The sequence below is a fragment of the Odocoileus virginianus genome, chromosome 21 (assembly GCF_023699985.2).
Source record: "Odocoileus virginianus isolate 20LAN1187 ecotype Illinois chromosome 21, Ovbor_1.2, whole genome shotgun sequence".
Taxonomy (NCBI): domain Eukaryota; kingdom Metazoa; phylum Chordata; class Mammalia; order Artiodactyla; family Cervidae; genus Odocoileus; species Odocoileus virginianus.
The window spans coordinates 29110937-29345462 of NC_069694.1; the positions used below are offsets into that span (position 1 = coordinate 29110937).

The window sequence follows — 234526 nt, forward strand, 5'->3', positions numbered from 1 at the left end:
TAGCAACATATACAAATATTGAGTGACTACAGTACATGCCGAGGTAAGGAAAGTACATTCTGGGAGAATATCACTGACACGCAAAGCCATTTTTATTTCCAATACGTATTTCAATACATGTTTTGTTTCTACCTTTCCCAGTGCCAAAAAAGAAGAGGAGATGAGAAGAAGAAACTAGTTACAAGTTGGATTATATGAGAACTGATGCCACAGTTGACCTAAAAATATCCAACTCTTAGATATTGCAGTTTAGGGATTTCAAGTTCAGAACCAAAAGGCATAGCCAGTAGGTAAATTTTTTTTTAAAAATAAACAGAACTTCACTGATTTCTCTTAAGAGGGTTGAAAAGCTTTTATTGTCCCACCTAATCTAGTTGTTCTTTCTAATCCTATTATCTGACATGGTATTTTTCTATAACCCTCTTGCTCTCCAGGTAACAATGTGGAGCCCAGGGAACTAACTGTTGTTTCTTGACTTGCGTACAGGTTTCTCAGGAGGCAGGTAAGGTGATCTGTTATTCCATCTTTTTAAGAATTTTCCACAGTTTGTTGTGATCCACACCGTCAAAGGCATTAGTGTAGTCAATGAAGCAGATGTAGATTCTAGGGAGATTTTCCTTGCTTTCTCTGATCCAGTGGATGTTGACAATTTGATCTCTGGTTCCTCTGCCTTTTCTAAATCCATCTGGAATGTCTGGAAGTTCTTAGTTCACCTACTAATGAAGCCTAGCTTGAAAGATTTTGATTGTGACCTTGCTAGAATGTAAATAAGTGCAAGTATGCAGTAGTTTGAACATTCTTTGGGATTGGAATGAAAACTAACCTTTTCCAGTCCTATGACTGGAACTGCTGAGTTTTCCAAATTTGCTGGCATGTTGAGTGCAGCACTTCAACAGTATATTCTTTTAGGACCTGCAATAGCTCACTGGAATTCTATCACCTCCACTAGCTTTGTGGAGCTTCCTAAGGCCCACATAGAAATGCTTCCTAAGACCCACTTGACCTCACTCTCTAGAATGTCTGGCTCTAGGTGAGTGATCACACCATCATGGTTATCTGAGTCATTAAACTTTTTTTGTACAGTTCATCTGTGTATTCTTGCCACCTCTTTTTTTTAAAATTCATTTATCTTAATCAGAGGCTAGTTACTTTATAATATTGTAGTGGGTTTTGCCATACATTGACATGAATCAGCCACGGGTGTACATGTGTTCCCCATCCTGATCCCCTCTCCCACCTCCTTCCCCATCCCATCCCTCTGGGTCATCCCAGTGCACCAACCCGGAGTACCCTGTCTCAGGCATCGAACCTGGACTGGCAATCTGTTTCATATATGATAATATACATGATCCAATGCTATTCTCTCAAATCAGCCCACCCTTGCTTCTCCCACAGAGTCCAAAAGTCTGTTCTATACATCTATGTCTCTTTTGCTGTCTTGCATATAGGGTCATCATTACCATTTTTCTAAATTCCATATATGTGTGTTAATATACTGTATTGGTGTTTTTCTTTCTGACTTACTTCACTCTGTATAATAGGCTTCAGTTTCATCCATCTCATTAGAACTGATTCAAATGAATTCTTTTTAATGGCTGAGTAATATTCCATTATGTATATGTACCACAGCTTTCTTATCCATTCATCTGCCAATGGACATCTAGGTTGCTTCCATGTCCTGGCTATTGTAAACAGTGCTGCGATGAACATTGGGGTGCACGTGTCTCTTTCAGATCTGGTTTCCTTGGTGTGTTTGCCCAGCAGTGGGATTGCTGGGTCATATGGCAGTTCTATTCCCAGTTTTTTAAGGAATCTCCACACTGTTCTCCAGTGCTTGCCACCTCTTCTTAATACCTTCTAATTCTATTAGCTCCTTGCTGTTTCTATCCTTTATTGTGCTCATCTTTGCATGAAATGTTCCTTTGGTATCTCTAATTTTCCTGAAGGGATCTTTAGTCTTTCTTATTTTATTGTTTTCCTCTATTTCTTTGCATTGGTCATTGAAGAATTTCTTCTCATCGCTCCTTGCTGTTCTTTGGAACTCTGCATTCAGTTCAGTATATCTTTCCCATTCTCCTCTGCCTTTCACTTCTCTTCATTTCTCAGCTATTTGTAAGGCCTCCTCCCACAACCACTTTGCCTTCTTATATTTCTTTTTCTTGGGGATGATTTTGGTTACCACCTCCTATACATTGTTAGGGATCTCCGTCCATAGTTCTTTAGGCACTCTGTCTACCAGATCTAATCCCTTGAATCTATTCATCACTTCCACTGTATAATTATAAGGGATTTGATTTAGGTCTTACCTGATGGCCTAGTAACTTTACCTCCTCTCTTCACTGATTCCTAAGTCAATATTCACCCATGCCATCTCCTCCTTGATTGCATCCAATTTGCCTTGATTCGTGGACAAAATTCCAGGTTCTTATGCAATATTGCTCCTTACAGCATTGGGTTTTAAAGGTAACATCTTGTAAATATATAGTACAATACTACCACCAGAATACTTACATTGATTCAAGTAAAATATAGAACAGCTCATCATAACTTTGATTCCTTAATATTTATTGAGTAAATGGATTAAAAATTAGTGCGTGCTTACTATGCAGTGTGTTTTATATTCTTTCTTTTATTAATTCTAAGTATAGGGGTGCCCTATGGCTCAGCTTGTAAAGAATCCACCTGCAATGCAGAAGACCTGGGTTTGATCTCTGGGTTGGGAAGATCCCCCAGAGAAGGGAAAGGCTACCCACTCCAGTATTCTGGCCTGGAGAATTCCATGAAATGTACAGCCCGTGGGGTCACAGAGTCAGACACAACTGAATGACTTTCACTAAGTATAGGCCACCTTTGATGAGGCCCAGTTGAAAGTAGAAGAGTAAGGTTCAAGGTCTAGCTGACATTATAGCAGTCATTTTTTCTATTATAGCATGCTGTCCCTGGAAAAAAAAATCTCCACAATGTAAGTCACTGCTTTACATGCCATTAAGTTGCATTGCACATATAACTGGGAATATATGGACATCTGTTTCCATTAGGAAAACTTTACCTATGCAGCTTTGTGGAGCCTCAGATATATGAAGATTTAAAACATGTACAGGTCTAGGTCACCCAGCCCATCAGTTGTTGAGTCAGGATTAAATTTGCAGTGTTTGTCTTCTGGATGCCCTCCTTTATGTTTCACCTTTCGTATCATAGTCTCATCCGCTGAATGATCAATGTTAGAGCAATGCAGAGAAAGAAGCAAGGACATTGTCTAAGGAGTCATTGGTATGTTCCAAAGGAAGAAAAGTAATTTTACAATAAAATCTGTGCAGATGAGTAATTCATGTTAAAACACATGTAGTTTATTACAAAATAATAAATGCAAAACTGAAAACTAGGTTATTCTGACAGTCTTCTACCATCACATTCCAATCTTTTGGGGTGTCAAAAACCAAAGTCTTTCTGAGCCTCTAGGAACTCAGACCCTTACCAGTACAAGGCTGCAGTAACAATTAATTTATATAGCAAATATGCATTGAATATCTACTGAATGTCAGAATACTAGGGACAAAAGCCCCTAATACCTTTCTAAAGCAGGGCACAGAATTTTAATGAATATGAAACAGATGGATACATTTCAGATGCATCGTGAAGGGAATCAGTAAGGCTTTCAGTTCACTTCACTCAGTCGTGTCCTACTCTGAGACCCCATGAACTGCAGCACGCCAGGCTTCCCTATCCATCACCAACTCCTGGAGTCCACCCAAACCCATGTCCATTGAGTCGGTGATGCCATCCAACCATCTTCTCCTCTGTCATCCCATTCTCCTTCTGCCCTCAATCTTTCTCAGCATCAGGGTTTTTTTCAAATGAGTCAACTCTTCACATCAGGTGGCCAAAGTATTGGAGTTTCAGCTTCAGCATCAGTCCTTCCAATGAACACACAGGACTGATCTCCTTTAGGATGGACTGGTTGGGTCTCCTTGCAGTCCAAGGGACTCTCAAGAGTCTTCTCCAACACCACAGTTCAAAAGCATCAATTCTTTCGGTGCTCAGCTTCCTTCACAGTCTAACTCTCACATCCATACATGACCACTGGAAAAACCATAGCCTTGACTAGATGGACCTTTGTTGACAAAGTAATATCTCTGCTTTTTAATATGCTATCTCATATCTCTCATATATGCTCATAACTTTCCTTCCAAGGAGTAAGCGTCTTTTAATTTCATGGTTGCAATCACCATCTGCAGTGACTTGGGAGCCCAGAAAAATAAAGTCAGCCACTGTTTCCCCATCTACTTGCCTTGAAGTGATGGGACCAGATGCCATGATCTTAGTTTTCTGAATGTTGAGCCTTAAGCCAACTTTTTCACTCTCCTCTTTCATTTTCATCAAGGGGCTCTTTAGTTCTTCTTCACTTTCTGCCATAAGGGTGGTGTCATCTACATATCTGAGGTTATTGATGTTTCTCCCAGCAATCTTGATTCCAGCTTGTGCTTCCTCCAGGCCAGTGTTTCTCATGATGTACTCTGCATATAAGTTAAATAAGCAGGGTGACAATATACAGCCTTGACATACTCCTTTTCCTATTTGGAACCATTCTGTTGTTCCATGTCCAGTTGTAACAGTTGCTTCCTGACCTGCATACGGGTTTCTCAAGATGAATGTCAGGTGGTCTGGTATTCCCATCTCTTTCAGAATTTTCCACAGTTTGTTGTGATCCATACAGTCAATGGCTTTGGTATAGTCAATAAAGCAGAAATAGATGTTTTTCTGGAAGTCTCTTGCTTTTTTGATGATCCAGCAGATGTTGGCAATTTGATCTCTGGTTCCTCTGCCTTTTCTAAAACCAGCTTGAACATCTGGATGTTCGTGGTTCACGTATTGCTGAAGCCTGGCTTGGAGAATTTTGAGCATCAATTTACTAGCGTGTGAGATGAGTGCAATTGTGCAGTAGTTTGAGCATTCTTTGGCATTGCCTTTCTTTGGGATTGGAATGAAAACTGACCTTTTCCAGTCCTGTGGCCACTGCTGAGTTTTCCAGATTTGCTGGCATTATGATAATGCATAAAAGAGCAATTTCATCAAATGTGAGAGCTCAGAGAAAACTCTTTAACGAAGTAACATTTAATATGAGGATAGAATGTAGCAAGGACAGCTTTTTTCACTCAAAAAGAAGCCTTGTGGCCCAGGGACTAATTTTGTCTAAATGCTTGCCCATTCATTTACCAGTCAGTTCTGCTGTCCACTGGAATCATCAGTGGCAACACTTACATATGGCCTCTCACTGTGCACTGAGCTTCTTCACAACATGGTGACTGAATTTCAAGGATCAGGAAGAAGAGGGAGAGGGAGTTAACGCACGATAAAATTTATTAGTAAATGTATCCCTTAGGTAATTCTGAGAGATATTTATGATTGATAGTTGACACACAGTTAAATGATTAAATAGACATTAATACATCTAAAATTACATGTGATAAATATTCAATTTTTCACTAAAGAAAAAGTCTGAAATTAAAATTTAGGTTTTATATCTATGGTACCAAAATAGACTTGTGACTTTTTACAGATTGGCTAAAAGGGTTAAGGCGGCAGCTGAACCACACTCGATTTTATAGGTTTGAACTGTAATCGTTAATAGTCCTCCACTGTCTGCTCCTCTGAGCAAAATATCACTTGCTTTCTAGATGAATTGCCTCCAATCACATTAACCCACGTCCACTTCTTTCTCTTTGGCTCCTTCTATCCTGCCACTTTATTTATTCCTGGGTGAGCAAACCTAATGTTCTGACTTCAACAAATAGCTGCGGCTATATGTGCTAACAGAGAGATTCTCGAGGGGAAAATGGGGCTAAGCAGAGAGAAAGGAGAAACACACACCAGTGTTGTTAGTGGTTAAGTGCACAGGCTCTGAAATTCTACAATTCTGAGTTTGAAATTCCATAGTTTACCATTTGTGTGACTTGTTTACTTAACGTCTTTGTACAGTGGTTTTCTTTCTATGACATAAGGTTTAAAAAATAGTGCATGTTTAATTGGTCAGCCGTGTCTGATCTTTGCAGTCCTTTGGACTGTAGCCTGCTAGACTCCTCTGTCCAGGGGATTTTTTTTTTCAGGCAAGAATACTGGAATGGGTTGCCATTTCCTACTCTAGGGGATCTTCCCAAGCCAGGTATCAAACCCGTGCCTCCTGTGTCTCCTGCATTGTCAGTGGATGCTCTCCCCCATGAGCCATCAGTAAAGCTCTTAAAAATAGTACCAGACAGAATGGCCATAATCCAAAAATAACAACTGCTGGAGGACGTTTGAAGGAAAGGGAACCCTTCGACTCTGCTGGTGGGAATGTAAATTGGTACAGCCACTATGGAGGACAATATGGAGATTCCTTAACGACAACCCTATGTGCAAAACAGAAAAAGAGACACAGATGTGCAGAACAGACTTGTGGACTCTGTGGGAGAAGGCAAGGGTGGATGTTTTGAGAGAACAGCATCGAAACATGTATATTATCTAGGGTGAAACAGATCACCAGCCCAGGCTGGATGCATGAGACAAGTGCTTGGGCCTGGTGCACTGGGAAGACTCAGAGAGATTGGGTAGAGAGGGAGGTGGGAGGGGGGATAGGGATGGGGAATACATGTAAATCCATGGCTGATTCATGTCAATGTATGACAAAACCCACTACAATATTGTAAAGTAATTAGCCTCCAACTAATAAAAATAAATGAAAAAAAATTATTAAGAAAAAAAAGAAAAAAAATTAGGAATAAAACCACCATATGACCCAGCCATACCACTTCCAGGCATATACCCTGAAGAAATCAAAACTGAAAAAGACACACGTACCTGTATGTTCATTGCAGCACTATTTACAATAGGCAAGACATGGAAGCAACCTAGATGTCCATCAACAGATGAATGGATAAAGAGCTGTGGTACATATATACAATGGAATACTACTCAGCCATAAAAAGGAATGCATTTGAGTCAGTTCTAATGAGTTGGATGAACCTAGAGCCTATTCTACTGAGTGAAGTAAGTCAGAAAGAGAAAAGCAAATACCGTATAATAACACATATATATGGAATCTAGAATGATGGTACTGAAAAATCTATTCACAGAGCAGCAGTGGAGACACAGATATAGAGAACACGCTTATGGATAAGGGTCGGGGAGGAGGGGGAGAGGGGGAGATGAATGGAGAGAGTAGCATGCATGCATGTACACTAACATACGTAAATAGATAGCCAAGGGGAACTTGCTATATGACTCAGGGAACCCAAACGGGGGCTCTGTAATAACCTAGAGGGGTGGGGATGGGCAGGTGGTGGGAGGGAGATTCAAGAAGAACTGGACATATGTACACCTACGGTAAATTCATGTTGCTGTATGACAGAAATCAAAATTTGTAAACCAATCACCAATCAATTAAAAATAAATATTTAAAAAACAGTACCAATCAAGTTGTTTAAGTATAAAACAATATAAAGCTTATGAAGCATAGCTCAGTACTCAGCATATTTTAAGTTCCCAGGAAATGTGAACTCTTAGACCATAATTTTCTTTTTTAATTAATAAGAAAAATGGCTCTAGTGAGGGTGAGCACATGGAGAATTAGTGAATGTTTACCATATGGCATACCCTCCAGGGTCTAGTCTTGCAGTCCAATAGACTTGAGGTAGACCCAGGAGAGTAGCTTAGTATCACTGGGAGTTAGCATGATGCAGGCAACACTGTCTTTTCTGTGTATCTGGACCCCTCATACATCCTCAGCAACCTAAGTATGTTAGGTCCATTATCATCCACAGTGGCTCTTGCCATTTCACCTAGACCTTTCTTTAGCTCTGTAGGTCAAATCAGGTGAGGTTGGTTTGCTTTTCTCACCGGGGCTCATAACAGGTTTATTTATTTATATGGGCCAGGCAGATTCTAGAGTTTGATAAATTCTCTCTGAAAATAGGCATGCTTGGACAAACAAAACACACAGCTGAGTTCCTGTCCATCCCAGAGAGATGAGGAATTCCTGTCTCTGATGTCATTGTCATGCTGCATATGATGTTGTCATGTGATGCTGCTGTCATTACTGGCTGTTTAAAGTTGGCCCCACTCTCTTGTGAAGCAGCAGTTACTTAGCTTTCCATCCTAATGACAGGACAGTTAAGTCCCAAGTTGACTGTGTTACTCAGGGCTTTGCAAAGGAACAGAAGCAATAGGATATATAGAGGTAATAAAAGAGATTTATTACAGAAACTTGGCTCATGTGTTTATGGAGGCTGGAAATCCTACTCTGTCATCTGTAAGCTGGAGGGCCAGAAAAGCCAGTGGTATAATTCAGTCTGAACCCAAAGACCTGAGAATCAGGAAACCAGTGGTGTAATTCCCAGGCCAGAGGCCTGAGAGCCAGGGGGCACTGGTATAAAGAGTCCCAGATTCTGAAGACCCAAGAATCAGAAGCTTCAGTGTCTGGGGCAGGAAAAGATAGACATCCTAGGTGTAAAAGAGCAAGAATTCACCTTTCTGTTGCCTTTATTATTCCATTTGGGCCCTCAAAGGATTGGATGATGCCAGCCCACTTTTGTGAGTGTGGATCTTCTTTACTCAGTCTATTGATTTAAATGCTAATCTCTTCTGGAAAGACTCTGTCACAACCAGAAGTAATGTTTTACTAGTGCCTGGGCATCCGTAGGTCAGTCAAGAGGACACACAAAACCACCCATCATGTTGACCAAATGGCTGTCATTCACCATCATGCTCTTATCTTTGGGACCCAAGGTCAGCCTGGTCCATGTCCTTATTTTTTTTCACCTGTTACCCAGACATAGACTCCTGGGATTAAGTAGTGCTTTGACTTATTCTCAGGTCAGTACAACTTTCTGTTTCTGTTCCCTGACCTCATCCTCTCCTCTATTCTCCCTATTTTCCTGAGTCTACCACTCCATTGTTAATGAACTTCAGAGATCCTAAGACTCCTCACTAAATATTTTGTGCCCCTTGGTATTAGACAGAATCTCATTTTCCCTAGAAGACCTTGACTAACCTTTTCTTCTTCCCAGCAAATCTGCATATCCTCTCTCTTATCTCTCAGAGCAGAGCAACAACATCTGAGCATCTTTACACACCACTGTCACTGAATACACACACACTCCTTGGCCTTCTTAAAAAAATTGCATGCTCTTTCTTGGTTCATGCCAATCACCCATATGACCTCCATCTCTCTTAGGTCTAAAGAGCAATGCATAAGCTTTTTTTTTTTTTTTTTTTTAATGGTGTTGAATTCTCTGCTGTAGATGACACCAGGTACCTCCAAAATCCTTGGGATTTATGCTGTAAAATTCCTACTAGGGCTTTCAAATTGTTCATACAACATGATATTTTTACCACCTCAAATGATAGTTCACATTTTTAAGTCTGAAAGTGTACAAGACCTGAGACATTATTCCACTTACAAGTTAATGTAATTAGCTTGCCTTTCTTCTTCTGTCTACCTACCTACCTGCCAACCATCTATTTATCTCCTAACAGACAACAAACTAATGGATGAGAAAATAGATGGCTTACCTACAGAGCATTCCAGCAGCGCTCTAACTCCCCTTGGGCCGACACAGTGAGGGCCAGGTATCATTTCTGCATGCAGAGGTTGCACTGTGGAATAGGAACCCTGAAATTAGGGTAACTAGAATTTATAGGGCAGCTGGCACATCTGCCTTCCTCCTCTCCAGAGAGAGACTTTTGCTCCAAAATATAAACAAAGTTTCTCCAGGGAGGAGAAGAAAGCGTTTCTAGCCTTTATGCAGCACTTTGGTATGTAAGCACTTGGCCTCAGGGGAGATCTATATTTGGGGTTGCTGTTCAGTCATCCTTTTTTTTTTTCCAGAAAGCTGGGACCATGCAGAACATGAAGACAGTAGTAGTTTCACAGGACTCTGGGCCAAGTGGTCAAACTGCTTTCACAGCTGCCCAGACCCACTGCGGGTGCCTTTCCTGCCCTGGGTCCCACTCACACGTGACAGTCTTCCATGGCATCCACTGGAAGTCAGAGTACTGTTCTTACCAATGCAATGTCCTGCCGTGGACCCAAAGATACTTCTTTCTTAGCTTTCTATATACTAAAGTCCTTTTAGGTGTGACGTGCATTTATTTGTAGGGGATATCCTGTCATGGCCTAGGCCATTGGGCCCCTCAAAACTTTACCAACATAGTTGGCCCTGATTAATTCTTCATAGGGTTTATCTCCTGGTTTCCAGAGTTCATGCTTTTAACCAAAACCTCTAACATATTTGCAACTTTTTGCTCAGCTGGTTTTATTAATGTGATGTTATCCATAGAGCATACCAATGTGGTATTCTGTAAATATTCAGATGGTCCACAAGTCTTCTAAATATGTTATGAAAGGCGGCAGGAGAGCTAATGTAGCCCTGAAGTAAGACCATAAAAGTATACTGCTGTCTGTTCCAAGCGACTGCAGCATTTTCTTAAACCTTCCTTCGTAATAGGAACATAAATGAAAACATTAGTTTAATCAGTGGCCACACACCATGTATCTGAGCCCATATCCACATTCTGCACAGCAAACAGAATTTATATGTTTGATTAGGAATTAATATGGGATATAGTAATAATCCCAATAATTTGTATTCTCTGAGAATTTAATTTCTGCCATTCTCTCTAAGATACATTACTGTTTTTGATTTACTAACTTGGCCAGTGGGAGTAGGATGGGATAAAGACAGTTCAGATGTTTCCAAGTGGCCTTTGCCACTACAGTATAATCTACCAATCAGGAAAAGAAACTGTGCCAACTGAAAAAAAATGGACAACCTAAAAGTTGAGAATTATATTTTATCTGGTGGATTTTCTGAGGACATAAGCCTAGAAGACAGCCTCAGATTATCTCTGAGGGACTGCTCCAAAGAGGTAAGAGAGGAGTGAGGATTTATAGGAGCTTTTGAAACAAAAACCAGGTAGTCAGAATATCAAAAGATTACTGTTAAAGAAAGCCAGGAATCTAAAGTTAATACATTTAGTGCTTTTCTGTGTAGGGGAAGGTGCAGTAGTCTGGGCTCACTGAAATCGTTTCTTTGATATACACCATAACTGTCTAGGGCCAACATCCTGTTTTTCTTCCCTTGGACCCCCTTAGGGTGCATAGTTGGGCGTGGCTGCTGGCTTGATGACTGCAACATCCTTTGCTTACCGATATGGCAAGAAACATTTGCATCCACAGAACTTATTTCGTTGTTGTTGTTGTCTTTTAGTTGTGTCCAACTCCTTGTGACCCCATAAATGACAGCACGCTAGGCTTCCCTGTCCTTCACTGTCTCTCAGAGTTTGTTCAAATCCATGTCCATTGAGTCAGTGATGCCATCCAACCATCTCATCCTCTGTCATCTCCCTCCCCTCCTGCCCTCAATCTTTCCCAGCATTGGGGTCTTTTCCAGTGAGTTGCTTCTTTGCATCAGGTAGACAAAGTATTGGAGCTTCAGCTTCAGCATTAGTCCTTCCAATGAATATTCAAGGTTGACTTTCTTTCAGATTGCTTTGATCTCCTTGCAGTCCAAGGCACTCAAGAGTCTTCAGAAGCACAGTTCAAAAGCATCAATTCTTCACTTCTAAGCCTTCTTAATGGTCCAACTCTCACATCTGTACATGACTGAATTCTAAAAACAACCAAGAATATCTGTACCAATGATACTATTCAGGATCAGATACTGGAGAAATGACCATTGAGTGATTCTGGGGACCCAGGGAACTCCCTGTGACCCAACCTGTGACAATATTATACTTATTGTAAGTTTCACATTCCTGGACATCAAGTTATCTTAGGATCAGTGTCCAACTTTCTTGGAAATATTTCATACCCCCTTCCTGTGAGTATGTGGTTACTTGAGTGAATGGCTGTAAGTCTCTTGGAGGAAAGACTGGGAATCACTTTTCTACATGCTTGCCCACTTGCATGGTTTTGCAGTCTTTCCTCCTGAAGACTTGAGTCAATATGTTTCAGACCTGCAAATGGCTCAAGTCAAGAAACTGGGAAAGAATTGGAAATATTTTATAGGCAGCCTCAGCCTTCTTTATTAAATTCTTTTGATTTTATGGATTAAGTAATACCCTTGTTGGTTACCACCTAGGTTGTGTACAGGGGAGATATATTTTAATAATCATTTCCATGGTGCCCTGCGGTTCAGGTCCCCATCTGCCACTCCAAGCTTGCAGCTCATTGACTTCATTGCAACTTCTGATGGTTAAGTGCCATTTCCCAGCTTGTGTTATTTTGGAATTCTGACAGTCCTAATTCTGTTTTTTGAACCACTTGTAATAGAATCTCTTTCTGCTCTCCCTTACTTACAGACGAAAAGTCATCATTAGGTGTCTTAATGATGCTAGTGGCACTCTCACTGGAGCATAATTTATCACTTTTATAGATAAAAGTATCCTCCAACTCCATGCACAGAACATGGTCAACTGGTAGATTTTCTAACTTTATGTTGACATCCATCTAGATGCCTACTTCCACTATCTGCAGTTATTCCATTTCTGTCTCATTTACTCTGGGCCAATGGTTTCTCCAAACTTCTAAATGCCGTCCAAATTAGAACTATCTAGTTAGCTGAAAAATTGATGCTTTTGAACTGTGGTGTTGGAGAAGACTCTTGAGAGTCCCTTGGACTGCAAGGAGATCCAACCAGTCCATCCTAAAGGAGATCAGTCCTAGGTGTTCATTGGAAGGACTGATGCTGAAGCTGAAACTCCAGTACTTTAGCCACCTCATGCAAAGAGCTGACTCATTGGAAAAGACCCTGATGCTGGGAGGGATTGGGGGCAGGAGGAGAAGGGGACGACAGAGGATGAGATGGCTGGATGGCATCACTGACTCGATGAACTTGAGTTTGAGTAAACTCCGGGAGTTGGTGATGGACAGGGAGGCCTGGCATGTTGTGATTCATGGGGTCACAAAGAGTTGGACACGACTGAGTGACTGAACAAAACTGAATTAGCATATTAGCACCATCTTCTGGCGTCCTTGCCAGATTATTAGATTTTGTATTCTGGAAGAATACACTTATGTTCATAGACTTTTCAGTATCCAGCCTTCGGTTCATCTACATGCTCCTTGTCCAACTTCACAGTATAGCACTCTCAGCATCCAGTTCCTTATATCATTTCCAGGCTCCTGCTGGGACATGTTGGCTAAATCATGCAGTTTTTCAGGATATAGTCCCTTTCCTTTCTTTTAGTCACAGCACTTCACTGGCCATGCTCTGTTGCAGCTTGATGCTACTTTTTGGTCTGGGGGCTAGGAAAGAATGTGGGGCTAGGTTCTTATGATTGGGTAGGAGTATCACCTAGAGGCTGCTGCATTGTCTTCAAGCAAGAGAAAACTGGGACCTTTTGATTCCTTCCCTAACTGGGAGGTGTGGAAACTTCCTGTAGAACCAGAGGGCTCAAGAGAATCTGAAGCTTCATTGTTCTCTATCAACATGGCTTCACCTTATGTCTCAGAGTCTCACTACTTTTTAGCCGAAGCTTTGGCTTGATGGCATCACCGACTCGATGGACATGAGTTTGGGTAAGCTCCGGGAGCTGGTGATGGATAGGGAGGCCTGGCGTGCTGCAGTCCATGGGGTCACAAAGAGTCGTACATGATTGAGTGACTGAACTGAACTAAGACTTCAGTATTCTTTAGAGATGAGCTCTGGCCCAGACCCTTTGCTTTATCTGTCTTAGACTGTAGAAAACAAGTGTGGCCTAGGAGGAGCTCTAACTTTCACATTTTGCTTTTGATTTGTGAAAGTACCCTTGACCTTTCAGTGTCTTTCTCCATATATCAATTACACTTAACAAGAGCAATCATATTCCATTGTCCTTATAATTAGTGCTTATACTGAACCTTCCAAAAGTCTGATGTGTTGAACCAGACTGTGTAGTTTCCTTTTTTGGTGTTTCATCCATTTCATCTGGAGAAAATGTAATAATAATCAATTGCATCAAACTTCATCCTATTTTGTTTGATACCTTTCTTTTCCACTAAACAAAATTCAAACTGAGTTGCAAGCCCCTATTTCAGTGTTGGGCACAACATAATTGTTTATTAAGTATGTAAATACTAGATTTCTTTCAGGGGTTGCGTGATGATTTTCACTAATTCCAGTAATTTATTCCTTTTTAATATAGTGCAACTAGAACCATCTAATTTTCATAGCTTACATTCTGGAATTGGATTCTATTGGAAATAGATTGCAGTGGTTATCGCTGATCAAAAATCTGCCTGATCAAGCCAGTGTGATGTGTTAGGGTCTGATCAGATGGCTCCAGGCCATAGCTTTTGCTCAAGGTTTTTGGAAGCAGACATTATTATTCTTGACAGAAGCCTCTCTGCATGTAATGAAATAAGCTTCAGCTATAGTTCTAGATTAAAATTAGAATCAATGTGTCAACTTTAGTTGCATCAACCATATTACATACATGGAGAAGTCATCACCTTTATACCCATATGCACACACATTTCCTATATAAAATTTTAAAACTGAATTATAACTCACTATGGATATCAACAAAATTCTGGTAATGTTGCCTTAACCCATGGAACATAATAAATCAGTTTTCATAGCCTCCTTTGTCTATACTCACAGAAACCTCTGCCTTTCCTTCCTAGTTCAAGGCAGAATAGCATGCTCTCATAGAGGGGGTGCCATTTTGGCTAGTTTTTGTCCTTGAGGGTGGAGAGGGTCCAAGAGGAGCAGGAGAAGGGGACGACAGAGGATGAAATGGTTGGATGGCATCACTGAGTTTGAACAAGCTCCGGGAGTTGGTGATGGACAGGGAAGCCTGGCTTGCTGCAGTCCATGGGGTCACAAAGAGTCAGACATGACTGAGTGACTGAACTGAACTGAGGGTGAAGGTCAAGATATTCAAATGTAACTGATTTCCCTCTTCCAAAGGAAGAGAGGATGAGAAAGATGGAGCTTTGTAGAAAATTCCTGGTGTTTGCATGGATGTCATTTGCCAGTGTGCAAAACAGCAAGGCTTTCATCTCCTCACAGACATCCATGCTGACTCTTGTCACCTGGGCACTGCTGGTATCTGGCCCTGAATCTAACACACCACTGAATGTACAAAGGAATCTGTTGTATTTTTATTTTTTATTTTTTTGTCATTTTTGTTCTTGCTTGAGCCCCACTGATGTTGTTCCAGCTAGGCAGTCAGCTGCTCAGACAATGAGAGCCTGTCTCTTCATCTTGCAATTTCCTGCTTCCCATTCTCCACTCCCATGATCCAACAAAAGGAATTCATTAAAGGAGTTAAGTGCTTGGTTATTATCAGAGGAGGGAAAACAGATTGAGCTATTTTTGCCCACAGAGGTCTTTTCACAACAGCCACTGAAGTCAGCTTTTTCCTCACTTACAGTAATCATAAAGAATCAGCCACAGTTTCTACCGATCACTACATCATGCCAGTATAGAATAGGCAGAAAAGTAACTGATTTCTGTTGTTAAAAAACAAGTACAAACTATGTAATTATTTAAAGAACTCATTATTTTCTTTTGTTCTTTCCTTATTTATGTGCCTCTTGTATCATTGCTGTATTTCTTGATAAGTTCTGAGTGTAAAGCAAGTAAGACTGATACCTGATTATTAATTTTCCTGGAGAGCAAATAAAAAACCTTCTTTACTGACTCCAGAAGCAGTCAGTAACAGCATAAAACTCTTTAAAAGTCAGAGGCTCTAATATCTTGTAAGGTATTTACAAAAAGAATCCCTAGCTTATTTCTAAAAAGAAATAATCCATTTGATTTTGATATATACATTATTGTATAGAAAAGTTGTTATTCTTTTATCATACCACTATTTTCCAATTTCTATAAAATTTAATAGAGTTGAATGATTGCACTTCACATTCAAAGAGCAAAGAGGAAAAAAGAAACATTAAAGTCTATTGAGCTGAGTTTTTTGGTTATTCAAGTATGCCTGTGTGCATGCCAAGTCGCTTCAATCATGTCCAACTCTTTGGGACCCCATGAACTGTAGCCCACCAGGCTCCTCTGTCCATGGGATTCTATAGGCAAGAATACTGGAGTTGGTTGCCATGCCCTCCCATGCCTTCCTGACCAGGGATCAAATCTACATCTCTTATGTATCTTGCATAGGCTGGCGGGTTCTTTACCACTAGCACCGTGTGTGTTCAGTTGCAGCCAACCTTGTGACCCCATGGACTGTAGACCACCAGGCTCCTCTGTCCATGGGATTTTCCAGGCAAGAATACTGGAATGTGTTGCCATTTCCTTTTCCAGGGGATCTTCCAGACCCAGGGATTGAACCCGTGTCCCTTACATCTCCTGCATTGGCAGGCAGGTTCTTTACCACTATCATCACCTGGGAAGCCCTGGGGAACCCTATTTAAGTATATACTTATATTAAAAAATTTGGATGTATTTTGTCATGCTTCTCTCTGTTTTACAAAGAAAGGCTGAGCACATATTTTAGTTGTATCACCTAACTGGAAAATAACCTGCTCATAACTGGTGAACAAATATTTTTAAATGTACAATCATCAACTTTGATTATCATTAAAATTTATCTAGGTCAATGATCTCTCTCTTTTTCTCGCTGGCTGTAGGAAATAGCTCTTTGGTTAGTATCTAGCTGATAACCATTCTCCTTCTTTGGAAACTGCCCCTGATACAGAAGGGATGGGTCTCCACCAGTTTTGGCTGTGCTATGTAACCTGCTTCATCTGCTGTGGTTGACTGGGTCAGAGGTGGACACCTCACCAGTGGCTATTACATGATCCCAGGAATTTAGGAAGGTAAACTGAGAGACACAGAGGTTGGGAGCTTCTGGTATTGAGTTTTATTAGTGGTAGTTCCCCAGAGCCCTGTGAACTTCAGCGGCTGGTACCTGCTCTGATACCTGATTTACTCGAGACCCAGTTATTCAGCTCTAGCTGAGCTTCTGTGAGATGTGCCAGTATCTTTCAAAGACTGTGTTTACCTGTTTAGATCCACTTGTCATCTTGTTACTTGCAACCAAATAAAATTCAACTATATATTGTCTGTATCACGCATATATATTTGTTTTCATATTGTAAATATTAATGCCATTTTACATTTCTCCTGCCTACTAACAAATGTATGATAAATGTTTTTTTCTGAAAATCTGTACTCAAGTTAGAACATTTGTATTAAATATAATGAAACAAAATTTCAGGGATATGTATTAGAAAATCTACCTTTAATATTGCAGGTCTCTGAATATTATTGAAAAAAAGTCCTCAGTCTAAATATGCAGAAGGTAATCAGTCAAAACTGATTAATTTTAAAAAATTTAGTTATATTTTTGGATAACTAGAGAGCATATTTCTAGTGCTCAGTACACCACCTTAATTTTTTGATAATTCAGTATTCGAATGACAGCAGTGTAAAGGGTAGCTGTTAAAGGACACAGTGTAATAAAAATTATCTCAGCATTTTAAATAATGTTAGAGGTCTAACAGAGCTTTTTTAGTAACACAGATTCTCTAAAAATATTTGTAATTCTTTTTAAAATGTGCAACTTCTTGCCATTTTACAAATAAGAAGCTATATCAGCATCCAAAACACCCTTTTTGTAATATCAGAATGCCGTTCCCTAATGAGGAATCAAATAAGTGATCCCCTATCTCATTTACTACACACACACAAAAGCCACTTATTGAAAATTCATCTTATTCTTGGCAGATAAAGTAGCAGCTATTTTTGTCCTTTGTTCCCTTGTGTGGTTATCAGCCTCTCTCAATTGTGAGACAAATCTTCCCAAATGCATATATTCGGTCTCATGCTCATCATGGATGCTCCATCAATATTGTTGAGTGAAGATATACCTCTCTGGGAGGGAAATGAAGAACAGATGCAGGAAAAGCCAAAACAGTACACCTAGAAGAGAACCCAGAAGCTATGAAACAGTAGTGTGAACAGAGGGAATGAAAGAAAAATACCAGTTGTCATCCTAAATGGAGACAGTGGAGATAATTGAATAGCTGATAATGTAGATAGGAAGGGAAAGTATGACCCACAGCATTATTTTCTTTCTTTAGGTCACAGCTGTGATTCTTGTGGAAATAAAATAGTCACTCATAAGGAACATCAGTCCATATGGTCTCTGTAATAGGAGAAGCAGATACAAAGAATGAGGCTTATGAAATATGACAACTAGATTTACTATACTTGTTTAATTGTGGGAATGTTTGATTCTTTCTTTCTTTTTGGTTTTTATTAGTTTGTTTGGACATAGGTTTATAAGGAATTCTATTTCAAATCCTGGTAATCATACAAATAAAATATTGTTCTTTATATATTTTACAGAATTCCACCAGTGACCAAAAGCTTTAGCTAAGACAGTCTCTCTTTTTTTCTTTTCTTCCCTGTCTTTTACGGTTCTTATATTTTTGTTTGTTTTTTCAATATACCTGCTGACTAGCTAGAGAGGAAGTAGTAAGGATCTTGGGGCAACAGAGCCAGGTATTGTATTTTTCGAAGATAATTTGCCCACATGATTAAAGAATATGTGAAGAATTATTCATCCAGTTGAGACCTACCAGTAAACTTACCCAGTTGTGCATAACTCTTGTTATCACTCACTAGAGAGTAGTGTAGCCCATGTAACTCACTAAAATTAATTGATTTGAATTAAATTCTAACACCCTCACTTGGTTACTTATCACTGAATATTTGGTCAGGAAGTGAGCTCTTAAATCATCATTCCCTCAAGTGTTTTCCTTAGAACAGTGGAGCGGGAAATGCTTCCACAAGAAGTTTCACCGAGTTTTGGAAACACTGCCTATAATGTTACACTCATAGAAATGAAAAAAATAAAATTGATAAATTGAAAATATAGATGAAATGCTAAAATTTTAATGGCTCTGAAAAGTACTGCTGTAGAGAAGTTTATCTATCACATTTTTTATATCTATTTAACTCACTAGAAACTAGTCTTTCCTGGAATAAATTTGATAGAAATAGATGTTAGTGAGTTTGAGAAGTCTAGTAATTATAGAGTATTATTCTTTAGTTTATTTAACCTCTTCTGCTGCTGCTAAGTCACTTCAGTCGTGTCCGACTCTGTGCGACCCCATAGACGGCAGCCCACCAGGCTCCCCCCTCCCTGGGATTCTCCAGGCAAGAACACGAGTGGGTTGCCATTTCCTTCTCCAATGCATGAAAGTGAAAAGTGAAAGTGAAGTCGCTCAGTCGTGTCCGACTCTTAGCGACCCCATGGACTGCAGCCTACCAGGCTCCTCCATCTGTGGGATTTTCCAGGCAAGAGCACTGGAGTGGGGTGCCATTGCCTTCCCTGAACCTCTTCTGAGTCATATCCAATTTAGAAATGGATGAAGGCTGTAAATGTTTTTAGCCAAAGAAAGATATATAGACATATGGACATTAAATTTTACATAAAGTTCAAAATTTTGCATGTTATTTAAGGGTGATTCCTAAAAGCCACCACGGGCACATGTTAAGGAAACATGTACCTTCTGGTTCACTCACAAATTAAGCTCCTCTTCGGGTCCTGCTACCATGGAGAGGGCATGGCAACACACTCCAGCATTCTTGCCTGGAGAATCCCACGGACAGAGGAGCCTGGCGGACTATGGTCCATAGAGTCACAAGGAGTTGAACACGACTGAAAAGACTTTGCACACACACATGCATCGTGAAGTATACTTCATGGTGTGTCTTCAAAACTTTTACTCCTGACATTTACTCAGTGGGATATGCACCTTTTGTCCTCGTTATGACCCTCTTAAATCACCTTCAAGTGGAAAGATACAGACATTATCAGAGAACCAAGAGCCAGGAAGTCAAGGTTGATATTTTTGTCCGCTTTTTATATATTCTTTTATATGTTTTATATATATATAAATATATATTCATATTTACATGTATTTTATAAATACAGCATTTACAATATAAAATCTTAAATGTTTTCCTTTAGTGGATTAAGTTCAGAGAGATAATTTCCTTACTCCATTGTATTTTGCGTATTTAGAAGCATAATATTGAGAAGTTCAAGTCTGTAAAACATTCTGAGCTTTAATATAGTCCGAATACAAAATGCCTAATGTATTTGGTTAGTGTGAAGTCTATTCCAGATATATTTTAAATAATTTTTTCTATTATTTTCTTTTTTTCTCTATGTAAGTTAGGATTGTGTAAGTAAATAAGTAGATTTTACTTTGCAATTTAAGTTTCTTTGTTTATGTACATTTTTACTAAGTCAAAAGCCTTTTTGGAATTTTCAAATCTCCAAAAGAAGTTATTTCTTTTTTAAAAATATATTTAGTTTTTAATTGAAGGATAATTGCAGGATTTTGTTGTTTTCTGTCAAACATAAACAAGAAAAGTTATTTCTTTATTAATAAACTTTAAAACTTTATTTCAGATGTTTTTCCTTTGGTTTATTTTGTCCTAAGTTTTTATGGGTCAAGATTTTGTTTGCTTATTTGTTTTTTTCTCCTCCTCCTTTTATAGTATTCCTCATAGTAGAATAAGGAATTACCACATTTAATAACAAATGTATTGGATTCTATATTTATTCACATAATAATTTTTATCACTTTAATTCTCTTACACCTTACTCCTAAAAACTTGACTTTTTCTTACAACATTGAAGAGAAGAAATGAAGAAATACTATATGTAATAAAGAGTGATTTAATTAGAGTTCACTTAATCTTTTAAATGAAGTATAAATACCATTATTTCTAATTTACATCTAATTTTCAGAGAGACAAAACTATTTCCTAGGGTCACATAGCTAGAAAGTGATTGAGCTGTAACTTTAAACTAACAGATTCTGATTTAAAAAGTCAGTATGTTTTTATTTTAAAAATAATTTCAAAGAAACTGGCAAAACAAGTTTTTGGGTTGTTGAAATAAATAAGAATTTTCCTTTAGAGAAGCATATTGCTATGGCTAAAAGCACAATAAATATTGAGTTAGTTGTAAAATAGACTGAGATACATTTCTTCTTTATGCTTTTGTGTCTCTTACCTTTGTTTACCCTTGTTTTTTCCCCTGTTTTAGGATTTAGATCTATGGCATGTCATACAGAAAAACACTTTCGTAATTTTTAATGCATTATACATACACACACAATTTTGTATTTTTTCTGAAGTATATCCATTCCCTAACCCCGAATGTGAAAGGCCTTAAGTAGCTGGCCTAGTTTGGAATCTTGTCTCTGGTGTATTTGCTGAGTTCACACCTGCTGCTTCTCCATCTGTTACAAATTTAGATCAGTATAGGACCTTCTTGAAATATGTGGAAAATGTCAAACATACTCCCAAAAAAGCACTGTCTTTTTTAAAGCTGATTGTGTCCTGAGATGACTGAGGTTTTTCTTTCCCTAAAGATTCAGTTCAGTTCAGTCGCTCTGTCGTGTCCAACTCTTTGCAACACCATGGACTGCAACATGTCAGACTTCCCTGACCATCACCAACCCCCGGAACTTGCTCAAACTCATGTCCATCAAGTCGGTGATGCCATCCAACCATCTCATCCTCTGTTGTCCCCTTCTCCTCCTGCCTTCAATCTTTCCCAGGATCAGGGTCTTTTCCAATGAGTCAGTTTTTCGCATCAGGTGGCTAAAGTATCACAGCTTCAGCTTCAGCATCAGTCCTTGCAATGAATATTCAGGATTGATTTCCTTTAGGATGGATTGTCTTCATCTCCTTGTTGTCCAAGAGATGCTCGACTCTCCTCCAACACCACAGTTCAAAAGCATCACTTCTTCAGTGCTCAGCCTTCTTTATGGTCCAACTCTCACATCCATGCATGACTACTGGGAAAACCATAGCTTTGACTATATGGACCTTTGTCAGCAAAGTAATGTCTCTGCTTTTTATATGCTGTCTAGGTTGGTCATAGCTTTTCTTCCAAGGAGCAAGCATCTTTTAATTTCATGGCTGCAGTCACCATATGCAGTGATTTTGGAGCCCAAGGAAAAAAAAAGTCGGTCATTGTTTCCATTGTTTCCCCATCTATTTCCCATGAAGTGATGGGATCAGATTCCATGGTCTTCATTTTTTGAATGTTGCGTTTTAACAGCTTTTCCACTCTCCTCTTGGAGAAGGCAACGGCACCCCACTCCAGTGTTCTTGCCTGGGAAATCCCATGGACGGAGGAGCCTGGTGGGCTGCCGTCTATGGGGTCGCACAGAGTCGGACACGACTGAGCGACTTCACTTTCACTTTTCACTTTCATGCATTGGAGAAGGAAATGGCAACCCACTCCAGTGTTCTTGCCTGGAGAATCCCAGGGACGGGGGAGCCTGGTGGGCTGCCGTCTATGGGGTTGCACAGAGTCGGACACGACTGAAGCGACTTAGCAGCAGCAGCAGCAGCCACTCTCCTCTTCCACATTCATCAAGAGGCTCTTTTTAGTTCCTTTTTGCTTTCTGCCATAAGGGTGGTGTCATCTGCATATCCAAGCTTATTGATATTTCTCCTGGCAAACTTGATTCCAACTTGCGCCACATCCAATCCAGTATTTCACATGATGTACTCTGCATATAAGTTAAATAAACAGGGTGACAATATATAGCCTTGAGGTACTCCTTTCCCAATTTGGAACCAGTCCATTGTTCCATGTCTGATTCTAATTGTTGCTTCTTGACCTACATAGAGAGGTTTCTCAGGTGGCAGGTAAGATAGTCTGGTATTTCCATCTCTTTAAGAATTTTCCACAGTTTGTTGTGATCTACACAGTCAAAGTGGCTTCCCTTGTGGCTCAGCTGGTAAAGAATCTGCCTGCAACACGGGAGACCTGGGTTTGATCCCTGGGTTGAGAAGATCCCCTGGAGAAGGAAAAGGCCACCCACTCCAGTATTGTGGCCTGGAGAATTCCGTGGACTGTATAGTACATAGGGTTGCAAACAGCTGGACACGACTGAGCAACTTTCACCTATCACTCACATAGTCAAAGGCTTTAGCGTAGTCAATGAAGCAGACTAGATTTTTCTGGAATTCTCTTGATTTTTCTATGATCCAGTGGATGTTGACAATTTGATCTCTGGTTCCTCTGCCTTTGCTAAATCCAGCTTATACATCTGGAAGTTCTTGGTTCATGTAGTGTTGAAGCCTAGCTTGGAAAATTTTGAGCATTACTTTGCTAGTGTGTGAGATGAGTGTAATTGTGCGATAGTTTGAGCATTCTTTGGCATTGCCTTTCTTAGAGATTGGAATGAAAACTGACCTTTTCCAGTCCTGTAGCCACTGCTGAGTTTTCCAAATTGCTGGCATATTGAGTGCAGCACTTTCACAGCATCTTCTTTTAGGATATGAAATGGCTCGGCTGGAGTTCCATCACCTCCACTAGCTTTGTTCATATTGATGCTTCCTAAGGCGCACTTGACTTCACACTCCAGGATGTCTGGCTCTGTGGAATGATCACACAATCATGGATATCTAGGTTATTAAGATCTTTTTTGTACAGTTCTTCTGTATTCTTACCACCTCTTCTTAATATGTTCTGCTTCTATTAGGTCCGTGCTGTTTCTGTCCTTTATTGTGCCCATCTTTGCAACAAATGTTCCCTTGGTATCTCTAATTTTCTTGAAGAGATCTCTAGTCTTTCCCATTCTATTGTTTTCCTCTATTTCTTTGCACTGATCACTGAGGAAGGCTCTCTCATCTCTCCTTGCTTGTCTTTGGAACTCTGCATTCAGATGGGTATATCTTTCCTTTTCTCCTTTGCCTTTCACTTCTCTTCTTTTGTCAGCTATTTGTAAGGCCTCCTTAGACAAACATTCTGCCTTTTTGCATTGCTTTTTCTTGGGGATGGTTTTGATCATTGCCTCTTATATAATGCTATGAACCTCTGTCCATAGTTCTTCAAGCACTCTGTTGATCAGATCTAATCCCGTGAATCTATTTGTCACTTCCACTGTGTAATCTTAAGGGATTTGATTGAGATCATATCTTAATGGTCTAGTGGTTTTCCCTACTTTCTTCACCTTAAGTCTGAATTTGGCGATGAGAAGTTTATGATGTAAGCCACAGTCAGTTCCTGATCTTTTTGCTGACTGCATAGAACTTCTGTCTCTTCGGCTGCAAAGAATATAATCAATATGATTTTGGTATTGGCCATCTGGTGCTATCCATGTGTAGAGTAGTCTCTTGTGTTTGAAAGAGGGTGTTTACTATGACCAGTACATTCTCTTGACAAAACTGTTACCCTTTGCCCTGCTTCATTCTGTATTCCAAGGCCAAACTTGCCTGTTACTCCAGGTATCTCCTGACTTCCTACTTTTGCATTTCAGTCTGCTATGATGAAAAGGACGTCTCTTTTTTTTTTGGTGTTAGTTCTAGAAGGTCTTGTAGGTCTTCATAGAACCATTTAACTTCACATTCTTTGGCATTAGTGTTTGGGGCATGGACTTGGATTACTGTGATATTGAATGGTTTGCCTCAGAAATGAACAGAGATGTTTCTGTCCTTTTTGAGACTGTACCCAAGTACTGTATTTTGGACTCTTTTGTTGACAATGAGGGCTACACCATTTCTTCTAAGGGATTCTTGCCCACAGTAGTAGACATAATAGTCATCTGAATTAAATTCTCCCATTCTGGTCCGTTTTAGTCCACTGATTCATAAAATGTTGATGTTCACTCTTGCCATCTCCTGTTTGACCACTTCCAGTTTACCTTGATCATAGACCTAACATTCCAGGTTCCTGTGTAATACTGTGATATTGTTCTTACAGCATCAGACTTTACTTCCATCACCAGTCACATACACAGTTGGGCGTTGTTTTCACTTTGGCTCAGCCTCTTCATTCTTTCTAGAGCTATTTCTCCAGTCTTCTCCAGTAGCATATTGTACATATCCAGTAGCATATTCCTTAAAGATTAGCACTCCCTCTTTTGTTTTCAATGATTTAGAGTTTATTTAAAGGATGGAGTCAACTTGATTTTGGTTTAAAGAACACAGAATTATCATTTCAAAAATAAATGTCACTTACTTGATGGTAGGGACTTAAAAGATGCTATCTATGCTATACTTACATTAATTATACACCCAAAAGGATTCCCTGGTGGCTCAGTGGTAAAAAATCAACCTGCAGTTCAGAAGTTGCAGGGGATGCAGATTTGATCCCTGGGTCAGGAAGACTCCCAGAGGAGGAAATGGCAACCCACTCCAGTATTCTTGCCTGGAGAATTCCATGGGATGTGGAGCCTGGTGGACTGTGGTCCATAGATTTGCAGAGTCAGACATGACTGAAGCACCTGAGCATGCACACATACCCCTGAATTGTGTAACAAGTTTTAGTCATGAGTTTATTTTTAGCCATTGTACAAATGAGTTTCTTTCCATCTTACTCTTAATACATCCAGTGAAAGATACTTGATATTTAGAAATGAAATCTAATAGATTGAGTTATCCATTCAAATATTTACTCTGAGCAAGTTTCTACCCGAAACTGTACTATGAAAGTTAAAGAATGTGTTCAGTAAGGAACTTTATTAAATTATATTTGTGTGGGTATATGGGTCATTCTTAAATACTAAGTTCCTATTTTTTGTGCTTAAAATTTAGACATGGAATTTTGTGTTTTATTTTCTTGGACACTTGTATATAAATTTATTATACTTAAATTACTTAAGAATTATATATATATATTTCCCAATAAGCAATAAAGAAGTTACTAGATTAAAAGTCGATATAGTGGTTTGGAGAAAGAAGATAATGAATCCTAAGTCTGTTGTATAGGAGAATTTTCAAGGATTGGAAGCATTATTATGCTTCCAGGGTTTTACTGTTAATAACTTTTATCCCTTCTAGAGACATATACTAGAATATTGCCATGAATTCAGGTGAATTTTGCTTGGAATATGTTTTGCAGCAATTAAGTGTTATTGGTTGAAAGTCTATTTTAATCTAGCCAAGATGGCAAGACCATACAATTTTAGGTGTTTGCTTATTTCTAAAATGAAGGCATTAGACAATTATAAAGTGATGTTCTGCTCTTAAGAAAGTTCTAGGTAATCAGGCAGCTTTTTTTCTGTTTGTTTATCCCTGGGAAGGGTTGATAGGGGACGAAAGGTAGGATCACTCTTCTGTAAGAGCTGTGGACACTAATTTGTTTTCTAGACTTTGATATACAGAACTGCTAAGGTTGGTTAGTCTCCTATATTTGTGTTGGATCCCAAATCTTGACTTTGCCTCACTCCTATTTTTTTTTTTTTTTTTTTTTTTACCTTTTCACAATGCTGCTGCTGCTGCTGCTAAGTCGCTTCAGTCGTGTCCGACTCTGTGCGACCCCATGGACAGCAGCCCACCAGGCTCCTCTGTCCCTGGGATTCTCCAGGCAAGAACACTGGAGTGGGTTGCCATTTCCTTCTCCAATACATGCATGCATGCTAAGTCGCTTCAGTCATGTCTGACTCTGCGACCCTTTGGAAAGCAGCCCAGCAGCCTCCTCTGTCCACAGGATTCTCCAGGCAAGAATACTGGAGTGGGTTGCCATTTCCTTCTCCATTTCACAATCTAGACTGTCTTGAATTATTCTTGCTTTGCTTAGGGGGAAGTTCACTATAGCAATCCCACTCTCAGCTTCTGTCTGAACTTAACAGAATGAAAGCATCCACCAAAAAGAAAACTTAACTAGATAACCACAGGCAACATAAATTCAGTCAAGAATCCACCTAGGAAATTTGACCTTTTAGAAATGTGCACTTTGAGGATTTTCCTAAAGCACGATGTCAATCAGATTCTTGGAATTCATATGTTAGGAGGCTTTGTTTTTTTTTTTTCCCCTGAAAGAAAATAAAACAGTGAACTTCTACAAAGTGAATATTGTATCTCAGAGATGGTGAGGCCCAAATACATGAGAATATACCTTTTTAATATTTTTGTTTCACATCTGCCCAAGATATGTATGAAATCACTTGGTTTAGAACAAAATTCTCAGCATAATCTTTCTTTAAAACTCTAAATTTCTCAAAGTATCAAGATCACAGTGAAAACTTGCTTATTATTTTGCCAAATGCCGTGAGTTAAAGTAGACATTTTGGGCTACCCAATGGACACGCAGAGAAGGCAATGGCAACCCACTGCAGTATTCTTGCCTGGAAAATCCCATGGATGGAGGAGCCTGGTAGGCTGCAGTCCATGGGGTCGCGAAGAGTTGGACTCAACCAAGCGACTTCGCTTTCACTTTTCCCTTTCAAGCTTTGGAGAAGGAAATGGCAGCCCACTCCAGTGTTCCTGCCTGGAGAATCCCAGGGACGGGGGAGCCTGGTGGGCTGCCATCTATGGGGTTGCACAGAGTCGGACACGACTGAAGCGACTTAGCAGCAGCAGCAGCAGCAGCAATGGGCATAGTGATAGGGATTTTAAGTGGTTTATTTGTATTCTGTTCAGTACTCACCTTTTTGGTCTGCAGCCTGACCCTGGTCTTGCCAACTCACAGGGAACTGCAGAATCTCCCTGGGAACCCCTGGCTTTGATGGAAATCACATTTAGTGCTGTCAGGATTCCCTGATGCTGCCTGGATGAAGAGTATTGGTTCCTTTGTCCCTAGAGCCACATCTCACCCACATGCCCCTGGCCATTTCTTTTTGGACCTTTAGTGGGTTATCATTTTGGGGATTTTCCCCCCTAATACCTGTATATCTAAACTTTCCCCCAGTATTTCCTTCTTCCCACAGATGAGTAAATTTCAGAATATTTTTTCTCTTAATATGTTCTGTAATACAAAGCATCCAAGCCTTCTCTACCTAAATGTTGTAAGGTACCTTCACAGTTTGTACCAATCACTCCATCGGGTCTTTTCCTTAAGGAAAAGAAATGCTTTTAATTCTATTGCTGGGTGGGCAGCAATTGGGACTTTTGCTTAGAGCTTCTAGAAACCTAGAAGAAGTGGCAAATTAAAACATCCATCTCCCGTCTATTCTGGACATAATGTGGGCCTGCGTTAAAGAGGAAGTCAGTGCAGTTTGCCTAGTCACCCATCCTTAGGATGGCCTGGGACTTCTTTCTTTCTTAAGAAAGAACCTGGTTATGAATGTCTTTGACTATGGCGAGTTATGATTCAGAAGGGTTCCATTTGACTGTTATGTTTGTAAAAGAGCTATTTGGTCATATATTTCTACTATACCTAAAATAGAAGGAAAATGGTTTTTCTGCCTCTCTGCAAAATTATAACAATGAAAATAATCAGAAACAACAACAATAACAAAGTATCTTCTTCCTGAAGACATTGAAAATTATGCAGTCTTTGTGTTTTCCATTCAGATTTTGGCTATTAAGAGACTTAGATCTAACTCTAGGGTTTAAATGTATTGTTCCACACTATATTCTTGAGACATTTTTCTCCACTCTATAAATGAGGCCTCACATTTTAAAACATTTCAGATTTATTTTACAGTACAGAGTGGTTTTTTGGTTTGTTCATTATTACTGTAAATCAGGTGTGAATATTTCTTATGTAGATTAGGTAAGAACAAAAAAATGCATTCAGAAATCAGAAACATTATACACATATTAAGTGGTAAAGATTAAACTGTGAACAACTTCATACTGAATGCATTCCACAGTTAAATATGCAAGATTACAAGATTAGTTTATTTTAAGCTAGTGATGGGTGTGTGTGGCAATAGGGATGGAGAGGTTTATCTGTAAAGAAATTGCTCTAAGAATTCAAGTCAATTACAGAATATCAGTATGAATTATCATCTATAGGAAGGTGACTATTATGGGGAAATTATTGTTACTCCAAAAAGAATTACTTTGAGCAACCTGTTCCTAGTGTATCCAGGAATCGCTGGCATGAAAACAATGACTAAAAGCTGTGTCTAATGGCCTGGAACTACATAGGACAGTGACAAGACAGTGAGAGCAAAACTCCTTAATAATGATTTGCAGAGCTGTTCTTAAACATGACTGACATGGTTTTGAGTTGGACTAGAATCTTTTTCAGAATGACACCAATGTCCAACAATATTTCATGTCCAAACGTTGCTCTCATATTCAGAACTCAGTATCAGTTATTAACAATATATAACATACAAATGTTTTAAATCATGCTTTTATTTTTGGTTTAGAGGACATTAAGAGGACATTAAGGACATTGTGAAAAAGGTTTTTTGTCTTAGTTTTACCCTTTTGCTCACCATTCTCTGGCAAATGGCCTAGCTAAAACTTAGCACAGGCTGCTAGGCGTGCCCACAGCTGATTGCTGGGGAAGCTCGCCAAGAAGGCATGCCAGATTTCTCATCATTCAACATGGCAGTCCATTTTCAACAGCAGGAGTCTGTCCTGCTGAACTCCAAATGCTTAGCAGCTTCTCAGGACTTGCCTTGATCATTGCCATAGAGATCTGGGTGAGGCCTTATATGACAAATAATATGTGCTAGATGCTCATCTATCTGGATTTAGCCTTTGGTTATTTTTACCCCAAGAACTGATCACTGTTAAAAACTGTAGTATTGGATGATCATTTTTGCCACTCTAACTTTGTTCCCAGAATAGGCTGTTTCAGATAGTTCATGTCACACAGGACCCTGGCAAGCATCTTACCAGCTCACTTGCTTTTTTTGGCAGTGATCCTAGGGACTCACTAAAGACATAAAGAGGAAACAATATTTTCCTTTGTGACTATTGGTATTTCTGTTGCATTTTGTGTAATGTAAACAGTTTTGTGTAAAATGTTGCCTCCTTTTAAAAAATGAGAGTAGTATTGGGAAAGATATTGGGAAAGGAAGGAGATTTGTGACATAAATGGAAATTCAAGTGCCTGTTTTTCTCCTTTTGCCTTGTGGTTAGTACAAAATCTATTTTAGACTCTATATATATACATATATATATATATGAAGAAACGAAGTAAAAGTTGCCCAGTCGTGTCCAACTCTTTGTGACCTCACAGACTATACAGTCCATGGAATTCTCCAGGCCAGAATACTGGAGTAGGTAGCTTTTCCCTTCTCCAGGGGATCTTCCCAACCCAGGGATCAAACCCAGGTCTCCTGCATTGCAGGCAGATTCTTTACAAGCTGAGCCACACGGGAAGCCCAAGAATAGTGGAGTAGGCTATCACTTCTCTAGCAGATCTTCTCTACCCAGGAATCAAACTGGGGCCTCCTGCATTTCAGGTGGTTCTTTACCAACTGAGATATCAGGGAAGCCCATACACACACACACACACACACACACACACACACACATACATATACTTGTTTTTTTTTTTCCTGTGATCAGAACAAAAATTAGTGAATATATGATTATACATATAAATATAAATATAAAAAACATATCACTTGAATGTGAAGATGTGTGACTTGATGAGTATAGCTGTGTCTAAAGATAGATGTGTTCTGTGAATACAGTGTTTGGATTTGGTACATATTTATCTCTTAGTAAGTTATGCATTCTCAACTTTCTTTGATGCTAAGTGATATTCTACGAATATCCATACTGGTTATTCAACCATTAAAATCCTCCTGTGCTGCTTCTGCTAAGTCGCTTCAGTCATGTCCAGCTCTGTGTGACCCCATAGACAGCAGCCCACGAGGTTCCTCCGTCCATGGGATTTCCAGGCAAGAGTACTGGAGTGAAAATCCTCCCGTAACTCTTAGTAAATAGTCTCTGCTCAAGTCTCCAGAGTGGCTCTGTGTGTCCAGCCATAACTCTACCATCATCCTAATCTTGATCACTGTTTTATTTATTGAGATATAACTGACAAATGGCATTACATTATTTTCAGGTGTACAATATAAGGATAAATATTTGTATATGTTGTGAAATGATCACAATAAGTCTAGTTAACATCTGTTACCACCATGTTTTTTGTTGTGATGAGAACTTATGTTTTAATACTCCTTATTTTATTTATTTGGTTGTACTGGGTCTTAGTTGCAACATACAGGATCTTCACTGCAGTGCATAGAGTCTTTAGTTATGGCACAAGGACTTGGTTGCTTTGCAGCATTTAGGATCTTAGTTCCCTAACCAGGGATCAAACCTGTGTCGTCTGCATTGCAAGGTGAATTTCGAACCACTGGACCACCAGGGAAGTCTCAATCTCTTGTCTTTTTGACAATAGCCATTCCAAGTGTGAGCTGATATCCTGGTGATTTTGATGTGCGTTTCCCTGATGATTAGTGATGATTCATCTTTTCATAACCATGTTGACCATCTTTATGTCTTCTTTGGAAAAATGCCTGTTCAGATTTCCTGCCAATTTTTTATTTGAATTATTTGCTATTGAGCTCTATGTGTCTTTGTATATTTTGAACCATATTAACCTCTTAACAGATGTATGATTTGCAAGTGTTTTCTCCAGTTCAGTAGATTGCTTTTCATTTAGTTGATTTCCTTTGCTTGCGGCTTTTTATTTTGATATGGTCCCACTATTTTTTTCTTACCTTTATTATTTTCTTTCAAATCCAAAATATAATTGCCAAGACTGATGTCAAGGCCTTACTTCTCATGCTTTTTATTCTAGGAGTTTTATGGTTTCAGGTCTCACATTCAATTCTTTCAACCATTTTGAGTTAGTTTTGGTGTATAGTGTAAGATGGTAGTCCAGTTTCATTCTTCTGCATGTGTCTGTCCAGTTTTTCCAACATCATTAATTGAAGAGACTGTCCTTTCGCCATTGTATATTCCTGGCTTCTTTGCTGTAGATTAACTGACCTTTTATGCACAGATTTATTTTAGAGATCTCTATTCTATTTCATTGATCTATCTGTTTTTATACCAGTACCGTATTGTTCTGACTGCTATGATTTTACAGTCAGGGAGTATGGTGCCTCCAGCTTTGTTCTTTTTCAAGATTGCATTGGCTAGTATAGCTTTTATATTAGGATATAAATTAGGAATATACCTAAATATTTAAAATATTTATTTATTTATGTTTAAAAATATAGTGTCCCCTACTACTACTATCACCACCGCTCCACCATCACCACTTGCACTACTACTAGTAGCATCACTGGTTCATTGGTCACTTATCATAGGTAAGTCATAGTCCCAAGCATTCTACTTATATTAACTCACATAATCCACACAACACTGCTTTGAGGTACCATTACTGTCTTCTGCGTTTTTACAGACAGGAAAACAGAAACACCAAGAGCTTATGTAACTTGTTCAAAGTAACACAGGTAGTAAATAACATAACTGGGAGTCAAACCTACATAGTCTAGTTTTAGACTCCAGGATCCTCACTACTACTGCTGCCAAGCTAATTAAGCAAGGACCCCTGATTATTTTAGGTAAAGAATATTGTATTCTTCTCTAAGATAAACACATAGACTTGCCACTATATTTGTTTAGATTTGACTTTACTGGAGCCCAGCTTTGCTTTGACATTTACAGATGGTCTAGCTTTCATCTCACGGCAAGACATAAAGCAACCTGGTATTTAGTTCACCTGCAAAAGGCAGTTAGGAAACCCTAGAGGAACCTAATTAAAATGCAGCACATTTCCAAGGCACCATATCTTGCTGTGTTGCCATAGAAACAGTGGGGATTTCTGGTCACTGACCTTTAAGGGAATCTGAGGATACGTTTTCATAAGGTTCATAAGAAGAGCTACTCAGGAATATTAACTGTATTTGCAGGATCAACTTTCAAAATCCCCTATGCAATCCTATCTGATTTAAGAAGTATATTATATCAGCAAAACCTACTAGAGGCTCAAACTGGACTTTTTGAAGGAATGTTTTTTAACTGCTTCCAATATGCCATCTGTGCCACTGGATTTAAAATAATCAAAGGCAGTAGAAAAGAAACATAAAATCTTAGATAATTAAATGGGAGACATTGAAGCTAAAATAAAATTTAGAAATAGTTTTGGTGTTACAGCTATTCTACTGTATTTTGATTTTTGAAAGTTAGCTTACTCAAAGAATAAAATATAACATTACTATATCACAAATACACTTAGAAAATCAAGGCTTATATAATTTAAAAATGTTATTCATGTACTTTTGTTTGTTCATTTATAATACATATAACTGAAAACATTTTATTTATACTTTATATATGCACTTTAGCCATTTGATAGAAGCTAAGTACCCACGATGCAATAGGAAGATGAAAAAGCCTGCCTTACTATAGTCTACTATGTTGATATTTTTCTCTTCTACTGAAAATAACAGTTCTAATGACATGATAAGCATAATTTAGTTATAAGGAAAGATTGATCAGGGTATTAGGAGCTATTGGATTTCTTCTAGAATTAGAAATAAATCTCCATATGTATGAGTATCACTTATTTTAGACATAGATACCTGAAGAAGACTAGATACATAGTAATAATTATATGTAGAAAAGCAAGGCTACTACCCCATTCTCTGGACTTCAGTGAGATACTGACATACTTGTGTATCCTCACTCTGAGAAATGATGTGGCGTAGGGGCTGAAAGCACAGTTTGGCCCCATATTGATTGGGCTTCTGCTTTGGCCATTTCCCAGCTCTGTGGCTATGAGAACGTTACTTAGCCTGCAGGTACTCCTGTTTGCTCATATATAAAGTGAGGACAAATGGAACTTAGAGCTGTTTTGAAAATAAATCAAGTTCCTATTGATCAATCACATCCATATTTGACATATAGTAATTAAACAAAGTATCTCCAACTCAAATTCCAGGGATAGAGCAAACAGGGAGGTACCAGCCCGGTTGTACTCTTTCCCAAGACAGAACATAGTGGGATGAATTCATGCCAGATAAGAAGTCATGCAGTAGACAAGGAGCCTGTCAAGTTTTCAGTTAGAAAACTGTGTTTTTCTTCCTCAGTATGGATGTGGGAAGCACTATGATTGTCCTTGAAGTGTATGTGTCTGTGTATGCATGCCATGAGTGCTGATCCAGTAGGTACCCACTGGATGAGCCAGGATAGGGAATATTAATATCATGCTGGTGGGGAGCTTTTGAAAAAGATCTGACTTGGAATGTCAAACCACATATTCAATTGTTGTACTGCCAATTGTGGCCAAAGCCCATCCTGACCTGTTTTGCTAAAGTGCATGGAGCATATGAGGTTAAATAACCCAGATTTGGGGGCATGAGGTCTGCAAATAAACCTGAGAGCAAGCTAACCATCAGGCCACTTGTCAGGTAGTCGTCTCAGCAGTGGCTATGAGATGAGATTCCTGACCAGTCTTATGTGCATTGCACTACTTTTTAAGTGCTTTGTTCAAAATAACCACTATTGGTGTATATCTTCCCATGGTATTTTCTAGGTACATATTAGTGCTAGAATAGAAGGCTTCTTGTACAAAAAGATCTCATTTTCCATGTGGTTTCTTCATTAATGTATCTAAAAAAACAAGAGACTTACCACTTTTTTCCAGTTTGACTATACAGCAGTTGAACATTCTCTATAGTCTGTTTCCCATTATGCAAAAAGGAAACTTTCTTTGGTGATCAGGCTTATAATCATTATATTCGTCCTAACTTGCTTCCTTGCCAATGCCTAATATACATCAAATTACTCATGATTGCATATAAGCTGCCTAGCACTTCTAGAATAGTTTCTTAAAATTATGTTTTCTACTGGTGACTTTTTAAAGGGACTATGCTATTTTTCTCCTGAATAATTAAAAAGATAAATCAAAAGATTGATTTGTATAGGTCTTTTGACATGCAAGTTTATTGTTAGTACCCATGTGGAGTTAACAGATCTTTCCTAATTTAAAAAAAAGAAAAAAAAAGAAGGAAATAAACGTTTTCTAGAGATATATCCTGGAATTCATATATTTAGCAGAATTCAAAGGCATCCAGGAAATTTTCATAAATCTAGAGATCTTAAGGCAATTCTTTGGTAGTTCAGAGATGTTTAAAACATATTTCCTAGAAGGAAGAACATTTGTTTTAAAAAAAAGAAAATGCTAGATTAAAGTTAAGTTCTCTCAGAGCCTTTAATGTGCTAATATGCCTTATGGATATTTAAAGAGGACATCATCAAAATTATCTTATACTTCACTATTCTATAGAACTCAGTTTTTGTTTTTATTTATTTATTGAAGTACAGTTGATTTAAAATGTGTTAGTTTCTGCTGTATGGCAAAGTGATTCAGGGGTGTGTGTGTGTGTATGTGTATTCTTTTACTTTATGGTTTATCCCGGGATGTTGAATATAGTTCCCTGTGCTATACAGTATGATACTGTTGTTTATCCATTCTATATATAATAGTTTGTCTCTGATAACCCCAGACTCCCAGTCCTATCCTCCCCCTGGCAACCACAAGTCTGTTCCCTACATATTAATACATTAGTCTGTTTCATAGATAACAGTAGTTACCTCTGCGTCTTATTTTAGATTCCACATATAACTGATATCATACCGTATTTGTCTTTCTCTGACTTACTTCACTTAGTATGATAATCTCTGGGTCCATCTGTTGCAAATGGCATCATTTCATTTTTTTTTTAATGGATGAGTAGTATTTCATTATGTATATGTAACACATCTTCATTCCTCTTGTCAATGAACATTTGTTTCCGTGTTTTGGCTATTGTGAATGGTTGCTATGAATATAGGGGTGTATGTATCTTTGAGAATTATAGTTTGGTCTGGATACATGCCCAGGAGAGCAATTGCTGGTTCATATGATATTTCTATTTTTGTTTTCTGAAGAATCTCCATTCTGTTTTCCATAGTGGCTACACCAGCTTACATCCCCACCAACAGTGTAGGAGGGGAACCCACTTTTTTAGTATAGCCTCTTAAGGTACTAGTGCATATCAAAACAAACTTTGGACAGTGTTGCTTCAAGAAATTTCCTCACTAAAGGGTTAAAATTTCATCTCATCTTTTTTAAACACCTCTAAAATTCCTCCTCCTTCAAATGACTGTTAAGAACTCTAAGTTAGTTGTGTTAGTTCTTATTTCACCTTGTTTATAAGCATGGTTTTATTATTAAAGTGAAAGGGGATAAAATTTTTGTAATGAGATACCATTTTATTTTAATTTTCACCATTTATATACAAACACAAGTTAATAAAACATACCACAAAACAGTAAAATTTTATAGTTAATATTTATAGGTGCATAGTTTCATGCTCACATATTTAAGTATTGTATATATTAACAAATTTCACAATACATCATTATTCTTTAGAATCATTAAAAGACACCATAAAATCTTATAATCTATGATAGTAAATCACTCACAATTTTTCAACAGCAACAAAAAAATAGTGAAGATTTAGAAATAAGTGGTAGTCACTTAGGTGTTTTTAATTTGTTTTGACATTTTATATTTGAAGCCACAATATCCACAGCACACAAAGACCCTGCTACCATTTATTCAGTGAGAGGGAAGCACCGAAATGCTGAGTTGGTGGGGCAGGTACAGATAATCCAATCACTGCTGATGGAAGACTTCAAAACACACTGTGAAAACTTTGAGAAAAATGTCATGACTGGGCATGTTGGAACTGAGCTCTTGTACAGGGTGGAACATCTGTCAGCAGGTCTCAGGAAATTGGGAGCAAAGATATCTCTTAGGCTTCGGGTTCGTAGTCCTGATACCCTTCCTAGTATAAGGAAAATCAGAAAGGCAACATGAAGTTTAGTATAAGTGACCAGTAATCAAGGGCTTCAGAGAAAATGGGATAGGACATGGCTTGCCATTTTGAAAAAAGGATATAGTCCTACAGTTCTGACTATTCTCCTATATCCAATACAATTTTCTTTTTAATAGTTTCATCTGCCTGTCAAATACAAAAGTGAATTAATTAGGGTGGTAGTCAGAATTAGATATCTGAATTCTACTTCCAGATGTGCTGTTTAACTACGACCTGGTCCTGTAGAACAAAGTAGCTAGTCTGTCTTACCTGACTCTCATTTTCTTCAACTAAAGTGTGAGAACCAAATCAGGTAATTTTTTAGAAAGAAATTAAGACACTTAAAGACAAGTCACATTTTCTCTCCTTTTACTTTCCCAATTGGAAATTTCATCTTCATCTGCAGCTTTAATTATTTCTATTTCAAAGCTCCTCCTTTCCCCTACAATATTTGAATAACACATACAATAAAAATATTAACGGTCTTAACCAAAGAGGACAAATCAGTCCTCCTAAAGAACAACTCTAATAATATCAGGATCCTGCTAAAAAACAAACATGTTTTCAATACTCAAGCTGCTTTCTGAATAAATTACAAACTTAAATGGCTAGGTTTTTCTAGTATTTCACAAGTCATCTGGTACCAATCTCTGCAGCCTTGTCTGTCACTATTCTCAGAGCCTGAATCACATTTAATTACTCACTGTTCCTCAGACATATCCACCTGGATACCCAGGCATGTGTGCCTTGGAGATTTTCTTGTGCTAGAATGTCCTTCCTTCATTTTGACCTGTCACATCTCCCACCCCTTCCCACCCAGATCACCACCATCCCTTCTATAAAACTTACCCTGATTGATCTAAAAAAAAAATTCTTGTAAAATACTAACTTTGTGCATGATGCATATTTTTGTCCCTGTGATGCCTCATGCATAAAAGGCAGTAATGTTTGTCAAGGGTATCATGATAAATAAATGAAGGGATACATTTGTATTTTTTTTTAATCAAACATACTAAAGTGTAAACTCCTTGTGCTCTTGTACTAGCAAATACTCTTTTATTCTCTATAGTATTTAGCATTGTGCCATGCATTAGGAGCCCAAAAAGTTTGCTCGGGATTTTCCATAAGATCATACAGAAAAATCCTAAATGAACTTTTTTGGCCAACCCAATATTAAAAAAAACCCAGAATGTTGGTAAAATTAGGAAAAAAACAATTTAGTCTGTTTATACAAGTGGGAGATTATTGATATACTTTTTAAAAATGCCATAAGAATAACCCTACTATAACACACTTTAACTCAGGTTTTAATGGTGATGTCTCATTTTGATATCAACGTAATATTGTTCTCACAGAATCAGTGCTCCCTCTTCTATTTTTTTGATAAGTTAATTGACATTAGTTGTAATTAGTTGATATTTCTTTAAATGTTTGGCAAATTTTACCAGTGAAGCCATCTATCTAGTCCTGGAATTCTCTTCATGGCTAGGTTTTTACTTTTTTAATAATTCAATATTTTTATTAGGAATTTATTCAGATTTTCTATTTGTTCCTGAGTCAGTCATTCATCTAAAGGTATTTTCTAATTTCCCTTCTGAAACATTTTCTATTAAAGAAACTTTAAATTATGCTGTTTAGAATGCTAGACTGAAATATATCCATTATTAAAAACCATGCATTTATCATATTTCTACTCTATAGATTTACTTTTACTATGCACACATCCAGCTGGAAAGGTATGGTCAATAATAATTATGTTCTCTTGGTAATTAGTTGATTTCTCTTAACTTTCCATTTTGAGATTTGTTTTAGAAGGTAAAGTTTCTAGTAAAATAATTCTTTAATGTAGGGATCAGCAAACTCTTTCTGTAAAGGGCCAGGCTGAAAATATTTTAGGCTATGTGGTGCACATATGGTCTCTGTCACTGCTGCTGCCTTTTTTAAAAATAACTCTTTACAAATGTAAAAACGATTCACAGCTTGCAAGTTGTCCACATGCTAGACGTCCTGGATCTGGCCAACTTGTGCATCTAGAGAGTAAGGTAAGGGAAATCTGAAGGTGACAGACTCGGGGTATTGATTATTAGACCCAATTTGAACTTTTAAGCTTTCTGTTTGGAGTTTTATATGTATAAATTCTTACCTCAGAAGGCATTTCATAAGCCTCATTGTCAGGATCCACAGGCATATCTTCCAGAATTCCTTCCTGGGAAGCTCCTTCTTCACCCTAATATTTAAATGAAAAACAGTCAAAGATTATGAAGAGGTACCATTATTTACTTCTAAAAATCACAATCATATTTTGAAAAAAATCTTATACACAGTACTGTCAGGGATGTGGTAAAAAATGGCACTCTTTAATATTACTGATAACATTCTAAATGATACAGTGCCTTTGGTAAAACATTGAGGCTGCACATGTTATTTACCCTAAAAATGTATGATTTTTTTTTTTTTGCCAAGTAATTTACCATTCAGAAAACAGTCCAAAGCTAGAGAACAAAGGTGGTTTTAATAGGATCAGTGACAGAATAAAAAATTCTTAACCTAAATATCCTAATAGATGATGAGATAGAAAAATTATCATTCAGCTATTCAATAGATAATTATGAAAACATCTATTACTGTGACATAAGCTATATGAAAATAACCTTTTATAATGTTTAGCAGTATGTAAGTGTTGTATGTATTATAGATATAATAGGTAGAATTCAGATACAAAGGTGAAACAGACTGGAAAAAGGCATAACAAAATATTAAGAGAACTAATTGTTGGGCAGTTATACATATATTTTTGTAAGCTTTTAACTTATATAACCATTTATAATATAAAAGCATACATATTTTGTACTTTATTTCTAAATGGCAAAGAAACAAAAAAACCGAAATTTCAAGATTGAAACTGTACATATTTGGAGGAACAAAAATCAAATATTTGGTCAGAAATAGGATACCACAAATTCAACCTGAAATGGTCATGGTTTTATTACTGTTCTTCATTAAGTAACTTTTGTTGCTTATTCCAGAAAAGGAATTATATAAAAGAGTCAATAAAAATTGAAAAAGCAAGGAAACAACATGAACCTATATAGAATTACTCAAATATATCAAATAGTCCTTCAGTCAATGTGGCTTCTATTTAAAACTATGCCTGATGTGGGGCTTCCCGGGCGGTACTTAAGAACCTGCCTGCCAATGCAGGAGACATAAGAGATGCAGGTTCAATCCCTGGGTCAAGGAGATCCTCTGGAGGAGGGCATGGCAATCCACTCCAGTGGATTCTCGCCTGGAGAATCCCATGGACAGAGGAGCCTGACAGGCTACAGTCCATAGGGTCGCACGGGGTCGGACGTGACTGAAGTGGTTTTGCACGCACACGTCTGATGTAAATAACATCTCCCCGTGTCTTCGTCATGTGAATGACCGACAGGGAGAGGGATAAGGAAATGGCTGACAGCGAGAAAAGGTCAAACTAAAGCCCGCTCTTAAATTAGCAGGGCAGAGAATTTTATAGGTCATCCTCCTCTGCCCAAGTCCTGTTTAATTGATCTAAAAAGTCCCAGTAGTTTACAAATGAAATAAGGTAATATAAACCTTCCCTAAAATACTTTACTTCTAAACATGGAGTAAAGGTTGTGTTTTCAGTATTTTACCTTTTGGTAATGTCAAGAATACAAGTTCTGCTGATTGGTGGTTAGATATAAGGAGTGTAATATCACAAGACTTGAGTTAAGATCCTAGCTGCTAAAGCTTCCAGATGTTTCATGATGTTGGGCATGTTTCTTAAGCTTTCTATAAGCATCAAATAGCCTTGGTAATAAAATGGGACAACAATACCATTTTTTCATTGGGAGGAGACAGTGACATCATTATCCCTCTCATTAGCATTTAGATTAACTTTTAGTGATAGTCAAGTATGAGGATAATAAGGTAAATTTCCCATTACTATAATTTTAAGCTTTTAGAGCTTTATTTCTCTAACTTAATTTGTTTAAAGATTTTGATACAGACTGGACAAGTCAATATGCAGAACTGACTTGCTTGTTAATTGTACAATTAAGACTGGTGAATGTTATGTTTATGTGTGTATATGGGTAAATCTGTTGCACCTTTCAAAGTTCATCCAAGTAATGAGTTCTTGGGCTAGACTGATCACGTATTGGGCTCAAGCGAAAACCACCCCTATTAATTTTAAATAATGATTTACTTAGGTTGCAAGTATTTAATAACTGCTTATTTTTAAGAGTTGATGCATTTCTGACCATGTATTTACCTAATCCTTAAAATTACACTTCAAATATCTACAGTTTTTAAAATAAAATATGTCACTTGTGGGTCAGGGCTTGAGAAACAATAGATATAGTATTAAAGAGGCCAAGTGATGAGGCAGAAAGGAAGATACTTAGATAAATGGGGAAAAGTGGAAAGAAATGAAACAAATACCAGGATGGTCAATAAGTATCAACATGTCATAAGAAGAGGCTTATATTTTCAGATATTGTTATTCTCTAAAGGAATATATGTTGATTTCACAAGTCTGACCACTAAGACTTTAAATGTTCTTTAGAGAATAAGACTATTGATTTCATTAAAATAAAAATACATTAATAAGCTATCATTAAGATATTTACCTGTATTATATTACATGAAGTAGAAACAGCTCATAAACCTCCCTGAGGCAGGATATCCTTAACAACATCTTCCCAATAAAATTTGGATTTAAAGAGGTTTAGTAATTTGCTCAAACTAGCAGAGGTGACTCTAGACTCTGTGCCCTTAACCACTATCTTGAGCTACTTCCCTAGAAGAATTTTGGGATTCAAAATGTTTTATCTACAGATTGTAGAAACTGAGCAACAGGAAATTCTGTCATATCCCTGACTATGCCTTGACTGTTCCTTTAGGACCCAGTTAACAGCCTATTCCTTGTAAACAAAATTGTCTCATAACTTGATTGCTGAAATCCATCAAAGAAGTTTATTCACAAGCATTGTATGTTCTATGGGCCCTCTGTACCCTTCAGACTATAAAAGTTTACCCAGAAGGGGAAAAAAAAACAAAAAGTATTAGTCAAAACACAAGTGAGAATTGCCTTTGTTTATCAAAACACTGGTAAATTCTCTAGTGTGTATTAAAAAAAAAGAAACTAGTGAGGGTTAAGGAAATAGTGGGGATGAAGTGGCAGTATAAAAAAGATAATTACTCAAAATTCTTTAAAAATAGAGATTATGATGCTCAATTTCCTATTTTCTGTCCAGTCTTGTGCCACAGTATAATTTCACCATCCTACCATATCCTTCACACACAGCCTGTTGGCTCTAAATATTCACTGAAGTGCTACCCAGGGGTGAGAATAGGATGGGACAGTATGAGGAAAGCACAGCAGAGGTAGGCGATGGACCGCATGATTGGAAGCAAGGACCTGGAATCAGAATCGACCAGGAAAAATGTGTCACAGGAAAAGCACCAAACATGGATCTTGCCTTTCTGGTAAAAACTGTACCCTAGGGTAAACAAATAGCTGATGACCACAGGTTTTCTCTATATAGATACAGCCTTTTCTTCTAAGAAAGGAATGATTAGAATTCTATCACCTTTTTTACAAGGAATCTAGGCAAGGCTCATTAACGGCTTGCCAATGTGACATGAAGAGATATAATTGCATACGTGTGCCCTGATGGCAGATATATCAACACCTATAAAAATATCTTTGCCAAACATTAGAATTTCATTGAAATCTAAATATCACTAGAACTGACAGTTTACAGCAAATATAAGAGACTGAAAAGCAAGTTCACATCATTGGATGCAATCAGCAAATTTTGGACTGTGGGAAATGATACAAGACAAATAACTACTTCAACAAGTAAATTTTGCAAGAAAAACAAGTTTTGGGAAACCTATAAAGTGGACTTGAGGGAGCATTAGAAAATTACAATTTAAGAATCTTATTTCAGTCTTATTTGGAATCCTAGTTTAAGAAAATGGGAAACAATGCATGAGAAGGGAGAATTTCAACATTGCTTTGGATATTTAATTAAGGAGTTACTGTTTATTTTTAAAATGTAATATTGGGGTTTTACTTAAATTCCTTAAATGAAAAAAATAAGCAAAAGTTTTTAGATCAGAGAAGATATCTGGGTATTTGCTTGGAAATTATGTGGTTTGGATAGAGAGAAATGAGTAGGCTGTATAAGAAACAGGAGTCTAGTGGTGGTGATTGGCTGCATTTCAAGGGAAGCAGGATATGTACCCTAAAATGTGACACTTTGGCAGGTGGATTACTTGAAGTAAAGGCAGTCAAGGCCCAGCAGACTCAGGAGTAGCTTTTTACCTCCTCCATAACTGCCAAAAAGAGCATGGATTAGAGGCCTGTACCAGAAAGAGCTCTCAGCAGAGATAACTTCATTTTTTCTTTAATCTGAAAGCTTCATCTGCATGGCAAGGCAAGCATCTGATTACCAAACATCTGTTCTTTTCATCTTCCTGTGAGTTGCCCTCCTCCCCTTTGAAACTCTGGCCCCTATCCTATTCTTTAGCTCAGGGTAGTATATAAGCCTCAATTGCCTGACTGCCTTTTGAGTTTCATCTTTGTGGGGCTCCCATATGTATAAAATCGAATTTGTATTTCTCCTGTTAATCTGTCTTATGTCAAAATTTAGTTACAAGACCAACCAAAGAACCTATAAGGAATGAAAGGGAAATTTCTCCTCCCCAGTAGTCTGGCACCCAATGTGGGGCTCTCCTTTGGCTGGACATCATTTGTTCCACGGCTGCTGCAGCTGAGAGATCCTGGGCTCTGGTAGAAGGTAAGAGTCCTTACCACATCAGTTTCCTAGATCTCTGCCTGCAGGATGTGGTGGAAACAAGAGCAAGGAGAGTTCTTTCTTTTTCTAGATCTAGATTAACAGGAGAAAATATTTGTGTGAACAACTATCTTTGGTATAGTGACTCTGGCAAAGATTTGTTATGAATATTCTTGTCTTTTGTGCTGTTTGTCATAAAGAGGAAAATCATAGGGTTGAATACAGGCACAGATCCCATAAGCTTGTTGTTTAAACTGGTCTCACAGACTGGTGACTTCATTGTTCTCACCAGGCTGGTGTCTCAAGAGACAAGTTTTGTTGTGTTTCCCCTATATTGAAAAACAACAACAACAGATAAAGTATTCTTTTTGTCTTGCTCAGCCACATCTGCCTGTTTCAACTTCCCTTTCCTGTTAAGATTTGCAGAGACTAACTGTCCAGATCACTAGGCCCAGGCTATAAAGAATACTTGTGTAAATCTTGAAAGCCAGGAAGTGAATTTAGCACAACCACTTGGGATAGGTGGTAGGGCTGGCTTCACTGCTCCTTACAACAACTCCTACTTTTCCAGGGCCCTGTAACTGGGTTGGGTTCTGCTGGCTTCAGGCTTTCCTATGCAATGCAAATATATTCTGGTCCCCCAATGCAAAGAATTGGTGTTTATGGATGGCAGTAGTTTTAGTAAATTACAAAGTCCTTTTACCTCCACTTTCACAGATTTAGAGAGGCATTAAAAAGATTAGTTGCACATTCATAGTCCCACTTACAGGGACTCTGATTTGCTGCTAAGATATCTGTATTCTCCCGACCATAAATGTTATTTTGGACATAATGTAGTTAACACAGAAAACAGTTCCCTGTGGGGAGAAGGGGAACTCTTAAAGAAGAAACAGATGGCCCAGGCCCTCCTAAATAATCAGGGAAAGGATCAGGCTGAGGCCAGTATTCAGGGGCTAAGAGAAGCGATAGTAGAGGTTTTTCCTCCTGAGGTGAGTTGGTCGAAGACTGAATTGTACAGTCGGGAAAAAAAAGAAAAACATTAAAAAACTTTATCCAGAAGTTTAAAAGGCATACAGTGTTAAATCCTGAACTCCAGAACATAGAAATCTTTTGATTTCCATCTTCTTTGGAAATCTCCTTGATATAAGGCGGCAAATTAAGATAATGTATTTGAGTGGGTGAACCAGCCATTTGATATCACTCAGGCTGCAACCCAACTCTTTGAGGAATTAAAATCAACAGTCCTTGTCTAATAAACCTTCATAAAACCAGAAATGCACCTCTAGAAACAATACAAAATACACCTATCTTTTACCAACCTCCAAACTTCCCCTTTTGACCTCAAAATTCTTGCACACACTGTAAAAGATCAAGACATTGAAACAAGTGTATAAAGAAGGAAAGTGGTAATTATTCTAGACTTTGGATAATAAACACACTCCAAAACTCCTTGGAGACATCATGAATTCTTTGTCCCTTGAAGAAGTAAAATCCTCCATATCTTTCAAATGTAAACACCCCAGGGAGATAACTAATACACAGCCCACAATCATCTGAGACAGAAGTAAATAAGGGGGAATGGAGAAAAGGTTTTTGAAAATACAAACTGCTATAAATTTTCCCTTCTTCAAAATTTAATCCACAGCTCCCATAAGATTACTTGTCAAGGACAAATACAAATCTTAAAAGTCTTCTCCACAAAAATTAGTAAAATGCTTTAGCCACTTGAGTAGGTGAACTTCACTTGTTTCACCTTCCAGAGACACAATTTGGATTCAGCTGTTACTTACGAACTAGTGACCTCTGTTCTGTTGTATCTGATTCTTGGCTACAATTTGGGGATGGAAACTATATGTCTACTACAAATTGGTACTTGCCATCTACCTCTACAAGGATTAAATCATGTGCTGCAGCAGCTGCTGATTTTCAACACACCCTGAAAGGAGTTCAGATGAGGCAGTCTGTGCTCTGGGAAAACTCGGACAGGTCTTTAGATAGATATTTTCAGGAGCCAGTTTTTATTAAGCCCAATTCTTCTATCTCCTTATGCCTAGAAAAAGCACTGAAATCTTTCATGGTGATGACTGTTCCTTGTGACTAGCAGAAAGCTTCTGAAAAATATGTGTCTGATTGTATGTCTCTCTCCCTTCACCAAAATCACATATATACTGACCGTTCCCCTGCTTCTTTAGAGCAGTTTCTCAAAGCTATCTGAGGTGCTGTCTCTCGGACTTGCAGTACTCATTCTGCCCCAAAATAAAACTTAACTCGCACATCAGGTTGTACATTTTTTAGAAGCTGACATATAGGATCTCTGTCTGTGTATTTATATATGTCTATAGATGTATGTTATGCATATGTGATATTTTTCTACCTCTGGAAGGTATTGCCACAGTTACTTTGTTTTTAAAAAAAAAACTGACTTTAACTGGCTTAAAGAAAAATATGCACTTATTAATTTGTAAACCCTCAGAAATAAGACACTAATCCAAATGTGTTCCAAGTTCATGTGGTCTGTGGTAATCTTTGATAAATAAAACTAGTTTAAATTTGTCAGTTTAATTAAAATAGGCATATCTTCAGAGCTTTCTACCTAGGTTTACTAAAAGTCAAATAAGCTCATATTATCTCTGTTACAGAATTTGTCAGAAGGAAAAATAACCTAAGATGATGGCTTGCTGCTTTAATGTCCCATGAAATTTTATAAGTATTCTAAACATGGTTATTAAAAACAAGAGAATTAAATAATTGTAACAGAGATAAAAATTTCAAGTGAACTTTTCAAAAATAATTATGTTTTACTATATGTCCTAAATCTCTTTCATAATTTAGAGTTTTGCTATATTAAGTTAAATGATGGAAATTCATTGAAGTCATTTCCAAATAAGATAAAAGAAACATCAATTATTGAACATCCACTTTTCACTTCTTATTATAGAAAAATTAAAGATAGTTGCATCTGTCAGTAACATGAAATTTGTACTATAAGAAAGTGTACACTTCTAGAAATTATGCAATATACTCCTAAAATGCTAATCTATGGAATATTAGTCTGACAGTTCACAATTTCTTAGTTTTCATTAGATATTAAGATTTCTAAGACTTAAGAATTATAATTAATATATGTAATTAAAACTCTACCAGAAGGTAAGATGTGTTTGAGAAAAGGTATGAAGTATAGAGATATGAGTTATTAAGGGAAAAAGATTAATTTTGTCCTAAAGTAATTATTTCTCTTATTTTCTGCTTTTTCATTTTGAAACGAAATGGATGTACAAAGTTGAGGAGAAAAGTGGAGAGGGAAGAAGAAAAGAGAATTTTGCCTTGTGTAGTTAAGTGGGTAAAATTTAATAAATTTATAAATCTTTTTAAGAATAAGCTTTAATAACAATTAGTATGCACATATTTGTGTAAAATTTTCTTTCATCTGTTAAAACAAGATTTCCTTAGACTACTGGTCTGCCCTTCATCAGATTGTGAAAGATTTTCATTACCCTTTTAAGTAATCTGACTAGAATAAAGATTCTATATTTTATCAAAAATCATTTATTGTGCTTCATGTTATATTTACAGGTATTTGATTACTTAAAAAAATAGCTCTAGATTGTGAAAGATTTTCATTACCCTTTTAAGTAATCTGACTAGAATAAAGATTCTATATTTTATCAAAAATCATTTATTGTGCTTCATGTTATATTTACAGGTATTTGATTACTTAAAAAAATAGCTCTTTTAATAGAGGAGAATCAGTTTTCTTAACAACTACATAACTTTCTGTATCTGCCTGCAAAGTATTTATTATATCACAATGACCTATGAGCCTATTTGAATTCCCCAAATCATACTCTAAATGAAATATTTGTGCCCTAGAAATAATTGGCATTTTCAGGAGTGTCTCTGAAACAGCACTAAAGATTTATTCTCTCATCTTACAAGTATATGTATATATATATAAAGGATGTTAAACATTGTTTATTTGATGTTAAATTTCATGGTAAGCATTGTCAGGCAGGAAGTAACACTAAATCTTTAAGTTATATTTCTCTAGATGTATGTTATTAATGTGTACTCCAGAAATTGTGTACAATTCCTAAAAATATTATATGCAATGTTTTCAGTCATAATTCCGGTTATTACCTAAAATGTCACAAAAAATAATCAAATTTCCTTATCAATTGCATTATAATGAATTCTTATCAAATCTTTAAATGTGATTTGTATTTTCTTTTGTGATTAACAAACACCCTCTGTTTTACTCTAATGCTTTGGGAAAAGTGTGCCTGCGAAAGTGCTTCACCTTTAAGAGGACTCCTGGAAAGGAACATAATAAGTACTGATTTCTGATACTTTCTAATCATACCACTGAACAGACTCAAGACTTCAAAAATAAACTATGGTACTAATGGGAAAAGGTGGGAGGGAAGGGATAAACTGGGAGTTTGGATTACTATGTACATATTACTATAGATAAAATAATCAACAAAGACCTCCTGTACAGCCCAGGGAATTACACTCAATATTCTGTAATAACCTATATGGGAAAAGCATCTGAAAAAGAATAGATACATGTATAACTGAACAACTTTGCATTATACCTGAAACTAACACAATATTGTAAATCTACTCTACTGCAGTATAAAATAAAATAAAAAAAGGATTTAGATAGGGCCTTGTACCAGAAAGCAAGCTTTAACCAGAGGTAACTTTCAGATAAATTTTATTTTATCTGAGAGGCAAAGCAAACATCTGATTATCAGACATCTGCTCTTTGCCTCTTCAAGTGAATCTCTTCCTCCCCTATCCTTTAGCAGGTCCCTATCCTTTAGCTTAGGATGGTGTATGAATTTCAATTTCCTGGCTGCCTTTGAATCCTGTATCGTTGTGGGGATCCCACATGGACAAAATTAAATGTCTTTCTCTTGGCAATATGTTTTATGTCAATTTATTTATCAGACCAGCCAAAGAACCTAGAGGGGAAGAAGGAAAAATTTTTCTGCCCATTTTCCATCTTTAATTTTTGTAAGTTTTTAAAAGTATGTGTTCATTTCAATAGCTTTTGTTTTTCTGAATATGATTATTCTAAATTTCTCAACTCCATAGTATTAATATATATTTAAGCATAGTAAAATATTTGGTAACTATTCCAAGAAAATATAACAAGAAACATTTCAGAGAGTCACTAGTTATAACTTTACCCAGATACCTGTATATTTACTGTTGTATAAACCTACCTCTAAAAAAACTGTTATTTAGAAAAATCTCAACATAGTTCAACTCATTTACAACTGTACCTAAGTATGCATTGAATGCTATAAAAGGAACCTTGAAATTCTGTATTTTATGGGTATTAAAGACTTGTTTTTAAAACAATCATATTTGATACTATGAAATGCAGCTTCTGTTCATTTTTACCAGAAAAGAAAAAAAATACCAATGTAACAAATGTTGAACACCTTTGAAAAAACATTCTGTTCCCATTTTTATGTTAATGATGTATAAACTCAGAACATGTTAGGGTAATAAAATACAGGATAAAAATATCTGGATTATGATATTTGCCTGCATGTTTAGGAAGAGAATCTGTGTTCTATAGGTTCTATAGGGTAGTATATATAGATGTGGTAAAATAATACCATTATTCTCTCTAATAATACCATTTCCAGCATATCTCTGGCCTCCTTTTAAAAATGGGGTTGCTCTAAGGATGCCAACATATTGTACGTGTAGTATTTCACCTCTGTCCACAAACCCTGGAGATAAAACTGGTTATCAAAAACTATCACAGTGGTACAGCCCTCCATTGCTAATGAGCAAAGATACAGACTTACGAGAAGCTGCATGGAGGAGAAATGGTTGTGACTGACCTTTCCCACTAGGACACAAACATGTAATTTTTAAAATGGAGCTCTTCTGTCAAATAGCTGATACATAACCAATTACCAACTGACGCTTGTCTAGCTGAATTCTCTACAAAACAAGTCATAAGATGAGACTTAACTCATAATACTTTATAGGAAACAAGCCAAGGAAGACAGAGAAGCGTTATCAGCCTGGGGAGACAGACACAGCGGATCACTCAGCTCATTCAACTAGTCTATTCCTTTCAACTCAGGTACAGACAGACAGGGCTAAGAACTGCATTATTTGTGTATTTGTGAGTTAGATGTAAAGAGAATGAGTAAGCGGAAGGGCAAGGCATTGACAAGAATTACAGAGTGATAGACCTGGTATAGTCATAAAGACAAAGCTATAATTACAGGATTTTGAATGTTTTTGCACTGTTATTTCAATAGAGCAGTATTTTAGATTTTGTTGAACTTTTCAAGAAGAAAACAATTTCAAGTTTTTATAACATACTGCCATGTTATGCTTTAGATCTCCTAGTCCATAATCTTTCCATGAGCTTTTACTACTAATTTGTAAAAGATATGGTCTAAGATAAAAGAAAGCACACAAACACACAACTCTAGACCACTGATTATCTCTGGGGTTATCTCTTGAGACCATCTTAAATCTCCTAATTAAAAAGTGTAGCTGTAGCACATCATTTTCATCACAAATTGCACATGCTACCAACAAGCAAAATTAGCAACAGGCTGAGTGAAGATGAGGCTCCTGGTCATCTGTTAGGCTTTCTTATTAACAAAATGACCTATACCCCTCATTAGCTGTATTAGATACCTATTGAGATTGTCTCAGCAAATTTACAAATTACTGTGTAATCAACCATCTGGATCACTTGGGGATAGTCAAACTGATGAATGCCATTAAATCATATAGTGAGCACAATATACTATATACACGTACAAAGAAAATTCATACCTACAAAGAAATGTTTTCAGATTAAAAATGCAATTCTAAGACTCCACAGAAAAACTACTAGAACTGATAAATGAATTTGGCAAGGTAGCCAGACACAAGATTAACATACAGAAATTGGTTACATTTCTTCCCTAACAATGAAATATCAGAAGGGAAATGTAAAAAAAAAAAAAAAAGAAAGAAACCTTTAAAACTGCACCCCCCCAAAAAAAAATACTTAGAATAAACCTGACCAAGGAACTGAAAGAACAAAGGAAATCAAAGATTATTCAAAGAAATGGGAAGACATCCCATGCTCTTCAATAGGAAGAATTAATATTGTTAAAATGGCAATATTACCCAAAGCAATCTATGGATTTAATGCAAATCCTATCAAATTATCCGTGGCATTTTTCACAGAACTAAAATAATCCTAAAATTCATATGGAACCATAAAAGACCCAGAATCTAAGCAATCCTGAGGAAAAAAGGAAAAGCAAGAGGTATAACTCTCTCAGGCTTCAGACAATACTACAGAGATAAAATAATCAAAACAGCATGCTATTGGCACAGAAACAGACATATGAATCAATGGAACAGAATACAGAGCCCAGAAATAAACCTACACTCCCACAGTCAATTAAAATTAGATAAAGAGGCAAGAATATAAAATGGGAAAAAGACATTCTCTTCAAGTGGTGCTGGCTAAGTTAGACAGCTGTATGTAGATCAGTGAAGTTAGTACACATTGTCACACCACGCAGAAAAATAAACTCAAAGTGACTTAGACTTAAATATAAGACAAGACACCATAAAACTCCTAGAAGAGATCACAGGCAAAACATTCTCTAACATAAACTGGACCAATATTTGCTTTGGTCAATCTCCCAAGAAAATAGAAATAATAACAAAAACAAATGGGGCCTGATCAGACTTAAGGTTTTTGCATGGCAAAGGAAATCATAATAAAATGAAAAGGCAATCTGCAGAATGGGAGAAAATATTTGCAAATGATGTGACAAACAAGTGTTTAATTTCCAAAACACACAAACAGCTCATACAACTCAACAACAAAAAAACAACCCAATAAAAAAATGGGCAGAAGTCCTAAATTGACATTTCTCCAAAGCAGTAATACAGCTTACCAACAGGAACATGAAAAGATGCTCAATACAGCTAATTATTAGAGAAATGAAAATCAAATCTGCAACAAGGTGCCACCTCACACCAGCCGGAATAGCCATCATTAAAAAGTCTACAAATAACAAATCCTACAGAGGACGTAGAGAAAGGGGAACCCTCTGAGCATTATTGGTGAGAATGTAGGGAGGTGCAACCACTACGGAAAACAGTAAGGAGGTTCCTCAGGAAATTAAAAACAGAATATATGATCCAGAAATCCCACTCCTGGGCATATATCAGACAAAAATATAATTCAAAAAGATGTATGTGCCCCTATGTTCATAGAGAACTATTCACAACCGCTAACACATGGAAACAGCCTAAATGTCCATCAACAGATGAGTGGATAAAGAAGATGTGGTTCATGTACATAATGGAATACTGCTGAGCTATAAAAAGAATGAAATAATGCCACTTGCAACAACATGGATGCAACTAGAGATTATCATACCAAGTGAACTAAGGCAGAAGGAGAAATACAAATGCCACATGATATCACTTATGTATGGAATCTAAAACATGGCACAAATGAACCTATCTATGAAATAAAAACAGGCTCACAGACATAGAGAACAGACTTGGGGGTGCCAAGAGCAGGTGGGGAGGGATGGACTGTGATTTTGGGGTTAGTGGATGCAAACTAATACATACAGAATAGATAAACAATAAGGTCCTATTGTGTAGCACAGAAAACTATATTCAGTATTCTAGGATAAACCATAATGGCAAATAAAATTTTAAAAAGTATATATGTATATAACTGAATCACTTTGCTGTACAGAAGAAATTAACACAACATAGTAAATCAGTAATACTTCAATTAAAAAATAAAATGAAAAATGTAAATCTATTATAAATAATAGCTTTAGAGAAGCCAATCTGATTTTGAAATAAGTACTTAGAAATTGATCATGCTCTAATTTTGGATTATATATTATCATATTACTCATTTTCTTGCCTTTTGCTTTTCTAATTCTTTCTTTAGTCTTGGCACTCCTTTCACAAAGAAAGAGAAAGGGAACATATGAAATGAAAATTAGTTTGTTTTTAAAACATTTGGGAGTAGAGGAGAGAGTAAAGCTAATATATTAAATCTATTTTAGTGCTATTCTTTGGGTGTTCTTTATCAGTATTCCTGAATCCAGCTTTAAATACATTCAGCCATAAATTATAAAATAGTCTATTAATTGGTCTATAAATGAGGAATCAGTGTGAAACCATTTTTGAGAAGAAATTTTCTTTCTAAAGCAAAGAGGTAGTATTCTATCTTAAATCTTCATCCTTGGTAAGCATAACAAGTAGTTCAGTAAAACTGCCATATTTATGAAAGTGGCATGTAATTAGCTGACTCACTTAATATGACTTCACAGCACAGCAACAACTGCCAGCTTTTCTCATGTTACTTGGATATAGATCTAGCTGCAAATACTAATACACAACAGGGAGTCTGGGAATAAAGGAGTTTCAGTTTTTATGTCCAAAGATTAATCCTCTTCTTCCATTAATATTTTCTGTCTAAATATATATTTATATTTGCTTATTACTTAAATCTGCATGGATAGAGTTCTTCAAGAGCTTCTACTTGGGAAGTGCTTGGATAAGTTATCATCAATATGAAAGTGGGTCAGCCTTAAGAAGATCAACTCCTCTACTGAGCTAAGAAGGAACCAGTCCTTTCACCTTTGCAAATGCATTGATATTTGGAGGCAAGTCTTAAAATTAGTGGGAAGATCCCCTGGAAAAGGAAATAGCAACCCACTCCAGTCTTCTTGCCTAGAAAATTACATGGAAAAAGAAGCCTGGTGGGCTACAGTCCATAGGGTCGCAAAGAGTTGCACATGACTGAGCAGCATGCATTCATGCACTTAAAACAAGCAACTGGAGGAGGAATCAGTGGAGAGGGTAGATTTTGGCTATAAGAAGCCTCACTACGAACAAAGCTAGTGGAGGTGATGGAATTCCAGCTGAGCTATTTCAAATCCTAAAAGATGATGATGTGAAAGTGCTGCACAACAAATTTGGAAAACTCAGCAGTGGCCACAGGACTGGAAAAGGTCAGTTTTCATTCCAGTCCCAAAGAAAGGCAATGCCTAATGTTTAAAACAACCACACAATTGCACTCATCTCATGTGCTAGCAAAGTCATGATCAAAATTCTTCAAGCTAGGCTTCAATAGTACTTCAACTGCGAACTTCCAGATGTTCAAGCTGGATTTAGAAAAGGCAAAGGAACCAGAGATCAAATGGCCAACATCCATTGGATCATAGGAAAAGCAAAAGAATTCCACAGAAACATCTACTACTGCTTTACTGACTATGCCAAAGCGTTTGGCTGTGTGGATCACAGCAAACTGTGGAAAATTCTTCAAGTGATGGAAATATCAGATCACTTTACCTGGCTCTTGAGAAATCTCTCCATGCAGGTCAAGAAGCAACAGTTAGAACTGGACATGGAACAATAGAGTGGTTCCAAATTGGAAAAGGAGTATGTCAAGGCTGTATATTGTCACCCTGCTTATTTAACTTCTATGCAGAGTACATCAGGTGAAATGCCAGACCTGGATGAAGCACAAGCTGGAATCAAGATTGCCGGGAGAAATATCAATAACCTCAGATATGCAGATGACACCACCCTTATGGCAGAAAGCGAAGAGGAACTAAATAGCCTCTTGATGAAAGTGAAAGAGGATATTGAAAAAGCTGGCTGAAAACTCAACATTCAAAAAATTATGATCATTGCATCTGGCCCCATCACTTCATGGCAAAGAGATGAGGACACAATGGAAACAAAGATAGAGTTTACTTTCTTGGGCTCCAAAATCACTGCGGATGATGAGTGCAGCCAAGAAATTAAAATATGCTTGTTCCTTGGAAGAAAAGCTATGACCAAACTAGACAGCATATTAAAAAGCAGAGACATTACGTTACCAACAAAGGGCCATAGAGTCAAAGCTATGGTCTTTCCAGTAGTCATGTATGGATGTGAGAGTTGGACCAAAAAGAAAGCTGAGCACTGAAGAATCGATACTTTTGAACTGTGGTGTTGAAGACTCTTAAGAGTCCCTTGGTCTGCAAAGAGATCATATTCATTGGAAAGTGAAAGTGAAAGTCACTCAGTTGTGTCCGACTCTTTGCAACCCCATGGACTTAGTCCATGGAATTCTCCAGGCCAGAATACTGGAGTGGGTAGCCTTTCCCCACTCCAGAGGATCTTCCCAACCCAGGGATCGAACCTGGGTCTCCCACATTGCTGGCAGATTCTTTACCAGCTGAGCCACAAGGGAAGCCCAAGAATACTGGAGTGGGTAGCCTATCCCTTCTCCAGTGGATCTTCCTGACCCAGGAATCGAACGGGGGTCTCCTGCATTGCAGGCAGATTCTTTACCAACTGAGCTATGAGGGACTGATGCTAAAGCTGAAGTTCCAGCACTTGAGCCACCTGATGCGAAGAACTGACTCTTTGGAAAAGACTCTGATGTTTGGAAAGACTGAATGCAGGAGGAGAAGGGGATGACAGAGAATGAGATGGTTGGATGGCATCACTGACTCAATGCACATGAGTCTGAGCAAGCTTTGGGAGTTGGTGATGGACAGGGAAGCCTGGCATGCTGCAGTCCATCCGGTCGCAAAGAGTCAGACATGACTGACTGAACTGAACTGAACTGAGATAGGGAGTCTGCTTTCATATCTTAGGGATCCTAGGGAATGCTGAAAGGCCCCTGAGAAAGAGGAAATTTCTATCAAAAGCCAAGACTCAGGTGTTTGCTTTCAAAAACAAGTGGAAAACTGGTCTTAATACCTCAAGGGGAGAAAATACTTCAGACAAAACAACCTACCTAGACACATAAGGATGCATAGGACCTGTAATGCTCTGAGGCAGAAAGAAAAGCTAAGATCTTCAAAATGAGGGCATGTGTAACCCAGGAAGAGAATCTTAAAGAATGAGTAAACATCTCTCTTCATTTAACAGAGAAGACACTAGGAAAAGATGTAAGATAAACAGCTGAGCAGGAATGCAATATAGCCATGTGCAGGTGACAACCTGAGGTTTCACGATTCTCCATGCTACTGGGAAGAGATCCCTGTCAGATGTGAAGGGTTTTCAAGATCTGGAAGGAAAATTCTTCAAGAGAACCTCAGCTTTCAAGCTGGAATATTTTTGTCTAGCATCTAAGACAGGGGATGTGGAGGGAGCAAAGCCCACAAAACACAGTAGTCAATTTCAGTAGGTACTGACGTTACTCTACTGTGTAAATTCTGCCCTTGTTAAGTTTTGTCATATCAAGTGTGGTTGTTTCTTTTGGATACTGAGAAAAACTTTCCTCTATCCATGTCTCAACAAATATGAGATAAAACAGAACTGACTTAGAAGTTTATCAAGAAAGATAATGGGTTGTGTACATCCTCAGAAGGTCATTCAAATGAAGTATCCTTAAATGCTTAATTATCCATCTTACTCTTACATGAAACAACAGCTAAGGCTTATTTAGTGTTTACTCTGTATTTACTCTGTTGTGTTTCAAGAGTTTCACATGCATTATTTCATTTTAAAAACCAACTCCAGGTGGTTACTACAATTATTTACTTTTTTAGTGAATAAACAGAGACTGGCAATCTAGCTCCAAGGCCCAAGCTCAGCTACAAGGCAATTTCTTGACAAAAGCATCTTACTAAAACATTAAGTTAAGCAGAAATGTTAAACAAAAGATAAGTTAAACAGAAGATAAAATTCAGTTTCAAAAAATTAACACTCTCAAAATGCAGTGTAAAATATGTTATTAACAAATATCTGAGCTATCTCTACTATTAAACATTTGTCAGTATTTTATCAGAAAAAAAATTAGAGGCTCAAAGAACTGTTGATATATATGTGAGTGGTATATTTAAACAGACAAAAATCAGACAGAATAGCATTTTAATCACATGGTTATTAAATCTGCAAACACTAAGTTGATTAACTTTTTGTTACAGAGTAAAATAGCTTATTATGAATTCAATACATAACATTTTTCAAGTTTAGACCTTTTCATTATACTGGCTCTTACAGACCATGATAAAATCATCAGAAAATGTTCATTTTTTCCCCTAAATATGTGGCACATAAATTACAGTTTTCAAAATGGTTTGAAACATCACCTGAGTTTCTTTCTTCAATCCTTTGACCAACTAATAAAGCTTTTGCCTGGGTCACAGAGCTTCGCCTCCTTAGTTTTGGACTGGAAATGGTCATCCCTATCAACACCAGCAACAGAATTTATCATTCTCATAATAAAAAGTAATGATCCAATAAGTCCCTGGGCAGATGTTATACTTAGTCATGATGTTTACTTATTGACTGATTCTGTATTATTCCAAAGAGAATTTAGAAAAGTAAGATTTCTTCATCACAACCACTGAATAACCTTTACTTTGTCTAACAGTATCTTTTTTCTACCTTTAATTAAGCACTAAATGCTTATTTGTGTTCTTTTAATTACTTTTAAAGCATCCTTGATTTCTGGATAACATTACTGAACTCTCAGTAACTCAATAGAGTTCTATATTTTTTTCAAACATTCTTGCTTAATTTGGTTCATTTATATCTCCCTTTTATTTTGTTTTGAGTTTTTTTTTTTTAGTAGAAACTCATGATTAGTATGTATCAGAGGGAGAAGAAACACAGCATGCAGAATATTCTGTATTTAAGGTACTGCAACTGTCTCGATGGCCTTAAGGAGTAGGTGGGGTGGGTAGAAGCATGTGTGTGAGTGTTGCAAAAACTATCTACTGAGGATGATTCCTAGTTCTAATTCCTTGCTGAGAAATGGAAACTGTATATACTATTTGTAATTTGGAAGCACAAGAGAGAAAATATGCTTTAAAGAGCATGGGGTGTGGTGGCAGACTGACCTAGTGGCAAATGCTATCTGTGAGATTTTGAGCAATATAGATGTCTCAACTAGAAGATGGTAACTATAACAACTTTCTCTCAGAGGACAAGATGGCAGAGGAGTAGGTGGACATGGAGTATATCTCTCTGCATGGATACATCAGGAATACACCTCAGACACAGAAGTACAGGCAGAACATCAGCTGAGAGTGGACAGGAGTAGCTGACCAGCAGAAAAGAATATACAGACCCATGCAAAACTCGAGATCAAGCCCTGAGCCTTTGGAGTGGGAGCACTGACTCCAAAACCCTAGACTAGCAGAGAACTAACCCTAGGGGGTATCGAATAGTGAGAACTCACACAAAGGAAACCACTGGATTACAAGACCCAGCCTCACCCAACCACCTGTAGCACCCTGTGCAGGATGCCTCATCTAAACAAACAAACAAAACAAATATACAAACCCAATCATCAGCAGCAGTTTATCGCCTCACTAGGCCCTGCCAATCAGAGGAAAAACAAACAGAAACTCAGCACAAATCTCACCCTATAAAAAGCTTACACAAACCACTGGACCAAACTTAGGAGGGAAGAAACCAAGAGGAAGCAAGAATTCAACCTTGAAGCCTGGGAAAAGGAGACCTCAAATACAGTTAGTTTAAAAAAAAGAGAAGGCAGAGAAATACTACACAAATGAATGAACAAACTAGAAACACATAAGTCCAAATAAATGAAGAGGAAATAGGCAAACTACGTGAAAAAGAATTCAGAATAATGATAGTAAAGATGATCAAAAACCTTGAAAACAAAATGGAAAAAAATGCAAGAATCAATTAACAAAGACCTAGAAGAATTAAAGAATAAACACACAGAGAAAAACAGCACAATTACTGAAATTAAAAATACTCTAGAAGGAATCAATAGCAGAATATCTGAAGCAGAAGAATGAATCAGTGAGATGGAAGATAAAATGGTGGAAATAACTTCTGAAGAGCAGAATAAAGTAAAAAGAATAAAAAGAACTGAGGATAGTCTCAGAGACCTCTGGGATAATATCAAACACACTGACATTTGAATTAGAGGGGTCCCAGAAAAAAAGAGAAAAAGACAGGGTATGAGAAAATTTTTGAAGAGATTACAGTTGAAAATGTCCTCAACATGGATAAGAAATAATCAAGTCCAAGAGGCACAAAGAGTCCCATACAGGATAAACCCAAGGAGAAACATGCCAAGACACATACTAATCAAACTAACAAAGACTAAATACAAATCAAGAATATTAAAAGCAGCAAGGGAGAAGCAATAAGTAACAAACAGGGGAAACCCCATACGTGTCAGCTGATCTTTCAGCAGAAACTCTGCAGGCCAGAAGGGAATGGAAGGATATATTTCAAGTACTGGAAGAGAAAAATCTACAACCAAGATTACTGTACCCGGCAAGGATCTCATTCAAAATTGACAGAGAAATAAAAACCTTTTCAGACAAGCAAAATTTAAGAGAGTTCAGTACCACCAAATCAGCCTTACAACAAATGTTAAATAGCTTTATACAGTCAAGAAATACAAGAGAAGAAAAAAGATCTACAAAATCAATACCAAATGGTTAAGAAAATGGCAATAGGAACATATATATATCAATAATTAGTTTAAATGTAAATGGATTAAATGTTACAGTCAAAAGACACAGACTGGCTGAATGGATATGAAAACAAAACCCATATATATGCTGTTTACAAGAAACCCACTTCAGACCTAAAGATACATATGGACAACGTGAGACGATGGAAAAATATATTCCATGCAAATGGGAAGCAAAAGAAAGCTGGAGTAGCAATCCTCATATCAGACAAAATAGACCTTAAAATAAAGATGATTACAAGAGGTAAGGAAGAACACTACATAATGATCAAGGGATCAATCCAAGACGAAGACATAACAATTATGAATATCTATGCACCCAACATAGGAGCACCTCAATATATAAGACAAACACCAACAGACATAAAAGAAGAAATTGACAGTAACACAATAATAATAGGAAACTTTAACACCCATTCACACCAATGGATAGATCATCAAAACAGAAAATAAGGAAACACAAGTCTTAAATGATACATCGGATGAGGTGGATCTCAGTGATTGAAAGATAAAAACCATATGATAATCTCAATAGATGCAGAAAAAGCCTTTGACAAAATTCAGCACCCATTTATGATTAAAACTCTTTAAAAAATGGGCATAGAAGGAACCTACCTCAACATAGTAAAGGCCATATATGATAAGTGTACAGCAAACATTATTCTCAATGGTGAATAACTGAAAGCATTCCCCCTAAGCATTCCTAAGATCAGGAATAAGACAAGGGTGTCCACTTTCCCTACTATTATCCAACATAGTTCTGGAAGTCCTAGCTACAGCAATCAGAGAAGAAAAGGGAATAAAAGGAATCTAGATCAGAAAAGAAGAATTAAAGCTCAGTGTTTGCAGATGACATGATACTATACACAGAAAACCCTAAAGATAGTATTGGAAAATTACTAGAGCTAATCAGTGAATTTTGCAAAGTTGCAGGATACAAAATCAATACACAAAAATCACTTGCATTTCTATATCCTAACAATGAAAAATCAGAAAGCGCAATTAAGGAATCAATCCCATTCACCATGGCAACAAAAACAATTAAATATCTAGGAATAAACTTACCTAAGGAGACAAAAGAACTGTACACAGAAAATTATAAGACACTAATGAAACAAATCAAAGATGACATAAACAGATGGAGAGATATTCCATGTTCCTGGGTAGGAAGGATCAATATTGTGAAAATGACCACATAAAATCTACAGATTCAGTGTGATCCCAACCAAATTAACAAAGGCATTTTTTCACAGAATTTTAACAAAAAATTTCACAATTCATATGGAAACACAAAAGACTTCCAATAGCTAAAACAGTCTTGAGAAAGATGAATGGAGCTGGAGGAATCAACCTTCCTGACTTCAGATTATACTACAAAGCTATAGTCATTAAAACAGTATAGTACTGGCACAAAAACAGAAATATAGACCAATGCAACAAGATAGAAAGCCCAGAAATAAACCCATGCACCTATGGGTACCTTATTTTTGACAAAGGTCACAAAAATATACAATGGGGAAAAGACAGCCTCTTTAATAAATGGTGCTAAGAAAAGTGGACAGTTTCACATAAAAAGAATGAAATTAGAACACTTCCTAACACCATGCACAAAGATAAAACCAAAATGGATTAAAGTTAAATGTAAGACCAGAAACTATAAAACTCTCAGAGGAAAATGTAGGCAGAACACCCGATGACATAAATCAAAGCAAGATCTTCTATGACTCACTACCTACAGTAACAGAAATAAAAACAAAAGTAAACAAGTGGGATCTGATTAAACTTAAAAGCTTTTGCACAGCAAAGGAAACTATAAGCAAGGTAAAAAGACAACCCTCAGAATGGGAGAAAATAAGAGCAAATGAAACAACTGACAAAGGATTAGTTTCCAAAATATACAAGCAGCTCACACAACTCAATGCTAGAAAAACAAACAACCCAATCAAAAAGTGAGAAAAAGACTGGAACAGACATTTCTCCAAAGAAGACATACAGATGGCTAACAAACACATGAAAAATGCTCAACATCACTTATTATTAGAGAAATGCAAATCAAAACACAGTGAGATACCACCTCAAACAGGTCAGAATGGCCATCATCAAAAAGTCTACAAACAATAAATGCTGGAGAGGGTGTCGAGAAAAGGTTACACTCTTGCACTGTTGGTGGGAATGTAAATTGATACAGCCACTATGGAAGACGGTATGAAGATTTCTTAAAAACTATGAATAAAACCACCATATGACCTAGCAATCCCACTCCTAGGCATAGACCCTGAGGAAACCAAAACTAACAAAGACACATGTATCCCATTGTTTATTGCAGCACTGTTTACAGTAGCTAGAACATGGAAACAACCTAAATAGGTCCATCGACAGATGAATGGATAAAGAATCTGTGGTACATATATACAAAGGAATATATCTTATCCATACAAAGAATGTATTTGAGTCAGTTCTAATGATGTAGATGAACCTAGAACCTATTATACAGAGTGAAGTAAGTCTGAAAGAGAAAAACAAATATCATGTATGTATGGAATTCAGGAAGACAGTATTGATATACCTATCTGCAGGGCTGCAGTAGAGATGCAGTTATAGAATACAGACTTGTGGACACAGTGGGGGAAGGAGAGGATGGGAAGAATTGGCAGAGTAACATGGAAACTTATATATTACCATATGTGAAATAGACAGCCAGCAGAAATTCGCTGTATGATGCAGGAAGCTCTGGGACCACCGAGCGGGGTGGGATGGGGTGGAAGCTAAGAGGCAGGTTCATGATGGAGGGAACACGCATATACCTGTGGCTGATTCACGTTGATGTATGGCGGAAACCAACACAAAACACTGTAAAGCAATTATCCTCCAATTAAAAAAAAATGACCGCTTTTGCCTTATCTTCCTGACTAGCTGGCTTTGACTCTCCAAGGAACTGCAGTGTTTTGTTTGCTCAAACTGGTGCACAGGCTCTCCTCTTGGTTCTCCTCTTGGCTGCCTATGAATACAGCTGAAAGCTTTTGTACTAAATGACAGATGGACCTGTTGCGTCCCGAGTACATCTTGGAACTTAGATGAGAAGCAAACACTACAGAGCTATCAGTGTAGATGCTACAAACACAGTGTTCTAATTGTTTTTAACTGAAGACTTTTAAGCAGAAGCAGTGTTATATTTAGACAGTATCAAGGATGAGAAATAGTCACAGAACTTGTACTTGAAGATAAATATACTTTTCTTGATATTTATAATGCTGTTAAAGAAACACCTCTTATCCTTGCAATAATTAGCTTTTCATAATCAAAGCAGAGCGCATCATATTTTAAAAGCCCTGACTTTTCCTTTGCAGACTCGTGGGTCAACCTCACAAAAGGGGCAGTACTGTACTTGTGAAACTCTAAACTGCTAGATCAGTCAATTATAACCTCATCACAAAAATACAACACAGGGGAAAATATAGAGCACTGAGATCTTAGAAATGGAAAATACCAATAGGGTAACATTACTACAGATCTTCCTTGACTTTAAATGTATTTACATCCCAATACCCTATGTAAGTTGAAAACCTAAGTTTAAAATGCATTCAATACAAGTAACCTACCCAACACCATAACTTTGCCTAGCCTATCTTAAATGTGCTCAGACCAATTACATTAGCCTATAGCTGGGCAAAATCATCTAACACAAAGCCTATTTTATAATAAAGTATTGAATATCTGATGTAATTTATTGATGCTCTCATGAAAGTAAGAAATGGAATGGGTGTATAGCTATAGAATGGTGGTGTATTTTTTGTTTACCCTCCTGACTGCATGGCTGACTGACAGCTGTCACTGCCCAGTATCATGAGGGTGTATTGTACCACATATTGCTAGTCTTAGAAAACATTAAGCTGAATCATCACAAGTCAGGGACTGTATTTATGACTGTCACTGTATAAATGACTTTGGGAGCACTGTGACTTGCTTCCAAAAATGTGCCATATATTTAAAAAATGTCTAACATTTTGGGAGGCAAGTTTAGAATTAAAGTTGTTCTGTATTAAGATCTGACCTAATAATGATGATTTTTATAACATTATTTATCAATGAGCACCTCCAAATTTGATAAAAACTATGATACAGAAAATGTTTCTCTACAGCTTAATTCAGAGATACAAGTTCTAATGTTTTGTGTTATATTAGCAAATATCAACATGCAATCATATTGCCAATATTAACCTATTCAATTAATCCAAAAGAATAATTAGCTGTATAAATGTAATAAACATAATTATGTATAGTACATATATCAGGGATCATAGAACGCACAATGCTATATAAGACATGGTTTACCTCAAGCAACCTCAAGTCTAGATAAATAACTAAAAGCTACATAAAAGCTGGTAAAACACAAGGTAGTAGATGTGATAAAAGGGCAGAAGAAAGGTGACAATAAAACATTCAGAAAGAGTTGTGATGACTTCTGGTTAAATGAAACATCACTAGAACTGGATCTGAATGTTTTTGTCAGACTAGCAACTTCGGGAAAAAACCCAGTGACAGAGAAGTGGTTTTGGCTGGCTGGAGAAGAGGATATGGAGATGGAGGAGTGCTATGATGGTTACTCAGTGGGGTTTACACAAAGAAGAATACTTCTGTGTGGACTTCCCTGGTGCTCCAGTGGTAAAGAATCTGCCTGCCAATGCAGGGGACATGGGTTCAATCCCTGGTCCAGGAAGATCCCACATGCTGTGGGACGACTAAGCCCCAGCAACACAAATACTGAGCCCATCCACCAGCTACCTGCACCCTAGAGCCTGTGCTCCACGAGAGAAGCCACCACAGTGAGAGGCCCGCTCACCACGATGGACAGGAGCCCCGCGTGTGGCAACCAGAGAAAGCCCACAGCAGCGAAGGCCCAGGACAGCAAAAAAATCAAGTGCGTATCTACTAAAAACAAAGAGAGAAAAAGCCAGAAGAACTGTTCTGTGTATCACCTGGAGAAGTTGTATGGTATGCATTTTTTCAAACGAGGAGAAGTGCACTGGAAATGATGCACAGAACAGTTTGGAAGGAAGGGAACCAGAAATGGATGGGTCATGTGTAGGGGAGCACTCACAGCAATAATCCAGAGAGGTGATGATATGACTAGAGGAAGGGAGTGGAAACAGAGCAAAGGCATTGCTGTTGCGAGCTATTGTAGAAGTTGATTGGACATAATTTGGCAACTGTTGTTTACTAACTGTGATAACTCATTTTATCCTACCTGCAAGCCAACAAGTTATCCTGCCATAGCTCTATGAATGCTGGCCAAAGACACAAGAGTCCTGGGCTAGAGACAGATGACTTTATTCCTCATAATAAAAGCAATAGACAGAGAAACATCATTTTCTTCTAAACGAACTTTTATTGTTTTGCTTACCCTCATTCTAGATTCTTCTAGATTTTGATTAATTTTGATAGCTCTGAATTATAAGTATAGGGAACTATTCCCCGTTCACCCTAACCTTTTAAAGTGCTGGCAGTCTTTTTTGATGTGACTTTTCTATCCTTTTTTTTTTTTACATCTCAAACCATAATCTGATATAGAGTACCATGTGTCCCATTCTCTGTGGAAAGCAAGACACAGGCATTACAAAGATGGTTTTATCAGAAAGTCCACTAGAGCAGGAGAGCCAGTACCCAGAGTCTCCTTTCCTAACAGACTCAGCAGACCTACCCTGGAAAAGAATGTCTGCCTCTCTTGAATTTTTTCCTAGGCAAAAAGAATAATTGAAAGCCATTGGACGTTCCAAATAAAACAAAAGTAGAACTGTGTTGATGTTGTCATGTGCTTATGCTCAGAAAATAGCAGGTTGGAGCTTCTTCAAGACTAATGGTTATCACAGCAGAAAAATTCGTGCCCAGAACTGATAGTCTAATCATTTTAAACCTTTTTATCATCATCATATAGTAATTATTATAAAGTATATTTGTTTTTATAAAAAAACCTCTAAAAGTCTCTGCGTAAATAGATAAAAGTGGTTCCTGCTCACCATTCCCACTGCCCCTGGGACAGGGGACATAGGCACATCAAAGGAATTGACAGAAATCCTTGAAGCAGGTGTGAAAACCGGAAGGATCAACTATTAACACATCAATGTTTCTCACAAAAGATAGATACAAACATTTTACTTCAGGGAAAATACAGACTGATATAATATAATATCACTAGTTAAGAGTCTCGAAGCCATTTTCAATGAATAGCCGATAAGGTAATTTGACAGATTATCTAATCTATATTTCACCTGCACACCTGTAAAATAAGACTTCCAAAATCCACATACCCACTAGTTCCATAGAGGTGGTATAAAACAAGTTTTTACCAAGTATCTAAATGTGAAAGCTTAGTCCTTCAATTTTACGTTCTTCATAGCCAAGTACAGTATGTATTGAATGGATTAATTATCAGTCCAGATTGACATGGGTTAATTTGAATCACGTTCAAAACAAATTATTTCCATAGATTTTAACGATGAACCTGTATATCCATTACCCCTAAATCTCTCCATAACTGACATCCCAGTTTCACTCTCAGCTATTCAACCTTAGGTGTAAAGTACATCTCTCTCCTCTGGTCCTCTTTTTAATTTCACAGCTATTTCTGGCAGGTGAGACAACTGCCTTGGTGCCTGTGAACACACAACGCCATGGAGTGCAAGGCACCTGAAAAAAAAGGATCTCACAACAGGGAAATAATTCAGGGAAAAAGACAAGTTGGAAATATAGCATCTATGCACTTTTCTACTTATAATCTAATTTATATCTCAGTCATTTTAAAAAGAACAAAGGTGCTAGAAAATTCAGTGCTGCCTGGCTGTGCTTCACACTGTGGCCACTTAATACAAAGCAGTGTCCTTGCTTGGTATCACAAAGGACAATTTAGAATTGAGAGCTCAATCTCTAAGGACGGTTTATACACTCTATCTTGAGGCAAACCAAGGAGAGAGAGTTTATCATTTTCAGAAAACACTGTCATTATTCAAGTTAGAGAGAGGACTGATGGGAGATTTTTTTAAGATTTAGAAAGATCATGAAGGCAAGCTGGCTTTTAATAAGAAATAATTTTATGCATTTCCTGCCTGCCTGAAATTATAAAGTCCAGAAACCCAACGGATGGCTTAAGTTTTTTTTTTTTAATTACAATGGAGGAAAACTGAATATTATTTGGACTATCATTTGTGAAATTAAGCAAAAGGGAAGTGTGGCTAATGGGTTGTTTTAATATTCATGAATGTGATGGTTCAGCATTTTCTCCAGTGTTTCCTCCAGCAAGACCACTAATTAACAATCATTTTTACAAATGGAACATATCATTGTTTGAGACTATTTTTTTCTCTGCCAAGAATTAATACTTCTTATTTTGGATATATTTGATTATGCCACTCCACATTTCTCTATTTCTACTTGAAAATGTCTTGATTTTTTTTTTCATCTAGTCCGCTTACTCTCACTATAGGATTTCTAAAAGGCTGGTTTACTATATCGAAATCCTCCAACTGTGAAGTCAGCAACATTTTGATTTCCTGGGATCCATCTGACATTAGGCTGACTTTGTGAAGCTTAGACATAAGCATGAAAGAAAATATTATTTTTAAATAAAATGCATGAATCAAAATGAGAGGTCAAATTTTTACAGGATGTTTTGTGTCTTTAAAATCTCCCTACTGTAATTATCTGAAGCTCTTGGCTAGATAATTATTAAGGGACTCTTGTGATTGTCCCTTTTCTCTACATAGATCACCACATTAATTAAGAGAGGATCACTAGAGACACATTGCTGTTCTGCACCTTTAAGTATTTTTAGTTCTTCATTATCAAAAGAGAAAAAAAAGTATTGAGAAACAGGTTGCTTCTCAGCCAAATTTTCCAATACACAGATATACTCAAAAAGGTCTCTGGAATGGGCTTAATCTTATTTCTGCACTTTTTTAAACAAGAGATCATTATGAATTTTACACATATTTTATAACCTGTAATGCACTTTTCTGATTTCAGTTGAGCTAGTAAAGAAATAGGAATCAGTTGCTTGTTGCACTCAAAATGCTAAAGTTATATTTACACTGTATCACTCTCTAAGGTGTGAAAGCTTAGGGAGACAAGATGCAAACTGATAACTGATTAGTCACCGAGAGATTCAAATCTACATAGAGGGGCCTTCACCACTTAGTGCAGTGATGGGAGATCCTGGCTACTGGCTATAGGGATGCAAACCAGAGCATACCCATTCCTACACTTTAGAGAATGTCTTATTACATTGTGCTGCATTAAAATAAACACAGAAGCAAAAGCATGCAAACACTGGGAAGACCCAGAGGGATCGGGTGGAGAGGGAGGTGGGAGGGGGGACTGGGATGGGGAATACATGTAAATCCATGGCTAATTCATTTCAATGTATGACAAAAACTACTGTAATGATGTAAAGTAATTAACCTCCAACTAATAAAAATAAATGCAAAAAAAACAAAAACTGCTTCACTTTCCTCACCAATTTTCTGAATTTTTTCTAAGGCCAGGTCACATGCCAACTAGAAGAGAAGGGATCTGAGAGAAGTAACCCCAAAGTCTTCCTTATATATCCCAGAACAGTGTAGGCACCCAGTACTTGCTTTGGGAGTATTCATCGAATGAGCAATCGTACCTCTTATATGAAATCTTCCATGATATCCTCTCTCAGAGCTAATCTCTCTCCTGTGTGTACCCCTAAACATTTTCCCCACAGAGGTAGCTCAGCAGAAACTGCTTGTTTCAAAATTATTGGTATAGGCTGGTGTCCTCTGTTGGGTTGTAGGTTCCTGAGAGGAGGGATAACATTATACTCAACATTACCTTCTCTAGTTGCCAGGTGGTGATAAAGGTAAAGAACCCATCTGCCAATGCAGGAGATGCAAGAGACCAGGGTTTGACCCTGGGTTGGGAAGATCCCTTGGAGGAGGGCATGGCAACCCACTCCAGTATTCTTGCCTGGAGAATTCCATGGACAGAGGAACCTGGTAGGCTACAGTCCATGGGGTCACAATGAATCAGATACGACTGAAGTGACTCAGCACTTCATGCTGCATGCATGCACCTTCTACAGTTAGTTCTTTGCCCAGTGCCCAGCAAACAATGCCAAGTAAGTTTTTAAAAAATGAATAAATGAATAAATTAATGTGTATAAAACACCAGTAGAGGAAACAGAAAATCTGAGTTACTAAAAAATTAACTCAATTTAATTGTTTTAAAATAGGAATCCCTCAGTGATTTGTAACAGAAATTAGGATTCAGATCCAAGTAAGAAGAGATACAACCACCCCAAAAAGATAACACAATTTGTCACATGTTAAATACATACTGTGTGATAGTATGGCTTTTACACATTTTTATTTACCTTTTATGTACAGCTAGATATAGAACATTAACATCACTATGAATGGTAACATTTGAAGTCCTTATTATAAATGCAGAGCCCCAGGCTTTGTCCTTTAACTACTGAATCAGAATCTTTGAGGAAGAACCAACAGAAATTTGAATTTTAAAAATAAGCTCTTCAGGTAATACACAGAGATTAAGACTAACATTTTCTTAATCCATTGTTACAAAATTTTACATATGCATTGTGTGGTAAGACTCCTTTGAGAAAGGATTTTTTTCTTCTGGAGAAGGATAAAGGTAATCAGCTTTTCCTAGAGCACACACTTCTAGATAAGCCTTAATCCTTGGGACTCTATATCCCAAGGCAGTGAGAACCACCTCACCCCTTAGCCTTACTCCCTTGCAGAAGAAGCTCCCAAATCTCATTACAGATGGTGCGTTTTATATTCCTGGTGTTATCTGTGGGACTCCCACAGCACTTTAGTGTTCTGGATAAAGAAAGAAAGTACCTACCAATCTTAAAGTACTTAATAATACAGTGGCCTTTCAGAATTACAAAACATGAAGGAGCATAAACAAAGTTTAAACTGAAAGTGTCTTGACAATAGAATGAAATTGTAGACTAGGTATTAATAGTAGCTAATATATATTTCTAAAGATCTGTTGTTGTTCAGCCATTCAGTCATGCCTGACTCTTTGCAACCACATGGACTGCAGCATGACTGGTTAACCACTTACTAATACTTATTAGGGACTTTACCATAGGAGGTAGGTGCTAGGATGAAGTCCACTCTACAGACGTAACTAATATATCCCAATTCTCTCATCGTGTAGGAAGTGGAACCAGGAAGCTCAGCTCCAGAAACTGTGCTCTGAAGTTAACAGGCCACAGTGCCCCACAAAGCAAGCCTGGAAGTGTGCGGGTGCACACTTAAGCATACTGCATACTAGGGAGTTATTTGTGTTAAAACTCTCAGCAATGCAGTGCTTAATGGTTGGAATTCAAGCAGATGGAAAAATATTTGTACCTTCTAAACCATTTAAACCTCAGCAGAATTCATTAACAGTTTTATCTCTGTGTATCTCAGCAGAACACTGAACACAGAACAGTTGGGTGGGAACTTATAGAACTATAATTCAAACACAAGTTCAAGAAATGTTGAAGGAGGAAAAAAAAAAAAAAAAACCAAAACACTTCTCTATTACCAGCTACTCCTAAGTCTCTCCTTCCCTCTGGATTTGACTTTAAATCCTGCCACATTTCTCAGAAACTAATATCTTCTAACAGACTTCTACAAAGGTGTTTGCAAAAAGAAAAAACACTCAGCACAAAGCGTAGTGTTTACTTCTCCTATTAACTCCCTTTAAAGCATACCATATTAAGAAGCAGTGACAAGAACACACAGAAGAATCATACAAAAAAGATCTTAATGACCCTGAAACCATATGGTGGGTCACTCACCTAGAGCCAGACATCCTGGAATGCAAAGTCAAGTGGGCCTTAGGAAGTATCACTACGAACAAAGCTAGTGGAGGTGATGGAATTCCAGCTGAGCTATTTCAAATCCTAAAAGATAATGCTGTGAAAATGTTGCACTCAATATGCCAGCAAATTTGGAAAGCTCAGCAGTGGCCACAGGACTGGAAAAGGTCAATTTTCATTCCAATCCCAAATAAAGGCAATGTCAAAGAATATTCAAACTACCACACACTTGCATTCATCTCACAAGCTAGCAAAATAATGCTCAAAATTCTTCAAGCTAGGCTACAACAGTACATGAACTGAGAACTTCCAGATGTTCAAGCTGGATTTAGAAAAGGCAGCAGAACCAGAGATCAAATTGCCAATGTCCATTGGATCACAGAAAAGCAGGAGAATTCTAGAAAAACATCTATTTCTGCTTCATTGACTATGCTAGAGCCCTTGACTGTGTGTATCACAACAAAGTGTGGAAAATTCTTAAAGAGATGGGAATACCAGACCACCTTACCTGCCACATGAGAAACCTGTAAGCAGACCAAGAAGCAAAAGTTAGAAACAGACATAGAACAATGGACTGGTTCCAAACTGGGAAAAGAGTACATCGAGGCTGTATGTTGTCACCCTGCTTATTTAATGTATGTGCAGAGTACATCATGCAAAATGCCGGGATGGAAGAAGCACAAGCTGGAATCAAGATTGCTGGTAGAAATATCAATAACCTGAGATATTGCAGATGACACCACACTTTTGGCAGAAAACTAAGAGCCTCTTGATGAAAATGAAAGAGGAGAGTGAAAAAGTTAGCTTAAAACTCAGAACTTGAAAAACAAAGATCATGGCATCTAGTCCCATCACTTCGTGGCAAATATATGGAGAAACAATGTTGAGAGTCCCTTGGACTGCCAGAAGATCAAACCAGTCAATCCTAAAGGAAATCAATCCTGAATATTCACTGGAAGGACTGATGCTGAAGTTCCAATACTTAGGCCACCTGATGCAAAGAGTTGACTTATTAGAAAAGACCCTGATGGTTGGGAAGATTGAAGGTAGGAGGTGAAGGGGACGACAGAGGATGATATGGTTAGATGGTATCACTAGTTCAATGGACATGCGTTTGAGCCAGCTCCAGGATATGGTGAAGGACAGGGAAGCCTTGCGTGCTGCAGCCCATGGGATTGCAAAGAGTCAGACATGACTGAGCAACTGAGCAAACCAACAAGAGCATACCACCTGCTCTAAAGTTAGTTAATTACAGTTTCTTATCTGTTTAGTTAATATACACATACACAAATACATGTGTAAACACACACACACAAGCAAGCACATATACATATCGTAGACTAAAATGCTTTCTTAGAGGAGTTTTTGGGCCTAAATGATGTCAATTGTTAAGTTTTCATAGTACTTGCTCACATGAGAAAATTAAAAACAGGAATAAAGAAAGGATTATTACTATGTGTCCTTTAAATGTTATTTTTAACAAACCCACCAATGATTATTAAAATATCTAAAAGAAAATATCTGAATTAGATTAGAACGAACTATTTGATTCAAGCTCAAATACCCTGAGTTGTAAAAAGTAGATTTTTGTACTGTAGAAAACATAATCTGAAAGAAAGGCAATGTCAAAAAATGTTCAAACTACCATACAATTGCACTCATTTCACATGCTAGCAAGGTAATGCTCAAAATCCTTCAAGCTAGACTTCAATAGTATGTGAACTGAGAACTTCCAAATGTACAAGCTGGATTTAGAAAAGGCAGAGGAACCAGAGATCAAATTGCCAACATCTGTTGGATCACAGAAAAAGCAAGAGAATTCCAGAAAAAACATCTACTTCTGCTTCAGTGACTATGCTAAACCATTCAACTGTGTGGGTCACAATAAACTATGGAAGATTCTTCAAGAGATAGGAATACCAGACTACCTTACATGCCTGCTGAGAAACCTATATGCAGGTCAAAAGTCAACAGTTAGAAGCAGACATGGAACAATGAACTGGTTCAAAACTGGGAAGCAGTACGTCAAGGCTGTATATTGTCACCCTGCTTATACATAATGTGAAATGCTAGGTTGGATGAATCACAAACTGGAATCAAGATTGCTAGGAGAGATATCAACCTCAGATATGCCTAAGACACCACCCTAATGGCAGAAAGCAAAGAGGAACTAAAGAACCTCTTGATGAAGCTTAAAGAGGAGAGTGAAAAAGCTGACTTAAAGCTCAACATTCAAAAACTAAGTTCAAGACATCTGGCCCCATTATTTTATAGCAAATGAATAGGGAAAAAAGGGAAACAATGACACACTTTATTTTCTTGGGTTCTAAAATCACTGTGGATTGTGACTGTAGTCATGAAATTTAAAAGACACTTGCTCCTTGGAAGAAAAGCTGTGACAAACCTAGACAACGTATTAAAAAGTAGAAGACATCACTTTTCCATCAAAGAACCATATAGTTAAAGCTATTTTTCCAGCAGTCATGTACGAATGTGAGAGCTGGACAAAGAGAAGGCCGAGAGCCAAACTGATGCTTAAGAACTGTGGTACTGGAGAAGACTCTTAAGAGTCCTTTGACAGCAAGGTGGTCAAACCAGTAAATCCTAAAGGAAATCACCCCTGAATATTCATTGGAAAGACTGATGCTGAAGCTCCAATACTTTGGCCACCTGATGCAAAGATTCAACTCATTGGAAAAGATCCTGATGCTGGGAAAGACTGCAGGCAGGAGGGAAAGGGGACAACAGAGGATGAAATGGTTGGATGACATCACTGACTCAATGGACATGAGTTTGAGCAAACTCCAAGATAGTGAGGGGCAGAGAAGCCTGGCATGTTGCAGTCCATGGGGTCACAAAGAGTCAGACACAATTTAGCGACTGAACAACAAAGAAAACATAATCCCAAAGGTTACAGTTCCTTGACTAGTAAAATATTAACTGGTTTTGTATCTATTAGCCAATTCATTTCAGAAGTCCTGTGACTCACTGTTTCTATAAATCTTTATTCCTCAAATTCTCCTTTGAACCAGTCTTATCAGCTTAGTGATTCTCATTGTTATAATATTATTAATAACAATAATAAAACCTTCAACACATACTTATTTTTGTGTGAAACATTTTTTTAAACTTTTTAAAAACTATAGCTTATCACACTGTAGAAAGACAAAATGGTATATTTACCTGTGCTTAGTCACTCAGTCATGTCCAACTCTTTGTGACCCCATGGACTGTAGCCCACCAGGCTCCTCTGCCCATGGGGATTCTCCAGGCAAGAATATTGGAGTGGGTTGCCATGCCCTTCTCCAGATATTCACCTGGGGCATTGCTAAATCATGTTTCCTCTTTAAGTGTTAACATTCTGTATAATTCTATGTTATTTAAAAGCTCACAAAATGTTTTGGGATAATATTTATAGTTTTCCTAAGTAGTATAATCTACTATCTAAATGACATAAGTAAACTTCCTTAGAACCTTTCATCCTGTAAAGGTAAATATATAAAAGGAAAAAAAAAAAAAACTACATTCCAAATTGCAAGGCCATACTCAACACACTGACTCCTTAATTAGGATCTAAGCAAGAAAGGGGATTTTTTTTAAACATACATCCTCTGGGTGCTTCTGTAAATTATTTTTATATGTTATAATGTTTCATTCATTTCCCTTTTTATTTGGAATGTATGACACACTCTCATGGTTTCAGAGAAGCATGTGTCTCCTTCCAAGCATCTTTTCTGGAGAGTATATGTATGACAAAATCTGAACAAGAACAACGGCTACTCAACTCGTCAAGTGGCCTTGGCAGGACAAAAACCAGATGCTCTAAAGCCATGAGGGGGTCTGACTACCGAGGAAGCCCTGGGGAAGCGGCCGCTCCATTTCCTCTTTGAAAGGTTTTCATGTAGAGCAACTATCTGCTCTCCTGCAGAGATGAGGGTACCCCCTAGACAATGACTCCTCCTTCCCCGCATGCTCCCCAGTTTACATACACACCCAAGGAGATTAATTAACACTTGTTCCAGGAAGGAACACAGACAACAGCATCCGATACTGGTATAGTCCTTAGTGAATAAGCATAAAGCTTATGGATGGAGAGGGAGATATTTTGAGAGAGGAAACAAGCATCAGGTTTTATTGTTTTAAAAAATTGGTATTTGTGGTAAAGGTATGAACAAAACATACTTTTTTTCCTGAAAAACAAATTTTTTTGAAAAACAGAACACTGAAATTCTGTGCCAAATATCTGATGCTTTTGTGACAATAGTCTGTCATTTTAAGAGGCTTACATAAAATGAGCCATTGTACCTAAGATCTATTATTATAGCATGTTCTGAAGATCTGACAACCTTCAACAAATGGATGGTTGTGATCCTTCAGGTGGATACATAATTATAAAGGCACAAGTAGAATGCTATCCCTTTTGGGTATAAATCAGTTTATATATATAAATACAGATTGTTTTTCCAAAACAAAGGCAGTCAGGTTTTAAATATCTCTACTCTGAAATGGACACTTCATCATTAAAATTCAAGAGTCTCTGTTTTTTGAAGGAAACTATGGAACTAAATGCTTTTGACAATTTGGCTACATCTGAGTCATTTCAATAATTAAATTCCAAATTCACTTTTGAGTGATGACTTTGGAAGCTGTCAGAACCAACCAGTTATAATTTTTCTATTTATAAGAGTTACTTTCTTCAAAGAAACTGAAGTGTTTTATGTACACTACCTAACAATTTCTTTTCATAGCATTTCAAGATGATAAAAAATGTGCATGCATTAACTCAATAGATACTGAGGTGTTCCTCACTTGTTTAATTGTACTCATGCAAGAAATCCCATGTTTACACAATAATGCTTAGTATTTACAAGCATATCCAAATTTACATTAGAAGATTTTTACATTTTGGAAATGGATATATAGCATTTTGTGACCAAAAGCATTACCACAGTTCCATTGTTGTTATTTCTTTCTTTGGTTTATTTCTTGCATATTTTTAGCTCATAAATCAGAGACTACATAAATAGGATAATGAGAGAGGAATAAAATTTAAATGCCTTCCCACAATCTATGCATAAATCCAAACCTTTTCATTGTAAAATTTGAAATAGCAACAGCCTCTATATCTTCCTTCCTCTCTCATATTCCCTATATTCTATTTACGCAGGTCATTTCATGCCATTAAAACCACCAGATTCTCCCATCCACAAGGCCTTCACAGGTCAGTGCATTCTGCCTTGGATTTTTCTGGCCCCACATTCTAATTACCCCACCCTAAGCATTCTCTGCCAACAAAGGTCCATCTAGTCAAGGCTATGGTTTTTCCAGTGGTCATGTATGGATGTGAGGGTTGGACTGTGAAGAAAGCTGAGTGCCGAAGAATTGATGCTTTTGAACTGTGGTGTTGGAGAAGACTCTTGAGAGTCCCTGCAAGGAGATCCAACCAGTCCATCCTAAAGGAGGTCAGTCCTGGGTGTTCATTGGAAGGACTGATGCTGAAGCTGAAACTCCAGTACTTTGGCCCCTTCATGTGAAGAGTTGACTTATTTGAAAAGACCCTGATGCTGGGAAAGATTGAGGGCAGGAGGAGAAGGGGACGACAGAGGATGAGATGGTTGGATGGCATCACCGACTCGATGGGCATGAGTTTGAGTAAACTCTGGGAGTTGGTGATGGACAGGGAGGCCTGGTGTGCTGCGATTCATGGGGTCGTAAAGAGTCGGACCCAACTGAGCGACTGAACTGAACTGAAGCATTCTCTCATCACACGGTTGGCCCCTTCTCACCTTTCTGATCTCAATTTAAATGTGACCTTCCTGTATGAACTTTTCATAAACTGAACTGACTGAATCCAAATGGCTAATGGGTTTCCATTCTCATCACACACCCTCTGTGCATCTATTTTATAATGGTTTGTTTGTGGGAAGAAAAAATGAGAGGGAAATGGTCTCAGGAGAGCGGAAGTATTGATGCAGAGGTGTAAAAGGGGAAACAGTATCTGTTCCCTGAATGGCTCTAGGGATCTTAAGGAGGGGAAGAGAGAGAGAGAGAGAGAGAGAGAGAGAGAGAGAGAGAGAGAGAGAGAGAGAAAAACAGCAAACACTGAAGGTGCCTGTTTGATTGACGTAATTGAAGTACTCATGGCACCAGAAGCAAGGTCACCACCAAGAGTGGCAGCGGCATGATTCCTCCCTTAGTAACTCGAAGACAATAGATTCCAAAAAGGAAAGGAAAGCAGATGAAAGCAAGCAGACCTGTTCTTGAGTACATGTGAGATACCCTTGGGAATGGCAATAAATCACTGGGAGACTGCGAGGGGAGGCTAAAGCCCTGCAGATGGAGGGGATTGGAGGGGAATGATGTTTTTCTTCAGGCTGTCAGGTCCAAAGATACTTAGGTCAAGTAAATGACCCCTGGGATGATAACAGTCAGTGATTATTGGCAGTTACAGATCTGTCTCTGTACTAAACCAGATAACACCATCTTGAAATTATCAAAAGCCACAAATCAATCCCAGTGCCTTGTCATGCACTCACATAGTGTTTTCCCCTTTCCTCCTGGCCACCTAATGGATACTGGCAAGCTGTCAAATAAACACACAGAAGTGAGAACAAATGATGCTCTGTAAACATATAAGGTGAGTCATCAGTCAGACTTGGTATGGTCAGGGAATTTAGCTGTTTTCTGACTAGCTTTATTTTAGTACAGCCATAAATCTGACTGTAATTAGTCTCTAACTTCAATGACTCAATACATTTAAGCATTTCATTTGACTCTCAGCCGTGAAAAATTGCAACTGATTTGACAGTAGAAATGTGCTCTCACTTGCATGCATATGATGCTGCCAGTTCAACATATGCTTTCAGTTTTTTTTCCTTGTGATACTGATGGACTATCATGAAACATCTTCTATCTCTCCTAGTTCCTTCTGGCCTAATATGATGCATTTTAGGGGCAAGGGAACTACATAAAACTTGTGGCCATTGGTTAGATTTTTCTCCCAATATGAAACAAATCAACTTGTACAGAAACTCAACAACATGGAAATAATTATTATCTTTTAATAAATTTACCTACTTCAAATATCATTCTGGTCAATGAAGAAACTCTGTCTTCTATAACTGATAGTAAAGATTATTTTTAACTGAGATATAGAAGGAAAAATTGCTGTTTTAATCACTGGGGTCACCATTTAAAATAGATATGCATTTACTTTTTAATCTGGAAACAAGTTAAATAGTATTTTATATCTAAACCACATTTAACATGTTTAAAAATTGACAGTAATTGCTTTTAAATTTTAAAAATGTATCTGAACATAGAAGCACCTCAATATATAAGACAAATACTAACAGACATAAAAGGAGAAATTGACAATAACACAATAATAGTAGGAGACTTTAACACCCCACTCACACCAATGGACAGATCATCAAAACAGAAAATTAATAAGGAAACACAAGTCAAACAATACATTAGATGAGATGGATCTCATTGATATCTTGACATTGATATCATATGGATTGACATCTCATTGATATTTTGACATTGATATCATATGGATTGACATTCCATCCAAATGCAGAAAAATATACCTTCAAGTGCACATGGAATATGGAGAATGCAATGGCAACCCACTCCAGTACTCTTGCCTGGGTAATCCCATGGACAGAGGAGCTTGGTAGGCTACAGTCCCTGGGGTCATGAAGAGTTGGACATGACTGAGCGACTTCACTTTCACTTTTCACCTTCATGCACTGGAGAAGGAAATGGCAACCCACTCCAGTGTTCTCGCCTGGAGAATCGCAGGGACAGGAGCCTGATGAGCTGCCGTCTATGGGGTCACATAGAGTCAGACATGACTGACATGACTTAGCAGTAGCAGCACATGGAATATTCTCCAGGATTAGACTACATCTTGGGCCACAAAAACTTCAGTAAATTTAAGAAAATTGAGGTCATATCAAGCATCTTCCCCAAACACAATGCTATCAGACTAGATATCAATTACAAGAAAAAAACTCTAAGAAACACAAACACATGGAGATTAAACAACACATTTATAAAAAACCAACAGGCTACTGAAGAAATCAGAAGAGAAATAAAAAATTTTCTAGAAACAAATGACAATGAAAACACAACTCAAAACCTAAGGGATATAGCAAAAGCAGTTCTAAGAGTTCTATTCTGCAGTACAATCCTACCTCGAGAAACAAGAAAAACATCAAAGAGACAACCTAACTTTACACCTAAAGCAACTGGAAAAAGAACAAAATCCCCCCAAAAAATTAGTAGAAGGAAAGAAATCATAAATATCTGAGCAGAAATAAATGAAAAAGAAATGAAAGAAACAATAGTAAAGTTTAATAAAACTAAAATCTGGTTCTTTGAGAAGATAAACAAAATTGACAAACCCTTAGCCAGACTCATCAAGGAAAAAAAGAGAGAAGAATAAAATCAACAAAATTAGAAATGAAAAAGGAGAGGTTACAACAGACAATGCAGAAATACAAAGGATTCAAACAGACTATTATGAACAACTATATGGCAATAAAATAGATAACCTGGAAGAAATGGATAGATTCTTAGGAAAGTTCAATCTCCCAAGATTGAACCAGAAAGAAATAGAAATTATGAAGAACCTAATTACAAGCACTGAAATTGGAGCTGTGATAAAAATTCTCCCAAAAAACAAAAGCCTAGGACCAGATGGCTTCACAGAAGAATTTTATCAAACATTTAGAAAGGAGCTAATGCCTATCCTTTTAAAACACTTTCAAAAAATTACAGAGGAAGGAACACTTCCAAATTCATTCTACAAGGCCACCATCACCCTGTTACCAAAACCAGACAAAGACAACACAAAAAAAGAAAACTACAGGCCAATATCACTGATGAGCATAGATGCAAAATCCTCAACAAAATTTTAGCAAACAGAATTCAGCAACACATCAAGAAGCTCATATACCATTTGCAAGTTGGGTTAATTCCAGGGATGCAAGGATTCTTCAATATACAGAAATCAATCAATGTGATACACCATATTAACAAATTGGAAGATAAAAACCATATGATCATCTCAATAGATGCAGAAAAAGCATTTGACAAAATTCAGCACCCATTTATGATTAAAACTTTTTAAAAAATGGGCATAGAAGGAACCTACCTCAACATAGTAAAGGCCATATATGACAAGCCTACAGCAAACATTATTCTCAACAGTGAAAAACTGAAAGCATTCCCCCACTAAGATCAGAAACAAGACAAGAGTTTCCACTTTTGCCACTATTATTCAGCATAGTTCTGGAAGTCCTAGCTACAGCAATCAAGAAGAAAAAGAAATAAAAGGAATCCAGATCAGAAAAGAAGAATTAAACCTCAGTGTCTGCAGATGACATGATACTATACACAGAAAACCCTAAAGATAGTACCAGAAAATTACTAGAGCAATCAGTGAATTTTGCAAAGTTGCCGGATACAAAATCAATACACAGAAATCACTTGCATTTCTATATACTAACAATGAAAAATCAGAAAGTGCAATTAAGGAATCCATCCCATTCACCATGGCAACAAAAAGAATTAAATATCTAGGAATAAACTTACCTAAGGAGACAAAAGAAAATTTGTACACAGAAAAGTATAAGACACTAATGAAACAAATCAAAGATGACATAAACAGATGGAGAGATATTCCATGTTCCTGGATAGGAAGGATAAATATTGTGAAAATGACCACATACAATCTACAGATTCAGTGTGATCCCTATCAAATTACCAAAGGCATTTTTCACAGAATTTGAACCAAAAAATTCCACAATTCATATGGAAACACAAAAGACCCCGAATAGCCAAAACAGTCTTGAGAAAGATGAATGGAGCTGGAGGAATCAACCTTCCTGACTTCAGATTATACTACAAAGCTACAGTCATCAAGACAGTATGGTACTGGCACAAAAACAGAAATATAGACCAATGCAACAAGATAGAAAGCCCAGAAATAAACCCATGCACCTATGGGTACCTTATTTTTGACAAAGGATGCAAGAGTATACAATGGGGCAAAGACAGCCTCTTTAATTAATGGTGCTGGGAAAAGTGGACAGCTTCACATAAAAGAATGAAATTAGAACACTTCCTAACACCATACACAAAGATAAAATCAAAATGGATTAAAGACTTAAATGTAAGACCAGAAACTATAAAACTCTCAGAGGAAAATGTAGGCAGAACACCTGATGACATAAATCAAAGCAAGATCTTCTATGACCCACTTCCTACAGTAACAGAAATAAAAACAAAAGTAAACAAGTGGGACCTGATTAAACTTAAAAGCTTTTGCACAGCAAAGGAAACTATAAGCAAGGTGAAAAGAAAACCCTCAGAATGGGAGAAAATAAGAGCAAATGAAACAACTGACAAAGGATTAGTTTCCAAAATATACAAGCAGCTCATACAACTCAATGCTAGAAAAACAAACCCAATCAAAAAGTGGGGAAAAGACCGAAACAGACATTTCTCCAAAGAAGACATACAGATGGCTAACAAACACATGAAAAGATGCTCAACATCACTTATTATTAGAGAAATGCAAATCAAAACCACAATGAGATATCACCTCACACAGGTCAGAATGGCCATCATCAAAAAGTCTACTAACAATAAATTCTGGAGAGGGTGTGGAGAAAAGGTTACACTCTTGCACTGCTGGTGGGAATGTAAATTCATACAGCCACTATTGGAAGATGGTAGGAGATTCCATAAAAAACAAGGAATAAAACCACCATATGACCCAGCAATCCCACTCCTAGGCATATATATAACTCTGAGGAAACCAAAACTGACAAAGACACATGTATCCCATTGTTCAATGCAGCACTATTTACAATAGCTAGAACATGGAAGCAACCTAGATGTCCATCAACAGAAGAATGGATAAAGAAGGTGGGGTATATATACACTATGGAATATTACTCAGCCATAAAAGGGAACACATTTGAGTCAGTTCTAATGAGGTGGATGAACCTAGAACCTATTATACAGAGTGAAGTGAGTCAGAAAGAGAGAGATAAATACCGTATTCTAACAGATATATATGGAATGTAGAAAAGTGATACTGAAGAATTTATTTACAGGGCAACAATGAAGAAACAGACAGAGAGAATAGGCTTATGGACATGAGGATAGGGGAGGAGAGGGTGAGATGTATGGAAAGAATAACATGGAAACTTACATTACCATATGTAAAATAGATAGCCAACGGGAATTTGCTGTATGGCTCAAGAAACTCAAACAGTAGCTGTGTATCAACCTAGAGGGGTGGGATGGGGAGGGACATGGGAGGGAGTTTCAAAAGGAGGGTATATATGTATACTTATGGCCAATTCTTGTTGAGGTTTTACAGAAAACAGCAAAATTCTGTAAAGCAGTTATCCTTCAATAAAAAGTAATTTAAAAATGTATTTGATATGTGTGGTTATTCCTGCACCTTTATCAAGATTTTCATTTCTCCAAGGGTTTTTATTCATCCACAGAATCATAATAGCAAGGCTATGTAAAATCTCATCAAGTGCTACTTTAACACCTAAGTTTTTATTAATTGATTTGTAAAGGAGACAACAACAAGATTCAAAGGAAGAGGGATCATCTGTGGACAACTCCATTTCCAGATGCCAAGAAAACTACTAAACCATTTATAGTACTGAGCATGAGTCAGACTGTTGTGGGCTTGCCTGTGGGGCCATATTGCACAGCAGTGGGGGGGGGGGGGTGTAGTGTAAGAAGGTTCAGGCATTCATTTAGTCTCCAATTGGAGCTCAGGCAACTGTAATTTGTGGTTATGACGATAAAGTTCCACAAAATGATGCACTATTTCTAGACCTATGTTAAAAATTATTCAGTGGGAAGAAAAAATTACCTATTTTGAAGATAAAAATGCACAAATGCAGCAAGAGAAATTGGGAGATTTAAAAGGTTTGTTTTAAATAGAATTATCACAAAATTTGCAGATGGTGACTGTATGCATGAAATTAAAAGACGCTTGCTCCTTAGAAGGAAAACTGTGACAAACCTAGACAGCATATTAAAAAGCAGAGACATCACTTTGTCAACAAAGGTCAGGCTAGTCAAAGCTATGGTTTTTCCAGTAGTCATGTACGGATGTGAGAGTTGGACCATAAAGAAGCTGAGCTCCAGAGTGGATGCTTTTGAACTGTGGTGTTGGAGAAGACTCTTGAGTCCTGTGGACTGCAAGAAGATCAAACTAGTCAATCCTAAAGGAAATCAGTCTTGAATATTCATTGGAAGGACTGATGCTGAAGCTGAAGCTCCAATACTTAGGCCACCTGACGTGAAGAGCTGACTCACTGGAAAAGACTCTGATGCTGGGAAAGATTGAAGGCAAGAGGAGAAGGGGACGACAGAAGATGAGATGGTTGGATGGCATTACTGATTTAATGGACATGAGTTTGAGCAAGCTCCAGGTGACGGTGAAGGACAGAGAAGCCTGGCATGCTGTAGTTCATGGGGGTCACAAAGAGCTGGACACAACTGAGTGACTGAACAACAACAACTCAGCATATGTTTGTTAAAATACTATTTCATTTCATCGGTTCAGATATAGGACTTGTCTGTATACAAAGAAAAAAAACCTCACACTCAGTATACTTTATATGACCACAAACCACAAAGTATAACTTTTTATGATTATTAGCATAAGAAAGGTGTGAACAGCTAGATACCTTTCACATAATTTTAAATTATTAAAGGTATTTAGCAATTATTTCACCAATAACTTGAAATCTTAAATACGTATGTGATTTCAAAACACACAATGTTAATTTGTCCTGAAAATAACAGCTCTAAAAGAATTTAAGCAGAAATATTCTCCTAAATGCTTTGTGATACTTAAGATAAAGCGCAGTCCCTCTGAACTCTTGACAAAATGCAGCAGAAAGAAGCAAAGATTTCAGAGAAAGTTGAAAGAGTTCAGGCAAAGTCGAAAAATGGCCTGGCCTGTGTCACTTATTCCTCACATTTTTAAACAGTAAATGGTAGATGGTTTTCTAGAGAGCCTACAAAATTGTTAAAGTTCATTGTTTGGACATAAATGAGGAATGCAGTTAGCTACCCTATTTTTAATTTAGTATTTTCAAAGGCAAATTTTAAGCAACATTATATACTTTAAAAATACTCAAATATATACTTTTAAAGTATTATATATACAATATATTTACAAATAATGCTTTATTTTTTACATTTTAAATGTAATTGTCTAAAATTTTCTATACTCTCCCTCCTTTGACCTATGATTTTTAACATTCAGCAAATGGACAAGCAAAAAATTCAGTGGAATAACTGGAAAGAATCAGTAAATAAATCAATATCTGATAGCAGTAATGTGAAGTAAGAATTTTATGCATTATTTGGGCCTATAAATTGTGTAATGTCCTAATAATAAACATAATGGTTTATCCAACTAATTGTAGCTGTCAACCTTAGAGGCTACTAGCAACTCAACATAGTGAATTACACGCTAATAAAGAAGTCCTTTGTATAGAAATTTGCTCTTATTCTAGTCATTTATTCTCCAAATACCTTTTAGGCTCTAACTACAAAGATGGCCAGAAACAAAAATTCTTTGTATATAATAAAGAAAGTCAGGTATTCATTTATTCTCTTCTTGTCTTCAATCTTTCCCAGCATCAGGGTCTTTTCCAATGAGTTGGCTCTTTGCATCAGTTGGCCAACTTATTGCAGCTTCAGCTTTAGCATTAGTCCTTCCAATGAATATTCAGAGTTTATATCCTTTAGGTTTGACTGGTTTGATCTCCTTGCTGTCAAGGGACTCTCAAGAGTCTTCTTCAGCACCACAGCTCAAAAGCATTAATTCTTTAGCACAACATCACTGTACTCGAAGTTTATGCCCCAACCACTACTACCAAAGAAGCTGAAGTTGAACAGTTCTATGAAGGCCTACAAGATCTTCGAGAACCAACACCAAAAATAGATGTCCTTTTCATCACAGGGGATTGGAATGAAAAAGTAGGAAGTCAAGAGATACCTGGAGTAACAGGCAAGTTTGGCCTGGGAGGACACAATTAAGCAGGACAAAGGCTAACAGAGTTAGGTAATAAAAAGACTACAACAAAACTTATTTCAGAAAACTGCTAGTTTCCTAATATATGCACAATTTTCAGTGTCTTTGAAACTGTAAACTCTGCCAGTGTGATGAGCAGATGATAAGCAGGTGGCTGTGTGGTATGACCAATTAGAGTCAGAAATTAAAGTTTTTCTGTTTTACTTTATTTTATAAGCGGTTTGTGGGTGGGGTAGGGGAAAGGGAGAGACAGAGTAATGTGTATAATGGGTGCAGGAGGAGATTAAATGGTAAGCCATTATCTGATGCAAAAACCAACATTTATTAAGCCACCCATGACGAGACAGTTGGATAATTTGATAAGAGTTGAGCACTCATATACATCTCCAGGGACCCAGAACCTCTCGAGTATGACCGAACACTCAACTGCAAGTGCTCCTGCTTTCAAACACCACATTGAGCAAATGTTTCTGGTGCTTTGAGTTCTACTCAGGGACAGGTTTGTTTTCAATATGATTAACATTACCTGAGGACAATAAAATGACCTCAAATTAAAACCCCTTTAAAATTCTCTACACAAGTCCCACACAGAACATCCTATGCGTATTATTTTTCAGAATGGTCTTTAACATCAAAGATAGTTATAGAAGAGATTTCTTGGAAGCTAAAAAACAAATAGCCATTGTTCAATGCTGGTCTGTGCACCACTTGGAATATTATGAGAGGACAAAAATTTATTCCAGAGAAAGGATATTGTCTAGCCACCAAAATCCAACTGGATTCAGTATAAGTGAGCAATGCGTTAAACAGACTTGTGGTTTAAAACAGTGATGGTCAAGTAGGTTCTCACTCAAACACTTTCATTATCTAATTTTTTGGCATTTAATCTTTTCATAATATTGTGTATGGGGAAAAGTCCCTATTACAGAATTCTAGATGCACATTACCACTTCTCTAACTGTGCTTGTATAATCACAAACAAATGTGTAAACCCCTTGCTGGACTATATCAGCATCTCTGCCTACACTGCCACACTGATTTTGTGAATTTGGGAGTTATTTATATTGGGAATGCTTCCCCATGTAGGGCCTTTGGGAATAAACAGTGCTGAATTAACTGAGACACTTTTCATATACTCATGGAATAAGAAAATGTAACCAATAATCCTTCTATTGAGGTATTCGTACAGAAATGCTTATAGAAAAAAATTATTGTGTATTTTGGCATTCTTGCATGAGAGGAAAAATAAAGGTTATATCCACACAGATGGAACAGTCTAAATTACAGACACATTTATTCATGTTTCAGACCTGTGACTGAATTCATTTAAAAAATATTTTCATTTATAATACAGACCCTCTCTTCTATAACTAGATATTTTTATACAAGTATACCATTGTCATTCTCTTATTTATAGTTAGATCTTCCATTTAATTTACCCCTTTAATCATATTTATTTGCTGATGTTTTGGTATATTATATTTAATAAAACATATAAATGCAATATGCCAGCAGTCAGGAACTATTTAGCAACTCCAAACTCTTTTATGTCAAGAAAGATAGTAGTTTTCCAAGAAACAAGCTTTTTTTTTTTAACTATTTTTTTTTTCATTTATTTTTATTAGTTGGAGGCTAATTACTTCACAGCATTTCAGTGGGTTTTGTCATACATTGACATGAATCAGCCATGGAGTTACATGTATTCCCCATCCCGATCCTCCCTCCCACCTCCCTCTCCACCCGATCCCTCTGGGTCTTCCCAGTGCACCAGGCCTGAGCACTTGTCTCATGCATCCAACCTGGGCTGGTGATCTGTTTCACTATAGATAATATACATGCTGAGAAACAAGCTTTTTTAACTTAGCATTGATCTGTGCCCGCTGCAGTCTCGGGAGAGGGTTATGTGAAGTGAAGAGACGGCAAATGAATGGGCCAATCAAACGCCTGGTGGGCTATTATTATAGTAATCTTTCCTATGGCACTCTACCAAGAGTTCTTGCCTGTCCTCATAAAACCATGTGTGTACTCAGTCACTCAGTCATATCAGCTCTTTTGTGACCTCATGGACCATAGCTCGCCAAATACCTCTGTCCATGGTATTTCCAGGCAAGAATACCAGAGTTGTTGCCATTTCCTTCTCCAGGGGATGTTCCCAATCCAGGGATCAAACCCCCATCTCTTGCATTTCCTGCATCGGCAGGCTGATTCTTAATCACTGAGCTACCTGGGAAGCCCCATAAAATCATAAGGACAGACAGACAGCATGAACCTGGGCAGGCACAGCCATCGCTGCTCTAAAGTCTAGCTGGTATGTGTCATATGAACAGAGAACAGTGTTATCTGAATAGTAAGTATGGCCACAGTGGATAGAAATGACAGTGGGCTGGATATGTGACTAGATATGGCTTGGAGCCAAAGGACATTCCTAAAATGGCATCTACTATTTAGAAACTGGGTCGAGAAAGCCTATAATTAGATATCTACTCTATCTACACAGCACTCATTCATCAGAGAGCTCTTCCAAGAAAAGAGAAGACAATGCATAAAATATAAATTTCATTTCTTTCTCAACCCCAATGTACATAAAACTAGGCATGAGATATTTTCTAGCTAAAAAAGCAGTCATGTTCTAGCATCAGCTTTATGTCTCCCACATTCATTTTCTGCGACAATAAATGGATGAAGCCATTTGTATTTTATGCACATTTATTACATCTAATTCTTTGTTTTTCATTTAGACAAATAGGCCTTTACACCCTAGGTACTACAGGAAATCCCAAAGCTCAGAAAATCACTAATGACAATGGAAGGAATTAACCATCATGAAAGCTGAATACGCAGCTACTATGCAATACTACTCAGAGTTCATTTAATAAGTGTCACCAGTGGAACAGCTGTTCAATCAGCTTTATTGGAACTCAAGTCTCACATCCTAAATCTGAAATGTCTCTTTTTAATAAAGATGGTAACTTTATGCCTTGCAAAACAAGCAAACAAACAAAAAAGAAAAGTCCTCAAACTTTTTTCTTAATGAATTAACCCTTTGTCTTCTCTCAGACCCTTTTTCTTCATCTTTGGCTCTTTGATAATATTTCAAGGACAAGCCTATGTAACAGTGTAAACTCTAGACTAGGTACAAAATCTTATACATTATAAGAACTCAAATACTTGTTCAATAAATGAATAAGTAAAGTCTGAACAGGAAATTACTGTAAATTGTAAACAGACTTTAAAATAGGTTTAGAGTTAATGTCTAAATTAGCTAAATTACATAGGGTTAACTCACTGATAATTTTTCACCACTAAATTTCACTTTATTCATTAAGGAAAGATGGATGGATTATCTACAGATTCTAATATACCCAGAGGACATGAGTTTTCCTAATATGTAACTGTTAAAATATAAATTCAGAACATTTAAAGAAAAATATAAATTCAGAACTTAATTAGTCTTTTAATAAACTTCAGATCAATGTTTGCTTTCCATAAGGAAAAGACTACAATCAAACAACAGAAAACTTATAAATTATATGTTCTATTTCAAGAAGTCTGAAGAGTGAAATTATGACCATAAAAATCAGCAGACCCAAACAATTGAACACATTTTTCAATAAACTTATAGGTACCAAAGGATATTCAACTTTAAAAACTCTACCTTGGAAAATAAAATGGAAAATGATAAAAGGATAAAAGCTATAATTAGTAATATAATTGCTGTCATCTACAAACTAATTTCTTTTAATATCTATACTGGAACCAACAGGTTATCTTTTTTTAACCTTAAAGAATATTTATGTGACCTTGCTATGCAGAGCTATCTTAAGCAAGATCATACCCTTAAAGAAAAAGGAAATGAGGAGATATGAAAGTTCTCATTTTCTAATCCCAACAGATATAAATTCACTGATGCTCCATTTCATTATAAATTTACATCTGTGTGTGTGTGTGTGTGTGTGTGATCATGATCAGTCACTAAGTCATGTCTGACTCTGCAACCCCATGGACTGTAGCCCACCAGGCTCCTCTCTAATGTGTCTTCAGAAAAGAATACTGGAGTGGGTTGCCACTTCCTCCTCCACGGATCTTCCGGACCCAGGGATCAAAACTGTGTCTCCTGAATCTCTTGCATTGGCAGGCGGATTTCTTACCACTGAGCCACTTGGGAAGCCCCTATAAGTTACAGCATGAATATTTCTTGTAGACCAATTTTACTGACAATCAAATTGCACAAATAATTTTAGGACTATGTGGTATTCAGAGATATTGTACTGCTAATTGGTATCAATAAGTAACATTCTGAAATTATGATGAGTCTAAATGTACTAGCTGAAGGTTTAATTGGATATTGATAAATCATGTGCCTGATCTCTAAAGAGATGGAATTCATGTTTTAATAGGCTTTATCCTTATGTTATCTGTCACAAATATGGAACCCATTTCTTTTAATTTGCAATTTATATTAGAAAATTAAAATATAATTTTAATAATTAAGAGATGACTTTGAAATTTAATGCTCCCCATGGCATATCTTCTGGGATTCTTATACTTCCTTTTGCTTCCCTGGAGTCTCAGTGGTAAAGAATCTGCCTGCCAGCACAGGAGATGCAGGTTTGATCTCCAGGTTGGTAAAATCCCCTGGAGAAGGAAATGGCAACCCACTCCAGTGTTCTTGCCTTAAAAATCCCACAGACAGAGGAGCATGGCAGGCTACAGTTCATGAGGTCGCAAAAGAGTCAGACACAACTTAGCAACTAAATAAAAACAGACTTTTTCTAGGGATAAGAATTCTGTGGAAACCAAATGCAGTGACTGCCCTAACTTTTAAATCCCAAATTTCTAATTTGCATTTTGGCGAAAGAGGCCAAAACCCCATGAATAGTCTTTTTGATCGGTCTCTCCCTTCTCCCAGATCCTGCAAAACCTAGGGCTTCACTCCTCCTCAGATTGAAGGTTTACTCTTTACCATCATCTTTTATTCTTTCATAACTGCCTTCAATCATCCTATAGCCAGTTCTTTCCAGGACATTTTCTAACCTCTATTTTATAGTGATACCTCTCTATCAGAATGTCTTTAAACATGGATATAAATACACTTCCCTTTACAGTAATAACCACCACTCACTTTGCAACTGCTATCCTACAAACTTACCTGGCACTCGGCAAGTGTACTGTGTCAAACACTAAAGTCCTATGAAGTAGAGGTACTTTTACCCTTATCACACATGTAAAGAAATTGATGCACATAAAGATTAAGGCATCTTGCCCCAAATCTCACAGTTGGAAAATGGTCTGACTATAAAAGTGTAGCTTTCAATCACTGTATTGTAACACTTCCTGTGTATCACTATAAACCTTTCATTGCATGATATTTACATTTGGGATCTTCAGTTTTAAATATATTCATCACACACTCGCGACACTAGGTTTTCACTGACATTGGAAGTCAATTGCAAAAAAAAGTTAATCTGCTGAGAAAATAAAGGTAGGCCTAGAGTACGTGATTGTGTTAACAAAAAGTCTGAACTTTATTTTGCATGGGGTAGAATGTCACTGAGGGGTTCTACTGGGGATGTGCAGAATTGCACTGTGAAGAGCTCTAACTGAGGTCATGATGGGAGAGGAGAGAAGGTCCTGAACTAAGTTAATATTGATAAATTTGGGAGGAGGGAAGAAAATCAGAAAATACTTGAAAAGTGACATTTCCAGGTCCCTGTGAATGGCTGGATGGAGGGTAAGAGGGAGAGGTTGGCTGCTACATCTCAAACACTGAGGACTATCATGACCACGGCATTAAAAAAGTGGTCTGTTTTCTGCCCTGCTCTCAGTACCACTCTCAGCCTAGACTGAGCAACCCCCTCCCATCCCGCCCTGTGGCTGCTTCCCAATGCAATCAGATTTCCCAGACCCAATGGATCTGGGTCATAGAAACAGGAAAGATCATGATAAAGCCTGAGGCAGCTGGGCTGTGAGTGATCAGGTAGTTTGGCTCTATATTTGCTTATATATCTTAGTTGCTGACAGATTTGTTTTGAATAATGTTTTTTGGGGTATTTTTACAACAAAAATCTGGTCAAAAACAGGCTTTAAGTGGTTCCTTATATCTGGAGGTAAAACTCCTTTTTGCACCAAAGCAGTATTCAGAACACCATGGATGCTGACCAAATTTAGATAACTAATCATCATAGTCCTGCTTCTATAACTTAACGGGATCCATAAATTATTTACACACACATACACACACACACACACAATATAATTAAAATCATGTGACTTGCAAGACACTTGCCCAGTTGCAAAAGTAAAACAGGTGTCATAGTTATCTACCCCTACTACTTCAGCAGAAAAACTGAACTTAAAATGAATTTTTCTTAGCTCTACTTGTGAAAGAGCCATGCTTCATACCAGACAGGTCAGCACAGCTCAGGAGTCCAAAGTCACGTAAGGTAATGCTTAACTAGCTCAAGAAAGTAACAAGAGATCAAATAAGGGGCTTCCCTGGGGGTCCAGTGGTTAAGAATCTGCCTTCTAGCACAAGGGAAGCAAGTTTGATTACTGGTGGGGAAGTACAATCTCACATGTGTGAGGCAACTAAGCCTGGTGCTGCAGCTGGAGAGAGTCTGCGAGCTGCAATAAAGACTCAGCACAGTCGGGGAAAAAAAAATGGAGCGAGCTCAGGTAAGAAGCAAAATGAACTAACTCAGGGTACAAACCAATATACTAATATTAAAAAAAAAATGTTAGATAAATAAGTATATTTGTCTATGTGCACATACAGAAAAATCTCTAAAATGGTACACCCCAAATTTATGGTAGCAGTTTTGTAAGAATAATATATGTATTTTGGGTGAAAATATAGCTGTATTAAAAAATGGCTTACTTCATAAGTTCTTGGTTTAGGGAGTGTGGAGAGGAGACGATCACAATATAAGAAAAGGCACATCAAGCCAGGGATGAGCACAGAATAGGTGCTTCATGAATAGCTTGGGAATGACAGTCAGGGTGGCAGCAATTAGGGCTTTAATGCAATTGGCATACAAGTTCATTTGGCAAGATGCTGCATCTAAGTAGTGGCTTTGACTATGGTGCTGACTTTGAATATTCCCAAGAGACGCAGATCTGAGTAATAAAAACCTACTGCATACTGAATTCCTTGGACTTAGTTCTCTCCAAGTGATAAGAATTTAGACTGCTCAGAGGGGAAAATCGCTTTCACTTAGCTAGGCGTTGGATCCGCTGACTCTAAAAGCTGGGGCTAGAGGGCGTCTATTAATACATCCTTCAAGAAACTCTTTGCAGCCAAAGACTCTACCTCTTTTCCATCATGTTTCTTTATCTCAAGACGGAGGCAAGAAGCCTGAACCCACAGGTCGAAAAACTCAAGAGATGCTCTCTCCTCTGAAGCTGGAATGAAACTGTCCTGTCCTGAAAGCATCTGCTAAGACCAGAAATGCTCTCTTAACCAGATTGGGAAGTTTTCCATTTCTGTCACTTCGGAGGGTTTTAGGGACATAATGCTGATAATTCAACTCTTTATCTCCAGAGAGGTAAGAAAAATCCAGCCTCAATGAGTACTCGCTACCTGCCAGGCACTTTCCTAAACACTTCATGTTATAGCTTGTTTATACGGAATATTCCTATTCCGCCCTTGGGAGATTTGGGAGAGAAGGAAACTGACTTGCCGGAGATGGCAGGGTCTGTAAACGGGAAGGCAGAACTCTTAATACCAGCAATGCAACTCAGAGACCACTGTCTCAAAATTCCTACTGTAAGTCTCCTAAGAACTCAGGGCAAATTAGAAGTATGCCATATCCTATTAACTTAAAACATGCAGAAAAATAACTCAGAAGAAAAAATCTTATATTCAACAGAAATATTTTAAGTATAAAAAAAATCATTTGTTTAAACAAAGTGGTCTTCACTTTGAACTCTTCATGAACTTTGCATGAAAAATTTTGTATGTTTTGGTTGTTGTTTTTCCTAATCTTTGACTGAGTGGCCTTTGTTCACAGGGATACTTTACATGCTTTCTCCCTCTGTTTTAGGAGAATTTATTTCTATTTAGGCACCACAGGCCTATGGGTATCTGTAAATTGATTCATTTATTTTTCTCACTGCATTTCACCACTGTGAAAAAACACAGGAAATACACCTATCTGTAATCATGCCCGTCTACATCTATAAATATGACTTTGTTATGTAACATAAAAATATGAAACACCACCATACTGGTTAATCTATAAGATAAAACCACTATTTGAAAATATAGCTTAGTAAGTAGATATATGGTAACACTAAGCTTATGACTTTCCTTTTTAATGTGTGGATTGTAAGTAAATTTGGGAGCTAATGCAGGGAGTATAGCAGTTAAAATCATGGGCATGTCTGTGAATTCTAAACACTAGGTCTGAGCAAATGCAAGTATTTTTAACTTCTCAAAATGCCTACATCCTAGGCTACTGTGAAGATTAAATGAAAGAATACATGTAAAGGCCATAATTCAGTGGCTGGTATATATTAAATGCTCAATAAGTCAATGATAATAATGATTTGCCACCAAGTCATAGCAAACTGAGCAGCTTAAAATATGGTGTTCCTCTGGTTCAATGACACATAGTTATCTATATTTTTTCTTTTGGTTACTGACATTGGGATACATTTTTAAAATTAGTGTTATAGGTCCCCTGTCTGTCTCCTTAAACTCTTACAGTATTATTGTTAAGTTCATAGTATATGTTATTAGACTTTAGAAAAAAAACATGTAGAATTAGTATTATGCTGTATGTTTGGTTCAATGGTATAAGTCTAAGAGCTATTAACCAAGACATAAAGAGAGATTCTTGGTCACTCTGAAGATTTACTCTTCAAAGCTACTATATACTGCTATTCTGTTAAATTGCTCCCAACTAAGCCAATTCTGTTCCTTGTACATATTTTTACTCACCTCTTCAGCAAGCATCTGCTCTGTTACCAAGACAGCGCAAAGGGTTGGAGATTCCAGGAATAATAAGATGCTATCCCTGGCCTTCAGGATCTCAAAGTCAGTAGAGGAAACACATGCACAAGATGGTCTTACAACATAATCATTGTCTGCCGCAACAGATGGGTATCCAAAGAATAAAATTATTTGGAGAAGCGAGGGATTTCATTGGGAATTCTCACTACATGTTTGAGTTTAATGTGCCTAGCCACTGGCAGATAACAAATTTATGATTTTGGAAGTCCTGTGGTCCCCTTAGTCTTAAAAGGTATTGAGGGTTTTTCTCATTCAAATGTGGTGATATAGTTAATCCTCATATGAAAGGAGCACTGCTCCCAATCACAAATTTCCTTCCTCCTAGACTCTCTTTGAGCCTCAGATGAGCATGTGGACGGAACGAGCTGCTGAACTAAGAATACCTTCAGTGTCAGATAGGTGAGCACAGACCAAGAGGTGAGATCTTTACTTAAACAGCTGTTGCCTCTGTGAGTAAAAATCTTGACATTTGAAATGTTCACAGGACTAAATTTCTTGCTGGATATTCCTCCCACAAAATCTGAGGAACAGAACAATGAGTGTGGAGTTATGTTTGAAAGTGATGAGCATTCACTGCAATTCATTTAATTCTTTGTAGCTATCCTCTTTTAAGTCATCATTGCTTCTGTACTAATTATCCATAGGGCTCTTTATCCAAGGCTATTAATTGTCCATAGGCTTACAACTGATTAAGCAAGAGCAGATTTTGAAAATACAGAACAAAAGAAGTAGTTTTAATTTCAGAAGCACATTCTTCTCCTCCATGAACAACTGGCATTCTTTTTCTTTCAGCTTAGGCTGAAACCATATTTTTCTCATTTGATTTCACAAGCATTTTAATGTTTGCTGAAAGATTTAAACAAAAATATTGGGCAGTGAAATTGAGAAACAAATAAAGTAAACAAATAGCTGACTACAAAAAAGACCTTGTAAGTTTCTTAGTCTACTGAAAATATACCTAATATTTAAATACATGAGCAATTGCTTTATAAAGTTATCTAAATTTAGAATATGAATGCATATCTATGCATGCACAATCACTTTAGTCATGTCCCGCCAGGCTCCCTGTCCACGGGATTCTCCAGGCAAGAATACTGGAGTGGGTTGCCATGCTGTCCTCCCGGGGATCTTTCCATCCCAGGGATCAAACCTATGTCTTCTGCATTGCATGTGGATTCTTTACCCATTGAGTCACCTAGGAAGCCTATCAATGTATAACTATAAATTGGTTAAAAAAAACAAAAACAAGTTTAGCTATGCTTAACGCTTATCTTGTTCCATATATAGGTATTATGTATATATTATACATAAATAAACCTTAGGAAGCATCATGACAAACAAAGTTAGTTGAGGTGATGAAATTCCAGCAGAGCTATTTCAAATCCTAAAAGATAATGCTGCTAAAATCAATATGCTAGCAAATTTGGAAAACTCAGCAATGGCCGCAGGACTGGAAAAGGTAAATTTTCATTCCAATCCCAAAGAAAGGCAATGTCACACAATGTTCAAAACTGCACAATTGTATTCATCTCACACACTAGCAAAGAAATGCTCAAAATCCTCCAATCAAGACTTCAACCGTACTTGAATAGAGAACTTCCAGATGTTCAAGCTGGATTCAGAAAAGGCAGAGGAACCAGAGATCAAATTGCCAACATCTGATGGATCATAGAAAAAAGCAAGAGAATGCCAGAAAATCATCTACTTTTGCTTCACTGATTACACTAAACCTTTGACTGTATGGATCACAACAAACCGTGGGAAATTCTTAAAGAGATGGGAATACCAAACTACCTTACTGGTCTCAGGAGAAACCTGTATGCAGGTCAAGAAGCAACAGTTAGAACTGGACATGGAACAATGGACTGGTTCCAAGTTGGGAAAAGAGTACATCAAGGCTGTAAATTGTCACCCTGCTTGTTTAACTTACATGCAGAGTACATCATGCAAAATGCCGGGCTGGATGAAGCACAAACTGGAATCAAAATTTCTAGGAGAAATATCAATAGCCTCAGATATGCAGATGACACCACCCTAATGGCAGAAAGCAAAGAGGAACTAAAGAGCCTCTTGATGAAGGTGAAAGGGAAGAGTAAAAAAGCTGGCTTAAAACTCAACATTCAGAAAACAAAGATCATGGCATCTGGCATGATCTTCATGGCAAACGGATGGAGAAACAATGCAAACAGTGACAGACTTTATTTTGTTGGGCTCCAGAATCACTGCAGATGGTGGCTGCAGCCATGAAATTAAAAGATGCCTGTTCCTTGGAAGAAAAGCTATGACAAACCTAGACAGCATATTAAAAAGCAGAGACATTACTTTGCTGACAAAGGTCCACATAGTCGAAGCTATGGTTTTTCCAGTAGTCATGTACAGATGTGACAGTTGGACCATAAAGAAGGTTGAGCACCAAAGAGTTGATGCTTTTGAACTGTGGTGTTGGAGAAGACTCTTGAGAGTCCCTTGGACTGCATGGAGATCAAACCAGTCAGTCCTAAAGGAAATCAGTCCTGAATATTCATTGGAAGGACTGATGCTGAAGTGCCAATACCTTGGCCACCTGATGCGAAGAGCTGGTTCATTAGAAAATACCCTGATGCTGGGCAAGATTGAAGGCAGGAAGAGAAGGGGACGACAGAGGATGAGATGGCTGGATGGCACCACTGACTCAATGGACATGAGTTTGAGCAAGCTCCACCAGACAGTGGACTGGGAAGCCTGGTGTGCTGCAATCCATGGGGTCGTAAAGAGTCAGACACAACTGAGCGACTGAACCACCACCTTCACCACAACCCTTATCTTGTTCTATATACAGGTATGCATATATTATATGGTTCTCTGTTTTCAAATCTGCTCCTGCTTAATCAACTGTAAACATCACGACTCTATACTCAGAGGCATAGAAACTTATCTTTTCATTTTTCAGACTTGAGGTTTATTCTTGAGTTGCATGAGGTCTGTAGGCAACAAACCCAAAAGGATTATTTTCTTTAGCTTGAAAACAATTCATTAAAATTCAACATTTATATTCATATTAAGCTCTCTTAGCGAATTATGAAATGGGCCAAACATTCACCAGATAAAAGGAATATATATAAACAATTAAACACACATCATATTTCCTATGTTGACAATAAAAGGATTTTCTTTCACATCAGGATGCCTGCTCTTACAACTCTACAAGTCAATATTCCACTGGATGTCTTAACTAGTTCAGTGGATAAGAATCTTCTCTCCATTCTAGACTTTTGGACTTTGTGGGAGAAGGCGAGGGTGGGATGTTTCAAGAGAACAGCATCAAAACATGTATATTATCTAGGGTGAAACAGATCACCAGCCCAGGTTGGATGCATGAGACAAGTGCTCGGACCTGGTGCACTGGGAAGACCCAGAGGGATCGGGTGGAGAGGGAGGTGGGAGGGGGGATCGGGATGGGGAATACATGTATATCCATGGCTGATTCATGTCAATGTATGACAAAAACCACTACAATATTGTGAAGTAATTAGCCTCCAACTAATAAAAAAAAAAAAGTCTATTAATTAAAAAAAAAAAGCAAAGGTGAACATATTTGTAAAAAGAAAAGGTGGAGGAATTGACCTTACTAAAAATGAAGGCATTAAGAAAAATCTATAATTATTAAAACACTATGGTATAGACATAGAGATAAGTAAACCAAAAGTGATAGAATTAAATGGAAAGCTCAGAAAAAAGAGCCATGCAGAGTGGGAACTTGATCTATGTCAGAGCTGTCACAGCAATCAGTGGGGTAAAGAATGACCATTAAATAAAATGATTGCTTCCACTCACAGGAATATACCCTAAAATCAGCATATCTTCAAGATTTATGTTTATCTGGGTAGAGTAACAGAGTTGCCTTAGGTAAAGCTGCTGCTGCTGATGCTGCCATGTCGCTTCAGTCGTGTCTGACTCTCTGCAACCCCATAGACAGCAGCCCACCAGGCTCCTCCATCCCTGGGATTCTCCAGGCAAGAATACTGGAGTGGGTTGCCATTTCCTTCTCCAATGCATGCATGCATGCTAAGTTGCTTCAGTCATGTCTGACTCTGTGCGACCTTATGGACAGCAGCCCTCCAGGCTCCTCTGTCCACAGGATTCTCCAGGCAAGAATACTGGAGTGGGTTGCCATTTCCTTCTCCCTAGGTAAAGCTACTTTCATCATACAGAGAGTCAACAATGAAAAATTTTTTAAATGCAGATGCCAAAGTAGGGCAGTGTAGGCAAAGAATGTTTTAAGGTCCCTTTTCCTTACATCCATTTGACATTATGAAAAAAAAAAAAAGAAAATTGTAATGTTTAAAATATATACTTACAGTAAGTCCTCTACATATGAACAAGCATGTTTGTAAATTCAACTTGTCTGTAAAGAGCCTAGGCACCCAACTAACACAGTCAGCTATATAGTGCTATATTATAATAGGTATATAAACTTTGCACACAAATAATCCATAAAAAACATACACAAAAAAATAAAGGAAATGTTTTTAATATTATAGTACAGTACCTTGAAAAATACAATAGTACAGTACAATAGCTGGTATACAGGGCCTGACATCATGTGAACAAGCAAGAAGAGATAGTGACTGGAGGAGGGAGAGCAGGTGGGGATTGTAGAGTTCAAGGATCATCATCAATAGGAAAGGAAGGACAAGCTGCAATTTCACCCACATGTGACACTGATGGTGCATGTTCTGGTTCCTTGTTGGATTCGATTATATTTACCCTTTAGAGAAAATGATCCAGTGCTGTCCGGGTGCGTGCATGCTCAATTAGTACTAACTTGTGTCTGATGCTCTGTGACCCTGTAGACTGCAGCCGGTAAAGCTCCATTCCCGTGGGATTTCCCAGGCAAGAATCCTGAAGTGGGTCACCATTTCCTTCTCCAGGGGCTCTTCTTGAACAAGAAATCAAACCCAAGTCTCCTGCATTGGCAGGTGGGTTCCTTCACCACTGAGCCTCCAGGGGAGCCCCAATGTCAGGGTGGTGGCTCTTTTTTCCTGTCAGAGATGACACGGTAGCACTGGACTGCATTCTGAACAGCCGATGCAACCTTTCTGCACCATTCTGTTTGGGTCTTATGCCTCAAAAACTAACAGTGTTTCCTCAAATAAAGAAAATCCCCTGCCATTTTCTGCAATATGAATCTCTTTGGCTCTTCAGTTACTTCTTCCTCCTCTGGTCTCTATTCCTCCTTTCTCTGGGCACATTTGAAATTTTGAAAGTTTGCAACTTGAAGTTCGGGATGAAGCACAAGCTGTGAAACAGATCACCAGCCCAGGTTGGGTACATGAGACAAGTGCTCGGGCCTAGTGCACTGGGAAGACCCAGAGGGATCGGGTGGAGAGGGAGGTGGGAGGGGGGACCGGGATGGGGAATACATGTAAATCCATGGCTAATTCATTTCAATGTATAACAAAAACTACTGTAATGATGTAAAGTAATTAGCCTCCAACTAATAAAAAATAAATAAATTAATTAATTAATTAATTTAAAAAAAAAAAGACTGCTGGGAGAAATATCAATAACCTCAGATTGCAGATGACACCACCCTAGTGGCACAAAGCAAAGAGAACTAAAGACCCTCTTGATGAAGGTGAAAGAGGAGAATGAAAAAGCTGGCTTGAAACTCAACATTCAAAAAATAAAGATCATGGCATCCAGTTCCATCACTTCATGGCAAATAGATAGGGAAACAATGGGAACAGCGACAGACTTATTTTCTTGGGTTCCAAAATCACTGTGGACAGAGACTGCAGCCATGAAATTAAAAGATGCTTGCTCCTTGGAAGGAAAGCTATGACAAACGTAGGCAGCATATTGAAAAGCAGAGACATTACTTTGCCAACAAAGGTCCCTATACCCAAAGGTATGGTTTTTCCAGTAACCATATATGGATGTGAGACCATAAAAAGGCTGAGTGCCAAAGAATTGATGATTTCAAATTGTGGTGTTGGAGAAGACTCTTGAGAGTCCCTTGGACTGCAAGGAGATCCAACCAGTCCATCCTAAAGGAGATCAGTCCTGCATGTTGATTGGAAGGACTGGTGCTGAAGCTCTAAAACTTTGGCCACCTGATGTGAAGAGCTGATTTATTGGAAAAGACCCTGATGCTGGGAAGGATTGAGGGCAGAAGGAGAAGGGAGCAACAGAAGATGAGATGGTTGGATGATATCATGGACACAATGGACATGAGTCTTGGCAAACTCCAGGAGATAGTGAAGGTCAGGGAAGCCTGGCATGCTGCAGTCCATGGGGTCATAAAGAGTCAGACACAACTGAATGGCTGAACAACAAAAACTTAAAGGTCACATGAAGGGCAAAATGTCTCAATAAAGTAATCTCCTTGAAATTAAGACATGTAAAAAAAAAATGAAAAAAATAGCATGGTATATAACCAAAAAAAGCAAAGGATCCTTAATCTGGAAAACAAGAGGGGCCACAGAGAATCACAATGTTGCTTCTTATTTTCCATCACTGGTAAATATTAATAGAACTCTGTAGCCAGAACCAGAACAGTTATGGCATTTGCTCTAGAATCATTTTGAAGGGTAAGCCTGGAGCTGTGATACTAAGCATAGACAATTTGGCATTTGGCTCCAAAAATATGCTGTTCGTTTCATTTTCCCTCAGCAACAGGCTCTCAGCCAAGTAATTTTTAACCAAATCTCAGGGCCCAAGTTTGCTTCAACTACTAAGATTCTATTTCAAGTTGCTGTCAAGATAAGGAGGAGAGTGAAATACTAACACTTGTGAGATCCCAAGACTAAAGCCATCCAATTCTTGTTTCTGCATTAAAAATAAAAAGATATTGAGGAAAGAAAGTGTGATGTTACTCATCCACTTAGTTGGTTTCCTCCACCTTAAAGTCCATGTGGGTAAGTTTTTGTGGTTTCTTTGTTTTTTAAATCTAGATTTGGGAGAAGACAAAGTATAGACTTTTAAAACAAAATATTACACTTCCAGAATAATGAATTATTTAAAATCTAAATCTTACACTTTCCTTAGACTGAGTCTTCAGTTTATTTTTTCCAAAAAGTAAAATATGAATTTCATTTCTAAAAGGTGCAGAAATGAATAAAAACACTTTACCTGTTTCATACTCTTAATACTGATATACAATTCTTTCAACACTATGTAAAATTTCTGCTTTTTATTTCCAAATGACAATAGAATGAAGCATTTTCTTTTAACATTGATATAACTGATAAAATTTAGAATTAATAAAGTATCCTCCACCTCTTGGTATAACTGTGAAGCTGAATTTAAGCTTTTTTCCCCTTCAAATATGAAATAATCATTACATATCATAGCTATATCTTAAATTAGAAGTCAAGATCTAGTACCAACTTTAATCTCTCCTAAAATTTTAAATATAATAAATATGGCTTGATGTTCCAAACATGTCGCATTTGCTGGGTATGCCTTATGATTGTACAGTGGAAGTGAGAAGTAGATTTAAGGGACTAGATCTGATAGACAGAGTGCCTGATGAACTATGGACGGAGGTTCATGACATTGTACAGGAGACAGGGATCAAGACCATCCCCATGGAAAAGAAATGCAAAAAAGCAAAATGGCTCTCTAAGGAGGCCTTACAAATAGCTGTGAAGAAGAGAAGCGAAAAGCAAAGGAGAAAAAGAAAGATATTCCCATCTGAATGCAGAGTTCCAAAGAATAGCAAGGAGAGATAAGAAAGCCTTCTTCAGGGATCAATGCAAAGAAATAGAGGAAAACAACAGAATGGGAAAGACTAGAGATCTCTTCAAGAAAATTAGAGATATCAAGTGAACATTTCATGCAAAGATGGGCTCAATAAAGGACAGAAATGGTATGGACCTAAGAGAAGCAGAAGATATTAAGAAGAGGTGGCAAGAATACACAGAGGAACTATACAAAAAAGGCCTTCACAAAAAAAAAAAAAAAGGCCTTTACGACCCAGATAATCATGATGGTGTGATCACTCACCTAGAGCCAGACATCCTGGAATGTGAAGTCAAGTGGACCTTAGAAAGCATCACTATGCACAAAACTAGTGGAGGTGATGGAATTCCAGCTGAGCTATTTCAAATTCTGAAAGATAATGCTGTGAAAGTGCTGCACACAATATGTCATCAAATTTGGAAAACTCAGCAGTGGCCACAGGACTGCAAAAGGCCAGCTTTCATTCCAATCCCTAAGAAAGGCAATCCCAAAGAATGCTCAAACTACTGCACAATTGCACTCATCTCACGTGCTAGTAAAGTAATGCTCAAAATTCTCCAAGCAAGGCTTCAGCAATACATGAACCATGAACTTCCAGATGTTCAAGCTGGGTTTAGGAAAGGCAGAGGAACCAGAGATCAACCTGCTAACATCTGCTGGATCATTGAAAAAAAGAGAGTCCCAGAAAAACATCTATTTCTGCTTTATTGACTATGCCAAAGTCTTTGACTGTGTGGATCACAATAAACTGTGGAAAATTCTGAAAGAGATGGGAATACCAGACCACCTGACCTGCCTCTTGAGAAACCTGTATGCAGGTCAGGAAGCAACTGTTAGAACTGGACACGGAACAACAGACTGGGTCCAAATAGGAAAAGGAGTACGTCAAGGCTGTATATTGTCACCCTGCTTATTTAACTTCTATGCAGAGTACATCATGAGTACATCAGTACCATGGTCTGGAAGAAGCACAAGCTGGAATCAAGATTGCCGGGAGAAATATCAGTAACCTCAGATATGCAGATGATACCACCCTTATGGCAGAAACTGAAGAGGAACTAAAGAGCCTCTTGATGAAAGTGAAAGAGGAGAGTGAAAAAGTTGGCTTAAAGCTAAACATTCAGAAAACTAAGATCATGGAATCTGGTCCCATCACTTCATGGGAAATAGATGGGGAAACAGTGGAAACAGTGTCAGACTTTATTTTTGGGGGCTCCAAAATCACTGCAGATGGTGATTGCAGCCATGAAATTAAAAGATGCTTACTCCTTGGAAGGAAAGTTATGACCAACCTAGGCATCATATTGAAAAGCAGAGATATTACTTTGCCAAAAATGTTCCATCTAGTTAAGGCTATGGTTTTTCCAGTGGTCATGTTTGGATGTGAGAGTTGGGACTATAAAGAAGCTGAGTGCCGAAGAATTGATGCTTTTGAATTGTGGTGTTGGAGAAGACTCTTGAGAGTCCCTTGGACTGCAAGGAGATCCAACCAGTCCATCCTAAAGGAGATCAGTCCTGGGTGTTCATTGGAAGGACTGATGCTGAAGCTGAAACTCCAATACTTTGGCCACCTCATACAAAGAGTTGACTCATTGGACAAGACCCTGATGCTGGGAGGGATTGGGGGCCGGGAAGAGTACAACAGAGGATGAGATGGTTGGATGCAGTCACTGACTTGATGGACATGGTTTTGGGTGGACTCCGGGAGTTGGTGATGGACAGGTAGGCTTGGCGTGCAAAGCCAAGACCCCAATTCATGGGGTCGCAAAGAGTCGGACACAACTGAAATGAACTGAAATGAACATTTGTATTTTTCCATTGAATAAAATATATGTTTTCCTTAACATTTTTTGCTTTTTAATCATATCTCATAACCCACCTCTGAATCCACTGACTATATGAATAGGTAGATAACATAAGGTCCATTAGAAAGACTTCCGGTGTAGTGTGTGCTCTTTCTGTTTCTTTCTCAATAGCATTAACTTACTTTTTAAAATTGTTATAATTCATTCTGCTTTTCACAATTCATCAAATAATAGTCTATCTACAAAATGAAAAAGGGATCTTCACATCATTCAAAGGACTACATTTTAAAAGTAATAATGGACTTTAAATTCCTATTTTGGTAACATAACTCTTATGATCATTTCTAAATTCTTTTAGTATTATGCCCACTTAATTTTCCTTCATGATTTTTAGGTAATTATAGTTTTCCATTGCTGCTGCAACAAAATATGAAATATGTAGTGGCAAAGACAATAGAAAGGTATATCTTACAGTTTTAGAGGTCAGAAGTCTGATAAGGCTCTCCCTGGGTTAATGTGGAGGTGTCAACACGACTGTGCTTGTAGAGGTTCTAGGGTAGAAACCATTTCATGTGCGTTTCAGCTTCCCAAGTGTCCCATTCCCCTTGGCATGTACCTCTTTTGGCATATGGCTTTTCTTGGAAAACCAGACCAGCTGGTTAAGCCTTTCTCAAGCATCATCTCTCTAACACTGACTTCTGCATCCCTCTCTCATTTTCAAGAACCCCAATGATTAAACTGAGGCTCAGTGGTAAAGAATCCACCTGCCAATGCAGGAGACACAGGAGACTTGGGTTCAATCTCTGGGTGGGGAAGATCCCTTGGAGGAGGAAATGGCAACCCACTCCAGTAATCTTGCCTACAGACTTTCATGACAGATGAGCCTGGCAGGGTCAGAGAGAGTCAGACACGACAGCACACACGCATATTATTAAACTGGCGCCATTTGGATAAACCTGGTACCCTCCCCATTGCCAGGTCAGCTGACTAGCAAAGTTAATTCCATCTGCAACCTTATTTCCCTTTTTCTAGACATAATACTTTTACAGGTTCTAAGGGTTAGGACACAGGCAACTTTAGGGGGTGGGGAGGTGAAGGAGGAAACATTTGTCTCTCCACAACACTGACATTAACAGGGGATGAGATGGTTGGATGGCATCACCGACACAATGGACATGCATTTGAGTAGGCTCCAGAGTTGGTGATGGACAGGTGTGTGTCCATGGGGTCGCAAAGAGTCAGACACGAGTGAGCGACTGAGCTGCACTGAACTGAACATTAACCTAATATTCTTAAAGGAAAGACAAAGTTTGTTTCACAAATAATATTTTTCCTTGGTATTATGTCTTCCTTTCATTCAGGAATTTAGTTAGAAATAAGATTAATAAATACGAATTAAATACTAAAATGTACCAGTACTATCAATAAGACATACAAACTAATCCTAGTATTTCAATAATACTCAATAATGGCACTTGTGTTGCATCTGACGCTAATTTACTATAGTTCTTACCTATCAGAAGATGATTTATATCTGGTTATATTTCCTTAATTCCAGGTCTTTCCCATTAGTATAGAAAAGACTCCACTGTGACACAAATTAAAAGGCTATAATCTCACCATTTCTCTGTATTCCTTTCTCTTCAGTGGGCTCCATGATTAGAACTATTATACTAACTAAAAAATCACTGGGTCACCTTCTTTTAGAATTCTTTAGGCAATTATTTTTTATTTTTAATTAGTATATAGTATACATTTATGTTTTCTTCATATCTTCAAGTGACCAGTATTCTACATAAAGTGGTTAGGGATTTATTTATCACCCAAGTTATAAGTGTTCCAAGATTTCATCAAAGACTAATCACTGGAGATAGAAGTCTGCCTGTGTTTCCTCTCTCTCGCACTCTGCTAAGACAAACACACACATCCACACACAAGTTTCCACTAATGATTATTTCTTTGGTTCCACATCAGCTCCCAACCCCAAATCACTTGCATCCACACGGATCTCATTTGCCTGCCAGTCCCTCCTCAAGTTCCCTCCATCAGAAGTATCTCCATCTGGGATGCCCTGCCTTTCTGATACACAGTAACAGATGAGATGCTGAGACTAAGGAGAGAAGGAGCATAACTCTCATCTTCCTACAGAGCAAACAACCAGCAAACTGTGCCCGATTTAAGGGAAAGTGGCTTCACTTCAATATATTTTCAAGATATTTGAAAACTGGAACAGATCCTTTTCAGTTACTTTGCTTTCATCCATCACAGAAAAGACCAATTTTTAGACTGTGGCAGTGAAACTGAGAAATTTTTACTAGGATGGCCTTCGTGCTTAAGAGCTGAGTGTAGCTTCAACTTCACTTCAGCTAGAACTCTTCCTCTGTATTCACTTCAGCTAGAACTCTTCCTCTGTATTCATTTCAGCTAGAACTCTTCCTCTGTCTTCATTTAGGGAACTTTGATTCCAAGACACATCAACAGTTGTGCTTCTCTTGAGCTACCACTGCATTTATAGGTGAATAAGTCATAGATTATTTTCACAAATTTGATCCCATTTTCTTTGTGCCACTACACACTGGGACTGAAGATAGCATGTTTCAAACGTTTTTTAAAAAATTGTCAGAGAGAATTATTGGATCAATCACTGATTTCTGATTGCAGAAAAGTAAATAGTAAAGCATGTAATAACAGTGACACTAATTTGAAAGAGAAATGTTTCCAACTAGCAACATTTGAGTCTAGATACAGAGACCATGGACAAAATTCACAAAGAACTCTGCCAGCTAAGAACTGAATCAAGTCTTTCTCTACCAAAGAAATTTGCTTAATGCTTTTAAAAAATGCTTACTCCCAATATTTTATACTTGTTTACATATTTTCAAACATATAAATCTTTATCTGTTTCATCTAAGAGACAAGTTTGGGAAGCACACAGATTTTTTGATATAAGTGTTTAAAAAGTTCATTCACATGTAGATGGAGGTGCTGAGTAAAAAAAAAAAAAGAATAAACAATAAATGACTTATTTTTTTCTCCCTCTCATTTCATATCAAATCTGTTAAATTCTCTTGATTACACATCATAAGCATCATACATTGGTTGAAGATGACATTTTTCTCACAACTACATCATGGCAAATAGATGGAGAAAAAGTGCAAAAAGTGTCAGATGTTATTTTCTTGGCCACCTGAAGCAAAGAGCTGACTCATTAGGAAAGACTCTGATGCTGGGAAAGAATGAAGGCAGGAGGAGAAGGGAACAACAGAGGATGAGATGGTTGGATGGCATCAACAACTCAATGGACATGAGTTTGAGCAAGCTCCAGGAGATGGTAAGGACAGGAAAGCCTGGAGTGCTGCAGTCCATGGGTCCAAAGATTTGGACACAACTGAGCAACTGAACAATAACAACTATTTTCTCAGGTTCCAAAATTACTGCAGACACTGACTACAGTCGTAAAATTAAAGGACACTTACTCCTTGGAAGAAAAGCTTTGACAAAGCTAGACAGCGTATTAAAAAACAGAGACATTACTTTGCTGACAATGGTCCACATAGTTAAAGCTCTGATTTTTCCAGCAGTCATGTATGGATGTGAGAGTTGGACCATAAAGAAGGCTGAGTGCCAAAGAACTGATGCTTTTGAACTGTGATGCTGGAGAAGACTCTTGAGAGTCCCTTGGACTGCAAGGAGATAAAACCAATCAATCCTAAAGGAAATCAATCCTGAATATTCATTGGAAAGACTGATGCTGAAGCTGAAGCCCCAATAGTTTGGCCACCTGATGTGAAGAGCCAACTCATTGGAAAGGACCCTAGTGGTGGGAAAGATTGCGGGCAGGAAGACAAGGGGGTGACAGAGAATGAGACGTCTGGATGGCATCACTGACTCAATGGACATAACTTTCAGCAAACTCTGGGAGACAGTGAAAGACAGAGAAGCTTGGCATCTTATAGTCCTTTGAGTCACGAAGAATTGGACACGATTTAGTGACTAAGCAACAACAAAATCATTATTCATCAAAACGGCCTTCCTGACTTTAGTTTTGCTGCCTTCAAGTCAGACGTCAACATTGGTGAGAAGTCATTCTAAAACACTCATCTTAAGATCCTCCAGGAGCTTCTCATCATCTGTGGGATAAAGTCAACTCTCTCTAGCAAGAGATCGAGCCCCACCTAACTTTCTTATCTCAACTCCTGCCTCTCTTCCACATGCCTCCCTGTTCTGACTGACTCACAGTCAGTAAAGACACAACACGTCTCGTTTTTTCCTTAATTTAATTTGTGCTCTTTGATGCCCATGTTTTCACACATGTTAATCCATTGGTCCAGTATGCCTTTACTAACCTGTAAACATGGGGAACCATGGTTCAGAACAAAAGGAACATCAAAAATGCCACCCCTCATAGTCCCTTCCCAATCTTCCAATGTCAGCTGCTGCTGGATGCACAATTTCTTGTGGGCTTTGACTGATTTTGTGCCAGCACCTTGCCTTAAGTATGCTGTGCCTTCTTGCTTTCTGCCTAGGGTTTTCTCCAGTGCCAGAGATAACATGGAACCCTGGCAGAATTGCAGAGCTAATATTCTCGTGGCACCTCTCAAACAATGGAGCACAGGAGCTAATGGAAAAATGTTTCTTCCTCTTGTCCTTTAGGCAGATAATTCAGGGAAACTGTCTACAGGGTTCTCAAAAGGTTGCAGAGACATAAAGGCTCCACTGCATCCAACGGCATACCTTTATATTGGCTTTTTCTCCATACCTGCCACACTCTTTCCTGTTCCTTGGGATTACCGTCAAAGTCAACTACTTGCATTCTCCAGTGTGTATCAGACTCTGCTTTGGAAGAATCTGACAAAGCTAAGACAAGGCCTGCAACACAACCTGTTTCTGTGCTCCCAGGTCCCTGAACCTACTTCTATTACAGAACTTAGCACAGAAATTTCTTTAAGTGTGAGGGTTCCTTTAATTATCCTGAAACTCTAGTTTAATACAGTCCCTGACAAACTACAGATGCTCAGTCAATGATGATCAAATAAATGAACTCATAGTTCTCATTTATAGACTTTTTGTTAAACTTCAAATTTTAGCAAACAGACCTGTAAAACACACCTATAAGTGTTATAGAACCTAGTACTAAATATCAGCTCAAAAATGTTTGTGGAATGAAACAAAATAAAGGAAGCTGATTCACCAAAAGAAGAGACATTGGCCAAAGTCTGGAAATTAGATATACTGCACCAGTGTAACTTCTAATAAGTTGTGAGAGAGAAAGAAAAACAAGACAGATAACTTTTCTCAGCTTTCACATCTAGAGATATTAACCTAGGGAGGGGAAAAATGTGTAGTCTGAAGAAAAAAGGGAAGCAAGTGTGACTTTCACCTCCCTCAGACAGAGTCAGCCTTGCTGCGAGGCAGGCTCAAGACAGCCCTGCCTGGACATATCACTAGCACTTTAACCACTGACATTTTTATTTTTCAAGATCCATCAATTCAGTTCAGTCGCTCAGTTGTGTCCGACTCTTTGCGACCCCATGAACCGCAGCATGCCAGACCTCCCTGTCCGTCACCAACTGCCAGAGTCTACCCGAACCCATGTCCATGGAGTCGGTGATGCCATCCAACCATCTCATCCTCTGTCGTCCCCTTCTCCTCCTGCCCTCGATCAAGATCCATAGCTATATATAAATGGTGCTTCCCAAGTTTTATTTTCTTTTAAAGTTTCAAGAAAATATTACAGGAGAGGACAGATACTGATGTTTTTCTGGGTCATGCACAGTTCCACGTCCCTTTGACCCTCTGATTGTGACAGCCAGTGTGATGGTCACTCATGGTCTCCTTATACAATATTCACCATCCACCAATGAAAGATTATGAGATTTGCAATAATCAGCCCAGAATCTCCTGACCATCCCTCTATTGGCATTCTGAAGGTCTCAAAGTGAATTCTATGTTTGTGTGATTACACATAGAACACAAGAAAACTTTTTACTTGAAGGTAAAACTCATGCATATTCTTACAACTATGTCAGAAATAGCTTTAAACTAATATTGCTTTTCAGATGTAAATGTGGATTCCAGTATCGCGGTCAGTGTGCACAGAAGTATACCTTATCAAGGTTTGGAGAAAATATTACTAGTAATTGTATAAAAATGTGAAATTATGTGAACAACATCATTACAAACATAGAAGACAAACTTGAAGTATTTTTATAATGTTATACTTCAAATGACCTGAAATATTGTATATAATAAATATTTCAAAATTATTTAGTTAATTCCCAAAATACTTATTGTAGCATTTCTATTTTTTATGGAAAAATAATTTATCCAGTCGTAACTTTTTCAGGGGGCTTCCCTGTGGCTCAGTGGTCAAGAATCCACCTGCCAATGCATGAGGAGTGGGTTTGATCCCTGGTCTGCAGAGTTCCCCTGGAAAAGGAAATGGCACCCCACTCCAGTATTCTTGCCTAGGAAATCTCATGGACAGAGGAGCCTGGTGGCCTACAGTCCATGGGGTCACAAAAAGTCAGACATGAGTGAGTGACTGAACAACAAATTTTTCAGGTTAGGGAAATAATTTATTTACCTTAAATATTTACGAAGATAAATCGGTATGCTAAAAATTATTAAAATACAAAGCAAAAGTTCTACCCACACTTATACACATGACTAGAGAAAAAGGACAATAAACCTTTCATCTAGAATTCTGGGAGTAAGTAGAATTCTCTTGATTTCCTGCCCTAGGTTTGCAATGGAGTTTAGAGGCAAGGGAAAAGGCTAGACACTTTTGTCAAACTGGGTATATGAAAAAGGTTGTGAAGATTTATATTTTTTAAAGTCCTGGCTGAAATGATAAATCGCTAACATTTTATTCATCAAAAAGCAAGTATTAGCCATTATTAGCTCAAATACTCAAATTTCCACTCACTCCTAAGAAACGGTTCCACACTTAGTCATTCTTCACACACACACCCCCTTTCTCTCACCCTTCTCACACTGAAATTGTTAACTTTTTTCTCTATTATCACATTTGCAATCTGGTTCAGACCTTCAGTGATATCTCACCTACACTTGTGCTTAAATTTCTTAATTGGAATTCCTATCTCTAATCTCTTATTTCCATATGTGTCATGAGAGTTTTCTTTCTAAAATCAAATGTGATTTCACCACACCTCTGTTGAAAAATGGTCAATATGTCCATATTGCTACCAAGTAGAGTTCAAATTCACATCATACAAAGAGTCATCCACCACATGGCGCATGCCACTTCCCCGCTTCACTTCTTAGTATCTATCCCTTTTGGGTTCTCAGCAAGGCATTAAAGACACAAAAGTGACTGCAATAGCCATTGCTGTTAGTGAGCTCACAGTCTGACTGGGGAGATGGACAATCAGATCACTATAAACACAGTTTGGCTAGGGCAAGGCCAGGAAGGTACACACGTGATCAAAGAGAAAGGATATATAATATGTCAGACTGGGAGGAGGAGAGGTTTCAGGAGGACTTCCTGGAGGAGGCAGTGCCTGTGTGAAATAGTGAAGCAAAGACAAGACTAGGTAAGAGGAGAAAAAGGCACAGGAGAATAGCACAATGGCACCAAGGTAGGAAAAGCCTGGTTACACCCAATTTGGTGCTGCTGATGTTCAAATAACCCTTCTGTAAAGCTTTTCACTATCTTCTCATTGACGCTCAGTGTTCTCACCTCACTTTATACCAACATCCATTGCCGTATCTATCACATTCTTTCTAATACTTTGACTGACATGCCATGACCATCATTCCTCTTTGTCTCTCAAACCCACAGTGTGACCCGCATAGGAATTCTGTGCATATAGAGGCTGCATAAGACTGGGTGGTTCAGTGGGGCTGGAAATTTAAAATCTTCTATTGTGGACTCGCAGAGAAACTGGGAGAAAAAGTTCCTGTTGTTAAGAAGCACATGCTCATATATTATCCCTTTTGAATATTATGTTAAATCTTGAAAATTTTAGAAATTAGAGCCTAAAAGACTAAATTCAAGAAACATATACCCAAGAACTTAATATTTGGGGTCTCAAACTATAGTGAGATTGGTTATAATAAAAAAACAGATGACCCTTCCCCATTTTTTGGAAACTGCTCTAATTTCTGAACCCACTGATTTTCCAGGAGATTCATCTATGTCTCAGTTTCCAGAACCAGCCTGACTTAAATCTCTAGACACTTAAGCAACTTCAAATGCCTACCTACAACATATCTATAATGGTCCTCTCACCTATTTTATGTCCATAACGTGTCCTTAATTCCCTTCTCTTTGGAGTCAGACCTGAAAAACATTAGACACTTCCTGTGAGGCTCATCATGGAAGCGCCTGGGAACTGATCATTAGACATCTAGCTTTTGATCTGTCTCCCATAAGATTTGTCTATTAATGAGCTAATGGTACCCACCTGGCTCACAGAATCATCTCCTTGCCTTACGTGCTCCACAGTACACATATAAATCTATAAAGCCCTGTGTGACATACATGACTCTGTCCCAAGAGGGTGCTTTCCAGCCTACATTCCAGGGATGCAGTTCCCCTGCCCGAGGTGCCTCAACTTGTACACCTAGGATCCCGCCTTGAATCTGCTCCTCAGGGCCAAGTACCTGTGTCCGCTTATTAGGTTGGGCCCATGACATGTTCCTGTGGAAATAAACCCCCATCTTAATGGTCACCCAGGATGCCTGTCAGTACTATCATGGCCCTGTCTCCCTGGTTCACAGATGTCTGTGTGTGTGTGTGTGTGTGTGTGTGTGTGTGTGTGTGTGGTGGTAGTGGTTTCCACTGGATTCCTGAGGAAAATCTCTCATGGATCTGTGTGTGTGTGTGTGTGTGTGTGTGTGTGTGTGTGTGTGTGTGTGTGTACTATCATGGCCCTGTCTCCCTGGCTCACAGATGTGTGTGTGTGTGTGTGTGTGTGTGGTAGTGGTTTCCACCGGATTCCTGAGGAAAATCTCTCATGGATCTGCATGCGTGTGTGTGTGTGTGTACACTATCATGGCCCTGTCTCCCTGGCTCACAGATGTGTGTGTGTGGTAGTGGTTTCTACTGGATTCCTGAGGAAAATCTCTCATGGATCTGCGTGTGTGTGTGGTAGTGGTTTCCACCGGATTCCTGAGGAAAATCTCTCATGGATCTGCATGTGTGTGTGTGTGTGTGTGTGTGTGTGTGTGTGTGTGTGTGTGTGTGTGTGTGTGTATGTGTGTACTATCATGGCCCTGTCTCCCTGGCTCACAGATGTGTGTGTGTGTGTGTGTGTGTGTGTGTGTGGTAGTGGTTTCCACCGGATTCCTGAGGAAAATCTCTCATGGATCTCATCTACATGGTTACCTGCCTTTTGGGAAAACCGGTGTAGACCTCTGGTGCCACTGAGCTGTCTCAGTGTTACACATCTTAGATAATACTTCTTTCTGCTGCCTGTTAAGAGATGTATATCCTTAGCCCAAATCTAAATACAAAGATAGTGAATAAGGAGCGAAAGTCGCTCAGTCATGTCTGACTCTCTGCTACCCTATGGATTGTAGCCTGCCAGGCTCCTCTGTCAGTGGAGTTCTTCAGGCAAGAATACTGGAGTGGGTAGCTGTTCCCTTCTCCAGGGGAATCTTCCTGACCTAAGAATTGAACTGGAGTCTCCTGCATTGCAGGCAGATTCAAAGATAACAAAGGTTAAATATGACACAAACTCTATTTAAAGAGTTTTTAGAAAACATGTGAATGTACAGAATAGTATGATGTCATGACCTCAACTCATAAGCAAAAATTTCACTTATCATTTATAATGAGGACCTTAAGAAACACTACACCAGCTTATCATTTTATAAAAGTCTATCAATAAGTTGACAGGAAAATCATTTTTCAGAAGTCTACATCCATATTAGAAAATAGGGAAAATACTTTTCAAAAATTATTATGCATGGGCCATTGTTAGCAATCTTCTTATCTTACAGAAACTCTCTTTTAAGCATTTGACAGCCAGTTAGAAATATAAATAAGCACTCCAAAATCTTGAGATTCCAGATGAATCTATTAGGGCTTTCAAATTATCATTCCTACCTGTAACTTCTCCCTTCAGTGTATTTGATGCATTGCCATGAGTTTTTTTATTTAAAGCTTCAATTTTATCATGCTATTTCTCTCATCAAAAATTCTCAAGGACTTCCCTGGTGGTACAGTGGATAAGAAAACCCCTGCCAATGCAGGGGACACGGGTCAGATCCCAGGTCTGGGGAGGTTCCACATGCTGCAGAGCAACTAAGCCTACGTGTCGCGACTGCTGAGCCCACACGCCTAAAGCCTTTGTCCTAAACCAAGAGATGTCCTAAAACTGCAATGAGAAGCCTGGGCACCACACAGAAGAGTGGCCCTCCTACAAGGCAACTAGAGAAAGTCCGTGTGAAGCAACAAAGACCCAGTGCAGCCAAAAATAAATGAATACATTATTTTAAAAAATTTCAAGGTTCTGATTAAATTTCCCTATTGTATGTAGATCCCAGACAATGAACCCCCAGCTATAACTATTTATTCTTCTCTAGAATTATTGTTTATAATACTCATACAACTCTATTTATGAATGCACTGATTTTCTTGTTTGATTATTAAATAACTAAAATATTAGTCATAATATGTGATTTTAAAAATTCATTCATTCATCTCCCCTTATCAGTCTATAAACTGAAGGGCAGTTGAGGAGAGGCCCAAATGACTGCAGAATTCAATTATGTTTCTTTATATAGAGCCTCACATTACAGGGCCTCCTTTATGCACTGCATGTCAAACAAAATCAATAGCAAATCAGCTGATTGCCTCACTAACTGGCTAAAGTTTGTAACAAGACCTGCATGAACAATATACTGTAGGAAAAAGTGTGAAATATGTTTCACTAACGTGAAAAAAGGCAACTGAAAGTCATGCAGTTCCCTAGTTTATACTCTCCTCATAAAGTCAAAGCCTACATAGACTCACCTTCACACCAGGTATGGCTCTTTGACACAAGGGCAGAGCATCTCTAAGCCTGACTGGCTGCATCGCCACACAGACCGTAGTCACAAGAGAGGGGGATATCTCAGTACCATTCAACATCATCCATTAAAAGCAAGTTGTGGCTCAGTGAGTGCAGAATCCTCTTTATAGCTCACATTTCATGTTAAACAAGAGGCCCGCTTCTTTTATTCTCAGTTAAATGGCCCTATAGTAAGACAATAGGGGCTTCTCTGGAGATTCAGTGTGAAAGAGAACTACCTGCCAATGCTGAGACTGGGTTTGACCCCTGGGTCAGGAAGATCCCCTGGAGAAGGAAGTGGCAACCTACTCCAGTATTCTTGCCTGGGAAATTCCATGAACAGAGATGCCTGATAGGCCTACTGTCTATGGGATTGCAGAGTTAAACATGAATTAGCGACTAAACAACAAAATAGTAAGAAGATAGTGCGATATTTTATTGAATGCCAGTAGCATCCCACTTTCCCTTACGATTATACACTGGCCTTAGATTTTCTTTTTAAATCCTTCATACTTTGTTGCTAAACAAGCACATAAAAGGAAAAAAAAATCCTAACATTTATTTTATAAACTTAATTCTCAAAGGAGAGATAGCCAAATACCTGACTTTTGCTAGCTTTCTTTCAGATAACATGTCTTTTATAAACACTGAGAACTAGTCAACTTGAGTAGTAAAAAAGGTGTTTGGTTCCTTTCTCAATCTCAGAGGGAATATTTCATTTGGAATTTGTCATTAAAAAATAATGATGTGGAAGGTATTACTTTTACAGTTTTCTTTAAATATGGTGGAATTATTTAAGTAATGTGAGAATGAGTACAATCTAGAAAAAAGTCTTTAGATTTTAGACTAGATGGTTCATAATCATGACAGCAAAGAACATCTCCAAGGTGAATGACCTATATGCTGAACTGTTTTAATTTTTAAAAGCCACTACCAGTTGAAAATATCCCACTTTAGTTGAATCTGTTTGAGCTGAACCAACAGAAGCCTTTTTAAAAACATTTCTTTAAACCTTTAGAACAGTACCCTTGCTGCTGGCCTCTCTGGAACAATAGCAGGATTCTGTGTAGCTGGTCCTTTGTGAATACAAGGTGCATGCATATGGACATGGTGGTTTCTGCATGCTAGGAAGACATGTTCTGTCATACTAACATTTTAAGTACAAAGTTTACTAGAATTATTTCATTTCTTAGAACTCCAAGACTAATTCCAATCTCTCTTGGACGAATTGGTCCCTCCAGCAATGGTTAAATTATTATTTATCTGCTAACCAAAGGCCACATTAAGATCCATTCATACAATATTGGAAGACTCAGGTAAGACAAAAAATTAAGCTTATTCCAGTTGTCAATAGAAAGGTAAGAAAGATTTTTAAGAATAAGAATGGTAGTTCTAAGTTTCAGTTATTCAATACATTTCATGAGGGAACAGGAAAGAAAAAAAGACTGTATCTACAATGTAATTTAAAGGTCTACTCTCCTACTTATATATATATTTTTTACATGATGCATCGAGAAAATACACATTTCCTCCTAATCTTTATGTACATACTTTTGGTGTATCAAACACTTTTACTTGAGATATGCAATCTCATATCATTACCTGCAACTATTGTTCCTATGATCAAGTGAATGGGCCACTGGCAATCGAATCAAAAAAACCTGTTTCATATCCAATTTTAGGATCTATAAGTATGCCTTCTGAATGGAAGAAAAGATATCTTCTTCAGTCTACATTTAAGCATAGTTAAGGTTACATTATGAGAAAAGCTTTATCATTTTTCATCCACATATGGTACAAAAATAAGATTTAAACATTTTTTTATCTCTAGCTTTAATATCTGCCTTTACAAAAATTTTAAAATATCTCTTTTGAAGAAGAATTACATACTTGCATTCAAACTTAAAAGTCCAATATATAAATGGAAGTTTAGGAAACATACTTTTAACTATGGTTTATAAACTATGTGAAGAGATCTTTATAATGATAGGCTTTTTTCCAGGATAAATGTCTTAACATAGCTTCCCTTTTTTTTTTAATGTTGACTTTCAGTATGGGGTTGGGATATTAAAAACTAATTTACATGAGGTTTGTGTTTTTCAATGTCTATTTTTAAAACACTTTGTAAACTTAACATAGACAATACTATAGTTTATGGTCTATGATTTATTATAATCTTTCAAGTCAGAGTTACTTTCATAAGTTAAGAAATAAAATTCCTAAGAGAATAATCTGTGGTACAGAAATAACTTTAAAAAGAAACTTGACATACAACAAAGTAACCAGGGTCAGGGCTAGATAAGATAGAAGGAAATATACTGAAAAAGGAAGAAAAAGAAAAGAATATGCTATGGCTTAAGCCCAAATTCCTCCATGACTCAATGATAAAACTAAATCTGAGGGCAACTTAATAGTCAGTAATTATAAGCTGAAATAACAAATGAATAGGTGAGAGATGGATGGATGTCTCGTGATCCTTGGCCATCTTGCATGAGTAGTCCAAACCTCTTAGACAAATTCCATGTGATATGCTTCTTCCACCTGTGAATAAATAGACTCAATCACAGGCATTAGGAGAATACCAGATGGAACACTTAGATTGATATAATAAGGGGAGGGAAAAAACTTGAAAGTTCTTGTTGATGAAAAATTTTGTACACTTGATAATGTGTAATATTTCTAACAATCAACATAGAAGTCCTGCCTTAGAGAGAAACATTTACATTGGATGTTGTCACTATCCATCATCTTTCAGTAAAAGGAGAGAAAAAGTGAAAGTGAGGTTGCTCAGTCATGTCCGATTCTTTGCAAACCCATGGGCTGGCTGTAGCCCACTGGGCTCCTCTGTCCATGGAATTCTCCAGGCAAGAATACTGGAATGGGTAGCCATTCCCTTCTCCTGGGGATCTTTCCAACCCAGTTATCAAACCCAGGTCTCCTGCACTGCAGGCAGATTCTTTACCGTCTGAACCACCAAGGAAGCCCATAAAAGGAGAGAGGATGATGATAATTTTTTTAAGTTCTTTTTAAGATGTGTTGGAAATGGGGGACAGAGAAATTATATATCCACTGCTTGAAAACATGAAACATCAAGGAAAGGACATCAACAGCAAGAAGGGTCTTCACAACTTTCAAAATAAAGAAGCCTTAGTAATAAAACTATAGCACTAGGGAAAGCAATAGTAATTTAGTGCCCATTCTACTACCTTCCAGTTTTATGACCTTGGCCAAGTCACTTGATTAGTCTGGGTCTAAAAATGAATCTGAAGATGAGAGCCTATGGTGGTTCATTCCAATGCTAAATCCCTGAGTCCACAGTTACATCTCAAAATTTCCCTGGCATTTCAGAAGCTTCCCAAGGCTATCAAATTTAGTATATGTTTATAAAATATTCATAGTAGTAGTTTTTAAACATAACACTACCACGTGTGTAAAGAGATGTCTTCATTAAAATTTCTCTTAAGTGGTTCCTTCCCAAGGTAGTGGGCTGCCCAGGTGGCTCAGTAGTAAAGAATCTACCCACCCACAAAGGAGACAGTTTGATCCCTGGGTCAGGAAGACCCCCTGGAGAAGGGAATGCAGCCCACTCCAGTATTCTTGCCTGGAGAATCCCATGGACAGAAGAGCTTGGCAGGCTACAGTCTTCAGGGTCACAAAGAGACAGACACAACTAAACAAGTTAACTGCTCCCAAGGTAGTGGAAGCTGAAAAAACCTTAGAAACTCATTTAGAATTGGTGATCATTCTACCTGACTACTAAATTTAAGAATCCAACAATTCTCCTTTTAAAATAACAAAATATTTTACTTTAAATATCTGAAGTATTATTTAATCATTTTCATCTATATGCATAAATTCACCTTAAAATAACTCTTTTTTTTAGAAATATGGAATGAGACTATTACCAATATTTATCAAGCAATGTTTACTCTTCTAAGAGTGTGGGAAGAGAATGAGAAGGTCTAGCAACATAAAAGAGATTGATCACACATATTATGTAATACAGATTTGGAAGACAGGGTGGCAAAATTGTATTATTACAGAAACAAGCTGTTCTTTAGGAGCAAGAACATTGAATTTTCTGGTTTTATCCTTCCAGTCCCACTATGCTTCTGGCATCACATAACTGCTGCCAATCAATTTCATCCAGAAGGTGGGATAAAATGCCAAATTATATTTTTTGGCAATATTTCAGGGATTCTGATTTTTTTTTCTTTTCCCTCTTTAAAACTGTATCACATGAGCTAGGTTTATTTTGAAATATGCATGAAAAACAAGTCAGATTTTATGAAATTGGCCCCTCTTAGAATTAAATGTTTTTGAAGATGCTTCATATAATTCCATTTGTTCATTTTATTATTTTTAATCTTGTGTATAAATCTGTCCTCTAAAAAGAGCTTCAAAATTTCACCATGCTCTGATATTACTATAGAAATACTATATTTATTGAAAGATAGAGGTTAATATATTAATTAAATATCTTGTTAATTGTAAGAAATGATAGAGGAAAAAAATAAAGATCATTCAATGAAGTTCATTTTATCAAAAATGAACGATAATAAAAATATATAGCGTTTTACCACTTGTAAAATACATAAGCATAAACACATATGTTTTCATTTATTCTCACAACAACTGCTCTAGGCAAGTAATATCATCCTCCTATAACACATAAAATTTAGGGATGATAAATGACACAAACTAAATCAGAGAGCTCTCAAACTATGTGATGATTATCATTCCTAAATTATTTCTAGAGGATCAGCTACTTCAATTGATATCAAAAGATATATTCAATTATATAACTATGTAAAGTTCTACTAATTTTTAGTGATCTCTTATGTGTTTGTTCAGGAAATTGCTGCAAAAGCAAGGTGAATACATTAAAAATGAAAAGTATGTATTAAATATAATACAATTATTGTACATCAGAAATTTTCTATATTTTTAGCAGCACATGTGCATCTTCAACATTTACTTCTCCAATCCTTCCTAAGGAATTGGTGACAATATAAACAAAAGTTTAAACTTAAGGATATTCATCATAACATTATTTATAATACATAAAATTAAACTAAACTGTCTTATTTTATTCACAAGTAAGTTGAGACACGTGATTTGATCACAGACACAGAAGTAGTTAGGGACCGATTTGGGACTCAGCTGCATGTTAACTATCTCTTGATATAGAACTCTAACAGGACATTATACTGCAGAATCCATGGTTTTCCCAGTTGTTTGTTGGATATGAGTACAGATTTATGTATAATTGTGATTAAAATTATTAGTCTTTTAAAAGAAAGGGGAGGAAAAATAGATTATAGCTAGTAAGTTATTATGCTTCCATATGTATCAAATGCTAGATGACAGACTTCATATTAAATATATTATCAAGGTAGAAAAGAAACATACTGTAACACAATAAAGTTTATATATGACAAGCCTACAGCTAACATCATACTCAGTGGTGAAAAGTTGAGGTTTTTCCACTAAGGTTGGGAGAAAGACATGTATGCTCACTCTCACTTCTACTCAACACAGTATAGAAATCCTAGCCAGAGTGAAAATAGCATATATATTTGTTATAAAAGGTGACGACCTAGCTGAAAGAGTGTCTGACCTCCAAAATACATCCAGTAATAAAAATATAAGGAGCACTATAATAAGAGTGTATAAGGCTATCTAAGAGTGAAAAAGGACTGACTCATTGGAAAAGATCCTGAAGCTGGCAAAGACTGAAGGCAGGAGGAGAAGGGGACAACAGAGGATAAGGTGATTGGGTAGCATCACCGACTCGATGGACATGAGTTTGGGCAAGATATGGGAGTTCGGAAGGGACAGGGAAGCCTGGTGTGCTGCAGTCCGTGGGGTCGCAGAGTCGGACACAACACAGAGACTGGACTGAACTGAACTGAAGCATATCGACGACACAGATGGGTTCACAGCATTTGCCCATGTCTACACTCTTACATGGATCAATCTTAATGGTTGATTCAGTTCAAAATGGTCAACATGATTAGTTGATTGCATAAAATGTAGAACTTGTGTTACTAACATGTTCTATTCTGGTCATTGCTATAGAAAACAGTCTCTACTCCCTGAATGTTAGCATGTATGCTGCTGCTGCTAAGTCGCTTCAGTCGTGTCCGACTCTGTGCGGCCCCATAGACAGCAGCCCACCAGGCTCCCCCGTCCCTGGGATTCTCCAGTCAAGGATACTGGAGTGGGTGGCCATTTCCTTCCGCAATGCATGAAAGTGAAAAGTGAAAGTGAAGTCGCTCAGTTGTGTCCAACTCTTAGTGACCCCATGGACTGCAACCTACCAGGCTCCTCCATCCATGGGATGTTCAGGCAAGAGTACTGGAGTGGGTTGCCATTGCCTTCTCCGGTTAGCATGTATAAACATGTTTAAACATAGAATTTTAAGTCTAAAAAAATTAAGAACTGATATTTACTATAATTATTAACTCCCAAATCCAAAACATCATCTGCTTTTTCTTGATATAATAATCAGGATGACTTAACCATCCAACAGAAATTAATTACTAAAATGGTACTCATGAATATTAATTTTTCTTAAGTGACACAAGCCTTATGTATGATATTACACAAATTCATCCTTTGTGAGCTCGTTGACAGAAATGATTGTGTCCCTTCACAAAATTTCTAAATCTTCATTACTTAGATCAGTTCCAACCAAAGAGAAGGTGTACAATATATGTTTGTTGAAATAAAAAGGAATCTCCTTCTAGATCTACAAACAATGCTTAAAAATAGGTTATATCAGAGTTTTCTAGCTATCCACCAAAATCTGTTTTCTCTCGTTGTCAGCACAGGTGGACTATATTCTACTGATACATTTTCCAGTCTACCTTGAATTAGTAGTAGTCAGCATACCATTAAGGGAGAGGGGAAATAATGCATGCTGATTCAAACTGGGAATGGATATGTCCCTTAGACAATGATGAGACTGCAAAATGGGAGGAGTCTGAATCCCTTAATCACTCTTTGGAGGAAACTCATTTAGCAGCCCAAAATATCCATGTGAATGACAAATAGGCATTTATTATCTTTGAGTAATTTTATAGAAATGAAGTCTGTGGTATTTAATACATACATGATTAGTAGATATTTATTGAATAAATTAATTCATTTTTGTGGTTTGATTTTTTAAAACAACTCAAAATAGACTCAAACAAATCAATCCAAGCCTGTGTCCCAACCACTAATGCCAAAGAAGCTGAAGTTGAACTGTTCTATAAAGACCTACAAGAGCTTCTAGAACTAACACCCAAAAAACGATGTCCTTTTCATCATAGGGGACTGGAATGCAAAAGTAAGAAGTCAACAGATACCTGGAGTAACAAGCAAATTTGGCCTTGAAGTACAAAATGAAGCAGGACAAAGGCTAATAGAGTTTTGCCAAGAGAAAGCACTGGTCATGGCAAACACCCTCTTCCAACAACACAAGAGAAGACTCTAACATGGACATCACCAGATGGTCAACACTGAAATCAGACTGATTATATTCTTTGCAGCTGAAAATGGAGAAACTCTATACAGTCAGCAAAAACAACACTGGGAGCTAACTGTGGCTCAGATCATGACCTTATCCCCAAATTCAGACTTAAATTGAAGAAAGTAGGGAAAATCACTACACCATTCAGGTATGACTTAAATCAAATCCCTTAGGATTATACAGTGGAAGTGAGAAAGAATCAAGGGATCTTATAGAGTGCCTAAAAAACTATAGATGGAGGTTCATAACATTGTACAGGAGGCAGTAATCAAAACCATCCCCAAGAAAAAGAAATGGAAAAAGACAAAATGGATATCTGAGGAGGCCTTACAAATAGCTGAGAAAAAAAGAGAAGGAAAAGGTAAAGGATAAAAGGAAAGATATATCCATCTGAATGCAGAGTTCCAGAGAATAGCAGGAGAGGTAAGAAACCCTTCCTAAGTAAGCAATGCAAAGAAACAGAGGAAACCAATAGAATGAGAAAGACTAGAGATCTCTTCAAGAAAATTAGAGATACCAAGGGAACATTTATTGCAAAGATGGGCACAATAAAGGACTGAAGTAGTATGGACCTAGCAGAAGATATTACTTCTCCAGGGGAACTGTCCAACCCAGGAATTGAATCCAGGTCTCCCACATTGTAGGCAGATGCTTCACTGACTGAGCTATGTGGGAAGCCCCAAGAATACACAGAAGTATACAAAAAATATCTTCACAACCCAGATAACCATGATGGTGTGATCACTCACCTAAAGCCAGACATCCAGAAGTTGAAGTCAAGTGGGCATTAGGAAGCATCACTGTGAACAAAGTTAGTGGAGGTGATGGAATTCCATCTGAGCTATTTCAAATTCTAAAAGATGTTGCTGTTCAAATGTTGCACTCAATATGTCAGCAAGTTTGGAAAACACAGCAGTGGCCATAGGATTGGAAAAGGTCACTTCTCTTTCTAATCCTGAAGAATGGCAATGCTAAAGAATGTTCAAACTACTGCACAATTGCACTCATTACACATGCTAGCAAAGTAATGCTCAAAATCCTCCAGGCTGGGCTTCAACAGTATGTGAGCCCAGAACTTTCAGATGGACAAGCTAGTTTTAGAAAAGGCAGAGGAACCAGAGATCAAATTGTCAACAACTGCTGGATCATAGAAAAGACAAGAGAATTCCAGAAAAACATCTACCTCTGCTTCACTGAGTATGATAAAGCCATTGACTGTGTAGATCACAGTTAAAAAGATGGGAATACCAGACCACCTTACCTGCCTCCTGTGAAACGTGTATACAGGTCAAGAAGCAACAGGTAGAACTGGTCATGGAACAACAGACTGGTTCCAAACTGGGAAAGGGATATGTCAAGGCTGTATATCGTCACCCTATTATTTATCTTATATGCTGAGTGCATCATGCAAAATGCCAGGCTGGATGAAGCACAAGCTGGAATCAAGATTGCCGGGAGAAATATCAATAACCTCAGATATGCAGATGACACCACCCTATGGCAGAAAACGAAGAGGAACTAACAATTCTCTTGATGAAGGTTCACCTTCATTAGAGGAGAGTGAAAGAGCTCACTTAAAACCCAACATTCAAAAAACAAAGATCATGGCATCTGGTTCCATCACTTCATGGCATCCAGTTCCATCACTTCATGGCATATAGATGGGGAAAAAATGGAAACAGTGACATACTTTATTTTCTGGTGGACAGTGTCCAAAATCAGTGGATGGTGACTGCAGTCATGAAATTAAAACATGCTTACTCCTTGGAAGAAAAGCAACGACAAACCTAGATAGCATATTAAAAATCCAGAGACATTACTTTGCTGACAAAGGTCCATATTGTCAAAGCTATGGTTTTTCCATTAGTCCTGTATGGATGTGTTAGCTGGACAATAAAAAAGGCTAATCTCCAAAGGATATGCCTTCAAACTGTGGTGCTGGAGAAGACTCTTGAGAGTCCCTTGGACAGCAAGATCAAATTTGTCAATTCTAAATGAAATCAACCATGAATATTCATTGGAAGGACTGATGCTGAAGCTCCAATATGTTGGCCACCTGACGCAAAGAGCTGATTCATTAGAAAAGACCCTGACGCTGGCAAAGATTGAAGGCAGGAGGAAAAGGGAATGATACAAGATGAGATGGCTTGATGTCCTCAGTGATTCAACAGAGATGAGTTTGAGCAAGCTCCAGGAGATGGTGAAGGACTTGGAAGCCTGGCATGCTGCAGTCCATGGGGCTGCAAAGAGTTGTATAGGACTGAGTGACTGAACTGACTGAAACCTACAGAAAAGTGTTAATAACTGTACTAGAAATCCCAATACCCCTTTTATACAGAACCCCTAATTACTAGCATTTTGCCCTCAGTTGCTCTCTCTGCCCACATGTTTGAGTGTGTGTAATTTTTTCCCTGGCATGGTGGTATATTAACCTTAACAATACTACAATGTGTACCTCCCCCAAAAGGATTCTCCTACACTGACACAATACAATTCGAATCAGGAAGTTAACTGTGATATGACACTAACAACTAAAGCAAAATACACAAATTTATTATATATTTATTGTTCATCCAATCGTTTGTTCAGTATGAGAAACACAATCATTCTGGCTACGTGTTTCACCCACCACCTCAGGACCCGTCTGTCCCTCTCCCACTCTCTTTGTGGGCACATTGCATTTAACCTCTGCTGGGTAACTCCTTCCCGCAGCCTTGCTCAGACATCTGGCACCCAAGTTAGCATGTCTCTATGCCAAAAGGGAAGGGAATTGAGAAAAGAAAAGAAAAAATGAGAAGAGCAAGAAAAGAATGTCTAATTAAAGCTACCTGAAAGGAAATGTTAGCAAATGACATTTTTGAAAGTCAGTAGCAAAAATTTCTGGGGACTGCCTAATGTGGACATTTATATTTCTCTCAAAACTCTATCTGAATTGAAAGGAAGAGTTGAAAGGGCTGAGAAATCAGAGTTGGCTCCCTGGACTTATAATTCTCTTTAATGACCAGCATCTTTTTGCTGCCTCTCTAAATAACATGGTTTGGCACACAAAGATGAACGCTTCACTCAGCTTGAAATCTCAATCTTTCTTCTCATTTCCTTAATTGTAAAATATCTTTCTGGGCATGAGACAGTTTAAAAGTGCCACGAGAACACTGAACATTCTTTTCAATGGTCCAATAGCATAACTTGGATGACCAACGAGGCCCTAATTACATGGGCCAATTTTTTTTTACCTTCTCATTGTTTTTATTACAAATCAGAATGCTGTTTACCTTTAAAATCTATGTGTAAGCCAGCATGATTTTTTTGGTCAAAACAAAGCTCTTCTCTGAAATCTAGCTACAGGACAAAAGAGGTTTATAGGAGGTGAATAGTTCACATTCAGAAACATTTTGCCTCATAGATGTTTTAGTAAATGCTTAATTTCTGTGTAGGATGTATAAGATTCATGCTAAAAATACCCTCCTTTCCTTGATTATTCACAATAGATGCAAAAAAATTCTCACAAATGAAAAAAGACAGAGCTGATAGGGCACTACCTTATTGAAGATTCAACAATAATTTCTATTTTATATAATAATTTCACATGTATTCATTATATTGAATAATCCTGTAAAAATCTCCTAATATACTACATTTAGAACTTTATCAAGTACTTTGATACAATAACAAAAAATTAAAAGTTGTCTTCAGTATCTGTAATATTATTACCAAACTGGGCTTAAAAGAACCAATACATGTAAGGATAAATAAGTCATAAAACAAATTATGACTTAACGATTTCAACAGGAAGAGAACACTGTTACCCAGGGCACTGTCTCCTCAATTATGAATGTGTTTCTTCCAAAAATGTGTTTGCAAATTATTTTCTGGAACAAAGACCTTATTTCCAACACAGGAATCACATGAAGGGTGTTTTTTGGTTCCCAAGGCAAATCCAAAACAGTGTCTTTTATTCATGATGTCATGAGACACTGTGTTTGCAAATTATTTTCTGGAACAAATACCTTATTTCCAACAGGAATCACATGAAGGGTGTTTTTAGTTTCCAAGGCAAATCCAAAACAGTGTCTCTTATTCATGATGTCATGAGACTATAACACAGTATTATTGGTACTACTATGTAACCAAGAAAACCAAAAGTTTATTCTCAAGACCCACGTTTCTCTGTCAGCTCCAGTTGTTCTAGTTCTCAGTAGTAAGTTTTTCTAGTTTTCAAAAGTAAGAGAAATCCCAACGTTCCAGGCAGTGGTGGTGGGGGGGGGGGGGGTCTAGGCAGCAGAGGGTACAAGAAGAGGTGCTGCAGAAAGGGACTGAGTCTGCAGGAGCAACCATGATCAGTACCTGTGATCTCGTTCTTTGGTAGACAGTGGATGCTGCCAGCATCTCTGTGCCCTAGGTCTTCAGCAGCAACTAGCAGAGGCAAGCCCACATCTTTGGTAACAAGAGATGGTCAAAGAAAAGTGAGAAGAAGCACAGGCAATGAATAAGGTCACTGAAAAGGTGGAAGGATACTTCCAGCAGTAGCCTCTGTGGGTAACTGAATCCTCACCTCAGGAAAATAACCCCATTCGTGAATACATGAACACAAACACACACACACACACACACACAGATATGCAATCAGCAGGCATCAATTTAATATCCTAAATTGAACCCTGTAAGCTAGTTCAAAATACTAGTTACTATTCAATATTTTTAACTGCCCTAATTCAGCATTTTCTGCCATGCTTTCTGCTACTAGTGAGAATGACTTATATTCTACATATTTAAGTGATGCGTTGGTATATAACCCCAATTAAAGACTTTGTCCCAAGTAATATTTGTGGTCTTGTCTCACCTTTCTCAGGGGATATACTGACATAATTGAGACAGCTCAGTAAGTCATATGGAAAAATCTCTTAGAAAATAAGGGTCAAAGATTAAGCAGGATAGTCATTGAATTAATTTGTCTTCCTAAGAGGAGTTACTCCACAGGTCAACAGTAAAGGCATTGATAGATAGCTTTCTCATCCTGTTCTCCGTATGTGAGAAGAACAGGTTGCTGATTTCCTCTGGTGGCCATTTTCTTGTCTCAGAAGAATATATTCATAAATTCTGCACAGCTGTGATTTAGTAGTGTGACAAAAATGAAGAATGTGTTTCCCCTTTCCACAAAGAAACCAAAGTACAAATCTTATCCCTTGATCACCCTCCCCCATCATCAGCACTCAGCCTGGTGAAGGGGTTTTTTAACCCAACGCTTTGCAAAGGTAATGATATACTGCTGCCTCAAAGTCACTTGACTAAAATTTTCAAGCTCTGTGTAAATATATCTACTACTGAACTGCTGGCTTTTGTTATATGGTGATGATTCCTACAGATAAAAGTGTCTTGCAAACAAGTAATTCTGACCTGCATGCTAACTGGCTCTTCAGTCGTAACTGACTCTTTGCAACCCTGTGGACTGTCATCCATCAGGCTCTTCTGTCCATGGAATTCTCCAGGCAAGAATATCAGAGTGGGTTGCCATGCCTACTTCCAGGGGATCTTCCCGACCGACCCAGGGATCAAATCTGTGTCTCTTACATCTCCTGCATTGGCAGGTGGGTTCTTTACCACTAGCGCCATGTGGGAAGCCCAAATCTTGACCTATCCTCAGATATAAATCCTGACACCTCCAAATTATTTTAGAGAATTAAAAAGAGCTCAAAATAGAACAAGGCTTTCCAACTTAAAGAAATCAAATCTTTCAACTTGTACTAGTAATATCACAAAAATTTCTCATCTTTGGATGGTTTGTATTGTATCGTTGACACATTTTGAAGAGAAATAAAGAAATAGAGTCTAATCATTATGTTTACTTCAAAAATGCTGATTTTTAAAATATTTTTTAAATGAGTGCTTCTGATCCCATTCATTTAGAGTATTTTAGCATGATGGAGGTTCCTGACATTGTACAGGAGACAGGAATCAAGACCATCCCCAAGAAAAACAAATGCAAAAAAGCAAAATGGCTCTCTAAGGAGGCCTTACAAATAGCTGTGAAGAGAAGAGAAGCGAAAAGCAAAGGAGAAAAAGAAAGATATTCCCATTTCAATGCAGATTCCAAAGAATAGCAAGGAGAGATAAGAAAGCCTTCCTCAGAGACCAATGCAAAGAAATAGAGGGAAACAACAGAATGGGAAAGACTAGAGATCTCTTCAAGAAAATTAGAGATATCAAGTGAACATTTCATACAAAGATGGGCTCAATAAAAGACAGAAATGGTATGGACCTAAGAGAAGCAGAAGATATTAAGAAGAGGTGACAAGAATACACAGAAGAACTGTACAAAAAACATCTTCACGACCCAGATAATCACGATGGTGTCATCACTCACCTGGTGATCACCTGGTGTCATCATCCTGGAATGTGAAGTCAAGTGGGCCTTAGGAAGCATCACTATGAACAAAGCTAGTGGAGGTGATAGAACTCCAGTTGAGCTATTTCAAATCCTGAAAGATGATGCTGTGAAAGTGCTGCACTCAATATGTCAGCAAATTTGGAAACTCAGCAGCGGCCGCAGGACTGAAAAAGGTCAGTTTTCATTTCAATCCCAAAGAAAGGCAATGCCAAAGAATGCTCAAACTACCATACAATGGCACTCATCTCACGCTAGTGAAGTAATGCTTAAAATTCTCCAAGCCAGGCTTCAGCAATACGTGAACCGTGAACTTCCAGATGTTCAAACTGGTTTTAGAAAAGGCAGAGGAACCACAGATCAAATTGCCAACATCCGCTGGATCATCAAAAAAGCAAGAGAGTTCCAGAAAAACATCGATTTCTGCTTTATTGACTATGCCAAAGCCTTTGACTGTGTGGATCACAATAAACTGTGGAAAATTCTGAAAGAGATGGGAATACCAGACCATCTGACCTGCCTCTTGAGAAACCTGTATGCAGGTCAGGAAGCAACAGTTAGAACTGGACAAGGAAGAAAAGACTGGTTCCAAACTGGGAAAGGAATACGTCAAGGCTGTATATTGTCACCCTGCTTATTTAACTTATATGCAGAGTACATCATGAGAAACGCTGGTCTGGAAGAAGCACAAGCTGGAATCAAGATTGCTGGGAGAAATAACAATAACCTCAGATATGCAGATGGCACCACCCTTATGGCAGGAAGTGAAGAAGAACTAAAGAGCCTCTTGATGAAAGTGAAAGAGGAGAGTGAAAAACTTGGCTTAAAGCTCAACATTCAGAAAACTAGGATCATGGCATCTGGTCCCGTCACTTCATGACAAATAGATGGGGAAACAGTGAAAACAGTGGCTGACTTTACTTTTCTGGGCTCCAAAATCACTGCAGATGGTGACTGCAGCCATGAAATTAAAAGACGCTTACTACTTGGAAGGAAAGTTATGACCAACCTAGGCAGCATATTAAAAAGCAGAGACATTACTTTGCCAACAAAGGTCTGTCTAGTCAAGGCTATGGTTTTTCCAGTGGTCATGTTTGGATGTGAGAGTTGGACTATAAAGAAAGCTGAGCACCAAAGAACTGATGCTTTTGAACTGTGGTGTTGGAGAAGACTCTTGAGAGTCCCTTGAACTGCAAGGAGATCCACGCCATCCATCCTAAAGGAGATCAGTCCTGGGTGTTTGTTGGAAGGACTAATGTTGAAGCTGAAAGTCCAATACTTTGGCCACCTGATGCGAAGAGCTGACTCATTTGAAAAGACCTTGATGCTGGGAAAGATTGAGGGCAGGAGGAGAAGGGGACAACAGAGGATGAGATGGTTGGATGGCATCACTGACTCGATGGACATGGGTTTGGGTGGACTCTGGGAGTTGGTGATGAACAGGGAGGCCTGGCGTGCTGCAGTTCATGGGGTTGCAGAGTCAGACACGACTGAGCGACTGAACTGAACTGAATATAACAACAAATTTCCACTGTGGAAACAAGGAAGACTTAAACAATTTTATAGCTAGAAAGAATCTTAGAGATCCTGCAACATACATCCTCACACTTACAAATGAAACAGGGCACGTGAGTCTGAGAGACCCGCCTAAGCCATAAGTTACTGGTAGTACTGGCTGATTAGTCCTATCTTGCTCAATTTCTCCCTAGTGAAACACAACAATACAGGTCATATCAAGTTCCTTCACAACAGCCCAACATCTGGCTAGAGAATCATTCGGTGGACACCATTCAATATTAATACCATCATTATTTATTTATTCCCATTGCTAATTTCCTGGTAATGATTGTCACCAGTATATAAAGTATGTCAACCTCTTCTCTTGATATTTCCATCATCTCTTTATTCTTAAACACAGACTAATCAGAGTCTAATTTATCCTTTATCTTGCATTTTCCTCTTAAAAGCCTACCATGAAACTTGCATTGCCATGTAAATTAGATTTAACCCAATAAAACATACAGTTTTCCCTAATTTGATAGCTGTTATCTATCCTTATATCCTCTATTACAACCGCTACCTCAGCAAGGATATCTTTTTTATACCTCTTTATGTGTGTGTCATTTGTCTTAGTGCCTAAATGTTGATAATGATGATGATATTAAAGCATCTATTACTTATGTCAGATACTGTTCTCAGTGCTTTAAATCCATTTAGTTCTTTAGCATTTACAATAATTCCACAAATATAATTTGTCACATTCACAATTTATTGTTCTATGATATAAGTATTTTGATATAGTTTTATTCTGTTGTGGCTGCAATGAATTATCATACATTCAGAGGTTTAAAACTACACATTTATTAGCTTAGCATCTTGTATAAGCCTGACAGGGGTCTCACTGAGTTAAAATTTAAGTATTGGTAGGGTTGTGTTTATTTCTGGGGGTCTTAGGGGAGAACCTTCTTTGTCTTTTCTACCTGCTTAATTAGCTCTTAATTCATTCTTAGCTCTTATCATGATCCAGTATCCTGTATATCATACTTTTGTGTGTGTGTGTTTGCCTAACCACTGTGAAATGTAATTTCCCTGATGGCAAGGCTTTTCAGTTTTTATTTTTTTGAGGTTATGTGCTAGTATCTTAGAACAATGCCTGATACATAATGAGCACTCAGTCCAGTTATGAATGAATTAGTCAAAATTTTGCTCTGCTTAGTAACATGCTATCTCGGAAAGGATAGACTTTTAAAGCTTAATTTTCTCACATGTAAACTGGCGGTATTAATACCAAGAGATTGCTTTTCAGGAGACACTGAGGTTATATCTGTGAACACTTGGAGCACAGGACCTGGCATGTAGTATAAACAAATAGTATAATTATTAATACAGAACTCTGTTCTATTTTCTTCACAGAACCTATCCAAATTACCCTGTTTATTTCTTTACTCATATATTAATTACCCCATTAAATCAGAATCTTATATACTTTGCCTCTGTATCTCTAATACCCAGCCTAGGAACTGGTACAAAATAGCAGCTGAAGAATGTTTGCTGAATTAATGCTACTTGTACAGGTAAGAACTTTAAGGGCCTTTTATTCTACCATATGGAACAACAGACTGGCTCCAAATAGGAAAAGGAGTACATCAAGGATGTATACTGTCACCCTGCTTATTTAACTTAAATGCAGAGTACACCATGAAGCACAAGCTGGAATCAAGATTGCCAGGAGATATCAATAACCTAAGATATGCAGATGACACTACCCTTTTGGCAGAAAGTGAAGAACTAAAGAGCCTCTTGATGAAAGTGAAAGAGGAGAGTGAAAAACTTGGCTTAGAGCTCAACATTCAGAAAACTAAGATCATGGCATCCGGTCCCATCACTTCATGGCAAACAGTGGAAACAGTGGCAAACTTTATTTTGGGGGGCTCCAAAATCACTGCAAATGGTGACTGCAGCCATGAATTAAGATGCTTCTTCCTTGGAAGGAAAGTTATGACCAACCTAGACAGCATATTAAAAAGCAGAGATGTTACTTTGCCAGCAAAGGTCCATCTAGTCAAGGTTATGGTTTTTCCAGTAGTCATGTATGGATATGAGACATGGACTATAAAGTAATTAGACTCCAATTAAAATAAATAAATAAATTTTTTAAAAAACTGAATGCCAAAGAATTGATGCTTTTGAACTATTGCGTTGGGGAAGACTCTTGAGAGTCTCTTTGACTACAAGGAGATCCAACCAGTCCATCTTAAAGGAAATCAGTCCTGAGTGTTCATTGGAAGGACTGACGTTGAAGCTGAAACTCTAATACTCTGGCCACCTGATGCGAAGAGCCGACTCACTTGAAAAGGCCCTGATGCTCGGAAAGATTGAAGGCAGGAGGAGAAGGGGACAACAAAAGATGAGCTGGTTGGATGGCATCACCGACTCAACGGACAGGAGTTTGGGTAAACTCCGGGAGATGGTGATGGACAGGGGGCCTGGAGTGCTGCGGTTCATGGGGTCACAAAGAGTCAGACACGACTAAGTGACTGAACTGAACTGAATCTACCACTTAAAAGCTGTGCCTAGTATTATGATGACTTTGTTGTGTGTTCTTATGGATTCAGTTTCAAAACTCAAAACCGGATACAGAGTAGTGACTGAGTAGTGAGGAGGGGAGAAGCTTTGAATTATCCTTATTGTAAAAGTTCTTAACATTTTATATGTTATTTAACTCTATTAGAACCTGATGAAAGCCAAGAACACTTCCCTCAAATTTCACATCCCTACCACACCATAGTATTTTAGGTCCTAAAGACCATTTGATCAAACATGTTCACAAGCCTCATATAAAGAACCTTAAAATCTACCTAGAGGTTATGGTATATGATTAATACGGTACAGTATGTTAATGTAGCAGGAAAAGGCTATGGTGACAGAAAGCAGGCACCAAGTTATTATTACAAGCCGGGTGAGGCACTGTTTTGATCATCTGAATTAACAGTGTTGTGGTGGAGCTGGAGAAAACACTTAAGCAAAGGCAAGTCCATTGTCTGAGTGTTTTGGAGAGTGACAGAGAAGAAGCCATCCCTGACTCTAACATTGCTATCCTCGGTGACCTGTACTTTGTATTTTTTTTTACTTAAAATGAAAACAGCTATATTGGCTATGTGAAGAACTTGTGAAGAAAGAGATAAAAGTTCATAAGCACTTTAATGAACTTTTCCTCTATTTACTTCCCACATAATAAACTTAAAGTTGTTTTAGTTCTCATCACATTACAGTCCAGACCTCATCCACCACATGATTATTCTTTGGGGATTCTTTGGCCTATAAAGAGAGGACTTCACAACCATTAAAAAGTCCCTAATACACGCTCCCATGGAACTGCTTCAATTGTTACCACAATTCAGTGTTATAACTAAAAATAGCACCAAGTCATGCAATGAACGTAATATTCCTACTTCTACTGTCAGGGTGTCAGAAGGACCCTGAGCTACTTGATCATCAGATATAAAAAGCAGCTGTTTCACATCACATGAAGTGACCCCTACTGCTTACAAGTCAGGATAAGTAAATCTTGCTCAATCTCGATGGGGGAATGACACTTAAAATTGACTGTAATATATACTGGCCAGAATAGGCTATAAAACTTTTTAAAATTTCTCTTCTTTAATATTCCAAGAGGAAATAACGCCCCAACACAGACCAAACCAAAAAAAAAAAAAAAGATCCAATTTGGAAGACTTCAATGAAACTAATTTACACTACAATAGAAAAATCTAGCTTGATATCTGCCTCTATTAAAGGTGGTGAATTCAAGAACTCCTGAGTCTTATTTGTCAAAATATCACTCACAAAGATACTAAAACTCATATTTTTTTTCTCTTATGGAAAATTATTAGGATGATTAGAGGAAGAAGCTGAAGAAGGAAATGGCAACCCACTCCAGTATTCTTGCCTGGAAAATCCCATGGACAGAGGAGCCTGGAAGGCTACAGTCCATGGGCCGGAAAGAGTCAGACACAACTTAGGGACGAAGCAAACAGCAACATAGAAAGAAAACTTTTAGAAAGTAGTATCTCCAGGTTCCCTAAAGTTTATGTCAAACTCAGTATTATTTACTTTACAAAATAAAAAGATCATGACAATTTTTATTAAAAAATATACAAAGCTAAAGAGAAAAAACTCACTAAAAAACAACAGATATATTTCATTTAGGGCACCTCTCTGTTTAAGGACTTTATAGAAAGCTGTGAATTTTTTAAAAATGAGAAAGGTACAACTCTTGCCCCCAGGAAGTTCCTTGCCAAATAATGGAAATAAATTATTTAACAAAGTCACTATTCATCACAAGCCATACTATTTATGAAAAGATATGCAGATCACACCCAGAGAGCACCAAGCAACCAGAAGCGAACATGTGGGGCAACAGAAGCAAGAGATGATGTGGACAGAAAGCCTGAGCTGGAAGCAGAGGGGCTTGCGGATGCAGGGCGACGCCTGGGAGTGTGTACTGAATGTGGAGGAGAGCCGCCAGGGGGGGTTAAGCTGGTGACAGCTTCGACAGTTGTGAGGCATAGATCTGGCGGCAGGAAAAGGAAAAGAAGAGACGATCTGGAGATACTGCTATTGCCCACCTAAGAGATTTTGGTCTTGAGGAGAATTCTAGAAATACGATATCTAGAAAGTAAAATCACAGAACTCTATGACTGACTACAATGAGGCCAGTGGGTGAGGGAGAGGAAGAGTGGAGGATGACTGACATTACTGATTGTCTGGCAGGACGAGAGGGGACAGTTGGGGGAGGAAGGTCAGGTCCTCATAGGGCCAGCGACAGAAAACGACCCCTGTGTCACCAACACAACTCCACTCCATGTGTTCTGAAAGTTCAATACCTCATCCAGCAAAGAGATCTGTTCTATTTTACCTCTCCAGGCTCCCTCAATAGATCTTTAAGGTTTTATTTCCCTGGACAAGTCATCTAACCCCTTCACAGATCCAATATTTTATACTGGGAAAATACTGTAACTCTTTCGAAACCTATGTTATTAGTAGAACATTTTTAAGTTTGTTAATTTACAAGTTGTATCTTCCCCTCCCTTGCTAAATGTCTTATGTTTTAATCATCCTCAAGTTAACTACTGCTATGCTGATTACAAGGCACCTAATTTTGGGGGAGGAGGGTGGTCTCAAATTATTCTTATTATAAACCAGAGTCTGTAACTTTAGAACTCAACTATATTGAGGTATAATTTGGAGATCAAACCAGTCAATCCTAAAGGAAATCAACCTTGAATATTCCTTGGAAGGACTGATGCTGAAACTAAAGCACTAATATTTTGGCCACCTGATGCGAAGAGCTGACTCACTGGAAAAGACCCTGATGCTGGGAAAGATTGAAGGCAGGAGGAGAAGGGGATGACAGAGGATGAGATAGTTCAGTTCAGTTCATTTCAGTTCAGTCGTGTCCAACTCTTTGCAACCCCATGAATCGCAGCATGCCAGGCCTCCCTGTCTGTCACCAACTCCCAGAGTTTACTGAAACTCAAGTCCATCGAGTCCGGGATGCCATCCAGCCATCTCATCCTCTGTCGTCCCCTTCTCCTCTTGCCCCCAATCCCTCCCAGCATCAGGGTCTTTTCCAATGAGTCAACTCTTCACATGAGGTGGCCAAAGTGTTGGAGTTTCAGCTTCAGCATCAGTCCTTCCAATGAACACCCAGGACTGATCTCCTTTAGGATGGACTGGCTGGATCTCCTTGCAGTCCAAGGGACTCTCAAGAGTCTTCTCCAACAGCACAGTTCGAAAGCATCAATTTTTCGGCACTCAGCTTTCCTCACAGTCCAACTCTCACATCCATACATGACCACTGGAAAAACCATAGCCTTGACTAGACAGACCTTTGTTGGCAAAGTAATGTCTCTGCTTTTTAATATGCTATCTAGGTTGGTCATAACTTTCCTTCCAAACAGTAAGCGTCTTTTAATTTCATGGCTGCAATCACCATCTGCAGTGATTTTGGAGCCCAAAAAAATAAAGTCTGACACTGTTTCCACTGTCTCCCCATCTATTTCCCATGAAGTGATGGGACCAGATGCCATGATCTTAGTTTTCTGAATTTTGAGCTTTTAAGCCAACTTTTTCACTCTCCTCTTTCACTTTCATCAAGAGGCTTTTTTAGTTCATCTTCACTTTACACATATTTAAATGTACATTTCTAGAGTTTCAATGTATTAATGATCCCATATAACCACCACCACAATCAAGAAATCATATATTACCTCCTCAAATTTTGTTTATGTCTTTTTCTAGCTAATTCGCTCTCCCTAACAGTCCATTGTGGTAGCCATGAAGGTCAGTCTCTATTCAAAAGTTTATTCAGGGAAAGATGCGTCATCAGTCTCCCACTGCAGCAGCCACAAGACCCACTGTGGTGTAAGAACTCAGGTCAGGCTCCAGCCAAGGACTGAGAACAGCAGTGAAACTAGGACGTGGACGTTTCCGCCCAGTGTTTCAGCAGTGTCTGTACCAGAGCTCTCCGTTGGAAGCTCAGACAGCCCCTGAGCGGCACTGCAGCCTCAGGCTCTTCCTGCCCAGTTCTCCCTTCAACCTCTTCTTAAATGGATCACAAACCTGCATGGTGGTCTCAAAGCTTTCTGAGCCTCACTTGGCTCCCATTCTCCCTTCACAGGCATTGCCCTCAATAAATATCTTGTAATTCTTACTCCATCTTGGTCTCTGCTTCCTGGATGACTTCCTGATGCTCCCTGAATTGATACTCTGCTTCCAACAACAGCTGATCTACTTTTTTCAGTGGAGATAAGATTTGCGCTTTCTATGATTACAGTATATATTCATTTGTGCATGGCTTCTTTCACTCAGCATGACAATCTGAGGACTTATCAATTTTGCTGAAGATGTCAGGAGTTAATTGCATTTTTATTGCTAAGTAGTATTCTATCAAAACTGTTGACTGGCAATTGAGTTGTTACCAGTTGGAGATAGTAATAGTGAAGCTGCCATGAATGGTTCTGTGTAATTCTTTATATGGACATCTCTTTTCATTGATCTTAGTTAAGTATGTAGCAGAGAAACTACTGGTCATGAATTCAGTATGCTTTCAATTTTATAGGAAACTGCTTTTCTAAAGTTACTATAGCATTTTACAATCTCACCAAAAGTATATAAAAATTCTAGTTGCTCCATATCTTATACCACCTTACTATTAATAATAATGTTCTTTTCATTCCATGTGTTACAGTGGATATGTACTGGTATTTCACTGTGGCTTTATCTTAACATCTCCCTATTGACCAATGAAGCTGAGTGTTATATATCTTATTTTGCCCATTAATTTTTTTATTGAGTTGGAGTCATTTAAATATTCTGCATACAAGTATTTTACCATGACACACTTGGTAATTTCTATTGTTTATCTGAAATATTAACTCAGCTTTATTGATAGAAAAGAAAGTTTGAGATTTTTAATGGACCAATGAGCAGTACCTAACATGTTTTGATGTAATACCACAGCATTTTTACTATGTACCATTTATATTCTATATGCTTAATCTCATTGAATCCTCATAGCAACACTCTGGAATTTACCATTATTATCACATTTCAGATGAAGAACCAGAAGTACAGCATGTATGTAACACTGCACCAGCAGGCAGCACAGGTTTCTGGCTCTAGATCCAAGCTCTGCGCTGAATCACTCCTTATGGAAGGAGACCTATTTTTATTGAGCCATTTAGAGATTCCATAATGTTTCATGTTAACATTTAGGCTAAGAACAGTAAAATCTGGGACACAAATTCAAAAACCCCAGGGATCTGAACAATTAGAAGAATAATGAGCACTTGATATGTACAATCAAACTGTCCAACATGCAACATACAACCCAAAATGTTCCCAGAAATCTCAGTGCCATGAAAAGGTAATCATAGGAAACAAGGATACATTTGAATACTACATATTCATTTTAAGGAAAATTTTCACAAGACAGAAAATTTAAAGGAATATGAAGGTGGACAAAAATGCTTGGAATTCTGTGTTAACAAATTTCTTGAGAAGTATTCAGGTAACTTGGGTCCTTCTTTGTAGCCTTACAAGTTAGTCTAAATATGAAAACCTATAATTAACCTGCATTTAAACACCTACACATAAAGGAAAAGTTTAAAAATAATATAGCATCAAGCAACATTAATATTTTATTTAATCATATTGCATGCACACACATTAAATACTCATTAATGCATATGAGTACTGCCAAAACAAACTTTTGGCAGTACTGTCCAAAACAAATTTTTTTATGGGTCACATATGTAATTTAAAATCTAATTGCCACATTAAAATCTAACAGGAAACAAATGAATTTTACATTTTATTTAAGGTATCATTCAAAATATTTCAGCTTTAACATGTAATCTACACAAACACTCTTGAGAAATTTTATGGATTTTTTCCATACTAAGTCTTTGACATCAAGTGTGCATTTAACACTTGCATCTCAAGTTAGGCTGGCTACATTTCAAGTGCTTAATAGCAGCATGAGTTTAGGGTCTATCATAATGGATGATGCAGGTGTAGAAACCAATCTGAAACATTTATTGAGTACCTATCATACATAAAAATTGTATTAGCTACTAAGTAAACCAACAGGAAAAAAATCACAGTGCACCACTAAACTACTTACAATGAATTGGTGAAAGGAGATTTTGTACTGAGAAGACAACTGACAGCATGCAGTCATCTCTGAAAAGTTCAGCAGTGTTTGTAAGAGCAGTTTTTTAAGAATTGATGGCAGGGATTTTTGAGATATTGGGCAAAAGTATGTGTCTTAAGTATGTGACATTTAGGAAGAGGATTTAGGTATAAAATATATACACATACATAGAGGTAGAAAAAGCCTGATATATTCCAGTGACAACAGATGAGCCAGAATTACAGACTTCATAAGCTAGAAACTGAATTTGAAGAGTGTTCAAAGGTTAGCCAGGTCTTAAGCATATGAATAAGCAAAGGAAGAAAGATATAACATTGGAACAAAAAATGTAAACACTAAAACAACAGTCTAATGACATAAACATTCTTTTCTAATAAATGAAGACCCAGTTAAATGTCTGAATGTTTGAATGGGATATGATGTGTTAAATGTATATATAGCAGCTAAAACTTTACTGGGAGGAAAAGGAAAGCCACAGGTTGATGAGCTGAGAGCCTAGTGTGTTGATGAAGACCTAAGTTAATGAGAGTCTTATCCAAATCAAAATGGAAGTGATGGGAGAAATAATGGAAAAGATAAGGATCCTAGAATGATTTTATGACTAAATGTGGAAAGAGAGTATCATGAATACACCAAAGGTTTACACTGTGGATCAAAGGGGAAACACTGGTGTCAATGGTGATAAATGAATGGAGGGATTTATTTCCTGTTTGTGGGAAGGACTAAGTGTAACTATAGACTTAATGAAATCAAAGTGGTTGTGATATCTAACTAAATATTTGCAGTGGACAAAGACATATGAGAGTGTTTATTAGGAAAGAGATTCTGCTAGAAACATGCAAAGCAATAGTAATGAGACTATCTGACACTGCTGAGGGAAAACGAACAAAAGTTAGGGAGAGTAAATCGGAAATCTATAAGCTAGATTAAAATAAAGGCCTACATTGTGAAAATGTGAGAAAGTTTTTGTAGAGAATGCTCTAGAGAATAAACTAAAGAAGAATAAAAGACTCAAATATCAGCTAGGTAGAAAGGCCATACATATTGGTATGTGCAAACATACAGCTGCATAAATGTCAAGTTTACTATCTTATGTGGCAATATTTCTATGTACACGATAACCTTTAAAAGTACAGAAATGAAAGCAAGAGAGGATTGGCTGTGTAGTCACAAAATCCTTTTTCTATTATATCCTTGTCCCTGTCTTGCATAACATGACTGCATGTAATCTTAGTATTATATATTCTCTTTATTAATAAATCCTTGTATAAATCTCACAAGGATTTCTCTAAAGACAAACATGGCCTGCCAAACCACACTTGAGGTTGAATTTTAATAAATTCCATAAAATGTTACCAAACATATTTTTGAGACTTTTATATTTTCACTGTTATTTCTTCCCATGCCTTCTATTTTTACTGGCTTCTTTTGTGGATATACTGGTTTCTTCCTTTTACCTTTCAGAAATTCTCTCTGCCCTACTCTTGTTTTGTGATAATAATGTGATACTAAAGTCCAGAGTTTACCTTAGGGTTTACTCTTTGTGTTGTACAGTTCTGTGAGTTCTAATAAATATATAATGCCATGTATCCATCACTACAGTATCACTAAGAATAGTTCTACTGGCCTGAACATCCTCTCTTCTCTATCTATTCACTCATCCCTCTGTCCTAACACCAACCTCTGACAACCACCAATCTTTTTACTGTTTCCATAACTTTGTCTTTTCCAGAATGCCATATAGTTTGAACTGCATAGGATGTAGGCTTTTCAGACTGGCCCATTTCACTTTGAAATATGCATTTAAGGATCGGCCATGTGTTTTGTCTAGCTCATTTCTTTTTCTCACCATGTAATCTTTCATTGTCTGAATGTACCAGAGTTTATTTATCCACTTACCTATAGAATGACGTTTTAGTTTTTCCCATGTTTTGGCACTTATCTATAAAACTTCTAGAAACATCTATGCTGAGGATTCCCTGGAGAATATATTTTCAACTCCACTGGGTAATTGCTGAGGATAAGATTGCTGGAACATATGAGAAGCATATATTTAACTTTGAAAGAAACAGCCAAACTGTCTTCCAAAGTGGCTGCATCACATTGGATTCATACCAGTAACAATTGGTGGTTGTTATTGCTTCACATATTTGCCAGCATTAGGTGCTGTGAATGCTTTGGATTTCAGTCATTCTAATCGGTGTGTAGTGGGCTTTACAGTTTGATAGCTATTTTGTGTGTTGGTAAATAGACATTTACCAAGGCAATAACAGAGGACCAAAGGTTCTGCTTTTCTATTATTGTTGTGATTCAGTCACTCAGTCATGTCTGACTCTGTGACCCCTTGGACTGAAGCATGCCAGGCTGCCCTTTCCTTCACCATTTCCTGGAACTAGCTCAAATGCAGGTCCACTGAATCAGTGATGCCATCTAATCATCTTGCCCTCTGTCACCGCCTTTTCCTCCTGCCTTCAATCTTTCCCAGCATCAGGGTCTTTTCCAACGAGTTGGCTCTTCGTATCAGATGGCCAAACTACTGGGGCTTCAGCTTCAGCATATGTCCTTCCAATGACTATTCAGGGTTGATTTCCTTTGGGACTGACTGGTTTGTGCTCCCTGCAGTCCAAGGGACTCTCAAGAGTCTTCTCCAATACCAAAGTTCAAAAGCATCAGTTATTTGGCACTCAGTCTTCTTTATGGTCCAACTCTCACATTCATACATGACTGCTGGAAAAACCATAGCTTTGACTATATAGAACTTTGTTGGCAAAGTGATGTCTATGCCTTTTAATATGCTATTTATGTCATAGGTTTTCTTCCAAGGAGCAAGCATCTTTTAATTTTATGGCTGCAGTCATTGTCTGCAGTGATTTTGGAGCCCAAGAAAATAAAGTCTGTCACTGTTTTCATTGTTTCCCTGTCTATTTACCATGAAGTGATGGGACCAGATGCCATGATCTTCGTTTTTTGAATACTGAGTTTTAAGCCAGCTTTTTCACTCTCCTCTTTCACCTTCATCAAGAGACTCTTTAGTTCCTCTTTTCTTTCTTCCATTAGAGTGGTATAATCTGCATATATCAAGTTGTTGAAAGTTCTCCTGGCAATCTTGATTCCAGCTTATGCATCATCCAGCCTGCCATTTCACATGAAGTACACTGCACATAAGTTAAATAAGCAGGATGACAATATACAGCCTTGACGTACTCCTTTCCCAATTTTGAACCCAGTTCATTGTTCCATGTCTGGTACTAGCTATTTCTTCTTGACCTGCATACAGGTTTCTTAGGAGGCAGGTAAGGTGGTCTGGTAACCCCATTTCTAAGAATTTTCCACAGTTTATTGTGGTCCACACAGTTAAAGACTTTAACATAGTCAATGAAGCAATAGATGTTTTTCTGGAATTCTCTTGCTTTTTCTATGATCTGACAGAGGTTGGCAATTTGATATCTGGTTCGTCTGCCTTTTCAGAATCCAGCTTGTATGTTTGTAAGCTCTTGGTTCACATATTGCTGAAGCCTAGCTTGGAGGATTTTGAGCATTACCTTGCTTGCTTGTGGAATGAGTACAATTGTGTGGTAGTTTGAACATTCTTTGGCACTGCCATTTTTGAAACTGGAATAAAAACTGACCTTTTCCAGTCCTGTGGCCACTGCTGAGTTTTCCAGATTTGCTGGTGTACTTACTGAATGCAGCACTTTAACAGCATCATCTTTTAGGATTTGAAACAGCTCACCTGGAATCCCATCACCTCCACTAGCTTTGTTCATAGTGATGCTTCCTAAGGCCTACTTGACTTCACATTCTAGGATGTCTGGCTCTAGGTGAGTGATCATACCATCGTGGTTATCTGGGTCATGAAGATCCTTTTTGTATGGTTCCTCTGTGTATTCTTGCCACTTCTTAATATCTTCTGCTTCTATAAGGTCCATACCATTTCGGTCCTTTACTGTGCCCACCTTTGCATGAAGTGTGCCCTTGGTATCTCTAATTTTCTTAAACAGATCTCTAATCTTTCCCATCTTATTGTTTTTCTTTATTCCTTTGCATTGTTCACTTAAGAGGTGTTTCTTATCTCTCCTTGCTATTATTTGGAACTCTGCATTCACATGGGTGTATCTTCATTTGACTCCTTTGCCTTTCTCTTCTCTTCTTTTCTCAGCTATTTGCAAGGCCTCCTCAGACAACCATTTTGCCTTTTTCCATTTCTTTTTCTTGAGGATGGTTTTGTTCACTGCCTCCTGCACAAAGTTATTCTGTCCCTTGTTCCTCAGGCACTCTATCAAATCTAATCCCTTGAATCTACTTGTCACTTCCACTGTATAGTCACAAGGTATTTGATTTCTATTATAGTGATGAGGAAATGCATTGAAATTATAAAAAGGCTGGTTGCTAAATAAAAGAATTTTCTAACAGCCAAACTGTTTAACTAAGGAGTGAAGAAGGTTGACTTAAGGACACACATAGGCTGTAAACCTTTCCCTGTCTATTCTTGCACTGATATCAGCGTCCCATTTGGTGAAGATTTGAGCAATAATGGCTGTCTATACCTAGTAATTGCTAGCAAGTTTGAGTAGCAGGACATTTTTTCTGATACACACAGATTCACAGATGAGAATCATGTGACTCGAGATGTGAGACTCTCCTGGGACATGCAGTGATCTCTATAATGTGGGGCAAGCACTTAGCCTGGCATCACTGAGCTTCAGTTTGTTCCATCTGAGCTGCTCAATAATCATGTAAAGTTGGGTCACTTGATTTCCAAAACTTTCAAAACTGATTTTGTGAAATGGAAAATACATTCTTTTTCTCTAGCCATCTTACTGTGAAGCTGTTGTAATAAAAACAAATACTTAATAATAACTATCTGTGTGTCTGACACCGTGCGGACAATTTGAGAAAGATACAGCACTACCTATAAGGTTGTACCCATGATGGTCTTTAGCCCAAAGAGTTCACTGCATGGCAGGAAAGCTCACAACTAAACACAGAACAAAATGATCCGTGCTGCAGACACACTACGACACATGTCCTCGGGAACACTGAAGCAGGATGGGAGAGAACTACATAACTACGAAACTCTCTTGTGCCAGGCTCTGGGCCCACTCTTATCTCAGGTAGTTACCACTCCTCTGAGATAAGAATTTTAGTATTCTTACTCTATACAGATCATGTGACTGAATAATGAAGCAACTTGTTCATGGATACATGGCTAACAAATTTGGTTTAATTCCACTTTTCATGGAGAATTGGAGAAGGCTACATCATATACCCTTAACTACAGCAGCCATTTCTAGAATTCAAACAATACTCCATATAGTAGATTATTCTTGTCAACAGCAGCAAAATGTGGGAACACTTCACATGGGATCCTTAAGGGCAAGATTCCTCTTTATTCAAGAATTAGTTTTATTTGGTTTCTTTAATAAATGATACTGGGAAAACTGGACAGCTACATGTAGAAAAAATGAAATTAGAAAATCCTTTAACACTATACACAAAAATAAACTCAAAGTGGATTGTAACAGCTGTGTGCTAAGTCACTTCAGTCGTGTTCAACTCTTTGTGACCCTATGGACTACAGCCTGCCAGCCTCCTCTGTCCATGAGATTTTCCAGGCAAGACTCCTGGAGTGGGTTGCCATGCCCTCCTCCGCGGGATCTTCCCAGCTCAGCGATCAAACCCATGTCTCTTAGGTCTCTTGCGTTGACAGGCGGGTTCTTTAACACTAGTGCCACCTGGGAAGCCCCAGAATGGAGTAAAGACCTAAATTTAAGACTGGATACTAGAAAACTCTTAGAGAAAAACACAGGTAGAACACCCTTTGACATCAATCACAGCAATATCTTTCTTGATCCATCTCCTAGAGTAATGGAAATAAAAACAAACAAATGGGACATAATCGAACACAAAAGATTTGCATAGCCAAGGAAACCATAAAACCAAAAAACTGGCAGAATGGGATAAAAATATTTGCAAACAATGAGAACAAGGGATTAGTCTCCAAAATTTACAAACAGCTCATGCAGGGCAATATCAAAAAGAAAAAAGACCCTAAACAAAAATGGACAGAAAACCTAAGTAGATGTTTCTCCAAAGAAGATACACAGATGACTAGTAAGCACATGAAAAGATACTCAACTTCACTAATCATTACAGAAATGCAAATCAAAACTACAGTGAGATATCACCTCACACCAGTCAGAATGGAGATCATCAAAAAGTGTACAAACAATAAATGTTGGAAAGGGTCTGGAGAAAAGGAAACCCTCCTATACTACTGGTGGGAATGTAAATTGGTACAAACACTATGGACAACAATATGGAAGTTCCTTAAGAAACTAAAAACAGAAGTACTATATGATCCAGCAATCTTACTCCTGGGCATATATCCATAGAAAAACATGGTTTAAAAGGATACATGCACCCCAATGTTCACTACAGAAATGCTTACAATAACTAAAATATGGAATCAGTCTAAATGTCCGTTCACAGATGATGAATGGATAAAGAAGATATGGTACATATATACAATGGAATATTACTTAGCCATTAAAAACAATAAAATAATGCCATTTTCAGCAACATGGGTGGATCTGGAGGTTGTCATATTAAGTGAAATAAGTAAGACCGAGAAATACAAACAAACATTACATGATATTGCTTACGTGACATTGCTTATATAGAGTCTTAAAAATGACAAAAATGAACTTACTTACAAAACAGAAACAGACTCTCAGACTTGGAGAATGAATTTACAGTTACCAGGGGGTGGAGAAGCTTGAGGGGAGAGACAGACCAGGAGTTTGAGATTGACATGTACACACTACTATGTTAAAACAAATAACCAACAAGGACCTACTGTATAGCACAGGGAACTCTTCAATACTCTGTAATAACTTAAGTGGAAAAAGAATTTGAAATAGATATATGTACATGTATATGCATAAATAAATCACTTTGCTGTGTACTTGAAATTAATACAACATTGTTAATCAACTCCAACATAAGACAAAATTTTTTTAAAATAATCAGTTTTAGATATTGGCTCTAGGCTCATATTGCTGTTTTATTTTTCCTCTTATCAACCAAGAAAGAAAAAAAAAGAAAAGGAAAAAAATCCACACAAAACAGCTACACTTTATTTGTGACCTTCAGTACCAATCAAGACTGAATAGAATATCAAGATAAATTTGGGGCAGATTTAGTATCCTCTCTATCTCATTTTCATGGTTGCAAAGAAGTTAAGAGGCTTGGAATGATTCCAGCTTGATAAGGAGAAAAAAAGACACTGAACTAAGCGCCGAGAGTCTAAAATAGATCTGGGAAAACTATTCCTTTAGCTTTACTGAAATTTGTTGGAATAGCTGTTACACAGAGTTGGGTTGGATATTCTTTATTTTCCTAAAATCAAAGAACATTTTTATTCATTCTTGTATCCTAAAAGTTATCAGTGCATATAGCACTGGACAAAAATTCATTAAATACTAATTGAATATCAGATGTGAAAATAGGTAGGAATGTAAACAGGACCTCATATAATTTGTGTGAGCTATTTATGTTCTCTATTTGTCTATGAGGTTGCTTTTTAAAGTTTTGCTGTTAGAGTCATTACTGGTTGCTATCTAGGGAATTCCCTTCAACCTTCACTGAAAATACAATGTTTAAAAAGAATGAAAATGAAGAATGCAAACTGTGTCTAACATATATCACCCAGAGGATCTGAAATGAGCAGATAAAAGATGGCAGGTTTTAATATCCAGACAATAATTGGTTCTGAAAAGAACTGACTCTATCAAATAGTGCGAAATGTGCCTGAATGAAACCCAACAATGGTATTCGCAGGAACGATGCACCTTAGAAAAGCTAATATCAGCCGAGTACATTATAACTTCCCACACCAGCTTTTCTCCCAGTGAGATTTAGAGAAACAGTGTATCTCCAACAGGAAAAACTCCAATGTTATATTAACTGAGAACTTCACTTTAAATATTTTAAAACAGATTCCTAAAGTAACAAACTCAATGCTAAAAAAACTAATAAATCATCTATCAATAATCCTAACAAGAACGTACAAAAAACAAATTAAGAAAGAAATATTTAGAATTGAGAGAGAATCTCGTAGGTACTACCATTAAAAGCAAGTTGTGAATCAATTTGAAAAATAATATTAGACATATAACCAAAGGAAAAAAGAAGAAAATTCACAAAAATATTACATAGATAAACACTTTCAAAAGCCTATTTTACCAAATTTAAGAAATGAATTTTAAAAGAATTAACCTTGGGGGAAGTAAAAGCCATCTCTTTCTACGTGTTTGGCTGATTTGAGTTCAAAGTCTGGGTAGACAACAACTAAGTGAACATTTTAGACTGAAATAATTCCACAAAATGTTACAAAGAATAAACAAAACAAAATTTGGCACCCTGATTCATATAACCAATTTTCCCAAAAATTTTAATGCAGTAGAGAGCATGAATTCCAAGCAAATATCCAAATTTGTCTAGGCATAAAATAGAACAGTCGATCAGCATCACTGTGGTTGGCTTTGTGAGGCAAGTGTAGACAGGGATACAAGCATCTGCTCTCGGGCCCCTCAAATTCTACTCTACCAATTAAAAGGGGTCCTAACACAGAAAGTGAAAAGGACTGTGGCCCTCAAGTTATCTTGGTCACACAATTGACCCTGGCATCTCGATCTGAGAAATATATTTTGGATCAAGAAAGAAAATATATGCAAAATTTGCCTTGGTTGTGAAGCTAGTGGCCCTTAACACATAGTTTTCTATAGGTAGGATATCAATTAATTCCCTTCTACAAAGGAGGACATGTTAAACTAAAATGGTTTTAACCAGATCAGACATTACAGTAGGCAGAATTTATCCCTTGTTTTCAATGAATTGTTTACTGTAAAGGAAATCTATCACACTCAAAGATACACCTTGAAGTTAGAATATTCTAGATAAACCAGTACAACCTATGAATACGTTATCAAGTTTCACTTGATCAAAATTCAGAGATGACTACTGCATATTACAAAAGCTATCTAGCTCTTAATGTTTTTCTCTGCTCCTCATGACCTCTGTATTGCTGAAGTATTGCAGAAGAAATAAGTGAAGAAGCCTGATGTCTCAGCCAGTACCACTCAGAGTTGCACATGGCTGATGAGTCCAGGCAGTGACAAACGACACATTGTTCCTCAATGTGCAGCCTTTCCCTCCCTCTCATCTGCTTGCAACTGAACACTGTCACATTCCTTGCTGAGGAAACACATTTCAGAGCTGTCATCCTTGCATCAAAGACAGAAGCAGGGGGGGGGAGTTCCTTTTTCAATCTGCTTAAACATTTCATTTTATTATCTATATATCAATTTCCATGTGAAAGTCTTGAGTTTGTGTTTGGATATAAAACATGATAAGTTGTTTTGGAAGGCATTACTTTCAAAGGAAGACACACGGCAGCAAGTCAGGAGCAAGGGCTCATCCCTTTTCAAGAGCAATCGGAAGTTTCCTGCCTTGCTAGTCTCAATCTTCTTTCTGGCATCTTCCGCTCACCAACTGCTTAATATTGGATGCCTGCAGTTAGGCCCATCTGTCCAACAGTCATTCTAACTTATGTGGTTTACTAAGAAAATGTTTATTGCCATATGAATAATGTACAGTGATGTTTTGAAAATCGCCAAGATTTATCTTATGAATGACATGGTTGCTTTGTTCTTAAGGAGAAAGTTAATTTCATGTATCCATGTACCATCAACTAGAGTTGTAATAAACGTGTGCAAAAGCAAGAACTTATGTGAAAGGAATGAAGGATAGATGTAATCTCATTAGAACAGGCTCATATTCCAAAATATACCAAATTACTAACAGGCATCAAAATCACAAGGAAATCTGAAGGAGAGACTACCTTTGCCATTTTATACATTCTTGCAGTTTTTTTTTTAAATTAATATCAGAAATTCTGAGTACTCAGGTTTTGGTTTTTTAAAGACTATACCATTTGCATTTGCCTTCAAAAGAAGGAAACAGTCCACATTTAAATGCATAAAACTCATTTTATATGTATCTCTTCACTACTGGAAATGTGCTCGGCAGGTCTGAAGGACAGCAGAGAGTCCAGCACAACTGGAGGACAGTGCGGGAGGGGACAGAGGGGGCAGGAAACGAAACAATGAAACCAGATGATGCAAGGGCCTGGATTCATTCTCTGTGTGATAGGAGGCACTGGATGATGGAGAACAGGAGATGGATGATTTGACCTGCTTCAGAAGAATTTCTCCTACTGGAGAACAGACCATCTAGGTTGCATGAGGGGAAACAGGGAGATCATTTAAGAGGCAGGGGAAGGAATGCAGGTGAGAAATGATGCAGGCCTCGCCTAGGGTGCTGGCAGTGGAGAAGGGAGATGTGGTGAGATCAGACATATATTCTGAAATACAGGTAAACTGATTCGCTAAAGGACTGGATGGAGGATGTGAAAGGAAAAGACGGTTTTATCCTTAGCAACCAAATACATACGTGTATGGGTGTGTGCTCCCTCACTCTGTCATATCAACTCTTTGCAACCCCATGGACTGTAGTTCATCAGGCCCATTTTATCCATGGGACTCTCCAGGCATGAATCCTGGAGCGGGTTGCCATTTCCTTCTCCAGGGGATTTTCCCGACCCAGGGATAGAATCTGTGGCTCCTACATCCCCTGCACGGCAGATGGATTCTTTACTGCTGAGCCACAGGGAGTCCCAAATATGTACCATAGAACATATCTGCAAACACTAAGAGATCTAACTGAGATGAAATTATTATGCATTTCAGCAGTAAGGGAAAGTTTTTGGAGTTCTGAAGGCTTGAGCTGGGCTTTTTAGCCTGAATAAAATTCAGACAGGCATCAATAAAGCCTTCTCAAAGTTATGGTAGAATTAACTTACATACTGTGTTAAGTAACTGGAAGGTCTTTTGAAGACATTTGTCGGTCTCAACTGCAGTTTTCTTAAGTAACTGTGGAACATATGGTTGAAGAGAAAGGAAGGATCTTGAATAACAGGATTAAGTCTTGGGGCTTGACTCTATCGGTAGTGGACATGGCTAATGTTCAAATTTCCAGAATACTAAAGAAAGTACTGCCAAAGCCACTTAATGTATGCCAAGGACAGAGATTTATGGAGAAGCATTTATAAAATGGTTGAAGTCTGAAAAGAGCAAATAGAGTTCTAAAGAAAATGCAATCATAAATTGCATTTTGCACAGACACACATTACAAATTCACATAAAACCATCAATGATAACATAAGCACCTCCCTCCAGTCAGTCTTTACAATTTCTTTTTATAAAGGCATCAATTAGTTTCCAATAAGAACAAGAAATGTGTGAAGCAGGGAAGATATTTCATTCTTTCTATAAAGAATGAAAACAATATCTAAAAAGAGGCACTTTGGGAAATTTTTTCCCTCTTAAAGCCCTTTTGTTTTAATCATAGTTGCCTATATTTTTAAGTGTGAAAATCTAATTTCTATTTGCAAATGTAACTAATTCTACTTTCAAAAATATACAATATTGGTTCAATTCTTGTTACACTTCAATAAACTTTTAGGTCCAAAAATTTAATTTATACTGAGACCCGAGCTGTTTGGGATGATCAGATTTGTTGGTTACTATTAACCAAAGGCAGTACCTATTAATGAGATGATATTCAGAGATTATAGAGGCTAAAGAATGTAAGGTCCTCCTAGTCCAGGGACAAAGCTTTTGTTTCTTCATAAAATAAACTGAACGCTGAAGAGTTATCTTGTTCCAATAGAAATAAACTGACTATAGTAAAAAGTCTATCAAAAAGTGACACTTTTGCAACTGCCTGTATATTATAAGAGAGGTTAACAAAAACACTGAGGGGTTATTCGTAACTCTGGGGATTTGGGCATGCTGTGGGCATTCTGGTACTTCCCTAACGGCTCAGATGGTGAAGAATTCACTGGCAATGCAGGAGACCTGGGTTCGATCCCTGCATTGGGATCTTACCCTGGAGAAAGGAACGGCAACCCACTCAAGTATTCTTGCCTGGAGAATCTCATGGACAGAAGAGCCTGATGGGCTACAGTTCATGGGGTCACGAAGAGTCAGACATGATTAAGCAACTAAGCATGTGTCAATATACTGAAATGAGAAACGCAAAGTTTCGAGGATACATGAGTATAAGAAGAGGACATCTTTCTCAGAACCCAAAATATTTATAATCACATTTTGTAAAAAGATTTGGCAAAGTCAAACTGTGAGTAAGGCCCTAAATGAACAGATATACTTGCCAAAAAAGAGAGAATAAATAATTTAATTCATTTGGGTAGAACACCCCATTACTCCTCGAAAATCTTTGTTAAAATTTATCTTGAAATTTGGATGTGGAAACCAATGTTGTTAAGATAGCAAAATAGACTTGCTGAAATAGTTTTTTAATTTTGTTTGATAACTGTGATCAAGAGGAATAAATGGAAAAAGTGTATTATAACCAGAGTTTTTTGAGAAATAATACGAGACTATGAGAGCTATATCTCACTCAGAGACAGCCTTACTTCAAATCTGAAGCAAAGAGAAGTAGATGGAGACAAAATCTTCAAACACAGGCAATGCTATTACTAGACAGACTCCTACATACACTCACCATGATTAACAGCTGGACGTCAATGCCGAAAGCAGAAGAAATTGGTCTCAGACATCCCCATATTTTTGATGATGCTGGCACAGTATTTTACACATGGCGTGATTTTAACAAATATGGATCAAATGAATGGATGAATAAATAGATAGGTGAGTTACTGAGCAGGAAATACTATACTTGTATTTTTCAGTACCTAGAAAGCTAAGATGACTTTTGCTTTTCAGTTAGTTGAACAAATATAAGTGGGAACTAGGGCACTAAGGAGGAAATTAGTCTCTTTAAGTTCTAATTACGGTTAAAGCAGAAGAATGCTTAGTCAAATGTTGAACAGTGTATGATATTACAAGTATCATTTATTATTCCTTTGTTATGAATTCAATACATACTCATTAGAGGAAACTGAAGAAAGTGTAAGTAAACAAAGGGAGACAATAAAATGACTGTAATCTGTGACCTGGAAAAAAATCACTCAGTCACAGTGTTTCCTCAAGAAAGGCTTTTTCTGATTGCTACGATGCCTGGTGAGCATGACAATTAACAAGTAAGGCCCAAGGCTGAGAAACATCCCACAGTGAATGAGAGTCCCCAAAGCAATGAACTGTCCAGCTGGAAATGCAGAGTGCATCACTGACAGCAACTGAGGGTCTGGTACATTCACTTCAGGTCTTTGCACACATGCGTAACACACACAGTTGTTTTTTTTTTAAACAAAGGTGGATTATACTATACAAACTGTCCATATTGTTTTATAATCTGTTCTTTTCACTTATTGCAGCAAGAGCATCCTTCCTCTCCATCAGTTATCCTTCCACACCAACATTTTGATGACTGCTCAGGCGTAACAGCTCTAAGGATCAACCAGAATGCCTTTAACTAAGTCCCTACTGTCAAACTTCTAGCATATCTTAAACACTTCATATGATAATCAGTGCTGAAGTGAGCATCCTTATACTTAAATTTTTATGATAATTTAAGTTCTTTGAAGGGAAGCTGCTGATTTGAAGAATATACATAATATCAATGCTTTTAATATAGATTTCCAACATGCCCTCAAGAATGATTTGAATCAATTTTTCTCCAACCCTTCTGTTGAAAGAACATCTCCAACATAGAGTGGCTGAAAATGAAGCACAAACTGAGGGCACTGTGATCCAAAATAATAGCTGGTCCCTTTTCTACCCCACATCCAAGTAGGTACCGGGACTCATTGTTGAGACAATCAAACTAAATCATAAAAGTTCATAGCCAAAGTAACCTTGAGAAAGAAGAATGGAACGGGAGGAATCAACCTGCCTGACTTCAGACTATACTACAAAGCCACAGTCATCAAGACAGTATGATACTGGCACAAAGACAGAAATATAGATCAATGGAACAGAATAGAAAGCCCAGAGATAAATCCACGAACCTATGGTCACCTTATCTTTGACAAAGGAGGCAAGGATATACAATGGAAAAAAGACAACCTCTTTAACAAGTGGTGCTGGGAAAACTGGTCAACCACCTGTAAAAGAATGAAACTAGAACACTTTCTAACACCATACACAAAAATAAACTCAAAATGGATTAAAGATCTAAATGTAAGACCAGAAACTATAAAACTCCTAGAGGAGAACATAGGCAGAACACTCTCTGACATAAATCACAGCAGGATCCTCTATGACCCACATCCCAGAATTTTAGAAACAAAAGCAAAAATAAACAAATGGGACCTAATGAAACTTAAAAGCTTTTGTACAACAAAGGAAACTATAAGCAAGGTGAAAAGACAGCCCTCAGATTGGGAGAAAATAATAGCAAACGAAGCAACAGACAAAGGATTAATCTCAAAAATATACAAGCAACTCCTCCAGCTCAACTCCAGAAAAATAAATGACCCAATCAAAAAATGGGCCAAAGAACTAAACAGACATTTCTCCAAGGAAGACATACTGATGGCAAAAAAACACATTAAAAGATGCTCAACATCACTCATTATCAGAGAAATGCAAATCAAAACCACAATGAGGTACCATTACATGCCAGTCAGGATGGCTGCTATCCAAAAGTCTACAAGCAATAAATGCTGGAGAGGGTGTGGAGAAAAGGGAACCCTCTTACACTGTTGGTGGGAATGCAAATTAGTACAGTCACTATGGAAAACAGTGTGGAGATTTCTTAAAAAGCTGGAAATAGAACTGCCATATGACCCAGCAATCCCACTTCTGGGCATACACACCGAGGAAACCAGATCTGAAAGAGACACGTGCACCCCAATGTTCATCGCAGCACTGTTTATAATAGCCACGACATGGAAGCAACCTAGATGCCCATCAGCAGACGAATGGATGAGGAAGCTGTGGTACATATACACCATGGAATATTACTCAGCCATTAAAAAGAATTCATTTGAATCAGTTCTAATTAGATGGATGAAACTGGAGCCCATTATACAGAGCAAAGTAAGTCAGAAAGATAAAGACCATTACAGTATACTAACACATATATATGGAATTTAGAAAGATGGTAACGATAACCCTATATGCAAAACAGAAAAAGAGACTCAGATGTATAGAACAGACTTGTGGACTCTGGGAGAAGGCGAGGGTGGGATGTTTCAAGAGAACAGCACCGAAACATGTATATTATCTAGGGTGAAACAGATCACCAGCCCAGGTTGGGTGCATGAGACAAGTGCTCGGGCCTGGTGCACTGGGAAGACCCAGAGGGATCGGGTGGAGAGGGAGGTGGGAGGGGGGACCGGGACGGGGAATACATGTAAATCCATGGCTAATTCATTTCAATGTATGACAAAAACCACTGCAATGATGTAAAGTAATTAGCCTCCAACTAATAAAAATAAATGGAAAAAAAATAAATAAATAAAAGTTCAAATATCAGGTTGTTTCATTGTTCTTCCATCAGTAAAGTATAAAAAGAAAGAAGGGATTTTCAGGGGAACAGATATGAAGTGGAACACTAGGGTTAGTCTTTTCCCATGAACCCTCCTCTGTGGAGGCGGGTGGTACCTCATGAGGTTGGAGATGACTGTCAGCAGACAGACTGGCGTCTTGTTCCCTGACAGGATGCAGCCTGAGAAGCAGGGCCTGCTGAGCTTTCCTGGTGCCAACAGAATATGAGCCCACAACCTCTTGGACCTGGGGACTGCCATATTGCATTGGAGAGTTCAGTTTCCATCGCCCGCATGTACCCTGACTCCTAAGAGTTAAGGCTGATGTGGGAAGGCTCCTAGGTTTCCCATGGGTCCAGATCAGGCCTTGTAAAGATGTGTTGGCAAGGGGTTGGCTAGTGAAGGTGTGAAGGCAATGACAGGGCAGCATGCTTGTCCCAGACCCCTGAGATGAGGCGACAACCAATCCAGCCCATTTAGACCACATTGGAAAGTCACCAGGACATCAGTGGCTGTGTGGAAAGAAACTCACACACCCTCAAGAACAAGGATATTCCCACTCGCATCCATCATCCCTTCCCCCTCTGCAGACCTACCTTCCCATTTCAGCTAAACTTGTGGGGAAGGAACTCTGAGCTCCTGGTAAGCTCCAGCAAAAAATTAATCTTGATTTGATTGAATGTTTATAGAATGAGTCTGTTTTACACTGGAAATAACTAAAATAAGTTGAAATACAAGGCCTTAAAGATGAAACTAAGCGTTAGTGCTTATCATGAAGTTGTCAAAGTCAGATGAGCTTGAGGTTGTTCCTCCTCTGGAAATGCTCTCATTCTAGTAATTGTTGGCATGGAAAGTTAGCTTGAGGAAGCCCTCTCTGGTCCCTTTCCCTTTGATGGACTTCCTTGCCTTTGAGTAAAATGGAAAAGGGCCAAGAAGATGCCTAAGCCAATTTTCACAATTGCAAACTACTTGGACTTGCCCCCATCTGGAAGCTCTATCGGAACTGAGTACCAAAACTTCATATGAACAGAGTCCTTTTGTTGGCCTTGCCCCAGGGAAAATGGGCTTCCCAGGTAGAGCAACTGTTAAAGAATCCGTCTACCAATGAAGGAGATGCAGGAGATGCTGGTTCAATGCCTTGGTCAGGAAGATTCCCTGGAGTAGGAAATGGCAACCCACTCTAGGATACTTGCCTGGGAAATTATACGGACAGAGGAGGCTGACAGACTGTGGGTCTCAAAAGAGTCAGACACAACTTAGTCACTAAACAACAACAACAAAGGATCTTACAGAAAATGAGTATAAAAGAAGAGGATTTGGATATGGGAGTCCTCGTAATCTCTCTAAACACCTCTAATCCAAAAGCAAAAAGCAAGTCGTAAGAAGAGGCACTGACTGAGCAGCACAGTTTCGGTTAGCCTGGGGCACCTCAAATCTGTGTTCCACAGAACACCCAGTACTACTGTCCATGGGTTTTACATCAAAAAACCACAAGGAAAGACAGCAACTATGCCACTAACACAAAATATTAGGGCTCTAGATTCTCCTCAGTTTAAAAGAAAGGCTGCTAACTGTTTTCTCCAGTGTTTCCCAAAATTATTTCTTTCCAATTTTCAGTTCAGTTCACTCGCTCAGTCGTGTCCAACTCTTTACAACCCCATGAACCGCAGCACAACAGGCTTCCCTGTCCATCACCAACTCCCGGAGCTTACTCAAACTCATGTCCATTGAGTCGGTGATGCCATCCAGCCATCTCATCCTCTGCCATCCCCTTCTCCTCCCACCTTCAATCTTTCCCAGCATCAGGGTCTTTTCCAGTGAGTCAGTTCTTCGCATCAGGTAAACAGCTTCAATATCAGTCCTTCCAATGAACACCCAGGACTGATCTCCTTTAGGATGTACTGGTTGGATCTCCTTTGCTGTCCAAGGGACTCTCAAGAATCTTCTCCAACACCACAGTTCAAAAGCTTCAATTCTTCGGCGCTCAGCTTTCTTTATAGTCTAACTCTCACATCCATACATGACTACTGGAAAAACCATAGCCTTGACTAGATGGACCTTTGTTGGCAAAGTAATGTCTCTGTTTTTTAATATGCTGTCTAGGTAGGTTATAACTTTCCTTCCAAGGATAGGCATCTTTTTATTTCATGGCTGCAGTCACCATCTGCAGTGACTTTGGAGCACCCCAAAATAAAGTCAGCCACTGCTTCAACTGTTTCTCCATCTATTTGCCATGAAGTGATAGGACCAGATGCCATGATCTTTGTTTTCTGAATGTTGAGCTTTAAGCCAATTTTTTCACTCCCCTCTTTCACTTTCATCAAGAGGCTCTTTAGTTCTTCTTCACTTTCTGCCATAAGGGTTCCAAATTTAACATGTATGTAATAATCACTGGAACCACACTGGGGAAACCAATGCAAAATAGCAGCAGTATGACTTTATTTATATAAATAGATTATTCAGACTTCCCCGGTGGCTCAAATGGTAAAAGTGTCTGCCTACAATATGGGAGACTCGGGTTCAATCCCTGGGTTGGGAAGATTCCCTGGAGAAGGAAATGGCAACGCACTCCAGTACTCTTGCCTGGAAAATCCCATGGATAGAGGAGCCTGGTAGGCTACACACAGTCCATGGGGTTGCAAAGAGTTGGACACCACTCAGCAACTTCATCTTCTTTCTTTTTTGTGTTTGAAATTCACTTGTTAAACATCATTAAAATATAAACAAATATAGAAGAGACCTTCTATAATCACTAATCTAACACAACTCAGGGAAAATGTAGGCTCCTGCTTCGCAAAATATTTTAACTACAATGCATTATAGTTGGTTGTTTATTTTTTGTCCACAACATCTCACTCATCTCATTTACACTCTCACTCTGCAGGGGCTGGCCAGTTACAGACAAGTAGGTTTGGTTTAGAAAGGTTAAATGAGTTCCTGCAATGCATAATTGAACAAACTGGCCTAAAAGTCAAGCCATTAAACACAGACTCAAAATATTCTGAACTCATTTAGTCCAACACTTTTACTTCACAGATGAGAAAATCCATGCTCAGAGGGGTGAAATGACATCATCCAGAGAGACAGGAGCAACTCCATGTTCCCTGACTGAAAAGCGCATGCACTCTGCACTCAGCTTCTCCAATATGTGACCAAATCCAATAGTGTGGATAAGCCAGGTACTCAGGACAAAGACAGAGACCAGTTAGCTATCATAGAGAGCAGTTTTAGTCAGAACACTTGTGATCTGCCCTGGATTCAAACACCAATATTAGTTTCCTTTTTCAGGAAGAATACTACAGAAGAAGAATTGTTATTATAAGCAGTTATTAACATTTAATGGAGATTATTTTTTTAAAGTGCTTATTTTACATATGTTGTAATGTTAGAAATTAAAGGTGAAGTGTTTTTAATAACATTATAGGTTTTTAGTGATGATTATATTCAGCTCTAACCTCAGTGATGCACATAGGAAGTATGTGCTTTTTCCAATTTTGCTACAGATAGTAAATAATATATAACCCACTGCATAAGAACTGAGGCCTTAAGGCAAAGCTGTGTGTTCTCATTCAGGAAATAGATATGGCATGAATACAGTGTATGATTAAAGGGCAATTTTCTGCTTTTTTATAAAATGTATAAACATGTAAATTGGAGATGATATGCTAATAGGGCTTCTCGGACTTACATCATTCCCTTGTGAGCACAAACAGTTAAATTCTATGTGATTTTCTTAAATTATAAATTCACATTATTCTCAGTCCCCAAAGCTGCAACTGAATTCATTCTTATGAACTGAGTTCTAAATACATTCATCATATTGTATAGGTGAGAAGAACACAAAAGAGAAATAAAATAGTTTCCATCTTTAATCAGGAAGATAAAATATATATATATATCCCTTCATTTTTGTATTTATTCAATTATTTATTTATTCAAACAGTGTCTCAGTGTTCTTTGTATTAAGGTACACTACAACCTTAATAGAAATTAAATAATACTTTTGGAATTTTTAAAACATCTCTTAAGTGATACTAGAACTACCAGGTAAAGAGGAATATTTAAATTGTAACTTACATATACAAATGCTTGGTAAAGTTTTAATAAAGTTTTTTAAATAAAAGAATTACCTCATATTTGGGTTGACAAATTACTCATTTTCCCCTCAGAGAACAATTAGATTGATGAATCACCTAACTCTAGTTCTCATAATTGTGTATTTGCATGCAAAACACAATTGGCATCTCATTTATCTTATTTTTATTCCTCTGAGTTCAAGTAAACAAATTGTGTTCTAAATTTATATTTTGAATGTTTTGAGAACATAGGACCTCTTTTTGTATTGTATCTTGACAAAGTAAACATCACCAAACATTTCCCTGAGAATTAGAAAACTAAAAGACTTTATCTGATGGGACAAAAAATCAAATTATTCTTACTTTTTAGGAACATGCAAGTTGATTATCACTGAAGTATAGAATAAGATTACTGTATTTCATAATCAAAAAACACATCTTGCTCATTTTATTCCTGCCACTTAAAATTATTAATGTTATTTTCCAGGCTTTTGATTGAATTACAAGGTGAAAATATGGCTCAGATGGTAATACAGGTTTATAAAAGCTCCTAAATTTAAAATAATCTGACATATAATAGTATCTGATTAATGCGTGTTTGTGGGCTCAGTCGTGTCCAGCTCTTTGCAACCCCATGGTCTGTGGCCTGCCAGGCTCCACTGTCCATGGAATTTTCCAGGCAAGAAAAACACAGGGTGAGTTGCCACTGTCAAAAATACTGTGAATTTTGCATGTGAAGGACTGGTAGCAATAGATGTTAGGCAGGCACAATTAAAATTAATTCATAAAAGTATGAACATTGCTCTCACACAGCATTCGGCAGAATTTTACTCCATGTTAAGCATTTATGAAGGAATAAGCCAAATGCACGAATATGATCTGAAGCTGTTCACTGGTGTACCTTGGAGCAGTCTTATCACACTCTTCCTATATTTCTCTAACAAAACTATCATCATGATCAGTTCTCTGCAGACTAAAATTGGATCTGTAGTCATGTATATATTGCAGGGTTATAATGCTTACAAATTATTAACCACTGGTGCCAAAACTCAGGTACAAGTCTTTTTATGTTCCTGTGTCTAAACAACTAGAATATTGTGGCTCTTATTTCCATGTGCATGAGGTGATTCCATAGTCTACTGTCAAAAACAAAATTCAAGGATAATATTTATTGAGAGGGTAAGTCTCTCTCATTTTGAACAGAAAGTGTTTTTCCTATGATGGATATATACGTGTTACAAAAACAAGTTCTCAAAGACCAGAGATGCTCCTTTTTCCCAAGGGTTAATAAATCAGTCACCTGCCTGGATGGCATGTTCCTTGGGACCAGAGCCATTCATGTGGCATTTAACTTTGCCTTTCCCATACTGCCCAACTGAGCAACCAGCACATACAAATACCTGTTAAAGTGACTGAATGCCATTGAATTGTAATGAAAATGTAACCCTAAGTCTATGTCCCTTATAATCTTGTATGTAATTAGAAGGTGCTTTCCTGCTTACAATTTTGTAAGATTAAGAGTCATTAGGAAACAAGGCTCAGTGAGTAAAGAATCCACCTGCAATACAAGAGAAACAGGTTCAATCCCTGGGTCGTGAAGGTCCCGTGGAGAAGGAAATGGTCACCCACTCCAGTATTCTTGCCTGAAAAATCCCATGGACAGAGGAGCCAGGTGGTTTATAGTCCATGGGGTCACAAAGAGTCTGACACAACTGAACGATTAAGCATAGGAATCATGATTCATCCATCAAGAATCTGGTAAGATATTAGGTAAGAGAAATCCCATCATAAGAGATGGGTTTCTAAATGGGGACAGTTTACACAGCATTAGTAGACTTTCATAAAAGTATAGAATATTGACTTTTACGTACTACATTGCAAAATATTATTGATTATAGTCATTTCAAAACAAATCAATTGCGTAAATTAGGTTTTTTCCCTATTTACCACATTATGCTTTAATCAGAGATTACAACGATATTAATAGCATACACTGTTTCCACCACAAACACAAATCAGGCAGTGCATTGTTCACCAAAGCTTTTAGTTTAGGTTTAAATACAACAAACAATTATGTTGGTTATGCTCTCAGTTCAAGCACAAGGCAGGACTCAAACTACTAGTTATTTGAGAAAATATATTATTTCAATCATTAAAAAATATTAAAGGAAAATGTTTACTGTAAATTAAAATATTTCACTAATCTTGACATCTATTACCACCTTATAAACAATAATAAAATCATGTATATGATATGTGTATACTTCTTCAAAGAAATATGAAAGGTCACCTGTGACCTTTGGCTTATTTGTGAAATCAGCCTTAAATGAATTAGCTGATGCCAACATTCATCATCTGATTAATCATTTAATTAAAAGGTTTGTAGTACTCAAGTGTTTCCATACAAATGTGTATCAAGCTAAACATGACAGCTCTGGTAAAGCAAGGAAAATAAGGACACTTAAATGTTATAAATCATAATGTCAATCTGACATTTTTCATTTTGGCTTTGTCTCATTCACCTAGTACATACTTGGTGAGCTATCCTCCTACAAATTAAGGCAGGATCACAGAGTATACATGCTTCTACACATTTGACATCAACATTTTCTGGGATACTGTGTTGGGGATATTACAATTGTTTATAATCTCAGCTAGTTTTTCAAGATGGCACTGTTTAGGAACTTTATTCTGGCTCTGAAGAAAAAAGAAGCAGATGAAACCTGAATATTTCAGGTATCTGAGATTATAAATATTTCAAGTTTATTTCTTGAACAAAATCTATTCATCTCCATGTACATAGGTCAGTGCCTAAATGGGATATGATAATGAAGCTGACTGCTGTGCTAATGGCAGAAAGCCAAGAGGAACTAAAGAGCCTCTTAATGAAGGTGAAAGAGGAGAGTGGAAAAGCTGGCTTAAGACTCAACATTCAAAAAAGGAAGATCATGGCATCTAGACCTGTCACTTCATGGTAAACAGATGGGGAAAAAATGGAAACAGTGACAGACTTTATTTTCTTGGGATCCAAAATCACTGCAGACAATGACTGCAGCCATGAAATTAATGCTTGCTCTTTGGAAGAAAAACTATGACAAACCTAGACCGCATATTAAAAAGCAGAGACATCACGTTGCCAACAAATATCCATATCATCAAAGATGGTTTCTCTAGTAATCATGTATGGATGTGAGACCTGACCATAAAGAAGGCTGAGCACCAAAGAACTGATGCTTCCAAACTGTGGTGCTGGAGAAGACTCTTGAGAATCCCCTGGACTGCAAGGAGATTAAACCTGTCAATCCTTAAAGAAACCAACCCTGAATATTCATTGGAAGGATTGATCCTGAAGCTGAAGCTCCAATACTCTGGCCACCTGATGAGAAGAGCCAACTCGTTGGAAAAGGCCTTGATGCTGGGGAAGACTGAGGTCAGGAGAAGGGGACACCAGAGGATGAGATGGTTGGATGGCATCATTGACTCAATGGACATGAGTCTGAGTAAACTCCAGAAGATAGTGAAGGACAGGGAAGCCTGGCGTGCTGCAGTCCATGGGGTCACAAAGAGTTGGACACGACTGAGTGACTGAACAACAAGCTGTACTATTTGTCAAGCAATGTCCTTAATTAGTTTATTCAGAATTTTCACTTTCTACATGGGTGGAAAATTGCAAAAATACAAACTTCAGGGACACTGAGGATCCAACTCTTCTAGGGCACTCCAGATAATATTAAAGAGATGTTTATTTGTTCATCAAGGATTTACTTGAGAAAAAACACATGCAGAGTGCTACTGAGCAGTTGGAATGGAGCAAATGCTGCAGTGAACAGCTGTATATTGTAAACCTAGATGCACTACATAATAACACTCAAGTGCCTTTCTTTTATAATATTCTTGGTACAAGAGGATCATCTCTTCTCAATAGAAGTTACAAATTTTACTTATATAACATCACTGTTTGAACTTACTTGAATACTTCTGCCAATGAATATTTAGACTATTCTTACTGTGCCAAACAAGTGAAGGAGTCTCACGTAATGAACTGTTTGGTTGGCAACCTCTTGGTTGTACACAGGTAAAAATATAGATCAATAGATGGATTATGCTGATGTATTAAAGAGGCTAATAATATCTGATTTAAAAAATTCTTAAAATTCATAACAGCTGATTTGTCCTTTAATCTAGTATCACAGAAATTATTACTAAGGGTGGCTTCATTCATACGATCAAATTCACAAAAACAGTTAGGTATCTGTAGTCATACATCTCTGTTAACATCAAAAGGAGACAAATAGCCCAGAATAAGTATTCTCAAAGGCACAAATTTAGAAAATAAAGAAAGAAAAATAAAAATGAGCTACTAGAGCTGTTGGTTTAGAAAAACAAACAAAATGGAGATAAGAAAAAAAGGAGAAAGGGAAGGAGGGAGGGAGGGAGGAAGGAAAACTTGCCCCCTCATCAGTCAGGGACTGATGGGCCAAGTACCCTCAAAGTGCATGAAGACTGAGCACTACTGCAGCCATTCTGCAGTAATCGTGGCATTCAAGGGAACCATCAACCACCAAGACAATCCACTTCAACAAGCAACACCTGGTAGCTCTGCTGGTCACATTCCTCTTCCACCAAGCCTTGTGAAATCTCTCTCTGAATCGCTTTGATATTACTTCCTGTGTAGTCTTTGAATTAATCCATTTCTTTCTTTTTCCCTCACCAACACCTTGGTATTCACAATCATCTCCTCTTTCCATCTCCTCTTTCCATGGTAGTCCACTAACTGGTTCCTGATTTTCACTATTTCCCTTCTTTAATATGTTTCCCACTCTATAGGCAGAGACATCTTTTCAACATGCAAACCTATAAGCTGAAATCCAGATTAAGTGCTTACAATACTTGAATATGTCCCTTTATTTTTAGAATAAAGACCAATATTTTTACCATGGCTAGCTGTGATGTGGGCTTGGCTACATCCTTATCTTCTCTGGCTCCAGCTGTCTTCTGATTTGCCCCCCTCCTACCACATTAGACTTTCTCATGCTGATGCTTAGCCTGGAATGCTTTTCCTTTAACTCTCACTTCTGATAACTGCTAGTCATTTTTTTGGATCTCAGTTCAGACATCACTTCCCCAAGGGAGCATCTGGCCTTACCCCTAACCCACAGTAACTGGGTCAAGCATTCAGTTAGATATTCTTGGCATTAGGCACACCATTGCATTTATCACAGTTTATAACTACACACTTATTATGGGTGATTAGATGATTATTACTGATCTTTGTCACTAGACTATAAGCACAATGAAGAAAAAAAGAGTGTATGGTTTTCTCATAATTTTAACCTCAATATCTAGCAAAATTTATGGCACACAGTGAACAAGTATCATTTCTTCAATGAATAATGCGTGTCAAAATGAGATCATTAACAAGTGGTTAAAGCTACAACAAATTGCTTTATTTCCATTCACCAGAATCATTCTGATCAGAGTCTGAAGGATGAAATTACTCCACATTTCATAATGAACAAAGTCAATGATTTTGTTTAAACTCTAGAATTTTTAGCATCCCATAGATGTGGCCAAAATGAAAGTTCATTAGCATCTTTCATTAGTTATTATAGAAACAGAATTCTACTGCTAAATTGGGATTTAAAATTTTTCTATTATAGTTCCCTCATTATATAAGAAAGAGTCTTAGGAGATCTTCAAAAGGTCATTCAGCCTGTTGGTGACAGCACAGGGATAAAAATCAGCCATTTAAAATCCCAGTTCAATTTTTTTTTTTTTTTTTTGCTACAACTATGCTGTAATTTTTAAGTTTATGACTTCATTTTCTTTTTTGGACATATGTAAGACACAACAAGTACCCATAAGAGAAATATCTCCAAATGGTTAACTCTGTCACATCATTTAGACTTCTGCTTTAAAACATTAAAATAAAGAGCAATATTTTTAGAAGTGTATGAAGTCTAATTTTTTAAGAAATGAAACATTTTCATGCCTAATTTGCAATTTACATTGTACACATTAAATGGGGGTGAGACGAGGACAGTACAAGCTTTCCTGGTTTCTTAATATTCTGAAGCAAATAACTTTTCCAGTTAAATCTGCTTGTCCATAATTCTATTTATGACAACTCAAAAGGAAGGTAAAATTTGAGGAAGAGGTTGGGGATGTGACAATAGCAGATGGAAAAGTACCGCTGGAATCCAATCTATTACAACTGGCTATGTGACCTTGGACTGAGTACTTTCCCTCTGTAAATTTCATCTATACAATCAGGAAATTGGTCTAAATCATGAGCTTTATCTGTTGATGGGTTTCTATGATCCCATTAAGCCCTTTGGTGTGTGTATGTACATTTTTTTGGGAAGAGGGTCCATAGTTTCTATTATGTTGGCAAGGATCTGGGAAACAAAACATGTTAGCTGCCTCTGTATTAAAATCTGAGGGTCCTCCCTAGTTTTGAAAATGGAATAAAGCTACACATAGAATTATAGTTTCAGATGGAAATTGGAAATAGTATAATTATTAGCGTGAGCAATAAGATTATTTGAAGAGCATATTCTGCACAAAGGAATACTATCATCAGTCACATATTTAAGTATTAGCTGAAACACTTCACTGGAAGGCCAGTCCAGATTTTCCATGAGTAGAATCAACTGTCGCAGACCAATGTAATAACTACATATAATAAAATCTCAATATGTCACATATTTTCAGTCCTTCCTTTTATCACTGTTTCAATGACCCATTCATGTAGGCAAGTTTGTCAGCGAATAGATACTTTCTTACAAATTTCAGGATATCTATTCCAAAACATTTTGACGGTAACTTTTGGATGGTTGAATAGCCATGGTTGCTACAGTACACACATATTTATGAAAGACATAAATAAAAGTCACTCTGCACATCACTTATTTCCTTGTTCTATGTCTTAATGTAATAAATATTGCTTAATTTTCTCCTGTGTGTACTCTTCTAGACACCTGTGAGATATCAGTGAGCAAACGAATATCTTTTATCGTCATAGTGCTTACATTTCAGAAGGGAAGAAATAAAATAAACAATATGCACAAAAATAAATTAAGCTAGTTATTATTTTTAAAGGTGATAAATGTTTTGGCCAAAAATAGAGTAGAAAAATCAGGAACACCAGAGGTAAGGAGAATGGTTCCAAATTTAAATAGGTCAGGGTAGGCTTCACTGAGGGAGAAGGCAATGGCACCCCACTCCAGTACTCTTGCCTGGAAAACCCCATGGATGGAGGAGCCTGGTAGGCTGCAGTCCATGGGGTCGCTAGGAGTTGGACACGACTGAGCAACTTCACTTTCCCTTTTCACTTTCATGCACTGGAGAAGGAAATGGCAACCCACTCCAGGGTTCTTGTCTGGAGAACAGGGATGGGGGAGCCTGGTGGGCTGCCGTCTATGGGGTCGCACAGAGTCAGACATGACTGAAGCGACTCAGCAGCAGCAGCAGCAGGCTTCACTGAGAAGGTGTTATTTAGCAAAGACCTGAGGAGATAAGGGAGTGAGCCAGGGTCACTTATACACTGGGGAAGAGCTTTCTAGAAAGTCGGAAGAGTCAAGGCAAGGGTACACTTTATGGATTCAAAGAATAACCAGGAAGCCTTTGTGGCAGGGCAAAAACAAAAATCATTCTGCAGCTAATGATGCGACCAGCAAGGGCTTAATATCTCAAATATACAAACAGCTCATACAACTTAACAAACAACAACAAGAAAGCAAACAACTCAACCAAAAAATGAGAATACCATGATAGACACTTCTCCAAAGAAGGTACACAGATGGCTAGGAGGCACATAAAAAGATGTTCAGCGTTGCTAACTATTAGAGAAATGCAAATCAAAACTACAATGAGGTACCACCTCACATCTGTCAGAATGGTCATCGTTAAAACGCTGGAGAGGGTGCAGAGAAAAGGGAACTCTCCTACACTGTCGGTGGCAGTATAAGTTGGGACGGCCACTATGGAAAACAGGATGAAAGTTCCTCAGATAACTAAAAATAGAATTACCATATGATCCAGCAAACCCAGTCCTGGGCGTATACCCAGACAAAACTGCAACTCAAAAGAATACATGTAGCCCTATGTTCACAACAGCACTATTCACAATAGCCAAAACTTGAAAACAACCTTATGCCCACTGACAGATAAAGAAGATGTGACATATACACAATGGAATGCTACTCAGCCATAAAAGAGAAAAATAATGCCATCTGAAGCAACGTAGATGCAACCAGAGATTATCATGCTAAGCGAAGTCAGAAAGAGGAAAATAAACACCATATGATATCATTTATATGTGAAATCTAAAATATGATGCAAATGAACCTATCTACAAAATTCAGAAATAGACTCACAGACATAGGATTAGACTTGTGGTGGCCAAGACGGAGAGGAGAGAGAAAGATGGACTAGGAGTTGGAAGTGGGTAGATGCAAGCCATTACATTTAGAGTGGATAACAATAAGGTCCTACTGTGGCACAGGGAACTATATCCAATCACCTAGAATAAATCATAATGAAAAATAATATAAAAAAGAATAGATATATGACCATAACTGAGTCACTCTGGTGTACAGCAGAGATTGGCACAACATTATAAATCAACTATACTTCAATTTAAAAAAAATCTGCTTATGGTGATGAATTTTGTAAAATTTTCATCTTCCAGTTGATACCTCATTTTCTGTTGCTTATTTGTTTATAATGAAAGTCCTAACTCTTGAATAATTTTCCCAGAGTCTCATATTTGTCAAGAAAGGAAAAGTCAAAATTCTGAGAATTTTAAAATCACCCCAAAACCATGATTGTAGTTTAAGCCCCTCAGTTTCCACAAACATATATTTGGCAATGAATTGTTATATAATAAGCAAATATGCCACTTAATAAGATCTGATGTCACTATAAAGAAATTAGGTAATAGATTTTCATTTTGAACATTTAGAGACTGGGCACAAAGCATTTGCTATATACTCCAACAAACAAAAAATTCCAAGATTCACAGCCAACATAAAAGCACCCATTCTTTCTGAAATGTCATGGCTCTTTTAGACATTTGTTACACTGTTCATTTCATTAACTTTTTTTCCAGAAAATAAAACAATCACAATTATTGTGCAATTTTCACAGCATTTATCTGGGTGAATATCTCCAAAAAGAATACATATAAAGGTAGTACTTGTTTTGTTATGAGGGAAGCTTAGCCAGCTCTCCCTCAAGTAAGCATCTTATTCTTGCCTCTGTGCCTTGCTGAAAATGCATGGTGATCCACAAGCTCAGAAATGTAACAAGACGTACACAATCCTACCTTGCCCAAATGATCCTTTTTGCCAAAGCCAGTGGCAGCTGCAATGCTCCCTGCTCCTTCTACTGTCTTCTGGGCTACTGCAGTCACCCCTGTCACCACGGCCTCTCCAACGTTCGTCACTTGCTCTTTGGTCTTCTCAGCCACTGGGATGAATTAAGAACAATGACAGATTAAGGGATGGTGGACCAACAGCCACTAGGAATAATTTCGCTTCCACTAAACATCAACTTCCAAAGACCTATATTCACACACGTAGATAACTGGTGAGTCAGGAGAAGAAAAAGTTACTGAGATTGCTAAGTGAGCATGGCTTAGCCAAACACAGATTCTTTGCCAAGATAGTCTTGTGCAATCATGCAGATGTTTAAAGGTGTTTCAAGCCTAATGATCACAAATTTAGGGCTGTAAGCAATTTCGCTCTGGTTGACATTTTATGAAAGAAAGTTTACAGAAAGCAAGGCTTGCAGGTGTAGTTGTATCAAACTCAGCATGAAGTATTTCTTTACTTCAATTTCAATGCCAAGTCTTTGATCTCACTCAGCATGTTTTTTCCATCACACCTTCTGAGTCACAGAACACATATGGGCTCTCACATGGTATCATCAGAAATAAAACAACAGAGTAAGGGATGACTATGCTGATCCTTTTATGAAACATCAGGTAGTTGAAACAATGAGTTTTAATGTTAAGATTTATTTTCAATCATTTTAATGGGAACAAAAGAGCTGGACTTAAAGTATGAAATGAAATGGTTTGTTGAGCACACTTAATTTCTTCTCATTAAAAATAAAACATGGAGATTCAGTTGGCTTTTAAAAATAAGCTAAATTATAAGATGATGGTATAAATAGTTTGGGATTAGATTTAGAAAGAGATTCGATCTCATATCAAAAATTATCTAAGACTATATATAACTGCTGAATTAATGTTTATATATTAATTCCATACAAATATCAAGTAAACAAAGCTGCAATGAAAAAAAAGTTTGCTTCAATTAAGAGTTTTATGAAAAAGAGGTAAAAGATGAGATTCTGCACTTTTAAAAATTTCAAGTTCAAGGGAAACATGACAACTCTTCACCCAAACCTTTTTCCAGTGGTCATGCATGGATGTGAGAGCTGGACTATAAAGAAAGCTGAGCACTGAAGAATTCATGTTTTTGAACTGTGGTGTTGGAGAAGACTCTTGAAAGTCCCTTGGACAGCAAGGAGATCAAACCAGTCAATCCTGAAGGAAATCAGTCATGAATATTCATTGGAAGGACTGATGCTGAAGCTCCAATAATTTGGCCATCTGATGCAAAGAACTGACTCATTGGAAAAGACCCTGATGCTGGGGAAAGATCAAAGGCAGGAGAAGAGGATGAAAGAGGATAAGACGGTTGGATGGCATCACCAACTCAATGGACATGAGTTTGAGCAAGCTCCGGGAGTTGGTGATGGCCAGGGAGCCCTGGCGTACTGCAGTCCATGGGGTCGCAAAGAGTCAGACACAACTGAGCAACTGAACTGAACTGAATCCTTATAACATTTACACTCATAAAGCCTGTGGGTTTTGCATTCTTATCTATATGTAATGTTTGCCTTCTTTTCTGAGGAATTCAATGAGTTGTACTATGTGAGCTGTTAAGTGTTATGTGCTAGTCACCCGATTATTGTACAGATTTCATTTCACCAGTTGGGAGGGGCCAGTCCCTGGAGAAGGAAATGACAACCCTTTCTAGTATTCTTGCTTTGAGAATCCCATGGACAGTGGAGCCTGGTGGGCTACTATTCATAGCATGGCAGAGTCTGACACGACTAAAGAGTAATAGTGTGGTCAAAACAATTGGGTTTTAAATACAGTATGTAGGTCATGGAAGTTGAGGAGGTAGGTAAGGAAAAAAGGAAAACGAGTCTCACTCCTCAGTGTAGACAATAGAGGGAAATGAAAGTGGTCCCAAGAGTCTAAAAGCAGGAAGAGTTCACAGCAGGTATTGCTTGATATTTGCCACTTCTGGGCATGTGGCAGATGCCTACCAACTAGTCACGGCTATACTCAATTCAAAGTTCAATTTAAATGCCAGTGAAAAACTGTACTGAAAATCTCATGTTTTTAAACATTTCCAGAATGTTGATGCTTTAAAAATAGTGAATTATGGGCTTCAAGTTCTCATTTTTTTCTTTTCTAAGAACACAAGTAGAAAATTTTACTTGAAAATGAACATTTCTTGTTATAAAATCTCAAAGACAAAAATAAATTTTGATCTTTTTAAAGATTCATAATTTTTTTTCTGCCAGCCATGAAAGTTTATTTTTATAATTCTAGATTTATATACATACTTTTTTAATACACATATCTGCACAGTAAAATGCACTTTTTAGTTTATTATAATTGATTAGATTTTACCACTGTAAGAATAAGTAAATTATTTACATTACAAAATGGCAGGATTTACATATAGCAGTGGTGGACCATTTTATTTATTTTCTTAATTTATTTTTATTTTTTGGCTGTGCCATGCAGCATGTGGGATCTTTCCCAACCAGGGATCAAACCTAGGTCCCTGCATTGGAAACATTTAGTTTTGACCACTGTACCACAAGGAAAGTCCCTGATAGACACATTTTAAGATTTCTGTAGGAACTGATTTATCTAGCAGATAATTAACTGACCTTAAACCCTTTTGTTAAAACCCACCTCAAAAGTTAAATTCCATGTTAATAGCCTCTTTTCCCAACAACTGTCCTTCTTCCTCCTCCTGTGTGCTCATAAAATTTTATGAGCTTTTTATTTTCACCGTAATTATTGATTTCCCAGTATGTCTGCCCACCTCCACTGGCATATTTTGAGTTGATCAAAACCAGAGATAATATTCTCTTTATATTATTTCATAGTAACACTCATTAAATAATTTTGAGTACATTAAAAGCAATTTTGTGTATATGTGTAATCTATACATTAATTTCAATAAGTATTGACTCTAATTAAGTTAACAACACAATTCCACAAAGGAAATGTGGCACCAACTTTTAGAATAGACAGTAAATCTAACCTATAACATTAAAAAAAATTACAAAATTAAGATATAGTTTTGAATTAGTATACAAATTACAGATATGAGGACAAAAAATTTATATTTTTTAACAAGGAAATTTAAAATGTAACATGTTGGAAATTAACTGTGTTCATTATTGTATAACAAATTTCTGTGTGTAAGAATCAGCCTGCAGAAGATCTCCAACAACAGGAGTTTCTTTATATCACACTTTCATGAGGGAAAAAATGAGAATGAGTCAGCTTATATCAAATTAATTTTTTTAATACCTTCAAAGGCATGTCATTCAATAAGCCCAGATTAAGTGCTCTCTCATATTTTCCTATAAAGTGATGTACTGACAACTGAAATAATAATGTTCTGAGATCAAAAAGCCAGGGATTAAGGTAGAGTTTTCTGGATTTTATCTTCAGATTATCTAACTGGGAGGATTAATTTTCCCTGGATGTTGTAGGTAGAAAATGCCTGGCCTAAGTTTACTAAAGTCTATATTTCTACAAAATAGTTAATGAAATGAATCTTGTGGAAATTTTTCTTTTAACATTAGCTGATATTGTTATGTACTTAATAATAGTTTCTCACTTCCCTGCTTTAAGAGTAATAACAAAGTAAATAACAATTATTTAACATTTATTATGTACCATGATAAACATTTTAGGTCATATATAAAAAGCAACCAATTCTCTCTGATTAACTACTGAGGTTATTACCTTAAACATTTATTTACCCTTATAATATGAATTTAGAATTTTACATGAAATAACTTTATTCAACAAATTAATTTATCTGATACGAGAGAGGGATGGCCCTTTTTGCAAATGATTTATTCTACTGCAATTTTCAAAGCCAGATTACTTATACCAACATTTCTGATACTTTACTACTGCCAGGGTGATTGACTGGTGCTGTGCTAAGTCACTTCAGTCATGTCTGCCTCTTTGCAACCCGCATGGACTGTAGCCCACCAGGCTTTTCTGTCCATGGGGATTCTCCAGGCATGAATACTGGAGCGGGTTGCCATGCCCTCCTCCAGGGGATCTTCCCAACCCAGGGACTGAACCCAGGTCTCCCACACTGTAGGCAGATTCTTTACCAGCTGAGGCACCAGGGAAGTCTTTGACTGGTGCAATGACTGTAAACACTGCCCATGCCAAAATCATCATGGTCTCCCTGCTTAGAAGGATTTTCCATAGTATTCCGGGGAACGCTAGTTGAATTAAATTCCAGTAACTGTTGAAAGGGCTTCCCTTGTGACTTAGCTGGTAAAGAATCTGCCTGCAATGTGGGAGACCTGGGTGTGATCCCTGGGTTGGGAAGATCCCCTGGCGAAGGAAACAGCTACCCACTCCAGTATTCAGCCCTGGAGAATTCCATGGGCTGTACAGTCCGTGGGGGTCACAAAGAGTGGGACACTACTGAGTGACACTCACTTTTTTCAACTATTGAAAGAAAGTCAAATTAGTTTTGGAAATCCTGGGTTAAACTAAATTATGTAAATTTATTTACTGTAGAACAGCTCAGTTTCTTTAATATGCTAAAAGGAAGACAGGATATGCAAAGTTTCCAAACATTTTAAAACCATGGAAACATTAGCTGGCAGGCTGCTGTTCTTCAGAAACAATTTGCAAAATATTGCCTTATAGTACAAAACTTCAGTCACTTGTACCAGGCCAAGTGTGTACGCATGCATGCACACAAACACCTCAAAAACTCATCTTTACATTCTGTCATTCTAAAAAAAACTCAAAATTCTGACTTTGTCAATAGTTATCCTTGCAGCCCATCTGCATAGCCTCCATTGGATGGTAATATTAGCTTATTCTCTAATTTTTACCACAGGCTCTAAACTTTGCAGCATGTTTATCCGTCTTTTCATCCATATGGATTCTCCTTCAGCTATTATAATGAAAAGCTGTTAACCCAAGTAGACTCTCTTCATATAGCATAGTTTACAACTGTCTGATAACTAGTTCTTACAAAAATCATACTTAAAATGCCATTTATAGAAGGTCCCTACAGGGCAGTTTAACATACTGAATTCCAACAGAGCAAATGTATGTTGCATACTTTAACTTAGCTTCTAGAAGAATTACTTTCAAAGGGTTGTTTTTTATTTATTTATTTATTTTCAGCTGCACTACATGGCTTGTGGGATCTTAGTTCCCTGAACAGGGGTTGAACCTAGGACATGGCAGTGAAAACCCAGAATCCAAACCACAAGGCCACCATAGAACTCCCTGTTTTGATTTTATACTCTAACTTTTTTAGTCAAAAATATGTATAAAAGGGCTTCCCTGAGAGGTCAGTTGACAAAGAATCTGCCTGCAATGCAGGAGACTCCGCTTCGATTCCTGGCTCAGGAAGATCTGCTGGAGAAGGGATAGGCTACCCACTCCAGTATTCTTGGATTTCCCTTGTGGCTCAGCTGATAAAGAACCGGCCTGCAATGCCAGAGACCTGGGTTCTATCCCTGGGTTGAGAAGATCCCCTGAGAAGGAAAGGGCCACCCACTTCAGTATTCTGGCCTGGAGAATTCCATGGACTATATAGTATGTATAAAAGTCATATAAATACTTTTCTCCACTAGCTACAAAAATGTGGCTCAAAATAGATTCACTATAAAATGATAGTAAATAAATCTAGGTAATACATACTATTTGCCTTCAGTATTCTAGGTATTTATTTATATTCTCATTCACTGAATTATTTTACATATGAGGAAACTGAATCACAGAGAGGTAATGAATCTTGCAGAACAGTCACACAGCTAGTGAAGGGTAAGCAGAAATTTGGATTAAAGAGGTCTGGCTTCAGTGTTTATGGCCTTAACCAAAATACTGTATTAATATTCCCATTTGATTTTCTCAAAATCTATTTTATAACTTAGCAATAGAAGCATGTTATTTTGCTGAGGCCCTGCCATATTTACTGTTTTCTCATCATATGAGTTATTTTCTATCTGATCAGTATATCTTATTTTATCATGCCTGTCAGAAAGCTTGGAGTATATAAAACATAAAACTCAATCACAGCAAGTCCATATATTAAAGTTGCTAAATTGTCATTTTTCTATTTCTATCATTATCCTCCTCCTCTTCCTCATCATCACCATCATAATTTTCATCATTTTTGCTATTCCCTTATTGTAATCTTCTCACAGACCCAATTTCAAAATTTGGGTGAAATTAGGCCAAACAGAGATAAATACAATAAATAATTTACTGATCATCCCAAGGGTATTTCCTAAAATATCTTCTGAATCAAGGAAATATTATAATTTGTATATTTTAGTGTCAGAATATTTCATTGTACTCTATAGAAAATTTTCATTCAACTCTTTAAAAATGGCAGTCCTTATATGATATTCCACTATCATTTGCCAGAACATTAACTTGATCAGAATACTCAAATGTTATAATACTATAAGTTAAACAATTAAACTAGTCAATTCAGTCATCATTCTTGACAGTTACAAACACTGTGTTTTACTTATTTATAACAAATACTTAACATACTTTAAAATATTTAATAAAGAATCAAGATTAAACAAAGCTGATGTTTTCTAGAATGCTCCTCTATGGGCAGAGTGGTTATTTATATTTACATCCTGAATGATCAGTGCTGGTGCTATCCTGCTTACTAGATATTTTCAATATCATCCTTGAATATAAGTTCCACAAAGCTTACCTGTTGTCACACCATGAACTACCCCTTCCTTGGTTTTGGATCCTACAAAAACAAACAAATTCAAACCATAAGCTTCAAAGTCACCTTTACTGCTAATGAGCTACTTTTAACTACATCTAATGGAAAAACAATATCTCACTCTTCAAAAACCCACATGTAAAGATATCTTCATGGAGCAAAACATTTAAAACAAAGAAATTTAGTAACCATTACAACAAATACAACAAAGCAAAGCTAACCGGATACGCTTCAATTAAGATTTTAGCACACAATAATAGCTTTTCAATCCCTTGTGTCCCACTTCACATATCGACTTACAGAAAGTAAAAAAGAAAAGGTGAGAAAACACAGGGTCTGGCTGGGAAGCTGATTTTGGATTCAGAACTGCAAAAACTCTACTAAAATGCAATACAAAGAGATTACTTAACCCACGGAACACAAATGGATGGGGGAAGGAGAGAGGGAATTCATAGTTGTTGAACATCTATTATGAAAAAGGCACTTTTCATCTCATTTAATGTTTATAATAACCCCCCATCTCACATCATGCCCATTTTACTCCATATGAAGCAATTACAAATTAAAGTTAAATGATTTGTCTGAAGTCACCAGCTACAAGCATGTTCAAATTAAGGGCTCTGTGACCCTAAGCCCATATTGTTTCTACGAAACCAGGCAAATCTTTAGAAGGAATACAGTATTTTATCGCTGAAGTATGACTGATGCTAGCTTTGAGAAGGGACAAGGTAGGAATTTTCCCCAAATCTTGACCATTACCAAACTTTTATGCAAAGAATTTATTAATATGTATTGGTAAAATTAAGTTTGTGAATAATTTTATTCATCAGCTCTCTAATGTTGGATTTTTAGTGTAATTCATACAGCTTTTTAATGATCTTGGAGAAAATAACAACAAAAAGAAAATTCATTTGAAAACTACCCAATAAGCTAAATAAAGTAATTCTATCAGAGAAGAATATAAGGAAATTAGGACCGAAAAACTGGGAAATGAATATTTATCATTCTCTACCTGCCACTCCTTCAACACCTTATTTTTAAAAACAACTAGTAAAAATATATTTTAACAATTGGCCTGTAGTATATTCCCTCTGCCTCAGTTATACCTAATAATTTGATCTTTGGCTAAATCATGGAATGTATCCTGAATCAAACATACAAGAAAGTCTTAATAAGTTTCTTTGCATCAAACCAATCACCTATTTTTGGCTGTCATAATTATTTAGTAGTATATGTTTCTGATGATTAACTTTTAATTGATAAGTAACCTGTAAATGAAAAGATAAAGCTACAAAATACGTGCCCAGTGGTGTGTCATCAGTAATGTGATAGACAGATAGACCTTATAGATAGGTAGATCTCATGATGGCTTCCCTAAGTTGATGTAGCCCACATCCATTCCCCTCTTGTCTCTTATGACTTCACAAAGCTGCAGAGTGGAGAAGATCAGAAATGATGCCTGGGCATTGCCAAGGACTCAATTATGCTGTTGTGCATGTCATGTTGAGTAGCTCAGTATGGTGGAGGTGAAGCAAATTGTGACTTGGGAGTTTGATATCAATCCACAGTCTTGACCACTGTTACTTATTGAGCAGGGTATCGCCGGAAGAGTTTTGAAGGTCATTTTCTTGCCTTTGCTGTTAGAATACTTGGCAGAGAACTGCTTTTTTTTTTTTGCTTTTGAATTTCACTCTCAACTCACAATTTCTAAACCATTTGATTGAGAAATTTTTGGTCCATTAAATTGAAGTAGGTTGATTGAAAATTTGAATACAAAGATATCACAAAAGGAGGAAAAAAAACAAAAATAAAATAATACTGATTCTTTTTTTTTTTAATTCATTTTTTTTTCATTTATTAGTTGGAGGCTAATTACTTTACAATATTGTAGTGGGTTTTGTCATACATTGACATGAATCAGCCATGGAGTTACATGTATTCCCCATCCCGATCCTCCCTCCCACCTCCCTCTCCACCCAATTCCTCTGGGTCTTCCCAGTGCACCAGGCCTGAGCACTTGTCTCATGCATCCAACCTGGGCTGGTGATCTGTTTCATCCTAGATAATATACATGTTTCGATGCTGTTCTCTTGAAACATCCCACCCTCGCCTTCTCCCACAGAGTCCAAAAGTCTGTTCTGTACATCTGTGTGTCTTTTTCTGTTTTGCATATAGGGTTATCGTTACCATCTTTCTAAATTCCATATATATGTGTTAGTATACTGTAATGGTCTTTATCTTTCTGGCTTACTTCACTCTGTATAATGGGCTCCAGTTTCATCCATCTCATTAGAACTGACTCAAATGAATTCTTTTTAATGGCTGAGTAATATTCCATGGTGTATATGTACCACAGCTTCCTCATCCATTTGTCTGCTGATGGGCATCTAGGTTGCTTCCATGTCCTGGCCATTATAAACAGTGCTGCGATGAACATTGGGGTGCACGTGTCTCTTTCAGATCTGGTCTCCTCAGTGTATATGCCCAGAAGTGAGATTGCTGGGTCATATGGCAGTTCTATTTCCAGTTTTTTAAGAAATCTCCACACTGTTTTCCATAGTGGCTGTACTAGTTTGCATTCCCACCAACAGTGTAAGAGGGTTCCCTTTTCTCCATACCTTCTCTAGCATTTATTGCTTGTAGACTTTTGGATAGCAGCCATCCTGACTGGCATGTAGTGGTACCTCATTGTGGTTTTGATTTGCATTTCTCTGATAATGAGTGATGCTGAGCATCTTTTCATGTGTTTGTTAGCCATCTGGATGTCTTCCTTGGAGAAATGTCTGTTTAGTTCTTTGGCCCATTTTTTGATTGGGTCATTTATTTTTCTGGAGTTGAGCTGGAGGAGTTGCTTGTATATTTTTGAGATTAATCCTTTGTCTGTTGCTTCATTTGCTATTATTTTCTCCCAATCTGAGGGCTGTCTTTTCACCTTGCTTATAGTTTCCTTTGTTGTGCAAAAGCTTTTAAGTTTCATTAGGTCCCATTTGTTTATTTTTTGGTTTTATTTCCAATATTCTGGGATGTGGGTCATAGAGGATCCTGCTGTGATTCATGTCGGAGAGTGTTCTGCCTATGTTCTCCTCTAGGAGTTTTATAGTTTCTGGTCTTACGTTTAGATCTTTAATCCATTTTGAGTTTATTTTTGTGTATGGTGTTAGAAAGTGTAAAACACTGATGAAAGAAATTAAAGAGGACACAAACAGATGGAGAAATATACCGTGTTCATGGATTGGAAGAATCAATGTTGTCAAAATGGTTATACTACCCAAAGCAATCTATAGATTCAGTGCAATCCCTATCAAGCTACCAATGGTATTTTTCACAGAACTGGAACAAATAATTTCACAATTTGGATGGAAATACAAAAAACCTTGAATAGCCAAAGTAATCTTGAGAAAGAAGAATGGAACTGGAGGAATCAACCTGCCTGACTCCAGACTCTACTACAAAGCCACAGTCATCAAGACAGTATGGTACTGGCACAAAGACAGAAATATAGATCAATGGAACAGAATAGAAAGCCCAGAGATAAATCCACGAACCTATGGATGCCTTATCTTCGACAAAGGAGACAAGGATATACAATAGAAAAAAGACAACCTCTTTAACAAGTGGTGCTGGGAAAACTGGTCAACCACTTGTAAAAGAATGAAACTAGAACACTTTCTAACACCATACACAAAAATACTGATTCTTATGGTGATTCATCAATTAGCATTAAAAGCTAGCTGTTGAAAGTATATTATAAAGGAATGAGATTACTCTCTCCTGAGCCTTAAGAAAACAGTGTGCTAAACTTCTTCACCCATAAGTGAAAGAGGAAAATTTTCCCTAGTTACTTCTAATCTTTCAAGCTAGTTATTGATAATAGTTCTTATAATGAAGGATAAAATTATCAAAAGAAAATACATTGACAAATAATTCTGTTGCAGAGTTTGTGTGTGTGTGCTCATCGCTCAGTCCTGTCAGACTCTTTGCAACCCCATGGACGGTAGCCCACCAAGCTCCTCTGTCCGTGGGATTCTCCAGGCAAGAATACTGGAGTGGGTTGCAATTCCCTTCTCCAAAGGATCTTTCTGACCCAGGGATCAAACCCAGGTCTCCTGCTTAGCGCAGATTCTTTACCATTGGAGCCACTAAGCAGCCTTGTTGGAGAGCTTATTTGACAATAATAACCATGGCTCCTACATATAAAAGTACACTTACAAAAATTCTCAATGAAATGTTAATGAATCAAACACAACAATGCATGAAGAGAATTATACATCACAGTCAGGTGGCATTTATCATAGGTATGCAAGGCTGGTTCAATGTTTGAAAGTCAATTAATTAATTCTTCATATCAGCAGGCTCAAAAAGACAAGTGTCATGATCATATTAATAGATGCAGAAAGAGCATTTGCAAAACCCAACACCTACTTGTGGTAAAAAAAAACCCTCCCAGTAAACTAGAAATAGATAACTTTCCCAACCTGATAGAAAATATCTACCAAAAAGTTTACAGCTAACATCATATTTCATTGTGAGACACTAGGAACTTTATTACCAGGAACAAGGCAATAATATCCCCTTTCACCAGTCCTTCAACATCATACAGGAAGCCCTAGCTATTGCAATAAGATGAGGAAATAAAAGACATCTGACTGGGAAAGATGAAACAAAACTGTCAAGAATCAACAAAAAATATCCTGGTGCTAATAAGTTATTATAGAAAGATTGCAGGATACAAGGTTAAAAAGTCAATCACCTTCCTATATACCAGTAATGAACGAGCAGAATTTGAAATTAAAAACAGTATAATTTATGTTAGCATCAAAAACAAAATACCTGGGCATAAATTTAATGCAATATATATAGACCTATATGGGAAAAATTATGAAGCTTTGATAACAAAATCAAAGAACTACATAAATAGAGAGATATTCCACATTCATGGATAGAAGACAGAATATTAACAACATGTTAGCTCTTCCCAACTTGATTTTACAGTTCCATGTCATATATATACATATATACATACATATACATATATATATAGAGAGAGAGAGAACCACCAACTCAATGGACATGAATTTGAGCAAATTTCAGGAGATAGTAGAGGACAGAGGAGCCCACTGTGCTGTGGTCCATAGGGTCACAGAGTTGGACATGACTTAGCGACTCATCAACAGCAATCTCAAGCAAAACCCCAGTAATTTTGTGGATATTGACAAACTGATTCTAAAGTTTATGTGGAGAGGCAAAGATCAAAAAGAGCCAAAATGCCATTGAAGAAGAACAAAGTTAGAGGACTGACACTACTTACAAAGCTGTCATAATCAAAACAATGATATTGGTGAAAGTATAAACAAATCAAGGGACTAGAAAAGAGAGCCCAGAAATACACAAACATAAATGTAAGCAGCTGATTTTTGACAAAGGAAAAAAGGCAATAAAATGGAGCAAAGATAGTCTTTAAACAAATGGTGCTAGAACTGGACATCTACATGAAAAAAATAATTTTATACAACATTATATAATAATCCAAAATGAATCATAGCCTTAAGTGTAAAATGTGAAACTATAAAACTTCTAGAAGATCACACTGAAGAACATCTATATAATCTCAAGTATGGCAATGACTGTTGAGCTATAACACCAAAGACACACTCCATTAAATCATTAGTAAGTGAGAATTCATTTAAATTAAAAACTTCTATAAAAGACAATTTCAAAAGAATGAGAAAACAATCTACAGACAGGAAAATATTTATGAAATATCTGAAAAAGAAGACAAAGAACTCTTAAAAATCAACAATAAGAAAACAAATAACCTGATTAAAAAATAGGCCAAAGATCTTAATAGATACTTCATCAAAGAAGATGTGGAGATGGTAGATAAGCATTTGAGAAGATGCTCCACATCCTATGTCACCAGTTTTAAAATACAAATTAAAATAACAGTGCAATGCCACTACATATGTATTAGTATGGCCAAAGTCCAGAACATTGACAGTATCAAATTTTGTCAAGGAAGTAGAGTAACAAAAACTGTCATTAATTGCTGGTGGGAATGCAAAATGGTGCAGTCCCTGCGGAAGATAGTTTGATGGTTTCTTTGAAAATTAAACATATTTTATCACATGACCCAGCAATTGTTGTGCTCTTTGATATTTACCCAAAGGCACTGAAATCTTATGTACACACAAAAACCTGCACATAGACATTTACAGCAGCTTTATTCATAACTGCCAACTCTTTGAAGCAAGTAAGATGCCCTCCAAGTACCTCCAAGATTCTTGTAGGAGGTGAATGATAAACTATGATACACTGAGACAATAGAATATTATTTGGCACTGAAAAGAAATGAGCCATTCAAAGACATGAAAGAAATTTAAATGCATATTATTAATTGAAAGAAGCCAATCTCAACAGGCTAAACAATATATGATTCCATTGATATGACATTTTGGAAAAGGCAAAACTATGGAGAGAAAAAGATCAGTGACAGCCAGAGGTTGGGAGAAGGCCATGAATAAACAGATCACAGAGGATTTTTAGGACACTGAAAATACTCTATATATTATATTGATGAATGTGTGTGTATGTTAGTCATTTAGTCGTGTCTGACTCTTTGTGACCCCATGGACTGCAGCCTACCAGGCTCCTCTGTCCATGGGAATCTCCAGGCAGGAATACTGGAGTGGACTGCCATTTCCACATTTGTCCAAACTCACAGAACATATTGCAGCAAGAGTGATCCTTAATGGAAGCTATGGAGTTCCGATGATTATGATGTGTCAATGTAGGTTCATCAGCTGTAACAGGTGTACCATCTGGTAAAGGATGTTGGTAATTGGAGAGGCTATGCGTGTGTGGGGGGAGGGGTACATGGGAAACCTCTATATATCAATTTTTCTGTTAATTTAAAACTTACAAAAATTAAGACTTTAATTTTTTAAAAGTATGCCTTTTTACTTACAGGTTCTGCTTTATTATGATATTCTCACAAGAACTCTGCAAGGTACTTGCATTTATTCAAATTGTATGTTTACAAATAAGAAAAGTGATGCTTAGATATGTTAAGTACCTTCCTCATTATCCTAGAGGTAAAAAGTGGTGTAGACTGGACGGGAATTTAAGTTTGACATTAAATCTACATTTTTTCCTACTTTATCAGGAGTCAGTAAACTATAGCCTATGAGCCAAATAAACTCTCCAGCTGTTTTGGTAAGTAAAGTTTTATACGAACATAGTCACCCTAATTATTGTTTATGGCTGCTTTCACTTCAGGAGAGCAAAGTTGACCAGTTGAAACAGATATCACACCCTAAAATTACTCACTACCCCTTTATGGAAAAAGCTTGCCAACACCTGGTAATACTATAACTTCACAAGGTCATACTTCATCCTGAATTACGTATTTGTGTTCAACTTTTAACTGACTTTAAAATATTAAGTGATAAATAGTATATAGAATGCACTCTGCTAAATACCATAATAAACACTGAAGATTATTTTTTAAAATAATATGTGTTTATTTAAACACATTTAAAATAAATGTGTTGTGTCCACACAAACAAATTGAAATTTCATATAATAATCTCAGAGAAAATAACAGAATTAATCTCTAAAAATTAAGTCATTTTATTTGCCCAAACTCATGGTTGAAAATGAAAACAAGTACAATGTTTTCCAGATGATAATCCTGCTTATTACCTCGAAAACAGCAATGTGTTAATTTAATAGTCAGTGGTTCTTGGGCTCATTCAAAACTAATAAATCAATATTATCCTACTAAAAAAATCTTAAAAGTAACTAAGTTATAAAGTAACTGAAATCAAGGAATGGTTACAAAGCCTGCACTTCCACAACTTGGAACACTGAGGACAAATGTAAAAATACTGATTATCTGAATGTCACTGATTCAGTATTCCAAATTCCACCTAAAAAGATACAATCCACATTTCACAAGGAAAAAACTGAGATTAACTCATTGACTTTTCCCTCTTGTAACATCTTTTAATCCAATGATTTTCTGAAAATATATTTTAAGATAAAGAGTAATTTAACTAGAGGTTTGTGGTAAGATTAAACCAAAATAAAAAGAGCCTATGAACAAGAGAAAAAATATGAGAAATATTGATAAAAATCATTCCAAGTATAACTTTTCTCCAGCCCATCTATATCAAAGAGACGATATAGCTTTCTTTCACCCCACAGACATAGACAGAGTATTCCATACAATCCATTATGCTCATCCTCCACTTTATTACTCATCCTTTGGCTGCTGTTGCTACACCTGCTACCAGAGAATGTGACCTAGCTCAGAGGAGAAAAAGAAGAGACAGAATGGGCAGTGGGTGAATGTATGCTCACGGGCCTGTTTGTATCCCTATAGATGAGTGTGTGTCTATGTGTATGCCTATTTCTTCACCCAAAGAATTCCAGGTGACTTGGGAAACAACACCCAACCTAACACAGTTTAAGATAAAAAAAAAAAAAAAAAGAGTAGGGCTTCCCTGATAGCTCAGCTGGTAAAGAATCCGCCTGCAATGCAAGAGACCCTGGTTTGATTCCTGGGTCAGGAAGAGCTTCTGGAAAAGTAATAGGCTACCCACTCCAGTATTTTTGGACTTCCCTTGTGGCTCAGCCAGTAAAGAATCCAGTAGAAATGCGGGAGACCTGGGTTCGATCCCTGGGGAGATCTGTGTTCAATCCCTGGGTTGGGAAAATCCCCTGGAGAAGGAAAAGGTTATCCACTCCAGTATTCTAACCCGGAGAATCTCCATGGACAGTCCATGGGATCACAAAGAGTCAGACGGGATGGAGCGACTTTCACTTCACTGCAAGAATACTCTGATGTGGGAGTTTATAAACAAGGAAAAACAGTAAGCATCCAATTTATTGTATCATTTGATAAATGAACTATATAAATGTCTCAGAGGTATTAGCAGCCCTCAAGCACTTTCTTGAGCTTAGTTCCAACTTACCAAGTGGTCACAAGAAGTAACTCCAAAGACTTGTCTGTCCTTTCCATTTTAGGGTCACAGTAGGTCTCTCTTTACATATCTCAAGATTATATCAACATCTTACTTTTAAATTAGGATACACTGAAATTAGCATATATTATTCATGAAGATATATCAAAAGCTCATGAAAGAGCTTGATTTTAAGATACTATTGAATATTTTCTAAGACAGAGTTTTTAAAACTGTCCTCAGAGTCCCGACCCAGGGATCAAACCCAGGTCTTCCGCATTGCAGGCAGACACTTTAATCTCTGAGCCACCAGGGAAACCCAACTTATGCATAGAAACATTCATTTTAAAAAAAGAAACAAAGTCCTAAATATTACTGCAAAATTAAATAGTCTGGAAAAACAAAATAGCCCCACTTTTTATATTAGCTCACATACACACATTCACCTACTTACACACACCTCTGATTCAGCCTATCACTTTGAGGAGCGGAGATGCAAAACTGAATCAAGTGAGAAACACCAGCATTTAAAGCATCAATCATCCTAACCCATCAATCCCAAATAAATACCAAAGTGGCATTCAGGGCTTACCTACCTACATAGAGAACACCCTCTTTTGTCTTTCCCGCTGCTTCTGCCACACCCTGCTTGGTTTTTTCAGCAGCCGCCACGACTCCCTCCTTGGCCTTTGAAAGTCCTTTCATGAAAACATCCATGGCTAACGAATTCCTTCACACCACACTGGAGAACACAAAATACACTTTGAGAACTTCTGCGTAAAAAACGAAATTAGAACCCCCCAAAGTAAAAACTATTGAAAGATCAGTAGAATCCTCAAAAGAGTGAGATCATCTTAAGCGTACCTCCACTTCAACCACTGGACAAAGGAGGCTTTTCTTAGCTTTTGCATTAAAAATTTAGCATCTCCCATCCATCTTGGCTGGATAAAGTCTAGCCGCCTAAACATGGATTAGGATGAATCATATGAGCTGTTCTTACGCGTTTCCTAAGTGGAACTGCACGAAAAGATAGACTCCTCTTTTAACTTCCCAGGGTCCAAATGGTGACAGTGTAAGTTAGAAGTGCGTTTAGAAGACATCACAGGAAAAGGAAAGGGACCTGAGGCAGTGGGTCAGGGACACGCTTAAATTCCAGAAGGCAGCTAACAGATCAATCACGAGTAGGGGAGGGAAGGAACCACTCACTCTGGGTGTGGCTGAACCTCAGGCCAACTGTGAGCCCACCGCCCTCGCTCTAATACACCCAACCACGCACCCGACCCAGGGCTATCAACCCAGAGCTTGCAGAAGGGCGCGAGTTCACAACCGTGGAAGCCTCGGGAGGCGCACCAGCCGCCCGTGGGGGCGTTCTCAGCTCCCGGAACCCGGCCCCCACCCGGCGCCGCACCTGTTAACCCCTTATCACCTGTTGACTCGCCCTCTCAGCGCTCCGGCTTAACGATTTGCCAAACGCAGGTGGTTTACTTCACAGAGAGAACAGAGAGGGCGGACTGGGGGCGGGGGGCGGTTAAAGCCAACGACAAACAAAAGTTGAATACTCATACTCCCTGGAGCATCCTCGCGTTCCCCAAAGGAAAAGCTGATCCCTGAGAATCCAGATCTCTCGGCCTCTGAGGACCAGAGAGGGAAGTAATCGAAGCGGGAGGAAAACAGGTCAATTTACGTTCCTCAAGCTCACCTGAGGGGTAAGTACTCACCTCGGAGAGAGACTCGACTACAGCTGGTCCTCACTGCAGCACGCCCACCCGCGGCCCCCGACCCCTCGCGCGCGCCCCCGGGCGTCCGCAAGGACTCTCCCACCAGGTGTTCTCCGCGACTTCCAAAGCTGCCCAGTTAGTTCCACAAGCCCTTACCAGGTTTCCTCGGCTCCTCGGAACTCCAATTTCTCCCCCACCCCCACTTTAAAAAAAATTTAAAAACAATTCCCAAAGGTTATTTAAGTGGGAAGAGAGAGGATAAAGGGCGCGCAGGAGAGGTGGAGGTGGCACCAGAAGAGGGGTGGTCCCCAGAGGAGGCGGCTGTCAGCGCAAGCCTGCGCTGAGAGGCGGGGGCCGTGGGAGGCAAACCCACAAACCTGCCGTCGGATTGCCAGTCCTCGTCCCCCGCACGGGAGGATTCGAGAGAAAAAGGCAGAAGGTCGGAAGGGAAGGGTGGAGGGGGGCGGGGGGAGCCGGGAAGAGCGCCAAGGATGCTAAAGGCGCGGCTCGGTCCCTGGGTCCGCTCTAAAGCCAGCACACACCTCACCCCGCGTCGCCGCGCTCGCTCGCTCGCCCCCGTTCCTTCCAGTCTCCGCGGTCCTCCTCCTCCCCTTCCTCTCGCCGCCCCCGCGGCTGATTTGTCAGCTCCTCTCCCCGCCTCTCTCCTGGCGCTCGCCGCTTTCCCAGCCGCGTGCAGTTCACTCCTCTCCTCGGATGGGGATGGGGGAGGGGGAAGACCGAACCTCCAACTCCCGCCTTCCGCCTGGACCTAGAGGACTGGAAGATGGGGTGCTCTGCGGCTCACCTCGAGTTCAGGGTCACGGGAGCTCTCGTGGAGATCCCGAGTGTTAGGCTTGGGCTGAAGTCTCTCCCTCTTTCCCATCATCCCGCCTCTCCCCCCACCCCCTTGTCTCCGCCTTTCCCTCTGGCTCCTCGCGGGGACCCCCCACGTCAGATCAAGCCTCGGGAAGCGGGGAGTGTGACAGGTCGACCACCAAAGACACAGCCAGTCTCTCGAGGAGCTGCTGAAAGAGACAGGCAATCTAGGAAGCGTGCTCACATCAGCTCTGCCAAGAGCACGTTTCCCTCGGATCAATGAAGTGTGATTAACGGTCGTAGGACAAAAGGTTAACGATGCTTTTGTTTAAATATCCCCCAGATTTAGGCCTACTCTTAACCTCTCATGAGCCCGATATGGTCTCGCGGGCGGAGAGGAGACTAGTAACGAAGAGTTACAGGTTGAAGAGGCAGGAGGAGGCTAGTCAAATCCTCTCTCCACCCCACTATCACCATTTTCTTCTCCACCAATCAGCGGCTGCCAGACGCTGTTTTCTTTTCCCATCAGTGGAACAAGAAATAAATATTCCCCAGCCGTCGAAACCAAAAGGCTCTAAGGTTTTTCATTCTCAGAATGGGATTTACTTTCCAGATGCAGGTGCCTAGATGGAAGAGACATATCCAGCGTGATTGATACTCCTGAACCAGTATATCCAATTTTTTCAGAGCCTTCTGAAAAGGGAGATTCTCTCAACACATACCACTCACCTTCCTGACTTCGAATTCGCGTTGTCCTCGGTGCTGACACGCCACCCCATCCCACACACCGGCACACAGACACACGCAAGGGGTTCGAGACAATTTTTGCACTGTTTAACACAGTTTCACCTTTAAGAGCTGGAGGGGAAACAGCTGTTCCTGGATCACCACGGAATGGAGAACGAAACTCCTCCCCCTCACGGACTCCCTCTGCTTTCTTTGCCTGGTAGGGAGGATGCTTTTAGACCTGTAACGGGAAAACGCATCTTTGCTATATGTTTTTTGTTCCTTTGTATTGTGCTTATTTTTTGTAGGGCGGAAAAAAGGCTTTCTCTGAAGCTTGCCCCTCTCTCTGATCCTTGCACTCACACTCTGAAATGTGAGTGAAAAGCAATTTAAATCTGCAAATCAACCGTTTGAAACCGAAAGAGATGAGAAGCGAGTATTTGCTACTTAAGGAAGTCTTTGCTCTATTGGTCTGCTCATTTGAAAAGTGGTCTTTCCAAAATACTCATATTTTGCTTCCTTGGGATCGGAGAAGGAAGTTGGGAGTTGGTTTGCTTTATGACTTGGAGAGTTTCAACAAGTTAAGTCCTTCTGTTCATTGATCCCTCTCTTTCCAACTTTTTACTATGGGAAATGTTCAAACATATACAAAAGTGGAGAAAATAAAGGACTCTCGGTGGAATAGCACCCAACTTCCACTATTTTCCAACTCATGATTAATCGTGTTTCATCTATATTCTCATCCACTACCCATTTTTTAATCACTATTCCCATTCCCCATTTTTAACTAAATTCCAAGAATTATGTATATGTTTTCATTTGTAAATAATTCAGCATGCATCCATAAGATATCAGAACTATTTTAAAGTAAATACAATGATGTTTTGATGGTCTTTTTAAAAATTTAAAAGTAAAGTTTGCATGCAGTGATTATGTTCCACTCTGTATTCCTTTAAATCCGTTTTGAAAAGTACATGCATTAATGTACCCCACACCATTTTGAAGAAATAAGACATTTTCATCCCCTAGAAATTTCCTTTGTGCCCTTTTCAGTTGTACAGCTTCTAGAATTTCATAAAAATAAAACCATACAATATGAACTTAAAAAAAATCTCTCTGGCTACTTCACTCAGCCTAATATTTGGTCATTCATGTTTTTGCGTGAACCAGTAGTATTTACTGCTTTCAATTGTTTCTTTTTATTACTGCCAATAATAGTGTTTTGCATTGTGATGCATCACAACTAATTATTTAATATATTTAGTACATATTTAATATTCAATTATGATATATATATAGTTAACAGAGACCTTCTTGAGTAGTCAAAGGGATGAATAAAATAACAGATATTTTAGACTGTGCAGACCAATGAGAGGATTTTTTTTAAGGCCCTGTGAAGACAGATAAGAGAATTATTTTGGAGCAGTTGTTATATTTTTCTACTTCTTACAGCATTATATGATTCCACATCTTTATGTGTTACATTATGGTTGGCAAAAGACTATTGTATGATCATTTAATCATAACAAATGGGTAAGTTAAGTTTTATTATGTAACTTTTGTAGTCAGAGAATCAAAAGCTCAAAGAATTTTGGTAAAAGGCAGAAATTGCATAGCTTTTAAGTGGCAGAGCTGACATAGGCAGCAAGAACTATTCCAAAAGGCCAGTTGTCTCCTGAACTGGCACTGCTCTCTGGTGCCTTACTCTCTGGCCATGGGATAGGGTGGGAGGTAAAAGGTGAGACCCAGTTCTGTTAGAAATAGCCTTTGAATTTGGATATGACCTTGGAAATCAAGGAGGGTTTCTGTTCCAAAACATTGCCTTCATATTTGAAATGTTGCCATTTCTATATTAGTAATTATAGAAGAAGTTGATTTCTCATCAACCATAAAAAAGAAAATTATAAAATTATAATTAAATCAAAATTATAAAATAATTTTTTGCCATTTAAAACTTTATGTTTTACTCCTCTTTTCATCCCTCAAAGTGCCTTGAACACAGTAAGCATTCAATAAACTTTTAGTTACTGGTGATATCAGTAGTGATGTTTCTTATATTCTATCTGTATTCTCTGAGCTCAGTATTCCTAAGGAGGCAGAGCAACTCATGCACAAAGAAGGGAATTGGAAGTTAATAAAGGCTTGTTTAGTTTTTTCTTTTTCTTCACTTTCTTCATTAGTTTACAACATAGCCTTGAGATAATTTTTAACTATTAGAATATAACTTTAAAGCTTAAACTAAAAAAATTTAACTAATTGGATGACTTGATCCTCATAAGGAATATGGAAGGATAACCTGTTGGGAGGCTTTACTGACTGTATGTTTTGTTAATGACTATACTCATGTTTGTTTTACTCTTTGATAAATGAAATCTAGATATTTTGCTTCTTTTTAATAGGAGTATTTGAGTTTAATTGAGTAATTTAGCTTAAGAGTAACATCCTATGAGATGCATGGTTAATCTAAACTCTCCGTCTTTAGCATAAAACAAGTGAACTTTTAGGTGTGCCCTGTGGTAAGCTTGAACTGCAAAGTGGAATGATATGAAAAACAAGGGAGCTTCCGTGACTATAAATGAAAGAAAGGATAAAAGGAAAATGCAATCTTTACTATCTCTGAATGATTTTATTCTATATTTGTTGTGAACACAAGGAACAATGTAATGTCGATTCTTGGGCCACCTGTTTCTTATTCTCTGTCCGCACCTTCCTCTCATCTTCTGTAGATATTTGAAAAACAGAAGGTAGTGAGATCTTGGTTGAACTGCAAAGTGGAATGATATGAAAAACAAGGAAGCTTCCGTGACTATAAATGAAAGAAAGGATAAAAGGAAAATGCAATCTTTACTATCTCTGAATGATTTTATTCTATATTTGTTGTGAACACAAGGAACAATGTAATGTCAATTCTTGGGCCACCTGTTTCTTATTCTCTGTCCGCACCTTCCTCTCATCTTCTGTAGATATTTGAAAAACAGAAGGTAGTGAGATCTTGGTAGGCTTCTCTTCTATTTCACAGTGGGTACTGAAGGGAAAGCCTAATGCATCCAGTTGGGATGGCATTGTGTGTGATACTGAAAAGGGTTGCACTTGAGACAAGGCAATAGGGTTACTCCAAAGAGATATAAAAAGGAATAAAGAAAGTGTATAAAGTCCAAAGAAGGTTATCTAATTTGACCCTGTGTAAAACTTCGTGTTGTTTCTACAGTGTCATATACAGCAAAAAATAAACTAAAAAAACTAAATGCACTCACACTCAGCCGTGTCCAATTCTTTGTGGTCCCATGGACTATATCCTGCCAGGTTCCTCTGTCCATGGGGTTTCCCAGGCAAGAATACTGGCATGGATTTCCATTTCCTACTCCAGAGGATCTTCCTGACCCAGGGATTGAACCTGCATCTCTTGTCTTCTGCATTGGCAGGAAGGTTCTTAACCATCAGCGCCTCCTGGGAAGCCCAAAAAACAATGGACATTTATTCTAGCACAATGTCATTTATCATATTTATCAATATTGTAGTATATCCTCATTAATGTTGAATGACCATAAATTGTGACCACAAGAAATGTCATATGAAATATGTAAAATTCAATTGGATATCATTTTAAATATCCTTGTGATTTTGGTGCTAAGAATATTAAGACATGCAAGATCCAAGATTAAAAACTTCAAAACTAGACAGAAAAGATTGTTTAAATATTTGGGGATCTAAAAGTTCAAATAGATGGCCAGCAGACACATGAAAAGATGCTCAGTACCATGAATTATTAGAGAAATACAAATCAAAACCACAAGGAGGTATCATCTCTCACCAGTCAGAATGACCATCATCAAAAAGTCTATAATAATAAATGTTGGAAAGGGTGTACAAAAAGGGAACTCTCCTATGCTGGCGGTAGGAATGTAATTTGGTGCAGCCACTATGCAGAACACTTTGGAGATTTCTTTAAAATATAGAGTTACTATATGACCCAGTAATTCACTCCTAAAGCAAAAAGATAAGAAAACACTAATTTGAAAAGATACATGCATCTTAATGTTCATAGCAGCAATATTTACAATAGCTAAGACACCTCAGTGCCCATCCACATATATATGCAATGGGATACTACTCAGCCAAAAAAATTAATGAAATAGTGCCATTTGCAGCAACATGGATGGATTTAGAAATTATCATATTAAGTGAAATCAGACAAATATCATATGATATCACTTATATGTGGCATCTGAAAAATGATACAAATGAACTTATTTATGAAAGAAACAGACTCACAGACATAGAAAACAGACATGATTATCAAAGGGTGAAGATAGAGGGAGGGATAAATTGGGAATTTGAGATTAACATATACACACTACTACCTAGGAATAAACCTACCTAAGGAGACAGAAGATCTGTATACAGAAAACTATAAGACATTGATAAAAAAAATCAAAGGGAACATAAACAGACCAAGAGATATACCATGTTCTTGGATTGGAAGAATCAATACTGTGAAAATGACTATACTACCCAAAGCATTCCCTATCAAATACATTCCCTATCAAATTCAATTCATTTGAATTGGGATTCAATGCATTCCCTATCAAATTACTAAAGGCATTTTTCACAGAACTAGAACAAAAACTTTCACAGTTCATATGAAAACACAAAAGAACCTAATAGCCAAGGCAATCTTTGGAAAGAAAAACAGAACCAGAAGAACCAACCTTCCTGACTTTAGACATACTACTAAGCTACAGTCATCTAGACAGTACCGTAGTGGCACAAAGCAGAAATATAGGCCAATAGAACAAGACCGAAATCCCAGGCATAAACCCACACACCTATGGGCACCTTATCTTTGACAAAGGAGACAAGAATATATAATGGAGATAAGATAGTCTCTTCAATAAGTGGTGCTGGGAAAACTGGACAGCTACAGGTAAAAGAATGAAATTGGAACTCTTCATAACACCATACACAAAGATACACTCAAAATGGATTAAAGACCTAAATATAAGGCCAGGAACTATAAAACTCTTAGAGGAAAACATAGGCAGAACACTCCTTGACATAAATCAAATCAAAATCCTGTTTGACTCACCTCCTAGAGTAATGGTAATAAAAACAAAAAATAAACAAATGGGACCTAATTAAACTTAAAGTCTTTTGCACAGCAAAGGAAACCATAACAAGATGAAAAGATAACCTTCAGAATGGAAAAAAATAGTTTCAAATTAAGCAACTGAGAAAGGATTCATCTCCAAAATACATGAGCAGCAAACTATACAAACTCAGTATCATAAAAACAAACAACCCAGTCAAAAAAAAGGAGCAGAGGACATAATAGACATTTCTCCAGAGAAGACATGCAGTTGGCTAATAAACACATGAAAAAATGCTGAACATCACTTATAATTGGAGAATTGCAAATCAAAGCTAGAATGAGATATTACCTCACAGAATGGTCAGAATGGCCATCATCAAATTTCTACATACAGTAAAATCTGGAGAAGATACAGAAGAGAGCCCCTTTGCATGGTTGGGGGAATGTAAATCGATACAGCCACTATGGAGAATAATATAGAGATTTCTTTTTAAAAAACTAGGAATAAAACTACCATATGACCCAGCAATCCCACTTCTGGGCATATACCCTGAGAAATCCATGATTCTGAAAGACACCTACCCCAATGTTCATTGCAGCACAATTTACAATAGCCAGGACATAGAAGCAACCTAGATGTCCATTGACAGATGAATGGATAGAGAAGTTGTGGTACTTATACACAATGGAATATTCAGGTCAGTTCAGTTCAGTTCAGTCGCTCAGTCGTGTCCGACTCTTTGAGACCCCATGAATCGCAGCATACCAGGCTTCCCTGTCCATCACCAACTCCTGGAGTTTACTCAAACTCATGCCCATCAAGTCGGTGATGCCATCCAGCCATCTCATCCTCTGTCGTTCCCTTCTCCTCCTGCCCCCAACCCCTCCCAGCATCAGGGTCTTGTCCAATGAGTCAACTCTTCACATGAGGTGGCCAAAGTATTGGAGTTTCAGCTTCAGCATCAGTCCTTCCAATGAACACCCAGGACTGATCTCCTTTAGGACGGACTGGTTGGATCTCTTTGCAGTCCAAGGGACTCTCAAGAGTCTTCTCCAACACCACAGTTCAAAAGCATCAACTTTTTGGTGCTCAGCTTTCTTCACAGTCCAACTCTCACATCCATACATGACCACTGGAAAAACCATAGCCTTGACCAGACGGACTTTTGTTGGCAAAGTAATGTCTCTGCTTTTTAATATGCTGTCTAGGTTGGTCATAACTTTCCTTCCAAGGAGTAAGCATCTTTTAATTTCCTGGCTGCAATCACCATCTGCAGTGATTCTGGAGCCCAAAAAAATAGAGTCTGACACTGTTTCCACTGTCTCCCCATCTATTTCCCATGAGGTGATGGGACCAGATGCCATGATCTTAGTTTTCTGAATGTTAAGGTTTAAGCCAACTTTTTCACTCTCCTCTTTCACTTTCATCAAGAGGCTTTTTAGTTTTATGGAATATTACTCAACCATAAAAAGGAATGAATTTGAGTCAGTTCTAGTGAGGTGGATGAAACTAGAGCCTGTTATAGAGAGTGAAGTAAGTCAGAAAGAGAAAAACAAACATCATGCATTAAGGCATATAAATGGAATTTAGAAAAATGGTACTGATGAACCTACTTGCAGGGTAGCAGTAGAGACACAGACACAGAGAAGAGACTTGAGAACAGAGCACGAGAAGGAAAGGGTGGGATGAATTGATAGAGTAGCACTGAAACATACACATCACCATACATTTTACACAATCATACACATTACAGATGGCCAGTGGGAATTTGCTCTATGACACAGGGGGCTCAAATCTGCTCTGTGACAACCTAGAGGGGTGGGATGGGGTGGGATGGGGAAGTTTCAAGTGGGAGGGAACGTATGTATACCTGTGGCTGATTCATGTTGAAGTATGGCAGAAACCAACACAACGTTGTAAAGCAATTACCCTCCAATTACAAATAAATTAAAAAACTTCACACATGACTGTATCTACTGTATAGCACAAGGAACTATATTCAATTTCATCTAATAATCTATAAAGAAAAAAGAATCTGAGAAAGAATGTATTCTGAATCACTTTGGTGTACACTTGAAACACTGTAAATCAATTATAGTCAAAAAATGCTTTAATTATAAATGAAACAAACAAAAAATAAAATGCTTTAATACTAGAAGGGAAAATGTATTTATATACTCAAGACATGAGTAAGAATGGTAGGCTTCAGAAAGTAGAGGTACTGGGTACAAGTTAAATGCAGGGACTTATCTAGGCTCTTCTACTTTGTCGCTTGACTGGGAGCAAGTATCCATACTCTTTAACCTCTAATTTTTGTCTGTAAAATGGGGATTATATCTTATGACTATTGTAAGGAATAAGCAATACACTTAGCAAATAAGCAAGCACAGTGGAATCTCTCAATACAAGTAGCCATTATTATTATCTGACCCCTATGTTTTAGGGTGCCCTAGGAAACACTTTATTTCATTGCAATAGTTTTCAATATTATTTCCAGCCCTCTGAAACTTCCCCTCCCCCACAAAACAGCTGAGATGTCTGATGCCTCCCCATCAATAACACTGATATATTATGGCAAGTAAAATATTTGCAGCCTGGGACAGAAGTTGTGGGGGGATTAAAAACATTGTTAATGGTCATTACATGGAAATCTACCAGTATCTTTTGTCTCTCCTTAATGCATAGATTACAATAACAACATCACCCATGGTAATTTGTTTCAGGAGACTGAATAAATATACTAATAGAAATATTTTGCTCTCTTTATTGACAGTTTTACATTCTTGGAATCTGGTTTCTTTAAAGGGGTGGTGGCTGAGTTCTATATGAGTTATGTTAATTTTCCAAGGGAGAAAAATAAAATGAAACAACAAATGGACTTCCAAGTTTGACAGACTCATTGTGACAGCACCTCTGAAAGGCTTCAGAATGAATATCCAGTTCAGAGATAAACTCAGCCTCTAATGTTCCAGGTGAGTGAAGAATGGACAGACTGATGAGACAGTGACAGATCAACTTATACTTTTCAACAGCATCTGTGTGCCGAAAGGCAGAAAATAAATGGATGAAAAAGCATTTCATGGGAATTTATAATTTGTGTGTGTGTGTGTGTGTGTGTGTGGTGTTTTAAGTTGAAGTTACAAAGCCCTTATAAGCAGAGAAATCATAACAAATTAGCAAAATGAGTATGTTTCTTATAATATTGTAATTATCTGGGCATCTGATATATTTTCCTCTGAAGACAATTTGACAGTATGAAGTGGCATTTAAGAAATTTTCTTCAACACTACAAAAAACACATCACTAATATTTTGAAAACTTGTTATCTCACCTAAAATTGGGAATTTGTAAGAGGGTAAGATAAGAAAATGAGAACAAATTATTTCTTAATGGTTACTTGATAAATAAATTAACATCAAGACATATTCACATAAATAAATACAGATTTGTTACATCATTTTGCCTAAAATATTATAATGTATCATATATTTAATCAGTTGTCTATTTTTAACTTTTTATTTTCAATTTTTATAAGCAAAACTTGACAATTTTTCTAGTATCTTTACAAAAGTAGGATAAAAGCTTATCTATATATTCAGCCTAATAATTTTTCATATACAAAGTATTATGAATGAGTTCCTTTTAAATCAACTTCTCTATAGTAAAATATGATTGCTCTTTAAGTCACAGATTCTTTTCTGAGTCTATTTTTATTTAAGTTTCTCTTAACTTTCCTCCTTAATATATTGTACTAAATGTTTTTTGTTTCTTTTTTTAGGTTAGGATAAGAAGAAACACCTAGTCAATTCCAGGGTACCACAAAGAATGAATTTTTTAATAGAACTGGGATAACTTGGAAATGGTTAAAAAATAAAGTTGTGTATTTTTATTTTTAAATTACCAAAAGTTAAAGTGCAGAAATAGACCTGCTTAAATATGTAAATCTCCAATTTCTACAGGATATCTGACTAGATGTTTCACATGTCACATGACTACATACTCAAATCACAAAGAAAGAAAAAATAGCATTCAAACATCTTCACATAGTGCAACCATCAATAAGAAAAACTGATTCATGTAAAAATCTAATTGATAGTAATTACTTAAGGGTATGCAGTTGATTTTCAGATAAGGAAGTAATGTATATGTACCAGATCATCAACATGTTGACAAAAGAATTTTGTTGTTTAGTCGCTAAATCATGTCTAACTCTTTTGTAACACCATGGACTGTAGCTCATCAGGTTCCTCTGTCCATGGGATTTCCCAGGCAAGAATTTTGGAGTGGGTTGCCATTTTCTTCTTCAGAGGATCTCCTGACTCAGTGATCAAACCCACATCTCCTGCTTGGCAGGCAGATTCTTTACTGCTGAACCACCAGGTCAGCCCTTCTTAAACTATAGGGAACATTTAAATTATTAAAATCACCCCCATGCTAAGTCAATTCAGTCGTGTCTGACTCTTTGGGACCCCGTGGAGTATAGCCCACCAGGCTCCTCTGTCCATGGGATTCTCCCAAGATAAGTTAAAAATCAACCAAAATGGGACAGACTGATGATAGTCTATAAATATAATAATCACTTGAAATAGCAGAAGAGCTTTCAACATTGCTGTATATATGTAATATTTAGCGAATAATCATATATATATATATATATGTCTGTGTGTAATGAAAAGAGTTGTTTAGCAAAAGTGTATTTTCTTTTCTTTAGGAAGTTTAGAATCTTGACTAAGGATAGTGCCAATGGTGAGGGTCCCCTATCTTTATTACAAAGTTTCGGGATGCATCTTGCAATGGTACACAGAGAGTTATCTGGAGATGAGCAGAGGTTCACAAGCACCTAGTATTATAATGACTAAACAGATGGTGACTGCAGCCATGAAATTAAAAGATGCTTGTCCCTTGGAAGAAAAGTTATGACCAATCTAGACAGTATATTAAAAAGCAGAGACATTACTTTGCCAACAAAGGTCCGTCTAGTCAAAGCTATGGTTTTTCCAGTAGTCATGTATGGATGTGAGTGTTGGACTATAAAGAAAGCTGAGCACTGAAGAATTGATGCTTTTGAACTGTGGTGTTGAAGAAGACTCTTGAGAGTCCCTTGGACTGCAAGGAGATCCACGCCATCCATCCTAAAGGAGATCAGTCCTGGGTGTTCATTGGAAGGACTGATGCTGAAGCTGAAACTCCAATACTTTCACCACCTGATGTGAAGAGCTGACTCATTTGAAAAGACCCTAATGCTGAGAAAGGTTGAAGGCGGGAGGAGAAGAAGACAGAGGATGAGAAGATTGGATGGCATCACTGACTCAATGGTCATGAATTTGAACAAGCTCCAGGAGTCGGTGATGGACAGGGAGGCCAGGAGTGCTGCAGTCCATGGGGTCACAAAGAGTTGGACACGACTAAGCGACTGAGCTGAACTGAAACAGGACCTAGCAGAGTGGCAGAGGGGAGCAGTAGTGAAGAAGGTCAGCATCTCAGAGACTGCTCCTCCAGGAAAAACATATAGAGAGAGTCACTTGTCCCTTTCAAAGAGGGAAGCGTGCTCTCTAGTTCCTACACAAACCAGAGGACACTGCAGAACATATATACTATTGATTCCTGCTTTACTAACCAGTTGGAAACATCCATGAAATTATTTTTACAAAATATTTTTCTCTATTAAAGCATTGGGTTTTTCTTTATTAAAGCATTTGGCCTGGATGATCTATACCCTCATGATCACTATAATCCTACTTCTCAAAATTCCTTTCACATTTTTCTTCTCCCAAGGAAATAAAAACATGAATTTAACACCTTTCAGAGTAGAGCTTAATTGCATAGAAAGAATGTTATACCTTTTAGAGTGCTAATTAGAGACAATAATAATATGACAAGTCTCATCTAAAATCCTTTCAAATTATTCTATCAGTATTGGAATGTTGTTGAGAGTCTGCACGCTTGCCAAATGTGTAAATTTATTTTTTCTATGATTTAGAGATAGCATCATGAGGAAATTTCCCTTATGTAAACTGTGTATTCTGATGGACATATTGAGACCTTTAATGAGGGTAAAGAGAAATACAGAAAACTCTGTGAGTATGTAGAAGATAGGATGCAGAAGCTTTACATAATTAGGGGGCCTGTCATCTAGTCAAGATTTTTCTTTCCCTCTTTTCACCCTAACCTTTCTCTCTTTCAATTTTGTCTTTTGATTTCTCATGCCTTTCTCTCTCTAATACTGGTCTTCCTTTACCAAGACACTCACAGCTAGCAGAATTAATATCCCAAGTGTTATGGGCTGAATCATGGCCCCCCCAAACACATATGTTAAAGTCTTAACCTGTAGGATTTCAGAATATGACTGACATTCGAAAGACCATCTTGAAAGTAGTAGTTAAGTGAGGTTGCTGAATTGGGCTTGATTCAGTATAACTGGTGGCCTGATTAGAAGAGGAGTTTAGGATAAAAACACACACTCAGAGAAGACAGTGTGATAACACCAGGGGAAGACAGTCAGCTACAACAAAGGAGAGACACCTTCGTTGGAAGCAACCCTGCTGACACATTGATCTCAGGCGTCTAGCCCCAGAATAACAAAAAATAAATTTGTTATTTAAGACATCCAGTCTGTGGCACTTTGTTATGGTAGTTTTAGAAAACATATGCTTCAGAATGCTAGTTACAGTTTCAAATAAAACTATGTAGCTACACAATGAGCCTTGTCATCATACTTGCCTGAGGAAATCTGAAATTTGTAGAAGCTACGTGACTGGCTCAGGATTAACCAACCAGTATCACTCCAGTGGATGATGGGGAGGCTATAATTTTCCTGCAGATACTAATCCCTTTGAATACCTTCTCATAATTAAATATGCCAGGGAATAAAATATGTACAATTAACACCAGCCCATCTCCTCCTTCATAAGTGCTTGTCTTGTACCTTATAGGTTTCAGAGAATGGAGAACAAAATCTGGGGGTGGAGAACAAAAGCTGGCACTATGAATATTTTTAAATAAATATGCACAACCACAAGTAACACTCTGAAGCTTGAATTTAAGGCTCTAAATCCATTCTAACCAGTATCATATGACTTACTATCTCATCTCTGATTTTAAAAAGGTGTGGTGAACAGGTTAACCTAAAAATCATTGGTGTATTAAATAGTTTGTGACTGAGAATTTGAAGACCTGAATTATAATCAGGTTATAAGGATGTCTGAATTCACTACCCTTATAACGAGCTGGAATATCAAAAGCATCCATTAACTTTTAAACTCCCTAACCTATAGCATTTTCATTTCCAAACTGCCCAGACAACTCAATAGAAGGTGGACATGTTGACTACTAAATAGGGCATAGAAGATAGACAGCATTTATATTCTAAGGGATTCATCTTTTACATGTATCTTTCTCGGCCTTGAAATTCTGATTGTGAACCTATATGTTACTAAATATTCAGTACATACAATTGCTATTTATTGAACAAATGGGGGCCACTCTTTTTTTATATTTGGTACCTAGCATGGATCCAGGGAAAGGACGCAGGAGGTTCCCAAGCACTTCCTCACCATTTGATCTCTAGTTTACAGGACTCAGTCTCTCCTTGAATTCCATTGTTTACTTTTGCAGGAAACTATTTACTTACCCAAGGGATCCTGTGAAGACTAGGGTTCTGCTTTAATTTTGACAGTACTTATTTTGAAAACCTGGCAATTTGCTCCAAAATCTTCCGAAAGGCAGACTGCTGCATTCATGAGAAGATATAAATGCTATTTTGATTCAAAATGTTATTCCAAAAATTATTACAAAAATGCAAATCAAAACAACAATGAGATACTACTTCACATGTGTTGGAATGGTTATAATCAAAATATCTTCAAATGTTGAAGAGGATGTGGAGAAAAGGCAACCCTTGCACACTCTTGCTGAGAATGCCAATTTTTGCAGCCACTACGGAAAAGAGTACGGAGTTTCCTGAAAAAACTAAAAATAGAACTTCCATATGAGCTAGCAGTTCTAATCCTGGGTATATATCTGGAAAAACAAAAAACACTAATTTGAAATAATCATGCCCCCATGCAAAATGGGGCTTCCCTGCTGGCTCAGATGGTAAAGAATCTGCCTGCAATGTGGGAGACCTGGGTATGATCCCTGGACCAGGAAGATCTTCTGGATAAGGGAATGGCTACACACTCCAGTATTCTTGCCCAGAGGATTACGTGAACAGAGGTCTGGTGGGCTCCAGCTCGTGGGATCGCGAAGAGTGGGACATGACTGAGTACCTATCACTTTCACTTTCAATGTTCATAGCATCACTATTTGCAAAAGTCAAGATATGGAAACAATTCAAGTGCCCATCAACAGACAAATAGATAAGATTAATGATTAATAAGATTAATAAAGTTATGTGTATAATACAATATTTCTTGGTCATTAAAAGTAATGAAATATCATTTGCAGCAATATGGATGGGCCTAGAGAGTATTGGGGTTAGTGAAATAAGTCATACAAACACTCTATGATATTATTTATACGTAGAATCTAAAAAATAATACAAGTGATGAATATATATGCAAAACAGAAATGACCTTACAGATCTAGAAGACATTCTAGTGGTTATCAATTGGGAGAGGGAAGTGGATGGGGCAAATTAAGAGTACTGGATTGAGAGATATAAACTACTAGGTACAAAATAGATAAACATCAAGGGTATATTGTAAATATACCCTTTTATATATTGTATATTGTAAATATACTATTTTATAATAACTCAATGGACTGTAATTGGTACATACACTGAATCATTGTGCTATATACCTGAAATTAATATAACATGAGAAATCAACTATACTTCAATAAAAATATTATATCATTCTAGTTTGGTTATTTAATATTTTTATTAGAATAAGATTGGTTGAGTCATTTAAATTCTTTCCCTTTCCTTATTCAGATTTCTATTTTTTTGTTTTTATTATTCTTACTCTCCTATTAGTAAAACAAACTTATTCAGATGATAAAATTGTCTATTTTTGTAGGATGAAGAAACTTGTCAGAATAGGAAAGAACAACTGTGAAGAACTCACTCATCTTTCTTCATTCTTTTTACCTAGATGTTGGATTATTTCCCAGATTCAGTTCTACATCCATCAATCCTAGCAAAAACACTTTTCAATGACAAGAATTATTGGAAACTTTGAAAAGAAAATGAAATGTGAGAGTTGCCATCCAGTAACATGAAGATTCATGGAACCTTTGGGGAAAATTAAAATACTCTGCTTATTGTGTTAATTTTAGACTATATTCCTCAAATTTCCTGTCCTTCCAACTATGGTAGAATGTGCTTTGTGTTCTGCTGTGTATATTCAGCAACAAAACTGTGATTCAAGTGAAACTTTGAAATGCAGCCTCATAGGTGCTGAAAGAGGCACCAGAAACAGAGATGATTATGGAAGCAGGAAAAATTTTAGCAACATGAAGGGCTAGTGTCTTTATATACTAAATTGTATATTTATGTGCCTAATCAAATCACTATCATGTTTTCCGTCACTGGATACAGTAAAGAGAGGAGCCTGATTTTAACATTGGGCAGATTCATCATATAGGATTCTGCTGTATGACTAAATCACCAAAGTAGATTATATGTGCAGTAGATAAATAATAATAGTTTATCATAATTATCTTCTTTTTACAGTCTTAAAAGAAGATATATCTTATTAATAAATATTTAGAGCTTTGATAAAAAGTAATAACTTATCAGAATTAATACTAACTTTACCACTAGACCCTCATATTTGGGTAATCAATTGAACAAATGATGATACTTCAACAGTTCTCAGATTGTATTTACATCAAAATGTTTAACATTGCATTGAAAATTATATAACAATATTGATTTACTTTCCACTAACAACAGATATTCAATGCATTGTTGGTGGAGTATTACCAAAACAGTGCACATTATTTGGGTACTTGCAGAATATATGTATTTGCAGAACAGTGATGGTGAGAAAGATTTGGCTAAACTTATGAAATGTCACTCTGCCAGTTACAAAGCTACTGCTGTTAAGGCCAGGTTTATTTTTCCTTTCTTTTCTCTGGTACTGGAACTAGGGCTCGGATCCAGAAACCATGTTCCCTTGCTTGCTGACTGTTTTGATTCTGCCAAATAAGGACCTTAGAGGTATAGGAGAAAGAAGGGGAAGGAACCTGACCCTTCCTGCCTGATGGCTGTGGTCACTGACATTCAATTCCAGCCATCCTCCTTTCCAGCAGCAGCAATCGGTCCTCATGACTAGCTTCACTCTTACTTTCTAGAACCAATCTCATTGCTCCCCTCACGGTTTCCAAAACCAGGAGGGCAGCACCCTCTCCTTGGATATCTGAGGTCCTACTAGGGACTCTTCTCCTGGACTTGTGAGTTATCAGCACCGGCTGTCTAGGCAGTGTTTCTTTCTCTGGGTTTGATTTCCTCGTCAGATCATTCCTTGTGGGTCTGATTGCAGCTCTGAGCTCCTGCCCTACCAGCACAAGCCTGGAAGCACCCTTCCTCAGAAGCATGAAAGCCAGCTCTACGGGAGGCCTGCTTCCAGACTTCAGGTTTCCATACTAACCCCAACCTTTGACCTTCACTGCCCCAGTCTCAGCAGAAATATTTACTTTTGTACTTAGTAATCTTTGTGTTATCCTATTAAGTCCCTTTTCAGTCCTTCAATACTATTTAAACAGTTCTTATATTAAATTTCCTCCGTTGAAAATCAACTATTGCTCCTGTTTCCACTAAAACTTTATTGATTGACTGAGTGATTTAGGTAAATAAAGTTAAAACTATTCCGATCTAGTGAAAGTAAAACTATAGAATAATTCACAAAAAGTTTATCTTAGGAACATAAAAATAGATTTAATAAACCAAGTTTTTTATGTTATTGTTCTTATTTAATACCTAAAATAGTTAATATTAAACATATTAATTGTTCAAATACACAATAATAATTTAGTATTTTTAATATTATTTTGTAGTTCTTTCAATAAGGCAAGAAAAAGTAAACCTTAGTCTCTGCCTCAGTAACTGATTTGAAGATCTGAATTAAGATATGTATGAAAAGTTTAATTCTTTTAGAATTTCACAGTGGAAATTCTGTAAACATAGCAATGTATAGAATTCTGTTATAGTATTCCGAAACGAAAGTCTGAAAACTAACAGTCTCACTATCTAGTGTGTGTGGGTGTGTTAGTCACTCAGTCGTGTCCAACTCTGTGCAGCCCTGTGGACCATGTGCAGTCCGCCAGGCTCCTCTGTCCATGGAACTCTTTAGGGAGGAACACTGCAGTGGGTAGCCATTCCCTTCCCCAGGGCACCTTCCAGACCCAGGGATCAAACCCAGGTCTCCCACGTTAGAGGCAGATTCCTCACTGTCTGGGCCGCCAGAGAAGCCCCACTGTCTGGTGTGGCACAAGGATAATTTGACTGAACACATGTTTTCTTCAAATCACAGGTTAAAAAGTACTCAAGATAGTTTCTTGCCTTTACCTACCTGGATATAAAACAAACAAGAAAATGTACCGATTAAGAACCTGTCTCCTCTCATAAGGAGAAAGGGAAGGAACAATATTTCTTGAAAACTCACAGCAGGCAACATTCTCTTTGCTTCATTATAGCATTTAATCCTCACATAAAATTTTGAGGTATTAATCATTAGTCACTTTCTTTTACTTGGAACATGGAAACTGAGGACATGGAGTCCTTAGAGGGCTTTAAGAGTCAGTCCTGGATTTGAACCAGATCTCCTGCCTCTAATCCCAGTGCTTTTTCTATTTAATTCATTTCTAGCCTACTTGGTACTTAGTACAGTCATTACATGAAACAGTGGGTCCAATTTCTAGTTGCCAATATGCGTCACTTCTCTATTACAAAACATTTTCAGAATACACTGAGTTATCAAACTGTTTATCCCAGGGGCATTTCCCATCTCCCTCCTACTTCTTCTTTTTCCCACCTCTTGCTTCTCCTCTCTTTTTACTTCTCAAATGTTTGTATTTAAAATCTGTGAAAAGCTTAAGAGTTGCTTTCCTACTAATACATGGTTATGATTTTTTTCTTAATCCTGTAACATATAGCTTTGAAATATGTCTGTATATGATGGAGGAGCCTGGTAGGCTGCAGTCCATGGGGTCGCGAAGAGTTGGACACGACTGAGCAACTTCATTTTCACTTTTCACTTTCAAGCATTGGAGAAGGAAATGGCAACCCACTCCAGTGTTCTTGCCTGGAGAATCCCAGGGACGGGGGAGCCTGGTGGGCTGCCGTCTATGGGGTCGCACAGAGTCGGACACGACTGAAGTGACTTAGCAGCAGCAGCAGCAGCATATCTGTATATATTTGGACATATAAAGATACATGCATGTCTAAAAATATATGTATTTATGGTGATCAGTAGGAAATCATAACTGCCATAATTTCCTCAGCTACACATGCATGCTTAGCTGCGCTTGTGGAAACTCTTTGACTCTTTAAGACTCCATAGACTGGGGAAGCCCTTTCAGGGTACCCTTTCAGGTACATTAGTTTCTAAAATGGCCAATCCGACAGTAGATCCATTTGTCTTTTTTTGGCATACAGACTAAATTAAAGTATATGATTATCATTAAGGATGCAAAATTAAACCCTCATTTACATCTGAACATTTTGTCTAATACCAATTTTTGTGAAAAATTTTAATCATATTCTTTTCAGAAACAGTCAAATATATTAATATATAGGTCTTATATTTCTTTAAACTGATTTTAGTAATTTAATAGATCCATTGCTCAAATGCTTCAGTAGTATCACATATTTATTATTGTCCTTCTTTAAGATAACAAATTACTTTTTATTATTTACTGTTAAAACAGTTGAACTTTTAACATTCTTGAACTATGTCTTCAATTCTTTGAGATTCAAATTTTAAAAACATTGCAGTATTTTTCACCTGATTTAACATTTTTAACTTTTGGAGCTAGCAGGTGTTAAAAACCTCAAAGTGGCAAGAGGAGATTTGAAATGCATTAACACTCAGTGTTTACTTCAAATATGAACAACTCCCACAGGACAGACAGTGCCAGACAGTTTTTATCCTGGGAGTATGCTGGATTCAGAAGAACCAGCAATAAAATATTGAATTCATAATGCCAGACTTAAAGCTAGACCTTAAGTGATCAAAATGACAAATGGCCACTTCCAGCGACTTTCTCAGTAAACCTGAAATGTTCACAAGAATGAATAACATTTCAAGTGGTTAAAGTAGGGTTTTTTCCCCCCAGAGTAATAACTCCACATAAGACTATGGCTCAAGACCTTTCACAATGGTGTCATCACCAGGATAAGCAAGTATTTCTTCTCTTATCTGCAAACACCTTCTTCCCCAAGCCTCTTATACAGCTGATATTGACCATCAGTAGATTATGCTGCTAGGATTAGAAGCAGTCCAGACCAGTTTATCAACCAACCTTAAAAATGCACACACTGTTAGAAAGCTATTATGCTTTAAGAAATACAAACATGCACATGTTTAGAACTGTTAAACTGTTGCTACTCTGGTAAAATTTAATAGATATTATTACCAACTGTAACGGCCAGAAAATTCTTAAAAGACCTAAATTGATAGTATTTACAAATGTATGTTTCATTGCAGGAAAGTGATACAATATAGCAAGAAAATTAAGTATATTCATCAAAGACTGTTTTCCAATAAGGGGCTCTGGGAGGTCAAGTGAGGGCTTCTATCATCATTCCCTCTGTATGATGTCAGGGCTGTCTACTGCCGCTCTTGAATTAGGAACAACATACCTGGGCACAGAATTCCTCTGAACCAGGGAGTGTAATATGGAGTGTAGGCCAGGTTTCTTATATTTTTCTGGTCATGTAGGTTTATTCTTGTTACATAACCATCAAGTCCCTTGGACAGCAAGGAGATCAAACCAGTCAATCCAAAAGGAAATTAACCCTGAATATTCATTGGAAGGACTGATGCTGAAGCTGAAGCGCCAATCCTTTGGCCACCTGATGTGAAGAGACTACTCATTGGAAAAGACCTGGATTCTGGGAAAGATTGAAGGCAATAGGAGAAGGGGGCAACAGAAGATAAAATGGTTGGATGGCATCACCAATACAATGGACATGAGTTTGTGTAAACTGTGGGAGATTGTGAAGGACAGGGAAGCCTGGAATGTTGCAGTTCATGGGGTCACAAAGAGTCGGACACAACTTAGTGACTGAACAACAACTATCTCCAATGACATAATTCTCTAGGGGTCTCACTGAGGCTAGGTGGAAATCATTGAACTCCTAGTTATTAACCAACAATACTGAAAAGCTGATACAAACCCTCCGGAAATTTATCTCATCCTCAGGATTATAGAACAATGCTACTTATCACCACATGTCATGCCTTACGTAGGTGTCAGGGACAGGGAGATAGATCTTTTACTCTCGCTCAACAACTAAGGCCAGTTCCAAGGCCACTGGAATTAGCTATTATGGGACCAAGTTTTTTATAAGAAATTAGTGAAGCTTAGTGATCCACATGCTCCCTCGCTGGTTCAAAAGGAGAACAGGAGACCACAACTGACCTCTCTGGACTCCTTGTCAGGAGACAGTAATTGAGTCTGGTGTTTTACTTACTTTAATGTTGTCATCCTATTGCATCACTTTCCTGAAATAGAACATAAATTTTTAAACATTATTCTTTTGGGTCCCCTAAGTTTTCTTCTTCAGCGTGGAGGCTGCATGGCTCTGGAGTGGCCATGAAGAGATACCCCAAGTGCAAGGTCAGGAGCAGTGTCTGTGCTTCTCTAGAGCGGCCATGAGGAGACATCCCACATCTAAGGTCAGAGAAAGACCAGCAAGGTGGTCGGCACCAAAGCAGTGGCTGCACTGCACTGGACAAGCCGTGAGGAGAAGCCCCAGTGAGACGGTAGGAGGGTTGAATTCCTGTTTAGAATCAAAACCCATTCCCACCAGAGATGCTCAGAGGGCTCAAACAAACCTCGTGCACACCATGACCCAGGAACCCCCCAGAGACTGAGACAACTGTGTCTGAGCGTCTCCTGTGGAGGTGTGGGTCAGCAGTGGACTGTCACTGGGAGGGGCTCTGGGGGCAGCAGACTTGGGTATGGCATAAGCCCTCTTGGAGAAGGTCGCCATTAAGCCCATCATAGAGCTGCCAGAACTCACACAGGACTGGGAAATAGACTCTTGGTGGATACAAACAGAAACTTGTGTGCACCAGGACCCAGGAGAAAGGAGCAGTGACCCACAAGAGACTGACCCAGACTTGCTGGGAGTGTCCAAAAGTCTCCTGCGGAGGCATGAGTCCGTGGTGGCCCGCTGTGGGCTGGAGGCAGTGACTGTGGCGATGTGTGCATGGGATCTTTTGAAGGAGATACCATTATTTTCATTACCTCCACCATAGTTTGGTCCCAGGTAAATAGCAGGGAGGGAACAGAGCTCCACCCATCAACAGATAATTGGATTAAAGATTCACTGAGCGTGACCCCACCCATCAGAACAAGACACAGTTTCCCCTCAGTCAGTCTCTCTCATCAGGAAGTTTCCATAAGCCTCTTATCCTTCCCCATCAGAGGGCAGACAGACTGAAAACAACAATCACAAAAAACTAGCTAATCTGATCACACAGACCACAGCCTTGTCTAACTTAATGAACAGTGAGCCATGCCTTGTAGGGCCACCAAAGACGGATGGATGGGCCATGGGTCTGACAGAATGTGGTCCACTGGAGAAGGGAATGGCAAACCACTTCAGTATTCTTGCCTTGAGAACCCCATGAACAGTATGAAAAGGCAAAAAGATAGGACATTGAAAGATTAACTCCCCAGGTCCGTAGGTGCCCAATATTCTACTGGAGATCAGTGGGGAAATAACTCCAGAAAGAATGAGGGGATGGAGCCAAAGAAAAACAACATCCAGTTATGGATGTGACTGGTGATAGAAGCAAAGCCCAATGCTGTAAAGAGCAATATTGCATAGGAACTTGGAATCTTAGGTCCATGAATCAAGGTAAATTGGAAATGGTCAAACAGGAGATGGCAAGAGTGAATGTTGATACTTTAGGAATCAGCAAACTAAAATGGACTGGAATGGCTCATTTAACTCAGATGACCATTATATCTACTACTGTGGGCAAGAATCCCTTAGAAGAAATGGAATGGCCATCACAGTCAACAAAAGAGTCTGAAATGCAGTACTTGGATGCAATCTCAAAATGATAGAATGATTTCTGTTCATTTCCAAGGCAACCCATTCAATATCACAGTAATCCAAATCTATGCCCTGACTAGTAATGCTGAAGAAGCTGAAGTTGAATGGTTCTATGAAGACCTACAAGACCTTCTAGAACTAACACCCAAAAAAGATGTTCTTTTCATTGTAGGGGACTGGAATGCAAAGGTAGGAAGACAAGAAACACATGGGGTAACAGGCAAGTTTGGCCTTGGAGTACGGAATGAAGCAGGGCAAAGGCTAACAGAATTTTGCCAAGAAAATGCACTGGTCAGAGTAAACACCGTCTTCTAACAACACAAGAGAAGACTTGGACATCACCAGATGGTCAATACCAAAATCAGATTGATTATATTCTTTACAGCCAAAGATGGAGAAGCTCTATATGGTCAACAAAAACAAGATCGGGAGCTTACTGTGGCTCAGATCATGAACTCCTTACTGCCAAATTTAGATTTAAATTGAAGAAAGTAGGGAAAACTGCTAGACCATTCAGGTATGACCTAAATCAAATCCCTTACGATTATACAGTGGAAGTGAGAAATAGATTCAAGGGATTAGATCTGGTAGACAGAGTGCCTGATGAACTATGGACAGGGGTTTGTGACATTGTACAGGAGACAGGGATCAAGACTATCTCCAAGAAAAAGAAACACAAAAAAAGCAAAATGGCTGTCTGAGAAGACCTTATAAATAGCAGTGTATAGAAGAGAAGGGAAAAAGCAAAGGAGAAAAGGAAAGATACACCCATTTGAATGCAGAGTTCCAAAGAATAGCAAGGAGAGATAAGAAAGCCTTCCTCAGTGATCATTGCAAAGAAATAGAGGAATAAAATAGAATGGGAAAGACTAGAGATCTCTTCAAGAAAATTAGAGATACCAAGGCAACTTTTAATGCAAAGATGGACTCAATAAAGGGCAGAAATGGTATGGACCTAACTGAAGAAGGAGGTATTATGAAGAGGTGGCAAGAAAATGCAGAACTATGCAAAAAAGGTCTTCATGACTCAGATAATCTCGATGATGTGATCACTCACCTAGAGCCAGACATCCTGGAATGTGAAGTCAAGTGGGCCTTAGGAAGCATCACTATGAAGAAAGCTAGTGGAGGTGATGGAATTCCAGTTGAGCTATTTCAAATCCTAAAAGATGATGCTGTGAAAGTGCTGCACTCAATATGCCAGCAAATTTGGAACACTCAGCCATGGCCACAGGACTGGAAAAAGTCAGTTTTTATTCCAATGCCAAAGAAAGACAATGCCAAAGAATGCTCAAACTACTGCACAATTGCACTCATCTTACACGCTAGTAAAGTAATGCTCAAAATTCTCCAAGCCAGGCTTCAACAGTATGTGAACCATGAACTTCCAGATGTTCAAGCTGGTTTTAGAAAAGGCAGAGGAACCAGAGATCAAATAACCAACATCCACTGGATCATCGAAAATGCAAGAGAGTTCCAGACAACATCTATTTCTGCTTTATTGACTGTCTACCTTTGACTGTGTAGATCACCACAAACTGTGAAAAATTCTCAAAGAGATGGGAATACCAGACCATCTGACCTGCCTCTTGAGAAATCTGTATGCAGGTCAGGAAGCAACAGTTAGAACCAGACATGGAACAACAGACTGTTTCCAAATAGGGAAAGGAGTACATCAAAGCTGCATATTGTCACCCTGCTTATTTAACTTATGTGCATTGTAAGTATATCATAAGAAATTCTGGGCTGGATGAAGCACATGCTGGAATCAAGATTGCCAGGAGAAATATCAGTAACCTCAGATATGCAGATGACACCACCCTTATGGCAGAAAGTGAAGAACTAAAGAGCCTCTTGATGAAAATAAAAGAGGAGAGTGAAAAATTTGGCTTAAAACTCAACATTCAAAAACTAAGATCATGGCATCTGGTCCCATCACTTCATGACAAACAGATGGGGAAACAGTGGAAACAGTGACAGACTTTTTTGGGGAAGAGTCCAAAATTACCACAGATGGTGACTGTAGCCATGAAATTAAAAGACACTTACTCCTTGGAAGAAAAGCTATTGCCAACCTAGACAGCATTTTAAGAAGCAGAGACATTACTTTGCAAACAAAGGTCTGTTTTGTCACGGGTATGTTTTTCTAGTAGTCATGTATGGATGTGAGATTTGGACTATAAAGAAAGCTGAGCGCTGAAGAATTCATGCTTTTGAACACTGAAGAACTGATGTGGTATTGGAGAAGATTCTTGAGAGTCTCTTTTATGGCAAGGAGGTCCAATCCATCCATCCTAAAGCAAATCAGTCCTTAATTTTCATTGGAAGGACTAATGTTGAAGCTGAAACTCCAATACTTTGGCCACCTGATGTGAAGAATGGACTCATGGAAAAGCCCCTGATGCTGGGAAGATTGGAGGCAGGAGGAGAAGGGGACGACGGAGGATGAGATGTTTGGATGGCATCACTGACTCAATGGACATGAGTTTGAGTAAACTCTGGGAGTTGGTGATGGACAGGGAGGCCTGGGGTGCTGCAGTCCATGGGGTCGCAGAGTCAGACACGACTGAGCGACTGAACTAAAGTTTTCTTTAGCAATTAAAATCTAACTGCCACCATTAATGCATTCTCAAATTTACTCTATAGATAGCTCCTCATTCTGCCTATTAATAGATTCAGTTCTTATAATAAAAGCAAGCATAATTTAAAAATGAAAAAACAACTTCAGAGCAGAACCTCATGCCTTTTTCTTACCTCATGTCCACCATCCACACAATCAGTGTTCCAAAGATTAAAAAAAAAACAGTAACTTGGCATTCCTAAATTACTGGAAAACATACCTGGCCATTTCCTTTCTATGTATGCCTCCTAGTACAAACTTTTCTTTGTCCATAGCCTCCTCATATGAACCACTTCATGCCCATTTCTAGTCACACCTTGGCCTTATGTAATTGGATTAGAAGTGGATTCATGACATCTGTCCAGGTTCTCAGCATTTTTCTTCAGGGAATTTTAGAGACAACTGGTTAGACAGTTGTCCTTGGGGAACTGAACTGGAAGGTCAGTCTCATTTTCCTGTTGAGGTAACTGATTAGCCATGGCCAAGCAGGTTGGGCAAGCCAAGAAGCCAATTTACAGAGAGAGAAGTGAAAAATCAAAAAAGTCATTTGGTCCTCGAGAGGGGATGAGTGATAGAGCATAGTTCCCAGTGACTTTCTCAAATTCATGCGCCTGCATATGCCTCTCATTATTAACCTATACAAAATTATCCTACATATCTAAATTCTACTTTACATAGGGTAGCCAGATGGATTATTAAAATAATATTCTTAGCAGAAACACCAGAATCTCTTTAATGAATTCCTACTCATTCTTGAAAACCCAACTCAAACTTGACTTTTGTTGGGAAGCTTATTCTGATTTGCATACTTTCTTTCCTCTTGTTTTCTCTATTTTTAATTATGGCCTCCTCAGTATTATTCTCTATAGTTTGTATGTGCTCAAACTTTTCATACATTGTTGCATAGAACCTGGTATTTTATAATTATTTATTTAATAGGTTGCTGTCTGTGACTTTCCCTTATTCCCAAATTTTGGCAAAGACCCCAAACTGAGGAATGAACAGTAAAGAATCCACATTCTATAAGAGATTCACCAACAACTGGGGTTAGATATTTTTCTCTGGAATTCACTTAAAGACAAAACTATTTAATTCTATACTATGAAGATAAAGAGAGGTCTAGATAGCTAAGTTGGGTCTGGCTCTAAGAAAATCACTCACAGAGTTAAGGTGTCCAGCACAAGAGACTGTCTGTTGCCTTGGTTGGATGGATGCTGAACTACAGGATCTATAAATTGTTTTGGTGTGATCACAAAATTGACATGGATCCATCTAGTTAAAAGGGGGATGTAGACATTGTTAGTGTTAATCAGTCAGTCATGGCTGACTCTTTACAACCCCTGAACCATAGCCCTCCAGGCTTCTCTGTCCATGGAATTCTCCAGGTAAGAATACTGGAGTGGGTAGCCATTTCCTTCTCCAGGAGATCTTTCTGACCCAGGGATCAAACCCAAGCCAAGTCTGCATTGCAATCAGACTCTTAACCATCTGAATCACCTACACATAGTGACTAGGGCCAGATTCTGATTTAGAGATTTCTGATGATGGAAACCACATGTCACCTAAAGTCCTTGAAAGGACAGAGACGGTATGTGCCTAAGAAGACTTGGCTAAGCATCTCTCCACTAGAGCTCCTTGCAGCCCTGGAGCAAGGAGATCATACCCAGTACTTCCTATACCTCCAGTGAAGGAGGACAGAGCTTGGAGGAGAGAGGTGTAGAGCTCCTGGGAGAGTCACTACTGAAGCACACGGAGTAGGGCTATGTCAGGGATGACAGTTCTGCTCCGTAAGGAACAAGAGACCGGGAGAAAGTGACACTGCCCACAAACACCATGCACAGAGTCAAGTATCGGCAAAGTGAAGTGAAGTGAAAGTCGCTCAGTCATGTCTGACTCTTTCCGACCCCATGGATAGGCCAGGATAGTGGAGTGGGTAGCCTTTTCCTTCCCCAGGGGATCTTCCCAATGCAGGGATTGAACCCAGCTCTCCCACATTGCAGGCAGATTCTTTACCACCTTTGCCACCAGTATCAGCAAAGGCTACCATTAATTGATAGAACTGAAAGAGAACAAATGGATCAAGGATGTGCTCACACCACGTACAGGCAACCGGTGCCTAAATTCATCTCTACAGACTCCAAAGGAGGGGGGAGAGAGGTCTCTCCAAGGACATAGTCCTCCCTCTTCTCACCACAGCTCTTTGGAGTGACATGTCCAGCCTAACGTGAGGTAAGAGAAAGTTTGAAGTGGTTTCACTGCTGAAGCTTTAACATCTCCTGAAAAAAGTAAAAGCATTTGTCGCTCAGTCCTGTCTGACTCTTTGCAACACCATGGACTGTAGCCCAACAGGCTCCTCTGTCCAAGTGATTCTTCAGGCAAGAATACTGGAGTAGGTAGCCATTCCCTTCTCCAGAGGATCTTCCTGACCCTGGGATAAAACCCAGGTCTCCCACGTTGCAGGCAGATGTTTTACCCCATCTGAGGCACCTAATATATCCTAGACCAAATTTAATAATTGAAATATGTCAGAAAGTTCTGATCTGGTGCCATAAAGAGAAAATGAACATAGTAAGGTTAAAGGCAATAAAGAACACTGTAAAGCTTCACATTTCTATGCAACCAAGGCGAGGTTGAATTTGCTGTCCTCTCTGGAGCCATGACTCCTTGAGCAGAGCTTGACCCATTCAGGTCAGTATTTACAGTTCCTTGCCTAGAACCCAAAATCTAGAAGAACTAACTTCAATAAATGTGGAGTTGCTGTTGTTTAGTCACTCAGTTATGTACGACTCTGTGTCCCCATGGATTGCAGCACACCAGGCTTCCCTGTCCTTCACCATCTCTCAGAACTTACTCAAACTCATGTCCATCGAATCAGTGATGCCATCCAACCATCTCATCCTCTGTCGTCCCCTTTTCCTCCCGCCTTTAATCTTCCCCAGCTTCAGGGTCTTTTCCCATGAGTCCATTCTTCACATCAGGTGGCCAGAGTATTGGAGTTTCACCTTCAGCATCAGTCCTTCCAGTGAATATTCAGGATTGATTTCCTTTAGGATAGATTGGTTTGATCTCCTTGCAGTCCAAAGGACTCTCAATAGTCTTTTCCAACACCACAGTTCAAAATAATTAATTCTTCTGCTTTTAGCCTTCTTTATAGCCCAACTCTCACATCCATACATGACTACTGGAAAAACCAAAGCTTTGGCTAGACAGATCTCTGTCTCCCACACTGCAGGCAGATTCTTTACAGGCGAGATAGCCTCCCCCAAATTGTCCCTCAGAGAAAAAATGGCACATCTTCCAGGATTCAGTTCAATTGTCCTTCTTTCATGAAGCTATTCTTTTCTCTGTGCTCCCTGATGTTTGATTATGTCCTCTTTTGTGTCCTTACTGTACCTTGAATCTAATTACAGCATCTTCTTGTAACACTCATGCCCTTATTTGGTTACACCTCTGTTTTATTTCGTTTTTTCGTTGGTTTTTTTTTTCAGTTTCTTTGGCTCCAAGCATTACCAGGGTATTGCTCAACTGGTTCAGAGTAAGTGATCAATAATAATTTGTTGTTATAGTAAATAAACATACTTAAAAGAAGGTCAAAAACCATATGGCTATACCCAGTAATCAGAGGATAATACACTTGGACTATCCCTTCGACTGAAGGGAGATTAAACCAGTCAATCCAAAGCAAACCAATCCTGAATATTCATTGGAAGGACTGAAGCTGAGGCTCCAATACTTCGGCCACCTGATATAAAGAACTGCCTCATTGGAAAAGATCTTAATGCTGGGAAATATTGAGGGCAAAAAAAATAGGGGGTGGCAGAGGATGAGATGGTTGGATGGCATCACTGATTCAATCACGAATTTTAGCAAATTGCAGGAGACAGTGAAGGACAGGGAAGCCTGGCGTGCTGCAGTCCATGTCTTGCAAAGAGTGAGATGCGACATAGTGACTGAACAACAATCATTAATAACAAAATTTTAATTGTAAATATAACTATTCAAAATCTGATAATCATCATTAAATGTCTAGTCACTGCCAAACATGGTGTTGGAAATTAGGTGGACAGAAATGTTTAAGACACAGTCCATGATTTTGATGCACTCAGATTTTACAACAGACAAATTAGAGTATGAGATCAATCTTATTTCTCCTAATAGAAAGGTTCATAATGTGTGCGAAGTCTTTGCATATACAAAATATAGAATTCAAACTAAATAATGAAGGCAATGAAAAGAGCATTTATATAATTTGTTATTCAAACCAGACACTTATAAGTGCAAAAGAAACACTACAAATATTCACACTCGGACAATGGATTGTAAAACTGGACTGCATTTGGACCAACATTTTGGGACACATAATTATCCTACAGATAGGGATAATGATAAGGAGTTCAAACAAAGGAGAAATGTAATCAGTGTAATCAGATTCATTTTGCCCAAAGAGCATACTCTGATGATATCCTGTAGATGTTTAGAAGGGATGAAAACAACATTCAGAGAAATCAGTTAGAAAGTTGTTCTAATTGTTTAGAAAGAAACTATGAGAGCTGAAGAGAAGATACTGACAGTGAGAATGTATAGGGAGAAAATAGATTTTAGAAATTCAGGAGATCCCATGGATATGACTTAAGGATAGCTTGGGTGTGAGAGCTGAAGGAGAGGGAGAAGAAAAATGACTTTCTGATTTCTGCGTCGAAAGGATAGAAGGATGTTAAGAGACTTCAATGAGAAGATGTCTCTAAGATATATTTGATATGCTTTTAAGTTAATGAACTCTTCATTTCAAAGAAAGAGTAAATGAGGCAAATCTATTTTGCTATTGAAAGTGTGATTTGAACTAATCTGAATAAAGCATGCTGTTTATAATAGTTATACAAAATATAAATGTTTGCCTCTTGAAAACATATTTATCAGTTTCAAAATAGATGCAGATTTTATCATTTCTTCTTAAAAATCTTTCCTGATCTGTGAAATTGGCCTTAGTATTCACAAGCCACTGAGGATACTGTTGTTACTATATCCGTGACCACTGGGGTGCACATTCTTAGAATGCTGGGATATTAGCCTGTTATTCTTCCTACCCAGTGCTTTGTCAAATGCCCATAAGGCATTAGGCACTCAGTGAATATTTGTGTCTTGAAGTAAGTATTGTGTATATACTAATTTTACAGAAAAAAGGCATTTCAAAGTTTTAAGTTAGAATGATCATTTCATTGTGTGCCTGTTACTTGTTACATACTGGTTTGGAGCAAAGACCTGTTTAGAACCTAAGATCAAAGGTGGTCAATTAAGAATTATGTAATATAAGGGGTAGAAGTAATTAATTTTAAAATAAATAAAGTAGAAGAATGGATTGTAGAGTTCTTGGAGGAGGTGAGTGGCCATTTTTGATGAGTGGTCATAGAAAGACTCCTGAGAAATGATATCTAAGAAAAAGATCTTCAGAAGAGACAGTGTGAAGATGTAAAAAGATGAATACCATTCTAGGCAGAAGGAATAGTGTGGACACTGGTAAGACGGAGACTCTTACACAGACATTGTCTTTGGCACTTGGAGCTTCTCTGGGTTCCCTGGTAGTGATGGAGGCTCCAGCTGTTTGAACGGGAAGGAGAAGAGGCCTGTGTTGGTGAGTACATTTGGATGCATATATAAAACAGCATGGGCTGAGGGCTGTGGAGGAAAAAATTCTGTGAGGACAGAAAGGAGACTAGGGTCCAGGGGACACGGGGATGAGAAGAGAGACAGATGGGAGAAAACAGGCTGATTCTGGGCATACACTAGAGTTCAGGGATGATGACCTCCCTAAACACAGAACATAGCAGAGGAAATACCTTGTGGAAAAAAATTTTCAACTTTATTTTTAAACACATAGTTAGATCTGATTTCTATAAGCAGAAACATTTGAAAAAGAGGAAATTATCAATATCAGATTTCTTTTTTTCCCCCTACATGATGCTAAGTACAGTGCTTTAGTTGGTTTTCCTCTAACCACACTAAAACAGAGGTTTTCAGTTGGCCCCAGAGTGAGGCCCAAGAATGTGCATTTCTAGTTCCTTTCCCAGGTGATGCTAATGTTGCTGGCCCAGGAAGGATACATGGAGAACCACAGAACTAAGCTAGCAGAAACGTCCAAAAGGCTGAGTCAAGGAAACACAAAATATTGACAATTTTACTATTTTAATTTCAATTTCTTTTAGCAACTTAGACTACAAAAATGAATTTTTCTTTATATTAATTCTGTGGGTGTACATGCATGTTCAGTCCCTCAGTCATGTCCAACTTTTTGCGACCCCATGGACGGTAGCCTGCCAAGCTACTCTGTCCATGGGATTTCCCAGGAAAGAATACGGGAGTGGGTTGCCATTTCCTTCTCCAGGGGATCTTCCCGAACCCAGGGATCGAAACTGAGTCTCTTGCATCTCCTGTATTAGCTGAAAGATTCTTTAACACTGTTATCTGGAAAGCCCGTCTTATGGATAAGTAAGTTATAAACACACTATGATTGCCTCACTCAAATGAAAGTAAAGATAGTTAACATCAATATGACTCAGGCAGTGACCTAAGTGCTTTAAATTAACCTCATTCAGTCCTTTGAACTGTACTGGGTATTAACAATATTTGCTTTGAAGATAAGGAAACAGAGTAACAAAGCCATAGGTTAGTGCAATGGATCCTGGTTGGGCTGATTCAGAGTTTTGTTCTTGTATATACCCTCTTTTGTGCTGCTTTAGGCAAAGAAGCTGACAACATTTTTACAAAGAGGTCATCGACATAACCTGGAGCAACTCTTCCTCTTTTTCCATGAATGTTCCTGGCTTTGAAGTATCAGGGGGTTTTGGCAGTATCACAGTGTAAAAGCATGTTGTTAATCCAATAAAAAAAACACATTGAGCTGCTGTGCATATTTATACAGTTAAACAGCACTGAATATTTTACTTTTTTGGTCCACAATTTTTTCCATGGACAATAATAGAGCCTAGTGTAATTGCATGTTTATAGGGTCTGTGGAAGGATCCCAAATAGGGAAGTGGGGAGCTGTATTTCAGGAATGCAGGCATGATGATGCTCCAAATTCCAGTTTGAAAGCTATATCCTCTCATGGGACAGAGGAGGTTTGTGGCTGAAATCAATCATAAAACAAAGGTTATCTGAAGCAGAGAAGAAGTAATATTGAGACTTTTCGGAGTGTTTTTTAATTAGGAACCTTTTCATATGCAGCACTCTCAACTGACACAGGAGGTGAACGTGTCCAATTGAGGTATTTGTACACATTCAGTTTCCCCCTCAGTCAGTCTCTCCAATCAGGAAGTTTCCACAAGCCTCTTATCCTTCTCCATCAGAGGGCAGACAGACTGAAAACAACAATCACAGAAAACTAACCAATCTGATCACATGGACCACAGCCTTGTCTAACTCAATGAAACTATGAGCCATGCCATATAGGGCCACCCAAAACGCACAGGTCATGGTGGAGAGTCCTGACAGAACGTGGTCCACTGGAGAAGAGAATGGCAAACCACTTCAGTATTCTTGCCTTGAGAACCCCATGAACAGTATGAGAAGGCAAAAACACAGGACACTGAAAGATGAACTTCCTGGGTCAGTAGGTACCCAATACGTTCCTGAAGATCAGTGGAGAAATAACTCCTGAAAGAATGAAGGGATGGAGCCAAAGAAAAACAACACCCAGCTGTGGATGTGACTGGTAATAGAGCAAAGTCTGATGCTGTAAAGAGCAATATTGCATAGGAACCTGGAATGTTAGGTCCATGAATGAAGGCAAATTGGAAATGGTCAAACAGGAGATGGTAAAATGAATGCTGACATTTTAGAAATCAGCAAACTAAAATGGACTGGAATGGGTGATTTAACTCAGATGACCATTATATCTACTACCGTGGCAAGAATCCCTTAGAAGAAATCGAGTAGCCATCATAGTAAACAAAGAGTCTGAAGTGCAGTACTTGGATGCAATCTCAAAATGACAGAATGATTTCTGTTCATTTCCAAGGCAAATCATTCAATGGTATAGTAATCCAAGTCTATGCCCCAAACAATGATGCTGAAGAAGCTGAAGTTGAACCGTTCTATGAAGACCTATAAGACCTTCTAGAACTAACACACAAAAAAGATGTCCTTTTCATTATAGGGGACTGGAATGCATAAGTAGGAAGTCAAGATATACCTGGAGTAATGGGCAAACTTGGCCTTGGAGTACAGAATGAAGCAGGGCAAAGGCTAATAGAGTTTTGCTATGACCAGAGAATGCACTGGTCACAGCAAACACCCTCTTCCAACAACACAAGAGAAGACTCTACACATGGACATCACCAAGTGGCCAGTACCAAAATCAGATTGATTATATTCTTTACAGTCAAAGATGGAAAAGCTCTATACAGTCAGCAAAAACAAGACTGGAAGCTGACTGTGGCTCAGATCATGAACTCCTTATTGCTGCATTCAGACTTAAATTGAAGAAAGTAAGGAAAACTACTAGACCATTCAGGTATGACTTAATCAAATCCCTTATGAATATAGAGTAGAAGTGAGAAATAAATTCAAGGGATTAGATCTGATAGACAGAGTGCCTGATGAACTATGGATGGAGGTTGGTGACATTGTACAAGAGGCAGAGATCAAGACCATCTCCAAGAAAAGTAATGCAAAAGGGCAAAATGGCTGTCTGAGGAGGCCTTAAAAAGTACTATGAAAATAAGAGAAGTGAAAGGCAAAGGAGAAAAGGAAAGATACACCCATTTGAATGCAGAGTTCCAAAGAATAGCAAGGGAGGGTAAGAAAGACTTCCTCAGTGATCAATGCAAAGAAATAGAGGAAAACAAGAGAATGGGAAAGACAAGAGATCTCTTCAAGAAAATTAGAGATACCAAGGGAACACTTCATGCAAAGATGGACTCAATAAAGGACAGAAATGGTATGGACCTAACAGAAGAAGAATATATTATGAAGAGGTAGCAAGAATATGCAGAAGAACTATGCAAAAAAGATCTTCATGACCCAGATAATCTCGATGATGTGATCACTCACCTAGAGCCAGACATCCTGGAATGCGAAGTCAAGTGGGCCTTAGGAAGCATTACTATGAACAAGGCTAGTGGAGGTGATAGAATTCCAGTTGAGCCATTTCAAATCCTAAAAGATGATCCTGTGAAAGTGCTGCACTCAATATGTCAGCAAATTTGGGAAGCTCAGCCATGGCCACAGGACTGGAAAAGGTCAGTTTTTATTCCAATGCCAAAGAAAGGCAACGCCAAAGAATGCTCAAACTACCACACAATTGCACTCATCTTACATGCTAGCAAAGTAATGCTCAAAATTCTCCAAGCCAGGCTTCAGCAATATGTGAACCATGAACTTCTAGATGTTCAAGTTGGTTTTAGAAAAGGCAGAGGAACCAGAGATCAAATTGTCAACATCTTTTGGATCATCAAAAAAAGCAAGAGAGTTCCAGAAAAACATCTATTTCTGCTTTATTAACTATGCCAAAGCCTTTGACTGTGTGGATCACAATAAACTGTGGAAAATTCTGAAAGAGATAGGAATACCTGACCACCTGATCTACCTCTTGAGAAATTTGTATGCAGGTCAGAAAGCAACAGTTAGAACCAGACATGGGACAACAGACTGGTTCCAAATAGGGAAAGGAGTACGTCAAGGCTGTATATTGTCACCATGCTTATTTAACTTATATGCAGAGTACATCATAAGAAATGCTGGGCTGGATGAAGCACAAGCTGGAATCAAGATTACCAGGAGAAATATCAATAACTTCAGATATGCAGATGACACCACCCTTATGGCAGAAAGTGAAGAAGAACTGACGAGTCTCTTGATGAAAGTGAAAGAGGAGAGTGAAAATTTGGCTTAAAGCTCAACATACAGAAAACTAAGATTATGATATCCAGTCCCATCACTGCATGGCAAATAGATGGGGCAACAGTGGAAACAGTGAGAGACTTTTTTGGGGAGGGCTCCAAAATCACTGCAGATGGTGACTGCAGCCATGAAATTTAAAGACACTTGCTCCTTCGAAGAAAAGTTATGAGCAACCTAGACAGCACATTAAAAAGCAGAGACATTCTTTTGCCAACAAAGGTCCATCTAGTCAAACTATGGTTTTTCCAGTAGCCATGCATGCATGTGAGTGTTGGACTATAAAGAAAGCTGAGCACTGAAGAATTGATACTTTTTAACTGTGGTATTGGAGAAGACTCTTGAGAGTCCCTTGGACAGCAAGGAGATCCAACCAGTCCATCCTAAAGGAAATCAGTCCTGAATATTCATTGGAAGGGCTAAGGTTGAAGCTGAAGCTCCAATACTTGATGCCCATCTGATGCAAAGAACTGATTCATTTGAAAAGACCCTGATGCTGGGGAAGATTGAAGGCAGAAGGAGAAGGGGATAATAGAGGATGAGATATTTGATGGCATCACCAACTCGATGGACATGAGTTTGAGTAAACTCCAGGAGTTGGTGATGGACTGGGAGGCCTGGTATGTTGCAGTCCATGGCGTCTCAAAGGTTAGACAGGACTCAGTGATTGAACCAAAGTGAACTCAGGTATTTGAACCTTCAGATAGGTAGTGAGGGGGTTAAAAATTATGATTTAAGTGAGCCAAATTTAAGCATTATTCATAAGGTTATCAGAAGAGAACATGGATTGGAAAGCGGGGAGGACGAAAGAAACACTATTTATCACATAGATACTGCTATGAGAGTCAATTTGGATAACTGGGACCAAGGTGTAGGCCGGGGCGAGGACACACACATGAACTTTCTAAATTTCATTTCGATGGCTGAAGGAAAAGGTAGCCATTTCTATTATTAGGGTCAGTTTTCCCACATTTGTTGGATTTCCATAAAGAGAGATGTTCCCTAAATTCTCCTGAATTTTTTCTCTAACACCTTACTCTGCCCTAGGGCATTAAGGTAATTTAAATACTGGGCAAAACTGGGAAAGATACATTTTTAACTTCTTCCTATTACCACTTGGGAGAAAGAAATTTTTTTAAACTTTCTGCATGATGGAACTCTACATTTAACCCTGCTGATTTTTGGAGTGAGTGCCTTCCTCAAAACTCTCTAAGTCCTTCTCCCTCCAGAGCTGGGAATTGCCAAGTCAGCAGAACTTTCCAGAAGGGGCAATCCAGAACCTGGAAAAGGAGTCCCATTACCAGCCCCTCTCCCTACTTCCCAGCCGTGTTCCTTGTGGAGTGGGCCACATGCCCCTAAGAATCCCAGGGCTCGCGTTTATATTATTAGCTTTGTTTGGGGACCCTATGATGAGGACAGGCTCAGTAGGACACCATGGCATCACTTCCTGCTGGCTGGAGAGATATTTCTTTAATGAGACTATGTACAAAGGGACAGTCAGAATCTATCTTGCTAATACACTGTATTTCCGTGACCTGCTCATGCTGAACAGAGTACCAGTTCAAGGCTCTGGGCTAGGAGCCTACTACAGCTGGTTGAGGGGGCTTGAGCTCTGTGTCTGAGCTCTTTCAAGGACTCTTACCTGTTCACATTTTCTTCAGGGCGCCACCTCTGAGATACAGCACTCTGTGTGCATGTGTGCGTGCTAGGTTGTTCAGTTGTGTCTGACATTTCATGACCCTATGTACTGTAGCCCACCAGGCTCATCTATCCATGGGAGTCTCCAGGCAAGAACACTGGAGTGGGTTGCCATGCCCTCCACCAGGGGCTCTTCCCAACACAGGGTTTGAACCTGAGTCTCTTATGTCTCCTGCATTGAGAGGCGAGTTCTTTACCACTAGCACCACCTGGGAAGCCTCCTAAATATAGCACTAGGATAGGCCAAAGTGCTGGAAGGCATCTTCTGACCTTTGTGCCCTCCAGCCATTATGCCATTCATTCTGCAGGCTTCCTTCCACTGGTTAGATGTATCTCCAGGCACCTATCTCTTCTGAGGACTTCTAAGACATTGCTGTACATCACCTATGGGTCTTTCTGATACACATCCTCTTTCTTCTCCTCCATGTGATGAGGTTGTTTTCTTGTGAACAGGTCTTCAGCCAAGCTAGGGGTGGAATAGACACTTCTGCACAAATGTGGCAGCTGTTCTTTCTCTATCCCTGGTCCATTCCCAGTCCTCCAGTTGGTAGTGGTGTGTAAGAGGCCAGTGAGGTCACATCAAAGGAGATCACACTCTGAAAGCTTAGTGCTTATTTCCTGAAGAGTTCAAGAGGAGACATGACAGGAAGATGGATTAAGTCTACAACATAAAATTACAAAAAGTAAATGTAACTGTTCACTGCTAAGGCAGGACATAGCTGTGGTTGACACTTCCCTGTACATTTAAAGACTTGCAAGAGTGATCCTCATCAACAAAACGCACAAAGAATTTTGGAGTCTTTGGAAGCCATTGTTCACAGGCAACATCACAAGTTATTCTCTAAGGAGCATTAAATGAATTGTATTAGGGACTGTAATGGCAAGTCTCTTGTGTCTTGAAACTTCATAGGTGTGCAGTAATTGTGTAAAAAAGTTTGCTTTAAGAGAAAATGGGGAGATCAGTTGTTGCTGTATGGTTTAGGGGAAAATTCATGACAGAGATCCTTCGGTTCCATCTTTATGGCTCATTGTAAAGAAAATGATAGGGAAAGGGGAGACATTTTAAGTGAAGGGAAAAGAGTTGTGGAGAGCAGATCTAGAAAATCCCCAGTCCATTCAGACTAAAATAGACCAAATTTGGACAATACAATATATATATATATAAAATGTTAGATTGCCAATGCCCCCACTATTCTTGCAAGTTCAGAAATTTGGTCTTAATTTTCTGTGAATAAGAATGTTTAGTTTAGCTGCTCCTGCTGCTGTTGCTTCAGTCGTGTCCAACCCCGTGTGACCCCATAGATGGCAGCCCACCAGGGTCCCCCGTCCCTGGGATTCTCCAGGCAAGAACACTGATGTGGGTTGCCATTTCCTTCTCCAATGCATGAAAGTGAGAAGTGAAAGTGAAGTTGCTCAGTCATGTCCGACTCTTAGCGACCCCATGGACTGCAGCCTACCAGGCTCCTCTGTCCACGGGGTTTTCCAGGCAAGAGGACTGGAGTGGGTTGCCATTGCCTTCTCCTTTAGTTTAGAGCTTATAGTGAAATGTTTTTGATTTGTTGAACTGAGTAGAAATGGAGTTCAGTGTTAGGTGTTAAAACTCCTTGAATATGTTTGTATGTATGTGGGGTGGGGCAGCATGCTTCAGGGAAGGTCCAAAGATATTGACGTGCACTGGGAAAAGCTGATTGTGCTACATGGAATGAATCATATGAGCAAACAACAGAAGGTAGAGACCATGCAGGAGCCGATGCTGAACAGTACACATCAAACTCAACTGCAGGGCTCAGTGGACAAGAGGGTCGAATGTAAACAACAGGCTGTATCTCTGTTACAAAACCATACGTTTCTGAGTTAGTTTTTCTCTTGGGCACCAGGGGGAAAGGTTTTAGCTTCAACTGTGAATAAGAAGGTAGGAAAATAATTGGGCTAAAAGGAAAGCTGAATTAATTTTTCTTTATTTCAACATGTTAATGAATCATTGTATTAAATACTTCCACACTTGCCTTTTGAAGCTATAGATCCCTGCTCATGGTGTAGGCTGTGCTTTCTCTAAGACAACTTGGAGCCAGTGAACAAAGGTTGAGAGACTTTACCATTTCCTGACACACAGTGAGTCCTTGATGTCTCAGTGTTCCTGCTATTTGTTTTAAATTCTGAGTATAACCATGTGTCTAAGTCAGGGAGATGTTATACTCTGACCTCAGGTAAAGTTGATAAGGCTGAATGTGAATGACCTAACAGCCATATTCAGGCTATTTTCCTTGTCTTTCTGTATGTAACATTATTAACATACTAGCCATAACACCAGCAAAACTCTGAATAAGTGTTTCTAGTGTATTTAAGACCTGCCATTTTAAAAAACTTAAAAAATTTTAAATAATATAAAATTTACAAAAGAGTTGTAAAGCGCTGAGAGTTCCTGTGTGTCTCTCAGTCAGTTTCCCCTAATGTTAACATCTTATATAACCATGATGCATTTATCAAAAACACTAATATTTTGAAGTTTAGTTTTTGAAAACATAAAGTTTCAATTATGGTCAAAAGTTTAAAATTTGCATTATCTTTCACAGCCTTATATCCATTTATCCATATATGTGTGTGTGTATATATATATATCTTAATATAGATCTTATACATGCACATATCATAAACAAAATGTTTTTCTGAATATGTGGACTATAACATGTTGTGGACTATAAGAACATAACCTTAATCTGTAGGTTACTTTATTATCATTATTTTTTAATGTTTTTTCCTCACAGCTTATAGGAACCTCCCCAACCAGGGATTGAACCCAAGCCACCATGGTGAAAGCTCAGAATCCTAACCACTAGGCCACCAGGGAGGTCCTGTGCATGCTAAGTCACTTCAGTGGTGTCCCACTCTTTGTCCCATACAGATCTTGTGGACTGTAGCCCACCAGACTCCTCTGTCAATGGGATTCTCTAGGCAAGAATACTGGAGTGGGCTGCCATGCTCTCCTCCAGGGGACCTTCCCAACTCAGGGATTGAACCTGCATTTCTTATGTCTCCTGCACTGGCAGGTGGGTTCTTTACCACTAACTTCACCTGGAAAGCCCAGGAAGTCCTGTGGGTTATTTTAAATCACTAGTGACTGTGAAATTGTCCATGTTCTGTTTGAGATGGCTCAGATCCAGTGAAATGACTTATTTATCTGTTACTGAATTGCAAGTTAAAATTATGTTGACCAACTAACACATTCATATTTAAATTTTTCCTGTTTAGACCTTTAAATTTCATTTCAAGTTACTCATTGTGAGGATAAGATGAAAATTAAATTAAATCAAATAAATTACAGAGCTGCTAAAAATTTGTCAAATCAGTCAAAACTGTGATTTTTGCCAACTGAGAAAAAAATATTCCTTTATACTCTGGTTATGAAGCAAACACTGAAGCAAATTTTCAAAATATATGCTTAGAAGTATATCATTTATGCTGTGAAAATAATGCACATATTTCAACTATCTCAGTTACCATAACAACAGAGTATACTGCATCTTCCCTATTTTCAATTTCAATCAAACTCATTTGGATTTGATTGCCACAACCAATAATGAAAGGGGCAATTAGTACAGCATTTGTACTTCCACTCTGGCTTTTTCATATTGATTACATAGTTTTCTGTGTTGAGAAATACTCTGGGATAATGTCCAGGCAGAGTGGGAAAAGATACATTTTCTATAATCTCTTGCAGTTTGGTGTGATATGAGAAGAGGTTTTGGCCAATTAATCGTTAGCATGAGTGTCACAATGATAGTTTCTGGGACCTTCCTTAAAAGGAGACAGCTGGTGCACACCATTTGATCTCTTTTTCTTCATAGACTTCTTCATGGTAATTCATGAAACACAGATATGGTACTGTGTTTTTTACTGCTTTGTGTGTGTTGTTGTTGTTTTTCCTGCGCTGGGTCTTTGTTATACGTGGGCTTTCTCTAGCTGCAGCGAGTAGGGGCTACTCTTGGTCTCCATGTACTGGTTTCTCATTTAGGTGGCGTCTCTTGTGGAGCGCAGGCTCTAGGGTACACAGGCTTCACCGACTGCAGCTTGCGGGCTCAGAAGTTGTGGCCCACGGGCTTAGTTCCTCTGCGGCATGTGGGATCTTCCCAGACCAGGGGTTGAACTGGGGTCCCTTGAATTAGCAGGCACCAGGGAAGTCCCTGCTTTGTATTTTGATGCTCACTGACGTTTTATACCCTGAGGACATTGGCCATATACTAGAGATGGCAGAGCTGTGGATTACATTTAGCTTTGTCAACTTTCTGGAATACAGTCGCCATCCCAGTGCTTGACTGTGAATTTCTCCACAAGAGAGAAGTTATTCCCATCTTATACAAGCCATTGTTATTTTGCATTTCTCTATTGTTTGCAATTGAAGGGAATCCTAATGTGCCACATCTGTGTGAAGAATGGAAATCGGAAAGATGGCGCTAGATAGCTACATTTTTCTAGAGAGACTGATCTTCCTCATTCGTGTATGTGCTTATCTGTCGCCTGTGAGCGCCTCAGTTAGCTCCCTCTGCCTCTGCTCTCATTCTCTGGGCGGACTCGCGGTGGTGAGCAAGATGCCAGCAGCCATGTTGGTGCTGTCGTCCCCTCGCTTACCTGAGTCCCCCTCAGAGATTCCAATACATCTTGGATACCATCGAGTTTTGTCTTGGTGTGTTGGTTCACTGGCTTGTTTCTTTTTAAAAACATCACGACTTTCCACTATAATAATATCCTAGAGTTCCGCACAACCAGGAATGAGGCTTTTTTGTTTGGTTTTGTTTTAAATTCTGGGAAAATAGATTAAAGCAGTTAAATCTTACTCTTGATGTGATTAAATCAGTAGAGCAAATGTGCACTGCCTAGAGTACAGTCGAAATAACTGAAAAAGCAGTAGAGAAGTAAAAATAGTAAATGTAACTGCAGTGGAGCTCTCTTTTAAGCTACCCATGCAGTGATAGTCTCATACAGAAAAGAGAAAATAGAAAAAAAAATACATTAAAGGGTATTAAAATAGTTTAGTTATATTCAAAATCTATTTTGTCAAAGCATAGTAAGGATTTGAAAAAGAATGAGGTAGGAAACCTGGAAAAGGATAAATTATTAATACCTTGCTAAGTCACGAAAACAGACATATGATAACTCAACTTTTGACTGATAAAGAAAATAGGAAGGAAAAATACATTTTTAATGGAAAAGGATATAAACAAGGCAAGTGGGATAACTATAATCGTTCAAGAGAATAGCTTAGGTTAAATTTCCAAAATGTTGTTCTAAGAAAAACATCTGGTACAACAGCATGGTACGTCACTGAGGATATGGAAAGTGGAACCTAACAGAATACATAAACAGATACGTGCTTATGTTAGGTAGAGTTTAGGGGGGTCCATGAGGGAAAGTGCTGGTTGGCAACGCTACCTCCAGCACTACCTGGCAGCCCCAGGATGGACTAGAAGAGGAAAGCCAACAGAATGAAGCTGCTGCCTCTGAACTCTTCTGCTGATAACTCATGTGCATGGGAAACTCTTTATAAATGAATCTGTTCTTCCTACACCAGACTGGACTGTCTCTCTATTGTGAGGAGAAACTTTTTTTTTTCCCCCCATCTTTCTTCCTTCTCCTCAGCTCTTTTTCTACATCTCTACCCTAGACTGTATTTCTTGAGTGGAAAACAAAAAGGCAATTTGGCAAATTTTATATTTTATTTTGGCTTCGCTGGTGGCTCAGTGGTAAAGAATCCACCTCCCAGTGCAGGACACTTGGGTTTGAACTCTGGGTCAGAAAGATCATCTAGGGAAGGAAATGGCAACCCACTCCAATATTCTTGCCTGGGAAATCCCATGGACAGATGAGCCTAATAGGCTACAGTCCATGGGGACACGACTTAGTGACTAAACAGCAACAAATATTTTATTTTACCTTTTAAAATCTCTGTCTCTTGGCTTCCCAGTGGCTGCTTAGTGTTACTCTGTTTCAGTGCAGCAATTTCCCTCCTACAACCTACTGATCCTCAGAGGAGGTTATCCTGGTTTAATATTGGAACATTCCAGAGGTATTAGTGTAATCAATTAGATTATGAGTTTGACTTCATTTGTTTGATGTTAATGTCTCAGAAATTTGAGCAATCAGTTCTTCAACTACTGTCAGTCATTAATTGTGAAAAAACAGTATTTTGTTCAAGATTCTGCAAACATTTTTCTTCAAGACTGAATGTCAGTTAAACTGTATTTCTTGAATTAAAACGGATCGTGTTTCTAAGGCTAAGAAAGTCATCATGGTCTTAAAATAAAAAAGATTAAAAAAGGAAAACATAGAAAAAAATATTAAGTGAATAGAGAATTTGATGCTGCCATCTGTTGTTTAAAAACAAAATAGCACATGCCTTCAACCTACAATTTCTTTCTTGCTAAATTTCAAGAAAAAATAATTTAGGACCAGCTTATCAATCATCAAAAAGAGAAAAACACAGTCCTTTATTCACACTGTATTTCTGAATGTGGATTCAAGTGCATGTGATGTTTCTTTTATTAATATGTTGTATAACATGTGTTATAGCTTTGAAATTGCTAAAAATATAAATATTATATAAGCATTTAAAAGTTAACAACTATTTTAAAAGAAATTATTTAAATCTGACAGCCCTCAGATTGGGAGAAAATAATAGCAAATGAAGCAACAGACAAAGGATTAATCTCAAAAATATACAAGAACTCCTCCAGCTCAACTCCAGAAAAATAAATGACCCAATCAAAAAATGGGCCAAAGAACTAAACAGACATTTCTCCAAGGAAGACATACAGATGGCAAAAAAACACATGAAAAGATGCTCAACATCACTCATTATCAGAGAAATGCAAATCAAAACCACAATGAGGTACCATTACACGCCAGTCAAGATGGCTGATATCCAAAAGTCTACAAGCAATAAATGCTGGAGAGGGTGTGGAGAAAAGGGAACCCTCTTACACTGTTGGTGGGAATGCAAATTAGTACAGCCACTATGGAAAACAGTGTGGAGATTCCTTAAAAAGCTGGAAATAGAACTGCCATATGACCCAGCAATCCCACTTCTGGGCATACACACCGAGGAAACCAGATGTGAAAGAGACACGTGCACCCCAATGTTCATCGCAGCACTGTTTATAATAGCCAGGACATGGAAGCAACCCAGATGCCCATCAGCAGACGAATGGATGAGGAAGCTGTGGTACATATACACCATGGAATATTACTCAGCCATTAAAAAGAATTCATTTGAATCAGTTCTAATGAGATGGATGAAACTGGAGCCCATTATACAGAGTGAAGTAAGCCAGAAAGATAAAGACCATTACAGTATACTAACACATATATATGGAATTTAGAAAGATGGTAACAATAACCCTATATGCAAAACAGAAAAAGACACACAGATGTATAGAACAGACTTGTGGACTCTGTGGGAGAAGGCGAGGGTGGGATGTTTCAAGAGAACAGCATCAAAACATGTATATTATCTAGGGTGAAACAGATCACCAGCCCAGGTTGGGTGCATGAGACAAGTGCTCGGGCCTGGTGCACTGGGAAGACCCAGAGGGATCGGGTGGAGAGGGAGGTGGGAGCGGGGACCGGGATGGGGAATACATGTAAATCCATGGCTAATTCATTTCAATGTATGACAAAAACCACTGCAATGTTGTAAAGTAATTAGCCTCCAACTAATAAAAATAAATGGAAAAAAAAACAAAGAAATGTGTTTAAACTTTTTATTTTTTTCTTTCATAATCAGCTAATCTTCTGTATTAAAAAGCAAAGACATCACTGCCAACAAAGGTGCATATAGTCAAAGCTATGGTTTTTCCAGTAGTCATGTAGGGATGTGAGAGCTAAACCATAAAGAAGGCCAATAACCAAAGAATTGATGCTTTAGATTTGTGGTACTGGAGAAGACTCTTGAGAGTCCTTTGGACAGCATAGCAATCAAACAAGTCAATCCTAAAGGAAATCAACCCTGAATATTCATTAGAAGGACTGATGCTATAGCTGAAGCTGCCATAATTTGGCCACCTGATGTGAAGAGCTGACTTATTAGAAAAGACCCTGCTACTGGGAAAGATTGAGGGCAGGAGGAGAAGGAGGTGACAGAAGATGAGATGGTTGGATGGCATCACAAACTCAACCAGTTCAGTTCAGATGCTCAGTCATGTCCAAATTTTTGTGACCCCATGGACTGCAGCATGCCAGGCTTCCCTGTCCCTCACCAACTCCTGGAGCATGTTAAAACTATTGTCCATCAAGTCAGTGATGCCATCCAGCCATCTCATCCTCTGTCGTCCCCTTCATCTCCTGCCTTCAATCTTTCCCAGCATCAGGGTATTCTCCAATGAGTCCATTCTTCACATCAGGTGGCCAAAGTATCAGAGCTTCAGCTTCAGCAGCAATCCTTCCAGTGAATATTCAGGACTGATTTCCTTCAAGATGGACTGGTTGGATCTCCTTGCAGTCCAAGCGACTCTCAAGAGTCTTCTCCAACACCACAGTTCAAAAGAATCAATTCTTTGGTGCTCAGCTTTCTTTATGGTCCAACTCTCACATCCATACATGACTACTGGAAAAACCATACATGACTACTGGAAAGACCATAGCTTTGACTAGACAGAACAACTCAATAGACATGAATTTGAGCAAACTCTGGGAGATAGTGAAGGACAGGGAAGCTTGGGGTGCTGCAGTTCATGAGATTTCAAAAAACAACAATCTTCTGTGCATATAAGTTATTTACTACTTCATCTCTGTCATCTTCTTCTTCCTAGTTTGTCTAAAAGATTTGTTGGTGTAATGAATTTGTTAACATACTAATAGATAAAAGGATATCCAGGAAATTTCTAAATAACTTAGGTTTGTGATGTTACAAAACAGTTCTCAGTTTGAGCAACATTTCAAGTTACTTTATGCTATTGTTCACAGAGGTGGTTTAGCATTCCATAGTAGGTAATTTCAAATTTGTTTTATTCAAAGTCTTTTCTAATGTTATTACATTTACAAGTGGAATTATAAAACTACTTTTTATTTTATTTTTTTTAACATAAACTTATTTATTTTATTGGAGGCAGATTGCTTTACAATATTGTATTGGTTTTGCCATATATTGACATGAGTCCGCCATGGGTGTATATGTGTTCCCCATCCTGAACCCCACTCCCACCTCCCTCCCCATCCCATCCCTCAGGATCATCCCAGTGCACCAGCCCCTAGCACCCTGTATCATGCATTGAACCTGGACTGGCGATTCATTTCACATATGATAATAATACACATGTTTCAATGCTATTCTCCCAAATCATCCCACCCTCAGCCTCTCCCACAGAGTCCAAAAGACTGTTCTATATATCTGTGTCTCTTTTGCTGTCTCGCACACGGGGTTATTGTTACCATCTTTCTAAAGTCCATATATATGCGTTAGTATTCTATATTGGTGTTTTTATTTCTGGCTTACTTCACCTTGTATAATAGGCTCCAGTTTCATCCACCTCATTAGAACTGATTCAAATGTATTCTTTTTAATGGCTGAGTAATATTTCATTGTATATATGTACCACAGCTTTCTTATCCATTTGTCTGCTGATGGACATCTCGGTTGTTACCATGTCCTGGCTATTATAAATAGTGCTGTAATGAACATTGAGGTACGCATGTCTCTTTCAGTTCTGGTTTCCTCTGTGTGTAAGCCCAGCAGTGGGATTGCTGGATCATATGGCAGTTCTATTTCGAGTTCTTTAAGGAATCTCCACACTGTTGTCCATAGTGGCTGTACTAGTCTGTATTCCCACCAACAGTGTAAGAGGGTTCCCTTTTCTCCACACCTTCTCCAGCATTTATTGCTTGTAGACTTTTGGATAGTAGCCATCTTGACTGGCATGAAATGGTACCTCATTGTGATTTTGATTTGCATTTCTCTGATAATGAGTGATGTTGAGCATCGTTTCATGTGGAAAAATATACTGTGTTCTTGGATCAGAAGAATCAATATAGTGAAAATGAGTATACTACCCAAAGCAATCTATAGATTCAATGCAATCCCTATCAAGCTACCAACGGTATTTTTCACAGAACTAGAACAAATAATTTCACAATTTGGATGGAAATACAGAAAACCTCGAATAGCCAAAGCAATCTTGAGAAAGAAGAATGGAACTGGAGGAATCAACCTGCCTGACTTCAGGTTCTACTACAAAGCCACAGTCATCAAGACAGTATGGTACTGGCACAAAGACAGAAATATAGATCAATGGAGCAAAATAGAAAGCCCAGAGATAAATCCACGCACCTATGGACACCTTATCTTTGACAAAGGAGGCAAGAATATACAATGGAGAAAAGACGATCTCTTTAAAAAGTGGTTCTGGGAAAACTGGTCAAGCACTTGTAAAAGAATGAAACTAGAACACTTTCTAACACCATACACAAAAATAAACTCAAAATGGATTAAAAATCTAAATGTAAGACCAGAAACTATAAAACTCCTAGAGGAAAACAAGGCAAAACACTTTCCAACATAAATCACAGCAGGATCCTCTATGACCCATCTCCCAGAATGTTGGAAATAAAAGCAAAAATAAACAAATGGGACCTAATGAAACTTAGAAGCTTTTGCACAACAAAGGAAACTATAAGCAAGGTGAAAAGACAGCCCTCAGAATGGGAGAAAATAATAGCAAATGAAGCAACTGATAAAAAATTAATCTCAAAAAATATACAAGCAAATTCTGCAGCTCAATTCCAGAAAAATAAATGACCCAATCAAAAAATGGGCCAAAGAACTAAACAGACATTTCTCCATAGAAGACATACAGATGGCTAACAAACACATAAAACTACATTTTAGAATTACAGTCTTATCTATAGTTATTCTAAGAGTGGAAACAGAAATAGTAAAAAGTAAAAGAAATCCTATTTATTTCCAGAATGAAATTGACATTACTGATAGCTCACAAGAAGAAAGATTTCAAGATTATTTCCTCTGCATTTAGCTGTATATGACATTCAGTGATAATAATTTCACAATGATGAATTGATTTTGAGTACTTTGAAAATAACCTTACAGATAAGTATATGTTACACAAATGTTTAAACAAGTCCTCAGTCTTACATCTCTTAAACAGATATAGGCCCCTAAGGAAGTTCGTTGGAAATAGATGGGGAAATAGTAGAAACAGTGTCAAACTTTATTTTGGGGGGCTCCAAAATCACTGCAGATGGTGATTGCAGCCAGGAAATTAAAAGATGCTTACTCCTTGGAAGGAAAGTTACAACCAACCTAGACAGCATACTGAAAAGCAGAGACATTACTTTGCCAACAAGGGTCCGTCTAGTCGAGGCTATAGTTCTTCCAGTGGTCATGTATGGATGTGAGAGTTGGACTGTGAAGAAAGCTGAGCGCCGAAAAATTGATGCTTTTGAACTGTGGTGTTGGAGAACACTCTTGAGAGTCTCTTGGACTGCAAGGAGATCCAACCAGTCCATCCTAAAGGAGATCAGTCTTGGGTGTTCATTGGAAGGACTGATGCTGAAGCTGAAACTCCAATACTTTGGCCACCTCATGCGAAGAGTTGACTCATTGGAAAAGACCCTGATGCTGGAAGGGATTGGGGGCAGGAGGAGAAGGGGACGACAGAGGATGAGATGGCTGGGTGTTATCACCAACTCGACAGACATGAGTTTGAGTAAACTCCGGGAGTTGGTGATGGACAGGGAGGCCTGGCATGCAGTAATTCATGGGGTCGCAAAGAGTTGGACACGACTGAGCAGCTGAACTGACTGACTGAACTGAAGGAAGTTGAATGAACAAACTTCTAATTACATCTATGATGGAGTAACAGGGATTGGCTTTATTCCCTTGCTCAATACAACTAAAAAAATCAGAAAAAAATATAAAATAATGGCTTTCTGGACCTTGGATATCAAGCAGTAGTGCTCACTGATACATGAGAAACAAAGGCAGTGAGGCTTTTGGTTGCCTGATATTACAAGCTAGAGAAAGAGTCCAGCCATGGCACAGGGGGGTGAAGGTTCTCTTTAAGTTCAATGAGTCAAATTGGGAGACTGGAGAAATAAAGGTGGTGAGAGCTTTCAGGGCAGAGTACTGAGAGAAAGACCTGCAGAAAGAGTTCTCCAGAGGGCCATCCTTAAATGCTTGGTTGAGTACTGTTGAGCATATTCATCTGAGGAAACAATCTGAAGCCAGGTGGGAAACCATGCAGAACAGTTGGAAGAAACAAACTCTACATCACACAGGGCCAGGATAAATGCATGTTCCTAATACACAAAGTGGAAAACCACATTACTTCATAAGGCATCAGAGTATGAGGAATGCTCTTGTCTCAGCAGTCAAGCAAAATTAGCCCTTAACTAAAGCTTCTCTCCAAATATCAAATTGTTAACACCCGTAGGATCACAGAAAAATTCGAGAATTCCAGAAGAACATCTACTTCTGCTTTATTGACTATACCAAAGCCTTTGGCTGTGTGGATCACAACGAACTGAAAAATTCTTCAAAAGATGGGAATGCCAGACCACCTTACTTGCCTCCTCAGAAATCTGTATGCAGGTCAAGAAACAACCATTAGAACTGGACAGGGAACAACAGACTGATTCCAAATTGGAAAAGAAGCTGTCAAGGCTGTACATTGTCATCCTGCTTATTTAACTTCTATGCATAGTACATCATGTGAAATGTTGGATTGGATGAAATATAAGCTGGAGTCAAGATTGCTGGAAGAAATATCAATAACCTCAGATATGCAGATGATACCACCCTAATGGCAAAAAGTGAAGAACTAAAGAGCTTCTTGATGAAAGTGAAAGAGGAGAATGAAAAAGTTGGCTTAAAACTCAACATTCAGAAAACTAAGATTAAGGCATCTGGTCCCATAGATGGGGAAACAGTAGAAACAGTGACACTTTTTTGTGGGGGGGAGGGCGCCAAAACCACTACAGATGGTGACTACAGCCAAGAAATTAAAAGATATTTGCTCCTTGGAAGAAAAGTTATGACCAACCTAGACAGCATATTAAAAAGCAGAGACATTACTTTGCCGACAAATGTCCATCTGGTCAAAGCTATGGTTGTTCCAGTAGTCATGTACAGACGTGAGACTTGAAACATAAAGAAAGCTAAGTGCTGAAGAATTGATGCTTTTGAACTGTGGTGTTGGAGAAGACTCTTGAGAATCCCTTGGATTGCAAGGAGATCCAACCAGTCCATCCTAAAGGAAATAAATCCTTAATATTTATTGGAAGTATTCATGTTGAAGCTGGAACTGCAATACTTTGGCCACCCAATGCGAAGAACTGACTCATTGGAAAAGACCCAGATGCCGGGAATGACTGAAGACAGGGGGAGAAGGGGACAACAGAAGATGAGATGGTTTGATGGCATCACTGACTCGATGGACATGAGTTTGAGTGTGCTCCAGGAGTTGGTGATGGACAGGGAAGCCTGGCCTGCTGCAGTCCATGGGATCACAAAGGGTCAGACACGACTCAGTGACTGAACTGATTCTTATTATTACTAATGCAACTAATTTGTTATACTAGCACCTAAATCATGTATCTGCTACTTTAT

The 234526-nt window shown here is 38.1% G+C and overlaps 1 protein-coding gene across 12 annotated transcripts; it reads right to left on the reverse strand.

The window, feature by feature from the left end:
• Positions 1-35909: 35909 nt before the first annotated feature.
• SNCA (synuclein alpha) lies at positions 35910-185601 on the reverse strand. Of its 12 annotated transcripts, none has more exons than XM_020887582.2 (6): positions 185499-185601; positions 182712-182857; positions 173135-173176; positions 166411-166553; positions 38682-38765; positions 35910-36508 (listed from the first exon to the last, which is right to left on the reverse strand). In XM_020887582.2, the coding sequence occupies exons 2-6, from the start codon at positions 182830-182832 to the stop codon at positions 36476-36478; spliced, it is 423 nt and encodes a 140-aa protein (XP_020743241.1). In that variant the 5' UTR covers positions 182833-182857; positions 185499-185601; the 3' UTR covers positions 35910-36475. The 12 variants fall into 12 exon arrangements, with proteins under 12 accessions (XP_020743241.1, XP_020743242.1, XP_020743238.1 ...); XM_020887583.2 differs by lacking the exon at positions 185499-185601 and adding an exon at positions 185379-185487; XM_020887579.2 differs by lacking the exon at positions 185499-185601 and adding an exon at positions 184639-184743.
• Positions 185602-234526: the final 48925 nt, after the last annotated feature.

Excerpts from the sequence above, each read along its gene's own strand:
- SNCA (XM_020887582.2), bottom strand. The coding sequence starts at position 182,832 with ATGGATGTTTTCATGAAAGGACTTTCAAAGGCCAAGGAGGGAGTCGTG. Across the intron at positions 173,177-182,711 it reads AGAGGGTGTTCTCTATGTAG|GATCCAAAACCAAGGAAGGG; the intron begins GTAGGTAAGCCC and ends TTGTTTTTGTAG. Across the intron at positions 166,554-173,134 it reads AGTTCATGGTGTGACAACAG|TGGCTGAGAAGACCAAAGAG; the intron begins GTAAGCTTTGTG and ends AATTCATCCCAG.